The following is a 288,358-nucleotide window of genomic DNA, read 5'->3' as shown; positions in this document are numbered from 1 at the left end:
CAGCAGCTCCCTTTTTAATACACAGAAACGTGGCATACAAACTACTCACATCTTCAAGTATTTAAAGAATGTTTTCCATCATGGCAGTCCATTTATTTGCAAATTTGTTGAAACATCGTCATCGAACAGAGCAAACTAATGTTTAACGGGAAACAGTTTAATTGCACTATGTCGGATATTCACTATGTGATCAAAAGTGTCCATACACCTTAAAAACGTACGATTTTCATATTAGGTGCATTGTGCTGCCAGCTACTGCTAGGTACTCCGTATCAGTGATTTCAGCAGTCATTAGACATCGTGAGGGAACAGAACGGGATACTCCGCAGAACTCGCAGACTTCGAATGTGGTCAGGTGATCGATCGGGTGTCACTTGTGTTATACGTCTGGACTGAAGATTACCACACTCCTAGACATCCCTAGGTCCTCTGTTTCCGATGTGATAGTGAAGTGGAAACGTGTAGGGGCACGTACAGCACAAAAGCGTACAGGCCTACCTCGTCTGTTGACTGACAGAGGCCGTCGACTGTTGAAAAGAGACGTAATGTGTAATAGACAGACATCTATCCAGACCATCACACAGGAATTCCAAACTGCATCAGGATCCACTGCAAGTACTATGACAGTTAGGCGGGAGGTGAGAGAACTTGGATTTCGAGCAGCTGCTCATAAGCCAAACATCACGCTGGCAAATGCCAAATGACGCTCCGCTTGGTGTTAAGGAACGTTAACTTTGGACGATTGAACAGTGGAAATACGTTGTGTGGAGTGGCGAATCACGGTACACAACGTGGCGATCTGATGGCAGGGTGTGAGTATGGTGAATGCCTCGTGAACATCATCTGCCAGCGTGTGTAGTGCCAACAATAAAATTCGGAGGCGCTTGCACTCCTTGTTGTTTCGCGTGGCATTATCACAGCACTGGCCTGCACTGATGTTTTAAGCACATTATTGCTTCCCACTGTTGAAGAGCAATTCGGAGATGGCGATTGCATCTCTCAACATGATCGAGCACCTGTTCATAATGCACGACCTGTGACGGAGTGCTTACACGACAATAAGATCCCTGTAATGGACTGGCCTGCACAGAGTCCCGACCCGAACCCGAATCCTGTAGAACACCTCTGGGATGTTTTTGAACGCCGGCCTCGTGCCAGGTCTCACCAACCGACATCGATACCCCTCCTCAGTGCAGCACTCTGTGAAGAAATGGCTCCAATTCCCCAAGAAACCTTCCAGCCCCTGATTGAACGAAAGCCTGTGAGAGTGGAAGCTGTCATCAAGACTAAGGGTGAGACAATACCATATTGAATTCCAGCAATACCGATGGAGCGCACCACGAACTTGTAAATCATTTTCAGCGAGGTGTCCGGATACTTTTGATCACATAGTGTACCAACTGCTCTACCTTAACTTCTTTATCCATATACACAAACATATTTGTTGGCATACACATATACAGACTTGCTGAGAAGAGTATGCTTGTGCGATAACCAGCATATCCACATGAAGTCACACACTCACACACACTCATGTGCACACACATACACATATACATATACACAGAACCACACAACCAGCCCTCCTCTTCCTCTCGCACACACATACAAAAGCACACAAATTTACAACTTATGTCCCTGTACTGCAGTGTGTCTAAAGGCAACAGCAAATCCAGTAGTTTTTGAAAGTAAATTTTTGAGTCATGTGATTGGCTAGATTACTATATGCAATACAGCTCCAAAAAACACACTGTAGACCCAACACTGCTCCTGTTTTTACTGATAAACACATCATATCCTTTGTGTGTGACACGCTCACTGCAATGAGTCTAATACACAAAACCTACATTATGACATTATAAACTGTGTTCCTTGTCATCAGGAATAAAATGTAACAAATTCTTTACAGTGTAAAGCAATTGAACAACAAATTCTTCCTTTTATACTGCCACTTGAGATATTAGAGCTGTCAAATGCAATATAAGAAAAGCGAAGAAGTGATAATATAGGGAAACGTGGATGGAGAAGATGAATGACTTTAAAGAGAGTGAGGATCTAAGTGTGGATTATGCCATCCCAGTACATAATACTGAAAGTGCAGCAGAAAACTCAGTCCCACAAAAGACTCCCTTCTAGGCCTCTGCCTGGTCTGGTGGGATGAAGAACGTGAGATGGCAGCTACTGAGGGGAGAGAAACAGTCAAAACCTACAAGTGACAAGCCGCAGAAGAGAATTTTCTGTACAGTAATCACATCAAGCAAGGACGCAGCGTATACACCCACTCAATGCTCCATGAGTATCGTTTGGAATACGATGTTGAGAACAAGAATATTGAGAACAAGATGTATTAGTACAGCAGTGGAAAATCTACAGGAAATACCTAATTTTCTTTTAGAAAACATTTTATGCTACTTGAGCCCAAGCGCATCAGCACAGGAAAATGCAAGCTCATGGTACAGCGTCAGATGGAACACCTACCAAATGTAATATTCTCCCTGTTGGGAACACCTAGAATAATAGCGCACAGCAAGACTATGGGGCCAGGACTGAGTAACATTCACTGTTCATTGCCCCAGCAACGTCAGAGGAGGGATAAATTCATTTATTGAATACCTCAAATAAAGTATGGACCAACCAGATCTACAGCCATTAATTGAAGACTGCTCGGATCTTACAAATAAATAAAATGGGAAAGGTGCCTGAGTGCACTCCATCATATAGTTCCATCATCCATTTCGAGGTCTCATTAACACACGATAGGAAAATGATGGAACACAAATTAGGTAGATTGAGAATCGAAAATGTTACGGCGTAAAGTCAAGCGTCAGCTCGCCAGTCGGGAACGATAGAGAAGAGATGGTGTGAGAAGACGTCAGCTAATTGCGCTCTGACCGACCCCTCTCCAGGACGACAAGGCGGCAGCGGCCCCTATTCAGAGAGGATGTAAGCGCCGTGACCGACTGGTGAAGACCCAGTTGAATAGGAGTTTCAAAATTAGGCACTTGTATTGCAGCGACTTAGGATTGTTTATACTGAAGAACACTGCTTATTTTGCATGTCGCCATTTGCTTGCGACACATGTGTGTAACTGACGAAGTTAGGCATTGTAACTTTCTTTTTCTAATAAAACTCGTTAATGTGATACGTTTGAATGTTGTGTAGGATCCGAGAAAGTAGGTTTCCTAGATACCCCACATTTGACGATGGGCAGGGAGACATAACAATTGACGACGAGGCTGGATTTAACAGAAAAGCACTGTCCATTGGACAAACAGGCTGTAGAAAGTGTTGCGGCACAACTGAATGTAGTATCATTCTTGTACTGCATTGTATGTTAACCAGGGACCTAGAAACGACAGAGAGGCTCCGTCCCCGCCGCAGCCGCAGTGGTCCACAACCCCACGACGACTACCGCAGTCCACTTCAGCCCTCCACCGCCCCACACAGAACCCAGAGTTATTGTGCGGTTTGGCCCCCAGTGGACCCCCCAAGGAACGTCTCACACGAGACGAGTGTAACCCCTATGTTTGTGTGGTAGAGTAATGGTGGTGTACGACGCATACGAGGAGAAATTGTCTGCGCAGCAATCGCTGACATAGTGTAACTGAGGCGGAGTAAGGGGAACCAGCCCGCATTCGCCGAGGCAGATGGAAAACCACCTAAAAACCATCCACAGACTGGCCAGTTCACTGGACCTTGACACAAATCCGGCGGGCGGATTCGTGCCGGAGACCATGTGCTCCTTCCCGCCTGGAAAGCCGTGCGTTAGACCGCACGACCAAACGGGCGGGCTAGTATCATTCTGACTGATATACCAGTTATGTTCAGTGTCAATTAATATTTGCTAGTAGTGTATACAGATATGACAATCAATTATGAAAGTCTTTGTATCCTGCTGTTGATGAATAAGTTGAAGAACCATGACATCTGCAGTCATTCATTCACAAGCTATATCGATCGATGTCTGATAGAAGCCTGATTATTACAAGAAACTATGAAACAGTAGGTACATAAGATCAACATCCACTGTTTCATGCAAGTGCCACCAAGTAGATGCATGCACTATGCGGATGATTTATATGTGTCTACTCGTATCGATAGTTTCACTGAGTATCAGCGTCAGATGGATAACGCTATGACAATGTACAGTCAATGGCTAAATGAGGACTGCTCCGACATACTGCCTGATAAATCAGCTGTGTGCCTTTATGTGAGACATAGGGTTAACGAAACAAGATTTATTTTCAGGACCAAAAATTCTGAAAATGGCTTTCAGATAAGCCGAAACAGGTTAATAAAGGAAAGTTATTGCGACCTGGACTGTTAATTCTAACTCAAGAATTATAAGATTAGTAGCCTCTATATTCCCGGTCTAAAGAGTGGTCAAATACTTAGGGCTTTATACCTATCATGTGGTAATGTGATCACATCACATTAAACATGTAATTAACAAATGTCAAGATGCCGGGAGTATCCCTCGCGCTGTGACAGGGTTTCGTTGGGAAGCACACTCAAGAATCTTCATTAGCATACATAGCGCGCTAATAATACCTTACATGTGTTACAGATGCATCTGTTGCAGATCAACAAAGAAGAACAGACTACAAGAACTTTGTCTTGCCGTGAAGCTATCAGGGCATTCAAATCGACTTCAACTAACGTACAGCTGATGGAAGTAAATGAAATGATATTAGAACTACGCAGGAAATACATAACTGTCAAATGCTTCATCATCAGATTCCTCCTGAAACGTTTTCACTTCTCAAATGAAAATTTGATAGCAGATATTGAAGTGCTATCCAGGCAGGTATTGAATTAAGAAGAAACCACCCCTTCAGCAGAATTTTACTTCGATGCTCCGTCATTCCGCAAATACGTCGCCACTTCCAAAAATATAAGCTGCTTCAGCATGCCCCACGCTAACACCTTCATGAAGCTGCTTATCGAGACGCAACTTCTTTACTGCAAGTCACACTGAGCGATAAAGTCGTAGTTAGCAAACTAGCACCTGGACCATCCTCAAGATAGATCAACGCAGATAGGTGTAAATAAAAAGAAGCGCAGGAAGTGGATTTGTAGTTAGCAAGGCTAATTAAGGAGGCAAATTCAAGCTTTCTGAAGTTGCATTCACTTTCACTGCAGAACTCATTGCGATTTTAGAGCGATATAAATACGCAGGAGAATTGCAAGAAGAAAAAATCAATTTTATCAGACTCACGTTCTGCAATTATTCTGTTAAAATGCTACCACGCCAATAATTACGTAGTATACCGCATTATTGAACCAAAACAGGAGCTTTTCCGCGTAAATAAGACGACCTTCATCTTATTGCTCAGAGTGCACAGTGGAATAAACGGTAGTGAAAATGTAGACAAGCTGTCCAAGAAAGCTCTTTACACTGCTGTAGCGAAATACGATAAAGTGCCACCCGACAATCTTTTTCACACCATAAGAATTATAATCAGTGCCAGTGGAGTGAAAATCTACAGTGGTTTTACGACATTGGAAGCAGACGCTGTGCCACTGCGGTACTAACCTCCAATCACGTCGTAAGTACCAAAATCGCAGATACAGCAGAAACTTTGCATTGAGGTGACAAAAAACGTGGGGTGCCCCCTAATATCGTTTCCTTTCCCCCAGCATAGTGCAGCGGCCTGGTGTAGCAAGGACTCAACAAGTCGTTGGAAGGTCCCAGTAGAAATAGTGAAAAAATGCTATCTCTGTTCTTGTCCGTAACAGCAAAAGCATTGCTGGTGCAAGATTTTGTGCACGAACTGACTTCCTGATTATGTCTTATAAATTATTGACAGAATTCATGTCGGAAGCTCGAATTCTCCACAATATTCCTCAAAACTGTAACGAACAACTGTGGCTCAGCAACATGGCGCATTGTCATCCATACAAATTTCACCGTCCATGAGTGGCTGTGGATGGTCTCCTAGTAGCCGAAAAAACCATTTCCAGTCATGATCGGTTCAGTAGGATCAGAGGAGCTAGACCATTACATGTAAACATAGCTCACACCATTATGGAGCCTTCACCAGCTTGCATGGTGCCTTGTTGCAAAACCTGGGTCCATGGTTTCGTTGTGCCTGCGCCACACTCGAGCACTACCATCAGGACTCACCAACTGAAATCGGGTCCCATCTGGCCAGCCCGCGATTTTTCAGTCACTTGGGGTCCAACCGATATGATTATGAGCCCAGGAGAGGCACTACAGGCGATGTCGTGCTGTTGGCAGAGGCACCCACGTCGGTCGTAATCTGAAATTGGGACTCATTTGACCAGCCCGCCCGTTTTCAGTCACTTGGGGTCCAACCGATATGATCGCCAGACCAGGAAGGGCACTATAGGTGATGTCATGCTGTTGGCAGAGGCACCCACGTCGGTCGTAATCCGTAATCGGGACTCATTTGACAAGCCCACCCATTTTCAGTCACTTGGGATCCAACCAATATGATCGCCAGACCACGAGAGGCACTACTAGTGATGTCGTGCTGTTGGAAGAGGCATCCACGTCGGTCGTAATCTGAAATCGGGACTCATTTGACTAGCCCGACCATTTTCAGCCACTTGGAGTTCAACCGCTATGATTGCCAGACCAGGAGAGGCACTACAAGTAATGTTGAGCTGTTGGCAGAGGCACCCATGTTGGTCCTAATCCTCAATCGGAGCTCATATGACCAGCCTGCCCATTTTCAGTCACTTGGGGTCCAACCGATATGATCGCCATACCACTAGAGGCACTACAAGTGATGTCGTGCTGTAGGAAGAGGCATCCAGGTCGGTGGTAATCTGAAATCGAGACTCATTTGACAGGACCGCCCATTTTCAGTCACTTGGCGTCCAACTAATATGATCGCGAGACCAGGAAAAGCACTATAGGTGATGTTGTGATGTTGGCAGAGGCACCCATGTAGCTTGTAATCCGAAATCGGGACTCATTTAACCATCCAGCCCATTTTCAGTCACTTGGGTCCCAACCGACATGATCACGAGCCCAGAAGAGGTATTACAGGCCATGTCGTGCTGTTGGCAGAGGCATCCACGTCGGTCGTAATATAAAATCGGGACTCATTTGACCAGTCCGCCCATTGTCAGTCACTTGGGGTCCAACAAATATGATCGCAAGACCAGGAGGGGCACTATAGGTAATGGCGTGCTGTTGACAGAGGCACCCAGGTCGGTCGTATTCCGAAATGGGAACTCATTTGACCAGCCTGCCCAATTTCAGTCACTTGTGGTCTAACCGGTATGTTCGCGAGCCCAGGAGAGGCACTACAAGCGATGTTGTGCTGTTGGCAGAGGCACCCACGTCGGTCGTAATCCGAAATGGGAACTCATTTGACCAGCCCACCCATTTCCAGTCGCTTGCGGTCCAACCGATATAATCGCCAGACCAGGAGAGGCACTACAAGTGATGTCATGCTGTTCGCAGAGGCACCCAGGTCAGTCGTAATCTGAAATTGGGACTCATTTGACCAGACCGCCCATTGTCAGTCACTTAGGGTCCAACCAAAATGATTGCGAGACCAGGAGGGGCATTATAGGTTATGTAGTGCTGTTGGCAGAGGCACCCACGTCGGTCGTAATCCATAATCGGGACTCATTTGACCAGCCCGTCCATTTTTAGTCACCTGGGGCCCAACCGATATGGTCGCAAGCACAGGAGAGGCACTACAGGCCATGTCGTGCTGTTGGCAGAGGCATCCACGTCAGTCGTAATCTGAAATCGGGACTCATTTGACCAGACCGCCCATTTTCAGTCACTTGGTGTCCAACCGATATGATCGCGAGACCAGGAGAGGCACTATAGGTAATGGCGTGCTGTTGACAGAGGCACCCAGTTCGGTCGTATTCTGAAATGGGAACTCGTTTGACCAGCCCGCCCAAATTCAGTCCCTTGGGGTCCAACCCCTATGATTGCGAGCCCAGGAGAGGCACTACAAGCGATGTCGTGCTGTTGGCAGAGGCACCCACGTCGGTCGTAAACCGTAATCGGGACTAATTTGACCATCCCTTCCATTTTTAGTCACGTGGGGTCCATCCATGATTGCGAGCTCAGGAGAGGCACTACAGGCCGTGTCGTGCTGTTGGCAGAGGCATCCACATTAGTCGTAATCTGAAATTGGGACTAATTTGACCAGACCGCCCTTTTTCAGACGCTTGGTGTCCAACCGATATGATCGCGTGAGGCACTACAGGCCGTTTCGTACTGTTGGCAGAGGCATCCACGTCGGTCGTAATCTGAAATCGGGACTCATTTAACTAGCCCGCTTATTTTCAGTCACTTGGGTCCCAACCGACATGATCACGAGCCCAGGAGAGGCACTAGAGGCCATGTCGTGCTGTTGCCCGTGGCATGCACGTCGGTCGTAATCCGAAATCGGGACTCATTTGGCCAGACCGCCCATTGTCAGTCACTTGGGGCCCAATAAATATGATCGCAAGACCAGGAGAGGCACTATAGGTAATGGCGTGCTGTTGACAGAGGCACCCAGGTCAGTCGTATTCCGAAATGGGAACTCATTTGACCAGCCCACCCATTTCCAGTCGCTTGGGGTCCAACCGAAATAAACGCCACACCAGGAGAGGCACTACAAGTGATGTCATGCTGTTGGCAGGGGCACCCAGGTCGGTCGTAATCTGAAATCGGGACTAATTTGGCCAGACCGCCCATTTTCAGTCACTTTAGGTCCAACCAATATGATCACGAGACCAGGAGGAGCATTATAGGGTATGTAGTGCTGTTGGCAGAGAGCACCCACTTCAGTCGTAATCCATAATCGGGACTCATTTGACCAGCCCGTCCATTTTTAGTCACCTGGGGCCCAACCGATATGATCGCAAGCCCAGGAGAGGCACTACAGGCCATGTCGTGCTGTTGGCAGAGGTATCCACGTCAGTCGTAATTTGAAATCGGGACTCATTTGACCAGACCGCCCATTTTCAGACACCTGGGGTCCAACCAATATGATCACGATACCAGGAGAGGCACTATAGGTAATGAAGTGCTGTTGACAGAGGCACCCAGGTCGGTTGTACTCTGAAATGGGAACTCATTTGACCAGCCTGCCCAATTTCAGTCACTTGGTGTCCAACCGGTATGATTGCGAGCCCAGGAGAGGCACTACAAGCGATGTCGTGCTGTTGGCATAGGTACCCACGTCGGTCGTAAACCGTAATCGGGACCCATTTGACCATCCCCTCCATTTTTAGTCACCTGGGGCCAATCCGATATGATTGCGAGCCAAGGAGAGGCACTACAGGCCGTGTCGTGGTGTTGGCAGAGGCATCCACGTCGGTCGTAATCTGAAATTGGGACTCATTTGACCAGACCGCCCATTTTCAGTCACTTGGCGTCCAACCGATATGAACGCAAGCCCAGGAGGGACACTATAGGTGATGTCGTGCTGTTGGCAGAGGCACCCAAGTTGGTCGTAATCCGTAATCGGGACTCATTTGACCAGCTAGTCCATTTTTAGTCACTTGGGGTCCAACCGATATGATCGCGAGCCCAGGAGAGGCACTACAGGCCATGTTGTGCTGTTGGCAGAGGCACCCACGTCGGTCGTAATCTGAAATCGGGACTCAGTTGACCAGCCCGCCCGTTTTCAGTCACTTGGGGTGCATGTGATATGATCGCCAGACCATGAGGGACACCATAGATGATATCATGCTGTTGGCAGAGGCACCCACGTTGGTCGTAATCCGTAGTCGGGAGTCATTTGATCAGCCCGTCGAGTTTTAGTCACTTGGCGTCTAACCGATATGATCACGAGCCCAGGAGGGGCACTATAGGTGATGTCGTGCTGTTGGCAGAGGCACCCAAGTTGGTCGTAATCCGCAATCGGGACTCATTTGACCAGCTAGTCCATTTTTAGCCACTTGGTGTCCAACCGATATGATCGCGAGCCCAGGAGAGGCGCTACAGGCCATGTTGTGCCGTTGGCAGAGGCACCCACGTCGGCCGTAATCTGAAATCGGGTCTCAGTTGACCAGCCCGCCCGTTTTCAGTCACTTGGGGTGCATGTGATATGATCGCCAGACCAGGAGGGACACCATAGATGATATCATGCTGTTGGCAGAGGCACCAACGTTGGTCGTAATCCGTAGTCGGGAGTCATTTGATCAGCCCATCGAGTTTTAGTCACTTTGCGTCCAACCGACATGATCGCGAGCCCAGGAGGGGCACTATAGGTGATGTCGTGCTGTTGGCAGAGGCACCCAAGTTGGTCGTAATCCGCAATCGGGACTCATTTGACCAGCTAGTCCATTTTTAGTCACTTGGTGTCCAACCGATATGATCGCAAGCCCAGGAGAGGCGCTACAGGCCCTGTTGTGCCGTTGGCAGAGGCACCCACGTCGGTCGTAATCCGTAATCGGGACTCATTTGACCAGCCCACCCGTTTTCAGTCACTTGGGATCCAACCAATATGATCGCCAGACCACGAGAGGCACTACTAGTGATGTCGTGCTGTTGGAAGATGCATCAACGTCGGTCGTAATCTGAAATCGGGACTTGTTTGACCAGCCCGCCCATTTTCAGCCACTTGGGGTTCAACCGATATGATCGCAAGACCAGGAGAGGCATTACAAGTGATGGCGTGCTGTTGACAGAGGCACCCAGGTTGGTCGTATTCCGAAATGGGAACTCATTTGACCAGCCTGCCCAATTTCAGTCACTTGGGGTCCAACCGGTATGGTTGCGAGCCCAGGAGAGGCACTACAAGCGATGTCGTGCTGTTGGCAGAGGCAGCCATGTCGATCGTAATCCGAAATGGGAACTCATTTGACCAGCCCACCCATTTCCAGTCGCTTGGAGTCCAACTGATATAATCGCCAGACCAGGAGAGGCATTACAAGTGATGTCATGCTGTTGGCAGAGGCACCCAGGTTTTTCGTAATCTGAAATCGGGACTAATTTGACCAGACCGCCCGTTTTCAGTCACTTGGGGTCCAACAAATATGATCGTGAGACCAGGAGGGGCATTATAGGTTATGTAGTGCTGTTGGCAGAGGCACCCACGTCGGTCGTAATCCATAATCGGGATTCATTTGACCAGCCCGTCCATTTTTAGTCACCTGGGGCACAACTGATATGATCGCAAGCCCAGGAGAGTCACTACAGGCCATGTCGTGCTGTTGGCAGAGGCATCCACGTCAGTCGTAATCTGAAATCGGGACCCATTTGACCAGACCGCCCATTTTCAGTCACTTGGCGTCCAACCGATATGATCGCGAGACCAGGAGAGGCACTATAGGTAATGGTGTGCTGTTGACAGAGGCACCCAGGTCGGTCGTATTCTGGAATGGGAACTCATTTGACCAGCCTTCCCAATTTCAGTCACTTTGGGTCCAACCGGTATGATCGCGAACCCAGGAGAGGCACTACAAGCGATGTCGTGCTGTTGACAGAGGCACCCATGTCGGTCGTAATCCGAAATGGGAACGTATTTGACCAGCCCGCCCATTTTCAGTCGCTTGGGGACCAACCGATACGATCGCCAGACCAGGAGAGGCACTACAAGTGATGTCGTGCTGTTGGCAGAGGCACCCACGTCGGTCGTAATCTGAAATCGGGACTCATTTGACCAGCCCGCCCGTTTTCAGTCACTTGGGGTCCAACCGATATGATCGCCAGACCAGGAGGGGCACTACAGGCGATGCCGTGCTGTTGGCAGAGGCACCCACATCGGTCGTCTGCTGCCACAGCCCGTTAACCCTAAATTTCGCCGCACTGTCCTAACAGATACGTACGTGGTACGTCCAAAATCGATTTCTATGGTTATTTGTCGCAGGGTTGTTTCTGTGTTAATACTGGTAACTCTATGCAAACGCTGCTGCTCTCGGTCTTTAAGGGAAGGCAGCCTCGGCCTCTCCATTGTCCGTGGTGAAAGGTAATGCCTGAAATGTGGCATTCTCCGCCCACTCTCGGAATATTGAATTCGCTAATTCATAAATCAAATGTCCCATGCCTGTCGTGCGGCCATAATCACGCTAGAAACCTTTACATACGAATCACCTGAGTACAAATAACAGCTTCGCCAATGCACTGCCCTTTTATACCTCGTGTACGCGATACTATCGCCGTCTGTATATGTGCATATCGCTATCCCGTGACCTTTGTCACCTTAGTTTATAGTAACATTGGGGCGAAATCGCTTGAATGACGGGACATTCCGCCAAATGTCTACTACCTGAAATGATTAAACCTTCTTCATGTGAATGCAGAAGTAAAGAAAATGTTGATTACATTTTCGTCGGGTACCGTTGAAGGAATCCAGAATTTCCAATACAGTACATACCTTAACCTACCTCGACCATTGACTTAAGTTCAGTTTAATAGCATGTAACAGATTACTGATGTTCCTTCCCGCCTAAGGCTGGCTGTATGGGCCATGAATAAATGTAAACAAACTGTTTTTTTTTCATAATGCGGGGACACCGTCTTAATATATTTCTTTAAGTCAGTACCGCCATTAGAGTGTTGTTTAAGTGTTGTTTGTTTACATTGTTACATTTACACAATCATGATTTCGGCTTCAAAGTGCTATTACCAAGTGTTTTAAGTGTTATAAATTGCTTAAGATGGCATACTGTCGTATTCTTTAAAAGATTAGAAAACTTAAATTAACTTCACCACTAAAATGTACTTTAAACAACGTCAATGACTGTGGACTGTTATATTTATGGATGTAGCGAATATTATCGAGAGGTTTGTTACTCTTTATGTTTATGAGCAGGCAACTTCATAGTATACATTGTATGAGCATTGTACTTCATTGTATACATTGTATACAATGTATGAGCAAGCTCATAAACATAAACAGTAACAAACCTCTCGATAATCCTACATCCATAAATATAACAGTCCAGGTAATCATTGATGTTGTTTAAAGTACATTTTAGTAGTGAATTTAAAGTACATTTTAGTAGTGAAGTTGATATTAGTTAAGTTTTCTACTCTTGTAAAGAATATGACAGTATGCCATCTTAGGCAATTGATAAACACTTGATACTGGCACTTTGAAGCCGAAATCATGATTGTGTAAGTGTAAATCTAATACGATAAATAATGGCGGTACTGACTTTAAAGTAAACAAAATTTGTTTCCTACTTGTGTCCTGAACTCAAGTTGAAAACCACAGAGAGGACGAAATTCTTTTTGCGGAAAACTATTGAGAAAACTAAGAGAAGCGGCATTTGAAGCTGAATCCAGGACGATTCTGTTGACGCCAACGTACATTTCGCGTAAGGGCCACGAAGATAATATAAGAGAAATAAGCGACCTTTTTTTTTGATTCATCACTCTCCTGATTGGTTTGATGCGGTCCGCCACGAATTCCTCTCCTGTGCTAACCTCTTCATCGCAGAGTAGCACTCGCAACATACGTCATCAATTACTTGCTGGATGTATTTCAGTCTCTGTCTCCCTCTACAGTTTTTTCCCTCTGCAGCTCTATCTAGTTGGTTCAAATGGCTCTGAGCACTATGGGACTTAACTGCTGAGGTCATCAGTCCCCTAGAACTTAGAACTACTTAAACCTAACGAACCTAAGGACATCACACACATCCATGCCCGAGGCAGGATTCGAACCTGCGACCGTAGCGGTCACGCGGTTCCAGACTGTAGCGCCTAGAACTGCTCGGCCAGCTCCATCTAGTACCATGGAAGTCATTCCCTCATGTCTTAACAGATTGCCTATCATCCTTACGGAAGCGTATACACAACCGTTTTCCCTCCCTCCATTCTCGAGTGGGTTTTCCTGCCAAATTTTGGGTTTTGTTGTTTACTGTTAGACACTAACTTTAGCCACGTGGAAACCATTTTGTTTAACAACTATGGATATTCTACAGTATGAGATTTTCACTCTGCAGCGGAGTGTGTGCTGCGCTGTGAATATTCTGTTTCAAGCTACTGAATATGTGACGCTGGTCGCTTAATCTACTTCAGTGCTAGCGCCCTCTGTAAATGTAAGATGGCCTCAGGCTATCGCTGCCCTTGCTCATATATATTCGTGCACAAATTGTGTCAGACTGGATTCACATGAGGGTATTTCCAACGGTATGTTATGGCTTTTAGCCATGTTATTCTTTTTACGTATCCTTCTGCCAATTGAACGTATTATTGCTCCATATTTTTTATTTTGTAACTCATCTGATGACGGCAGTAGATGTAATTAGTCATTGTGAATCGTGCTGCAATGCGTGAGAAGACGGACGTTTATGAATAACCTGCCACACATGATATTCCTTTACAGACTTTATATCTCCAATGGATTACCACAAATTCTCCTGTCGTAGGACTTTGTCGTTTGAGGCATTCTCTCAAATTTTTAACCTCAATTAACTGAAGGCACGCTTTCAAGTATGGGAAAGTATCTAATTTCCAGTAGTACACTTGTCTTACCTACGTTAAAAAAGTTCGTGTTTAGGGTGGTTCCATCAGTTAGGATCTTTATAAAGCTAATTTTCGTATTTGTGACTTTAACGTTAAAATTTGAGTTTTTTGCGTATCTCCATTCTTGTTGATCAGCAAACTGATTTCCTGAGTATATCCATTACATTTTATCTACGTACTAGAAACCTGGAGACCTTGTAATGTTTCTAAGTAAGTAGCGCGTAATGTGGCTGACAGCAGGCATCCCCGTAGAAACAAGATTTTTTTAATTGATAGTATTATCTAGAAATAAGGAATGAGGAGGTTCTGCGTAGAATCGGAGAGTAAACGAAAATATGGAAAGGACTAACAGAGAAGAAGAGACAGGATGATAGGACATCAGTTAAGATACATGAAAGAATAACTTCCATGGTACTAAGGGGAGCATGAAGTGATGCTATACCACTATTACGCTCGCCCGCTTTCTGCTAGACTGTCATACGCACCAGGTCTTGCGCCCCGAGATTTTCACCTTCTCCGTTCTGTATCGAAAGATCTACAAGGAACTTCTTTCCCGGATGAACATGTGCTCGGAAGTTGGCTCAACGAGTTCTTCGCCTCAAAACCTTGTGATCGATAAGTTGTCCCAGCGCCGGCTGACTGTTATACATTGTGAAGGACAACACGTTAGTGACGAGTAAAGTCTCTGTTATGTTGTGCTTAATTAACGTATGGAAAAACGCTATGAACTTACACAGTCGAATAGAGAATGGAAGTTTGAGCCAGGCGTGGTCGTGGGTTGAGGTGAGCAAGACACGCATTCCAAGATAAATATACAGACTCTGAAGACTCACCCCAGAACACGCCATATACTTATTCTGCTGCAATTACTTTGTTTGCTTTCTCCTGCCTCCAATTCCCCCACGGTTTCTGTTTCACGACCAACAAACACCCGTATTCAAAAATATTTATTCACATGAAATCGAAGCTTGGAGGTGTTTCAATGCATCAGCACTTCTGTCTCACATATTTGCTAAACGATTCATTCTGCAGATAGAGAGCCATCACAGAAAGAAAAAATTACATCCAACAGATCACTGTGTGCAGTATGCACGGAAAACGATTTTCTTTTATTATTATAGTAATACCTTATGACTGCAGTGAATGAAATCTTATGTCTTAATCTGAAAATGAATCATACAGTGAACCTAGAGAGGGATGTAAAGAATCACTTTCATCCATGGCTAGACGCCACCAGAATTTATAAGAGGTTCAAATGGTTCAAATGGGTCTGAGTACCATGGGCCTTAACTGAGGTCATCAGCCCCCTAGAACTTAGAACTACTTAAACCTATCTAACCTAAGGACATCACACAGATCCATGCCCGAGGCAGAATTCGAACCTGCGACCATAGCGGCCTCGCGGATGCAGACTGTAGCGCCTAGAACCGCTCGGCCACTCAAGCCGGCTTATAAAAGGAATAAGTTCTCTCGATAACTATGACCTCTATGTTACCAGATATGCACTACAGCGCCATTCGATTTCCTTGCACCCAACACTTGATTCATGCCCCCGCAGATCGCATTGTGTAGTGGCGGAACTCACCGCAGGCGAGAGACGGCAGAGTCATCTGGCGGAAGAGTAGTGCGGGCAGCCGTGGGCGGCGCAGCAGTGGCAGGGGTGCGGCCGCGGTCTCCCTGCGGCCCACTGCCGTCTGCAGAGGCCGGCGCGCTGCACACAAACAGGCAGGGTGTGGTAATCTCTGTCCTCATGGGGGCCAGAGGGCAGCTTACTACATGCATCGCAGCTGGGAGATCGTCTTCACACAAACAACAGAACACACATTGCCAATGACAATAGTGGGTCTGCTAAGATGAATAACTTAGCCTCCCTGAGTTCCTCAGGCCAGTAGCTTACCCTAACAAACAACAAAAGAGAGTACAAATGATATTTAGATACGACATCAGTTATGCTAGAGTAATAGAAGAACTATTGTACAGTACAGCTGGAATACGCAACAATAAGACCAAGCACACGGAAATTGAAGCAGTAATAAACTTTGAATGTACTTATCGTGGTACTGATTTAATCAAATGGTGCTCGTAGCTCATGTGTTAGGGACCAGGCTGTAGGAGGCTCACATCCTAGTGTGTGTGTGTGGGGGGGGGGGGGGGGGCAGCACCTTTCGAACAGACTGACGAAAGAAATTCAGGTAAATGAAGTGCACAGAATTTGTGATGCAAAAAAAAAAAAAAAAAAAAATCCAATAAAATTGTTAAACCTGCACACTTTAATTTTCAATACAGAAACTGAAACATTTCCCACCGAACAGATGTAATTCACGTTGACCATGGGGCCTATCACTGAACAGGTGAACGTTAAATGTCATCTGACAGTAGAGTCGAATGTTTGTGAAAGGAAAATGTATAACGTGATAAGAGACGATCTGTGTATACATCTACACCTGACAACTTATCAGACGTTGTGACCCCAATGAAATACAAAATTCTGTTTTACTACTGTATTCAGGGTAATCATGTTTACTAGATTGTGACTAGGAGATTTCCTTGGGAACGGAGTCAATCTGAATGAAAACAATAAGCATGAATTTACATATTGCAATGGACGAAGTCATGAAATCGTGATAACTGATAAGAATTTGTGAAAGTCAGCTGTGACTGGTGTCACAGAGCAGAAGATACTGGCTAATGTCTGGTATCTGAAAGATAACAATTGAAGGGGGCATGTACTGGTGCGTTTAATTCTCACACTGACCACTACATGGCTACCGGCAGAATACAAACCACAGCTACTGTAATAAGATGTATTGTCCATACGTGATAGTGGCAGGCGCATGTGCCATAGATACTCGCCAAAGCCGATCACCTCAGTGGTGAGAGGCTAGGAGACTCACTGGATTGGAGCGTCCTGGTAGCAACACAAAGCTATTACATCCACGTCGTTGTCTGTGGATCACGCTACACGTAGTTTACACCCAGAAATACACTCCTGGAAATGGAAATAAGAACACATTGACACTGGTGTGTCAGACCCACCATACTTGCTCCGGACACTGCGAGAGGGCTGTACAAGCAATGATCACACGCACGGCACAGCGGACACACCAGGAACCGCGGTGTTGGCCGTCGAATGGCGCTAGCTGCGCAGCATTTGTGCACCGCCGCCGTCAGTGTCAGCCAGTTTGCCGTGGCATACGGAGCTCCATCGCAGTCTTTAACACTGGTAGCATGCCGCGACAGCGTGGACGTGAACCGTATGTGCAGTTGACGGACTTTGAGCGAGGGTGTATAGTGGGCATGCGGGAGGCCGGGTGGACGTACCGCCGAATTGCTCAACACGTGGGGCGTGAGGTCTCCACAGTACATCGATGTTGTCGCCAGTGGTCGGCGGAAGGTGCACGTGCCCGTCGACCTGGGACCGGACCGCAGCGACGCACGGATGCACGCCAAGACCGTAGGATCCTACGCAGTGCCGTAGGGGACCGCACCGCCACTTCCCAGCAAATTAGGGACACTGTTGCTCCTGGGGTATCGGCGAGGACCATTCGCAACCGTCTCCATGAAACTGGGCTACGGTCCCGCACACCGTTAGGCCGTCTTCCGCTCACGCCCCAACATCGTGCAGCCCGCCTCCAGTGGTGTCGCGACAGGCGTGAATGGAGGGACGAATGGAGACGTGTCGTCTTCAGCGACGAGAGTCGCTTCTGCCTTGGTGCCAATGATGGTCGTATGCGTGTTTGGCGCCGTGCAGGTGAGCGCCACAATCAGGACTGCATACGACCGAGGCACACAGGGCCAACACCCGGCATCATGGTGTGGGGAGCGATCTCCTACACTGGCCGTACACCACTGGTGATCGTCGAGGGGACACTGAATAGTGCACGGTACATCCAAACCGTCATCGAACCCATCGTTCTACCATTCCTAGACCGGCAAGGGAACTTGCTGTTCCAACAGGACAATGCACGTCCGCATGTATCCCGTGCCACCCAACGTGCTCTAGAAGGTGTAAGTCAACTACCCTGGCCAGCAAGATCTCCGGATCTGTCCCCCATTGAGCATGTCTGGGAGTGGATGAAGCGTTGTCTCACGCGGTCTGCACGTCCAGCACGAACGCTGGTCCAACTGAGGCGCCAGGTGGAAATGGCATGGCAAGCCGTTCCACAGGACTACATCCAGCATCTCTACGATCGTCTCCATGGGAGAATAGCAGCCTGCATTGCTGCGAAAGGTGGATATACACTGTACTAGTGCCGACATTGTGCATGCTCTGTTGCCTGTGTCTATGTGCCTGTGGTTCTGTCAGTGTGATCATGTGATGTATCTGACCCCAGGAATGTGTCAATAAAGTGTCCCCTTCCTGGGACAATGAATTCACGGTGTTCTTATTTCAATTTCCAGGAGTGTAGAAATGGCTAACCACATTGTGCTGTACAGTCAAATTTGCAAATATAAAATAAATTTCGAAGGTAAATATCGACCATTAAGACACTAAGATTTGCATTTGCATCGTCAATGGAATGTAGAATAGGATATGTCGGTTGTTAATTGCACAGACTGGAACACTTCACATTCGACTATTACAGTGATATTTACCATGTGTGGTACAAATGGCTCTGAGCACTATGGGACATAACATCTGAGGTCGTCAGTCCCGTAGAACTTAGAACTACTTAAACCTAACTAACCTAAGGACATCACACACATCCATGCCCGAGGCAGGGTTTGAACCTGTGACCGTAGCAGTCCCGCGGTTCTGGACTGCAGCACCTAGAACCGTATGGCCATCGTGGCCGGCACCATGTGTGGAAAACAGTGGTTTGGTTAACTATAGGTATTTTTTGGCGTAGATTCCGAATATGCAATAAAAATGGGGGATCCCTGTTTCAAAATATAACTTAAGCCCACCCGCGCAGGAGGGGGATGCATATATAATGTTGTACATATACACATCACTGTATTGATTGTTTTTTTCTCTGCTTCGACTCGAACACGAACAGCCTTTGCACAAAAACGTCGCAAACGTTACGACCTAATGTTTCCTGCACACTGCACCACTGTGTGGATTATGCCTATCAGTATAGACTATCTGATTTGTGATCTCCACACTTAGACACCCGATCTGCTGCTGCCCACAGGAAAATCAGCATTAATGACTTGCTATTGTCACATGTACTTTGAGGTACAAATCAATCTAAAAACAGCTAAAAATATCTATAATTAATAGTCTATGAATGAAGCAAAGTTAAATGTTTGTAACTTCTCATTATCTAATCTAGAAAACTGGGAAATTGGTTCATCATTCACACATAATGAAGATCACTGGAGATATGAAAGTCTTATGACTAGGAAGCTGTGTGGGAAGTTGATATCATAAGAACGAGGACTAATACGATGCAGTAGTGCATGACACCCGTTTCAGTAACGAAGATTTTGGTCAGCAATTACGACATTTCAGTTCTGAACAGTATTTCCAAACTTTACTCCTAAATAACACAGATAGAATTAGATTTAAAGCTATTGGGTTAGTGTTAGGATACTTGGAAAAGACAGCTGTGGTGGTGAGTATTTCGTTTTTGAAATTTATTTTCGTGTTAGGCTTTACTGAACAGGTGAGACTGAGATACTTCTCATTCAGTTTTGTTTTGTAAACCAGTCAGGCAGCTTAGGCAACATTACATCAAAGAGAAGAATTGCAATTTATTAAGCAGCTCATTAACTATGGCATAAATGTTTAAAAATATCTGAAAATATAGTAAACGTTTGAGATTTTGCAGGAACTAGGCTTGTGGGGAGTATTTGTACTGCGAAACGGTATGTAACTACTAATATTTGGATCTGAACATCACATCAATGTTGAATTTGTTTGGAAATGGATCAGCACGAACAACAGATGACATAGAGAGGGTCCCAGTAGAAGGAAACAGAGCAGAATTCCCCAAAAAGGCCTACCGTTTAGTAACACAATAGAGAAGTTCAAACAACACAGAGACAGTCAAGGTGAGATTTGATGGCTGCTCCTCAAAGAAGCAAGCTGAGCATTTTCATCAATAGAGCCTTCTCCCAGTGTGTGTAGTAGAGGCTAGTGTACTTAGCTACTGCATGCATCCCGAGTAACAACTAAACAGAAACAGGAAGGAAATGTGAATATCAGCCCTGATGCTGCTGTTCTGGTCCTAGGACTGGCTTATTGCATCGTGAGGTGGATCCGGAGTATGTAGGGAATATGAAGCTATACTCTCCACCACATCTACTTATGTAAACTTCTTGACTGGAGTCGTCTTTTCGTGCTTGGACTGGAAACCACACACTTCTTAGGGTATAGCATACTTCTTAAAACTTATACTTAACTCATAGTGCATCGATTGGGGAAATTAAGGGAACTTTGTAATACAACTACAGTTAGCAAACATACATCTAGCAAGAAACCACAAGAGAGATACACAATGTGCAAATCTGTAGTACTGGTGTGGGAATAGTGATTATTCTATCCATTTGCTTTATTACACCTACCACAGAGGTTAACACTTACTGTGTGGCAACATCAGAGATTATAAACACCCTGTTGGCCATCTTGAGCAATGCTACAGCCTGCAACAGAGTACATACTGCTGGTATTGGTGAAAGACTTGCTCTCCATTTTCACCTTCCCTATATGTAGCAAGACGCCATTAACATGTTCCTCCTTGTCGGCAGCAGCAGTGGCAGCCAACAACAATAAAGACCCTTTTGCATCAACAGGTTAATAGTGACCCTATACAGGACACAGAAAAAGTGCTGCACACTTTCATGGCTTGGCTGTAAACTGTAAAGATCATATTGCCTGCCTATGTTTTGAGCAGCCCATAGTTGTGTCCACCACTTCAATGTTTCCTGTTCTGTCCACAGTCATTGTACTTCTCGTTCAGAGGCTTGATGCCGGAATCTAAATGACTAGTTGCTCCGCACATAGAATTTAACAGAACTGATGATTGCAGGTAAGGTCCCTGCAATTCATAAGGCTATGAAAAATTTGTCTCTTCCTTGATTTTCATTAGCTAGCTTACCTTTTGATAACTGTATAGTATTAAATGAAGCTGTTACATGAAGTTGAGCAAAACATCTAGAGATAGCAGAAAATGGACAACAGTGATGGAGAAAAAATTGGAGCAGCAAGAAGGAGCTGCTCGACAAAAACGAATGTTTGTAGGCAGGTTTCTACATCTGAGAGATTATGTCTATTCAGATTTCATGCCATTCGCATAATAGTGGCGCTAGTAGTAGCGCCAGTATGGGGAAGAAAATGAACCTGCGTGCATGCTAGGCATATTGGATATACAGCTGAAGATATGATCTTGATGACAATTTCCTGTGAGAGCACGGTCGTCGTCTTGACCGCAAATGTGCATCAGTCTGGTGATTCGGCCTGTTGTGCTGCCATTCATGAACATCACTGCAGGGGGTGTTTTCCAACAGGATAATGCTCGCCCACATAAAAGCTGTTGTAATACTAGGTGCTTCACAGAGGGTCGACATGATACATTGATCCGTTCGATCGCCATATCTGTTTCCAATCGTGCACATATGGGACATCATTGGATGACAACAACAGCAGCATCCACAAACAGTATAAACCATCCCTGTATCGATTGCCCAAATGCAACAGGGATGGAACTCCGTGCGAAAATCGACACGGGTACCTGTACAACAGAATGCATTTACATTTGCGTTCTTGCATTCAACATCTGGTGGTTACTCCACTTAGTAGTGTGGCAGCATGTCATATTTCCAATGGCAAATCTACAGCTTACATTAACCTGTGATGTTAATCAGTTACATATGTTATGTAGACAAATTTGTTCCCAAAATTTCATTGCTCTATATTAATTAGTTTCTGCTTATGTGATTTTTTTCCTATCAGATCTCTCAATGTTCTATAAAACTTGTACACTAAGTATAATTATTGGCGCAGAAATGCAAAAACACATAGAAATGTGCAACACAGATAAGTGGCTTGTTACATGCTTACCTGGTTTGTGCTGGAGGATCTGCGAGCAGCTGACCCAGTGTGACCACATCTTCTGGCTGAGTGCGCACTGCATCAGCCCAACCCCGTGTGGTCATAACCTGGGCGATGTTGGCCTTTATGAAGTTAACGGCGACCTGCCTGAGGCTGGTGCAGGAGTGCCTGATCGCCAGAACTGCTGTGGCCGCCGCAGTCTCGACTGACAGCTGAGCGGCCACGAGCTGCTCGCACCGAGCCTTCAGGGCCGACACGCCGTATTTATCAGCTGCTGCCAGCAGCTGGGGGGCCAGGCTGGGCAGCTGAGGGGCCTGGAGGGTGTAGAGGTAGGCGACCAGCTGGCGGAGCACCGGGCCCTCCACGTCCGGGACTGCGACCTCACCGGTGTTGGCTTCCAGTGTGTCGTGGCGAAACATGCCGCCAAACACGGGACTTCTATCGGCCAACACGGCCCTGTGCGCCACGAGACGGGTGCCGCCTGCCACGAGTGTGACGACTGCGCCGTCCCCTGCGTCCAGAAGGGCGCCCAGGTCCACAGCTGTGGTGTCCATAACCTCCTTGGTGGGTTCCATTGTGAATGACTCTGGAACATGACGTCACTCAGCAGCCCTTTCTCCCCTCATGGCGCTCTCTGTGCTTGTACGAGCCACAGGCAGGACAGTGTCAAGCGAAAAGTGGTAAATATTTTGACATCTGGACACTCGGCCTTCATGTCATGATTAGGCCTGTCTACCTTCTGACTCTAAAGTCAAAAAGTCCAGAACCAAATATAAATATCAGCCTTGAAAACGAAATATTCAGAGAGCACACTGCAGAGTGGGAAGTCTGTGATGGACTTACAACTGACCATGATCTCAATTAGTTTACAATAACAGATGCAGGTAGTGACTTAGCTGCTAACATGCAAACCAAGCGAATATGCAATCTATGTAAAACGAATTGGGAACATTTAAAGGGAGCATGCAAGGTACAACCACTGCAATAATGCAGATCTGATGATGACGCCATAGCCAACAAGTTTGTGAAAATATTGCAGATGGCACGCAGCAAGGCGATTTTGTTAGGTAGCCAAAGGTTTTTAAAATTCTCTGATGACCCCCCCCCCCCCCCAGAGATGGACAGCACACCAGGCGACAAGATACTACTGTTAACCTTAGTAGAAACAGAATAACAAAAAAAGCTGAGTTTCTATTGAGCAGCTGAACAACAATACAAGATGACAATGCACCAGAAGACATTAGAACTCTGCTTCCAAAAAGCAAGACAGTACCTTCGCTGTGAACCACTTCAGCAGCATGTGCATAATGGTGTTTTGATTTGATTTGCTCAGAAGTATATGGGCCTGGCAGTTGAAACGTCCCCTTTAGAAAAATTAATGAATTACTGTGCTGACAAACCCCTTACGTTATTTGATTTTCACACAGCTGAGCAGAACTGAACGTACTCAGACATTTCTCTCTTTACTTATTCTGATCATCACTAAACTGACACACAATATTTTTAGCGCAACGGAATCTGACTTTCAATAATCCCTACAAATGAATGGCCCTGACTAACAATAACCTATACTTTTCATGAATCACGTAACTCACAAAAATCGTCGTTACTCGAACTACTGCAAAACAGCGAGCGCCAATACTGCCAGCTAAATAAAAGATTCTAACTACTGAAGTCACTAACTACTGATAGGCATAGTTAGCAAATTAAAGATTTTGATAGAGAACAAACAATGTATTTACCTTAATAGTGATCAAAAGTCATAATATATATATCAGTTCATAACATCCAGTCTTACAAATTCACTGTCTTTACGTCCAGATCATCCGCCCTCAAAACTCCGCCATCTCTCTCCCCACATCCACCACTGCTGGCGGCTCACCTCCAACTGCGCAACGCTACGGGCTGTTCACATCCAGCTGCCCAACACTACAATAGCGACTATTCCAACAATGCCAACCAGCCACAGACTGCACACAGCACAACCAGTGATTTTCATACAGAGTGATACATGGCGTTATCAATATGAAAACCTAAACAGCCTACTTACACAGTAATAAAATTAAAAAGAAAAATAAGAAAACAACAGAGGTTGATAGAATCACAGCAGAAGTGTTGCATCAGGTAGTGGACCAGATTTTACCGCATCTATCAGCGTCATTCAACAAATTTCCTTTGTAGGTATGAGCAACCAGAATTTGCTAAATCTCAAGTATCATTAGGAAGGAGACAAAGATCCAAAACAACTTAGCTCTAACAATATCAAGGAATTTTATATAACATCCATGACCAAGGGGGAGGGGGGGTGGAAGTTGTTGGGAGGGGGAAGGTAGTGCTTTGTGCCCATCGTAAAAAATGAAAGTTGTATTAACAAAATAGTTTTGAAAAGGTAATTATGTGTAATTAGGATCCAGAACATGATAATACCTTTTAAAACACTCTTAGAAATATCAAAGCACATTCGATAATGTATCCTATGGACTTTGTAGCCAACACAAGAAATATAATAAGTACACATTTCTTTCAGTGTTGTTTACTTTTACTCTAAATGTAATTTTTAAAGGGGTAAGTATGACCCAGAACTTGGAAATACTGACTACGACTTTCATTGTGAAAGGACGTCTACTACTGTTACTTAAATTTTTAGGTTAACTGAACAGAAATATATAAAACATATGTGGTATCTGAACGAATTCATTAACAACAACAAATACATTATCAAAATTTTAAAATATAAATAAATTGACTAGATTGCAACATGGTCTATAGATGGGCATAAAGTACCCCCCCTCTCCACCTATGTTGGTATTGTGAGGGTTAAATCTTTTAGCATTATTCCTTTGGTAAATGCTCAGTACAGAGAAACGTTCCGTGCCACAGTCTGAGCTACTGTAGACAGATAATAGGCATGAACCCTTGCATTATGGTGTCACTCAAGGGTAATACATAGAGGAAGTGGTAAATCACGCAATGCATATTATGAATACCTCAGAGTAGTACATTATAAGCATAACGATTGAGAAAGCTGGGGCTTTATGGTTGCCTGCCCAGTTCAAAAGGCAGAAGCAGATGCGCTGTGCTGATTGTCTCTATAACATCCTGAGAGATTACTCCACAGACAGGCAGGACAACCTGGAATCCCTTGAATGTAAATTGTGAACACGTCACCAAAAGCTGCCCATGAACCAGCTTCAGTGCATAACAGATAATAGAGACTGCATCACATATGCAGGCGATATACTAAATACTCATACAGTATCTGCCAGTGCAAGAGCTAAACCAGAGAAAATTAGTAGGGAAGGTCTTGCAAGACTAAGTAATCGGTGCTTAGGAAAGAAACTTACAATAGGAGCACACATGTTTGTATATTAGTGAACATTATCAAGACTATATAAACCAACAATCAGAATAAATGACCAACCAGTGAAAAGAGAAGATTCGTAAACATACCTTGGTATAATTATGAAGGAGAGCGCCTAGTATTCGTCTATCAGGGAGGTATTTATATCCCCAACAAAATAGCATAACAAGAGCATATCACAATGCAACATTAATCGCTATTATGGGCTACAGATTGAGCGACTCATATAGGCAGAATTTTGACAGTATGAAAAAGTACCTAGTGTTAGGCCCCTGTAGTCCTAGTGTTAGGCCCCTGTAGGCAAGCCACGTCTTGTCACCGCTCTGTTCCAGATGTCTGCCAGCAGGCGCATAGGACAACTTCACAGGCTGTCTCTGTAGAGGTACACTATTCAGATTCTCAATGAAGGTGAGCAAGTGCCACCAAAGATGTTGCCAAACTGAGGGGATCTTAGAGGGATCCCTTGCTTTTTAATTCACACTTGTGTCAATCTCTGTCCTCTGAGATCACACTTAGCTCTAACAATATCAAGGAATTTTATATAACGTCCATTACCAAGGGGGGAGGGAGGGATGGAAGTTGGTGGCAGGGGGAAGGTAGTACTTCGTGCCTGTCCAAAAGAATTATACTTATAGTAACAACACAATTTTGAAAAGGTCCCAGATCAATACGGCTGCTTTATATCACGTTCAAATTTCGGCAAATAATTCTGAATGTCCCCTGCTGCTTCCAACCTAGACACGAGAGCAAAAATTGTGATCGCGCTGCTCTTTAAATGGATCAGATCAAGTACAGTGGGGATACAGCACAATGATGTCCCTAGAAATGGGCTGAAACGTTTGGGGGTGTCAGTAGCGTCAAAGTGTGTCACGATGTGTGAAGTCAACGACCCAAGGAAGAAGTGGTTTCATTGACACCCTTTGTCACCTTCTGAGGGCTTTTCGTGTCGATTCTGAGCAACGAAGTGTCTGATATCTTTCCTTCTGCTGTCCATAATACAACCCCCTCATTTCGAAGCTGGGTCTCGCTGTTCTGATCTCCATCGTTAATGCTTCAAAAGTAGGGGGTGTGTCGTTTTTCCCAACCTGTGACACGTCCACCTCGGTGTTGGGCGTTCTTTCGGCAAAAGTTTTAGTGAGTGTGATGTCATTAAATGTCATATGAACTTCAGAGCTCTGGCCTTTCACTCGTATGTGTCGACACATTGCTGTTCGTAGCCTCTTTGAGCCCAAGTGTGACGTCCCAGGGCTCCACACTTCTGCAGTATTGCAGAGGAAGGTTGCAGGCACCTTTCAGTCAAATTTCAAACTTGTGGGTCCAAATGGGAGACAATTAATGGGTCTCGAAAAAGTTATCCCGTAATTAAATTGCACAGTGTAGACTATTCCCATTCCCATTCCTACATACCGAGTTTAGTTGAGGAAATTCCTAATTCCATTTCATACTCAGCATCGAAGATGTCTGAAGTAGATGGTCACCATGGTTATTTAAATAAAATGTCGGATTATTCATTTACTGCATTTACATTGCTTGGTTCAACGCTGATATTTGGTGAATTCTGAAAAGAAGATTAGCTCTGACAAAACTCAGAAACAACAAACGCCTGGGAATGAAAAATATTCCTGCGGAACTTCCGAAAGCGGGAAGAAGGGATATGAAATTCTAGTTCCACAGAATTACGTGTGACAACTGTTAACAGGAAACATAACACAGATATTGAAAGAAACCTTGCATTTTCAGTCCTTAAATCAAAGAATATCTTACAAACAACTAAAATTAATTGTAACTTAGACGAGTTGCGAATGTATCATAAAATAATGTCCTCCATCGTCTTCAGAGAGTCGTGCCACTTTCTCAGAATATAAATTTGGCTTTCAGAAAGCCGAGGAATCAGGTATGGAATATTAGCTTTAAAATTAGTTGTTAAATTATTTTCCATAAATTTCACTACAACTTACATATCTGTTGTATACATACAGAAAGTGTTGGTGTTTTATTCCTACTTTCTTCAGAGCTTCAAACTTTGTTTCACCATTTCTCATTATCATAGACCGATAACTTTTATGGAAACTTAATAGAACGGGGAAGGATTTTCTAATAGATGATAGTGAAGTAATCTGGAATACATCTTAATTAAACTGGGTAAAGTCATGTGGAAGGGGTGTAACATATAAATAAATCGGTTTGAACCAAATGTGACTATTTGTGACAAAGAACGACTAATCAGTGTTGGAGTACATGTATGTGACAACCTACTGCAACACGTTTACTCGTTTTCTTACCTGGCCAGATCACCAGAGCTGTAAGAAGGAGATATTAAATAGGAAGCATAACTACCAATGAAAAAAGTTCCATCAATATAATTAAGAAAATATTAACCTCCAAAAGTGACTGCCAACAAATGAGAAAAAATGGTTCAGAAAGGGCATGTTTGGAGTGTGGCACTGTGTGGCCGTGAGACGTGGACCCAGGAGACTGACGAAAGGAGGCGACTGTCCCCTTCTCGCACTCTATTAGGGATTTCGCCACTTGTTATGTTATCAATCTTTTTTATGTTCGGCATGCTCTTGTAACAGCATACCACAAAATGTTAGTTTGTAGAATACTGTGACTAAGCAGAGTTCGTATTATTGGTTATCTATTTTAACTTGCACATCCCTAAAAGCAATAATATGTGAATGGAAAAAGTACTACAGATACACCACGGCTTAAGATTATGGACCAAGTTCTGAAGGATGTAAGTTGAAATAGAGCACAAGACAGACATACATGGAGACTGCATATCTCCTGCCATCATATCCTACGACTCAGCGCTGAAGAAATGGAAATCTTCCCACACATTTTAGAACAGGGAGTTTAGTAACATATACTACTACATTATATCCCTCTCCATTACCGGTGCCATCTTTATTTAATCATATCCCAGCACCAAAAACTCAGTCACGTCATTTTAACATTCATGATTTGCTTGTGTTGCAACTTCAGTGTTATCATGTGCCACCCTCACTTCTGGTTTACATCATTATCAACAATTAAAATTTCTGAACCTTTTTTTATATTTGAGTCATCAGCCTTGTGACTGGTTTAACGTGGCCCGCCACGAATCCTTGTTGTGTGCAAAACTTGTGAGCTCACAGCAGCATTTGCAACCTACTCCCTCAATTATTTGCCAGGTGCATTCCAATCTCTATCTTCCTCTACACTTTTTACCCTATACAGTTCCTCATAGTACCATGCAAGTTATTTCCTCATCTCTTAGCAGATGTCATATCATCCTGTCTCTTCTTCTTGTCAGTGTTTTCCATATATTCCTTTCCTCGTTAATTCTGAGGAGGACCTCCTCATTCCTTTTTTTTTTTTTTTTTTTTTAGAGGTGGAGCCCCTCCACGCCCACACCGGCATGATGGCCAACACAAAAGGTCTACTGCCATCTCTGCATAAGGGTTAGTATTCACTAAAGTGAGGTGTCGCAGGATGTGGGTGCTGCGATGTTTGCTTTCGTCTGGTTAGGATTAACCATTAATACGCGCTCATCTGGAGATAGATTGGTCGAAATCTGACGAAGGGTAGCGCTTTGAAGGGCAGAGGAAAAAAAGTGCCAAGGCAAGAGCCAAGGGAAAAAAACCTCTGCGAAAGTTAGGTCGGGCGGCAAGAGCAGTAGCGGTTGTCTTGCTGCCTGCGATAGGTTGTGCAAGGATAGGCTTTGTTAGTAGTGGGTATCATGCATGTCGATACCTTGACGTTGTGCGTTTGTGCTGCTCGGCGGCTGGCGCTGGGTGCTGGTACAGAGCCCTCGTTCAGCGTCCTGCAACCTGCAACAGTTATGTTTGTTATCGGTCTTGTGTCCGATAGGTCATATACCGGAGGCACAGTGTTAGGGAGTGTTGGCAGATTGTTTGTGCGTCTGTGGGCGAGCTCGTCGGTGTCCCTGCTGTGGCCTGTTGGTCGGCTCTAATAGCAGCTGGTAGTTGCCAGTCAGTATTGCTGATATGCAGGGGCTTACCGACGTTTGTCGCTGTTTGCGTATGTCAGTTTACCATAGGTGGTTATGCCCTAGCTAGCAGTGTCTTTGGTCGCTTGTGTTTCCACCTGTGGTTGTGATTTCCTCATTCCTTACCTTACTAGTCCACCTAATGTTTACACATTTTCCTGATGCACCACATCTCAAATGTTTCGTTTCTCTTCTGTTCCGGTTTTCCCAGAGTCCATGTATCACTACCATGGAATGCTAATCTCCAGACACACATCTCGGAAATTTGTTCCTCGAATTAAGGCGTATCTTTGATACTACTTCATTTCTCTTGGCCATGAATTCACTTTTTGTAGGTGCTAGTGTGTTTTTATGTAGTCCTTACTCTGTCCGTTATGGGTTATTTTGCTGCTTGGTTAGCAGAATTCCTTGACGCCGTTTACTTTGTGATCCCCAACTGTGATTTTAAGTTTCTCGGTGGTCTCCTTTGTGGTATTAATCACTATTTTCATTTTTCTTCATTATTTTCATTTTTCTTCTTCTCACATTCTGTTGTGTACCCATTAGACTGTTCATTCCATACAACAGATCTCGCAATTCTTCCCCACATGTGTGATGTTAATCTTTTACAGCTGTAACGACGTTTACGTCCCCTGTCTCGCTGCATGGCTCACCGCTGACTTCTCTGTGAGATCAGCAGCGGCAGCACGTCTGAACAGGCGCGCACCCGCCCGCTACCATCTTTAAAGATCTTCAAGCCACAAACAGACGACTGCACAATTCCAAAAATATGTAGTACTCCTGGAATAATCTCATATTCGTATTTAGTACGGTATGACAGTACCTGCATAAAATGCATAAATGAATTTCCTATATTACACTGCTGCCTATAACTGTAACAAGGCTTACACACTAACAAAGTGGGTCTATTTTTATTTCATTACAAAAAAGACACGCAGATCTCTCTAGTAAATGGGTGCATTATTGCAGCTAACCAAGTCCACTCACGCTTCAGAATGGAGCAGATTTTAAATCTTGTGGTAAATAATGAAATCAAAACAGATAACTGAATTACACTCACGTAAGACACTTTTAGAAGTTCAACGAAGTTCTGATAACTATCAGACGCAAATAACAAGTAACGTCGTAAAATCCGAAGGCCCTTGATCATGACTCGCTCATAGACACAGCAAGATTTCAATTAAAAAGAAAATCTACTGAGTCACTTCATCTTTACTTGTAATTTTTCATATCAGCTTACTATTGTGGTGCAGGGTGGCAGTAAACCATAAACGAACCAATTTCTTAACATTAAATCACGTATTCTTAAACGCAAAGTCGTATAACTTGCAACTGAAGAGAATTTCTTGCATCGTTTTCACAACATTACCATTGACCTGTTTTGCATGATCACAGCGAATATTCCCATAACGCAAGGATGAGTCCCTTGTCTGTGTGTCAGAAAGTGTGAATAATTACACTTCAGGTAAAAACGACTTTCTATTAGCATGGACCATAGGGCTTAACCGCGAGCAGCATATGTTTACATGAGGTTCTGTCACAAACATATTTGATGTAAAAGAATATGCACATCATTCGTGAATAGCAGCTATAATATCTGATTATAACCTTGAACTGAATTACCATTTCCTTCTTGGGGTCAAAGTTACGTTACTGAGGAGTCAGATTACGTTCCCCCTTTTGATTTATTTGTTTGTTTCTGTGAGTAATATTTTTTTTATTTAGGATTACTGAGACACCAAGTCTTACTTGGGAATAAACCGAAATATAAAGGGCTGTTGCCATTTAGCTGTTACGTTGTTTCGGAAGTGTAAGTTGTTCTCACATCCAGTGCTGTTTGTACAGGACTGTCGGCAATTTGTTCTGCCCTTGATTTTCTACGTGACACGAGTGCTAATGGACTTGCTGCTGAAGTGAAGCAAAATTTTTTAATGAAAGAGTATACATATCATACACCAAATCGAGAGGCTTTATGTTTCTTGTTGTGTACCGTAGACTCGAAGTAGTTTATTACGTTGATGCTTAAGCAGAAATACTTCCTTTTTATTTTATTGGAAGAGATTCGTTCGTTTTTTGTTCGTTTAGCTAGAACGCAGCTGACACACCTATATCAGAGAGGGCCTGTGGCAGTGAATCAACCTGCCAATAGAATGATACGAATATTTATTATCCCTATGAAAATGAATAAACTACAATAGTTATTTTTGATATTGCTAAAATTATACCCTTGAAATTTCATTTCGTTATTCATCACAGTTTAGAAGACAGAAAATTTTACCTAAAAATCGCAAAAGACATTCTGGTATTCCAAAACCGTTCTAGTAACGGCCCTAGATGAACGTTTGACATCATATGGAGCTTTTATGAGAAGTTCAGCTCCTAACAATCAGCCAACTAGAAACATTTATTTTATAACATTTGTGATTTTTATTTGCTGTAATGTTGGAATCTTTTAAAATTAATATGCAGTTATAGTTTGCTATGTGAGTGCGTGGGAGTGATTCAGAGAGTGAATGGGGAACATGTGAAAATTGAAAATGTTTCATTTTGTGGAGATCTATGTGAAATCCAAAAGTGTGAGAAAAATTTCTGATAAGAACCACTATTCATGTGTCATGCGTCTGAGTGAGAATGCTTTAGTAAAATGCGGGCAGAAAAAAATTAGGAACGGAATAAGTTTGTTGTTATTTTGGTTTATAATTAAATATAATATAGTAAATGGAAACTTTGCTGATGTAAAATTAGTTTATAAACTGTGATTGGACAAGAGAGAGGATTTTGCCGCGATATTCATTTAGAAATAGTGTTCTGACTGGTCATTCAGATCAATAGCAAATCAGAGCTGAGAGCTTCCCGCGCGGAGAGAGACGTCTGTTACCTGTGCGAAGACACTGCATAGAGGAGTCGCTACCGGATCATTGTACCGAACACATTATGCTACGTAGCTCTTCGCAAACAATATGTAAAATGAAGAATTATAGAGGTAAACTGGGTTTGGTAACAGTGTGTGAAATATTCCTGTCAAACTTACAAAAACCGTGAGGCATTCGTGACAGAGTAGTACAGCGAGCACTAGTGTAAAGGAAGACAAATGAATCGACGGAACGTTATCTCGCGCAAAGTTGTCGGTCGGTGACTGTTTCGATCGTGAATGATGTTCGGGACGAACTTGCACAATTCTGGTTGCTTTCTGCTAAATGTACCACATCTTTACCACTGTGAACTTGCACACAAATAATAGTGCAGACGTAAATTCGGACATGACAGCCATTTAATGAGTCTTAGTGGCAAAAGATAGTCAATAGAACTTTAAACATTTTGCTATATGAAGTTAGAAGCCGAACGCCCGATATTTATCATGAACTTCCAGGAAATGAATTTTAACTAGTGTATTGCGGCGTCTTTCTGCTACGTATTGGGTGGGGATTTCCTTAACGCTGCTTTGTGGTGCCACCTAGACAGTACCTACTACGACGGGGTGAAGGAACAAGGAACAGATAAGAAACCTATCGAGGTAGATGGCTTTAACTGTGAGAATGTGATATCGATAAGAAGGAAAACCGAACCCCGCCCCACCACAAAACGTAACGCCGTGGATGCCAGATGGGTAGAAGCCAGGTGGCAGTCATTGCCTGTACTTCGCGTTGGACTGTGTTCATTTGATAAGTGCAACGGTACAACATACAGACTAAATCAAATCCAAAGTTGGAAGAGGACTCGAAGTACAATGAGCCACTTAGTATATGAAGAAGAGGCACTTGGTATACGAAGAAACCGTAAAGGTTAACAGGACTCACCGTAGAGTGAGGGAGGGGTGTCTCCAGGCAAGTGATGCTCGTCGCCGCAGCCAACACACAGGGCGTCCCGGCAGGTGATGGAGTCGCAGTGTGTTTAGCGACACAGCCCGCACTTCCTTACACGCCTGAAGGCAGCCTTGCACGTGTTCCACGCCTTACCGAAATGATGTGGCGCATATCAGCGCGTGGTTTATCTCTAGCTTCTGTCACCAGGTGCGACAATCTCGATTTATCTTAGTCCTAAGACATGTCTTGCTGTCAGAAACGCGAAACCTCAGATTTCTTTCTGTGACCTTTTTTTGAACTGGTTGCCGCGAGACTGCACAGTTCAGCAGCCTCTCACTGTGAACACATCAGTCAGCCAGTTGGGGTGCTCTCTACGACAGGTGTTGCTGCAGTCTTGACGGAGAGATGAATTCCGCTACACCTGTCCAAATGACTGAGGTCAAACAAAAACCACAAGACAGTTTTTCTGTAAATAATGTAACTGTTTTTATTACAATCGGTGCTTCGATAGCACTGGGTAATAAAATCAAACATTTTGCGTGTTCAATGGAAACTGCAAGGGGTTTGCATGGTGTTTTGTCTGCTGATTGTCTTTTTGATATCATTACGAACCAGGTCGTTTAATTCAGACTGTGTAATTATAGGAGGTTCAGTTTCCTTTTTTTGTGACGGAAAACAATGGATCCTCTCATTTGCCTGCAGAATGTAGTCCAGCCTCGGAAAATACATTATCCTTGGTCTCATAAAGAACTGTACTCCATGTTTCTGGTCTTTGAGGGATGGGCAGGATTAAACTGTGCTGTGAGGCAGTGGCCTCCTAGCTGAAGCAAGATCGGAATACTGGATAGCGTTCCTAGTCTTCGATGTTATTCCAGAGATCTGTGTAATCCAGAAGTAGCATACTGTTACTTGGTTCTGTGGTTCTCGCCAGGTCGTCGGACCGCACATATCGAGCGAGGTGGCGCAGTGGTTAGCACACTGGACTCGCATTCGGGAGGACGACGGTTCAATCCCGTCTCCGGCCATCCTGATTTAGGTTTTCCGTGATTTCCCTAAATCGTTTCAGGCAAATGCCGGGATGGTTCCTTTGAAAGGGCACGGCCGATTTCCTTCCCAATCCTTCCCTAACCCGAGCTTGCGCTCCGTCTCTAATGACCTCGTTGTCGACGGGACGTTCAAACACTAACCACCAACTAACCACCGGACCGCACAATCGCATGTGATGATATCCGGTTTTCAATCACCAACCTAAGAGCGTCACATATGAAACACATCATATGTGTGGGATCCAGGATGTATCCTGACCTCCTATTTTACAGCCAAAATAAAATTGGTATGATTTTATAATCAGAGGGGTTATATATTTCTCGTTTGAGATTTAAAAGTTACCCCTCCACTGACGTAACGAAAAGTGTTTGGGTGGTTAAGACATGTATGGGGTATTGTTAATATGCAAACGTACTATATACAATCACAAAACACAAAAAAATTACGAAGTTGTAAATTACACTAGTCAACATAGTTTATAACATGACAAACAAAAATTGTTTCTGGTTTCACTCATATACGCCTCTGATTAAATATTCTTCTAACGGGAAGATATTATTTCAACACAATAATACCTGCAAATAGCAGAAACAAATGATAGTATGGAATAAAAAATAATTTAGCTTCAATCAACAGAAACAAATGCTAGTATTCAATAATAAATAACCTAGCTTAAAATATATTCACATTATTATAGTAATTGGAGTCCAAAAGAGTGATTCTAACTTGATATTCAGAATTAGCAGACAATTTCAAATTTTTCCTTGAAATGTTCGTGAGGTGAAATTCAAACTGTGAAGTGGCAGAAATTCCTGTGCTTCCCCATGTACCGCGTGATCAAAAAGTCAGTATAAATTTAAAAACTGAATAAATCACGGAATAATGTCGATAGAGAGGTACAAATTGACATACATATTTGGAATGACATCGGGTTTTATTAGAACCAAAGAAATACAAGAGTTCAAAAAATGTCCGACAGATGGCGCTTCATCTGATCAGAATAGCAATAATTACCATAACAAAGTAAGACAAAGCAAAGATGATATTCTTTACTGGAAATGCTCAATGTGTCCACCATCATTCCTCAACAATAGCTGTAGTCGAGGAATAATGTTGTGAACAGCACTGTAAAGCATGTCCGGAGTTATGGTGAGGCATTAGCGTCGGACATTGTCTTTCAGCATCTCTAGAGATGTCGGTCGATCACGATACACTTGCGACTTCAGGTAACTCCAAAGCCAATAATCGGACGGTCTGAGGTCTGGGGACCTGGGAGGCCAAGCATGACGAAAGTGGCGGCTGAGCACACGATCATCATCAAACGAAACGCGCAAGAGATCTTTCACGTGTCTAGCAATATGGATTGGAGCGCCATCCTGCGTAAACATCGTACGTTCCAGCATGTGTTTAGCAGCCAGGCTGGGGATCATGCAATTCTGTTACATATCGGTGTACCTCTCACCCGTCACGGTAGCAGTTACTGACGTTTTGCTGTCTAGCGCCATCTGTCGGACATTTTGTGAACTTTGTTTTTTTTTGTGCTAATAAAACTCTATGTCATTCCAAACATGTGTGTCAATTTTTACCTCTCTATCAACATTATTCCGTGGTTTATTATGTTTTCAAATTTATACTGACTTTTTGATCACCCTGTATATTAATTTCCGTACAAAATCGGAAACGCAGGCTATGACTGCTGCTTCCGCTCTGCCTGTTGGTGAGATAGCAGTGGGACGGTGGCTGCCCTCCACCTCAGCAGTAGTCTGGCTCCAGACTGAGGGAGCGGACTCTGCCGGCGCCGCCTCGGCCCACCACAGAGGCTGGACACAGCTACTCTCACCTGTGACCAGTGCTGGCAGCCAGAGGCACTCGGGCGTCCTGAGGACCTCCTGACGACAGCGTGCGGGATGCAGAGACGGCAGACATCCGAGATAAGAGCTTTGGTCGGAACACTCTTTACAGCCAGCCGTTAAGTTCAGCCTTCAAAAAAAAAAAAAAAAAAAATGGTTCAAATGGCTCTGAGTACTATGGGACTAAACATCTGTGGTCATCAGTCCCCTAGAACTTAGAACTACTTAAACCTAACTAACCTAAGGACATCACACACATCCATGCCCGAGGCAGGATTCGAACCTGCGACCGTAGCAGTCGCGCGGTTCCGGACTGAGCGCCTAGAACCGCTAGACCACCGCGGCCGGCTAAGTTCAGTCTTCCATGTGCTCCTCAGTTACGCTGAGTGTCGGGCAGTCTGCGATCTATAAGCCGCTCCTGACACTGAAGAGTATTTATAATCATGTCCAAGAGGAGTTTGTTTTGGGACTACGTTAGTGAAGACGACGCAAACACGGAAAAGGTGTAAAATTCTCGAAAAGGTGTGCTCAAGTACACGAGGTATTTTCGTAGGACACTGAAAATATTTAGACATCACAACGATTTATTGCATAAATAATTTTAGATTATTACGTAAATATTACAAGTTTTATTAGATAAATAAAAACCTGACTACTTTGCGTACTGCTCTCTTTAGATACCGCAGTGGGTTCAGGATGCGCGTACTCAGACTCGCCACTGTGGATAGGTACAGCAATGGCGGTTGCAGGTACAGTTCAAGACTGGCAGACATGGCCGCCGCTGCTGGCGCTGCAGCATACGAGGAGGTAGTCATTTTTTGGACGGGGTGGGGGGGGAGGGTATAGTGGGGGGGGGGGGGGCGGTGCCAGGTGTGGGATCCCTAGCCCACTGTCGTGGCTGTAGGGGGATTGAGTAGTAGTTCAGTGTTCTGCTGCCTGTTCCAAGGTTGAACAGTGGTCGGTAATAGTGTTATTCACTCAATTTATTTTACTTCTCCATCTAATGGCTTAGGAGAATGTTTGTGTCTCCACGCCACAAACACGCTAATTCTCTGTCTGTCTGCCTGTTTCTCTCTCTCTTTCTCTCTCTCTATCTCTGTCACTGCATGTTGCTGCAACACCCAAACGATTCACCAAAGAACTCGTGACAGCCTGTTTTCATTAAAAAATATTTGCCTTTCAACGAATGCAAATGGTAACGGATGGTGGACAGAGCTGTCTAGTTCTTGTCGTGAGAAGACTTTCTGCGCAGAATGGTACACTTACTCTGATGAACCTGTGAGAGACACATATTTAAGGCAGTCGAGTCATTGCATAGCCTACAACGTATACTGGTTTCATGAAACACAAATGACAATGTTTTGCAAGAACAATATCTTGTTCCTCCCGTACCCCACCAGCCTAAGTTCATCAGTCATTTGCGATACAGTTTTGTACGAGCTGCAGCAACCTGTTAGGATCCCAGCTGTGCAGCCCTCAAGCCTTGCAGCAGCCGCCACTGTCGGGGATGGTTGGTGTGGGCCTCCAGAATAGTGCCGTGTGTGGCATTCCAAATAGAGCTTATACATTTTTGTAGACCCATCGCAGAAACGTAAATCCCTTTCCCTTTTTTTCGCTTCTAATATCCTGTGATCTTTAAACCGATTCGTAGTATTTTTGCACTTGGAGTATCTTCAGATATAGTATAGGTCCTCATGCAAACATCACCTGCTCCCGAAATTTATTAACCGGATGAAACGAGATTTTTTTCGTAATAGTAGATATGGGTTAGACCCGTGGTCTAGGGGTAGCGTCTTTGATTCATAATCAAAACGTCTTCGGTCCCGGGTTCGATCCCCGCCACTGCCTAAATTATTGATAAATAAGCAGCATTGGCGGCCGAAGACTTCCGGCTTAAGAAGTCAGCCTCACTCTGCCAACGGCCTTCTCAAAGAGGGCGGAGGAGCGGATAGAGGTTCAGGGCACCCTCTTGTCCTAGGAGTGGGAAATTGCCCCTAAAGGCGGAAGAATCAGCAATGATCAACGACATGAGGATGCAGAAAAGTAATGGAAACCACTGCATTAAAGACACGTAACGTGTCTCCACACGACATGTGGCCTGTAATTGAAGAAGTGTCATGATGATCTCTCCATTGGCAAAAGATTCCGGAATAGTCCCCCATTCGGATCTCCGGGAGGGGACTGCCAAAGGGGAGGTTACCATGAGAAAAAGATTGAATAATCAACGAAAGGATAACGTTCTACGAGTCGGGGCGTGGAATGTCAGAAGCTTGAACGTGGTACGGAGACTAGAAAATCTGAAAAGGGAAATGCAAAGGCTCAGTCTAGATATAGTAGGGGTCAGTGAAGTGGAAGGAAGACAAGGATTTCTGGTCAGATGAGTATCGGGTAATATCAACAGCAGCAGAAAATGGTATAACAGGTGTAGGATTCGTTATGAATAGGAAGGTAGGGCAGAGGGTGTGCTAGTGTGAACAGTTCAGTGACCGCGTTGTTCTAATCAGAATCGACAGCAGACCAACACCGACAACGATAGTTCACGTATACATGCCGACGTCGCAAGCTGAAGATGAACAGATAGAGAAAGTGTATGAGGATATTGAAAGGGTAATGCAGTATGTAAAGGGGGACGAAAATCTAATAGTCATGGGCGACTGGAATGCAGTTGTAGGGGAAGGAGTAGAAGAAAAGGTTACAGGAGAATATGGGCTTGGGACAAGGAATGAAAGAGGAGAAAGACTAATTGAGTTCTGTAACAAGTTTCAGCTAGTAATAGCGAATACCCTGTTCAAGAATCACAAGAGGAGGAGGTATACTTGGAAAAGGCCGGGAGATACGGGAAGATTTCAATTAGATTACATTATGGTCAGACAGAGATTCCGAAATCAGATACTGGACTGTAAGGCGTACCCAGGAGCAGATATAGACTCAGATCACAATATAGTAGTGATGAAGAGTAGGCTGAAGTTCAAGACATTAGTCAGGAAGAATCAATACGCAAAGAAGTGGGATACGGAAGTACTAAGGAATGACGAGATACGTTTGAAGTTCTCTAACGCTACAGACACAGCAATAAGGAATAGCGCAGTAGGTAGTACAGTTGAAGAGGAATGTACATCTCTAAAAAGGGCCATCACAGAAGTTGGGAAGGAAAACATAGGTACGAAGAAGGTAGCTGCGAAGAAACCATGGGTAACAGAAGAAATACTTCAGTTGATTGATGAAAGGAGGAAGTACAACAACGTTCCGGGAAAATCAGGAATACAGAAATGCAAGTCGCTGAGGAATGAAATAAATAGGAAGTGCAGGGAAGCTAAGACGAAATGGCTGCAGGAAAAATGTGTGGACATCGAAAAAGATATGGTTGTCGGAAGGACAGACTCAGCATACAGGAAAGTCAAAACAACCTTTGGTGACATTAAAAGCAACGGTGGTAACATTAAGAGCGCAACGGGAATTCCACTGTTAAATGCAGAGGAGAGAGCAGATAGGTGGAAAGAATACATTGAAAGCCTCTATGAGGGTGAAGATTTGTCTGATGTGATAGAAGAAGAAACAGGAGTCGATTTAGAAGAGATAGGGGATCCAGTATTAGAATCGAAATTTAAAAGAGCTTTGGAGGACTTACGGTCAAATAAGGCAGAAGGGATAGATAACATTCCATCAGAATTTCTAAAATCATTGGGGGCAGTGGCAACAAAACGAATATTGACGTTGGTGTGTAGAATATATGAGTCTGGCGACATACCATCTGACTTTCGGAAAAGCATCATCCACACAATTCCGAAGACGGCAAGAGCTGACAAGTGCGAGAATTATCGCACAATCAGCTTAACAGCTCATGCATCGAAGCTGCTTACAAGAATAATATACAGAAGAATGGAAAAGAAAATTGAGAATGCGCTAGGTGAAGATCATTTTGGCTTTGGTAAAAGTAAAGGGACGAGAGAGGCAATTCTGAGGTACCGCTAATAATTGAAGCAAGGCTAAAGAAAAATCAAGACACTTTCATAGGATTTGTCGACCTGGAAAAAGCGTTCGACAATATAAAATGGTGCAAGCTGTTCGAGATTCTGAAAAAAGTAGGGGTAAGCTATAGGGAGAGACGGGTCATATACAATATGTACAACAACCAAGAGGGAATAATAAGAGTGGACGATCAAGAACGAAGTGCTCGTATTAAGAAGGGTGTAAGACAAGGCAGCCTTTAGCCCCTACTCTTCAATCCGTACATCGAGAAAGCAATGATGGAAATAAAAGAAAAGTTCAGGAGTGGAATTAAAATACAAGGTGAAAGGATATCAATGATACGATTCGCTGATGACATTGCTATCCTGAGTGAAAGTGAAGGAGAATGGAATGATCTGCTGGACGGAATGTACAGTCTAATGAGTACACAGTATGGTTTGAGAGTAAATCGGAGAAAGACGAAGGTAATGAGAAGTAGTAGAAATGAGAACAGCGAGAAACTTATCATCAGGATTGATGGTCACGAAGTCAATGAAGTTAAAGAATTCTGCTAACTAGGCAATAAAATAACCAGTGACGGACGGAGCAAGGAGGACATCAAAAGCAGGCTCGCTATGGCAAAGAAGGCATTTCTGGCCAAGAGAAGTCTACTAATATTAAATACCTGCCTTAATTTGAGGAAGAAATTTCTGAGGATGTACGTCTGGAGTACAGCATTGTACGGTAGCGAAACATGGACTGTGGGAAAACCGGAACAGAAGAGAATCGAAGCATTTGAGATGTGGTGCTATAGACGAATGTTGAAAATTAGGTGGACTGATAAGGTAAGGAATGAGGAGGTTCTACGCAGAATCGGAGAGGAAAGGAATATGTGGAAAACACTGATAAGGAGAAGGGACAGGATGATAGGACATCTGCTAAGACATGAGGGAATGACTTCCATGGTACTAGAGGGAGCTGTAGAGGGAAAAAACTGTAGAGGAAGACATACGAGGGCGGTTCAGAAAGTAACCTCCGATTGGTCACAGTGCGGGTTGTGGGGGGAGTAGCGACGCCATCTGTGCGTTCACGCACTCAACAGGTCAGTCGGCATCAAGCCGTGGTCGAGTGAACGTCGTACCTGCGCTAGTTTAGTTTTTGTGGCAGTTTGAAATGTGTGCTGCAATAGAAAACCCCGCCAAATGTGAAGTGCGTGCTGTCATAAGGTTTTTTACAGCCAAAGGATATTCTGCAGCAGCTATTCATCGTGAGCTTTGTGCCGTGTACGGACCAAGAGTTATGAGTGAAGGAGTTGTCCGTGAATGGGTACGTTTATTTAAAAGTGGACGAGAAAACGTTCATGATGAAGAGAGGAGTGGTAGACCATCATTGGTGACTGACGAACTCGTTCAGACAGTTGATGCAAAAGTTCGTGAAAATCGACGTTTCTCAATGTCGGAGTTGTCTACTGGTTTTCCACAGATTTCTAAGACTCTCTTGTACGAGATAGTGACAGCAAGATTGGGTTACCGTAAGTTCTGTGCACGATGGGTGCCCAAAATTCTTACCGACCACCACAAAACTCAAAGAATGGGCTCTGCATTAGACTTTCTGTCACGTTATGAGGACGAAAGAGAACCATTGTTAAACAGAATCGTGACCGGTGACGAAAACTGGATTAAGCACGTGAACCCTGAGACAAAAGAACAATCAAAGATGTGGGCACTTTCAAATTTGTCTACCAAACCAAGAAAAGCCTCGCAAGATTTTTCTGCCAGAAAACTGATGGCAACGGTGTTTTGGGATGCCAAAGGGATGTTGTTGGTTGAATTCATGGAACTTGGTACGACCATTAATCAAGACGTGTACTGTGAAACAATAAAAAAGTTACGACGGGCTATACAGAACAAACGCCGTGGTATGCTGACTTCCGGTATCGTTTTTTTGCACGATAACGCCCGTTCTCACTCTGCTCGCAGAACAACGGCCCTTCTTGAGTCCTTCAAGTGGGACGTTATCAACCATCCACCTTACAGCCCAGACCTGGCGCCAGGTGATTATCACCTCTTCATGCATTTGAAGAAATGGCTCGGGTCACAGCGGTTTGATGACGACGAAGAGCTCAAAGATGCGGTCACAGGCTGGCTCCAGGCACAAGCGGGTGATTTTTATGCAGAAGGAATTTCAAAGCTTGTGAAGAGATACGATAAGTGCCTCAATCGCTATGGAGACTATGTAGAAAAATAGTGCAAAGATGTAGTTGTAAGATGTATATATTAAAATATTTTTATTTAACTTGGTGTATTTTTTTAAATCAACCGGAGGTTACTTTCTGAACGGCCCTCGTAGATTGGAATACGTCAAGCAAATAATTGAGGACGTAGGTTGCAACTGCTACTCTGAGATGAAGAGGTTAGCACAGGAAAGGAATTCGTGGCGGGCCGCATCAAACTAGTCAGTGGACTGACGAAAAAAAAAAAAAAAAATGATGATTGCCTTGCTACATATTTATACGGAGCTTTCTTTTAGCAAACCAAGAAAAAAGCAACGAAGAAAGTTATTCCTCACCTGCTTAAAGTCATCACAAGGTTACTCATTCCTGTACTTCATGACTTGGCCTCAGAGTGCAATTTAGCCTGACTTCTAAACCGTTTAGCGTGCTCAGAATATTAGTGTCCTGTTCTACAGTGCAACGGAGTACATAAGTTCATATTGGTTTCTATCGATTTTTTCGGTCAGTTTCATATAACTGGCTCATAATTTCGAAAATTCTCTTGGCTATGCACACGTCTGAGAAGGCAGATAGTATGACTTTCTCGTAACAGCCGCTCCATAGTGAGGTACACACAGTACCCAATAATTTTTCGTACTGTGAGAATATCGGATGTATCTGTTAATCTGTGTCTGCTATTTGCGACATATCTTGTGTGATGGAAGGGGATGGTCTTCCATTCGAGTGATATGTCGAGAATGCAGAGTCTCAGCCAGGGATTTCTTTTCGCCGACGAATTTCTTTTCTTCTGAATTCAGAATCCCGCAGGTCTCTGGCTTGCTGCCCCGTTCTCCACCACCTCTCCCAGTTCGTTCTCCAGATGCGACCACGACCCTTCAGCTGCTCGGTCCTTGACACTGTGCGAGACGGCGCCCATTCTCGTCAATTCAGGCGCTGCTGCTCCTGATGGACACAGAACGGAAAATTCCTATGCTGCTTCAACGCATGGCAAATTTCGATAACAGATGTTCGCGTATCAGCTTACCTCATACGTGGAGTGCTGATTGCCAGGTGCGCCGTTAGTAGATGAATCCCATCAAACGTGAGAGCACACTCACCGCGACGTGTTTCTCTTTTTGTACAGACAATGTAAATCTTTGTCATTTTGGGATTTTTTTTGTTATTGTGTAAGAAACTATCCGTCTATCTTAGCCCTAAGACAGTTCCTGTTGTCAGAATCGCGAAACCTCAGAATTCTTTCACTGACCTTTTGGAATTGGCTGCTGCAAGACTGCACAGTTCAGCAATCCCTCACAGTGAACACATCAGTCAGCCAGTTGGGGCGTCCTTTCTACGATTGGTGTTGCTGCAGTCCTGACACAGAGATGAATTCCGCTTCACGACTCAAAATGACTGATATCAAACGGAAACCACAGCAGAAACTTTTTTCCGTAAATAATGTTACTGTTTGTATAACACTCGTTGCTTCGGTAGCACTGGGTAACAAAATTAAACTTTTTGTGTGTTAAATGGAAACTGAAAGGTGATTTATATAGTGTTTTGTCTGCTGATTTCAGATCTGTTAAGTTTTTTTCCTAATGGACGTAGATTGTTTTTAACAAATACATTTAAAATCGATGAAATTTTATATTGATTCAACGCTGAAGAAAACTACGATTGTGTATAGTTCCTAGAATGTACATTTTAGTGAAGCATGTTTATCACTTATACGCCAAAGTTGGAGGGGAAGAAGTCTAAACGTGAGTGCAAGAAACAGAGTTTTACAGTCATATTACAATCAAGATTCCTATAATTCTCAATAAGCATAGTTATCAGCATTATAGTTTCACAGGAAGTACTTTAGAACGCTTTGAAAGGATCTCCACGCAGCTGCCTCAGATTCATTCAAACTTTCTTCGAATGCAGGATTATTCATTACTCCCATTACGTATGAACCAATAAAAATATCTCCATTGATCTTGACGTCACTGATCCTAAGGAGTTTGGTTTCGAGAAACTCAAGTCCTTTCCGAGAACGATCCATCGCTTTGACAAAATCCTTGATCAAGACCAGCTTGAATTGTACTGGTGGAGGATAAATATTCTCTGATTTCACAAGTGGCTGATTAACTACAGTTTTCGTCCCAGCAGTGGGAGTTTCTCTCTCTATGGATATTGTTTCCTAAGGTAGTGGTTTTTTCTGTCCCTAGTGTCCCACTCACAAAGGAAACAACAGAATTTCGTGTATCCTAGTGGTAACCAAAGAAGCAGGACTATTACCTTCAGGTCGCCACATATATGCCATTCATAGGTATCATATTTTATACTATTCAGCACAAGTTTCATGTTGTCATATGATTCCTTCGTATATGCAGCATATGTAAGAGAGATCGAAGGATATTGGCGACCATCGTGCAGAAGGCCTTCTTTAAAATAAATCTGACAAGGATCAATGCAAAGTCGCCGTTCATTGGGATTGTCCGGATGCCCAATGATTTCAAATAAACTCTCCACGTCGTTACAGTACACCTTCCTTGGAGAAAAGATATTCAAACTGTTGTTGTTTTTTACGAAAAAACATATCCTTGCTTTATTATCTAGAACATTCTAACCTTTCATCCTTGAAACCACAGTCGCAGCTTCTGTTTTTTTTAAAGTCAGCATCACGAACCAAATCGTTTAATTCAGACTGTGTAATCATATGAGGTTCAGTTCACATGTTTGTTTCTGAAAACAATGGATCAAGTTTTTCACTATCAGAATGTACCTCAATTCGGAAAAGTCATTATCCTTGGTCTAACCTATATTCCACGTTTATGGTCTTTGAGGAATGGGCAGTCATGAACTGTGCCGAGAGGCACAGGCCTTGTAGCTGAAGCAAGATCAGAATACTGTGCAGTGTGCCTAGTCTTCGATGTTACTCCAGAGACCTGTGTTATCCAGAAGTAGCTGTCTGTTATGTGGTTCTGTGGAAACGCACAGTTGCATGTGAAGAGATCCGGTTTTCAATCACCCACTTAAGAGAGTCACACACGAAACACGTCATATGTGTGGGACCCCGGATGTATCCTGAGCCCCCATTATACAGCCTAAATAAAATTGGTATGATTTTCTTATCAGTGGGGTTACATTTCTCGTTTGAGATTTAGAAGTTACCTCTTCACAGATGTAACGAAAGGTGTTCGGGTGGTTAATACACGTACAGGGAATTGTTAGTATCCAAACATGCTTAATACAATCACGACACAATACAAAAAATAAAAAGTTCTAAATTACACTTGTCGCCAAAGTTTATAACATGACAAACTTAGAAGGTTTCCGATTTCACTGATATACGCCTCTGGTTAAATATTCTTCTATTACACACTTCAAAAAAGTTTTGCATCACCCCGCTTCCCAGAAGTCCTGAAGATAGACGTTGACTACGGATATTTTAGCACAGACACAGTCCCTTTGACTGTTCAGAGATGTCACTAAACCCGCCCAAAGATGTAAAGAAGCATGTGTGAGCAGCGCTTGTTACACAGAGCGGGTCCGACAGCCGATCAGTTCGTCATTCCACCAGGAAGGAGATACACGGCTCGTGTTGTCTGTAGTTCAACCTTGCCTAAACGCTCAATACAGCAGTTCGATCGCGTCCGCATTGTTACTTTGTGCCAGGAAGGGCTCTCAACATGGGAAGTGTCCAGGCGTCTCGGAGTGAACCAAAGCGATGTTGTTCTGACATGGAGGAGACACACAGAGACAGGAACTATCGATGAAATGCCTCGCTCAGGCCGCCCAAAGGCTACTACTGCAAGGGATGACCGTTACCTACGGATTATGGTTCGAAGGAACCCAGACAGCAACGCCACCATGTTTAATAATGCTTTTCGTGCAGCCACAGGAAGTCCTGTTACGACTCAAACTGTGTTCAATAGGCTGCGAGATGCGCGACTTCACTCCCGACGTCCATGGCGAGGTCCATCTTTGCAACCACGACACCATGCAGCGCGGTACAGATGGGCCCGAAAATGCCTGGGATGGACTGAAAAGGGTTGCTTGTGGACTTCGTGACCGACCAACCACTCTGAGGGATCTATGTCGAATCGCCATTGAGGAGTGGAACGATCTGGACCAATAGTGCATTGATGAACTTGTGGACAGTATTCCACGACGAATACGGGCATGCATCAATGGAAGAGAACCTGCTACTGGGTATTAGAGGTACCGTTGTGTAAAGCAGTCCGGGCCCACCCCTGAAGGTCTCGCTGTATGGTGGTGCAACGTAAAATGTGTGTTTTTCATGAGCAATAAAAAGGGCAGAAATGATGTTCATGTTGATCGCTGTTCCAATTTTCTGTATAGGATCCGGAACTTTCGGACCCGAGTTGATATGTGTATTTCATTAAACATTGTTGTAAGAGGACATTAGGACCTGCAAATTACAGAAACAAATGTTAGTATGAAATAATAAATAATTTGGCTTCAAATAATAGAAACAAACGTTAGTGTAAAATAATAAATAATGTAGCTTAAAATATATACACATTATTATAGTAACTGGAGTCTAATAGAGCGATTCCAACGTCATATTCAGAAGTAGCGGACAAAACGCGTTACAAAAAATTGGACCCCGAAAGAGCAATTCTAACTTAATATTCAGAACCAGCACAACAAAACAGACAATAACTAATGAAAATTCCTCATTTAACAAAAATCACTGTTTATCACAGTAATTTACGGATGTATTATTGCAGCGTTGTGGGACAGGAGTTTCAGGTAGAAATGGATTCCTTCCGGTAACATGCCTTAAAACTTCAAATTTTTCCCCTGAAATGATCGAGAGACCAAATTCGAAATATCAAATGACAGAAATTTCTGTACTTCTCCATGTAAATAAATTTCCTTAGAAGATTGGAAACGCAGGCTATGACGTACAGATGTAAACTACGTGTGCTCCCACCTGTGTCCTCAGTTACACAGTGTGCCGGGCAGTCTACGGTTTATCAGCCGCTCCTGACACTGAAAAGTATTCATGATCAAGAGGAGTCTGGTTTTGGCTACTTTAGTGAAGACGACGCAAACACTAAAAAAGTGTAAAGTGTTCGAAAAGATGTGCTCAAGTGCACGAAGTATTTTCGTAGGGCACTGAAAATCTTTAGACATAGCTACAATTTATTAGATAAATAATTTCATTTTGTACGTAAATCCTACAAGTTTTGTTATATAAACAAAAAACATGCCTATTTTACGTACTGTTTTTTTACTCAGAAAAGATGATTACATGCATTCTACTCCAACATGACAACTGGCTCTGCCGGCCGCGGTGGTCTCGCGGTTCTAGGCGCGCAGTCCTGAACCACGCGACTGCTACGGTCGCAGGTTCGAATCCTGCCTCGGGCATGGATGTGTGTGATGTCCTTAGGTTAGTTAGGTTTAAGTAGTTCTAAGTTCTAGGGGACTGATGACCACAGCTGTTAAGTCCCACCATGCTCAGAGCCATTTGAACCATTTGAACCACAACTGGCTCTCATGCGACTTTGTCTTTGTTTCCAATAAAACCACATGCTTCACATCCACGTGATTATCTTCTGGCTGCTGGCGCCAGAATTCATAACTAGGCGGTGTTTTTGAAATACGGTCGCTTCTCATTGAGTGTGGTGCGCGTACTGTAAGACTTTCGGTACACACACCCATCAGATTATTTGACTTGTCGCTCTAACGAAATAGGCGAGTGTCAGCAATATGTCTCGTGGTCTTATCGTGGGGTGTTTATCTTCTGCCGTTAGGTCAGACAATAAAAATGCCACTTGCACACTTAGAGTAGCACAGATTGACGGTGACCAACTTTAAACAGAACTTGATTAATTTTCACACACATTTATTAAAATAATAAAAAGACATAGATATTACGAAACTTGATTCTGGATGCTGTTTACAATTGACAATCTGAAGTTCCTTTGGTCTTGGTACGTTAATCTTATTCTCACATCTCTCTGACACTTGAGAAAGTGTCTATACATTTCTCTTCATGGCTATGTACAAGAATATGATAATCTTATTAGGCGCAGACTGAAACTTGACTATAGACTGGTACAAACAAATGGAGACTAACGCAGACTAATGCAGACTGACTAATCGGAGGTCTGTACACTCGTTATAATACTTCGCGCGTTCAAGTATCACTGCGCGAGTGTGATCTGCGAGGAGAAAAGGTTCTACGTTAGCAGCAATCTCATTGGCTGCATTACATATTAATACGCGGATCGGCAGAAGTAGAATTTGGTCCGTCTTTATGGCAGCGCCATCTCGTAGTGCGGAGACGGACGAGCGCTGTGCCTGCGCTGTTGTGCTTAGCGGGGCGCTGTAGTGGAAAAGTTGTGTACGCGCTGACTACGCGGAACTATGTACACAACATTGTGAGATCCCCAGTTTGAGTTTTATTGTTTCCCAATCTTCCTTTGTTACTCTTTTTCCCGTTCCTTTATAGGAAACATACTATCTTTAAACGTTGTTATTGAAACCTTAATCACTTAATTATTTCCTCATTCCATGGCATAAACACTTCTTTTTTTTCGATGATCATTTGCTTTAAAAAGCACCGCATTCAGCCTTTTTCCGTCTCATTTAGTAAACGCAAGAGCTTACAACCACAAGTACAAATTTTGTCGCCAGTGCAGGGTGTGGCTAATCAGCACTCGTACTCCAGTCTTTGTGATGCGAGGAAAATTCTTGGACGTGCTTCAGATACGTGATGGATTGCCTGATAAAGAAAATGCGCGCCTCCTCAAGTGTTTTGTTTACTGTTGTCATATCACACTTGTGAAGTGGTGACTGTCTCCACAGATCTCCTTAGTTGATAAGGAACCTCTGTTACAGATATCTTGGCAATTTCTGAGCGTCTAGGACGGCGACACAGTACTTATTTTGAATAATATGTCCCAGGTTTTGTGACAAATATAGCACAGATTTCGATAGAGCTGAGCCACTTAACAAAAATCTGGATTTCAAATTCCAGTAGATACAGCTGTTGAAGAACTCTGAATAATATCCAACTTGGATGTTTTGAAGTTTTTTTTCCACTTAAGCGTCATGAGATGTTTATCCAATGAGCGAAGACTGCTGCATCATGTCAACGCAGTTGCAGCAAATTTAAGATGGTGAGAAACTACTCAAAGTCGATTATAGGTAGAGAAGACTGTCGGCTTCAGCTATCTCGTTGATGGAATACGACACAGCTGCTAAATTTGATATCAGTGACACAGTCAAAGAGTCTGCCAATGTCCCCAGGCCTCTTCCAAATAGTCAATCTTGCAACATAACTCTTGAACTAGGTGTTGGCAATGATTATTTTCTCCTCGCCTGTGTCCTCCTACTACTTTCCCTCTGTAACTTTTCCTACTACTGAATTCAAGTCACCCATCACAGTTAAATTTTTATCTCTTTTAACTATCGGAATGATCGCTTTATCTCGTCATATATTCCGTCAATCTCTTCTTCATCTGCGGAGAAGGTTCGCATGTATTGTCGTGGTAATGTAGTACCTGTTGGCTTCGTGTCTCTCTTCGCTACTGTAATGCTTTCATTACGCTATTCGTGGCATGGTCCCCGCATTCTCATTTTCTTATTCGTTATTACTCCTGCCTTATCCCTATCTGATTTTGTTTTGATATAACATTGTTATAACCTCACAAAAGCACCTGTTCTCGACGCTATTGAATTTTGCTAATCACCGCTATATCCACCTTTAACTAGCCATTACCCTATTTAAATTTTCCTCCGGCCGCGGTGGCCGAGCAGTTCTAGGCGCTTCAGTCCGGAACCGCGCCACTGCTACGGTCGCAGGTTCGAATCCTGGCTCGGGGATGGATGTGTGTGATGTCGTTAGGTTAGTTAGGTTTAACTAGTTCTAAGTTCTAGGGGACTGACGACATCTGATGTTAAGTGCCATAGTGTTCAGAGCCATTTGAAATTTTCCGGTACCCCCTCTTAAATTAAAGGATCTACCAACCAGTGATCCGAACGGGAGACTGTTTTACACCTGAAACATTTTTCTGAGAGGATGCCATCGTCGTTTAACCTCACAGGACGGTAGCTCGCCCTTGCGAAAACAAGAAAAAGTACTACGCGGGATGGCGCAGTGGTTGGCACACTGGACTCTTATTCTGGAGGTCGACGGTTGCGGTCTGCATAAGGCCATCCCGATTTCGATTTATCGTGATGCCCCCCAATCGTTCCAGGCAACTGCCGACATGCTTCCTTTGAAAGACAACAGCAGGTTTCCTCCCCCATCCCTGAAACACTCCGAGCTTGCGCTCCGCCTCTAATGACCTCGTTGTCGACGGGTCGTTGAAGCAGCACATTCCTTCCTTCCCTCCCTCCTTCCCTCCTTTCTTCAAGAAAAAAAGAGTATCACAACTGTAGCTTCCCCTTGCTTGTGGCCGTTCGCAGTACCGTAACAGCAAAATCATGTTGAGTGAAGTTCCAAGTTGATATTCCTGTAGCTCTGTGTTTATTCATCGATAGTAATTTTTATGCGCAGTTCATTATTGCTATTCGAGTTTGCATATTGCCATTTAGTCATTTGGAGATAGTGGAGATGTGGACGCTAGAAAGTGGAGTGCCAAGTAGATAAATCGGAACTTTACCGACATATTGTTGTGCTTGAAGTAGAAGAGTGACAGCGGCAGAGGCAGCCATTGGACAGAGCACGGCAAGAAAATGGTTTTCTCGATTTAATGCGTATGGTTTTGGCATTAGCGACCATCCACGCTCAGGAAGACATTTGCGTTCTGACGAAGATCGTTTATACGCATTAATCTCGCATGGTTCACGTCACTGTACTCGAGAACTGGCAAATGTGATGAACTGATCATTCCAACATCGTGCGACATTTTCATACAATGGGGAGGGTTCAAAAATCTGCTGTGTCGGTACTGTATGCTCTACGCCAAAATCACAAAAGTCAAGAAATGGACATGTGTGCATCTCTGCTTGCTCGTCATCAAATAGTTGGAGAACAACACCGACCATTCCTGTCCTGTATCGTTACTGGCGACTAGAAACGGTGTCTTTGTGCTAACATAAGGACAAGAATGGAGTGGTTGAGCCAAAAAAAAGCAGCAATTCCCCGTGAAAAGACTTGCGCGCTTCCGCAAAAGGTAAAGTTATGCATCTGGTGGCGTAGCGATGGTGTGGTGTACTACGAATCCCTTTCCGGTGGTGTAACCGTCACTACTGACATTTACTGTCGACAACTGAGACGTGTTGCAGACGCAGACCAAGAACAACCACCAGGAGTCTGCGTGAAGTGATGCAACTCCTCGATAAAGCCTGCCCGCATTCTGCCAGACTGACAAAAATCACTATGTAGCAGTTGGGTGGGGAAGTCACCTTACTCACCTCATCTCGTGCCGTCACATTTGCACCTATTCCGCTCTCTATCTAAAACCTCCAAGCAACATCCTTTCCGGATGAAAGTACGCTCCGCAGATGAAGAGTTCTTTGCCTAAAAACGAAGTGAATTTGGCAGTCGCGAAATCTACCCAGCGATGGCAGACAGCTGTAAATAGTGAAGGAAAATATATTATTGATGACTATAAAATGGTTCAAATGGCTCTGAGCACTATGGGACTTAACTTCTGTGGTCATCAGTCCCCTAGAACTTAGAACTACTTAAACCTAACTAACCTAAGGACATCACACACATCCATGCCCGAGGCAGGATTCGAACCTGCGACCGTAGCAGTCCCGCGGTTCCGGACTGCGCGCCTAGAACCACGAGACCACCGCGATTGATGACTATAGTCTCGATTGTATGTATCTGTTGTGTTTACTAAACTTATAGAAAACGCTACGAACTTATGCACCAATCCAATATTTAAATCCTACATCTCCTACATAAACTGCAAATTCACGGTGGTATGTACAGTATGTCCACAGTGTCTCAACTACACTCCTGGAAATTGAAATAAGAACACCGTGAATTCATTGTCCCAGGAAGGGGAAACTTTATTGACACATTCCTGGGGTCAGATACATCACATGATCACACTGACAGAACCACAGGCACATAGACACAGGCAACAGAGCATGCACAATGTCGGCACTAGTACAGTGTATATCCACCTTTCGCAGCAATGCAGGCTGCTATTCTCCCATGGAGACGATCGTAGAGATGTTGGATGTAGTCCTGTGGAACGGCTTGCCATGCCATTTCCACCTGGCGCCTCAGTTGGACCAGCGTTCGTGCTGGACGTGCAGACCGCGTGAGACGACGCTTCATCCAGTCCCAAACATGCTCAATGGGGGACAGATCCGGATATCTTGCTGGCCAGGGTAGTTGACTTACACCTTCTAGAGCACGTTGGGTGGCACGGGATACATGCGGACGTGCATTGTCCTGTTGGAACAGCAAGTTCCCTTGCCGGTCTAGGAATGGTAGAACGATGGGTTCGATGACGGTTTGGATGTACCGTGCACTATTCAGTGTCCCCTCGACGATCACCAGTGGTGTACGGCCAGTGTAGGAGATCGCTCCCCACACCATGATGCCGGGTGTTGGCCCTGTGTGCCTCGGTCGTATGCAGTCCTGATTGTGGCGCTCACCTGCACGGCGCCAAACACCCATACGACCATCATTGGCACCAAGGCAGAAGCGACTCTCATCGCTGAAGACGACACGTCTCCATTCGTCCCTCCATTCACGCCTGTCGCGACACCACTGGAGGCGGGCTGCACGATGTTGGGGCGTGAGCGGAAGACGGCCTAACGGTGTGCGGGACCGTACCCCAGCTTCATGGAGACGGTTGCGAATGGTCCTCGCCGATACCCCAGGAGCAACAGTGTCCCTAATTTGCTGGGAAGTGGCGGTGCGGTCCCCTACGGCACTGCGTAGGATCCTACAGTTTTGGCGTGCATCCGTGCGTCGCTGCGGTCCGGTCCCAGGTCGATGGGCACGTGCACCTTCCGCCGACCACTGGCGACAACATCGATGTACTGTGGAGACCTCACGCCCCACGTGTTGAGCAATTCGGCGGTGCGTCCACCCGGCCTCCCGCATGCCCACTATACGCCCTCGCTCAAAGTCCGTCAACTGCACATACGGTTCACGTCCACGCTGTCACGGCATGCCACCAGTGTTAAAGACTGCGATGGAGCTCCGTATGCCACGGCAAACTGGCTGACACTGACGGCGGCGGTGCACAAATGCTGCGCAGCTAGCGCCATTCGACGGCCAACACCGCGGTTCCTGGTGTGTCCGCTGTGCCGTGCGTGTGAAGTACAGCCCTCTCGCAGTGTCCGGAGCAAGTATGGTGGGTCTGACACACCGGTGTCAATGTGTACTTTTTTCCATTTCCAGGAGTATATATCCCTGCTATGAGTACGCTCATTTGGTCCAGCAGATACTGCAGTTGTTCCTTACAACCACTACAGAAAACAATATTGCTTTGTCGATATGCACGTTCAATACGAGGGGACAAAGTCTACCTACTTGACTTATCCCCTTCGTTCTTGCCGGCCGCGGTGGTCTCGCGGTTCTAAGCGCGCAGTCCGGAACCGTGCGACTGCTACGGTCGCAGGTTCGAATCCTGCCTCGGGCATGGATGTATGTGATGTCCTTAGGTTAGTTAGGTTTAAGTAGTTCTAAGCTCTAGGGGACTGATGACCACAGCTGTTAAGTCCCATAGTGCTCAGAGCCATTTGAGCCCTTCGTTCTTGGTTTTCCAAACAAGCTGATAAACCTATCTAATATCGTGTAGGGACCAGGCGAACACTCAGATGTGCCGCAACACGACGTGGCATGCACTCGACTAATGTGTGAAGTAGTTCTGGTGGGAATTGACCCGATGAATCCTGCAGGTCTGTCCATAAATACGTAACACTACGAGGGGGTGGAGAGCTCTTCCGAACAGTACGTTGCAAGGCCTTCCAGTCATGCCGGTAATGTATATGTCTGGTGAGTTCGGTGGCCAACTGAAGTGATTAAACACAGAAGAGTATTCCTGGAGCCACTCTGTGGCAATTTCGGACTTATGGGATATCCCATTGTCCTGCTGGAATTGCGCACGTCCGTCGGATTGCACAATGGACACGAATGGATGCAGGTGATCAGACAGGATGCTTACGTACGTCTCACGTATCAGCGTTGTATCTGGACGAATCGGGGGTCCCATATCACTCCAACCGCACACGCCCCACATCATTACAGAGCCTCCTCTAGCTTGAAAAGTCCCCTGCTAACGTGCAGGGCCCATGGATTCATGAGGTTGTCTCCATACTGGAACACGTCCTTCAGCTCGATACAATTTGAAACGAGACTCGTCCGCCCAGGCAACATGTTTTAGGTCATCAACTGTCCAATGTCGGTGTTGACAGACCGAGGCGAGGCTTTGGGTCGTGCAGTCATCAAGGGTACACGTGTGGGCCTTAGGCTCCGAAAGCCCATATCGATCGTGTTTCGTTAAACGGTTCTCACGCTGACGCTTGTTGATGGCCCAGCATTGAAATCTGCAAGAATTTGCGAAAGGTTCGTACTTCGCCACGTTGAACAATTCTCTTCAGTCGTGGTTGGTCCCATTCTTGCAGGATCTTTTTTCGGTCGAAGCGCTGTCGCAGATTTGATGTTTTACCAGATTCTTGATACACTCGTGAAATGGTCGTACGGGAAAATCCCCACTTCATCGCTACCACGGAGATGCTGTGTCTCGTTCGCCAACTACACTCCTGGAAATGGAAAAAAGAACACATTGACACCGGTGTGTCAGACCCACCATACTTGCTCCGGACACTGCGAGAGGGCTTTACAAGCAATGATCACACGCACGACACACCGGACTCACCAGGAACCGCGGTGTTGGCCGTCGAATGGCGCTAGCTGCGCAGCATTTTTGCACCGCCGCCGTCAGTGTCAGCCAGTTTGCCGTGGCATACGGAGCTCCATCGCAGTCTTTAACACTGGTAGCATGCCGCGACAGCGTGGACGTGAACCGTATGTGCAGTTGACGGACTTTGAGCGAGGGCGTATAGTGGGCATGCGGGAGGCCGGGTGGACGTACCGCCGAATTGCTCAACACGTGGGGCGTGAGGTCTCCACAGTACATCGATGTTGTCGCCAGTGGTCGGCGGAAGGTGCACGTGCCCGTCGACCTGGGACCGGACCGCAGCGACGCACGGATGCACGCCGAAACCGTAGGATCCTACGCAGTGCCGTAGGGGACCGCACCGCCACTTGCCAGCAAATTAGGGACGCTGTTGCTCCTGGGGTTTCGGCGAGGACCATTCGCAACCGTCTCCATGAAGCTGGGGTACGGTCCCGCACACCGTTAGGCCGTCTTCCGCTCACGCCCCAACATCGTGCAGCCCGCCTCCAGTGGTGTCGCGACAGGCGTGAATGGAGGGACGAATGGAGACGTGTCGTCTTCAGCGATGAGAGTCGCTTCTGCCTTGGTGCCAATGATGGTCGTATGCGTGTTTGGCGCCGTGCAGGTGAGCGCCACAATCAGGACTGCATACGACCGAGGCACACAGGGCCAACACCTGGCATCATGGTGTGGGGAGCGATCTCCTACACTGGCCGTACACCACTGGTGATCGTCGAGGGGACACTGAATAGTGCGCGGTACATCCAAACCATCATCGAACCCATCGTTCTACCATTCCTAGACCGGCAAGGGAACTTGCTGTTCCAACAGGACAATGCACGTCCGCATGTATCCCGTGCCACCCAACGTGCTCTAGAAGGTGTAAGTCAACTACCCTGGCCAGCAAGATCTCCGGATCTGTCCCCCATTGAGCATGTTTGGGACTGGATGAAGCGTCGTCTCACGCGGTCTGCACGTCCAGCACGAACGCTGGTCCAACTGAGGCGCCAGGTGGAAATGGCATGGCAAGCCGTTCCACAGGACTACATCCAGCATCTCTACGATCGTTTCCATGGAAGAATAGCAGCCTGCATTGCTGCGAAGGGTGGATATACACTGTACTAGCGCCGACATTGTGCATGCTCTGTTGCCTGTGTCTATGTGCCTGTGGTTCTGTCAGTGTGATCATGTGATGTATCTGACCCCAGGAATGTGTCAATAAAGTTTCCCCTTCCTGGGACAATGAATTCACGGTGTTCGTATTTCAATTTCCAGGAGTGTATAACATCATGTTCAAACTCACTTAAATCTTGACTACCTGCCATTGTAGCTGGTAGCGATCTAACAACTGTGCTGGACACTACTTGTTGCCTTATTTAAGCGTTGCCGACCGCAGCGCCGTATTCTGCCTGTTTACATATAACTGTATTTGAATATGGATGCCTATACCAGTTTTTTTGGCGCTTCAGTGTGTTATTTCCTATGGGTTCTTCTACATATTTCATTTTAGCCGCCTTGCGCAAGAGATGACTCATATTCTCGCGAGAACTGCTCTATTCTGTGTTGTTGAACGTCTTTTCTTTGTCGAGAAATGGTAGGAAGGTGTATCGGCTTGTCTTGCCTCCATTACCATTCGCAACGTCAGAAATGCCTCTCTGCTAATTCAGGTTCCCTCAGAGCCCCACCGCCTTATTACATTTCTAATGGCGCGTTTCCGAATTCATTCGACACCTGCTGTCAAGCTTAGAAACTTGCCACTGAAGTCGAAACCTGCCAGTGAAGTTGTTCGTTAGAACAACCTGAAATAAAAGTGTATGTTAGTGTCACGTAGTAAAATAGCAGCGAAGTCATTCCGTTATAATTTTCACTTTCCACATCGATTCTCCGCAGTAGACAACGCAGTCGTATGAGAATGTAGCTGATACTTTCTTAGAAAACGTCTATGCAAGTCGAGATGAATGGGTCCTATTATACTGTATTGTGAGACACACTTGATGGGTCTAGTGGGAAATTCAAGTGAGGGTCATTGCTCCTCTGCCTCTGTCGCTGCCTACTCCACTCTGCAGAAATACCGACCTCTCTCTCCCTCGCTTCCCAGAGCTCTTGTCCGCTTCTCGTGTCATTTCGAAACTTTCACCTGTATTCTGCGTTGTTTATTACCATATAATGCATTACTGAAGGGCAGGCATGCCATCCTCGTGGCCATTATGTAAATAATTCTTCATTTCGTTCCCGTCCTGATTATTTGCTTGATGACTGTACTGTTATTAATTTATGCAAGCGTCCATGAAAATGCACGTCTAGCAGCTTATGAAGTCATTTAGTACATATGGATTATTTATGATTATAATTAGCGGCTAAGATCTTCTCCTGCGACATCTGATCAGTGAGTTAGGCGTTTGTAGTTTTCTGTACAGCATTTGCAGTTTGATAATTTACCACAAATTTGTATGTTTCACGGATGGCACATTCCAATCAGCGGAATAATTTTCTGATTTCTCGGTGGAAAACTCTTACGTTTATAATAAAACTGGTTGAATGAACAGTCGAGCATTGCTATATTAGTAGCTTGTCACGCCACAGCAAAATTATGTGTTAGAACAGCGTGAAGTTTGCAATTTTGGTTCAGAAATAATTTCACAAGTCTGGGAGACACAATTCTTCTCAGAATTCGTCTTGGAATGTAGTAATGGTTTGGTGTCTTCCGTTGATATTGTGTCCATTGCCAGTGCAGCGATTACCCAGTCTGTTCCACCATTCGTATGGAGGGGGCGATATTGGTGCCATAAAAGTTGATTTGTGATCCGCTTATCGAAAATTTGATAATACACGTGGATGGCGAGTCACGCTAATATGTTTTTAGATGAATAGGAAAGATATGACGAATGGGATCAGATTAAAATGGATGATAATCACAAATCATTATGCTCTACAAATTAAAGAAAGTTGTATTTTATATCTTTGCATTTGCTGTTATTTGATGATGTCTGTACGTCGATTATTGAGAGTTGTAGGTCAGTTTCAGAGGGAAAGGTGAATTCATGCCGAAGTCTGATCCATTGACACATATTTAAAGGTATGTACATAATATTGTGTAATCAATTAATGCATCACATACACTACACGAATAGAATTTTATAAAACAGCCCAGACATATAATACCTACACTTTAGTCCTTCCGACACTGCTGTTCAAAGTTTGTCTGTTTTCCTTACAGACCATAAACTGACAGAAGTCTAAATTTATCTTCACTTGATATATAAATGCTTCCATCTATATGGTAAATGACCATTCAGAACTGACAATGGATGGTGAAAAGTGTTTTTCACGAGATATTTTCTTGACGCGTTTCGATATAGCGTCATCAGAACATGGCTCTGTAAAAATAAAAAGGAATTACAACACGAAGAAACGTAGCCAGTTATAAGCTCAAAGGTCAACCGTTGAACAAGTAATTGAACTTTTTCGATTGGTTAGATGGGTGAAGTACCTGATTAGGCGAGGACAGAAGCCAAGAGCAATGCCGCTCTTTGTCTCAGCTAGCAAGACCTGAGCTCTGTACCGCCTTCTGTACAAGGTATGTAGAGCATTTTTCTAGCATTTTACAGAGCAACAGACATGTAGTGTTTTGAACAACACCGTGATTATTTAAGCGGGACATCCGGTATGGACGATTTTATTGAAAGTTTTTGTACTCCATGTCGAAACCGGTGTTTGTACTAGTCGCAACACAAGTGCATTGGGATGCTAGCTCTCTAGTTCACTATGAAGTAGGGAACAAAATGATAATGAGACCGGCTTTAGTGCGTATTTTAACTGGGAAGTCTTTCCTTCGATGTATACAGTGGCTGTTGGTCTGTGTCCTCAGGTTGACTGAATTAAACAAACATTAACAGTTGTATAAAGAAATGTGCTTTGAAAGGAATACTTATTGTTTAATATGACTTGTTGGCAGTATTTACGAGTATGAAAAAGCACATCTATTTTTAATGAGTTCAATTAGTGAATCTATATGTGACTTGCACAAGAAACTTATAACAAGCTAACATTCAACTTCAGCTAATTTTTGTATAGGTCTTCGTCGCCCTAGACCAGGGAGCATATGTGTTTCCATTACGTTTCACAAAAGTAATGGAAAAATAAGCCAGACCACGGTGCCAGTGTTGTCGTTCACACGTTTCACACAGCCATACCACTACAGTTCTTCCCTATATATCCACCGTACCAATGTTAAATCCAATTACATTATTCGTTTAGCGTCTTGTTTTATAAACGACGTTTTATTCCAGCTTTAACAACACCTTGTCGAACACACAATTTGCATTGGATAGACCACTTCTTTTATTCCACTTGTCATTTTCGTCACTTCTGTTCCATACGTCAAAACACTTTGCACAAAGATTTTCTATAACCACTTCTTTCTATCTTTCGATATAGCTTCACTCAACACTTTTCTGATTTTCATAGCGATCAATGTAAAGACAGTATTGCGGATATGCAAGTTGATGTCAGACTATGAGCTACGTAGATCGTCACCATCCAAGCAGCACGGGAGACTTACGTTTGTTAGGAAGATTCTTTGAAACTGTATAAAAGAGACCACCGCAACCTACTCTAGGGCACTGCAGCAATATTTCCAATACGTGGCTGTAGCCGTCGCTGTGATCGTAATGGGATGTCATTCTGTAGACGAAGGGGTAACTGTGAAGAGCTGGGATTTGAATGGGACTTTTGGAAGAAAGACATTTCCAAGGAACCCAGTTCGACAAAAATGTGGGAAACTGGTGCTGAAGGTAAAATTAGCAACGTCTCTGCTGTCTGTTTACTTTATCAGTGCGGAGACCTCTGAAATCATGTAAGGGATGCTATGGTCCATATGTATGCAATGTATACTGGCCCACTTGTGAAAGATCTCAATCAAAATTGTTATGGGGCACCACCTGGCCTGTATTCTCCATAGCTCTGGGGAGTTTCTGAACGTTTCTACATCAACACCCATACTCTGCAAACCAGTGAAGTGCATGGTACAGTATGTTTCTCATCATACTTCACCGTAGCCTATCTTTCCGCTTCACTCGCATAGGGACTGAGGGAAGTGTGACCGTTAAGTGGCCACTGTGAACACTGTGATAAGTCCTATCTTGCTATGCTATCCCTTGTGTCGAGGGTTGTGGCATTTTCCTATGTTCCTAAAGTAACACCAGTTTCTGCAACATACAAGTATGCTTCTACGGTGTCGGGGTCGTGAGTCAGACCAATCTGTGATCATTCGTGCTGCCTATTTTGCACATATTTGATATCGATTGTTAGTTGAATTCGCTATGAATCCAACACACAAGGACAATATTCAATTACTGATTGTGCAAGTTACTTGTAAGCGATCTCCTTCGTTGACTGACAGCATTTCCCCAGTGTCGTGCCAATGAACCAAGATCTACCCCCTGCTTTACCTGCGACCAAGCCCACGCGATCATTATGCTCATATCCCTACAAACGGCTGCAGCCACGTATCTGTGTGGTTGCAAGATTCCAGATTCAACTTACTGATATTAAAAACAAAGGCTACTATGTTTTGCGTGTTTTGAAGTGCACTGTTTTACATTTATGACCAATTAACGCAACCTGCTAATTTTCTCACAACACTTAAAGCTTAAAAGTTGCGAATATTTGTTGTAAAGTTTTTTTCACAGAACGCTTCCTTCTGTATAACTCTACCAACTTCAAAAAATAAGGTTATGTATACTGTCGTGCTATTTCATTAACATAAAATATAATCATCAACGGTCGCAAAATACTTCTCTGTGGCACACTCGCAGTTACCTCTACTTCTTCCAGTCCACGTCTAAGGTAACATGCTGTTCCCCCCTACAAAATAATCCACAATCAAATCTCAAATCTCATTGGGTACCCCGGACTTCAGCTAATGACTTAAATGTAGTTGTGATTCCAATGTTTCTTGGAAACATCAAATGCAGCATGCACTTGTATGTGTTGAGCCATTTCTTTCCGAGTGAAATCTATGAATAGCGCAACGTGCATTTTGCTTGATCGATGTCTTTGAAGCTAATGCTGGTTGGTAGGAATGAGGTTTTTCTCTAATCATTCAGTGAATATTAATGGACACCTAATTTACATTTGCTGACCTAGTGGCAGATCAACAGTACCTTCTTTTAGTGTAGATTACTCATATTTTGTTCCTGCAAATTTGAAATATTTTTCAACTGAAACCTGGTCATCGTGGTTTGAGTGTGCATCTGATGACTCCCTCAGTAAATCATATTAGTGGCGCAGCCGCATCGAGGTACTGATGTACAAAAGCCTCCTTATGTACAACTGCTGTTTCTGGCATCAGTATAGAATTATTCCACTATAGCTTTTGCTGAGAGTTATTGAAACTGTAGAATTTCCATTAATAAGTATATCAACAATTTATTTAATTTTACTAACAGTAACTTAAGTAAACATATTTACTTGATTTATTAGGCAAAGGCGGCCGCTGTGGCCGAGCGGATCGAGGCGCTTCAGTCTGGAACCACATGACCGCTACGGTCGCAAGTTTGAATCCTGTCTCGGGCATGGATGTGTGTGATGTCCATAGGTTAGTTAGGTTTAGATAGTTCTACGTTCTATGGGACTGATGACCTCACATGTTAAGTCCCATAGTGCTCAGAGGCATTTGAACCATTTTAATTTTATGATGCAAAATAAAGAACTTCATTTCCTGTACATTTTGTGTAGATAACTCAGATTTCGTATATGCAATTTTGAAAGATTTTTCAAATGAAATTTGCTCATCGTGGTGTGAGTTTGCAGCTGATGACTCCCTAAGTGAAGGACATTAGTGGTACATCTACGTTGAGTTTCTGATGTACAAAAGGACCCTTATCTACAAATGCTGTTGCTGGCATCAGTATGGAATGGCTCAACTTTTATAAATATTCAGAACAATTATTCCACTGTAACTTTCGCTGAAAGTTATTTAAGCTGTGTAATTTACATTAATAAGTTCGTTTTATTAAAGTAACAATAACTTAAATAGACTTTTTTCCTTGATTTATGAGCCAAAGAACCATGGACCTAACCGTTGGTGGGGAGGTTTGCGTGCCTCAGCGATACAGATAGCCGTACCATAGGTGCAACCACAACGGAGGGGCATCTGTTGAGAGGCCAGACAAACGTGTGGTTCCTGAAGAAGAGCAGCAGCCTTTTCAGTAGTTGCAGGGACAACAGTCTTGATGATTGACTGATCTGGCCTTGTAACACTAATCAAAACAGCCATGCTGTGCTGGTACAGCGAACGGCTGAAAGCAAGGGGAAACTAAAGCCGTAATTTTTCCTGAGGGCATGCAGCTTTACTGTGTGGTTAAATGATGATGGCGTCCTCTTGGGTAAAATATTCCGGAGGTAAAATAGTCCCCGATTCAGATCTCCGGGCGGGCACTATTCTAGAGGACGTCGTTATCAGGAGAAAGAAAACTGGCGTTTTACGGATCGGAGCGTGGAACGTCAGATCCCTTAATCGAGCAGGTAGGTTAGGAAATTTAAAAAGGGAAATGGATAGGTTAAAGTTAGATATAGTAGGAACTAGTGAAGTTCGCTGAAAGGAGGAACAAGACTTTTGGTCAGGTGAATACAGGCTTATAAATACAAAATCAAATAGGGGTAATGCAGGAGTCAGTTTAATAACGAATAAAACAATAGGAATGTGGGTAAGCTATCACAAACAGCACAGCGAACGCATTATTGTGGCCAAGATAGACACGAAGCCCATGCCTACTACAGTAGTACAAGTTTATATGCCAACTAGCTCTGCAGGTGACGGAGAAATTGAAGAAATGTATGATGAAATAAAAGAAATTATTTAGATAGTGAAGGGAGACGAAAATTTAATAGTCATGGGTGACTGGAATTCGGTAGTAGGAAAAGGGAGAGAAGGAAACGTAGTAGGTGAATATGGATTTGGGCTAAGAAATGAAAGAGGAAGCCGCCTGGTAGAATTTTGCACAGAGCACAACTTAATCATAGCTAACACTTGGTTCAAAAATCATAAAAGAAGGTTGTATACATGGAAGAAGCCTGGAGATACTGACAGCTTTCAGATAGATTATATAATCGTAAGACAGAGATTTAGGAACCAGGTTTTAAATTGTAAGACATTTCCAGGGGCAGATGTGGACTCTGACCAAAATCTATTGGTTATGACCTGTAGATTAAAACTGAAGAAACTGCAAAAAAAGGTGGGAATTTTTGGAGATGGGACCTGGATAAAAAAGAACTGGAGGTTGTACAGGGTTTCAGGGAGAGCATAAGGGAACAATTGACAGGAATGGGGGAAAGAAATACAGTAGAAGAAGAATGGGTAGCTTTGAGAGACGAAGTAGTGAAGGCAGTAGAGGATCTAGTAGGTAAAAAGACTAGGGCTAGTAGAAATCCTTGGGTAACAGAATAAATATTGAATGTAATTGATGAAAAGAGAAAATATAAAAATGCAATAAATGAAGCAGGCAAAAAGGAATACAAACGTCTCAAAAATGAGATCGACAAGAAGTGCAAAATGGCTAAGCAGGGATCACTAGAGGACAAATTTAAGGATGTAGAGACTTATCCCACTAGGGGTAAGATAGATACTGCCTCCAGGAAAATTAAAGAGACCATTGGAGAAAAGAGAACCGCTTGTATGAATATCAAGACCTCAGATGGAAACCCAGTTCTAAGCAAAGGAAGGTGGAAGGAGTATATAGAGGGTTCTATACAAGGGCAATGTACTTGAGGACAATATTATGGAAATGGAAGAGGATGTGGGTGAAGATGAAATGGGAGATACGATAATGCGTGAAGAGTTTGACAGAGCACAGAAAGACCTGAGTCGAAACAAGGCCCCGGGAGTAGACAACACTCCATTAGAACTACTGACGACCTTGGGAGATCCAGTCCTGACAAAACTCTACCATCTCGTGAGCAAGATGTATGAGGCAGGCGAAATACCCTCAGATTTCAAGAAGAATATAATAATTCCAATCCCAAAGAAAGCAGGTGCTGACAGATGTGAAAATTACCGAACAATCAGTTAAATAAGTCATGGATGCAGAATACTAACGCGAATTCTTTACAGACAAATGGAAAAACTGGTAGAATCCGACCTCGGGGAAGATCAGTTTGGATTCCGTAGAAATATTGGAACACATGAGGCAATACTCACCCTACGACATATCTTAGAGGCTAAACTAAGGAAAGGCAAACCTACGTTTCTAGCATTTGTAGACTTAGAGAAAGCTTTTGACAATGTTGACTGGAATACTCTCTTTCAAATTCTGAAGGTGGCAGGGGTAAAATTCAGGGAGTGAAGGTTATTTACAATTTGTACAGAAACCAGGTGGCAGTTATAAGAGTCGAGGGGCATGAAAGGGAAGCAGTGGATGGGAAGGGAGTGAGACAGGGTTGTAACCTATCCCCTATGTTATTCAATTTGTATATTGGGCAAGCAGCGAAGGAAACAAAAGAAAAAGCCTGAGTAGGTATTAAAAATCCACGGAGAAGAAATAAAAACTTTGAGGTTCGCCAACGATATTGTAATTCTGTCAGAGACAGCAAAGGACTTGGAAGAGCAGTTGAACGGAATGGACAGTGTCATGAAAGGAGGGTATAAGATGAACATCAACAAAAGCAAAACGAGGGTAATGGAATGTAGTCGAATTACGTCGGGTGAGGCTGCAGAAATTTGATTAGGAAATGAGACACTTAAAGTAGTAAAGGAGATTTGCTATTTGGGGAGCAAAATAACTGATGATTGTCAAAGTAGAGAGGATATAAAATGTAGACTGGCAATGACAAGGAAAGCGTTTCTGAAGAAGAGAAATTTGTTAACATTGAGTATAGATTTAAATGTCAGGAAGTCGTTTCTGAAAGTATTTATATGGAACGTAGGCATGTATGGAAGTGAAACATGGACGATAACTAGTTTGGACAAGAAGAAAATAGAAGTTTTCGAAATGTGGTGCTACAGAAGAATGCTGAAGATTAGATGGGTAGATCATATAACTAATGACGAGGTAGTGAATAGGATTGGGGAGAAGAGAAGTTCGTAGCACAACTTGACTAGAAGAAGGGATCAGTTGATAGGACATGATCTGAGACATCAAGGGATCACCAATTTAGTATTGGAGGGCAGCGTGGAGGGTAAAAATCGTAGAGGGAGACCAAGAGATGAATCCACTAAACAGATTCAGAAGGATGTAGGTTGTACTAGGTACTGGGAGATGAAGAAGATTGCACAGGATAGAGTAGCATGGAGAGCTGCATCAAACCAGTCTCAGGACTGAAGACCACAACAACAACAACATGAGCCAAAATAACGAACTTTATCTCCTTGACTGTTAATGTATTAATTCTCAAGTCTGAAGTAGAATTCAGCCTGATGTGTGCCATATTTTATATGCCATGTAATGTAGTATATGTTGCTCTCTTTGTTTACTGTTAATAATATGTCTTCATCCTGAAATGGAACTTCAGTTCTTTAGACGGTTGTAGTTTGATGGTGAAAAGTAGTCTTGAATCATTATTAAGTTTTCAGTTTAATTTTTGTACATGCATTCATTCGTTATTAGCTGTACTGCTCCACTGTAAACAAAATAGACCCCTAGTGCATAATCAATTGAGAATACTTGGTTTTTGACTGTCAGTCTCAAACCGTGTTACTTTACATTGCCATTAAATCATAGCTCATAACATAGACTGTAGCTAGCACATGGAAATCAGCCGCAGTTGAGACTGCTGATCATAATGTTTTATTGTTTATTTTGGTAAGCTGCAAATTCATTTTTATCTGTACTGCTATATATGAAAATATATACGTGATGTCTGATATTTCGAATGTGTCCAAACGAACACACCATTTTGAATCAAGTCTCAAATGAACACTGGACAATGATTAAATCAATGGGAAAAGCCGAAACTATATGGTAGGCCTGGATGCAAACTAGGGGCTCTTGCGTACTAGGCAGATGTGCTGAACACTGCACCATCTGGACACAGTGGTCTTGACAACCGCAGAGACCACCCTAGTATGCTTCCTGTCAGACAAAGATTCTCAACTTACCCACACACTAATGATGTAGTGCCCCTTGCTTCTTATCCTCATTGCCATCAAAAACAACACACCACAGATATAATTAAGGTGAGGATTCCCAGTGATCACATTAAGGTGCAGACGATGCTCGAACTCTTACTGTAATTGGCGAAACGCAGCAAGTAAGGAGGATAATGGGCAAGCCCCACGACAACAGTAGTGTGTGGTATATGTTGAGAACTTAAATCTGATAGGAGGTGTTCTAGAGTAGTGTGTGTAGTTGCTATTATCACTGTATCTGGATGGCGCATTGGTAACGACATCTGCCTAGTAAGCAGAAGACTCGGGTTCATATCCCAGTCTAACACAAATTTTTAACTTTCTTCATTGATTTAATCAATGCTCCCTGGCAGCTACATAATTCTTTCCATTGTGTCTTGATATTTGAAAATGAGTTTTTACCCATTCAAATGGCAATAGCACTCATACAAAATGTTTAGATTTCTGGCTGGATTACCTACTCTTAATTTGTCGTTAATTTTTTACATTTCTTGAGAGCTGTAGTTCAGCAGATTGCAAGCTTGGTCAATGAGGGCGCTCTCGGCAGAGTTTCTAAGTAGTGGGTTGCATGGTGGCCACTGCAAAAGCTCCACTGGCACGACAGCGGCCTGAGGGAAATGCACTGAAGATCCACAGAAGGGAAATGTGGGCGAAGGGAAAATCTGCTGCAGTACTCTGTGGAGTGTGATTGGACACCCACATCACGTGATACGTGGTGGTATATCTTATTGCTGCATCACTACAACTCTGTGGGAACTGTAAGGTTTGAGGTTGTTCTATGATTGTTTTTAAATAGTGATAAGCAAATAACACGATTTCAGACAAGCAGATAACTTTGTGTGAATATTGCAACTGACACCACGTTGTAATTAAACACAGTACCGATCAAACCATCTCTACTGCAGGTACGTGAGTATATCCAGTTTGGATTCAGAACTAATGTCACACTGTTAGTACAGACACAAATTACTGCACAGAAGACACAGAAGTAATTTCAATGCTGGGTCTTCAATGAAGATACATTCAAACTGTAGAGCAATACGTGGCTGTTATCTGGGTAGGGTGAAATCTGCAACAGTTTCACTTGGCACAAACCACGATCCTGTCAACTAATTTTCTGTAATCATGTGCTGGAGTAACTCAGTAATAGAGGATTTTCCGAATTTTGTTGTTTTCACAAAAGGAAGCTTGCATCTTGTTGGATTAGTTTGTATGAGGGTGTGATGAAAAATAATACCTCTGAATATTTTTTATTTGAAAAATCTTACAGCTTTTAAATAAAGCAAATTTTATTTCCATTGTACATCATTACTCTTCATGTATGCATATTTATTTTGCAACATACTCACCCTTGCGACGAACTGATTTTTGACAGTGAGAGACCTGTACTTTGATACTGTCACTGCAGAAGGTTTACTGAAGAAGCCTCAACCTGCACCTTTCAATCAATATGAAAGACAAAGTGAAGTCCTCGAAGGCGTTCTTTAAGTTTAGAGCACACATGAAAGCAGGACGGGCCCAAGTCGGAAATGTACAGATAATGGTCGAAAACAGTGAAGTCGAGATAGTTACAGATATGTGGTGCTCTTGTGTGGTATAGCATTGTCGTGCAGAAGGAGACGATACTCCACGTGTGGACAGTTTTCAGTGAGTCTCGCTGTACGCTGAAATAGTTATGTCACACCAATCCATGTGACATGAAACCCTTTAGAGTCCTCTAGCAGCAGCTTGTGTCAGCGGAGTGAAAGTCAGCCAAATAAACTGCGTGACATGTAACACGTCAGCCAATCTTGACAATAGAATAAAAATTTCTCAGGCATATCTCATAGATATCTCTCACTGTCCCTCTTGCTATCATGATACTCACATACTTACAAGTAAGAGCGAATCCCCCCTCCTCCCCCCATCTGCCCTTGGCTGCGGTGTGTCATATTCGTGCCGACTTTTTAGTGCAGTGTTTGAAGTGAGTGATAAGTGTTGTGCGTCTTTTACAAAGTGTTGCGAACAGAAATCAAAGTTTTGCTGGGTGTGATTTTTTCATATCTCTTGCGAACAGAAACCAGACTGTCGCCGTGTTTTCTAATTTCCTGTCTACTATTTTACCTGTCTGCTTCCTGTGTATGTTATTAGCATCGCCAACCCTTTGTTTTGTGTTTTAACTTCCACAATTTTCCACCATTTTACAATTTATGTCTCCATATTTATCACCTGCTCTTATTGTTTGTTATCTTCTTCGTATGTTTTAAAAATTCTGCAGGCTGAAGAGCGGTGTACTATGCTGCTGCCAGCCTGTCTACTTCAGGGGGTGAAAAAAAAATTCGACAAAAATACATTTTAGAATCAGATGAAGCAATGTAATTTCATATAATTTACTTATTATTGGTGTGTAGTAGAGTAATAATGTACTAGTTAGGCTGCTGCAGTCAATACCGTATCTTTCAATTTCAGTCGCATATTTGTTTCCAAGTTCATGACTGTGTTGAACCTTCGAACATTTCTTCGCATTTGAGCGAAGTTTAATCTTGCAGCATTTATTATAATTTCAGAAAAATCCTGCAAAACTCAAAGGTGTGTGCCATGATTTAAAATTGGAATAATATTATGCACTAAACATATACTGAAGGGTTCATTAGAAGTGGCCATAAAAGTGTGCCGAGGTACAGCGTTCTCCTTGAATTGGGAGTACAGAAACAGTGAATGACCACAGGTTTAAATTTATCATATTCTTCATTTTAATTATAAAGAAAAGTCTTGGAGTGGAGCTCTTTACGTTTTACTCCAAGGATGTCTGTCGGATGGCTAGCTACACCTTAGCATGTCTATCAGCTGCTGGTGGTTGTTTTGCCTGGCTAGGTCCAGTGGGGTTTTCCCGTCATTATTCCTAGCCCAGCGGTCGGCCCCAGCGTCGAGCAGTGCAGATGCCATCTCTGCGTGCCCGTGCAGAGCCGCATTGTGCAGCGGCGTTCGCCCCCACTGATTCCTGGCGTTGTGGTAAGGAGTGGCCGCCAGCAGGAGCCGCACCACAGCAACATGTCCTTTCTCTGCAGCCAGGAGCAGGGGTGTGCTCTGCGTTTTGTTCCTGGCATCAGCCTCCGCCCCTGCTTCCAGCAGCAGCTGCGCCACAGCCTTGTGGCCATTGAATGTAGCCCTGTGCAGGGGTGTCTCCTGCCAGCTGCTGCACTTGGCGTCCACGTCTGCTCCACCCTCCACCAGGCACCTCGCTGCCTTCACGTGTCCCTTGTTTGCTGCCCAGTGGAGGGTGGTCCACCTGTCCTCGCTCTCCTCCCTCGCCCCCACGTCCGCACCAACTGCCAGCAGCGTCTGCAGCTCACTGACTGAATCCTCCTTCGCTGCCTGAACCAGCCTGCTGTTCTTCTCCTTTTCAGGAAGGCTCCTGTGCAAAAACGGCAAACTGTCAGATGACATACTTCTGATTAAGAATACTGCAAAAGAACCTGAGATGAAACCAGTTCCAACGACCACTAACCAATCTGCAATTTTCTCCATTTGTGTTACGAAACAGTGGGACAGTCCCCGTTTATTAAAGTACAGATGTGCAGTGACATCATACTCCCAAAGTCTTCATCAGTTAAAAACTCCTAAATTCCATCACTCCAGACATTTAGTCATCATTTTTTGTCACACTGATTCCTGACATTTAGGGCTTAGACCTCAGGATGCTGCTGTTGCACAGTCATTGCCTTCCGAGGAAACAGATGGCTTATAAAGTTATAAGATACATCTATGTCTGTACAAAATTAAAAAAAAAGAAAGAAGCTGCCAATATTTTTGTAATAACTCACCTACTCAATGCTCCGTGACTATCGTTTGGAATAAGATCTAGAGAACAAGATGTATTAATACAGCAGTGGTAAAACTACACGCCACATCTAAAATCCTTTGAGAAAACATTTTATGTAACTTGACCCCAAGCGGATCAGAGCAGGAAAAAGCGGGCTCATAATAGAGCGTTTGATGGAACACCTAGTAAACGGTATGTTGAACCTATTGGAAACAACTTTAGCAATAGTGCATAGCAAAACTACGGAACCAGGACCGAGTAACATTCACTATTCATTGCTTCAACATATGTTGCAGAAGGGATTAATTCGTTTATTGAAAATCGTAAGTAAAGTATGGACCAACCAAATCTACAGCCCAGAAACGAAGACTGCTCCGATTTATAGCGATTTTAGAGGGACTTAAATGTGCAAAAGTAGTGGAAGGAAAAAAACCAGTTTTTTCAGTTTCCCTTTCAGCAATGATGCTGTTAAAATACTACTGCCCCAACATATCGAAAATTAGATAGTACACCACATTGTAGAAGCAACGCAGGAGATTTTGTGCATACATAAGACGACCTTCATGTTACGGCTCAAGGTGTACAGTGGAATAAAGGGAAATGAAAATGTAGATAACCTGGCCAAGCAAGATTTTTACACCGCTGCTGCGAAATATGAAAGTGCCACTCAGCCATCTTTTTCACACGATAAGAATTCTAATCAGTGCCAAGTGGAGTGAAAGTCTACAACGGTTTTACGACATTGGGGGCAGACGCTGTGCCACTGCGGTAGCTAACCTCCCATGATGTCATAAGTACCAAAATCGCAGATACAGCAGAAAATTTGCACTGAGGTGACAAAAGTCATGGGGTGCCCCCTAATACCATGTCCTTTTGTCAGGCACAGTGCAGCGGCTCGGTGTGGCAAGGACTCGAAGAGTCGTTGGAAGGCCCCAGCAGAAATAATGAACCATGTTGCCTCCACAGCCGTCCGCAAACCGCGAAAGTGTTGCCGGTGCAGGAATTTGTGTACGAACTGACCTCTTGAGTAAGGTTCCATAAATTTTCGACGGGTTTCGTGTCGGGCGCTAGAATTCTCCAAATTGTTCTGCAAACCTATCGCAAAAAATTGTAGCCCCATGACTTGGAGATCATGTGCAGCCATTCATGGATTTCATGTTCCCAGAAAACGATGGAATTTTTATGGTTCACAATGGGCCAAGTAGCCGGAAATAGTCATTTCCAGTCAATGATCGGTTCAGTAGGATCAGAGGACCTAGTCCATTCCATGTAAATATAGCTCAGACCTCTGTAGAGCCCTCGCCAGCTTGCACAGTGTCTTGTGGCCAACTTGGGTCCATGGCTTCGTTGGGCCGGGGCCACACTCAAATCCTACCATCAGGTCTCACCAACTGAAATCGGGACTCATATGGCCATCCCGCGCTTTTTCAGCCACTTGGGGTCCAACCGATATGATCGCGAGCCCCGGAGAGGCACTGCAGGCGATGTCGTGCAGTTGGCAGAGGCACTTACATCGGTCGTCCGCTGCCGTAGCCCGTTAACGCCAAATTTTGCCGCACTGTTCTAACAGATACGGTCGTCGTAAGTCCCACATCGATTACTGCGCTTATTTCACATTACGTTGCTTGTCTGTTAGCACTGACAACTCTATGCAAATGCCGTTGCTCTCGGTCTTTAAGCGAAGTCTGTCGGCCACTGCGTTGTCCGTGGTGAGACATAATGCCTGAAATGTGGCATTCTGTGCACACTCTTGACACTATAGTGTTCGGAATACCGAATGCCCAAACAATTTCCAAAAAGGAATGTCCCATGCGATGTTATGGTTACTTGTGATTTGTAGATTGAGGTGAGAGATAAAATATACTTGTTTAGTCTGCCAACAGATCCGACGTGCTCCTAAGTGTAGTTTACTGAGTCGAGGCGTAGATTCTCTTCTGAAGTGATTTTAATCCGTTATTTAATCAGAATCCCAATACTGGAAATCGAAATTGAGTAATATTATCTATCTACAATCTTACAGTGGTGTTCCGATTTTGTTCCATGCTATTAACAGCGCCAGTCCGCCAATAAAATCTCTTAGTGCGGCTGAAATTTCATCATATGTAAATGCGAACTAATCTCCACTTGTCACCAATGGCTACTCAAAAAATTGCAAAGGTATTCCTACACCGCTCACTGTTTTACTTTTTTAGATGACCATCTCTCACAATTCTTGTTTGGTTATAGCGAATACGATTCTTCCCCAGTAATTTGGTCTATAAAGGTGATCTCCAGATGTGCTAGTTCACTCCTGGTTCACATATATATTAGAATGTATAAAAACGTGTTATGTAGTAGGTTACTGGCATTGCCCATTATGTTTTCTGTCGGTGCCTGCTTTGCCGCTTTATCCTCTGAGAGTGCTAATCTGTTGCAAATAGTGAAGGAGAACACGTTAGAAATGACTAAAGCCCGTTTTACGTTGTGTTTGATTAACGTATGGAAAAACGCTACTAACTTATGCACCAACACAATAGAAAAGAGAATGGAAGTTTGAGCCAGGCGTGGTCGTGTGTTGAGGTGAGCGCATCATAAGCGCAATAGGGCATAAGTTATCAGTGCCAAGTATACTCCGAAAAGTCACTTGAAGATAAATATACAAAATCTGAAGACACACCCCAGAACACGCCATATACTTACTCTGCTGCATATTATTTTGTTTGCTTTATCCTGCTTGCGATTTCTTCACCACTTCTGTTTGAGAATCAATAAAGACTCGCATTCAAAATTATTTATTTACATAAAATCGAAGTTTGGAGTACTTTCAATGCATCAGCACCTTCTGTTTCACCTGTTTGCTAAACGATTCATTCTCAGATAGAGAGCTATCACCGAAAGAAAAAATTGCATCCAATACATCGTTATGTTCTGTATCCATGGAAAATGATTTTGTTTTGTTATATCTTTCCCTTATAACTGCAGTGTATGACATCTTGTGTCCTAAACTGAATGTAGCTCATAAGGTGAACCCACAGAGGGATGTAAGCAATCACTTTCATCCATGGCTAGTCGCCACGAGAATTTGTAAAAGGAATAAGTTTTCTCGATAACTATAACCTCTGTGTTACCACATACACACTACAGCGCCATTCTATTTCCTTGCGCCCAACACATGGTTGACACCCCCCACAAGTCGCACTGTGTAGTGGCGGAACTCACCGCAGGCGAGAGACGGCAGAGTCATCTGGGGGAGGAGCGGTGCGGCTGGCCGTGGGCGGCGCAGCAGTGGCAGGGGTGTGGCCACGGTCTCCCTGCGGCCCACTGCCGGGGCGCGGACTGCCGTCCGTAGAGGCCGGCGCGCTGCAAAGACAGACAGGCAGGGTGTGGTGAACTCTGCCCACTTGGGGGCCAGAGGGCAGTTTGCTGAAATGGTTGAAATGGCTCTAAGCACTATGGGACTTAACATCTGGGGTCATCGGTCCCCTACACTTAGAACTACTTAAACCTAACTAACCTAAGGACATTACACACATCCATGCCCGAGGCAGGATTCGAACCTGTGTCCATAGCAGCAGCGCGGTTCCGGAGTGGAACGCCTAGAATCGCTCGGCCACAGCGGCCGGCGAGTATTTGCTATCTGGATCGCTGGTGGGGGATCGTAGTCACACAAACAACAGAACACACACTGCTAATGACAGAAATGGGTCTGCTAAGATGAATAACTCAGCCTCGATCTGAACAGTTTACACTCTGATTCTCCTGAATTCCTCAGACCAGTAGCTTACCTTAACAAACAACAAAAGAAAGTACAAATGAAACGTGGATACATCAGTTATGCTAGGGTAATACAAGGAGACTGTTGCACAGGACAGGTGGAATACACAACAACAACAGTTACACAGAAATTGCAACAGCAATAATCTTTGAGTGAACTTATTGTGGTACTGCTGTAATCAAATGGTGCTTGTAGCTCATGTGTTGCGAATCAGGCTGTAGGGGGTTCACATGATAGCCAAGGGGGCAGACTGGCGAAGTAAATTCAGAAAAATAAAAGGCACACAGTGTGTGATACAAAGAATGTATTCCAGCGAAAAATTAAAGTGCAGCCAATTTATTAATTTCATCACAGAAACTGAAACATTGCCCACTACACAGATTTGATTCTCATTGTCCATGGGGTCACTCATTGAACTGACGAACGTTAAACGTCATCTGACAATAAAGTCGAATGTGTGTGAGACGAAAACCTATAATATAACTAGAGACGAACTGTATATACATTTACGCCAGGAAACGGGTCATATGTTTTTACTTCAATGACATATAAAATACCGTTTCATTACTGTATTCAGGGTAATTATATCTACTAGATTGTGACTAGAACATTTCCTTGGGAATGAAGGAGTCAATCTGAAGGAACATAATGAGCATGGGTTTCCATATGGAAATGGACAAATTCCATTTCCGTATAGATTCATCAAATCGTGATTACACGTCGAAAGTGGTGAAAGCTGTGACCGGTGCCAGAGAGCAGAAGACACAAGCTAATGTCTGGAAACTGAAAGTTAATCCCTGAAGAGGGCAGGTACTGGTGTGTGTTTACACACTGGATACATATAACTAAATGTATCGGAAAAGAGGCATCGTACGAAAAAAAATGTTCTAGGTGTAAAGTCAATATAAGGATATGGAACATCAGTCTCTGTTACAAATGGCCACCTCTGAACCACCCCTGGTTTGTGGGGCCAACTTTGTATTTTCTAACAGCAATCTTAGTTTTTATTGAATATTCGAATTTTACGCCAAAATGCATATGGATTACCAAGCTATTGTTTCCCATTTGTGTAATATACAGATGACATAGGGAAAGTCCCAGGAGAAGGAAACAGAGCAGAATTCTCCGTATAGCCTTTAGTAACACAACAGAAACAAAGGGACAGGCAAGCAGAGGGCTGATGGCTGCTACTCAATGAGGCAAGCAGACCAATTTGATCAGTAGAACTCCTCCCAGCATGTGTAATAGAAGGGAGTGTACTTAGCTACTGGATGTATCCTGAGAAACAACTAAACAGAAAGAGGAAGGAAATGTGAATAAGGGCCCCAATGCTGCTGTTTTGGTCTTAGGACTTGCTTGTTGCATCGTGAGGTGGGCACAGACTTTATAGGGAATACGCAGCTACACTCCCCTCCACATCTACTTATGTTAACTTCATTACTGGGGTCGTTTTTTCATGCTTCTTACTACCTAATTCATCTGCTTTGATTGGGGAAAGTAAGGGAACTTTATTATGGAAAGCATAGTTGTATTACATACAAGAAACTAAGTGAGAGATATACAACATGCAAATCTGTAGTACTGATGTAGGAATAGTGATTACTTTGTCCATTTACTTTACTACACCTACCCAGAGGTTAACACATACTGTGTGGTCACATCAGAAATCAGAAATTATAAACACGTTACTGGTCTCCTTGAGCCATGCCACAGCCTGCAACAGAGTGCTTAGTGGTGGTATTGGGTGACAGACTTGCTTCACATCTTCATCTTCCATATACTTGTTGTTGTTGTTGTGGTCTTCAGTCCTGAGACTGGTTTGATGCAGCTCTCCATGCTACTCTATCCTGTGCGAGCTTCTTCATCTCCCAGTACCTACTGCAACCTACATCCTTCTGAATCTGCTTGGTGTATTCATCTCTTGGTCTCCCTCTACGATTTTTACCCTCCACGCTGCCCTCCAATACTAAATTGGTGATCCCTCGATGCCTCAGAACATGTCCTACCAACCGATCCCTTCTTCTGGTCAAGTTGTGCCACAAACTTCTCTTCTCCCCAATCCTATTCAATACTTCCTCATTAGTTATGTGATCTACCCATCTAATCTTCAGCATTCTTCTGTAGCATCACATTTCGAAAGCTTCTATTCTCTTCTTGTCCAAACTATTTACCGTCCATGTTTCACTTCCATACATGCCTACACTCCATACAAATACTTTCAGAAATGACTTCCTGACACTTAAATCTATACTCGATGTTAACAAATTTCTTTTCTTCAGAAACGCTTTCCTTGCCATTGCCAGTCTACATTTTATATCCTCTCTACTTCGACCATCATCAGTTATTTTGCTCCCAAAATAGCAAAACTCCTTTACTACTTTAAGTGTCTCATTTCCTAATCTAATTCCCTCAGCATCATACTTAGCATGATGCAATTTATATTTGCGTCCTTGTTGGAAGCAGCAGAGGCAGCTAACAACAATAAAGACTCTTTTACACCAACAGGTTAACAGTAACCCTGTACAGAACACAGAAAAAGATCCACACGTTTCCATGACCTGACTGCAAACTGTAAACATCATTGTTTCTGCTTCTGTCTTGAGCAGCACATAATTGTATCCACCACTACAATGGTTCCTGCTCTCTCCACAGTCAATGTACTTTTTGTTCAGAGGCTTGATGTCGGAATCTAAATCACTGGTTGTTCAACACATAGAATTTAATAGAACTGATGACCGCTGGTAGGTCAATGTAATTTATGAGGCTACGAAAAATTTTTCTCTTCCTTGATTTTGTTAGCTAGTTTACCTGTTAATAAATGCAGTTCAATTATAGTACTAAATGAAACTGTTACAAGAAGTTGAGGAAAACATCAAGACCTATCAGAAAATGGACATCAGTGATCATGTACAGTGATGGAGAAAAAACTGCAGAACCAAGAAAAAGTTGTTCTCCATAAACGAAAGTTAGTAGGTGTGTTTCTACACCTGAAAGATCATGTCTATTCAGATTTAGCGCAAATCGCATAAGGGTGGCACTAGTAGCGCCACTATAGGTATGCAGATCATGTTTGTTTCAAATACGTACTGTAGCGATCGTGAGCGTTAGTTACCTTTGAGATTGGACGGGGCGATTTGATCGGGACAAAGATGCCATTATCATACTGCATCTGTAGCAATAATCTGAGTAGCAGTTGGCACACAGGGACCTAATGAAATATTAGCAATTGTTTATATCAAGGACAGCTCCGAGCCAGACGCCCTGAAGCGTGCATTCCACTGACCCCAAACCACCGTCATTTGCGACTTCAGTGGGATGAAGCGACAGCAGAGTGGAAGTCTGTCGCTTTTTCTGATGGGTTGGTTCTGCCCCAGTGCCAGTGATGGCGATATGTAGGTTAAGAGCAGGCCAGTTGAGGACCTGCAGCCAACCTGTCTGCATGCTAGGAGCATTGGACCTACAGCTGAAGCTATGATCTTGGGTGCAATTTCCTGTAGGAGCAAAAGCACTGTCGTCGTTATACCATGCACCCCGACTGCAAATGTGCGTCAGTCACGTGCGATAGTACCTGTTGTGCTGCCATTCATGAACATCATTTTGTTGCCTTGATTTCTGGCTCGCCATATCTGTCTCCAATCGGGTACATATGGATAACAAAAATGGTTCAAATGGCTCTGAGCACTATGGGACTTAACTTCTGAGGTCATCAGTCCCCTAGAACTTAGAACTACTTAAACCTAACTAACCCAAGGACATCACACACATCCATGCCCGAGGCAGGATTCGAACCTGCGACCATAGCGGTCGCGCGGTTCTAGACAGTAGCGCCTACAACTGCTCGGCCACCCCGGCCGGCTCATCAGATAACATCTCCAGCATCATCTGTAAACAGCATTAACTCTTTCTGTGTTGACCAATCAAGTGAAACAGGCATGGAACTCCATCACGCAAGTTGACATCGGGTACCTGTACAACAGTATGCATTAACATTTACATGCTTGCATTCAACATCCTGGTTGTTACTCAGCTTAGTAGTGTGGCAGCATGTCACGATTGCAATGGCAAATCTACAGCTTACATTCACCTGTGATGTTAATGAGTTACATATGTTCCCTAGACAAATGCGTTCCCAAAATTTCATTGCTCTCTATTAATTAGTTTTTGCTTATGTGACTTTTCCTGTCAGATGTCTCTTTGTTCTATAAAACTTGTACTCTAAGTGTAATTATTGGTTCTGAAATACAAAAGTACATACAAATTTTCAAGACAGGCAAGTGGCTTGTCACTTGCTTACCTGGCTTCTGCTGGAAGACTCGCAAGTAGGTGACCCAGTGTGACCACATCTTCAGGATGAGTGTGCACTGCATCAGATCAGCCCTGCGTGATCATAACCTGTGCGACATTGGCCTTTATGAAGTTAATGGCGGCCTGTCTGAGGCTGGTGCAGGAGTGCCTGATCGCCAGAACAGCTGCGGCCGCCGCAGTCTTGACTGACAGCTGAGCAGCCACGAACTGCTCGCACCGAGCCTTCAGGGCCGACACGCCGTATTTATCAGCGGCCGCCAGAAGCTGGGGTGCCAGGCTGGGCAGCTGAGGGGCCTGGAGGGTGTAGAGGTAAACGACCAGCTGGCGCAGCACCGGGCCCTCGACGTCCGGGACTGCGACCTCACCGGTGTTGGCTTCCAGTGTGTCGTGGCGAAACATGCCGCCAAACACGGGACTTCTATCGGCCAACACAGCCCTGTGCGCCACGAGACGTGTGCCGCCCGCCACCAGTGTGACGACTGCGCCGTCCCCTGCGTCCAGAAGGGCGCCCAGGTCCCTGGCTGTGGTCTCCATAACCTCCTTGGTGGGTTCCATTGTGGATGACTCAGCAGCCCTTTCTCCCACATGGCACTCTCTGTGCTTGTACGAGCCACAGGCAGGACAGTGTCAAGCGAAAAGTGGTAAATATTTTGACATCTGGACATTCATGTCATGAATAGGCCTCACAACCGTCTGACTTTCGAAAATCGCGCCTGTGCAAAACCAAATATATCTGCCTTGCAAACTAAAGTGCAAAGACCACATTGCAGAATGGAAGGTTTGTGATGGACTTACAACTGACTGTAATCTCAATTAGTTTACAATAACAGATGCAGATAGTGTCTTTCACGCTATCATGCAGCCCAAGTGAGTATGCAATTTACGTAAAGCGATTTGGGAACTTTTAAATCCAGAATACAACATATAACCACTGCAACGGCTTGGATATGATGTTTAAGCCACAGCCAACAAGTTCTTCAAATGTTGCTGACCGCACACGATAAGTCCATCCCAATATTTGTTAGGCAGCCAAAGGTTTTTGAAATTCCCTGCTGTTTCACCCCACAGAGATGGACAGCACAGCAGTTCACAAGATACTACCATAGAACTTCAGGGGAAACAGAACTTCAAACAAGGCTTAGTTTTATCGAACAGTTAAACAATAATATAAAGAAAGCGTTACTCCAATGAAGAGCACAAAATGCGGGCAATTTGTCGAGGACCAAATTGCGACAGACATTTTGTGTTTCACACACAAACATACAACAAACACGGTTCGATTAACCACTGTATTATCGACCTTGGGACGATCTAGAGGTATGATGATGACGGCCAGAAGACATTAGATCTCTGTTGACAGAAGACATAACAGTATCTTCGCTGACAATTACTCCAGCAGCATGTGAATGATGTTTTGATTTCATTTACCCAGAAGCACATGGGGCTGGGCAATAGTAAAGATAAGAAAAAGAGAAAGCACGAGGGGTTGATATAATTATGGCACAAGTGTTGCATCAGCTAGTGGACCAAATTTTACCATATATCTAATGGCGTCATTCAACGAATTTTCCTTTGTATCGATTAGTCATCAGAATCTATAGATTCTCAAGTATCATTAGGGAGAAGACAAAGATGCAAAACAACTTAGCCCTAACAATATCAAGGAACAGCTTGCATTACCAATATGGGGAGAAGGAAGGAAGGGCACGGTTTGTGTCCACTCTAAAAAATTAAAATTATATTATCAAAGGACTTTTGAAGAGGTACTTATATATAATTAGGGTCCAGAACCTGAAACACCTCTTCAAATAATAGCGATATCAAAGCACTTCTGATAATGTGTACTACTGACTTCATAACCAAGTCAACAAATAAGGAACGCATATTTCTTTCAGTGTTGTTGACTCTAAACATAATTTTCAAAGAGGTACTGATGTGTAAGTATGGCTCAGAACTTGGAAATACTGTCTACGATTTTCGTTTGGGAAACTGACATCTACTACTGTGACTCAAATTTTTGTGTTAACTGAACTGAAATTTTTAAAACATATATGAAATCTGATAGAATTCATTAACAACAACAAATACCTCTTTAAAATTTTAAGATATAAAAAACTGACTAGATAACAATATGTGTATAGATGGGCATAAATTACCGCTACCACCCCTCCCACCTTGGTATTGTGAGGCTTAAATCTTACAGCACAATTGTCTGGTAATACATCGAGGATGCGGTAAATCACGCAATGGATATCGTGAATATCTCAGACAATTACGGTATAGTTATAATGACTGATAAAGCTGGGGATATCTGTCATTTATGGTTGCCTACACATTTAGGAGACTGAAGCAGATGGGCTGTCTCAATAGTCTCTATAACATCCTAAGATGTTACTGCACACACAGGCAGGTGAAACTAGAAACCATCGAAAGGAAATTGTGAAAAACATCACCAAAAGCTACCCACAGGTTTCTGTTTGTTATCATTAATGAGCCAGCTTCATAGCATAACAAATACTAGAGGCTGCAACACCTAAGCAGACGACCTACCAAATTTTTGTATAGTATCTGCCTGTACAAGCGCTATATCAGAGGAAATTAATAGGGAAGTTCTAGCAAGACTAAGTAATTGGTGTATACGAAAGAAATTTACAATAGCAGCGCACAAAACAGCTTACATATTAGTGAATATTATAAAGACTATAAAAGCCAACAATCAGAATGTATGACCAACTAGTGAACAGAGAAGTGTCACAAACATACCTCGGTATAAATATCGATGAGGACACCCAATAATCGTGTGTCACAGAGGCATTAATATCCTCAACAAAATAGCAATAAATGTGCAGCTGCCTCCAAATGCAACAAGATCATATCACAGTGCATCCTTAACTGTTGTTATGGGCTGTGGATTGGGTGACTCATATAGCCAGAATTTTGACAGTGTGAAGAAGTACCTAGTGCTAGGCGCCTGTAGGCAGGCAACGTCTTAACAACGCTCTGTTCCAGATATCTGCCAGCAGGCGCATAGGACAACTTCACAGGCTGTCTCTGTAGAGGTACACTATTCAGATTCTCAATGGAGGTGCGCAAGTGCCACCGAAGATGTTGCCAAACTGAGGGGCTCTTAGAGCGATCCGTTGCTTTTTAATTCACACTTGTGTCAGTCTCTGTCCTCTGATATCACACTTAGCTCTAACAATATCAAGGAATTTTATATAACGTCCATTACCAAGAGGATGGGGGGGGGGGGTGGAAGTTGGTGGCAGGGGGAAGGTAGTACTTCGCGCCTATCCTAAAAAATTAAATAGTAACAACATACTTTTGAAAAGGTCCCAGAACAAGAGGGCTTAAAGTCCATAAACATCCTTTGCTGCTTTGTATCACGTTCAAATTTCGGCAAATAATTCTGAATGTCCCCTGGTGCTTCCAACATAGACATGAGAGCAATAATTGCGGTTGCGCTGCTCTTCAAAGGGGGGTCAGATCAAGTACAATGGGGATACAGGACAACGATATTCTTATAAATGGGCTGAAACGTTTGGGGGTGTCAGTAGCGTCAAAGGTTGTCAAGAGTGTCATTTTGCTACTTATCACATAGTAGCCTGTCATTTTCGACTGTGAAATGTGTGAAGTCAACGACCAAACAAAAGATTGGTTTTATTAACACCCTTTGTCACCTCCTGAGGGCTTTTCGTGTCGATTCTGATGTGCGATGTGTCTGAAAAGTTTTCCTCTGCTGTCCATAACATAACCACGTCATTTCGACGCTGGGTGTCGCAGTTCTGACCGCCATCGCTGAGACTTCAAAATAAGGAGCGTGTGTGATTTTCCCAACATGTGACACTTCCATCTCGGTGTTGGGCCTTCTTCTGGCAAAATTTTGTGCGAATGTATCATTAAACGTCTAATGAACTTCAGAACTGTGGCCTTTGACTCACATGTGTCACACCCTGCAGGTGGTAGTGTCTTCAGCCCAAGTATAGCGTTCCATGGCGCCACACTTCTGCACCTTTACAGAGGAAGTTTGTAGGCACCTTTGTGCGTCGTAATGAGTGACAATTAATGGGTTCCGAAAAAGTGATATTGCACACTGTAGACTATTCCCATTGATGTTAGTTTTCTATCAGCGAGTCTAATTCTCGCTGAAGAAATTCTCAACTCCAGTTCATACTCAGCATCGAAAATGTCTAAATTAGATGGTCATTGTGGTTCTTTAAATAAAAGGTCAAATTATTCATTTACTGCAAATTCATTGCTTGATTCAACACTGATAGTTAGTTAATTCTTTTCACAAGAAAATTAGCTCTGAGAAAACTAAGAAACAATAAACACCTGGGAATAAACAATATTCTTGCGAAACTTCTGAAAGCGGGAAGAACAAAAAGGAAATTCAATGTTAACAGGAAAACATACCAGATATCGAAAAACACCTTGCATTGCCAGACCGTCAAGCAAGGTGTGTCTTAATAAAGCTAAAATTACCTGTAATTTAGCCTAGTTGCCAATGTGTCATAAAATAATGACTTGCTACATCTTCAAACAGTTGTGCAACTTTCTTACAAGGGAACCTCCCCGTCGCACCCCCGTCAGATTTAGTTATAAGTTGGCACAGGGATAGGCCTTGAAAAACTGAACACAGATCAATCGAGAAAACAGGAAGAAGTTGTGTGGAAGTATGAAAACAATATACAAACTGAGTAGCCCATGCGCAAGGTAGCCAACATCAAGGAGAATCCGAGCATATGAGCGCTGTGGTCCCGCGGTTAGCGTGAGCAGCTGCGGAACGAGAGGTCCTCGGTTCAAGTCTTCTCTCGAGTGAAAAGTTTAATTTTTCATTTTCAGACAATTATCAAAGTTCAGGCACTCACACATAATCAACTTCGCTCTCCAAAATTCCAGGACATGTTCAGATTTGCTTGGACATATGCAGGATTTGACAGTCTACAAACGGAAACATTTGAAAACGTAAAAAAACATATGTTTTGACAGAGCACAGGCAAAACTGTGCGACTGTGAAACTGTTGCGTTCATTTGTTGCAGTTTATGTGACAAACTCTTATGTTTTCATCACTTTTTTGGGAGTGATTATCACATCCACAAGAAAACCTAAATCGGGCAAGATAGAAGAATCTTTTTACCCATTCACCAGGTGTGCAAGTTAGATGGGTCGACAACATATTCCTGTCATGTGACGCACATGTCGTCACCAGTGTCGTATAGAATATATCAGACGTGTTTTCCTGTGGAGGAATCGTATGACCTTGCTTTCAAATGTTTTCGGTTCCTATTGGAGAGGCACGTCCTTTCGTCTACTAATCGCACGGTTTTTCGGTGCGGTCGCAAAACACAGACACTAAACTTATTACAGTCAACAGAGGCGTCAATGAATGAACGGACAGATCGTAACTTTGCGAAAATAAAGAAAGTAAAATTTTCACTCGAGGGAAGACTCGAACCAAGGACCTTTCGTTCCGCAGCTGTTCACTCTAACCATGGGACCACGGCAATCCTCAGCTCGCAATGTCCATGATGTTGCCTATCTTGCGCATGGACTACTCAGTTTGTATATTTTGCTTATTTTTTCATAGTTCCACACAACTTCTTCCTGTTTTCTCGATTGATCTGTGTTCAGTTTTTCAAAGCCTATCCACTGTGACAATTTATAACTAAATCTGAGGGGGGTGCGATGGGAAGGTTCCCTTGTTAGAATATTAATTTGGCTTCCAGAAAGCCAAGGAATGAGGGAAGGAATATTAGCTTCAAAATTAGCTTGCAACATTCATTGCTTTTGTAGACATACAGAAAGTGGCTGAAACTCTGAAGGAAGTAGGAATAAAACACAAACTTTGTTTCACCATTTGTCATTATCAGAGAACGATAACTTGTATAGCAGCTTTATAAAAAGGTGAAGGTTGTTATAATAGATGAGAAAAACGTAGACGCGCTTGTCGCACACATGTTTTACCTGATAGAGTATAAATCTCGAATAAATCTTACATAAATGGATAAAGTTATGTGAAAGGGATATAACATGTAAATAAATCGGTCTGAACCAAATGTGTTGATTTGTGAGAATGAACGACTAACCAGCATTGGAGTACATCCATGGACAATCTACTGGAATATGGCAACTAGTTACTTATTTGAGAAACAAGATCACCAGAGCTGTAACAAGGAAATATGAAATAGAAAGCAGAACTGTCAGTGGAAAAAGTTCCTTCAATATAGTGAATAAGATATTAACCTCCAAAAGTAACTGGCAGCAAATGAGAAAAAACAGTTCGGAAAGGGCGTGTTTCATGTGTGGCATTGTGTGGCTGTGAGAGCTGGATCCAGGAGACGGAGGAAAGAAGGCGACTGTAACCTTTAGAGGTATGCTGTTACAAGCGCGTCCCGAACATAAAAAGCTATTGATAAGATAACACGCGGCGAAATGCTTAATGTGTGAGAAGGGGAGTTTGTGGAAAATCGTCATCAAACATTCATATTATTGGTTGTCTATTGAAACGTGAGGACCCCTAAAAGCGACAATAGATAAGTGAATGGAAAAGTACTAGAGACATACCAAGACGTACAAAGCAAATTATGAAAGATGTCTTTCTGCCTTCTACTTCATATCGGTTGCAGGTCGGCTGCTATCATCGCCTACGACGGACCACTGAAGAAGTGGAAATCTTAGAATACACTCTAGAATGGGCAGTTTAGTAACAGATATTGATACATTTTACCTCTCTCAATTCCTAGTACCATCTTTAGCGAACCATGTCCCAGCATCCAAAACTCCTAAGCCATGCCATTTTAATATTGATGACCTGCATGTGCAGCAACCTCAGTGTTCTTTATCATGTACCACCCAGCTTTGTGGTTGAATTCTCTCTCACCCCTGAGACATAATTAAAATTTATCCACCCTTTTTTTATTTAAGTTATCAGCTGGTTTAACGCGGCCCGCCATGAATTCTCTTCCTGTGCCAATCTTTTCATCTTACAGTAGCATTTGCAACCTAAATATTTAATTATTATCTGGATTTATTCCAATATCTACCTTCCTCTACGCTTTATACCCAACCAGTTCCCTCTTGTACCATGAAAGTTAGTCCCTCATCTCTTAACAGGTGTCCTATCATCCTGTCCCTTCTTTTTGTCAGTGTTTTCCATATACTCCTTTCCTCGCTAATTTTGAGGAGAACCTCCTCATTCCTGACCTTATTAGTTCACCTAATTTTCAACATTCTTCTGCAGCACCACATCTCAAATATTTCACTTCTCTTCTGTTCCAGTTTTCCCACTGTCCATGTTTCACTACAACCCTCTTGTACGATGAAAGTTACTCCCTCATCTCTTAACAGGTGTCCTATCATCCTGTCCCTTCTTTTTGTCAGTGTTTTCCATATACTCCTTTCCTCGCTAATTTTGAGGAGAACCTCCTCATTCCTGACCTTATTAGTTCACCTAATTTTCAACATTCTTCTGCAGCACCACATCTCAAATATTTCACTTCTCTTCTGTTCCAGTTTTCCCACAGTCCATGTTTCACTACAATACATTGATCTCGTGGACTGTGCGGCTGGTCCAGGCGGAGGTTCGAGTCCTCCCTCGGGCATGGGTGTGTGTGTTTGTCCTTAGGATAATTTAGTTTAAGTAGTGTGTAAGCTTAGGGAGTGATGACCTCAGCAGTTAAGTCCCATAGGATTCCACACACAATACAATGATAATCTCCAAACGTACATTCCCGGAAATTTCTTCTTCAAAGCAAGTGCTAGTCTTCTTTTTATGTCGTCCTTACTCCGTCCGTTATGGGTTATTTTTCTGCTTAATTAGCAGAATTCCTTGAATTCATCTACTTTGCGTTCCACAATTCTGATCTTAAGTTTCTCATGTTCTCGTTGCTGCCATTATTCATTATTTTCATTTTTCTGCGATTTACTCTCAATCCATATTCTGCACCCATTACACTGTTCATTCCATTCAACAGATCTCGTAATTCTTCTTAACATGTGTGATGTTGATCTTTTGCAGCCGTAACGACGTTTACGTGCCCTGTCTCTCATCAGAAGCCAGACTCACTGCATGGCTAACCGCTGACTGCTCTGTGAGGGCAGTAGCAGCAGCAGCTCTGAACAGGTACGCACCCTCCCGCTACCAGCTCTAACGACCTTCAAGCCGCAAACTGACGACCGCATAGTTCCAAAAATATGCCGCAGTCTTGCAATAATCTCGTATTTTAATTTAGTGTGGCATGACAGTACCTGCTTAAAATGCATAACATTGTTTCCTATATTACATTGCTGCCTATAATTGTAACAAGGTGTAATATTATTGGGATTTCCGTAGTATGAAAGCTGTGAGTACCCTTGAAAAGGCATTCACGTAGCTGTATATTAAATGATCAACCTATGAGATGAGACCTATTCTTTGAAAGACATTTGTTTTATATAATTTACGTAACTCTAAAGATGCGCATCTAGCGCGGACGCTAATACATCGATTGCGCAGTCAAAGAAACATTTTAACAGAAGCTGAACTGACGTTCCACTTCGATTTAAATAAAAGATGAAAAAAAACTTTTGTAGATCTTCAGATTTTAATGTACTACTTCTGCTTGTAATGTGAAAAGGTAAAAAAAGGGTCGACTTTAAGCTAGAAAAGTGAGCGGTCTTGCCAGCGTGCAGACAACATTATTAATTAATAAAATTCAAGTAATTTATGTTCGAAACTGTAAATCGGCATGTTATTGTTATGAAGGTTTTGAACAGTGCAAGAATTGCCTTTAACGAAGGAGAAAAGTAATGACTGTAATTTGTGACAAAAACGTAAACCAAATAGACAGCACAGGGCAGGCTGAAATCTGATCGCACCATACAGTTAGAAAAGTAGTTATGTAAGTTATATTGTTTATAAATAAGCCCTAATTTGCTAGTGAGAATTGTTTGAATATATTTAGTGTTTGCCAGATTTCTTATTCTGTTCTTTTCCTTCATACTTTTCTAACCTCCATGCCATATTATTTTTATAAATGTCAAACAGCCTTTACTACAGCAGAGAATACTGCGGCATCCTGGTCGTGTACAGAAGGCCGCCCTTTGTCTTCTATACAACTCATAGATGCCCCATTTATTAATGATTTCATTTGCAAATTCAATTTTTTTTTACTGTTCATTGTTAAAGGTCCCTTAGGTAATTATAAAATTCATACTGATTACGTAAAGAAATCCGGGTTGTTCTTTTCCAAATAATAGAAGTCTTTGCGTAATCAGAAACTAGCCTCCTTCTGACAACGATCAGGAGCCGACCAGAAGACGGACGTCTTCGACCGCTTTCGTGTCTCCTGTGGCAAAGCTGTGCCAAACTGGGAACACGACATTCTAGTATGAAACACAGATTTAAATTGAAAGAATTGAAATATATTTAACCTAATAACTTTTTTTATCATACTAGAAAGGCTTACACACTGTGTAAAATACACGGTATGTGTGTACAATCTCAACAGCTGTACTTAGCTCAAACCTGAGAGCCCGCGGCCCACCGAACGTTGCTTGGAGTGTGGGAGCACGCTTCTGACGTTTGAACTAAGTACAGCTATTGACATTGTACACACGTATCGTTTATTGTACATTTTATGCGAGTCTTTTGCCCTTTTGGGCGTTCTGTATTATTGTTGGACCATGGATCTTTAGGCAGTTTGTAGTTTTAGTGTGTCCCGAAGAAGGTGTGGTTATCCGCACTCTTCGCAAACAATATGTAAAATGAAGGACTACAGACGTAAATTGGGTTTGATTATTGATAATAGAAAGTAACTTGAGTGGGAGGCATTTTAATGAACGTTTGGTAACTTTATACGCTTCCGTGTGGAAGACAACCGTGTGTGAAATATTGCTGTCAAACTTACAAAATCAGCGAGGCATTCGTGACAGAGTAGTATAGCGAGCACTTGTGTAAAGGAAGACAAATGAATCGACGGAACGTTATCTCGCGCAGAGTTGTCGGTCATGTGTCGATCATGAATAATGTTCGGGTCGAACTTGCAAAATTCTTGCTGCTTTCGTATGACTAAGTATATCACACTTTTAGCACTGTAAACTTGCGTAGACAATATTAGTGCAGACGTAAATACGGACTTGACAACCATTTCTTGAATCTTAGTGGCAATAAATAGTCAATAGAACTTTAAACATTTTGCTACATGAAGGTAGAACCCGAACGTCCGATATTTATCATGAACTTTCAGGAAATGATTTTTAAGTAGAATTCGCGGCGTCAGTCAGGTAGGTATTGGGTGGGAATTTCTTTAACGGTGCTTTGCATCACGTAGGCAGTACCCGCTACGACAGAGTGAAGGAACAAGGAGGACACAAGAAGCCTATCGTAGGTAGGTGGATTGGACTGTGAGAATGAGATAACAATAAGAAGGAAAACCGAACCCCACCACGCCGCAAAACGTAACGTCGTGAATACCGGACAGGTACAAGTCATGTGGCCGACATTGCCTGTACTTTGCGTTGGACTGTGTTCATTTGCTAACTGGATTCAATTTAGTGTGTATGTCGTAACGCTGCAAAGTTGGAAGAGGAATTTTCGACTCAAAGTATAATAGGGCTCTTACTCAGTATATGAATAAACCGCAAGAGAGAACAGGACTCACCGTAGAATGAGGGGGGAGTGTCTCCAAGCAAGTGATGTTCGTCGCCGCAGCCAACACACAGAGCGTCCCGGCAGCTGAAGGAGTCGCAGTGTACTCCGCGTCACAGCCCACACTTCCTTATACGGCTACAGAAGGCCGCGTGACGTCGCCGAGCCTTGCATTGCTGTAATGATGTGGCGCGTATCAGCGCGTGGTTTATCTCGAGCGTCTGTCACCAGGTGCGGCAATCTCGATCTATCTTAGCCCTAAGACATGTTGTCAGAAACGCGAAATCTCAGAATTCTTTCTGTGATCTTCTTTAACTGGTTGCTGCGAAACTGAACAGTTCACTAACCTCTCACTGTGAACACATCAGCCAGGCAGTTGGGGCGTCCTCTCTAAGACTGGTGTTAGTGCGGTCCTGACGCAGAGATGAATTCCGCTTCACGTGTCAAAATGACTGATATCAAACGAAAACCACAAGACAGTTTTTTCTGTAAATAGTGTAACTGCTTTTATTGCAATCGGTGCTTCGGTAGCATTGGGTAGTAAAATTAAGCATTTTGTGTGTTCAGTGGTAACTGAAAGGTGATTTATATGGTGTTTTGTCTGGTGATTTCAAATCTGTTAAGGTTTTTTATTTCTGTTGGACATAGGTTGTTTAAACACATACATTTAAATCGGACGAATTTTTATATTTATTTAACGTTGGAAAAAGCTACGTTTTGGACGTATTTCACAAAGGGAAAACAGAACTTCTTATAATAAGTTTCCTTTAATTTACGTCTATGGTCACAAACTTTTAGTTAACAGATTACCGGTTTCGGTAATCTGTAACTTATTACATATACGGGTCACTGTTTTTTGGCGACGATGTCGCAGCTTGAGAACTTCTTGTATCCTAGGTCTAACCCGAGAAGCAGGACTATCACCTTTAAATCGCCACGTATATGCCATTCTTAGGTATGATATTTTATACTGTGCAGCAAAAGCTTCATGTTCTCATGTGATTCCTTCATATATGCAGAGGGATCGACGGATATTGGCTGCCATAGTGCAGGAGGACTTCTTTGAAACAAGTCTTAGAAGAATCAATGAAAAGTGGCCATTCATGGGATTGTGCGGTTTCCCAACGACTCTCCGCATCAGTAAAGCACACTAAGTTGTCTTTGTTGGCGAAAAGATGTTCATACTGTTGTATTATACGAAAAAACATACCCTTCCATTTTTATCCAGAACATTCCATCTTTTCAACCTTTAAACCACAATCTCAGCTTGTTTTCTTAAGAGCATCACGAACCAGATTGTTTAATTCAGACTGTGTAATCATACTATGTTCAGTTGTACATTTTTGTGTAGGAAAACAATGGTTCCTGTCTTCTACTGCCAGAAAATTCATTATGCTTGGACTCGCCAATAACTGTATTCCATGTTTCCAGAATGAGATATTCACTCTGCAGCGGAGTGTGCGCTGATATGAAACTTCCTGGCCAGGAAGTTTCATATCAGCGCACACTCCGCTGCAGAGTGAATATCTCATTCTGGAAACATCCCCCAGGCTGTGGCTAAGCCATGTCTCCGCAATATCCTTTCTTTCAGGAGTGCTAGTTCTGCAAGGTTCGCAGGAGAACTTCTGTAAAGTTTGGAAGGTAGGAGACGAGGTACTGGCAGAAGTAAAGCTGTGAGTACGGGGCGTGAGTCGTGCTTCGGTAGCTCAGTTGGTAGAGCACTTGCCCGCGAAAGGCAAAGGTCCCGAGTTCGAGTCTCGGTCGGGCACACAGTTTTAATCTGCCAGGAAGTTTCGTATTCCATGTTACTGGTCTTTGAGGAATGGGCTGGCTTAAACTGCGCTGTGAGGCACAGGTCTTTTAGCTGAAGCAAGATGAGAATACTGGACAGCGTGCCTAGTCTTCGATGTTACTCCAGAGATCTGTGCAACGCAGAAGTAGCAGTCTGTTATGTGGTTCTGTGGTTCTCGGCAAGCCATGGGAACGCACAATCGCATGTGATGAGATCTGGTAAACCACAGACTGCCCGACACATGGTGTAACTGAGGAGCACATGGAAGACTGAACGGCTGACTTAAAGAGTGTTGCTGATGCTGGCCCCGTCGTCAAAGCTTTCATCTGGGATGTCTCCAGTGTCTGCGTCCCTCACGCTGTCCTCGGGAGGTCCTCTGGACGCCTGAGTGTCTCTGGCTGCCAGCACTGGTCACAGGTGGGAACAGCTGTGTCCAGCCTCTGTGGTGGGCCCCGTGACACATCTAGTTTACATCCCTACGTCATAGCCTGCGTTTCCGATCTTGTACGGATATTTATATACATGGAGAAGTACAGCAATTTCTGCCATTTGGCAGTTTTAATTTTATCTCACGAACATTTGAAGGAAAAAATTTGAAAATGTAAGGCATGTTGCCGGAAGGAATCCATTTCTTCGTGAAACTCCTGTTCCATTACGCTGCGACAACTCATCCTTAAATTACAGTGAATAACAATGATTTTTTAAAATGAGAAATTTTTATTAGTTATTGTGTATTTTGTTCTGCTGATTCTGAATAGGAAGTTAGAATTGTTCTTTTGGAATCAGATTTTTTGTAACGCATTTAGTCTGCTAATTCCGAATATGAAGTTAAAATCGCTCTATCGGACTCCAGTTACTATAATAATGTCTATATATTTTAAGCTACGTTACTTATTATTGGATATTAACATATGTTTCAGTTATTTGCAAGTACTACTAGAAACGCCCTGCTAATCCTGCAGGACAGAACAGTAATGCATTAACTATGCCCGCACCCTATCCAGCTTACTGTCACTAGGTTGGGTTCCCTCCAAATGGTGTCCTCAAGGCCTTTAATAGCCTCAAACAAAAATTCGATGCCGCTCCTGTCTCAGCCACCACCGCCGACGTGACGTCAACCAGCTGAAGAATGGCAGCGTGCTAATGGGCCACCACTTCCGGAACACTGCCCTCAATCGGTTGGCACCTTATTGCCAACTCGTAAACAAGGTGGTGCTTTCTGGGCAGGCAGATCCCCGCACATTGTCTGACTGCAATTACGATAAGCACCTGAAACTAGTAACGGCCAAAACAGTATGGTGCCACAGAACACAAAAACAGAACAAGAGTGAAACTGGCAGCAACTGGAATGGCAAGCGCAAGTGTAACCACACTCTGCTACCAGTGAGACGCCCTCCTAACCCGCAGGACAGGACACATAGTTTCAATTCTGAAAAGGAGCCAAAATAAAGGGCTGTCAGTTACACTCGAACGTACAACTTTATTATTTGATCAAACATTACAGGAGGCCAAAAATTTTTTTTTAAACACACAGCTTTAACCTTTGGGAGTTAATTATCGGCTGAAAACCACTTTAATTTAAAAACAGCTGAAGACCAATAACTTAAAACGCAAGCAAAATCAGAAATTTAAAAGGCAAGCCTTATCTTGAAATAGTACTTTAGTTAGGCTGAAGTAAACAAGTTACCTTCAAACCGGCTGAAGGCCGTAGACTTAAAAATTCAATAAAATTTTTTAAAATGCCAAAGGGCTTACGTGAAACAGTTCTTTAAACTAGGCTGAAAGCCTTAACAGTAAAACAACTCTAATTTAAAAGACAAAACTGGCTAGAAGCCATACAAGTACCAACAACAAGAACAAATAAAAGAAAAGGCAGTACACCCAAGGGCGCTCAGATGTTCGAGGATCGGCCTGGAAACCAAACACTAACGCTCACTTAGGTGAGACAGGCAGTGTGGCCAACCATTCACGATCCCGCGACAATCCAACCGACCGACAGTCAGCGGACCCACCGACAAGATACTTCCACTTCATCCGACCAGGGCACAACAGGGATTTCAACTAAACAACGTAGAAGATATTGGCGCCCACAACCAACTATACACGGAGCTGTTAAACTACACACCGTGCTTAACAGCAATTACACTGTCTGAAATTTACGTCAACGGCCAGGGCGTGACGGCTACGGTCGCAGGTTCGAATCCTGCCTCGGGCATGGATGTGTACGATCTCCTTAGGTTAGTTAGGTTTAAGTAGTTCTAAGTTCTAGGGGACTGCTGACCTCAAATGTTAAGTCCCATAGTGCTCAGAGCCATTTGAAACATTTGAACCATTACTTGTATCTGGACGTTGTTTCCAGACATCTATCCGTAATACTTTTTCTCTGGACGTGAGCAGGGCTACCTGCCCTAGCAGTATGGGACATCTTGAATACTCTTCGAGACAGAGGTCGATCCGTGGCAGAGGCAGCTCTGCACCACTGTTACGCAGTGTACATCTTGCTCAACTCGCGTACCGATCGTGGGAGGAATGGCTATCTGTACACCTCAGTACGCGGCGCATCATGTCCCGTGGGGTACGCGCGATGCAGGCAGAGGAGCAGTTCCACAGCCTAAAATGTACACAGGCCCGGGAAATTTAGCGGAGCTGCGAGAAGACGGCGTTCCCATTTCACCAAAACTGCCCTTATGTCGGCTATCTGAACACCTCCTTAAGATTTTCGTTACAGCTGTGTGGCTGAGAGGCGGAGAGGAGATTCGTCATTCTTCTGACTGGTTTGTTGCGTCTCAGCACGACTTTTTCCTTTGCGAGCACCTCATCATCACAAAGCATCTCTTAGAGCTAACATCCTCAACTGTTTGCTGAAAAGATTCCACTCTCCGACTTTCCTGTCGGCTTTGTCCTTCGCGGCACTGCCTACCGCCTGCTTTTGCCTAGCTGCCACCTCAGATCCGAAATTACGCTGTTGTCACAACAAGCAGTCAAGCAGTCTGACTCGCTCCGCCCATCACGGTGACAGGAAATGTCTTCAGCGACTCTGTCGCGTGCGAAAACCACGGAAAAAATCTGAAATTCACGCATGCTGTCGAGTTCTGAAGCTTACATCTGAGGAATTCTGGTGGACTTTTCCTGACATAAAAACAACATCATACTGTCAAAACTACTGAACACGTAAAAATACTTTTCTTCCGTTGATTGTCAAAATATCACCTTCGACAACGGATCTTTCCAAAGTTCCGTATCGCTTTCTGTTTGCTACATAAAATCTTCGCAAGATGATTTTTTTCTAACGTTTTGTCAGCCCTTAACTCGAAACTTGTGTTATATTAGCTTGGTGCATCAGTTCGTAGAGCTCATTGTTTTCCAAGTTGGTATGCCGGTTGCTATGGTTTACTCTTCGAGAGTCATTTTTATGCATAGGTCAATACTGCTATTACTTTGTCATTTGGAGATAGTGGAGCTGTGGACACTAGAAAATGGAGTGCCAAATGGATGAATCGAATCACTACCGACATACTCTTCTGCTTAAAGTAGAAGAGTGACTGCAGGGGAAGCAGTCATTGGACAGAGCACGGTAAGAAAGTGATTTTCTCGTATTAACAGGAGTGGTTTTGACTTTAGTGACTCTCCACGATCAGCGATACCTTTGGGTTCTGGTGAAGATCGTTTAAACGCATTAATCGAGGATGATTCACTTCACTGTAACCGAGAACTGGTAAATGTGATGAACTGTGATCATTCCACCTTCGTGATACATTTACATGCAATATAGATAGGATAGACTATAAAGATAGAAAAATGATATGGAACCTGAGACAGCAGTTATCCGTGGACGGACAAAACAAGAAGAGTTGCAGATACGGAAAGGTTGCGCACTATCCCCTATTATCTTTAACCTATACATTGATGAGGCGCTGAAAAAGTAAGGGAAAATTCATGGCCAACGAATAGATAAGATATGCCGATGATATAGCTGTCCTGAATAGAATGGATAAAGTTATGGGGGAAGAATATAATATGAGAATTAATAAAGCAAAAGCAAAAGTAATGGCATGCAACAAAAACGATCAAGTGAAAGTCCAAGTTCATGTAGGCAATGAACTGCTTGAACAAGTTGATAAATTTACTTATCTGGGCAGTAATATTACCAGGGATGGAAGGAGAAAGGCAGAAGTGAGAAGTAGAATTGCTCAAGCAAAGGCTGCTTTTAACAAAAAGAAAAACATCTTAACATGTAAGAGCATCAGCCTTGAAATCAGGAATGGGTGTGAAACATGGACTCTCGGGACAGAGGAAGACCAGAAGCTAAATTCTTTTGAAATGTGGTGCTATAGATGCATGCGCAAAATAAAATGTATCGACAAGGTCACAAACGAAGTGGTTCTGGAAAGAGCAGGTGAGAAGAGAAGCTTCTGGAGTTTCATTGTCAAAAGATGTGGGATGTAACACCTATAAAGAAATGAAGAGAAAAGCTGAAAGACGCACAGAATGGAGACAAGCTGCCATTGTAGCTGTTGCAAACCAATCCTTGGATTGACCACTACAGAAGAAGATAGATGGTTCAAATATGCCATGTGGGTACGGCATGCTCTAAGCCAAAAGTGTTGCGAAAGGTAATAATTGTGGCAACAGACTCTTCTTAACGTCACTTTGCAGTTAGCAGTATTAGGTGTTGCTATCTAGGTGTTGCTATCTGTTACTGGATACGGAGACTATTGTATGCCTTCAGGTTTGGGCGCAAAGTTCTCTTCTTTCATATTAATTCCTCTTCATGATATTTGCACTCTGCGCAGTTAACACTGTAATTATGTCTAGCCATATCATTCAGTTCTCCCAGTTTCTCGCGCTACATGCCGCTAGCAACCACTACGCCTGCGAGCTCCTGTCAGACTCCACTGCACAACAGCCAGCGCCAGACTCAACTGCATTTGCGCGGCCGCGCCCTGCGACTATGTTCCCCACTTCAGATATACTCTTTGATTGTCCCCAATAGCGAATCGCCGTGACTAGACCAGCGAGTTTACTACATGTCATTACAAATTCCTTTTTAGACATTGCGTTTAAATTACATAACCATATTCATTCATAAGAAAATATTTACAAAATAGTGACAAAATATATTACATACAAAAATTACTCCATTACTCAGAATTAAATTGTTACTACTGCGAAATTATTTATGTTAGGCGCTAAGTTGTTGTTTTACACAGTTTTTTTAAACATATGTAGTTCAAATTAATGTGTCCGCTGCTTTTACCACGGTTGATTGTGAGCCACCATTCGAAAGAAATACGATATCACTGTAACGGCGGAGGTCTCAGTTTTTGTTAACCTTAACAGCCCTACATATTTTTCTATTTTCATTCTCGATTCTGCCACAATCTTCCGTAGAAGTGAAAGAACGCATGTCCTAATTCAATAGCAATTTTATGCATTACATCGATACCAGTATAGCACGATCGATTTGATTGTTCATGCAGTCTACTGCGAACAACAGTGTAGAAATACAGGGTGAAGCAAATAAAAGTGGCGCGGAGAACAGAGTTTCGGGTACGAAGAAACACAACAAAGGAAAGGCAGTACTAAGATGACTATAGCAGATGTTGAAAGTGACCACCATTCATCTCTTGGCACTTCTGAGGCCTGTTCAGCAAGATACTGAAGGCGGGTGGAGGCTGGAGTTCTGGAATTGTTGCAGTCTCATCCGAAACGTTCTTCTGCAGTTCTTGACGGTTGTGAGGGTTGTTGGGACACATCGAACACTTGAGGCCTCCCCACACAAAGTAATCGCACACTGACAGATCAGGTGGCCTACGTGGCCAGCTAGCGCCGCGACCACCCTGACCTCTGCTAATAAGTCTATCAGGCGTGGAGGTTGTGCAAATGTGCTCCAAGCTTCGGCCGACGGTATGGGCAGCTGCTCCATCTTGTTGGAAGTAGCTGTAGGTCTTTTCCTCCTCCGTTAATTCTACCACAAATGGTTACAAAATGTTGGCAACGTAATGCGCCGGAGTCAACGTCTGATGAAACAAGATCGGACCAATCATTCAGCGTGCAAGCACTCCACACCAAATCCCAACCTTCCGATCATGCAGTGTATTTTGTGGAAGTTATGTGGACTATTCTCCCCCCAGAACCTGTGATTCTGTGAGTTGACACAATCACTCGGGTGAAATAAGTCTTCATCAGACAGGAAGGAAAAATCCATACCCAAGCCATTTATTGTTATTTTATATTTTTTGACTTGATCAGTACAGATCCTGTGTGATGCCATTTTCGCACTAAGCGTTTCACGGGACACTCTGCTGGCACTTTGAAACCATTAAACTTCTCAGCACACAACTGACTACGTCATTTCGACTTGGCTGTCATGTAATTTTCCTACTGCTCCACAGTGAGTACCATCGTCCCCTTTTCACTGCTCCACTATTACTAACACAATTCGCACTACGCTCTGAACAGGTGTGGATCACGTGACGCGTGTACACGTGGTGTGTGCGTCACAGGGTGTGGATATATGCCTACATACACGTCCTGTAGTATACACTCGTCCGGGCCACTTTTGTTTGGCCCACGTTGTATAACTCTTCATAATGTGGTGAACGACCATATGTAGAAGTCATTGTTCCTGATCAATGATAAAGAATATCGTGTCTCTTAAAGTGATACTCTCTGCGAAAAACTGTGTCCGAAATTTAGTTCTCAGAACTTCTGTATTGAAATAATCGATTTTTCTTGAATTCCCAGATCCTCGATAAAGCGCTTCGGGAAAAAAAAGTGTGTTAACGCCGGCAAATTAATTTTTCCCTTACGATAACATAATGTGAATTCCGTTGTGTCACGTATAGTAACCTCTGATGTGAAACGTTTTGCTTTACAGAATCCGCATTGTAAATTCATAAAACCACAGCTGTAACTGGCCAAATTATGTGGCATCCCCTTCAGTGGATATTTAAATATATCAGTCAATAAAACTGTTGCATTATTATTATGAATGTCAACATTCCTATTACTTTCTCTACGCAAAAACTGCGTCTGTCTAGCTCTGCATCTTTTGCTCTGATCCCTTATCGTTATCCTTCTAGACACAGCCTAGAGCAAACATGGTTTCCTCATATTAAGGGAACATGGAAGTTGTTGCTACTAAAAATGAAGAAATTAAAAATTAAGAGCTTGAGATTATCTGGTAATGGCGGCAAATGACCACAAAGTAACTCATACAAAAAAATAAGCGAAATAACGACACCATGCCACTGTAAACCTATAGCAGAAGTATTGTACCTATACTCATTATACTTATAGCGGATGTGTTGTAGCTATACTCCTTATTGTCAAATGGTCTAAGGAACGGCTTGTACTAACCAGAATGTCCTAAGGCCATACTTCAGCAGCATAGCTAATGTGTATTATTAAGTAAAATCAATTTTCAACGCACACGAATCTGCCAGAGCATGGTGGTACACTGATTGAGGAGTGTATCTGAGGAATTTATCTTGGAACTGTATGTATATTAACTACTTACAGGCATGTCGTGTAATCAGTTAGTGCATCACATACACTAAATGAATACAGTTTTATAAAAGAGCTCAGGCAGATAATATCTACACTTTACTCCTTCAGACACTGCTGTTCAGAATATGTCTGGTTTCCTTACAGACAATAATTTGACAGAATTCTAAAATTGTCTTCACTGGATAGATAAATGCTCATGCTAAATGACCATTCAGAACTGACACTCAATGTATTGTGGAAATTCGTTTTCGCGCGATAGTTTCTTGACGCGCGTCGATATAAAGTCATTGCAACATAGCTCTGCAAAAATAAAGAGGAATTGGAACAGACAATTATATGAACAATGGTCAACCGTTGAAAAAAGACTTATTAATTGAGTGCTTTCGATTGGTCAAAAGCGGGAAGTTCCTGTTATGGGAGGGCAGCAGTTGCTGCTTAATGCTGCACTTTGTTTCAGGTAGCAAGACATGATCGCTGTACCGCACTGTGTACACGACGACGGTTGCTGAGTAAAGCACTAGCAAAATGCTCAGAAATGTAGTTTTTTGAGCAACGCTCTGATGCAAGACTACCTAAGCGGGAATAATCATAAATTTCCGGTATGGATCATTTTATTGAGAGTCGAAAATTGTGTTACTAAAGTATGAAGTAAGGAACACAACAGCTTTGTCATACTGTCAGATAAAACTGTACTATTGAGACCAGCTTTAGTGTGTTTCTACCCAGTAAGTCATTCCTTCGATATGGGCAGTGGCTGTTTGTCTGTGTCCTCAGATTGAGTGAATTAAATAAACATACTTATTGTTTAATATGACTTGGAGACAGGATTTGGGGGTATGAAAAAGTACATCTATTTTAACGAGCTTACTTCAGTTACTGACTCTAAGTGTGACGTGTACAACCAACTTACAGCAGACCAACATCCAACATTGCGCATTTCTGAGAGAGGAATACTTTAGCTAATTTTTGTGCAGATCTTCGACACCCTAAACCAGGGAGCAGACGTGTTCGCAAAAGTAGTGGAAAGTTAAGCCACACCACGGTGCCAATGATGTCATTCACACGTTTCACACAGCCATGCCACTACAGTTCTTCCCTATACATCCACAGTACCAACGTTAAATCCAATTCCATTATTCGTATAGCGTCTTCATTTTATAGACGACGTTTTATTGAAGCTTTAACAACATCTTGTCGAACACACAATTTACATTGCTAGACCATTTCCATATTCTCCATGTCATTATCGTCACTTCTGTCCCATACGTCACAACACTTTGCAGAAAAATCTTCTATAACCACTTATTTCTATTTTTCAATATAGCTTCACTCAGTGCTTTTCTGATTTTCATAACGAATAATATCAAGGCAGTATTGCGGATATGCAAGTTGATGTCAGACTATCAGTTACTTTAATCGTCACCATCCAAGCAGCACGAGAGACTTACATTTGTTGGGAGATTCTTTGAAACTGTATCAAGAGACTGCTGCAACCTATTCTAGGGCACTGCCGCAATATTTGCAATCTGTGCCTGTAGCCGTCGCTGTGATCTTAATGTGATGGCATTCTGTAGATGAAGGGGTAACTGTGCTGGGATTTAAATGGGACTTTTGGGAGAAAGACAACATTTCATTAGAACCTAGTTCGATAAAAAATAGGGAACTGGTGCTGAAGGTTAAATAAGCAACGTTTCCGCTGACTACTTACTTTATCAGTGCGGAGACCTCTGGAATAATGTAAGGGAAGCTATGGTCCATATGAATACAATACGTACTGCCCCAGTCGTGAAAGATATCAATCAAAATTGTTATGGGGCACACACCGGTGTGTGATTGGTTTCTGAACGTTTCTACATTAACATCCATTCTCTGCAAACCACTGAACTGCGTGGTAGATGCTGTTTCTCATCACAGTAGCCTATCTTTCCACTTCATAGTGGAACCGAGGGAAGAGCGATCATTCACTGGGCACTGCGCACACTTTGGTAAGTTCGACCTTACCCCTGCTATCCCTTGTGTGGAGTGCTGTGGTATTTTCCTGTGTTCCTAAAGTAACACCAGTTTCTGCAGCGTACATGTATGCTTCTACGGGGTCGGGGTCGTCTATGTTAAGACGTCTGCCACTTCCTATTTTTGAGAATTTCTGTGATGCTTTACCATGGCTCTGTCCAAACTGTATCCATTCGTGCTGCGCATCTTGCACACATTTTATATCACCTCTTAGCTGAAAGTGCTATGAAACAAACACTGAAGGGCAATATTCTATTATTGATTGAACAAGTGATTTGCAAGCGATCTTCTTCGTTGACTGATTGCATTTACCCTGGTGTCGTACCGATGAACCAAGGTGTACCACCAGCTTTACCTACGACTAAGCGCACGCAAACATTATGCTCATATCCCTACAAACTGCTGCCGCCAGGTACCTGTATGAGTTGCACGATTCCAGTTTTACATCACTGATATTAAAATCAAAGGATACTATGTTTTGCATGTTGTGAAGTGCACTGCTTTACAATTATGACCATTTAAAGCCAACTGAAAAATTCTTCACAACACTTAACGCTTAAATGGTGTGAATAGTTCTTGTAAATTTTTTTTGTCACAGAACACTTCCTTCTGTATAACTGTGTCAATCGCAAAAAATTAGATTATGTATTTTGTCGTGCCAGCTCATTAACACAACATAAACAAAAAAAATGGCTCTGAGCACTATGGGACTCAACAGCTGTGGTCATAAGTCCCCTAGAACTTAGAACTACTTAAACCTAACTAACCTAAGGACATCACACACATCCATGCCCGAGGCAGGATTCGAACCTGCGACCGTAGCAGTAGCGCGGTTCCGGACTGCGCGCCTAGAACCGCGAGACCACCGCGGCCGGCACAACATAAACAGCAAAGGTCGCAACATTCTTCCCTGTGGCATGCTCGCAGTTACCTCTACTTCTACTAGTGACTCCACGTCCAAGGTAACATGCTGAGTCACGTCTACAAAATAATCTAAAATCCAATATCAAATCTCATTTGGTACCCCATAAGGTCGTACTTTAGCTAATGACTTTTTTATTCCAATGCTTCTTGGAAACATGAAATGCTGCATTCACTTGTATGTGTTGAGCCATTTCTTTACTAATTAAATCTGTGGAGAATGCAAAGTGCACTTTGCTTGATCGATGTTTTTGAAACTCATTAGGTTTTTCTTTAGGAGATAATCATTCAGTGAATATTAATGGACACCTAATTTACATTTTCTGTCCTAGCGACAGATCAACAGTACTCTGCTTAAGTGTAGATGACTCAGATTTTGTTTACGCAAATTTGAAATAATTTTCAAATTTTCAACTGAAATCTGGTCATCGTGGTTTGAGTCTGCAGTTGGTGACGCCCTCAGTGAAGCACATTAGTGGTGCAGCTGTATCGAGATTCTGATGTATGAAAGCCCCCTTGTCTACAACTGCTGTTGCTGGCATCGGTATGGAATGGCTCAACTTTTATAAATACTCAGAACAATTATTACACAGTAACTTTTGCTGAAAGTTATTGAAACTGTATCATTTCCGTTAATAAGTATATGAACAATTTATTCAATTAAAGTAACTGAAACTTAAGCAGACTTATTTTCCTGCTGTATGAAGCAAAATAAAGAACTTCATTTCGTGTACTGTTATATTTGTAATTCTCAAGTCTGTTGTAGAATTCTGCCTGATGTGTGCTATATTTTATGTGCTGTGTAATATAGTATATCGTCCTCTCTTTGTTTGAAGTTAACAATATGCCTTCATCCTGAAATGAAACTTCAGTTCTTTGGACGGTTGTAGTTCGATGACGAAAAATGACAACATTAAGAAGATAGTTTAATTTTTTGTATATGCATTCATTCATTATTGGCTGTACTGCTCCGCCGCCGAGGATTAGCCGAGCGGTGTAAGGCGCTGCAGTCATCGACTGTGCGGCTGGTCCCGGCGGAGGTTCGAGTCCTCCCTCGGGCATGGGTGTGTATGTTTGTGAGAATTTAGGTTAAGTAGCGTGTAAGCTTAGGGACTGATGACCTGAGCAGTTAAGTCCCATAAGATTTCACATACATTTGAACATTTGTACTGCTCCACTAATCAGTACTTCAGCCGTTATTACTGCCAAAAAATACACCCTTAGTGCATAATCAGTTGAGGTTCACTTCGTTTATGACAGTCTCAAACAGTGTTACATGACTTCGCTATTAAATCATAGCTCATAGACTGTGGCTAGTACATGGAAGTCAGCGGCAGTGGAGTCTGCTGATCATATAGTTTTATTGTTTATTTTGATAAATCGGAAATTTATTTTTATATGTACTGCCATATTTGAAAATATCTATGTGATGTCTGATCTTTCGGTTGCATCCAAATGAACAGACACCATTTTGATCCTGCAACCATTATGATTTAATCAATGTGCAGTGTTCGTTTGAGACTTCATTCAGAGGGGAAAGATGAAAATATATGCTAGACCTGGATTCAAACTAGACAGATATACTGAACACTGCACCATCTGCACACTGTGGTCTTGGCAACTACAGAGACTAGCCTAGCATGCTCACTGTCAGACAAAAATTCTCAACTTATCCACACACTAATGATGTAGTGCCCTTTGCCTCTTATCCCCATTGTCATAGAAAATAACCCACCACATATGTAATTAACGTGAGGATTCCCAATGATCACTTTAATGCAGGTGCACACCACACTGGAATTCTTAATGGAATTTGCGAAATGCCGCAAGTAATGAGGATAATGCGCACAACAAAAGTAGTGTGTGGTATATGTTGAGAATTTAAATCTGATGGGACATGTGCTAGAGTAGTCTCTGCAGTTACTATTATCACTGCGTCTCGATGATGCATTGGTAAGGACATCTGCCTAGTAAACAAAAGACTCGGGTTCATATACCAGTCTAGCAGAAATTTTAAACTTTCCGCAGTGATTTAATCAATGCACCCTGGCAGCTATATAATTCTTTCCTTTGTGTCTTAAGATTTAGGAATATGTGTTTTTACCCATTCAAATGGGAATAGGGCTCATGCAAAGTGTTTAGATTTCTGGCTGGATTACCTAAACTAATCTGTCGTTCATTTCTTCAGTTCTTGAGAACCGTAGTTCAGCAGACTGCAAGCTTGGTCACTGAGGGCGCTGTCGGCAATGTCTCTGAGTGGTGGGTTGCATGACGACCACTGCAGAAGCTCCACCGGCATGACACTGGCCTGAGGGAAATACACTGAAGATCCACAGAAGGGAAATGTGTGAGAAGGGAAAATCTGCTGCAGTACTCTGTGGAGAGTGATTGGAGATCCACATCACCTGGTACACGGTAATACGTCTTATAACTGCAGTATTATAGCGGTAAACAAATAACTATATTTCAGATAAGCAGATTACTTGGTGCGAATATTGCAACTGACACGGTATTGCAATTAAACACCATAGCTAGCAAACACATGTACTGCAGATACATGAGTAAATTCAGTTTGGGTTCAGAACTAATGTCACGTGACTACTGCTAATGGTGTCACACTGCAAGTACAGACACAGATTACTCCACAGGAGACACAGGTATAATTTCCGTGCTGGGTCCGACAAGAAAACAGATTCAAACTATAGAGCAGTACGTTGCTGTTATCTGGGTAGGGTAAAATCTGCACTAGTTTCACTTGTCAGAAACCATACTCTATCAACTACTTTTCTGTAGTCAGATGCTGGAATAACTACTGTTTCTTAGTAACAGGGGATATTCCGATTTTTGTTGTTTTCACAAGAGGAAGATTACATCTTTGTGGATTTGTTTTTACGAAGGTGTGATGAAAAATAATTCCTCCGAATTTTTCGTTTGTTTGAAAACTCTTATAGATTTTAAATAAAGCAAATTTTATTACCATTGTACATCTTTACTCTCCATGTATGCATATTTATTTCGCAATATAGTCACCCAGGCGACGAACAGATTTTTGACAAGAGAGACCTGTATTTTGATACTGTAGCTATAGAATGATTGTTGAAGAAGCCGCAACCTGCAACTCTCCAACAATATCAAACTTGTGGTGAAGTCCTCGAAGGTGTTTTTTAGGTTTTGGGTACACCTTAAAGTAGGATGGGGCCATGTCGGAACTGTATGGAGGGCTGTCAAACACAGTGATGTCGAGGCATCGGATAGTTGCATATATGCAGCGCTCACTCTTGTGTGATATAGCATTGTCGTGCAGAAGGAGAGGATGGTCCACGTGTGGGCAGTTTTCTGAGAGTCTCGCTGTACGCTGAGATAGTTACGCCTCACCAAGGCGTGTCACATGCTACAGTTTAGTTGCAGCGAGCAGTAGCTTGTGTCAGCGGACTTGGAAAGTCGGCCGAGTGACATGCATGACAGGAAACACATCAGTTAATCTTGAAAATAGAATAAAAATTTCCCCAGGCATTTGTTTTCAGTATAACCTCGTAGATATCTCTCATTGTCTCTCTAGTTATGATGATACTTGCGTACTTACAAGTTAGGGATGTGTTCTACCTACTGGATAATGCACCTAGGAAAACATGAGTCACTGCACATAACTACCGACCGAAAATCCGTTTTAAAACCAGATACTCCAATGTAATAAGCACTTTCCTCCATTTTTCTAATGTTCTCTTCTTGTTAGAGATGAGTATACGAACTGTGCAGTATTTGCAAACATTTTGTGTTCTATATATTTAAATACTGCATAGTATATTGAGCCAATTTCGGATATATTGTCAATTCTTCAGTTAGAAAGTTTAATTGTGAGTAAAACTGTGTATATTTTTATAATTATTTATAGGCAGAAGGTAAGCCATCCCTTGTCAATGGTGCAAAGAAGGTGTTGTAGAATGGAAAAGGTGCTATCTGCAAATGAACTGAGTGTCTTTAATCTGTTAACAGTTTTACCTGTCTTGAGAACTGAACATTGTGTTAGTTACCATTAGCTCCTATTTCAACATGTCTCTAATTTTTAATGGTTTCATTATAAAACTTATTCTTAATTTCATTTACTACTTATTGATGTGTAGTAGAGTAATAATATAACAGGTAGATTACTAAGTATAGTATTGTGGAGATTTTCTCGACTAAAGCACTTCAGAATTTCAGCCAAATATTTGTTCCTAGGTGCATGACAGTGTTGAACATTGGAACATGTTTTCGCATTTGAGAGGAGTTTAATATTCCAATATTGTTTATAATTTTGGAAAAATCCTGCATCACATTAAAAATGTGTGCCATGATTCAAAATTGGAATAAGATGATGTAATAAAAATCTATTGGAGGGCTCACTAGAAGCAAAAGCCACACACGTGAACAGAGGTACAATGTTTTCACCTGAAGTGGAAGTACAGAAACGGTGAATGATCGCAGCTTTAAATTAATCATATTCTATATTTTAATGATGAAGAAAAGGCATAGAATGGAGCTCTTTTCGTTTTACTCCAAGGATGTCTGTCAGACTGCTAGCTTTAGTATGTCTATCAGCTGCTGGTGGTTGTTCTGCCTGGCGAGGTCCAGTGGTGTTTTCCCCTCGTTATTCCTAGCCCAGCGGTCGGCCCCTGCCTCGAGCAGTGCAGCTGCCACTTCTGCGTGGCCGTTCAGAGCCGCATGGTGCAGCGGCGTTCGCCCCCACTGATCCCTGGCGTTGTGGTAAGGAGTGGCCGCCAGCAGCAGCCGCACCACAGCCACGTGGCCTGCCAATGCAGCTATCAGCAGGGGCGTGCACTGCATTTTGTTCCTGGCATCAGCCTCCGCCCCTGCCTCCAGCAGCAGCCGCGCCACAGCCTCGTGGCCACGGTATGCAGCCCTGTGCAGGGGCGTCTCCTGAAAGTTGATGCTCCTGGCTTCCACCTCTGCTCCACCCTCCACCAGGCACCTCGCTGTCTTCTCGTGTCCATTTTCTGCTGCCCAGTGGAGGGCGGTCCACCTCCTCTCACCCTCGTCCCTCACCCTGACGTCCGCACCAGCTGCCAGCAGTGTCTGCAGCTCATCGACTGCATCCTCCTTCGCTGCCTGAATCAGCCTGCTGTTCTTCTCCTTTTCAGGAAGACTCCTGTGCAAGAATGACAAACTGTCACATATTTCTCCAAGTACATGCTTCTGATTAAGAAGACTCCAGAAGAACCTGAGATGAGACCAGTCCCAAAAGTGGATCTGTCCAACGACCACTAACTAATTTGCAATTTTCTCCATTTATGTTACAAAACAGTGGGACAGTCTCCATTTACTAAAGAACAGATGTACAGTGATATCATACTCCTAAAGCCCTCATCAATTAAAAATTCCTACATTCCATCTCTCCAACATTTAGTCATCATATTTTGTCACATTGATTCCTGACATTTAGGGCTTAGACCTCAGGATGCTGCTATTGTACAGTCATTGTCTTCCGCAGAAACAGATGTCTTATGAAGGTATAAGACTCCTCTATGTGCAGCAACCACCTTTTTAATACACCCAAACGTGGCACTCAAAACTACACATGTCTTCAGATATGTTGTTTGCAAACTTGTCAAAACGTCCACATCAACAGAGTCAGTTAATGTTTAACAGGAACCAATTTAATCGATATACTTCAAATACAGCAACAGAGTCAGTTAATGTTTAACAGGAACCAATTTAATCGATATACTTCAAATACAGCAACAGAGTCAGTTAATGTTTAACAGGAAACAATTTAATCGATATACTTCAAATACAGCAATAGCAGTAGATTACTCATTTATCCGTGCACACAAACACATTTGTTGGCATATACTCATGTACAAACTTGTTGGAAGAGTGCTTGCATAATATCCACAAGCAGTATCAAACACTCTCAGGTGCACACACATACTCATATACATATACACAGAACCACACCAACACCCCTCCCCCCCCCCCCCCCCCCACATACAAAATCACACACCTAACTCAATTTCTTGTGGCTGCCATCTGTCTAAAGGCAACAGCAAATCCTGCAGTTTTTTAAAGTAAATTTATGATTCATGTGCTTCGCCAGATTACTATTCACAATAGAGCTCCTGAAGTCTATAGTTCTGACACTGCTCATGTATTTACTGATAAACACCTCATGTCCTTCGTGTGTGACAGCCTCATTACAATGAGTCTAATTCACCACACGTACATTATGATACTCACTTCCTTGCCATCTGAGGTTCGAGTCCCCCTTGGGCATGGGTTTGTGTGTTGGCGTAAGTTAGTTTCAGTTAGATTGAGCAATGTTTAAGCCAAGGGACTGATGAGCTCAGCAGTTTCGTATTGCAGAAACTTACCACCTACCTGCGTTCCATGTCATCAGGAATAAAATGAAGCAAATTCTTTAGTTCAAAGCAACTGAACAATAAATTCACTCTATAACTCTGCCAAGTGAGATATTATAGCTGACAAATGCAATATAAGCAAAGTGGGCAGAAAATGGGGAATTGTTGATGGAGATCGAAGACTTTAAAGAGAGTGAGTCTGAGTGTGGATTATGCCACCATACTGCATACTACTGAAAGGCCAGCGGAAGACTCAACCCCAGAAAGCACGTCCTTATGTGCCTCTCCCAGGCCACCTCCGGTCTGGTGCGATGAAGAACATGAGACGGTAGCTAACGAGGGGAGAGATACACTCAAAACAACAGACGACAAGGCACAGAGGAAAATTTTGTGTATTTTAATCATATGCCAAACAATCTACACAAAAAAAAAAAATTTAAACCTGCCGACATTTATGTAATAGCTCACCTACTCAATGATCCATGACTATCGTTTGGAAAGAACCTAGAGATTAAGGTGTATTAATACAGCGGTAGGAAAACTACAGGCAACATCTAAAATCCTTTTTGGAAACATTTTATGCAACTTGACCCCAAGCGGATCAGAAAAGGTAAAAGCATGCTGATGGTGGAGCGTCAGGTGGAACATCAACTAAATGGGAACTTCTCCCTGTTGGAAACGCCTAGAGCAGTAGCATGCAGAAGGACTATGAGGCCTGGACCGAGTGACTGATTGCTCCAACACATGTCGTAGAATGGATGAATTCGTTTATTGCATATTTTGAATAAAATATGGACCAACCAAATCTACAGCCCAGAAATTAAGACTGTTCGCGTCTTACAAATACATAAAATGCCTCAGTGCTCTCCATCATACAGTTCCTTCATCCATTCCTATGTCTCGTTAACACACAATAGAAAAATGATAGGGAAGACTGTTTAGTCTAATTACATCAGACCTGCATTCAGTGTTCCACCCAAGTGCGGGATATAGATGCGTGCAGTATGCAGATGATTTTCATGTTTATACTCGTGTCGATAGTTTTCCTGAGTGTCGGCAGCAGATGGATAACGCTGTGATATTGTTCAGTGAATGGCTCAATAAGAACTGCCTCGACATATTGCCTGATAAATCAGCTGTGTGCCTATATACGAGACACAGGCTTAACCTAACAAAAATTGTAATGTTAGGACCCTTTATATTCCCAGTCTAAAGAGTGGTCAAGTACTTAAGTTAACATCATAAGTTAACATCATGACATCACATTAATCACATAATTAACAAATCTGAAGGTGCCAGGAATATCCTTCGCGCTGTGACAGGAGTTCTTTGGCAAGCACACTCAAGAATCTTCATTAGCGTATATAGTGAGCTAATAATACCTTGCATGGATTGCGGAAGCAACTGTTACAGTTCAGCAACGCAGAATAGACTACAAAAATTATGTGTTACTGTGAAGCTATCAGAACATTCAAATCGATTCCAACTAACGCCTCTCAAATGGAAGTAAATGTTTTTTCAGCGTAGGTCTAATAACGTTTCATCACTGTCAAATTCTTCATCATCAGAAAACTCCTGAATCGTTTTCACTTCTTAAATAAAAATTTGATAACAGATATTAAAGTGCTATCCAGGCAGGTATTGAATGAAGAATAAACTACCACGTTTAGCAGAATTTTGGTTCGGTGCTCCGTCCTTCCGCAAATACGTCGCCACTTCGCAAAGTATAAGCTGTTTCAGCACGCCCTAGACTAACACCTTACTGAAGCTGAATATCCAGACGCAATTCCTTTTCTGCCAAGGTACACTGAGAGAGAAAGTTTTAGCTAGCAAACAGGCACCTGGACGATCCTCATTACAGATCTATGCGGATGGGTCTAAAAAAAAAAAAAGGAAGAGGGGCAGGAAGTGCATTTGTAGATGGCAAGGCTAATCGCGGAGGCAAATTCAAGCACCCTGAAGTTGAATATACACTTCCTGCAGAACTCAAAGCGATTTTAGACGAATTTAAGTACTCCAAAGTGGTACAAGAAGAAAAAAAATCAATTTTCTACATATACATCTACATTTATACCCCGCAAGCCACCCAACGGTGTGTGGCGGATGGCACTTTACGTGCCACTGTCATTACCTCCCTTTTCTGTTCCAGTCGCGTATGGTTCGCGGGAAGAACGACTGCCGGAAAGCCTCCGTGGGCGCTCGAATCTCTCTAATTTTACTTTTGTGATCTCCTCATGAGGTATAAGTAGGGGGAAGCAATATATTCGATACCTCATCCAGAATCGCACCCTCTCGAAACCTGGACAGAAAGCTACACCACGATGCAGAGCGCTTATCTTGCAGAGTCTGCCACTTGAGTTTGCTAAACATCTCCGTAACGCTATCACACTTACCAAATAACCCTGTGACCAAACACGCCGCTCTTCTTTGGATCTTCTCTATCTCCTCCGTCAACCCGACCTGGTACGGTTCCCACACTGATGGAGCAATACTCAAGTATAGGTCGAACGGGTGTTTTGTAAGCCATCTCCTTTGTTGATGGACTACATTTTCTAAGGACTCTCCCAATGACTCTCAACCTGGTACCCGTCTTGCCAACAATTAATTTTATATGATCAATCCACTTCAAATCGTTCCACACGCATACTCCCAGATATTTTACAGATGTAAATGCTACCAGTGCTTGTTCCGCTATCATATAATTTTATCAGACTCACGTTCAGAAATGATGCTGTTAAAATTTTACTATGGCAATGTACTGAAAAGTATCTAGTATACCGCATTATAGAAGCAACGCAGGGAGATTTCCCGCATAAATAGGACGACCATCATATTACGCCTCAAGGTGCACAATAGAATTAAGAGAAATGAAAATGTAGACAAGCAGGCCAGGAAAGTTCTTTACACCGCTGCTGCGAAATACGATAAAGTGCCACCAAACAACCTTCTTCACAACATAATAATTATATTCAGTGAAAATATCCAATGGTTTTACGACATTGGAGAAAGACGCTGTGCCACAGTGTTAGCTAACCTCCCATCACGTCCCAAGTACCAATATCGCAGATACAGCAGAAACTTTGCTCTTAGGTGACAAAAGACGTGCGATACCTCCAAATACCGTGTCCTTTTGCCCGGCATAGTGCAGCAGCTCGACATGGGAAAGATTCAACATGTCGTTGGAAGGCCCCTCCAGAAATATTGAACCAATCTGCCTCTGGAGCCGTCCGCAACGGCGAAAGTGTTGCCGGTGCAGGAATTTGTGTACGAACTGACCTCTTGAGTATGCCTCATAAATTTTGTATGGGATTCATGTAGGGCGCTCAAATTCTCCAGGATGTACCTTCAAACCTATCGCTAACTATTGTGGCCCAGTCTCATGGCGCATTGTTATCCACACAAAAATCCATCGTTTTCTTGGAACACGAAGTCCATGAATGGCTGCAGATGGTCTCCAAGTAGCTGGTTTTTCAGTCGTCTATGGTCCAACCGATACGGTCACGAGAGAGGCACTGCAGGTGATGTGCTGTTAGCAAAGGCACTCGCGTCGGTCGTCTACTGCCGTAGCACATTGACGCCAAATCTCGCCGCACTGTCCTAACAGATAATTTGGTCGCACGTCCCATATCGATTTCTGCGCTTATATTACGCCGTGTTACTTGTCTGGTAACACTGACAACACTACACAAATGCCGCTGCTCTCCGTGTCTAAGCGAAGGCCGTCGACCACTGCGCTGTCCGTAGTGAGAGGCAATGCCTGAAATGTGGCATTCTCCGCACACACTTGACACTCCGGATCTCGGAATACTGGATTTCCTATCGATTTCCATGCGTCTACCTCCAAAGACCTTTGCATATTCAAAGTCTGTTAATTTGCGTCATGAGGCCACAATCACATACGAAACTTTTCCACATGAATCACTAAGTGCAAATAACAGCTTCGCCAGTGCACTGCCCTTTTGTACCTCGTGTACGTGATACTATCGCCATCTGTGTATGTGCATATCGCTATTCCGTGACTTTTGTCACCTCAGTTTATAGTAACATTGGCACGAATTCGCTTCAGTCACGGGTCACTCCGCCAGAACTCCACTACCTGAACGTGGTTAAATCTTCTTCATGTGAATGCGGAAGTAAAGATGATGACACTCACATTTTCTTCGGGTGCCACAGAAGACATCAGGAATAAGCGAAACTATTACAGTAATTACGTCCTCTGGAGATGCTTTGTCTACGAGCATTAAGATCCTTCTAGCAAGAGAATGCACACAAGTGTATAGCCCTTCTACTGTTTTGTAACAGATGCTCAAATTGGAATATATAGGAAAGTGAATTTCTTACCTTAAAATATAGTAAATATTTTAATCTACTAAGTTCATTGACTTAAGTCCAGTTTAATAAGTTTTAACAGATTATTGTTGTTCCTGCTCGTCTAAGGCTGACTGTATAAGCGTGTAATGTAGCTGACAGCAGCCAGCCCCGTCGAATAAAGTGTTTTTAATTGTTAAAGTTATCTTAAGCTGTCCATTAACATTGATTCTGTACGCTTCATCCACACAATGTTGTATGTTTGCTATCCATGCTTTAAACTTCATTTGTTCACAGTGTCAATACAAAATCGTGTTTCACCTCAATATACATGATGGACTGTGGGGAAACGGAAAACAGAAGAGAATCGAAGCATTTGAGATGTTGTACTACAGACGGATGTTGAAAATTAGGTGGACTGGTAAGGTAAGGGATGAGGAGGTTCTGTGCAGAACCGGAGAGGAAAGGAACATGTGGAACACACTGATAAGAAGAAGGGACAGGATGATAGGGCATCTGCTAAGACATCAGGAATAACTTCCATGGTATTTGAGGGAATGTTAGAGGTTAAAAACTAAAGAGGAAGACAGAGATAGCAATACATCCAGCAAATAATTGAGGATGTAGGTTGCAAATGCTACTGCTAGATGAAAAGATGATACAAGAGAGGAATTCGTGGCGTATCAGACTGGTGACTCAAAAAACACGATGTCATAGCCCATGAAATTTATAGTTAGTTGAGATTTGTAGATTGAGCTGAGAGATAAAATATGCTTGCTTAGTCTACCAACACATTCAACGTGCACCTAACTCTAGTTGTACTGAGTTGTTGCGTAGATCGTCTTCTGAATTGATTTTAATCCGTTATTTAATGAGAATCTCAGCACTGGAAATCGACATTGAGTAATGTTATCTGTCTACAATATTACTGCACTGATCCACTTTTGTTCCTTGCTATTAACACGGCTAGTCCGTCAATAAAATCTCTTATTTCGGCTAATATTTCATCATATATAAATGTAAACTGACCGCAATTTGTCGCCAATGGCTACTCAAATAATTGCAAAGGGTACTCCTACAATGCTCACTGTTTAGTTTTTTAAGACGTCCATCTCTGACAGTTCTTCTTTGGTTATAGCGAATACTATGCTGTCGTTCTTTCGCCTACGAAGATGTGCTAGTTGACTCTGGATTCACTTATAAGGTATATATTAGAATGCCCGTTATCTGTTCTGTTGGTGTCTGTTTTGTCCCTTTGTCTTCCGAGACTATGAAACAATTTTATTGGCGCCCACCTACATAGTGACAAACGATCATCATAAATCATGGGAAATCAGAGCTCGCACTTAAAGTTTAAAGTGTTCGTTTCACCTGCACATTGTTAGAGAGTGAAACGGTAGAGAAGTATGTTGAAGTGATTCGATGAACTCCCTGGCAGGTACTTAATTGTGAATTGCAGAGTAGTCGTGTAGCTGTAGTGCGTAACGTCAGCGATTGATCTTCAGTGTAATTCTGTCCAACACGTACGAGTACATGTCTCTCTTGCAAAATTTTGTAGCCTTATTTATCACACATATCTTACTGGAAAAATAAACAGAACTGTACTCAAGATACCTGCAGTATTCTTAGAGCTGCCGTGTATTCCTTACGACTGGCGAGGTGTCGCTGTTGCACATACCTCCACTCAACTACAGCCACAACCCGACTTCTCTGATTATTTCGAGCAGTCACCTTATCCATTACGCCTTCTGAGCACGCCTGACTATGTGAACCCTACATTGAGCCTGATGTTTCCACAGCTGATACCGAAACATTACCACCAGAGTTTCTATCCTACATCTCTCGTAGTAGGGTAACCCACCATCCTTTAAATACTTCGTTCCCCCAGTTACTGCCACATAGCCTGTGGTGAACGTCTGATTCTCATGTATCGAAAACAAATGTGGTATTATCATGTTGGTGCGTAATTTCATAGCGCTTTTGTTTTTCATGATGGTATTCTGGTTTTATCCATCGACTGTCGTGTTTACTTATTGTGAATATTTGAGTTCACGTAGTGTCATTCTGTGATTTGTAGATGACAAGTGGAGCTGTTGAAGCTAGAAATTGCCAAGAGAAGAAATCGGTACATTTCCGACATATTCTCCTGTTTGAGTCCCATAGAGGATTGACAGCAGGTGAGGCAGCCCAAAACACTTTTGACGTGTATGGGGATAATTCCACTGGACAGTGCACGGCTAGAAAATAGTTTTCTGGTTTTAAAGGAGGATCGTTTTTATACACTCCTGGAAATGGAAAAAAGAACACATTGACACCGGTGTGTCAGACCCACCATACTTGCTCCGGACACTGCGAGAGGGCTGTACAAGCAATGATCACACGCACGGCACAGCGGACACACCAGGAACCGCGGTGTTGGCCGTCGAATGGCGCTAGCTGCGCAGCATTTGTGCACCGCCGCCGTCAGTGTCAGCCAGTTTGCCGTGGCATACGGAGCTCCATCGCAGTCTTTAACACTGGTAGCATGCCGCGACAGCGTGGACGTGAACCGTATGTGCAGTTGACGGACTTTGAGCGAGGGCGTATAGTGGGCATGCGGGAGGCCGGGTGGACGTACCGCCGAATTGCTCAACACGTGGGGCGTGAGGTCTCCACAGTACATTGATGTTGTCGCCAGTGGTCGGCGGAAGGTGCACGTGCCCGTCGACCTGGGACCGGACCGCAGCGACGCACGGATGCACGCCAAGACCGTAGGATCCTACGCAGTGCCGTAGGGGACCGCACCGCCACTTCCCAGCAAATTAGGGACACTGTTGCTCCTGGGGTATCGGCGAGGACCATTCGCAACCGTCTCCATGAAGCTGGGCTACGGTCCCGCACACCGTTAGGCCGTCTTCCGCTCACGCCCCAACATCGTGCAGCCCGCCTCCAGTGGTGTCGCGACAGGCGTGAATGGAGGGACGAATGGAGACGTGTCGTCTTCAGCGATGAGAGTCGCTTCTGCCTTGGTGCCAATGATGGTCGTATTCGTGTTTGGCGCCGTGCAGGTGAGCGCCACAATCAGGACTGCATACGACCGAGGCACACAGGGCCAACACCCGGCATCATGGTGTGGGGAGCAATCTCCTACACTGGCCGTACACCACTGGTGATCGTCGAGGGGACACTGAATAGTGCACGGTACATCCAAACCGTCATCGAACCCGTCGTTCTACCATTCCTAGACCGGCAAGGGAACTTGCTGTTCCAACAGGACAATGCACGTCCGCATGTATCCCGTGCCACCCAACGTGCTCTAGAAGGTGTAAGTGAACTACCCTGGCCAGCAAGATCTCCGGATCTGTCCCCCATTGAGCATGTTTGGGACTGGATGAAGCGTCGTCTCACGCGGTCTGCACGTCCAGCACGAACGCTGGTCCAACTGAGGCGCCAGGTGGAAATGGCATGGCAAGCCGTTCCACAGGACTACATCCAGCATCTCTACGATCGTCTCCATGGGAGAATAGCAGCCTGCATTGCTGCGAAAGGTGGATATACACTGTACTAGTGCCGACATTGTGCATGCTCTGTTGCCTGTGTCTATGTGCCTGTGGTTCTGTCAGTGTGATCATGTGATGTATCTGACCCCAGGAATGTGTCAATAAAGTTTCCCCTTCCTGGGACAATGAGTTCACGGTGTTCTTATTTCAATTTCCAGGAGTGTATTAATGACTCCACGTTCACGTAGTCCTCCGGTGTTTAATGATGATCGTTAAACGCATTAATCCACGATGATCCACGTGAGTGTACTCTACAAATGGCAATTATGACAAACTGAGATCGTTACACAATCGTGCGACATGTGCTTGCAGTGGAGAAGGTTCAAGAATCGGGTGTATGTGTACTGCACGTTCTAAGGCAATATCACAAAAGTCAGTGACTGGGCATATATGCATATCTGCTTGATCGTTATCAATTAGTTCATGAAGAACCTCTCCTATCCTGCATCGCTACTAAGGACGAGAGATGGTGTCTTTATGCTAACGTAAGAAAAAGAAAGGAATGTTTGAGTGCAAACAAAGCAGCAACTCCCCGTACAAACATCTGCTCTCATTCACAAAAGGTAATGTTATCTTCTGACGGAACAGCGACAGTGTTATGTACTAGGAACTGCTTACCCGAGGTGTACCCACCACTATTGATATTTATTGCCAACAACTGAGACGTTTTGCAGATGTCGTACACACCTGATCTCGCGTCCCGAGACTTTCATCTTCTGCGCTCTCTATCGAAAAATCTTCAAGGAGCTTCTTTTCCGGATGAACATGTCCTCGGAAGTTGGCTCAACGAGTTCTTCGCCTCAAAACCACGTGATCGAAAAGTTGCCCCAGTGTTGGAAGACTGTTGCACATAGTGAAGGAGAACACGTTAGTGATGACTAAAGCGTATTTTATATTGTGTTTAATTAACCTATGGAAAAACGCTACGAACTTACGCACCGCCACAATAGAATAGAGATCATAGGTTTGTGCCAGGCGTGGTCGCGTGTTGAGGTGAGCAAGACACGCTTCGAAGCCCAGGAGGGCATAAGTTATGTGTTAAGTATTCTCCGAAAAGTCACTTAAAGATAAATATACAAAATCTGAAAACACACTCCAGAACACGCTATATACTTATTCTGCTGCATATTATTTTGATTGTTGTATCGTGCTTGCGATTCCTTCACTATTTCTGTTTGAGGATCACCAACGACTTGATTTCAAAACTATTTATTCACATGAAATCGAAGATTGGAGGAGTTTCAATGCATCAGCGCCCTCTGTCTCACCTATTTGCTAAACGATTCATTCTCAGATAGAGAGCCATCAGCGAATGAAGAAATTGCATCCGACACGTCAGTATACTCAGTATTTATGGAAAAGGATTTTGTTTTATTACATCTTATAACTGCAGTGAATGAAATCATCTGTCCTAAACTAAATATAACTGATACTGTCAGCCCAGAGAGGGATGTAAAGAATCACTTTCATCGATGGCTAGTCGCCACCATAATTTATATCAGGAATAACTTCTCCTGATAACTACAACCTCTGTGTTAGCACATATGCACTACAGCGCCATTTGATGTCCTTGCACATAACACTTGGTTGATGCCTCCACTAGTCACTGTGTGTAGTGGCGGAACTCACCGCAGTCGAGAGACGGCAGGGTCTGGTGGGGAAGTGGTGCAGGCAGCTGTGGGTGGCGCAGCAGCGGCAGCAGTGCGGCTGCGGTCTCCCTGTGTCCCACTTCCGGGGCGCGGACTGCCGTCTGCAGAGGCCGGCGCGCTGAGCAGAGACAGGGAGGGTGTGGCAAACTCTGTCCACTTGGAGATTACTACTATATGCAGATTACTACTATATGCATCGATGCTGGATGATCGTCTTCACACAAACAACATAACACACACTGCCAATGACAATAGCAGGTCTTCTAAGACGAATAAATCAGGAGAGGCAGTGTGTAAATTGATAGAGATTGAGGATGAGTTCATTAGACCAGTAGCTTACAATAACAAACAACAAAAGAAAGTACAAATGAATTGCAGATACAACGCCATCAGTTATGCTAAAGTTATACTAGAACTTTTGTACAGAACAGTTGGAATACACAAGAACAGCAACAACAATCACATGGAAGCAGCAGAAACCTTTGAAAGTGAAAGGTCTCTGTTGGATTTCTTTCATGTTAATTTCTTAAATCTGTTGTCATTTACGGCATAAATTCCTCTTCTAAATTTACTGTGGCGTTTCTGACTATCTGGGAGGAGACTGAGTAGTGGAACGTGTTACTTTTACACATAAACAAGAACGATCTGTCACACTACTACACTTTAAAACACAGTTTATATGCAATTCATGTCACACAGTCTCATACAGAACCTACATCCCCCTTCCTTTCTGTGTGAGAGGATGAATGAGCAAATGTATTTCTAGTTGCATGCTTGAGGGTAGCAGACAAGCCTGTCTGCTAGAGAACAGTAGGACCAACGTTGGAACAGGTAGCTACGCTTTCTAAAAGCAGAGAGGTTTCTATTCTTAGTATGGTCCTGTCTGTCCCTTGTCATGTTGGTATAGGAAGCTGCCCCTCTGGTCACTTCCGTTTTGTATACGGAAGCACCCTCGGTAGGAGGCCAGGTCAGTCTGTCCGTGGCGAGCGTCTGAAGTGGTAAGATCTCCGGCTAAGCGCGTGTCTGCTAAGTCCGTAGGACAACGGATTTCTTAAGTTCAGCCTAACTGAAAATTTAATCACCTTTATTTCAGGTTTAGCTCTAAAATATCTAATGATATCTTAAATTGCAACACAGAGTAATTCAGTGTGAAGTTCAGAATGTATTCCGGTAGTTGCTTTGTCACTACTTCATGAGTAAAGTGGAACCACGTGTTGATCAGTAACTCTAACTAGCATCGTCAGTCTTCAATGCGAATGTGTGTGAGACTATAACATCTCATCTTGACAATATTTTTCAATATAGCAACTTTTCTTTATGTTCAACCCATGTAGGGTGTACTTTGTGAGACCAGTACCACGTACTTATACAATTGTTTGACCCATCAGGTTAATAGTAAGACGATAGTAACCAGTTCGAGGTTTTTCTTTTTTAAATTGCTTTTCGATCTAATTTATTTTAATCATCAAAATTATTGTGGAGTTACACTCTTTGTGTAAATCAAGTTGACCACGTGAAGCATGTGGTGTAGTCATCAAAGTAGCCCTCAGCTATTCTTTTCGGGAAGATTTCACAGAGAGTTAGCATGAATTTAGTATACCAGTGTGTTGTAATTTCATGACCGACAGGATTGCGCTATGAACGTAACTTCTTTGGGTGAAAATTGAATCGGTTGGTTGTGGTTAATTTCCTCTTGCATATGTTTCAACGTCCTTTGTGTGTTATTTTATGAATGCTGTGTTGTATGCAGTCTCCCAATCTTGGCTCCATATTTGATGTGTTCCGTAAGATTACAATCTCACATTTTCACAATCCTAAATAAGGCACCAGTTTAGTTATGAATCAAGTTTAATATGCTGAAATTTCAATGATCAATGTTAAAATAAATTTCCAAATATAAACTGATTTATTTCGTTTTATTTAAATTCTCTTTTTTATATATATATCACTGGTTGTCATATGACTATTAATAGATTATAATTAATGTTAGTCTGGTTGGTAATTTGGTAAGCTAGACTGGATACCTGGTGAAACAGTTGCGCAGTAATGCAAGGTTAACTTCCCCAGACGGTTCACAGCTTTTAACCCACTTTTATGGTCATGAACAGCAGCACCGCTTTCAGAACAAATAAAAGCAACAACATTACACATGGCGACCCTGTTCTGTGATTCCGCTAGACTCTGGAATCTCTGAAACGTTAGATTGTGAGCGTTGTATAACTTTAATTTTTTTTCCCTTCAGCGCTCAAACAACTTCTGCATTGTTTCTGAGTAGACTTTCAAATGATTCACGGCGTTGTTGAGCGGCATTGTGTTGTTTGTCTTGTTGTTTTGTTTTCTATATTTGTGGGTTTTATATGTGTGTGTGTGTATGTGTTTTTTTCTCGCTTGTAAATTGCACTGCTTCGATCAAAGATAAAAATTTGTTTTGCGTGTGAAAAAGTGCATACTAGGTTGGGTTCCTTTCGTGTGACTGTCGTAATTTTTGGGGGATGTGTTTATTCTGATTAGTGTGTTGCATACCGGGTATAAATTTAACTAATGCAGACACGTAACCAAGCTAAAAGTAGGCGGTCCAACAACTTAAGCAACATGGACCAAGGGGTTAATTTGATTTCGAATATTAACGCGTCAGACGGTTCCGAAGATGCATTGGGGAATACTTCAGAGGAAATGCAAAACAGGACGAACGGGCTCACATCAGAGCCAGAAATTAATTTGCCTCCAACTAACCAAATTGATTTGGCCGAACTCATGAATGCCTTATTGCAACAAAATAAAGAAAACGCAGAGAAATCAGAAAAATCGTTCTGAGAACAAAAAGAATCATCCGAAAAATCGATCAGAGAGCTAGGTGAACAAATGACGCAGAAATCTGAAAAATCGATCCGCGAGCTAGGTGAACAAATGATGCACAAATGTGAAAAATCGATCCGCGAGCTAGGCGAACAAATAGACGAAAAACTAATCCAGCAGACAAATAAAGTCGACAAGTCGATGCAGAGAGTCTCCGATGATATCTCACAAAGAATAAACAATCTGGAAAGTGAAATAAAAAGTGATATTATGAAAGAATTAGGCCGTACATTTGAACAAATCGATGACCATCTGCAAGCCTTAGAACAGGGCAAGCGGAGTCGCGATGCGGAATCTAAAGAGAGCGAAGAACACCTACTTAGGAATTTCCAAGCGCTGAGAGAAGAATGCCAAAGAGAACACCAGCAGGTACTCTCGAGGGTCCAAGAGGCAGAAACGCATTGTCCCACGTCCATTAGCAACACAGTAGCGGACAACAGTCAAGCAATTCACGCAGTCGAACAGCAAGTAGAACAATTGAAGCAGACTGGGGCGGACGACAACAGACAAATACATGATAAGATTGCGGCATTAGCAGACATCGTAGGCACGATGAAGGTGACGGAAAGCGAGAACAATACTACACTGGTAGCTGTCGCAGAGACTGAAGAAGTGCATTCGCTTCTTAGATTTCAGAAGGGACAGTTCGAAGTGAACAGGCAGCACAAAGCTGTAACAGGCGAATTACAAGAACGCGTGGCGCATCTGGAAAACCGCATGGCGTGTGATTCCGAACTCGCCAATAGCACTAAAAATGGCCGTACGAACAGTGCGGAGACGGACTCCGGCCATGAGGGAGACTTTGACGACAGGGAAGAATGTATTTTGAGGGGCAGACATGAGAAAAATAGAAACATTCATGGACCTTGCCGGGAGGAAATGCGGGGATTTGATTTCAAACATTTCCTTACAGTGAGAAAGTTTGAGATATTTCGAAATTCGCAAAAAGGAATACATCCACGAGCATGGCTCGAGCAATTTGAGTTTTTTCTTCCCCCCAACTGGGCAAGTTCACATAAGATAGAATATATGTGTGGCTATTTGGAAGGCGAACCGGCGATTCACATGAGGTCGGCAGTGTGTCACTGCAACTCCACTCGGGAGTTTCGACAAACCTTTCTGTCCGCCTATTGGTCGGAAGCGGCACAAGATATGGTCAAGCATGGCATAATTATGCTGCCAAATTTGAACCAGTCTGGTTTCGGCAGCCCAGCACGCCTATTCGACCACATGCTGCAGGCAAATCAATTTTTATACGATTCATATGGGCCTGTGGAACTAATTAGGATATGCATCACCAAATTGCCGATGCACTTGCGCCACGTCATTCTTGCGTGACGATGCAAACAGGACGTGGAAACGTTTAAGACACTTCTCCAAGAGTTGGAATATAATACAGCAGAATGCCCGCCTATTCAGGCACAAAGGTATTACGGGGCACAGCAGCGGGAACGTAGTCGTGGCCGTAGTACTAATCAACGGCGTGACTGGTCGTCGCGACGCGAGCGGAAGAATAATCGGGACCGGCCATATAGAAAATGGGGTAACACTCGCGAACACAGGTGGAACAACGGAAATGATCGAGGACGTGGACAGGATCGTGAACGCTACAGGTACGACAACCAGAATCGATACTACGATGAACACGTTGGGAATAGGATTGTAGGCGGAGCACCACATGATGTTGAAATTCGGCCGGCCAATCCTAGATATAATCCAGCAAATGGAAATGGACAAAACCGTCAATGACAAATGATCAGCGCAGAAGGCGCCCAATCTGAACAATTGAGCGACATGGCAAATGAGTACATAGGGTATATTGAGAGGACAGTGAGGAGTAGAGAGGACGGTGAGGAGAAAGAATTGATTAGTTTAAATTTGTGACTTAAGCATTTTGAATAATATGTTGGTAAAAATAATGATAAAGATGTTTCTGTGTGATTGATTGAAGTGATGTATGCGGTTTTTTTTCCTTGTGCAATTAGGATTTAGGTTGGTTCAAATGTGAAGATAAGGTTTGTTTGTGAACAAGTGAAATGCTGCTTATGGTTTTTTTGTGTAAATTGAAAAGAGTCGCACCTGAGAGAAGCAAGATCTGTGTTGAATTAATGCAAAACTCAGGGGAATATCCGATCTGTGGGTATTATGTGTCTGGCAAACCCAGGTCCCCAGCTATTAGTAGCCTTGTTTCCGATTTTCTGCTTTCAGTGCTACTATCTATCTATTACTATTCTATATCTGTCAGTATAAATGAGGATCTCTTACTATAGTATGCATGCTGTATGAATATTTTAAGATAGGAGAACTCTGAGAAAGGAATGAGTAAGTTTAGAATCTTGAAAACAGGATGCGATAATACGATTGTTTAACCATTGGCTTCCCAATATGCGATTATATGTTAATATTGATGATATATGTTTTTTTTTTTTTGTTCTTTATAGCTGAGTAGGTAAAGTGCTGTCTGTGGATTTCGTCTGTATATTGATTCCCTTCATGGTGAAAGAAGAATTGTAGTTTGTGTAATTTACGTGGCCCTGAAATATTATTGTGGTAGTCAAGTACGAGCAGTTTTTCAGCAAATGCAGAATGGAACAGAAATATGGATCCTTTCTGTAGTCTTGATTGATGTTGAGCCAAAGCCCGAAAAATTATTCTGCGTTAATACTTGTCCTAAAAAAGCGACGTTTATGTGTTTTGCTGATGCTGTGAGCATTACAGCTTACTGTTTTCGCTGGTGCGGGATACACTGCAGCTTATATGATTTGTACTGAGGAAATTTCCCTCTTGAAGGTAGAGGAAGATTAAATAATTTTGATTATGGGACCGAAGGAAAGCTTGATTTAAGATAATAAGAATGAAGCAAAACATTTGTCATTTAAACTACAGGAGGATTCGGATCTTTTGTGTCTGTTGTAAGTTCAATATGTTAAGATGAAACTGTTTTACAGAATAGAGAAGACCACAATTTTGCCATTCATGAGAAATGAATCCAGAACAACCACCACAGGCAAAATAACTGATTTGGAAGCGAAAGGTAACTTAAAGAAGGAACGAACTGGGTAAGAAAATGTAGTATAACCTGTATAAGGAAAATATTTTTACCCTGCTCAGAGTCATCTACGTGATTAATTCTTGTGATAGCGTAATTTTAGATGAAATTTTCTTACTGTTTTATGTGTGAATATATGAGTATGATAAATGTATAATTGCGAGTCTCTTATCAGGTGTGTCAACTAGTATAAATGTTTTGGCGTGTAAATAACCATTGTTTTTTTTACTGTGTATGTTTAAGGAAAGTTCTCCATATTTATCATGTCACAAGACATATGCCGCGAGCGTCAGGAAGAGGACAAATTAGAACAATGTTGTAGTGGTATAAACACTGTGTTGAGGTAGCATTGAAGTAGCTTGTTGGATTAACTAGCAGTGGACTGAAGTAGAATTTTTGAGTAATACATGTTTATGGGTAGTTAGTTTGTAGTATAGACAACAGGTGTGCATGTGTGTGTGTGTGTAATAACATGTGAACCCCATGCTGTCCTGACCTATACTTCCACAAGGCATAATCCTATTCATTTTAGTGAATTAATAAGTAGCATTTGATTTATTAAAACGCAAGTGAACCACATTAGTGATGTGGATTTAAATATTATATTGTCAGTTCATTTAATTTTTATTTTTATACTGTCAACTTTTATTTTTTTTTATATTGTCAAGTGATTTAACTTTTATTTTTATACTGTCGAATCATGTAACTCTATTATTTAAAAAAAATTAAGTCTCACTTTTGTTCTTTAAAATTGTGAAAGACAATACTAACTGGTATTATGTATGACATTTTGTAATCATATAACTACCATGAACAATTTCTGTGAATGCAGTTGAGAACGTGAAAACGAACCGGCTAAACTCTTACGAGGCAGCGGGAGCAGCGAGGAGGAGGACTAGTTGTAAACTGGCGGGTTTCCCAGCAGGACACATTGTCAACTGGGCCACTTCGGGAGCGCGGTCGACCACAAAAGAAGGGTACACGGCAAATACTTTCCCTTGCACCTGGAGCTAATGGCAGGCCGCATCAGTGCGACCCTCTGTGGAGGTGATGACCTGAGATGGCCGAGCGGTCCACCGCGCGGAAATCCATCTGCTGGCAATGCACCACACGCACGCGACCATGACGAGACGGCTGCAGTGAAACAACAAAAGACAGGGGATAAAGGGGCGTGGAGCTTTTTGACAGGTACTGTCCAGAGAAACTTGCAGACCTCAACGACGCCTATCGACATTTCCTGACCGATGCCTACTGTCAAGTGACAGTAAATCATGGTTCGATGTTCTCTGATCGCTAAGGGTGGCACAAAGAAGAGCCATTAAGTGTCATCCTTGCCCAGGAATATCAACCTGGCGTGTCAAACGAGGATACCACACGAATTTGACAATGCAAACATGGAACCAAATCGAGATGTACGTGACACGGGCCACCAAGAGAAACTTCATGAGAGGGCAGAGACGGCGGGATTGCACGCAACAGATGGACAAAAATCCCTACTGACAGCTGCAGCGACGAATCCCCCCCCCCCCCCCCTCCACTTATATTGTGCCTCGGAACAGTGGAGCTACTGATTGTGTCAGTGAACAGTGATTATACGGTTCTTAGTTCAATGCATATACGTGTGTTTCTGTCACAGAAACTTTGACTCGTGTGTTTTGCAGGGGTTCGATTTATTGGTGTTTATTAGACTGACTCTTGTATTTTGCAGGTGTTCTGTTTATTGTTTTTTTTAGACTTTGATTCCTGTATTTTGCAGGTGTTTTATTAATTGGCGTTTTTTTTTAGATGTTGACTATTGTACTTTCAGAGCTGTTTTATTGATCAATGTTTGTTCTTGTGTGATGTATTAGATCTGTGATATTTTGTTTCGTAAATTCATTCCTGTGGCATTGCTTCGTTTATCAGTCAGATAGCTATTCATTCTTATAGGACTGTGATCGATTAGCCTTTGCATGGGGCATATTTATAGTGTGGAACCCCATAACGGTAATAATCACATAATTAATTGTAGTTTCAGTATAATGACACAGTGGTCATTATTTGCTAACTAACTGAAATATAGTAGAGTGATTAAATTAGTGCCACAAAGCTATTTTAATTCTACAAATTATTAGCTTTTTAAAATATAGAATTTTTTTTATAACCACTTTGTAAAACAAGTTTCTTTCCTCCTATCACTTTTTTGCTTTTGCGGATTGTGCATTGTAATGTTCTGCTTTATAATACTGATGTTATTTTCATGTTCTTTTTCAATTGCTGTGCCACCTTTGCAATTTTCATAAATTTTACTTGTTAATAAACAGTCATAAATTTTCCTGTGATCAGTTGGCTCTTGCAATGAGCAAATACTGGTGAACTCCATAAGGGTAACAACCAGAAATTGTTTTCATATTAATGACACAGGGACCATTGTTTTTACTTGCTGACCGAATTAGGTCTATATAATCTTTTAAATAGGCATCACCGATTGTGTTCTTTTTCTGTTTGAAACTGGTAGATTTTAAAGATTTGTTGAAATTATTGTGTTTTAGCAAGTAGCTGGCGACCTTTTGCCTTTTCTTTACATTTTGGTTTACGTAGAGTGTGAGAAGCCTTCTTGGGAATGTCCTAGCATGGCCAGAAAATTCCCTGCACAGTCTTTTCCCGGAGCGTTGGGGTTATGAAAGGTCTCTGATGGATTCCTTTCATGTTAATTTTTTAAATCTGTTGTCATTTATGGCATAAATTCCTCTTCTAAGCTTTCTGTCGCGTTTCTGACTATCTGGGAGGAGACTGAGTAGTGGAACGTGTTACTTTTACACATAAACAAGAACGATCTGTCACATTACTACACTTTAAAACACAGTTTATATATAAGTCATGTCACACAGTCTCATACAGAACCTACATCCCCCTTCCTTTCTGTGTGAGAGGATGAATGAGCAAATGTATTTCTAGTTGCATGCTTGAGGGTAGCAGACAAGCCTGTCTGCTAGAGAACAGCAGGACCAACGTCAGAACAGGTAGCTACGCTTTCTAAAAGCAGAGAGGTTTCTATTCTTAGTATGGTCCTGTCCGTCCCTTGTCATGTTGGTACAGGAAGCTGTCCCTCTCGTCACTTCCGTTTTGTATACGGAAGCTCCCTTGGTAGGAGACCAGGCCAAGCTGTCCGTGGCGAGCGTCTGAAGTGGTAAGATCTCCGGCTAAGAGCGTGTCTGCTAAGTCCGTAGGACAATGGATTTCTTAAGTTCAGCCTAACTGAAAATTTAATCACCTTTATTTCAGGTTTAGCTCTAAAATATCTAATGTTATCTTAAATTGCAACACACTGTAATTCGAGTGTGAAGTTCAGAATATATTCCGGTTGTTGCTTTGTCACTACTTTATGAGTAAAGTGGAACCACGTGTTGATCAGTAACTCTAACTAGCATCATCAATCATCAATGCGAATGTGCGTGAGATTATAACATCACGTCTTGACAATATTTTTCAATATAGCAACTTTTCTTTATGTTCAACCCACGTGGGGTGTACTTTGTGAGACCAGTACCACGTACTTATACAATTGTTTGACCCATCAGGTTAATAGTAAGACGATAGTAACCAGTTTGAGGTTTTTCTATTGTAAATTGCTTTTCGATCTAATTTATTTTAATTATCAAAATTATTGTGGAGTTACACTCTTTGTGTAAACCAAGTTGAGCACGTGAAGCATGTGGTGTAATCATCAAAGTAGCCCTCAGCTATTCACTTTGGGAAAATTTCACAGAGAGTTAGTATGAATTTAGTATACCAGTGTGTGGAAATTACATGACGGACAGGATTGTGTTACGAACGTAACTTCTTTGGGTGAAAATTGAATCGGTTGCTTGTGGTTAATTTCCTCTTGCATATGTTTCAACGTTCTTTGTGTGTTATTTTATGAATGCAGTGTTGTATGCAGTCTCCCAATCTTGGCTCCATATTTGATGTGTTCGGTAAGATTACAATCTCACATTTTCACAATCCTAAATAAGGCACCAGTTTAGTTATGAATCAAGTTTAATTTTGCTGAAATTTCAATGATCAATGTTAAAATAAATTTCCAAATATAAAATGATTTATTTCTTTTTCTTTAAATTCTCTTTTATATATATATATCACCAGTTGTCATATGACTATTAATAGATTATAATTAATGTTAGCCTGGTTGGTAATTTGGTAAGCTAGACTGGATACCTGGTGAAACAGTTGCGCAGTAATGCAAGGTTAACTTCCCCAGACAGCTCACAGCTTTTAACCCTCTTTTATGGTCGTGAATAGCAGCACCGCTTGCAGAACAAATAAAAGCAACAACATTAAAAAAGTACTTATTGTGGTACTGTTTCAATCAAATGGTGCCTGTAGCTCATGTGCTAGGAACCAGGTTGTAGGAGGCACACATAATAGCCAGGGTGGCAGCACCTGTCAAACAGACAGGCGAAGGAAATTCAGGTAAATAAAGTGCACAGAATTTGTGATTCAAAGAAGTTATTCCAATAAAAACTGCAGCACTTTAATTTTCATCAAAGAAACTGAAACGTTTCTTGCTGAACAAATTTCGGTCATATTGACCATGGGGCCTCTCACTGAATAGGTGAATGTTAAATGTCATCTGACTGTAAAGTTGGATGTTTGTGAGAGGAAAACCTATAATGAACAAACACGATCTGTACATAGATTTACGCCTGAAAACTAACCAGACGTTGTGAGTCCGATGAAATATAAAATTCCATTTCACTACTGTATTCAGGGTGACCATATTTACTCGATTGTGACTAGAAGATTTTCTTGCAAATGAAGGAGTCAATCTCAATGAAAATCGTGAGCATGTATGGCAGTGGACAAATTCCATTTCCGTAAAAACTCATCAAATGGTGATTACACGATGAAAGGAGTGAAAGCTGTAATTGGTGCCACAGAGCAGAAGATAAAAGCTAACGTTTGCAACCTCAAAGATAATTGCTGATTGGGGGCAGGTACTGGTACGTGTTCATATACAGGACGTTTATTTTAACTTAACACAACTAAATATATCGAAAATGAGGCATCGTACGAAATACATGTTCTAGGTGAAAAGTCAATATTAGGAAAGGGGACATCTTTCTGTGTTACAACTGGCCACCTCCGAATCTCCCCTGGTTGGTGGGGCCAACTTCGTATTTTCAAACATGAATCACCCTTTTCACTGCAAATTCGAATTCTACTCCAAAAAAATGCGAATGGTTTACCAAACTGTTGTTTCCCATGTGTGTAATACACAAATATCAAGTGTGGTTGATTTTTCACTCAAGAACCAATGTACTTGATTCTGTGATTTCTTTTGTAATGGTTAATGTTGATGTTCACACAATGCTAGAGCGTTGCAAATGAAATTGCAAAGTTCAAATAATACGCCTAGACATTGACTGTATGCTAATATATTTTGTAATTTCCTATGGCCTTGGTGACTCTGCAAACCATCGGAATGCTTGACTTCAGTCGTCACCCTGGAATTCCTCTATTAAGGTTATTTGATTGGGAACCACACACTTCTTGGCTCCTAGAATACTTCTTAAAATCTATAACTAACTCAACTGCATCGACTAGAAAAAGTACAGTTACTGTGTTATGGAAACTATATTTGTATTACATACATCTAGCAAGAAAACAAATGAGAGACACGCAACATGCAAATCTGTAATACTGATGTGGGAAGTGGTTACTCTCGCACTTACCACCACAGAGCTACCGGCAGAATACAAACCACAACCAATGTAATAAGGTAAAATGTCATTGATATGATAGTGGCAAACATACGTGCCACTGATACGAAAATCATGCACCCCAATCGTGAGAGACTAGAAGACTCACTGAAATGGAGCATCCTGGTGGTAAAACAATACTACTACATCCACGTCGTCCCTGGATCACGTTAGATGTAGTTTGTAGCAAGACATAGAAATGGTGAACCACATTGCGCTGCACAGTCAAATTTGCAGCTCTAAAATAAATTTCGAACACAAATAGCGACTTATAAGACACTAAGGCTTACATTTACATCGTAAATGAAATGTAGAATCAAATATGTCGGTTCTTAATTGCTGAGACTGGAACACTTGATATTCGACTATTACAGGTCATCTGCCATATGTGGCAAGTATTTTTTGGCGCAGATTCCGAATATGCAATGAAAATGAATGATTGCTGTTTAGAAATGCAACTTGAGCCCACCTACGCAGGCGAGGTATACTTATATAATGTTTACTATATTACATACACACATCATCGTATTGATTGTCTAAAAACATTCAACTCTTAATAGCTATAATAATTAATCTATGAAAGGAGCAAAGTTAATGTTAGTAATTTCTCATTATGTGATCTAAAACACAGGGAAATTAATTCACCATTGACACGTCATTGTACCTACATGCAAGTTTTATAACTAGGAAGCTGCGTGGGAAATTGATGTCATCATAAGAAAGTGGACAGATACGATGCAGTAGTGGATGGCACCCGATTGAATGACGAAGATGCTGGTTAGTAACTACAACATGGATCCTCATTCAGTTATCAACAGTATTTCGAAAGTTTACATCTGCAAAAGCAGTTTATAAGGCTACGAAATTTTGTCTCTTCCTTGATTTTCGTGCTTCTACATCTGAAAGATTGTGTCTATTCAGATTTCGTGCCATTCGCGTAAGAGTGGCGCTATGAGGACGTATAAATCAGGTTTGCTTTAAACACGTGCTCTAGCGATTGTGAGCGTTAGTTACCTTTGAGATTGGACGGGGCGACTTCATTGGGACAAAGATGCTATTATCATACTGCATCTCAGTAATAAGTTGATCAGCAGTTGGCACCACAATGACGAAACCTAAGGTTAGAAATCGTTTACATCGAGGACAGCTCCTAGACCGACGCCCTGTAGCGTGGTTCCACTGGCCAGAGACCACCGTCATTTGCAGATTTCAGTAGTGTCAACCGGGAGATTATTAGATAGCTGGGTGAAGGTCGCTGGTCTTGCCTGAGTGCCCGTGATGGTGGTATGTTGGTTAGGAGGAGGCCAGTTGACGGCCTGCAACCAACCTGTCTGCATGCTAAGCACATTGGACCTACAGCTCGAGTTATGATCTTGGATGCAACTTCCTGTGAGAGCAGGAGCAATGTTGTCGCTACCCCATGCACCCTGACTGAAAATGTGAGACAGTCTTTTGAATCAACCTGTTATGCTGCCATTCATGAAAAGCATTCCAGGAGGTGTTTTCCAACTGGATAATGCTCGTCCACAGAACAGGTAGTGTAGTACAGTATGCTCTTCAGTGTGTCGACATGTTGTCTTGATCTGCTCAATTACCTAGCTGTCTCGAATTGGGCATATATAGGACATCATCAGATGACAAATCCAGCATCATCCAACAACAGCACTAACTGTCCCTGTATTGACTGGCCAAGTGTAACAGGCATGCATCACGCAAATTGACATCTGGTGCCTGCATAAGACAATACTTTAAGACTTGCATGCTTGCATTCAACATTCTGGCGGTTACACAACTTATTGATGTGCCAGAATAACACATTTTCAATGGAAAATCTGGCGCTTACATTAACCTGTGATATTAATCAGTTATATATGTTACCTAAACAAATCTGTTCCCAAAATTTCATTGCTCTACATTAATTAGGAAAAAGATCACAACACCAAAAACTGTCAGATGTGTCCCTGCTCTAAAATACCCATACACTAAGTATAATTATTGACTCGGAAATACAAACACACTTAGAAATGTGCAAACCAGGCAAGTGGCTCGTCACAAGCTTACCTGCTTTCTGCTGGAGGACTCGCGAGCAGCTGACTCAGTATAACCACGTCTTCAGGCTGAGTGCGGACTGCGTCAATCCAGCCCTGTGTGGTCATTACCTGCACTGCATTGGCCTTTATGAAGTTGACTGCGGCCTGCCTGAGGCTGGTGGAGGAGTGCCTGATCGCCAGAACAGCTGTGGCCGCCGCAGTCTCGACCGACAGCTGAGCGGCCACGTGCTGCTCGCACCGAGCTTTCAGGGCCGACACGCCGTATTTATCAGCGGCTGCCAGCAGGTGGGAGGCCAGGCTGGGCAGCTGAGGGGCCTGGAGGGTGTAGAGGTAGGCGACCAGCTGGCGCAGCACTGGGCCCTCCACGTCTGGGATTGCGACCTCGCCGGCGGTGGCTTCCAGTGTGTCGTGGCGAAACATGGCGCCAAACACGGGACTTCTATCGGCCAACACGGCCCTGTGCGCCACGAGACGAGTGCCGCCCGCCACCAGTGTGACGACTGCGCCGTCCCCTGCGTCCAGAAGGGCGCCCAGGTCCACGGCTGTGGTCTCCATAACCTCCTGGGTGGGTTCCATTGTGGATGACTCTGGAATATGCCGAACCTCAGCAGCCATTTCTCCTCTCACAGCACTCTCTATACTTGTACAAGCCACAGCCAGAACAGTGTCAAGCAAAAGTTGGTAAATGTTTTGACATCTGGACACTTGGGCTTTATGACATGAATAGGCCTCTCAATCCACTGGCATTTGAAAAATTATGCATGTGCAGAACGAAATATAAATATCAGCCGTGCAAACTCAAAATGCAGACACCACATTGCAGAGCTGAAAGTCTGGCCACAATCTCAATTAATTTACAATAACAGATGCAGTTGGTCACTTAGACGCTAACAAGCAGCCCAAGTGAGTATGCAGTCTACTTAAAGCGAATTGGGAACATTTAAAGGCAGCATTCAAGTTATAACCACTGCAACAAAGCGGATCTGATGTTGACGCCATAGCCAACAAGTTTGTGCAAATGTTGCACATGGCGCCCAACAAGGCGATCCCAATATTTGTTAGGTATACCAAGGTTTTTAAAATTCCCTGTAGTTTCTCCCTACAGAAATGGACAGCATGGCAAGTGACAAGATACTACCATAGAACCTCAGGGAAACAGAACGACAAACAAGGCTGAGTTTCTATCTAACAGTCAGATGACATTATAAAGATACTATTCCATGAAAAAAGAGAAGAAAAATGGGGGGTACATCAAGGGCCAAAGAGTAACAGACAGTGTTTCACATACAAGCTTACAACAAACACAGTTCGATTACCCACTGCATTATTGACCTTGAGACTATCTCCCTGAGGTATGATGACGATGGACCAGAAGACATTAGAATTTTGTTGGCAGAAGACATGACAGTATCTTCGCTGACAACTACTCCAGCAGCATGTGAACGAGGTTTTGATTTCATTTACCCAGAATCACATGGGACTGGGCAATAATAAAGTTAAGAAAATAAGGGTGCACGAGAGGTTGATATAATTATGGCACAAGAGCTCCATTAGATAGTGGACCAAATTTTATCGTATCTAATGGCGTCGTTCAACGAATTTCCTTTGTACAGATCAGTAACCAGAATCTCAAAGATCTTAGGGTCAAAACAACTCATTCCTAACAACATAGAGGAATCTTTACATAACGTGCATTACCAATTGGGGGGGGGGGGGGGAGGAAGTAGGTACTTTCTGCCAACTCTAAAAAATAAAATTTTTATCAGCAACGTACTATTGAAGAGGTACTTATGGTGTAATTAGGCTCCAGACTCTTAGCAGTGTCAATGTCCTTTCGATAATGTATACTACTGACTTCGTAACCAACACAAGAAATGTAAGGAATTCACATTTCTTTCAGTGTTCGTGGCTATTATTCTAAACATAAAAGTGTTACTGATGCGTGAGTATGGCCCAGAACATGGAAATACTGATTACGACTTTCATTGGGTAAAGTGACATCTCTACTGTTACTTAAATTTTTATGTTAACTGAACTGAAATATTTAAAACATATATGGAATCTGATAGAATTCATTAAGAACAACAATTACTTCTTCAAATTTTGAGATAGAAAGGAACTGACTAGATAACAATATGTGTTACTGTTCGGCATAAAGTAAACCCCCTCCCTCCATCCCACCTTGGTATTGTGAGGGTTAAGTATTACAGCTCAATCCGTTTGGTAAATACTCACCTGAACTACAGGGAAACGTTCTGTGCTGCCGTCTGAGCAATCATAGACTCGCAATAGGCATGAGCTCCTGAATTATGGTATCAGTAAAGGGAAGCACACTTTGGATGTGGCAAGTCACACAATGCATATTATGAATACCTCAGGCATAATCACTGATAAAGCTGTTAATAATTTATGGTTGCCTACCCAGTTCAAAGGCCTGACACAGATGAGCTGTCCCAATTGTCTCTGTAACGTCCTAAGAGATTACGCCACAGACAGGCAAGTGAAACCGGAATCCCTTTAAAGTATATTGTGAAAACGTCACCAAAAGCCGTCTGCAGGTTTCTGATTGTTGTCATTAATGATCCAGCTTCAAGGCACAACAAATACTAGAGGCTTCATCACCTATGCAGACGATCTACTAAATACTCGTATAGTATCTGCCACTACAAGAGCTAAATAAAAGAAAATTAATAGAGAAGGTCTTGCAAGACTAAGTAATTGGTGCATAGTAACACACTTACAATACTAGCATACAAATTCTTTTATATATTAGTGAACATTATCAAGGCTATAAATGTCAACAATTGGGTTAAATGATCAATCAGTGAAAGGAGAAGAATTGTAAACATAGCTCAATATCAGTACCAAGGAGAACACCAAGTAATCGTGTATTCTCAACAAAATAGCAATCCAACAAGATCATATCACAGTGCAACCTTAATCGCTATTATGGACTGTGAACTGAGCGACTCGTATAGCCAGAATTTTGACAGTATGAAGAAGTACCTAGTGTTAGGCGCCTTTAGGCACGCAAAGTCTCGACACCGCTCTGTTCCATATAGCTGCCTGCAGGCGCACAGGACAACTTCTCAGGTTGTCTCTATAGTGGTACATTATTCAAATTCTCAACGAAGGAGCGCAGGTGCTACTGATCACGTTGTCGGGCAGAGGGGGTCTTAGAGGGAATCTTTGCTTTTTAATTCACGCTTGGGCCAGTCTGAGATCACACCATGGAGGCCCCAGAACAGACGGGCTTAAAGTGCATAAACACACTTTTCTGCTTTTTATCACGTTCAAATTTCGGCAAATACTTTTGAATGTCCTCTGGTGCTTCCAAACTGTTCACGAGAGTAAAAATAGCAGTGGTGCTGCTCTTCAAAGGGGTCAGATCAAGTACAATGTGGATACAGCACAAAAATGTCCCTAGAAATGGTCTCAAACGTCTGGGGGTGTCAGTAGCGTCAAAGGTTGTCAAGAGTGTCATTTTTCTGCTTATCGCACACTAGCCTGTTATTTTCAACTGAGAAATGTGTAGGAGTCAACGACAAAAGGAAGGAGTGGTTTCATTGACGTCCTTTATGCATCTTCTGAGGGATTTTCGTGGCACTATGTTGATGACACATTTGTAGTGTGGCCTCATGGTGAAGAAGAACTGCCTTCTTGGTACATCTGAACAGTATTAACCCGAAGATACAGTTTATGATGGAGAAAGAGAGCAACGGTCAACTCAATTACCTGGATGTGTCGGTAATTAAACGGGTGGATGGGACGCTGGGCCACAAGGTATATAGAAAGAACACTCACACAGATCGATACCTCCACAAGGAATCAAACTATCATCCTAGGCAAAGAAGAGGTGTAATGAAAACCTTGGTGGACAGAGCCACCAAGAAAATCTGCTAGCCGGCTTGCTTGCAAGATGAATTAAATCACTTACGGTAAGCTTTCATGAAAAACGGATACACCAGCAAGGAAATTCATCGAGCCCTCCATTAAAGAAGAAAAGAAGCCAGAAGTCAATAGCAACAACGGTCACCTACTGGAAAAGTTTTCTTATCGTTCATTAATAGAGTCACGGACCGTATCGGGAAAGTTCTGGCCAGGTATGGGATCGAAACAATCGTGAGACCCACCAAGAAGATTAAGGAATATTTAAGAATTGCAAAAGACGCCCGACACCGCCTAGCAATACCTGGGGTATACAAAAATCCATGCAGTTGTGGACAAGTATATATTGGAACAACGAAAAAAAGTGTAAACACCCGCTTAGGCGAACATAAAAGAAACTGTTGCTTAGGACATATCGAAAAATCGGCAGTAGCTGAGCGTGTTTTTCGAGATGGGAACCACGAAATTAAATTTAATGAGAGAAGCGTTCTAGCACGAACATTCCATTATCATTCACAAACACCATAATAATTTTAATAGAAAAGAGGAAGTTTTAAAGTTGGACAAAATATGGATGTCGACGCTGCGCCAGCAGAATGCCAGTCCATTACTCTTATTCGAGAATGATGACGCCTTTCAAAGATAGGCATACCGTCGGCATCACGTGACGAATGGTGGTGCCCTCCAGGCGCTCTATAAATACGAGAGTACCTACAGCCTCAGTGACAGTATCCGGACGACCTCAGAAGATGTCTCCCGCAGATGGAGACGAAACGTCAGGCGGAAATTTTATACATCGACCACGGCCTCTCAGCCCTGAAGTTTCAACTGAAAAAAGGAAACTTTGCTTATTTAAATTGGTTTCTAAACTGTGATTGGACAAGAGAGGATTTTGCCGCGAGAATCATTTAGAAAGAGTGTTCTGATTGGTCCTTCAGATCAACAGTAAATCAGAATTGAGATCTTCCCTCGCGGAGAGAAGAGTGTGTTGCCTGTACGAGGACACTGCCTAGAGGATTCGTTTCTGGATCATTGTACCGAACGCATTATGTTAGATCGCTCTTCGTGAACAGTATGTAAAATGAAGAATCAGAGATGTAAATTGGGTTCTGTTACTGGTAACAGGATATAACTTGTGTGCGAGACATTTTGGTGAATGTTTGGTACTTTTGTGCGCTTCCGTGTGAAAGATAACCGCGTGTGAAACATTCCTGTCAAACTTACAAAATCCACGTGGCACTTTTCGCATTCGTGTAGTAGTGTGAAGAGCACTTCTGTAAAGGAAGACCACTGAAACGACCGAACGTTTAAATCGTGCAAAGTTGTCGGTCTGTGACTGTTTCGATCGTGAATAATATTCGGGTCGAACTAGCAAAATTCTGGCTGCTTTCGTACGTCTACGTGCATCACACCTTTATCACTGTAAACATGCTGTGACAATATAACTGCACACTTAAATACAGACTTGGCACCCATTTCATGAGTCTTAGTATCAATAAATAGTCAATAGAAGTTTAAACATTTTACTACATGGAGGTAAAACCCGGATTCCCTATATTTATCATGAACTTTCAGGAACTGTTTTTTAGGTAGAGCTTTCCGGCGTTTCTCTGGTAGATATTGGGTGGTAATTTTGTTAACGCTGCTTTGCACCACCGAACCAGTACCTGCAACGACTGACAAGGAACGAGGAGCAGACAAGAAGCCTATAGAGGTAGATGGATTGAATGTGATAACAATAAGTAGGAAACCCGAACCCCGCCCCGCAGCAAAACGTAACACCGTGGATGCCGGACATGTACAAACCAGACGGCAGCCATTGCCTGTGCTTCGCGTTGTACTGTGTTATTTGATAACTGCAACGACACAACGTACAGACTAAATCGAATCCAAAGTTGGAAGAGGAATTACCGAGTCGAAGTACAATGGGGCACTTAGTATACGAAGAAGCCGTAAGAGTGAACAGGACTCACCGTAGAGTGAGTGAGGGAGTGGTGTCTTCGGGCAAGTGATGCTCGTCGCCGCAGCCAACACACACAGAGCGTCCCTTCAGCTGCTGGAGTCGCAGTGAGCTCAGCGTCACATCCCGCCCTTGCTTATACGCCTGCAGACGGCAGCGTGACGTCACCGTGCCTCGCACGTGCTCCTCGGGTTACTGTAACGATGTGGCGCTTATCAGCGCGTGGTTTATCTCGAACGCCTGTCACAAGGTGTGACAACCTCAACTTTAGTAGTCTTATACACTCCGTCTACCTAGTCGCACATGGACATTGCTTTCTCCGAATGCAAAATGTCAGAGTGCACTGTGATGCTGATTAAAACTTGACTCTGTATGACAGCAAATATTGCACTTATTGATTTCCATATCGTGAAACACACATCTTCAACAGTAAGGTCATTGCTCTCCATACTTTTAGAGGAGGTAATATGGACAAAAACATGAAACATGAAAAAACGCCACCGGCCGTGTGGCCGAACGGTTCTAGGCGCTACAGTCTGGAACCGCGCGACCGCTATCGTCGCAGGTTCGAATCCTGCCTCCGGCATGGATGTGTGTGATGTCCTTAGGTTAGTTAGGCTTCAGTAGTTCTAAGTTCTAGGGACTGATGACCTCAGCAGTTAAGTCCCATAGTGCTCAGAGCCATTTAACCATGAAAAAATACCACGAAATATTGTCAGCGAAATGCATACTTTAAGAGCATCTTCAGTAGAGGAGATATGTGTCACATTATCGAAGATGGACAGGTGCTCACAGCTATTAAGGTATGCTGCCTAGAGCCAATGTTTACTACACTGTTCTGTTGTTTTGGTCTTTGGAATCAAGTCTGAAAGTTCCTACTCTCCTACCTTAGCACAAAAAGTTCTGAACACGTATTCCACTGACAGGGGAGTCAGACAAATTGTGGCATACAACTTCCGGCTCGTTCATTTGCGGACCGGGGTGCTTTATCTCACACTCGAATATTTTCCCTTCCCCATCAGCTCTAGGAGCTCTTCAAATCATCACGGAATCATGAAAAATTGGCAGAATTTCTTCTTCTTGGCACACTCACTCACACACACACACACACACACACACATTCATTGTGTTTCTGTATAGAGAACAGTGACTCTACCAGTACGATAACATGGGTTACAGTTTGGTGTACGATTGTCAGTGTGTGTGTCTCTATTGTTCCGCCATTGAAAGCTGAACAATGACAGTGCTGAGTACTGCAGACGTCCTCACATTGTCTGCGTGGTTACCCGTCTTGCTCTTATCAAAGTCGACTCACCGTACGTGAGGCAGATCTACGACACCGCATTGCCAAGCAAATATTCACTCTCCTCATGGACGCCAACGGTGTGAGGATACTGAAATCGTGCACCGCATTGAGAATGTGCATGCTGAATTCGACAGACCGTCAGACCCGCAACTGAGGATGGGGCAGCTACGGCGGCCGGAACTGCTCGCTCAGGAGCCACGCAGCCATGGCCGCCAATAAAATGGTTGAAATGGCTCTGAGTACTATGGGACTTAACTTCTGAGGTCATCAGTCCACTAGAACATAGAACTACTGAAACCTAACTAACCTAAGGACATCACGCACATCCACGCCCGAGGCAGAATTCGAACATGCGACCGTAGCGGTCGCGCGGTTGCAGACTGTAGCGCCTAGAACCGCTCGGCCACTCTGGCCGACGGCCGCCAATGCCAATGCAGGCGCTGCAGCATACGAGGAGGCGGCCATTTTTGGATCGCGGGTTGGGAGGGGGGCTATGGTTGGGCTGCAGTACCATGTCACTGTCCTGGCTGAGGGGGATTGACTGAGCGCGTTACGTTCCTGCTGCCTGTTCCTGGGTTGAAAAGTAGTCAGTACTAGTCTTATTGAGCAAATTTATTTAACTTCTCCTTTAACGCTTAGTAAGAAGATTTAGTTTCGCCACACCAGAAACACTCTACGTCCTTCGTTCCTGCACATTCTGACTTGGACTCAGAACGCAGTTTACGCTATCTTCGAAACCGTTCAGCGTGCTCAGATTATTAGTCTCGTGATCAACAGTCCTGCAGTCCAAATAAGGTGAATTTGGTCTCTATCGATATTTCTCCGTCAGTACGATAAAACTGGTTCATAATTTACAAAATTATCTGGGTTTGCACATGTCTGAGAAGATAGGTACTATGATTTTCTCGTAATAGCCACGCCACAGTGAGGTACACACAGTACCCAATGAATTTTCGTACTGTGAGAATATCTACTGTATCAGTTAATCTGTGTCCGCTATTTGCGACATATCTTGTGTGATGGGAGGGGAACTTCATTCTAATGATATGTCGAGAATGCAGTCAGGGTCTCAGGCAGGGAATCTTTTTCGTCGACGAATTTCTTTTTCTTTGAATTCAGGATTCCGCGGGTCTCAACCTTGCTGACCCGTTCTCCACCACCCCACCCAGTTCGTACTCCAGGTGCGGCCACGACTCTTGCAGGAGTTGACCCTCCAGCTGCTGTGCGAGACGGCGCCCATTCTCGCCATTCAGTGCTGCTGATCCTGATGGACGCAGAACGAAAATTCGTCGTGTGGAGGATTCCGATAACAGGCGTTTGTATATCAGCTTATCTTGGAGAGCTGATTGTCAGGTGCGTCGTTTGTAGGTAAATCCCACCAAACGTGAGAGCAGACTCAGCGCGACTTACACAAAATGTGTTTCTCTTTTTGCACAGACAATGTAAATTTCTGGAATTTTTATATTGATATTTTTTATTGTTTTGTAAGAACCTATCCGTCTATCTTAGCCCTAAGACAGTTCTTGTTGTCAGGAACGCAAAACCTCAGAGTTCTTCCTGCGACCTTTTTGGACTCGTTTCTGCGACACTGAACATTCCAGCAGTCTCACATTGTGTACGCATCAGTCAGCCACTTGAGATGCCCTCTCTACGCCTAGTGTTGCTTCAATCCAGACGCAGAGATGTAATCCGCTTCACGTGTCAAAATGACTGATATCAAATGGAAATCGCAAGACGGTTTTTTCTCTAAATAATGTCACTGTTCAAATATGTTAAGTTTTTTTTTCCAAAAGGGCATACGTTTTTTTTTTAAACACAAACAGGGGGGGGGGGATGAGAGGAGGTCCACATGTTTCAAAACACAGTTGAAAAGGGAGTTATCACTAAGGGAACATTTCACTAAACTACACTAGTTTTTCCACATTAGGTGATATTAGAATTGCACTCTTAAAACTAAGGGAGGGCACATGCCTGATAGGTTCTTGTTTTCTAATTTTTGTTTAGTTCGTGGCTGTTTGCCATTAATTTAAATGTCAACAGGCGAACGTAAGAAATTTGTCCTTTTTCATGTTTTAGCAAGTCATCAATTGACGATAGGAGGTGAACATTTGATTTATTAGACAAGACCGGTAAGTTAGTTGACAAGGTAATCATGAATGGGCTTTCGGGTATATAAAACATAATTAAAGGGGGCGCGAATACTAAGTGGGTAAGCCGTAGTGGCATGAAACGTCATTAATGGCGTTCCGACAGGAACCGTTTGCTAAAGATCTGCGAGGAGGCTACGTCAGAGTGGCAGCTGACGGCAAGGCCGAATCTCGCTCTACGTCAGAAAAGCGCGCGGAAGATAACTTCCAAGGGCAGCGTCGCGTCAGAGCAGCACGCGGCAGCTGAGGAACGAAGCCGAGGCGGCTACGTGAGCGCACGCAGTGCCCATGTGCGCGGCGTAGGAAGCATGCGTCAGGTTTAAGAGCGAGAGAGAGATGAAGCATACCGACGCTGTTCACTGCGCCGTCTGTATTTTACATTCTCTCCAAAGGGAAATAGAAGTGCGGAATCGATATGGTTTATTCACAGATGACCAACAAAATAGAAGTGGGGTTACGCGTGACATTACGTTAGATTCATTGGCTTAGGATTTACATTATGCATTAGTAAATTGGTGTATAAGGGACAGATACATGACATCAATTACTTAGTTAGGGACTATGGATGAAACATATTTAAATAAATTCAACATTCTCAATAGTGAAGAAGTGCTACCTTGTTACCCGGATCCTCCTATATAATAGGCTTGAGCCAACAACGACAAGTGTTGACACGGTAATTGAGAAGGGTCTCAGCAATAGAGACGTATGGCTGTGGACAGAGGGACGGATAGCTTGGTTCTCTGACGAGAAGTAGGACAGGAAATAGAAGATTCGGAGTGCTGGGATCGAAGAGAAAAAAAAAAGGAAGACAGACCCCAAAGACAGGAAAACCCCCCTGCCCCCCACCCCAAGATCCCCTACTGTTCCAGTTCTTCACTGTGGCGCCAGAGGGAGAAGCGTGTTCGGCATTCCCTGCAGAACGGACTTGCCACAGCTTCACCTTCCCAGTCCCCGGAAGTTAACCCCAACACTCCCTATTAACTGACCAACTGACCAACAAGGGTAACAATTAGCAGTCCGCAAAGCAAAGTAATGGAATCGTCGGTAGACGACTTAGGTACCGGACGAGGTGTGGTACTCGGTAGAGCAGTTGCCATGTTGTAATCTGTGGAGGTTCAGCCATAGTTTGGGGGACCATGGTATTGGACAGAATATCAGAAAGTAGTCACCTGACAAATTGGCGGACTGTCTGCTGTGGCACTTGTCAAAAGTGCTCACAGGAAGAGGAAATAACACAGGGAAAAATGAGATGAATGGCAAGGACCCAAGAACGGGTGGATCGCCTAAGGGCGCGACACTGTTTAAACCTTAGTAGTAAATCAGCCTGAGAGTAGGCTGGGCGCAGGATGAACGCTGCTAGACTATAGTAGTCATATGGAGACAAGAGCCACTGACGCATAGACGAAAGTGATAGGTAGGCGATCGATTTACGAAACCGAAAATTGAAGGAATAAATCGATCAGCTGGGCTCTCTGCGGGCGCTAACCGCAACGTGTAAGGTACACGGCCTTGGAGGAATTCAACGCCGTTGGTAGGGAAAGGGGAAAAGCAAAACTCGACAAGACAGTAAATTGGTTCATAAGTGACAAATACGTCACAATCCCATAACAAAGCTCCTATGAAATCCATTTGAGCCCAAACATAATTGTTACATAAACATGGAAATATAAAAATGAGGTACGCAAATATCATATTAAATTTACTGCATATTCCATATCACTAAGCAAAGAAAGTTAAATGCCTCTTTGGGCTGACCCTCTACGTGTAATAACATTCACATTTTGAGAAGAAGTTTCTCGTAACTCAATATATTTGCTGAACACCATAAAGTGAGACTGACAAAGAAAGGTGACACCAGTTTTGTGCAGGTGTGGCACAGATTGTGTCGTAGGATGTCAACGCTGTTGTTAACGAGACGAGAGATACAACACTCGACGAGAATCTAGAGATTTCCACAGTGAACACAGAAAGCGTAAGGAATTGAATTAGAAAAGACTAAGTTGAGCATAATTTCTGAAGGACTTTTCCTTTATGAAGATATAGTGCATGGCGCATCGTTGACACGACGTTATCACCTACTTAACTGTGTAAATGACAATTCTGCGACTCCAAGATAGCTGCTTCATACTTCTTCCTCAAATACGACACCTCTTCACAAAAAACTCGTTGTGCGACCAAATTCGCCATCTTTATTCTCTCAACATCTTGCGACTAACTTTACTTTGTGACCAAATTCGCCGTCTTTATCCTCTCAACACCTTGCGACTATACTCGCCGTCTCTATAAGTCCATGGTGCTGGCCTCATTGGGCCCAGCTGGTTGCTTGAAACTCCGTCTATCATTGGTTATCTCGCAGTGTCCTGGGACACGTCATACAGTTAAATGCTACTACTTCAATAGTCGGTATTCCTTCGGAAAATACAATGGGAAACCAAAGAAGGCTCAAGGTTTTGAACAGAGATTTCCGCTTACTGGCGTTTAGCTGCGGGCTAGACGCGGTTCCCGTCTGACGTTGCCTGATCAGCTGTCGTCAGAGAGCACGGAACACTGTTCTCGTGAACTCTTCTTCGAGATAGAAGATCAAAGTCTGGGCTGAATAGTTTTGTGTTAGGATACGCCCGGGTAATAGACTGCAAAAGGCGTTGTTCGGTTGAAAGTTGTCAGATGAAAGTGGATAGGATGGACTATGTCGCGAAATGGAAAAGTGAAGAAACGACACAGACAGCTAAGGGGCCGCGCTGGTGCCAACCGCGTCACGTAAGGTACGTGCCCTTGCGGGTGTGGTTCTCTTGTTCATCCAACAGACTAGATATATGGCCAAAGCTGCTCGTTCTGTGGGTGTGATTCACTCTGTTTACGTTATCTATCACGGGGGTAGGGATGTGATATATCCCTCCAGATGAACATTCAAATACAAATCAAAATAAAGCATGGTTACATCATTAATTACTCTTCCAAAACAGTTTATCACCTAAGACATCATTATTATTAAACAAATACTTGGCAGTACTCGGGAACTTACTCTACCATACTTGAAATCCTACAAAATTATTATCCTCATCAATGTAGTAACACAGTGACACATGGAAACACTAGGTTGATACAAATACTAAATTACTGGTGCTGGCAAACTCTAGGTAAATTCTCTATATAGGTAGTAATAAAACAGTCAAAATGAACAACAATAAGATAATACATGGACTTAAGTAACTGGACACAAGTAATTAGACATAAGTAATTGGCAGCTCGTCATAGTGATACAAGACATGGCAAAACCGCAACAAAAGCAAAAGTTCAAAATAATATTTCCTTCAAACAAAACTTCCTTATCCTCCAGTTACATTTCGTAGCAAAATGAATGTAAGCATCCCCTGGTATTCCTTTAAGCTCTCGTTTGTATTTTCATTCCAACCGATCTTTGGTACTTCTACCTAAAAGAAAACTGTCATTAAGTAATGGCAATGTTGTGTGTAATGCTGTGGAATAGTGTAATGTCACGTTAATACTTCCTTTAAGAAGATTCTGATGAAAAATGATTTTATGTCTCCTTCAATGGACAGACCAATAATTATTAAACATGTGATATGCTGTTTGCTGTGTTGATTTGTTTTTGCAAATATTTGTGATTATCAGTCACCCAGCCAGTCGTTCAAGGATATGATTGTTGTTCCTTTTGTTAATTCTCTCACCTGCCTGCTTCCATATAATCAATATTGGCGGCTCGACGAAGCTAGTTGCATCTCGGAAGACGTCGATATGATTCAGCTGTCGGTGCTTTGGATTTTTAATAAAATTAGAGTTCATTGGTCATATAAAAAGTGCGTAGGGAGCAAAGTAAGTTCCTTACTATTGAAAATCTGCATAACGTTATTCAAAGGGTTCGTCATATAGTGGTTAAGTATTCCTGTGTTGAGATTCAAAGCAGCTTGAGGTGCTAAGATGCGGCACGCGTCGCGCTCGTGAGATTGTAAGTTGCTGACGGCACAGCTGACAGTACGGCTGCGTCCGGTTTCACTGGCTCGGCAGCATAACTGGCATTCACGCTGGGTCCGTCCTCTTACTACGCGTGGAGTTCAGTCTCTCGGTACAGTCACAAAACTTCCTTACAGAGTTATCTTATGTTGTTCACGACAGTTATGCATGGAGGATGTTCTTTTCAAGGGACTCTAATAACTTCAATCGCTAGAGGTCACAAAACTATCGGTTTCCAATTATTTTACTTAAACACTCTGTTCTTCTAAAATTTAGGTAACTGGCAGGTGTCATGCTTCTAGGTAAACTGTATTTTGCGATGGTATTCCAAACCCAACTCCTTGGCTATCGCGTTTCCCACGCAGCGGTCGTTTACAGGACAAATATAGCAACAAGTGCCGGCTTTCTTGACGCCATATAGATCCGTTTATTAACCGTGGTGGTGATACAACATAGCCGGAGATCGATTTGAAATTCCAACGTTTACTAATCCTGATGGTTTAGACAATGCGTACCAGGAAAAAGTTCTCTCTTACGATTTTGTTCCTTACTGAAAACTTGGATAGACAACACAAATAGATTCCCGTCCTTAGATCAGACTAATAAAATCTGTAGGGCAATATTTAGCTGGTGAATTTATTTCTATAACCATCCCTTTAGGTTTGCTGTTTAAACTGCAACGTACGAATGTACGAATCTGTAGCGTGGCTAAGGCACGTGGCCTGCAAGGCGATGGTAGTGTGGAGAGGAGGGGCGAGGGGAGAGGTGCAGATGCTGCACGCACCAAAGACAGAGGCGGTGGGTGGGGAAGGGGGAACTGCAATGGCCGCTCTCTCTCTGCAGGCTGTATGGCGGGGCGGGAAGGAAAGGAAAGGGAAGGGGGCCGCGTCACCAGCTGACAGGGAGGGGCGGGGCTCGGCGCATGTGAACAGCGGTAGACAACAGCGGCGGTATTTACGCGACTCCTTCCGTGGTATTTGATATACAGAAATACGTGGTACCAAAAAACTTACCTTGTTGTCTGTTCAACATCGCATCATGGAAACAATAAAACAGCACTTGAGGAAGACTCCTTTTACTTTAGAGTAATATATTGGTTGTTTAACTTGGACGTATTTATTCATGTTATTATCGTTGTGTGATCATTTAGCAAAACATACATGTAATAGGGCGTATTTCAAAGGACAGGTAGACGGCAGCATGTAGTCATTGATCTATTGGTAGTTACGAAGGCGTGTTACTATCATGTTTTTATGGTCAAGCTTTAATACCTGTGTTCGTGCACTATTCACTAAATTAACAGGTGAAATGTGAATCTCTTTGATATATTCTAGATTAACTGATTCTTTCTTTAAGTGTTCTGTTGAAAAGGACAACTTTCCCCTTAATTCCATGATTAAAGAATGTTTGTAGTTTTAATTCTCGACTGCTACGATAACATTACTGGAGACGTTAAATGACAAGACAAAATGATTACATAACTTCAGTCACTTCCATTAACATGTGACATCATAAATTCTGTTACCAATGGTTGCCAATTCTTATGTCCATTTATAATTAACATGCACAATTTAATTAAATGTATAGTAACTACGGTGTTTTCCGTCAATTAATTCTCTTGCTGCACGCAGGACTTGTCCAACTGTTTACATACCATCTCAGATCTACTCTCTGGAACGCAAATCATAGGGTTTTGATCTTAGAGCATATCTACGTTGCTATCTAGGTGGTTGTATTATCTTCTTTCTTGCTTTTTTTGGGTGGAACTACTGGCGTAATAGGCCGAGCTTCTCCGGTCGGAATTTCGTGCTGAACCAAATCCGTAGCCGGTAGAAACTGCCTCTCTTCAAACAACCACGAAAATTCCTCTAATACTGGCTGCAACATCCTTTTCTCCTCACTGTTTAAATGACCTAACTTCTCTGATAACTGACTGCTTGACGTCGACGCGACATATCACACTTCCCTAACTGAACATTTCTTTCCTATCCTTCCTTTCTCATCTTTATCTCGCTGCTTCTTAGCCCCTCTTATTTCCTCAAAAATTTCCTGTCCACTGGCAACAATAGTACCCTTTGGTATCACAACTTCCTCTACACAAAAATTATCTGTACTTACTGGTATCGCAAAACCCTTCTGTCTCCTCTCCGGTCGGCAGATACTTCTCTTTATATGCACTGACTGATGATCTAAAACATCATTGTGGGTGAGCGGGTCAACCAGAATGTCTGTCTTAGGCTGTTCTTGACTTTTGACATCTATCCAGAGAATCTTTCCACTTCCGCCTTTTATCCTAACAGGGTCAGTGGTTTTTATGGCCCACATCTGCGGTTTTATGGGAGACTGTGAACGGCGCCTTTCGCAGCTCCCTCGCGTCTGACGGGGGTGCGCACTGCCAAATCGGTGAATTGCTTCGCCGAACTGCACAGTTCGCGTTCGATAATCCACTATCCCCTGATAACGGTGCAGGAAGTCATTCCCTAGTATGATGTCAAATTCACCCTTCTTTAGCCTTACTACTTCCATCCTCTGACTGTATTTACCCTCGTCTATTTGCAGATTCACTACACACGAACCTGCGGGGACAATTACTTCCTCTCCAAGGCCACTGATATGGTACCGGAGTGGCTGTAACGCCCTTCGATCATTTTTCTACATAAACAGTACACTAACTTGAGCACTAGTATCAACTAAAATTCTAACTAATTTGTTCCCGAGTACGCCAAGTAGACTAACGTGTTCCACCTTTTTACATTTTTCGGTCGTAACCGGGTGTATTATTTTTGTCGGGGACGCGGGTGGGTGGCGGAACCTGCCCCCCAAGCGTTTCCCTGATTCGACCCCGCGTTGCGGCGGTGGCCGCGCATCTGATTAGAAAATGGTGACTTTGTGGGGCAAACATTATCAGCATGGCCTACTGTCTGGCAAATACTGCAATACGGCGCGCGGCAGCGCATTGCCGTGTGGTTGGGCTTCCCACAATGCTGACAGAATACTCCTTTTGCTGGGACCGGTACTGGGTCCGATGGGCGCGGTGCGGCAGCGCAAAAACGCAACACCTCTTCGCGTAACATTGCCAAATGAACAGCTTCAAACAGAGAAGTGGGGGAGGCTGCTTTGACTTCTCCTCCGATGCGGGGTTCAATACCGCGAACAAATGCATCAATTGCACGCGCTTCCGCTTCTGAGAGCAAAATTCTGTTTTCACTGGCATTTTCGCCTAGCTTATAGGTACGACAAGATACTGCTCGTATGCGATCTGCAAAGGCATCAAAATCCTCATTAGGCTTCTGCCTAAGGGTTCATAATTGATCTCTGTAATATGCGGTACCTCTGGCATCGGAATAACGCGTAGTCAATCCGCGGGCCAATACTTCAAATTCGTGCGTGTCACGCAATTCGTCCACCGTTTCTATAAACATTCGGGCTTCCCCGGTCAACTTCAGTCTGGCTACATTGACTAATAGATCATCCGGCCAGGCACACGTGCGACCCACATCACGAATATTTTGTAAAAACATAGCCACATTTTCGTGGGACTTCCCAGAAAACGTGGGGATGAAATCAGCCGCAGGAAAATTGCTTACAGCCGCCATGTTAGCTGAAATTGTTGCGTTTGTATTAGAGACAGAATTAGTGTTAGTTGCCTCGGTTTGAGCATTTGTTACAGGGGTGGAGCTAGCCACAGGTATGGAATTTCGCGCACTAGCTTCCAGCGTCTGTTTCAAGACGCGGTTTTGCTCAAGTAGCTCCTGATTTTGTGCGAATAACTGGCGCATTTGCGCATTTATGGCCTCGAGCGGGTCTTGCGAGGCAGGTACCTCTGCGAGGGTATCCTGTTCCGTCGCTCGTGTTCCCATCGGCATGTTTACAATTTTATGGGACGCCAGTGACCAAAAAAAAGTAATTGTTACAAAAAAAGGACGGCCACAAAGATTCTCAATCCAGCGGCGGAAGATCGTCGAAGCTATTGCTGAAAGCATGACGGCGACTTACATGGCGGTGGAGGCGGTGCGACGCATTAGCGGCGGCGACGGCGTGGTGCAGTGGCTTGCGGCGGGCGGTGGTCGGCGGCGTCCGGACTCTCGGGCGGCGGCAAATGTGTTGGCGGCGGACGGCGCTGGCTCGGCCGGTCGGCGATGGCGGCAGGCCCTCGCGCGTCGGTGACAGCGGCGGGCGGCGGATGACGGCGGCCCGGCCGGTCGCGCAGCGCAGCGCAGGCCCCTCGAACTCAGGCAGCGGGCAGCGCGGCGGCGTCCGGCTCACGTGGCTGACGTCTGTCACAAGGTGTGACAACCTCAACTTTAGTAGGCTTATACACTCCGTCTACCTAGTCGCACATCGACATTGCTTTCTCTGAATGCAATGTAAAGGATGGCGGGAATGGGCAGGCGGTGGGCGTTGTGGAATAAAAAGGTAATTTTTAGAGAAAGGCCATTTATTGGCTAAAGCATGATGAAAAGGGGCTACATAGGCCTAGGGAGGTGAGGGTGAGCCAGAGCTTAGAATTTGGCGAACATTGTTCGCGAAGCTGCCTAAAGTTGTCTGCCAAAACTAAGTCCACAGTGCCGCAGCACCGGGAGAAGCGGGAGATGTTCAATGCTACAGGGCGCGCATCCGACTCGCGGGTGAGCAAGAATACAAGAGAGCGGGCCCGGCGACGGGCGGCCGGGTATATTCGACGCACCACGCGGCTTCCTCCGCCTGATTGGTCAGGACCGAGCAAACCGTGCGGGCGGCATGGAACTTTCCAGAGCGTTGCCTGCTAAGCGACGCATGGGGCGGTGTTACCTCGTCAGCACACGAGAGAGGCGCGTGAACAAGGCGCCCTTCGTCGGTGCTGACTTCCTGTTACTAGACCGTGGGACGAAAGAATTTACAGGCAGCTAACACTGACGGCCGTGGCTTGGCCATACTGGAAAAATGAAGTTACCGTATTGAGGTTCATATAATACAGTAAAATCTCCTATTATCTGGCTCATCCTTTAGAGCAAAATGTCAGAGAGCACTGTGATGCTGATTAAAACTTGACTCTGTATGACAGTAAATATTGCACTTATTGATTTCCATATCGTGAAACACACATCTTCTACCGCAAGGTCACTGCTTACCATACTTTTAGAGGAGGTAGTATGGACAAAAACATGAAACATGAAAAAACGCCACCGGCCGGTGTGGCCGAACGGTTCTAGGCGCTACAGTCTGGAACCGCGCGACCGCTATGGTCGCAGGTTCGAATCCTGCCTCCGGCATGGATGTGTGTGATGTCCTTAGGATAGTTAGGCTTCAGTAGTTCTAAGTTCTAGGGACTGATGACCTCAGCAGTTAAGTCCCATAGTGCTCAGAGCCATTTAACCATGAAAAAAGACCACGAAATATTGTCAGCGAAATGCATCCTTTAAGAGCATCTTCAGTAGAGGAGATATGTGTCACATTATCGAAGATGGACAGATGCTCATAGCTATTAAGGTATGCTGTCTAGAGCCAATGTTTACTACACTGTTCTGTTGTTTTGGTCTTTGGAATCAAGTCTGAAAGTTCCTACTCTCCTACCTTAGCACAAAAAGTTCTGAACACGTATTCCACTGACAGGGGAGTCAGACAAATTGTGGCTTACAACTTCCGGCTCGTTCATTTGCGGACCGGGGTGCTTTATCTCACACTCGAATATTTTCCCTTCCCCATCAGCTCTAGGAGCTCTTCAAATCATCACGGAATCATGAAAAATTGGCAGAATTTCTTCTTCTTGGCACTCACACACACACACACACACACACACACACACACACACACACACACACACTCATTGTGTTTCTGTATAGAGAACAGTGACTCTACCAATACGATAACATGGGTTACAGTTTGGTGTTCGATTGTCAGTGTGTGTGTCTGTATTGTTCCGCCATTGAAAGCTGAACAATGACAGTGCTCAGTATTGCAGACGTCCTCACATTGTCTGCGTGGTTACCCGTCTTGCTCTTATCAAAGTCGACTCACCGTACGTGAGGCAGATCTACGACACCGCATTGCCAAGCAAATATTCACTCTCCTCATGGACGCCAACGGTGTGAGGATGCTGAAATCGTGCACCGCATTGAGAATGTGCATGCTGAATTCGACAGACCGTCAGACCCGCAACTGTGGATGGGGCAGCTACGGCGGCCGGAACTGCTCGCTCAGGAGCCACGCAGCCATGGTCGCCAATAAAATGGTTGAAATGGCTCTGAGTACTATGGGACTTAACTTCTGAGGTCATCAGTCCACTAGAACATAGAACTACTGAAACCTAACTAACCTAAGGACATCACGCACATCCACGCCCGAGGCAGAATTCGAACATGCGACCGTAGCGGTCGCGCGGTTGCAGACTGTAGCGCCTAGAACCGCTCGGCCACTCTGGCCGACGGCCGCCAATGCCAATACTGGCGCTGCAGCATACGAGGAGGCGGCCATTTTTGGATCGCGGGTTGGGAGGGGGGCTATGGTTGGGCTGCAGTACCATGTCACTGTCCTGGCTGAGGGGGATTGACTGGGCGCGCTACGTTCCTGCTGCCTGTTCCTGGGTTGAAAAGTAGTCAGTACTAGTCTTATTGAGCAAATTTATTTAACTTCTCCTTTAACGCTTAGTAAGAAGATTTAGTTTCGCCACACCAGAAACACTCTACGTCTTTCGTTCCTGCACATTCTGACTTGGACTCAGAACGCAGTTTACGCTATCTTCGAAACCGTTCAGCGTGCTCAGATTATTAGTCTCGTGATCAACAGTCCTGCAGTCCAAATAAGGTGAATTTGGTCTCTATCGATATTTCTCCGTCAGTACGATAAAACTGGTTCATAATTTACAAAATTATCTGGGTTTGCACATGTCTGAGAAGATAGGTACTATGATTTTCTCGTAATAGCCACGCCACAGTGAGGTACATACAGTACCCAATGAGTTTTCGTACTGTGAGAATATCTACTGTATCAGTTAATCTGTGTCCGCTATTTGCGACATATCTTGTGTGATGGGAGGGGAACTTCATTCTAATGATATGTCGAGAATGCAGTCAGGGTCTCAGGCAGGGAATCTTTTTCGTCGACGAATTTCTCTTTCTTTGAATTCAGGATTCCGCGGGTCTCAACCTTGCTGACCCGTTCTCCACCACCCCACCCAGTTCGTACTCCAGGTGCGGCCACGACTCTTGCAGGAGTTGACCCTCCAGCTGCTGTGCGAGACGGCGCCCATTCTCGCCATTCAGTGCTGCTGATCCTGATGGACGCAGAACGAAAATTCGTCGTGTGGAGGATTCCGATAACAGGCGTTTGTATATCAGCTTATCTCGGAGAGCTGATTGTCAGGTGCGTCGTTTGTAGGTAAATCCCACCAAACGTGAGAGCAGACTCAGCGCGACTTACACAAAATGTGTTTCTCTTTTTGCACAGACAATGTAAATTTCTGGCATTTTTATATTGATATTTTTTATTGTTTTGTAAGAACCTATCCGTCTATCTTAGCCCTAAGACAGTTCTTGTTGTCAGAAACGCAAAACCTCAGAGTTCTCTCTGCGACCTTTTTGGACTCGTTTCTGCGACACTGAACATTCCAGCAGTCTCACATTGTGTACGCCTCAGTCAGCCACTTGAGATGCCCTCTCTACGGCTAGTGTTGCTTCAATCCAGACGCCGAGATGAAATCCGCTTCACGTGTCAAAATGACTGATATCAAATGGAAATCGCAAGACGGTTTTTTCTCTAAATAATGTCACTGTTCAAATATGTTAAGGTTTTTCTTCCAAAAGGGCATACGTTTTTATTAAACACAAACATTTAAATTTGATGAATTTTTATAGTTATTTAACGCCGAAAAAGGCTGAATTCTCTGTGCAGTGTCCAGAATGTACATTTTCGTGGACTATGTTTATGTCTTAATATCCTCAGAGTAGTGAAGCAACTCACATCACTTAATAAAAGCAAATTTCCTGGTCCAGACTCTGTACCAATTAGGTTCCTTTCAGAGTATGCTCATGCACTAGGTCCATACTTAACAATCATATACAACCCTTCGCTCGACGAAAGATCTCTACCCAAAGACTGAAAGTTGCACAGGTCACACCAATGTTCAATAAAGGTTGTAGGAGTAATCTACTTAATTACAGGCAGATATCGTTAACGTCGATATCCAGCAGGATTTTGGAACATATTTTGTGTTCGAACATTATGAATTAAAGCGAAGGAAACGGTCTATTGACGCACAGTCAACATGGGTTTAGAAAATATCGTACTTCTGAAACACAACTAGCTCTTTATTCGCATAAATGCGGTCGCTTCTCATTGAGAGATCCCCAGTTTGAGTCTTGTTGTTGTTGTTATTGTTGTTGTGATCTTCAGTCCTGAGACTTGTTTGACGCAACTCTCCATGCTACTCTATCGTGTGCAATCTTCTTCATCTCCCAATACCTACTGCAACCTACATCCGTTTGGATCGGCTTACTGTATTCATCTCTTGGCCTCCCTCTACGATTTTACCCTCCACGCTAGCCTCCAATACTAAATTGGTGATCCCTTGATGCATCAGAACATGTCCTACCAACCGATCCCACCTTCTAGTCAAGTTGTGCCACAAACTTCTCCCCAATCCAATTCAATACTTCCTCATTAGTTATGTGATCTACCCATCTAATCTTCAGCATTCGTCTGTAGCACCAGATTTCGAAAGCTTCTATTCTCTTCTTGTCTAAACTATTTTTCGTCCATGTTTCACTTCCATACGTGGCTACACTCCATACAAATACTTCCAGAAACGGCTTCCTGACACTTAATCTATACTCGATGTTAACAAATTTCTCTTCTTCAGAAATGCTTTCCTTGGCATTGCGAGTCTACATTTTATATCCTCTCTACTTCGACCATCATCAGTTATTTTGCTCCCCAAATAGGAAAACTACTTTACTACTTTAAGTGTCTCATTTCCTAATCTAATTCCCTCAGCATCACCCGACTTAATTAGACTACATTCTATTATCCTCGTTTTGCTTTTGTTGATGTTCATCTTATATCCTCCTTTCAAGGCACTATCCATTCCATTCAACTGCTCTTCCAAGTCCTTTGCTGTCTCTGACAGAATTACAAAGTCATCGGCGAACCTCAAAGTTTTTATTTCCATGGATTGTAATACCTATTCCCAATTTTTCTTTTGTTTCCTTCGCTGCTTGCTCAATATAGAGATTGAATAACATCGGGGAGAGGTTACAACCCTGTCTCACTCCCTTCCCAACCACTGCTTCCCTTTCATGTCCCTCGACTCTTATAACTGCCATCTGGTTTCTGTAAAAATTGTAAATAGCCTTTCGCTTCCTGTATTTTACCCTTTCCACATTCAGAATTTGAAAGAGAGTATTCCAGCCAACAATGGCAAAAGCTTTCTCTAAGTCTACAAATGCTAGAAACGTAGGTTTGCGTTTCCTTAATCTAGCTCCTAAGATAAGCCTTAGGGTCAATATTGCCTCACGTGTTCCAATATTTCTACGGAATCCAAACTGATCTTCCCCGAGGTCGGATTCTACCAGTTTTTCCATTCGTCCGTAAAGAATTCGCTTTAGTATTTTGCATCCGTGACTTATTAAACCGATCTGTAATTTTCACATCTGTCAACACCTGCTTTCTTTGGGACTGGAGTTATTATACTCTTCTTGACGTCGGACGGTATTTCGCCGGTCTCATACATCTTGCTCGCCAGATGGTAGAGTTTTGTCAGGACTGGCTCTCCCAAGGCTGTCAGTAGTTCCAATGGAATGTTGTCTACTCCCGGAGCCTTGTTTCGACTTAGGTCCTTCAGTGCTCTGTCAAACTCTTCACGCAGTATCATATCTCCCACCTCATCTTCATCTACATCCTCTTCCATTTCCATAATATTGTCCTCAAGTACATCGCCCTTGTATAAACCCTCTGTATACTCCTTCCACCTTTCTGCTTTCCCTTCTTTGCTTAGAACTGGGTTTCCGTCTGAGCTCTTGATAGCCATACAAGTGGTTCTCTTTTCTCCAACAGTCTCTTTAATTTTCCTGTAGGCAGTATCTATCTTACCCCTCGTGAGATAAGCCTCTACATCCTTACATTTGTCCTCTAGCCATGCCTGCTTAGCCATTTTGCACTTCCTGTCGATCTCATTTTTGAGACGTTTGTATTCCTTTTTGCCTGCTTCATTTACTGCATTTTTATATTTTCTCCTTTCATCAATTATATTAGATATTTCTTCTGCTACCCAAGGATTTCTTCTTGCCCTCGTCTTTTTACCTACTTGATCCTCTGCTGCCTTCACTACTTCATCCCTCAAAGCTACCCTTTCTTCTTCTACTGTATTTATTTCCCCCATTCCTGTCAATTGCTCCCTTATGCTCTCCCTGAATCTCTGTACAACCTCTGGTTCTTTTAGTTTATCCAGGTCCCATCTCCTTAAATTACCACCTTCTTGTTGTTTATTCAGTTTTAATCTACAGTTCATAACCAATAGATTGTAGTTAGTGTCCACATCTGCCCCTGGAAATGACTTGAAATTTAAAATCTGGCTTCTAAATCTCTGTCTTACCATTATATAATCTGTCTGAATCCTGTCAGTATCTCCAGGCTTCTTCCATGTATACAACCTTCTTTTATGATTCTTGAACCAAGTGTTAGCTATGATTAATTGTGCTCTGTGCAAAATTCAACCAGGCGGCCTCCTCTTTCATTTCTTACCCACAATCCATATTCACCTACTACGTTTCCTTCTCTCCCTTTTCCTACTGACAAATTCCAGTCACCTATGACCATTAAATTTTCGTCTCCCTTCAGTATCTGAATAATTTCTTTTATTTCTTCATACATTTATTCTATTTCTTCGTCATCTGCACAGCTAGTTGGCATATAAACTTGTACTACTGTGGTACGCATGGGCTTCGTATCTACCTTATCCACAATAATGCGTTCACTATGCTGCATGTAGTACCTTACCCGCATTCATATTTTCCTATTCATTATTATACCTACTCCTGCATTACCTCTGTTTGATTTTATATTTATAACCGTGTAATCACCTGACCGGAAGTCTTGTTCCTCCTGCCACCGAACTTCACTTATTCCCACTATATCTAACTTTGACCTACCCATTTCCCGTTTTAAATTTTCTAACCTACCTGCCCGATTAAGGGATCTGACATTCCACGCTCCAATCCGTAGAACGCCAGTTTTATTTCTCCTGATAACGACGTCCTCTCGAGAAGTCCCCGCCCGGAAATCCGAATAGGGGACTATTTTACCTCCGGAATATTTTACCCAAGAGGACGCCATCATCATTTAACCATACAGTAAAGCTGCATGCCCTCGGGAAAAATTACGGCTGTAGTTTCCCCTTGCTTTCAGCCGTTCGCAGTACCAGCACAGGCCGTTTTGGTTAGTGTTACAAGGCCATATCAATCAATCACCCAGACTGTTGGCCCTGCAACTACTGAATAGGCTGCTGCCCCTCTTCAGGAACCTAACGTTTGTCTGGCCTCTTGTCTTATTGTCTCCAAATTTTTCCTTGTTTCTCTTTTCCCCATTTCTTCCAGTTACTTACAGGAAAAACCTTTCAAAAGCACAAATTCTATCGCGAGTACAGGGTGTGGCTCATCAGCACTCGTAATCGTATGTTTGCAACGCGAAGAAAATTCTTAGACGTGCTTCAGATACGTGATGGATTGCCTGATAAAGGCAATGCGCGCCTCCTGAAGTATTTTGTTTCTTGTTCTCATATCACAGTTGTGAAGTGGTGACGATCTCTACACATCTCCTTAGTTGATAAGGAACCTCTCAGCAATTTCTGAGTGTCTGGGACGGCGATACAGTACTTATTTTGTATAATAGCACAAATGGCGTACAGTTGAGTCGCTTAGCGAAATACGGGTATCAAATTCCAGTAGAGATAGCTGACGAAGAACGATGGAACAGATTACTACTTGGACGTTCTGAAGTTCTTTTTCTTTTCTTTTCCAAGTAAGGGTCATGAGATGTTTATCCGAAGAGCGAAATAGATTTGAGACTATTCATGAGAACTACAGTGATAGCTGCATCATGTCAACGCAGTTTCAGAAAATTAAAGATGATAAGAAACTACTTAAAGGCGACTATACGTGGAGAAGACTGTCAGCTTCAGCTATCTCGTTGATGGAATACGACACAGCTGCTATATCTGACTTCAGTAACACGGTGAGTCCGCCAGTGTTCCCAGGCCTCTACCAAACAGTCAGTCTTGCTACATAATCCTTGAACTAAGTGTTGGCAGTTATTAAATTATCTAGATGGCGGATTCCTCTTCCGTTCCTCTCTCCCCACCTGTGTTCTCTTACTATTTTTTCCTCTGTTCCTTTTCCTACTACTGAATTCAAGTCACCCATCTCAGTTATAGTTTTATCTCTTTTAGATATCGGAATAATTGCTTTATCTTGTCATATATTCTGTCAATCTGTTCTTCTTCTGCGGAGATGGTAGGCGTATAAAGTCGTACTAATGTAGTAGCTGTTGGGTTTGTGTCTCTCTTCGTTACGATAATACATTCATTACGCTGTTCGTAGCAGGGCGCCAGCATTCCCAATTTCTTATTCGTTACTACACATACTCCTACCTTATAGCTATCTCATTTTGTTTTTATATCCATTTTATGACCTCACCGAAACCCCTGTTCTTCACGATATTGCATTTTGCTGATTACCGCTATATTCAACTTCAGTAATCCAATTAAATTTTCCGGAACCCTTCCAAAATTAATGGACCTAACATCCAGTGATCCGAACGGAGGGCTATTTTACATCTGAAATATTTTACTGAGAGGATGCCATCATCATTTATCCGTACAGGACGGCAGCATGGCCTTGCGAAGCAAGAACTAATACTGCGCGAGACGGCGCAGTGGTTGGCATACTGGACTCGCATTCGAGAACCCGACGGTTTCGGTCTGCATAAGGCCATACTCATTTGGATTTTCCGTGATTTTCTCCAATAGTTCCAGGCAACTGACGACATGGTTGATTCCTTTGAATGTCCACGGCCGGTTTCGTTCCCCATCTCTGAAACACTCCGAGCTGGCAGTTTGCCTCTAATGAACTCTGTGCCGACGGGACATCAAAGGATAATCTTCCTTCCTTCCCTCCTTTCCTTGGGAAAAAGAGTATCACAAATGTTGCTTCCCCGTGCTTGTGGCCTTTCGCTGTACTAGCACAGCAAAATCATGTTGAGTGAAGTCCCAAGGTCATATCAGTCAACCGTGCCGACAGTTGTGCCCCAGTTATCGAGAAGGCTGTAGCGGCCTTCGGGGATCGCCAAGATAGTCTGGCCTCTCCACAGATAAGTCTCCGTTTTGATTGCACACGTAGAACGGCTTCCTATATCGTTGCAACTGTTTCGTTCATGAAAGTAATAGTTGTCAATAACGCTTCATTTTTATTAATACTACCTCACAAATTACATAATTTTCTAAATGTATTTATAAGAAATTAGAGAAAGTCAGTTTTGGTTGGGGGACCACCTTATCACCTCGGTACGAGTATGCTGCTGTGGTTTAGCCAACGGGACTAACCGAAACGGGTCTAACATCTAAGCTCGACGAGATTCTCAGTGACATATTTCATCTGAAACATGGTCAAGTTGTCGCGTTATGCCTCGCGCGGTTCGCAGGCCTGGCATTTCCTGTAGCTACCACTGAAGCAAGGCATCAGGTTCTGCTTAGTGCCAATACGTTGACAGGAATTGTGGGTGAAAGGCTTATATCGTCAATTACACAAAGCGTGAAACTAACAGGTTGTTATTATCACCAGTTTCTAGTCGACAAAGTACGCGTTTTACTTGGTAACGCAGATCGACAACCCTACTGCCGTCGTAACACCGACGTTGCATGACTGATGGACTCTTTGGGAAGGTCCATTAACATCTCTCCCGACTGTCCTTAATCCGCTACATTACTGGGAACATTTACTTACTTTACTTTTTCGTATCTGGAAACTACAATTTGTTTGCCCAGCATTGGGCAATGTCGAATGCTTCTTCTTTAGTCAGCCATAGACCGTCGAGGGTGCATCTGTGGGGGCAGGCAGGGCATTGTAGGAGATGATCCATGTCCCGTCGAGTGCCGCAGTCGCATTTGTCGTCATTTTCGTCCATCAAACCCCATTTGATCAGATTAGATTTCACAGGAGCCACCCCAGTTCTGATGCGGTTAAGCATTCTTCAGGTTTTCCAATTACCAGAACCGAAGCTTGGTGGGTCCTCTCTTAGTGGATAGCAGATGGGGGCTCATCTAAGGCGCAACTTAGGAAACGGCGTCTGGATTTGAGTCTGCTGGGGCCACACTCTAGGCCAAATATTCAGTGACGGGCATCAAAGGTTTCTTTTAGCTTCTCGGTATGTTAATGGGCTTTCCTACGTTAGTGAGGGTTTGTGAAACCTGCGGCCCTGTAAAGAGTTTCTATGGGGGTTGGTTTCATGCAGCCTGTCACTATCCTGCATGTTTCATTCAAGCTAATATCTACCTTTTTTGCGTGGGCGGATCTGCACCATACCGGGCAGGCATATTCGGCAGTTGAGAAGCACAAAGCTTGGGCTGAAGTTCTGAACACGCTAGGTTTGGCACCCCATTTGCTATTGGACATCTTTCTTAATAGGGAATTTCGTGCTTCTACTTTTCTACTTTTATGATATTTGTATGTCAGTGTTCTGTCCAGCACGACGCCAAGGTATGTGGGAGTATCTTTGTGTTCTAATAATGTCCCAACCCAGGTAACATTGAGCTTGTACTCTGCCTGCCTCGAGTTCAGATGGAATGCATTCACTTGAGTTTTGGAGGGATCGGGTTTTAGAGAATTCTTTTTGTAGTTGGTTGACATTGTAGAAAAGGGGGGGTTTATAGTTTCTCCTCGATGGCTTCAAACCTCTTGCCTGGAACTGTTATTGCCAGGTCGTCTGCATATACAAAAGTTTTGGTTTTGTCTGGAGTTGGTTGGTCATTTGTATATGTGTTAAATAGGATTGGCGCCAACACGCTCCCTTGGGCTAGCCCATTTTTCTGATTCCGCCATCGACTCTTTATCCCCTCAAGCAACTGGGAACCTTTAAATACGTACGCGGCTTTCACAGCTGTCGACGGCGATCACACGTTACAAATGCCTGTTTCCCAAGCACGAGACCAAAGTCAGAAGTAATTAGGTGTGTCCACACGAGTTCGTCATTCTCTGACAAGGAAGGCTGCGGCATATGCATGAATGGATGGTGACAACATTGAACACCTCTTGTACTATTTACAGAAAGATGGCTCCGTAGGACAGAATCACTTGCATAGCCGGCCGAGGTGGCCGAGCGGTTCTAGGCGCTACAGTCTGGAACCGCGCGACCGCTACGGTCGCAGGTTCGAATCCTGCCTCGAGCATGGATGTGTACGATGTCCTTAGGTTAGTTAGGTCTAAGTAGTTCTAAGTTCTAGGGGACTGCTGACCTCAAATGTTAAATCCCATAGTACTCAGAGCCATTTGAAACATTTGAACCATCACTTGTATCTGGACATTGTCTCCAGACATCTATCCGTAATACTTTTTCTCTGGACGTGAACAGGGCTACTTGCTCTAGCAGTATGGGACATCTTGAATACTCTTCGGACAGAGGTCGATCCGTGGCAGAGGCAGCTCTGCACCACTGTTACACAGTGTACGTCTTGCTCAACTCGCGTACCGATCGAGGGAGGAATGGCTATCTGTACACCTCGGTACGCGGCCCATCAAGTCCCGTGGGGCACGCGCGATGCAGGCAGAGGAGCAGTTCCACAGCCTACAATGTACACAGGCCCCGGAAATTTAGCCGAGCTGCGAGAAGACGGCGTTTCCATTTCACCAAAACTGCCCTTGTAATATCTCTTTATATTCGATGAATTATTCAGATTCAATTCTACCCTTGAATGACGTTTACTAATTTTCTATCTTCATACTCGCAGAATCCATGCGAAAAGTAGCTCATACAATAGCTATGCCATGAGCGCATAAGTATTCTTTGTAGCACTCTCTCTGGTGGTTGTTAGAAAAAAAAAAGAAAAGGGGCTTCCGAGATTGTCTTCGTGCCGATTAGCCTGAGCTTGTTTTGGAAGAACTGTAATCTGATTATTGAGATTTATCACAGAAGATAACTGATACGAACTGTACGATTAAAAGGAAATATATATAGATTGCTCCTTCAAATAAAAGGTGTGTATTTGAAATTTGAGAATTAATGATATTTATCGATATATTGCGTAGTTGTTAATCAGAAGGGAACTTCCGAAAGACTGGATACGAACCTGCATTTAATAATCAAAGAGCTCCATTACTTCTTCGGAAGGTTAAACTTCATCAAAGCCAAATATCCGCTTGATATGGGGTTTCCCTACTGATTATACAACGCTCCCAAAATTACGAGGCATTTTATTTGTACAGATTAGCAGACTGCCGCAAAGCACGAGCCTGCAGAGAAGAAGAATCATCGCCTGATTTCATTCTAACAAGTAAAATTTCAGAATCATTTTGAGTGACTGAGCTATGACTGTGTTTCCTAACATGAATGATTGATTGCTCGAACGAATTGAGAGCTACGTAATTATATAGAAAGGAGGAAAAATTACAGTGGCGCCAGTGTGACAGGACTCTCTTGGATTGTTATATAATATATGTATTTTTTGTTTCATGAAAACCAACGAGAACGAGAGGTAAGTAATCTGAAGAGAGATTCGGTGCCCATAGTAAAAGATTGCTGATACCAAGAAACGATTTCAACTATTGGACAACACCGAGACTACAGAACAAGGCCAGAGAAATCTAATTTTTATCCTGTAGTTAAAATAGTTTGAAATCAATTTAGAAAGAACTTTTTTCCAGATAGTAGTTAGATTGTAGAACTGTATATTGTGTGATTTTCATATCTGAACATTGAACTTTATACCATCTGTGAAGTAATTTGAAAGTTAAGTGTGTCTACGACAGTAAATTTGAAACTGTATTTAGTGACTGGAACCTGATATTGACAGTTATTTAATGGTATTGACTAGAGCGGCATTTAAAATGTGATTGAATCAGCAACGAGACGTGCAACAGCCTTCAGCTGTTTGCACAGAACCAGAGGCCACGGATAGCAATTCTGAGACTGTTGTGGCTAGCGGTAGCAATATAAATAATCCCGCTGGTTCAGAAAACATTCATACAACAGCTGATCAGAGGGTTGTTGACACATTAGTTGTTATTATGCAACAGCTGTCTCTATTAGCCGAAGGCCAAGCGGAGGTAAAACGAGACTTATCCGTTATACAAAATGAACTCCAAAATCAATTAGCCGAAAATCAAACAGAATTACAAAATCAGTTAAGAGCAATCTTTACCGAATTAGATCAGAGATTAAACACCTAGACATAGGAAATAAAAGAACAATCAGAAAGGACCGAACAGAATCTTATTGCTCAAATTGAGCAGGTCCGCCAACAATGCCAAGAAAACAATAGTAAATTAAAAGCGGAACTAACCGAATATGTATCCGTCAAAATTGACACGATACAAAAACAAGTAGAACTGTTTCCTCAAGTAATACAAGCTCAAAAGGACATACAGTGTTACGTAGCTATGATACCAGAAATAACAGAATCCCAAGATAATCTAAAGAAGCAATTTGACGAAGTGAAGGAAAAACAGGAGACAGTGGAACATAGAATGAATGTACTTGCGGGAAAGTTTTCAGAAATGACATTAGAGCGGCAAAATTTTCCTTCGGAAACGATAGAAGAAACTGTGAAAGTAGCTTTACAGTCAATTTCAGAGAGTTCCGAGGATAATTTATTTAACAAAGGGTTAAAGGAAGTTCGAGAACAACTTGGCGAAGATTTCTCGCGTTGGAAAGAAAATATCGAAAGATCACTAAATCTTTCGCAGGAGGATTTAGAAACACCGAGAAGTAGGAAACAAAACTCTCAATCTGTGCGTGACATTCCGTCCACGTCAAGATCCGATGTAGACAGAACTGGAACGTCACAAGTTAGATTTGATATAACGGATAGCCACAGGGAAAAGTACGAACAGGATGATTTTTGGAATCGTAGTAGCGTTGAGGAGAAGATGATTAAACAGAGACAATTTCAAATCTTTAACCCTGACAAAAAGAATGTTCATCCTGTAGTCTTTATTCGAAGTTTCAGTGGTCTATTTCCACGATCTTGGACAGAATGGCAAAAGATTAGTTTTGTATCTGGATATATACAAGGAACAGGAGCATTGTGGGCATCCGAACAAACATCTTCTTGTAAATGTTACAAAGAATTTGAGCAGGCTTTTCCAGCAAAATATTGGTCTGCTGGAATACAAGAAAGACTTAGGCAGGAAGTATTATATCCTGAGCCTTTCTCGTTTTCTAGAGGATCTCTAAAGAGATATTTTGAGAAATACATTAATAAATCTTTGTATTGGGATGTACCGATTCCTTTGCCGGATATACTTAGAATACTCAAGTCCAGACTACCTACCAGTATAAGGAATCAGCTGTTATATGTAAATGATAAGGATATAGACTCATTTATGACTACGCTTGATCGTATTGATATAATTGAGGAGGACAATAAAAGGGCAAGAGAAATGTCATATCAAAGAAGAGCAATAGAAGCGAATCCGAGCTGCAACTCGAGTGGGAATGGCAGTAATGGTAGCAGTAACAATAATCATAACCAACTACACTCTCCGAGGAGATTTAGCAATGGACAAAATGCAAACAATAATTATTACCATAATGGAAACTTTAGTAATGGTGCAGCGAGGGGCTATTTTAGGAACAGTAGGAATTTTAATCGATATGATCCAATGTATGGCAACACAGGACTGTTCTACCAACACCAGCAGAACAACAACAATAATTACACGAATCAAGCAAGACAAAATAGACAGAATTCACCACAACAACCGATAATCACTGAAGTAGCTGAAGAGACAAATACCAATCGGACCAACAATCAGTCAAACTAAACATGACCGCATCATACCCCGGAGGAGCGGTCAGGGGATCTGTTAGGGGCGAAACAGTAAAATTACAATTGTTAAGATATAATGATGGTGAGCTGTTGACTGAAGAATTAACAAAGGAATTAATAACGTGTCATAATGACAAATCGAGTGTTCCGGTATCGGAAGTATTTGTTGAAATAGAGGAAGTTCCAACGAATGTGATATTAGACACCGCCGCTTTCGCCAATGTCATCTCAGGCGCTCTTTTTCGGAGAATTATTAGGAAGAAGAAGGTACCAATTTTGCCAGTACAGAACTGCAAAATCATCGGAGCTGTTGGAGCACGCTCTCCCAATGTCAAAATACAAACACAATTAGAGATGAAAATGGGAAATGTAGCAATAAAATGCACGTTCCTTGTAGTGGAGAAGTTATTAGTGGACTGTATTCTTGGTATTGGGATTATGCAGGAGTACGAGTGTCAGATTGATTTTTTGGAAGGAATAGTTAAATTTAGATTAAATGGAGAAGAGATAGCACTGGATCTAAATAGAAAGGAAACGGTGCATGAGAAATATTGTCGCGGTGCCATAATTCAATTAATTGACACTACAAACGGTCGTTGGAAGGAGCTTTCAAAGGATTTGATCCAACAGGAGGACTTTAACCAAACAACAATGATAAAAGCTAGAGAATCAAATCAGCTTACCGGAGAACAAAGGCAGCAGCTTCATTATTTGTTAGAGGCATATGAAGAGATTTTTGATGAGAAACCAGGAATTATTGAAGGGTATATTTGTCACCTACAAGTGAAGCCACATCAGACTTACTGTTACATGCACTATCCGATCCCCTGGAGTTTAAAACAATCTGTTCAAAGGGAGATAAATAGAATGTTAGAATGGAACTTGATTGAGCCATCAACTAGCCCATATTGTTCTCCGCTCTTAGTCGTTCCAAAACCTGGAGGCAACGTAAGATTAGTTCTGGATGCGAGAGAGATTAATAAAATAATAGTACCTGTAAGAACTCATCCGGAAAATATAGATGAATTAATTCAAAATTTCCAGGATGTTTCGTACTTAACCAGTGTTGATTTGAGAAGTTCGTACTGGCAGGTCCAAATGGATGAAGAATTTAGGAAATATACCGCATTTATCTATGCTGGGAGAAGTTACTAATTTAGAGTTAATATTAGTGCCGGAATATTTATTTCAGCGTTGGATTATGTTCTTGGACCAGAATTGCGTAGTCGTATAACTGTGTTTGTTGACGACTTATTAATAGCCACGAAAACATGGGAAGAGCATTTGCATACTTACAAAAGTCTCATTTCGCTTTACCACAAATTAAGTTCTTAGGACATATGATAGATGCGAAAGGTATCCTGCCTACCGAGAAGAAGATAAGAGCAATTCGAAATTTTCCATCACCACGGAATAAAAGACAGCTGAAGGGATTTATAGGTATGGCATCGTTCTTCTGTCGTTTCATAAAGACTCAAGCCATGAATTCTGAGGCATTAAACCGGCTTCTACGGAAGGATGTGCCATGGCAATGGACTGAAGAATGTGAACTAGCTTTTCGAGACATTAAAGACCAACTCGTTAACGCATCCTTATTATATCACACTGATATGAATTGTGAGTTCTGTCTGTCCACGGATTCATCGGATGTTGGATTAGGTGCTTGTCTCTTCCAAATAAGGAAAATAAAAGGGGTACCAACATTCTGTCCGATAGCATTTGCTAGTCGAGTGTTATCGCCCTGTGAAAGAGCTTATACGACCACAGAACTTGAAGCACTTGCGGTTATCTGGGCATTCAAGAAGTTTAACTATTATTTATATTGTTCGAAAACGATTGTGTATTGTGACCATCAATCACTAACCTTTTTGCAAACATGTAAATTATTACATCCTAGACTGTCACGTTGGACAATGACACTACAACAGTACCAATTAAAAATTATTCATGTGTCTGGCAAAGAAAATATTATTGCGGATGCGCTGTCAAGATCCCCAGGAGGTTTAACGCCGGAAATAGAATCAGTAAATACTTCGGATTTTCCAGTATTACTGTTGCAGGACAATATCTACACGACTTATTATGTACATCTTTGTAGAGATATGGGAAATTTACAACGAAAAGACCCTCGATGGAAGAAGATAATTCAGCTAAAGGAACAACAAAATCCAAGGGCTAGTTTAGATCATTATAAATTAGTAAATGGAGTATTATTCTTCAGATGTGGGAAGGACAACAATCCACGGTGGTGTGTATGCATCCCGAAGGAACATGAAGAAAAATTAATATCGTTTACCCACTTATCATGGGGACATTTTGGTGTAATTAAATGTGCCAATAAAATAGGAGCATACTGTTATTTTCCGAATATTCGGAGAAAAGTGCACCAAACAATACAAAACTGTTTACTCTGTCAAAAGGCAAAACCGGATAATAGAGGTAGTAAGCATCTTCTGGATTCAATTATTCCACGAGAGCCAAGGGCGTTAATTTCGTGTGATATCTGCGGCCCTCTCCCACGATCAAGAGAAGGAGTCAAATTCATTGTTGGATTCTTTGACTTGTTTGCAAAATATGTAAAACTATATCCAAAAAGTGTGCTACTGCCAGAGCTGTTGTAGTGAGATTGGTGGGTGACTATCTTCCGCATGTAGGTTTACCGAAATCCATAATTACAGATAATGCCAGAATTTTTACTGGATTTAAATGGAAGCAAACACTAACACAACTTGGTATTCAACAAATTTTGACATCATGTTACCATCCACAAGGTAGTCCAATAGAACGAGTTTTCCGAGAATTAAACCGATTTATGCGTACATACTGTCACAGTAAACAAACATCATGGGCTGATTACTTGTCAGAATTTGAACAAATATTTAATAATCTGACACATACCTCAACTAACTTTACTCCAACAGAACTTATGTTTAGTCAGATTGAAAAGAACTTCTGGATAAACCATCTGCCAAAGTATGAAGACCAGAATTTAAAATGGGAGGAAAAGATTCGACTCGCACTTGTCACTTTAACTAAAAAGGCAATACAACAGAAATTGACATATGATAAACGGATTCACCGGATTCAGACGTTTCATCTTGGAGAAAAGGTTTTATTGAGGCGACACATCCATTCCTCGAAACAGATGAAGAACATAAAGAAATGGAATCTTATTTATACCGGACCATATGTTATTGTAAATATACCAAATCCTGGCTCATACTTGTTGGCATATCCCGAATCGAAAAGAATAAAGGGATTGTTCCCGCATAATGATATTAAGAAATTTTTTGAAGGATCGTAGATCTGTGATACCAGATATGGAGAAGAATTTAGAGTGGAATTTGACTATGAGTCGAATGTGTATATAAATATCAAGAAGTTTATGTTGTCTAGAGGTTAAGAGACAGTGAGATTACTCCTGTGATATGTTAAGAACAGTGAGGTTGCTCCTGTGATAGGTTAAGAGACAGTGAGATTACTCCTGTGATAGGTTAAGAGACAGTGAGATTACTCCTGTGATAGGTTAAGAGACAGTGAGATTACTCCTGTGGTAGTTTAGCACAAAAATTTTAAGATAGGTAGAAGAATTTGTTAATTACTAGCGTTTGTAAGTGTGGACTATGAGCAGAAGCCACAGTGATATACAATGAAAGTGCATCTACATTTCCTCAAGACACGGCACTTATGTGAGAATTGCGTGTGAAACTTGAACAGTGTGGGATATGTAGGTAAATACGCTGTGTGTATGATGTGCGCTGTTTGCGCAAGAAAACAAACGAACTGTGAAATGAAGCAACAGTCGATAATGTCACTGTTGCAAACAACTGAAGAAACTCCCTGGTTGCGCGAGAGAAAATTATTATAATGTTTAGATTTTCATTATGCCTTCTTCACCAGGAGAATTAATTTAATAATTTTAATTAACATTTTAAGAATAGCAGTTTGTGTGTTTCATATTATGGACATAATTGTTGAAATATATTTCCATAAATGTTCATGAGAGGAAGAAGAAGATTCTGCGATTGGATGATTTGTTAAATGAACATACGTCATTATTAATGATATTTATTTGCAAGTGGACCTATAAATCAATTAATTATAAGAATAATGAAAATTTTTCAAATTATTCCTTTTGTGGAGTCAGTGTCATATGCCTATGTTTAAAATTTTTCATCAAGTGTAAACTTAAATTTTATCCTTAATTTCGTAATTGAAAGCAAACCTCGGACAGATTCAATGATCTACTTCCACCTGCACTATAACAAAACGAAGATTAGATAAAAAAATTTTTTTGAGAGGAATACATTCGATATGAGCTACAACAAAATTTAAATGCCCACAGTCTATTTGGCAATGTTTTGGACAATCAGCAGTTGTAATGCAAAACAACTTTGGTATTGAGGACTACAAAAAAATTCGTGATTGTAAGGACTGATAGATATTCCAGTCTAGTACAGATGGAAGAATATAAGAATCCACTCCGATTTTGAGTTCAACGATGAAATATGGACTTCGTTGCCTTAATCCACTCTCTTCCAGGGATTTATTCAGTGAGAACCTTTTCTTATTCCACTTTAAACCTGTTTCATGTTCACGTCCCTGACCATCTGTTCCTGAGAACATCTTCCCGTTTCTACGGCACGTTACCAGCTTCTATCCTGCACCATAAGGCATCGCCTGTCCTCCGTGCCGCCTCCACCAAACGCTGTACGTCGCCTACCCGGTGTCCGTACCCAGTGTTCCTTTTCCGTCGACTTCACAACGAGATCGCCGGCTACATCGTCGAAAGAAGAATTTTGAAAATTTTTTTTGAGCAATATTGTAAATTTTTTTTGGCTATGAGGCACTTTTCCTTCGATCTCATCTATGGAACTTCTATATATTTCAAAATTACTGGATTTAGGCTTTCCTATCTTCTTTAATACCTGAGCTGGGGTCTATTCTTCCGGGTTTTCCAGGGTTTCCCTGTGAAGGCCAGTTCCCAAATGGGTAGACCTTTTTCGTAACTACACCAATCTACATCTTCCCTGGTTATGTACTCGGGATGCGGGTATACCCCGGTACATGTAAAAGCTACAGCTTAAGTATTCTCGTCTTAACATGTTACCCATACTCTCTATAGTAAAATTCTACTAATTCAAAATATTTCTCTTTTGAATAAACAACCCAACAAATTTTTTCTGTTAGCTCGCAAAGTTTATTATCATTAACTTTGCTCGCTGCGAGGGGCAATTGTAATATCTCTTTATATTCGATGAATTATTCAGATACAATTCTACCCTTGAATGACGTTTACTAATTTTCTATCTTCATACTCGCAGAATCCATGCGAAAAGCAGCTCATACAATAGCTATGCCATGAGCGCATAAGTATTCTTTGTAGTACTCTCTCTGGTGGTTGTTAGAAAAAAAAAAGAAAAGGGGCTTCCGAGATTGTCTTCGTGCCGATTAGCCTGAGCTTCTTTTGGAAGAACTGTAATCTGATTATTGAGATTTATCACAGAAGATAACTGATACGAACTGTACGATTAAAAGGAAATATATATAGATTGCTCCTTCAAATAAAAGGTGTGTATTTGAAATTTGAGAATTAATGATATTTATCGATATATTGCGTAGTTGTTAATCAGAAGGGAACTTCCGAAAGACTGGACACGAACCTGCATTTAATAATCCAAGAGCTCCATTACTTCTTCGGAAGGTTAAACTTCATCAAAGCCAAATATCCGCTTGATATGAGATTTACCGACTGATTATACAACGCTCCCAAAATTACGAGGCATTTTATTTGTACAGATTAGCAGACTGCCGCAAAGCACGAGCCTGCAGAGAAGAAGAATCATCGCCTAATTTCATTCTAACAAGTAAAATTTCAGAATCATTTTGAGTGACTGAGCTATGACTGTGTTTCCTATCATGAATGATTGATTGCTCGAACGAATTGAGAGCTACAGAATTACGTAGATAGGAGGAAAAATTACACCCTTATGTCGGCTATCTGAACACCTCCTTAAGATTTTCGTTACAGCTGTGTGGCTGAGAGGCGGAGAGGGGGAGAGGAGATTCGTCATTCTTCTGACTGGTTTGTTGCGTCTCACGACGACTTTTTCCTTTGCGAGCACCTCATCATCACAAAGTATCTCTTAGAGCTAACATCCTCCACTGTTTGCTGAAAAGATTCCACTCTCCGACTTTCCTGTCGGCTTTGTCCTTCGCGGCACCACCTACCGCCTGCTTTTGCCTAGCTGCCACCTCAGATCCCAAATTACGTTGTTGTCCCAACAAGCAGTCAAGCAGTCTGCCTCGCTCCGCCCATCACGGCGACAGGAAATGTCTTCAGCGACTCTGTCGCGTACGAAAACCATGGAAAAAATCTGAAATTCACGCAAGCTGTCGAGTTCTGAAGCTTACATCTGAGGAATTCTGGTGGACTTTTCCTGACTTAAAAACAACATCATACTGTCAAAACTACTGAACACGTAAAAATACTTTTCTTCCGTTGATTGTCAAAATATCACCTTCGGCAACGGATCTTTCCAAAGTTCCGTTTCGCATTCTGTTTGCTACATAAAATCTTCGCAAGATGATTTTTTTCTAACATTTTGTCAGTCCTTAACTCGTAACTTGTGTTATATTAGCTTGGTGCATCAGTTCGTAGAGCTCATTGTTTTCCAAGTTGGTATGCCGGTTGCTATGGTTTACTCTTCGAGAGTCATTTTTATGCGTAGGTCAATGCTGCTATTATTTTGTCATTTGGAGATAGTGGAGCAGTGGACACTACAAAAGGAGTGCCAAATGGATGAATCGGATCACTACCGACATACTCTTCTGCTTAAAGTAGAAGAGTGACTACAGGGGAAGCAGTCATTGGACAGAGCACGGCAAGAAAGTGATTTTCTCGTATTAAGAGGAATGATTTTGACGTAAGTGACTCTCCACGTTCAGCGATACCTCTGGGTTCTGGTGAAGATCGTTTAAACGCATTAATCGAGGATGATTCACTTCACTGTAACCCAGAACTGGTAAATGTGATGAAATGTGATCATTCCACCTTCGTGATACATTTACATTCAATATAGATATTACAGACTATAAAGATAGAAAAATGATATGGAACCTGAGACAGCAGTTATCTGTGGACGGACAAAACAAGAAGAGTTGCAGATACGGAAAGGTTGCGCACTATCCCCTATTATCTTTAACCTATACATTGAAGAGGCGCTGAAAAAGTAAGGGAAAATTCATGGCCAACGAATAGATACGATATGCCGATGATATAGCTGTCCTGAATAGAATGGATAAAGTTATGGGGGAAGAATATAATATGAGAATTAATAAAGCAAAAACAAAAGTAATGGCATGCGACAAAAACGATCAAGTGAAAGTCCAAGTTCATGTAGGCAACGAACTGCTTGAACAAGTTGATAAATTTACTTATCTGGGCAGTAATATTACCAAGGATGGAAGGAGCAAGGCAGAAGTGAGAAGTAGAATTGCTCAAGCAAAGGCTGCTTTTAACAAGAAGAAAAACATCTTAACATCTAAGAGCATCAGCGTTGAAATCAGGAATGGGTGTGAAACATGGACTCTCGGGACAGAGGAAGACCAGAAGCTAAATTCTTTTGAAATGTGGTGCTATAGATGCATGCGCAAAATAAAATGTATCGACAAGGTCACAAACGAAGTGGTTCTGGAAAGAGCAGGTGAGAAGAGAAGCTTCTGGAGTTTCATTGTCAAAAGATGTGGGATGTAACACCTATAAAGAAATGAAGAGAAAACCTGAAAGACGCACAGAATGGAGACAAGCTGCTTGTGTAGCTGTTGCAAACCAATCCTTGGATTGACCACTACAGAAGAAGATAGATGGTTCAAATATGCCATGTGGGTACGGCATGCTCTAAGCCAAAAGTGTTGCGCCAGACTCAACTGCATTTGCGCGGCCGCGCCCTGCGACTATGTTCCCCACTTCAGATATACTCTTTGATTGTCCCCAATAGCGAATCGCCGTGACTAGACCAGCGAGTTTACTACATGTCATTACAAATTCCTTTTTAGACATTGCGTTTAAATTACATAACCATATTCATTCATAAGAAAATATTTACAAAATAGTGACAAAATATATTACATACAAAAATTACTCCATTAATCAGAAATAAATTGTTACTACTGCGAAATTATTTATGTTAGGCGCTAAGTTGTTGTTTTACACAGTTTTTTTAAACATATGTAGTTCAAATTAAAGTGTCCGCTGCTTTTACCACGGTTGATTGTGAGCCACCATTCGAAAGAAATACGATATCACTGTAACGGCGGAGGTCTCAGTTTTTGTTAACCTTAACAGCCCTACATATTTTTCTATTTTCATTCTCGATTCTGCCACAATCTTCCGTAGAAGTGAAAGAACGCATGTCCTAATTCAATAGCAATTTTATGCATTACATCGATACCAGTATAGCACGATCGATTTGATTGTTCATGCAGTCTACTGCGAACAACAGTGTAGAAATACAGGGTGAAGCAAATAAAAGTGGCGCGGAGAACAGAGTTTCGGGTACGAAGAAACACAACAAAGGAAAGGCAGTACTAAGATGACTATAGCAGATGTTGAAAGTGACCACCATTCATCTCTTGGCACTTCTGAGGCCTGTTCAGCAAGATACTGAAGGCGGGTGGAGGCTGGAGTTCTGGAATTGTTGCAGTCTCATCCGAAACGTTCTTCTGCAGTTCTTGACGGTTGTGAGGGTTGTTGGGACACATCGAACACTTGAGGGCTTCCCACACAAAGTAATCGCACACTGACAGATCAGGTGGCCTACGTGGCCAGCTAGCGCCGCGACCAGACTCGCCTCTGCTAATGTCTATCAGGCGTGAAGCTTGTGCAAATGTGCTCCAAGCTTCGGCCAACGGTATGGGCAGCTGCTCCATCTTGTTGGAAGTAGCTGTAGGTCTTTTCCTCCTCCGTTAATTCTGCCACAAATGGTGACAAAATGTTGGCAACGTAATGCGCCGGAGTCAACGTCTGATGAAACAAGAAAGGACCAATCATTCAGCGTGCAAGCACTCCACACCAAATCCCAACCTTCCGATCATGCAGTGTATTTTGTGGAAGTTATGTGGACTATTCTCCCCCCCAGAACCTGTGATTCTGTGAGTTGACACAATCACTCGGGTGAAATCAGTCTTCATCAGACAGGAAGGAAAAATCCATACCCAAGCCATTTATTGTTATTTTATATTTTTTGACTTGATCAATACAGATCCTGTGTGATGCCATTTTCGCACTAAGCGTTTCACGGGACACTCTGCTGGCACTTTGAAACCATTCAACTTCTCAGCACACAACTGACTACGTCATTTCGACTTGGCTGTCATGTAATTTTCCTACTGCTCCACAGTTAGTACCATCGTCCCCTTTTCACTGCTCCACTATTACTAACACAGTTCGCACTACGCTCTGAACAGGTGTGGATCACGTGACGGGTGTACACGTGGTGTGTGCGTCACAGGGTGTGGATATATGCCTACATACACGTCCTGTAGTATACACTCATCCGGGCCACTTTTGTTTGCCCCACGCTGTATAACTCTTCATAATGTTGTGAACGACCATATGTAGAAGTCATTGTTCCTGATCAATGATAAAGAATATCGTGTCTCTTAAAGTGATACTCTCTACGAAAAACTGTGTCCGAAATTTAGTTCTCAGAACTTCTGTATTGAAATAATCGATTTTTCTTGAATTCCCGGATCCTCGATAAAGCGCTTCGGGAAAAAAAAAGTGTGTTAACGCCGGCAAATTAATTTTTCCCTTACGATAACATAATGTGAATTCTGTTGTGTCACGTATAGTAACCTCTGATGTGAAACGTTTTGCTTTGCAGAATCCGCATTGTAAATTCATAAAACCACAGCTGTAACTGGCAAAATTATGCGCCATTCCCTTCAGTGGATATTTAAATATATCATTCAATAAAACTGTTGCATTATTATTATGAATGTCAACATTCCTATTACTTTCTCTACGCAAAAACTGCGTCTGTCTAGCTCTGCATCTTTTGCTCTGATCCCTTATCGTTATCCTTCTAGACACAGCATAGAGCAAACATGGTTTCCTCATATTAAGGGAACATGGAAGTTGTAGCTACTAAAAATTAAGAAATTAAAAATTAAGAGCTTGAGATTATCTGGTAATGGCGGCAAATGACCACAAAGTAACTCATACAAAAAAATAAGCGAAATAACGACACCATTATACAACGTTTTTTACAAACTTTGTTACAACGACATTTCGATTTCTGCTGCTGACAACATCATCGCCGTGGCAGTTGTTACTTTCGTGTAATTTTTAGCATGACGCTGAACGGGACACAGGGCAGAAGTTGGTAGCACTTCAGTTTTAGAACACATATTGGAATTTTGATCCATGATAGTGAAGTTATCACCTGAGCTACGAATATGAAAGCATCTACTTCGTAATGCCGCTGTTAACTACTACATACAGACATGGTTCTTTTCTTTGTGCACGTCTGTGGCAAAGTACCTTTCGAATAAAGTAAGTTTCATTGGCCTCCTTGCATAATTAATATTAGAAATTGATACTTCAGTATTCGTATTCACATGTTAGTACTATGATGTATGTACCAGGCACTTTCAAATAATAATATCCCACGATCTTATTCACAAGTTCTTAACATCAGGGGTTCCAAGATACGTAAATGTATATAACACTCTGAACTTCCCCTCTTCCTGAAGAACACATATCTTGGGCACTAACATGCCACTGTAAACCTATAGCAGAAGTATTGTACCTATACTCATTATACTTATAGCGGATGTGTTGTAGCTATACTCCTTATTGTCAAATGGTCTAAGGAACGGCTTGTACTAACCAGAATGTCCTAAGGCCATACTTCAGCAGCATAGCTAATGTGTATTATTAAGTAAAATCAATTTTCAGCGTACACGAATCTGCCAGAGCATGGTGGTGCACTGATTGAGGAGTGTATCTGAGGAATTTATCTTGGAACTGTATGTATATTAAGTATTTACAGGCATGTCGTGTAATCAGTTAGTGCATCACATACACAGTTAGTGCATCACAGTTTTATAAAAGAGCTCAGGCAGATAATATCTACACTTTACTCCTTCAGACACTGCTGTTCAGAATATGTCTGGTTTCCTTACAGACAATAATTTGACAGAATTCTAAAATTGTCTTCACTGGATAGATAAATGCTCATGCTAAATGACCATTCAGAACTGACACTTAATGTATTGTGGAAATTCGTTTTCGCGCGATAGTTTCTTGACGCGCGTCGATATAAAGTCATTGCAACATAGCTGTGTAAAAATAAAGAGGAATTGGAACACCACAGACAATTATATGAACAATGGTCAACCGTTGAAAAAAGACTTATTAACTGAGTGCTTTCGATTGGTCAAAAGGGGGAAGTTCCTGTTATGGGAGGGCAGCAGTTACTGCTTAATGCTGCACTTTGTTTCAGGTAGCAAGACATGATCGCTGTACCCCACTGTGTACACGACGACGGTTGCTGAGTAAAGCACTAGCAAAATGCTCAGAAATGTAGTTTCTTGAGCAACGCTCTGATGCAAGACTACCTAAGCGGGAATAATCATAAATTTGCGGTATGGATCATTTTATTGAGAGTCGAAAATTGTGTTACTAAAGTATGAAGTAAGGAACACAACAGCTTTGTCATACTGTCAGGTAAAACTGTACTATTGAGACCAGCTTTAGTGCGTTTCTACCCAGTAAGTCATTCCTTCGATATGGACAGTGGCTGTTTGTCTGTGTCCTCAGATTGAGTGAATTAAATAAACATACTTATTGTTTAATATGACTTGGAGACAGGATTTGGGGGTATGAAAAAGTACATATATTTTAACGAGCTTACTTCAGTTACTGACTCTAAGTGTGACGTGTACAACCAACTTACAGCAGACCAACATCCAACATTGCGCATTTCTGAGAGAGGAATACTTCAGCTAATTTTTGTGCAGATCTTCGACACCCTAAACCAGGGAGCAGACGTGTTCGCAAAAGTAGTGGAAACTTAAGCCACACCACGGTGCCAATGATGTCATTGACACGTTTCACACAGCCATGCCACTACAGTTCTTCCCTATACATCCACAGTACCAACGTTAAATCCAATTCCATTATTCGTATAGCGTCTTCATTTTATAGACGACGTTTTATTGAAGCTTTAACAACATCTTGTCGAACACACAATTTACATTGCATAGACCATTTCCATATTCTCCTTGTCATTGTCACTTCTGTCCCATACGTCACAACACTTTGCAGAAAAATCTTCTATAACCACTTATTTCTATTTTTCAATATAGCTTCACTCAGTACTTTTCTGATTTTCATAACGAATAATATCAAGGCAGTATTGCGGATATGCAAGTTGATGTCAGACTATCAGTTACTTTAATCGTCACCATCCAAGCAGCACGAGAGACTTACATTTGTTGGGAGATTCTTTGAAACTGTATCAAGAGACTGCTGCAACCTATTCTAGGGCACTGCCGCAATATTTGCAATCTGTGCCTGTAGCCGTCGTTGTGATCTTAATGTGATGGCATTGTGTAGACGAAGGGGTAACTGTGCTGGGATTTAAATGGGACTTTTGGGAGAAAGACAACATTTCATTAGAACCCAGTTCGATAAAAAATAGGGAACTGGTGCTGAAGGTTAAATAAGCAACGTTTCCGCTGACTACTTACTTTATCAGTGCGGAGACCTCTGGAATAATGTAAGGGAAGCTATGGTCCATATGAATACAATACGTACTGCCCCAGTCGTGAAAGATATCAATCAAAATTGTTATGGGGCACACACCGGTGTGTGATTGGTTTCTGAACGTTTCTACATTAACATCCATTCTCTGCAAACCACTGAACTGCGTAGTAGATGCTGTTTCTCATCACAGTAGCCTATATTTCCACTTCATAGTGGAACCGAGGGAAGAGCGACCATTCACTGGGCACTGCGCACACTGTGATAAGTTCGACCTTACCCCTGCTATCCCTTGTGTGGAGTGCTGTGGTATTTTCCTGTGTTCCTAAAGTAACACCAGTTTCTGCAGCGTACATGTATGCTTCTACGGGGTCGGGGTCGTCTATGTTAAGACGTCTGCCACTTCCTATTTTTGAGAATTTCTGTGATGCTTTACCATGGCTCTGTCCAAACTGTATCCATTCGTGCTGCCCATCTTGCACACATTTTATATCACCTCTTAGCTGAAAGTGCTATGAATCAAACACTGAAGGACAATATTCTATTATTGATTGAACAAGTGATTTGGAAGCGATCTTCTTCGTTGACTGATTGCATTTACCCTGGTGTCGTACTGATGAACCAAGGTCTACCACCTGCTTTACCTACGACTAAGCGCACGCAAACATTATGCTCATATCCCTACAAACTGCTGCCGCCAGGTACCTGTATGAGTTGCACGATTCCAGTTTTACATCACTGATATTGAAATCAAAGGATACTATGTTTTGCATGTTTTGAAGTGCACTGTTTTACAATTATGACCATTTAAAGCCAACTGAAAAATTCTTCACAACACTTAACGCTTAAATGGTGTGAATAGTTCTTGTAAAGTTTTTTGTCACAGAACACTTCTTTCTGTATAACTGTGTCAATCGCAAAATATTAGATTATGTATTTTGTCGTGCCAGCTCATTAACACAACATAAACAAAAAAAATGGCTCTGAGCACTATGGGACTCAACAGCTGTGGTCATAAGTCCCCTAGAACTTAGAACTACTTAAACCTAACTAACCTAAGGACATCACACACATCCATGCCCGAGGCAGGATTCGAACCTGCGACCGTAGCAGTCGCGCGGTTCCGGACTGCGCGCCTAGAACCGCGAGACCACCGCGGCCGGCACAACATAAACAGCAAAGGTCGCAACATTCTTCCCTGTAGCATGCTCGCAGTTACCTCTACTTCTACTAGTGACTCCACGTCCAAGGTAACATGCCGTGTCACGTCTACAAAATAATCTAAAATCCAATATCAAATCTCATTTGGTACCCCGTAAGGTCGTACTTTTGCTAATGACTTTTTTATTCCAATGCTTCTTGGAAACATGAAATGCTGCATGCACTTGTATGTGTTGAGCCATTTCTTTACTAATTAAATGTGTGGAGAATGCAAAGTGCACTTTGCTTGATCGATGTTTTTGAAACTCATTAGGTTTTTCTTTAGGGGATAATCATTCAGTGAATATTAATGGACACCTAATTTACATTTTCTGTCCTAGCGACAGATCAACAGTACTCTGCTTAAGTGTAGATGACTCAGATTTTGTTTACGCAAATTTGAAATAATTTTCAAATTTTCAACTGAAATCTGGTCATCGTGGTTTGAGTCTGCAGTTGGTGACGCCCTCAGTGAAGCACATTAGTGGTGCAGCTGTATCGAGATTCTGATGTATGAAAGCCTCCTTGTCTACAACTGCTGTTGCTGGCATCGGTATGGAATGGCTCAACTTTTATAAATACTCAGAACAATTATTACACAGTAACTTTTGCTGAAAGTTATTGAAACTGTATCATTTCCGTTAATAAGTATATCAACAATTTATTCAATTAAAGTAACTGAAACTTAAGCAGACTTATTTTCTTGCTGTATGAACCAAAATAAAGAACTTCATTTCGTGTACTGTTATATTTGTAATTCTCAAGTCTGTTGTAGAATTCTGCCTGATGTGTGCTATATTTTATGTGCTGTGTAATATAGTATATCGTCCTCTCTTTGTTTGAAGTTAACAATATGTCTTCATCCTGAAATGAAACTTCAGTTCTTTGGACGGTTGTAGTTCGATGACGAAAAATGACAACATTAAGAAGATAGTTTAATTTTTTGTATATGCATTCATTCATTATTGGCTGTACTGCTCCGCCGCCCAGGATTAGCCGAGCGGTGTAAGGCGCTGCAGTCATCGACTGTGTGGCTGGTCCCGGCGGAGGTTCGAGTCCTCCCTCGGGCATGGGTGTGTATGTTTGTGAGAATTTAGGTTAAGTAGCGTGTAAGCTTAGGGACTGATGACCTTAGCAGTTAAGTCCCATAAGATTTCACACACATTTGAACATTTGTACTGCTCCACTAATCAGTACTTCAGCCGTTTTTACTGCCAAAAAAATACACCCTTAGTGCATAATCAGTTGAGGTTCACTTCGTTTATGACAGTCTCAAACAGTGTTACATGACTTCGCTATTAAATCATAGCTCATAGACTGTGGCTAGTACATGGAAGTCAGCGGCAGTGGAGTCTGCTGATCATATTGTTTTATTGTTTATTTTGATAAATCGGAAATTTATTTTTATATGTACTACCATATTTGAAAATATCTATGTGATGTCTGATCTTTCGGTTGCGTCCAAATGAACAGACACCATTTTGATCCTGCAACCATTATGATTTAATCAATGTGCAGTGTTCGTTTGAGACTTCATTCAGAGGGGAAAGATGAAAATATATGCTAGACCTGGATTCAAACTAGACAGATATGCTGAACACTGCACCATCTGCACACTGTGGTCTTGTCAACTACAGAGACTAGCCTAGCATGCTCACTGTCAGACAAAAATTCTCAACTTATCCACACACTAATGATGTAGTGCCCTTTGCCTCTTATCCCCATTGTCATAGAAAATAACACACCACATATGTAATTAACGTGAGGATTCCCAACGATCACTTTAATGCAGGTGCACACCACACTGGAATTCTTATTGGAATTTGCGAAATGCCGCAAGTAATGAGGATAATGCGCACAACAAAAGTAGTGTGTGGTATATGTTGAGAATTTAAATCTGATGGGACATGTGCTAGAGTAGTCTCTGCAGTTGCTATTATCATTGCGTCTCGATGATGCATTGGTAAGGACATATGCCCATTAAACAGAAGACTCGGGTTCATATACCAGTCTAGCAGAAATTTTAAACTTTCCGCAGTGATTTAATCAATGCACCCTGGCAGCTATATAATTCTTTCCTTTGTGTCTTAAGATTTAGGAATATGTGTTTTTACCCATTCAAATGGGAATAGGGCTCATGCAAAGTGTTTAGATTTCTGGCTGGATTACCAAAACTAATCTGTCGTTCATTTCTTCAGTTCTTGAGAGCCGTAGTTCAGCAGACTGCAAGCTTGGTCAGTGAGGGCGCTGTCGGCAATGTCTCTGAGTGGTGGGTTGCACGCCGGCCGAAGTGGCCGTGCGGTTAAAGGCGCTGCAGTCTGGAACCGCAAGACCTCTACGGTCGCAGGTTCGAATCCTGCCTCGGGCATGGATGTTTGTGATGTCCTTAGGTTAGTTAGGTTTAACTAGTTCTAAGTTCTAGGGGACTAATGACCTCAGCAGTTGAGTCCCATAGTGCTCAGAGCCATTTGAACCATTTGGTGGGTTGCATGACGACCACTGCAGAAGCTCCACCGGCATGACACTGGCCTGAGGGAAATGCACTGAAGATCGACAGAAGGGAAATGTGTGAGAAGGGAAAATCTGCTGCAGTACTCTGTGGAGAGTGATTGGAGATCCACATCACGTCTTATAACTGCAGTATTATAGCGGTAAACAAATAACTATATTTCAGATAAGCAGATAACTTGGTGTGAATATTGCAACTGACACGCTATTGCAATTAAACACAATAGCTAGCAAACACATGTACTGCAGACACATGAGTAAATTCAGTTTGGGTTCAGAACTAATGTCACGTGACTACTGCTAATGGTGTCACACTGCAAGTACAGACACAGACTACTCCACAGGAGACACAGGTATAATTTCCGTGCTGGGTCCGACAAGAAAACAGATTCAAACTATAGAGCAGTACGTGGCTGTTATCTGGGTAGGGTAAAATCTGCACTAGTTTCACTTGTCAGAAACCATATTCTATCAACTACTTTTCTGTAATCAGATGCTGGAATAACTACTGTTTCTTAGTAACAGGGGATATTCCGATTTTTGTTGTTTTCACAAGAGGAAGATTACATCTTCGTGGATTTGTTTTTACGAAGGTGTGATGAAAAATAATTCCTCCGAATTTTTCGTTTGTTTGAAAACTCTTATAGATTTTAAATAAAGCAAATTTTATTACCATTGTACATCTTTACTCTCCATGTATGCATATTTATTTCGAAATATAATCACCCAGGCGACGAACAGATTTTTGACAAGAGAGACCTGTATTTTGATACTGTAGCTATAGAATGATTGTTGAAGAAGCCGCAACCTGCACCTCTCCAACAATATCAAACTTGTGGTGAAGTCCTCGAAGGTGTTTTTTAGGTTTTGGGTACACCTTAAAGTAGGATGGGGCCATGTCGGAACTGTATGGAGGGCTGTCAAACACAGTGATGTCGAGGCATCGGATAGTTGCATATATGCAGCGCTCACTCTTGTGTGATATAGCGTTGTCGTGCAGAAGGAGAGGATGGTCCACATGTGGGCAGTTTTCTGAGAGTCTCGCTGTACGCTGAGATAGTTACGCCACACCAAGCCGTGTCACATGCTACAATTTAGTTGCAGCGAGCAGTAGCTTGTGTCAGCGGACTTGGAAAGTCGGCCTAGTGACATGCATGACAGGAAACACGTCAGTTAATCTTGAAAATAGAATAAAAATTTCCCAGACATTTGTTTTCAGTATAACCTCGTAGATATCTCTCATTGTCTCTCTAGTTATGATGACACTTGCGTACTTACAAGTTAGGGATGTGTTCTACCTACTGGATAATGCACCTAGGAAAACATGAGTCACTGCACATAACTACCGACCGAAAATCCGTTTTAAAACCAGATACTCCAATGTAATAAGCAGTTTGCTCCATTTTTCTAATGTTCTGTTCTTGTTAGAGATGAGTATACGAACTGTGCAGTATTTGCAAACATTTTGTGTTCTATATATTTAAATACTGCATAGTATATTGAGCCAATTTCGGATATATTGTCAATTCTTCAGTTAGAAAGTTTAATTGTGAGTAAAACTGTGTATATTTTTATAATTATTTATAGGCAGAAGTTAAGCCATCCCTTGTCAATGGTGCAAAGAAAGTGTTGTAGAATGGAAAAGGTGCTATCTGCAAATGAACTGAGTGTCTTTAATCTGTTAACAGTTTTACCTGTCTTGAGAACTGAACGTTGTGTTACTTACCATTAGCTCCTATTTCAACATGTCTCTAATTTTTAATGGTTTCATTATAAAACTTATTCTTAATTTCATTTACTACTTATTGGTGTGTAGTAGAGTAATAATATAACAGGTAGATTACTAAGTATAGTATTGTGGAGGTTTTCTCGACTAAAGCACTTCAGAATTTCAGCTAAATATTTGTTCCTAGGTCCATGACAGTGTTGAACATTGGAACATGTTTTCGCATTTGAGAGGAGTTTAATATTCCAATATTGTTTATAATTTTGGAAAAATCCTGCAGGACATTAAAAATGTGTGCCATGATTCAAAATTGGAATAAGATGATGTAATAAACATCTATTGGAGGGCTCACTAGAAGCAAAAGCCACACACGTGAACAGAGGTACAATGTTTTCACCTGAAGTGGAAGTACAGAAACGGTGAATGATCGCAGCTTTAAATTAATCATATTCTATATTTTAATGATGAAGAAAAGGCATAGAATGGAGCTCTTTTCGTTTTACTCCAAGGATGTCTGTCAGACTGCTAGCTTTAGTATGTCTATCAGCTGCTGGTGGTTGTTCTGCCTGGCGAGGTCCAGTGGTGTTTTCCCCTCGTTATTCCTAGCCCAGCGGTCGGCCCCTGCCTCGAGCAGTGCAGCTGCCACTTCTGTGTGGCCGTTCAGAGCCGCAGAGTGCAGCGGCGTTTGCCCCCACTGATTCCTGGCGTTGTGGTAAGGAGTGGCCGCCAGCAGCAGTCGCACCACAGCCTCGTGGCCATGATATGCAGCCAGGTGCAGGGGCGTGCTCTGCGTTTTGTTCCTGGCATCAACCTCCACCCCTGCCTCCAGCAGCAGCCGCGCCACAGCCTCGTGGCCACGGTATGCAGCCCTGTGCAGGGGCGTCTCCTGAAAGTTGATGCTCGTGGCTTCCACCTCTGCTCCACCCTCCACCAGGCACCTCGCTGTCTTCTCGTGTCCATTTTCTGCTGCCCAGTGGAGGGCGGTCCACCTCCTCTCGCCCTCGTCCCTCACCCTGACGTCCGCACCAGCTGCCAGCAGCGTCTGCAGCTCATCGACTGCATCCTCCTTCGCTGCCTGAATCAGCCTGCTGTTCTTCTCCTTTTCAGGAAGACTCCTGTGCAAAAATGGCAAACTGTCACATATTTCTCCAAGTACATGCTTCTGATTAAGAATACTCCAGAAGAACCTGAGATGAGACCAGTCCCAAAAGTGGATCTGTCCAACGACCACTAACTAATTTGCAATTTTCTCCATTTATGTTACAAAACAGTGGGACAGTCTCCATTTACTAAAGAACAGATGTACAGTGATATCAAACTCCTAAAGCCCTCATCAATTAAAAATTCCTACATTCCATCTCTCCAACATTTAGTCATCATATGTTGTCACATTGATTCCTGACATTTGGGGCTTAGACCTCAGGATGCTGCTATTGTACAGTCATTGTCTTCCGCAGAAACAGATGTCTTATGAAGGTATAAGACTCCTCTATGTGCAGCAACCCCCTTTTTAATACACACAAACGTGGCACTCAAAACTACACATGTCTTCAGATATGTTATTTGCAAACTTTTCAAAACATCCACATCAACAGTCAGTTAATGTTTAACAGGAAACAATTTAATCGATATACTTCAAATACAGTAACAGAGTCAGTTAATGTTTAACAGGAAACAATTTAATCGATATACTTCAAATACAGCAATAGCAGTAGATTACTCATTTATCCGTGCGCACAAACATATTTGTTGGCATATACTCATGTACAAACTTGTTGGAAGAGTGCTTGCATGATATCCACAAGCAGTATCAAACACTCTCAGGTGCACACACATACTCATAGACATATACACAGAACCACACCAACACCCCTCCCCCTTCTCCCCCCCCCCCCCCCACATACAAAATCACACACCTATCTCAATTTCTTGTGGCTGCCATCTGTCTAAAGGCAACAGCAAATCCTGCAGTTTTTTAAAGTAAATTTATGATTCATGTGCTTCGCGAGATTACTATTCACAATAGAGCTCCTGAAGTCTATAGTTCTGACACTGCTCATGTATTTACTGATAAACACCTCATGTCCTTCGTGTGTGACAGCCTCATTACAATGAGTCTAATTCACCACACGTACATTATGATACTCACTTCCTTGCTATCTGAGGTTCGAGTCCCCCTTGGGCATGGGTTTGTGTGTTGGCGTAAGTTAGTTTCAGTTAGATTGAGCAATGTTTAAGCCAAGGGACTGATGAGCTCAGCAGTTTCGTATTGCAGAAACTTACCACCTACCTGCGTTCCATGTCATCAGGAATAAAATGAAGCAAATTCTTTAGTTCAAAGCAACTGAACAATAAATTCACTCTATAACTCTGCCAAGTGAGATATTATAGCTGACAAATGCAATATAAGCAAAGTGTGCAGAAAATGGGGAATTGTTGATGGAGAAGATCGAAGACTTTAAAGAGAGTGAGAGTCTGAGTGTGGATTATGCCACCATACTACATAATACTGAAAGGCCAGCGGAAGACTCAACCCCAGAAAACACGTCCTTATGTGCCTCTCCCAGGCCACCTCCGGTCTGGTGCGATGAAGAACATGAGACGGTAGCTAACGAGGGGAGAGATACACTCAAAACAACAGACGACAAGGCACAGAGGAAAATTTTGTGTATTTTAATCATAGGCCGAACAATCTACACAAAAATAAAAAAAAGTGAACCTGGCGACATTTATGTAATAGCACACCTACTCAATGATCCATGACTATCGTTTGGAAAAAAACCTAGAGATTAAGGTGTATTAATGCAGCGGTAGGAAAACTACAGGCAACATCTAAAATCCTTTTTGGAAACATTTTATGCAACTTGACCCCAAGCGGATCAGAAAAGGTAAAAGCATGCTGATGGTGGAGCGTCAGATGGAACATCAACTAAATGGGAACTTCTCCCTGTTGGAAACGCCTAGAGCAGTAGCATGCAGAAGGACTATGAGGCCTGGACCGAGTGACTGATTGCTCCAACACATGTCGTAGAATGGATGAATTCGTTTATTGAATATTTTGAATAAAATATGGACCAACCAAATCTACAGCCCAGAAATTAAGACTGTTCGCGTCTTACAAATACATAAAATGCCTCAGTGCTCTCCATCATACAGTTCCTTCATCCATTCCTATGTCTCGTTAACACACAATAGAAAAATGATAGGGAAGACTGTTTAGTCTAATTACATCAGACCTGCATTTAGTGTTCCACCCAAGTGCGGGATATAGATGCGTGCAGTATGCAGATGATTTTCATGTTTATACTCGTATCGATAGTTTTCCTGAGTGTCGGCAGCAGATGGATAACGCTGTGATATTGTTCAGTGAATGGCTCAATGAGAACTGCCTCGACATATTGCCTGATAAATCAGCTGTGTGCCTATATACGAGACACAGGCTTAACCTAACAAAAATTGTAATGTTAGGACCCTTTATATTCCCAGTCTAAAGAGTGGTCAAGTACTTAAGTTAACATCATAAGTTAACATCATGACATCACATTAATCACATAATTAACAAATCTGAAGGTGCCAGGAATATCCCTCGCGCTGTGACAGGAGTTCTTTGGGAAGCACACTCAAGAATCTTCATTAGCGTATATAGTGAGCTAATAATACCTTACATGGATTGCGGAAGCAACTGTTACAGTTCAGCAACGCAGAATAGACTACAAAAATTATGTGTTACTGTGAAGCTATCAGAACATTCAAATCGATTCCAACTAACGCCTCTCAAATGGAAGTAAATGTTTTTTCAGCGTAGGTCTAATAACGTTTCATCACTGTCAAATTCTTCATCATCAGAATACTCCTGAATCGTTTTCACTTCTTAAATAAAAATTTGATAACAGATATTAAAGTGCTATCCAGGCAGGTATTGAATGAAGAATAAACTACCACGTTTAGCAGAATTTTGGTTCGGTGCTCCGTCCTTCCGCAAATACGTCGCCACTTCGCAAAGTATAAGCTGTTTCAGCACGCCCTAGACTAACACCTTACTGAAGCTGAATATCAAGACGCAATTTCTTTTCTGCCAAGGTACACTGAGTGAGAAAGTTTTAGCTAGCAAACAGGCACCTGGACGATCCTCATTACAGATCTATGCGGATGAGTCTAAAAAAAAAAAAAAAAGGAAGAGGGGCAGGAAGTGCATTTGTAGATGGCAAGGCTAATCGCGGAGGCAAATTCAAGCACCCTGAAGTTGAATATACACTTCCTGCAAAACTCAAAGCGATTTTAGACGGATTTAAGTACTCCAAAGTGGTACAAGAAGAAAAAAAAATCAATTTTCTATATCTACATTTATACCCCGCAAGCCACCCAACGGTGTGTGGCGGATGGCACTTTACGTGCCACTGTCATTACCTCCCTTTTCTGTTCCAGTCGCGTATGGTTCGCGGGAAGAACGACTGCCGGAAAGCCTCCGTGGGCGCTCGAATCTCTCTAATTTTACTTTTGTGATCTCCTCATGAGGTATAAGTAGGGGGAAGCAATATATTCGATACCTCATCCAGAATCGCACCCTCTCGAAACCTGGACAGAAAGCTACACCACGATGCAGAGCGCTTATCTTGCAGAGTCTGCCACTTGAGTTTGCTAAACATCTCCGTAACGCTATCACACTTACCAAATAGCCCTATGACCAAACGCGCCGCTCTGCTTTGGATCTTCTCTATCTCCTCCGTCAACCCGACCTGGTACGGTTTCCACACTGATGGAGCAATACTCAAGTATAGGTCGAACGGGTGTTTTGTAAGCCACCTCCTTTGTTGATGGACTACATTTTCTAAGGACTCTCCCAATGACTCTCAACCTGGTACCCGTCTTGCCAACAATTAATTTTATATGATCAATCCACTTCAAATCGTTCCACACGCATACTCCCAGATATTTTACAGATGTAAATGCTACCAGTGCTTGTTCCGCTATCATATAATTTTATCAGACTCACGTTCAGAAATGATGCTGTTAAAATGTTACTATGCCAATGTACTGAAAAGTATCTAGTATTTCGCATTATAGAAGCAACGCAGAGAGATTTCCCGCATAAATAGGACGACCATCATATTACGCCTCAAGGTGCACAATAGAATTAAGAGAAACGAAAATGTAGACAAGCAGGCCAGGAAAGTTCTTTACACCGCTGCTGCGAAATACGATAAAGTGCCACCAAACAACCTTCTTCACAACATAATAATTATATTCAGTGAAAATATCCAATGGTTTTACGACATTGGAGAAAGACGCTGTGCCACAGTGTTAGCTAACCTCCCATCACGTCCCAAGTACCAATATCGCAGATACAGCAGAAACTTTGCTCTGAGGTGACAAAAGACGTGCGATACCTCCAAATACCGTGTCCTTTTGCCCGGCATAGTGCAGCAGCTCGACATGGGAAAGATTCAACACGTCGTTGGAAGGCCCCTCCAGAAATATTGAACCAATCTGCCTCTGGAGCCGTCCGCAACGGCGAAAGTGTTGCCGGTGCAGGAATTTGTGTACGAACTGACCTCCTGAGTATGTCTCATAAATTTTGCATGGGATTCATGTAGGGCGCTCAAATTCTCCAGGATGTACATTCAAACCTATCGCTAACTATTGTGGCCCAGTCTCGTGGCGCATTGTTATCCACACAAAATCCATCGTTTTCTTGGAACATGAAGTCCATGAATGGCTGCAGATGGTCTCCAAGTAGCTGGTTTTTCAGTCGTCTATGGTCCAACCGATACGGTCACGAGAGAGGCACTGCAGGTGATGTGCTGTTAGCAAAGGCACTCGCGTCGGTCGTCTATTGCCGTAGCACATTGACGCCAAATCTCGCCGCACTGTCCTAACAGATAATTTGGTCGTACGTCCCATATCGATTTCTGCGCTTATATTACGCCGTGTTACTTGTCTGGTAACACTGACAACACTACACAAATGCCGCTGCTCTCCGTGTCTAAGCGAAGGCCGTCGACCACTGCGCTGTCCGTAGTGAGAGGCAATGCCTGAAATGTGGCATTCTCCGCACACACTTGACACTCCGGATCTCGGAATACTGGATTCCCTATCGATTTCCATGCGTCTACCTCCAAAGACCTTTGCATATTCAAAGTCTGTTAATTTGCGTCGTGAGGCCACAATCACATACGAAACTTTTCCACATGAATCACTAAGTGCAAATAACAGCTTCGCCAGTGCACTGCCCTTTTGTACCTCGTGTACGTGATACTATCGCCATCTGTGTATGTGCATATCGCTATTCCGTGACCTTTGTCACCTCAGTTTATAGTAACATTGGCACGAATTCGCTTCAGTCACGGGTCACTCCGCCACAACTGCACTACCAGAACATGGTTAAATCTTCTTCATGTGAATGCGGAAGTAAAGATGATGACACTCACATTTTCTTCGGGTGCCACAGAAGACATCAGGAATAAGCGAAACTATTACAGTAATTACGTCCTCTGGAGATGCTTTGTCTACAAGCATTAAGATCCTTCTAGCAAGAGAATGCACACAAGTGTATAGCCCTTCTACTGTTTTGTAACAGATGCTCAAATTGGAATATATAGGAAAGTGAATTTCTTACCTTAAAATATAGTAAATATTTTAATCTACTAAGTTCATTGACTTAAGTCCAGTTTAATAAGTTTTAACAGATTATTGTTGTTCCTGCTCGTCTAAGGCTGACTGTATAAGCGTGTAATGTAGCTGACAGCAGCCAGCCCCGTCGAATACAGTGTTTTTAATTGTTAAAGTTATCTTAAGCTGTCCATTAACATTGATTCTGTACGCTTCATCCACACAATGTTGTATGTTTGCTATCCATGCTTTAAACTTCATTTGTTCACAGTGTCAATACAAAATCGTGTTTCACCTCAATATACATGATGGACTGTGGGGAAACGGAAAACAGAAGAGAATCGAAGCATTTGAGATGTTGTACTACAGACGGATGTTGAAAATTAGGTGGACTGGTAAGGTAAGGGATGAGGAGGTTCTGTGCAGAACCGGAGAGGAAAGGAACATGTGGAACACACTGATAAGAAGAAGGGACAGGATGATAGGGCATCTGTTAAGACATCAGGAATAACTTCCATGGTATTTGAGGGAATGTTAGAGGTTAAAAACTAAAGAGGAAGACAGAGATAGCAATACATCCAGCAAATAATTGAGGACGTAGGTTGCAAATGCTACTGCTAGATGAAAAGATGATCCAAGAGAGGAATTCGTGGCGTATCAGACTGGTGACTCAAAAAACACGATGTCATAGCCCATGAAATTTATAGTTAGTTGAGATTTGTAGATTGAGCTGAGAGATAAAATATGCTTGCTTAGTCTACCAACACATCCGACGTGCACCTAACTCTAGTTGTACTGAGTTGTTGCGTAGATCGTCTTCTGAATTGATTTTAATCCGTTATTTAATGAGAATCTCAGCACTGGAAATCGACATTGAGTAATGTTATCTGTCTACAATATTACTGCACTGATCCACTTTTGTTCCTTGCTATTAACACGGCTAGTCCGTCAATAAAATCTCTTATTTCGGCTAATATTTCGTCATATATAAATGTAAACTGACCGCAATTTGTCGCCAATGGCTACTCAAATAATTGCAAAGGGTACTCCTACAATGCTCACTGTTTAGTTTTTTAAGACGTCCATCTCTGACAGTTCTTCTTTGGTTATAGCGAATACTATGCTGTCGTTCTTTCGCCTACGAAGATGTGCTAGTTGACTCTGGATTCACTTATAAGGTATATATTAGAGTGCCCGTTATCTGTTCTGTTGGTGTCTGTTTTGTCCCTTTGTCTTCCGAGACTATGAAACAATTTTATTGGCGCCCACCTACATAGTGACAAACGATCATCATAAATCATGGGAAATCAGAGCTCGCACTTAAAGTTTAAAGTGTTCGTTTCACCTGCACATTGTTAGAGAGTGAAACGGTAGAGAAGTATGTTGAAGTGATTCGATGAACTCTCTGGCAGGTACTTAATTGTGAATTGCAGAGTAGTCGTGTAGCTGTAGTGTGTAACGTCAGCGATTGATCTTCAGTGTAATTCTGTCCAACACGTACGAGTACATGTCTCTCTTGCAAAATTTTGTAGCCTTATTTATCACACATATCTTACTGGAAAAATAAACAGAACTGTACTCAAGATACCTGCAGTATTCTTAGAGCTGCCGTGTATTCCTTACGACTGGCGAGGTGTCGCTGTTGCACATACCTCCACTCAACTACAGCCACAACCCGACTTCTCTGATTATTTCGAGCAGTCACCTTATCCATTACGCCTTCTGAGCACGCCTGACTATGTGAACCCTACATTGAGCCTGATGTTTCCACAGCTGATACCGAAACATTACCACCAGAGTTTCTATCCTACATCTCTCGTAGTAGGGTAACCCACCATCCTTTAAATACTTCGTTCCCCCAGTTACTGCCACATAGCCTGTGGTGAACGTCTGATTCTCATGTATCGAAAACAAATGTGGTATTATCATGTTGGTGCGTAATTTCATAGCGCTTTTGTTTTTCATGATGGTATTCTGGTTTTATCCATCGACTGTCGTGTTTACTTATTGTGAATATTTGAGTTCACGTAGTGTCATTCTGTGATTTGTAGATGACAAGTGGAGCTGTTGAAGCTAGAAATTGCCAAGAGAAGAAATCGGTACATTTCCGACATATTCTCCTGTTTGAGTCCCATAGAGGATTGACAGCAGGTGAGGCAGCCCAAAACACTTTTGACGTGTATGGGGATAATTCCACTGGACAGTGCACGGCTAGAAAATAGTTTTCTGGTTTTAAAGGAGGATCGTTTTTATATTAATGACTCCACGTTCACGTAGTCCTCCGGTGTTTAATGATGATCGTTAAACGCATTAATCCACGATGATCCACGTGAGTGTACTCTACAAATGGCAATTATGACAAACTGAGATCGTTACACAATCGTGCGACATGTGCGTGCAGTGGAGAAGGTTCAAGAATCGGGTGTATGTGTACTGCACGTTCTAAGGCAATATCACAAAAGTCAGTGACTGGGCATATATGCATATCTGCTTGATCGTTATCAATTAGTTCATGAAGAACCTCTCCTATCCTGCATCGCTACTAAGGACGAGAGATGGTGTCTTTATGCTAACGTAAGAAAAAGAAAGGAATGTTTGAGTGCAAACAAAGCAGCAACTCCCCGTACAAACACCTGCTCTCATTCACAAAAGGTAATGTTATCTTCTGAAGGAACAGCGACAGTGTTATGTACTAGGAACTGCTTACCCGAGGTGTAACCACCACTATTGATATTTATTGCCAACAACTGAGACGTTTTGCAGATGTCGTACACACCTGATCTCGCGTCCCGATACTTTCATCTTCTGCGCTCTCTATCGAAAAATCTTCAAGGAGCTTCTTTTCCGGATGAACATGTCCTCGGAAGTTGGCTCAACGAGTTCTTCGCCTCAAAACCACGTGATCGAAAAGTTGCCCCAGTGTTGGAAGACTGTTGCACTTAGTGAAGGAGAACACGTTAGTGATGACTAAAGCGTATTTTATATTGTGTTTAATTAACCTATGGAAAAACGCTACGAACTTACGCACCGCCACAATAGAATAGAGATCATAGGTTTGTGCCAGGCGTGGTCGCGTGTTGAGGTGAGCAAGACACGCTTCGAAGCCCAGGAGGGCATAAGTTATGTGTTAAGTATTCTCCGAAAAGTCACTTAAAGATAAATATACAAAATCTGAAAACACACTCCAGAACACGCTATATACTTATTCTGCTGCATATTATTTTGATTGTTTTATCGTGCTTGCGATTCCTTCACTATTTCTGTTTGAGGATCACCAACGACTTGATTTCTATTTATTCACATCAAATGGAAGATTGGAGGAGTTTCAATGCATCAGCGCCCTCTGTCTCACCTATTTGCTAAACGATTAATTCTCAGATAGAGAGCCATCAGCGAATGAAGAAATCGCATCCGACACGTCAGTATAGTATTTGTGGAAAAGGATTTTGTTTTATTACATCTTATAAATGCAGTGAATGAAATCATCTGTCCTAAACTAAATATAACTGATACGGTCAACCCAGAGAGGGATGTAAAGAATTACTTTCATCGATGGCTAGTCGGCACCATAATTTATATCAGGAATAACTTCTCCTGATAACTACAACCTCTGTGTTAGCACATATGCACTACAGCGCCATTCGATGTCCTTGCACACAACACTTGGTTGATGCCTCCACTAGTCACTGTGTGTAGAGGCGGAACTCACCGCAGGCGAGAGACGGCAGAGTCATCTGGTGGGGAAGTGGTGCAGGCAGCTGTGGGCGGCGCAGCAGCGGCAGGGGTGTGGCCGCGGTCTCCCTGTGTCCCACTTCCGGGGCGCGGACTGCCGTCTGCAGAGGCCGGCGCGCTGAGCAGAGACAGGGAGGGTGTGACAAACTCTGTCCACTTGGAGGCCAGAGGGCAGATTATTACTATATGCATCGCTGCTGGATGACCTCCACACAAACAACATAACACACACTGCCAATGACAATAGCTGGGCTACTAAGACGAATAACTCAGGGGAGGCAGTGTGTAAATTGATAAGATTGAGGCTGAGTTCCTTAGCTTACAATAACAAACAATAAAAGAAAGTACACATGAATTGCAGATACAATGCCATCAGTTATGCTAGAGTTATACTAGAACATATGTACAGAACAGTTGGGATGCACAACAACAGCAACAACAATCACATGGAAGCAGCAAAAACCTTTGAAAGTACTTATTGTGGTACTGTTTCAATCAAATGGTGCCTGTAGCTCATGTGCTAGGAACCAGGTTGTAGGAGGCACACATAATAGCCAGGGGGGGGGGGGGGGCAGCACCTGTCGAACAGACAGGCGAAGGAAATTTAGGTAAATAAAGTGCACAGAATTTGTGATTCAAAGAAGTTATTCCAATAAAAACTGCAGCACTTTAATTTTCATCCAAGAAACTGAAACATTTCTTGCTAAACAAATTTAGTTCATATTGACCATGGGGCCTCTCACTGAATAGCTGAATGTTAAATGTCATCTGACTGTAAAGTCGGATGTTTGTGAGAGGAAAACCTATAATGAGCAAACACGATCTGTACATAGATTTACACCTGACAACTAATCAGACGTTGTGAGTCCGATGAAATATAAAATTCCATTTCACTACTGTATTCAGGGTGACCATATTTACTCAATTGTGACTAGAAGATTTTCTTGTGAATGAAGGAGTCAATCTCAATGAAAATCGTGAGCATGTATGGCAGTGGACAAATTCCAGTTCCGTAAACACTCATCAAATAGTGATTACACGTTGAAAGGAGTGAAAGCTGTAATTGGTGCCACAGAGCAGAAGATAAAAGTTAATGTTTGCAACCTCTAAGATAATCGCTGATTGGGGGCAGGTACTGGTACGTGTTCATATACTGGGCGTTTATTTTAACTTAACACAATTAAATATATCGAAAATGAGGCATCGTACGAAATACATGCTCTAGGTGAAAAGTCAATATTAGGAACGGCGACATCTTTCTGTGTTACAACTGGCCACCTCCGAACCTCACCTGGTTGGTGGGGCCAACTTCGTATTTTCAAACACGAATCACCCTTTTCACTGCAAATTCGAGTTCTACTCCAAAAAATGCGAATGCTTTACCAAACTGTTGTTTCCCATGTGTGCAATACACAAATATCAAGTGTGCTTACTTTTTCACTCAAGAACCAATGTACTTGATTCTATGTCTTCTTTTGTAATGGTTAATGTTGACGTTCACACAATGCTAGAGCGTTGCAAATGAATTTGCAAAGTTCAAATAATACGCCTAGACATTGGCTGTATGGTAATATATTATGAAATTTCCTATGGCCTTGGTGACTCTGCAAACCATCGGAATGCTTGATTTCCGTCGTCACCCTGGAATTCCTCTATTAAGGTGTTTTGATTGGGAACCACACACTTCTTGGGTCCTAGAATACTTCTTAAAATCTATACCTAACTCAACTCCTTCGACTAGAAACAGTACGGTTACTGTGTTATGGAAACTATATTTGTGTTACATACATCTAGCAAGAAAACAAATGAGAGACACGCAACATGCAAATCTGTAATACTGATGTGGGAAGTGGTTACTCTCGCACTTACCACCACAGAGCTACCGGCAGAATACAAACCACAACCACCGTAATAAGGTAAAATGTCATTGATATGATAGTGGCATACATACGTGCCACTGATACGAAAATCAAGCACCCAAATCGTGAGAGCCTAGGAGACTCACTGAAATGGAGCATACTGGTGGTAAAACAATACTGCTACATCCTCATCGTCCCTGGATCACGCTAGACGTAGTTTGTAGCAAGACACAGAAATGGTGAACCGCATTGCGCTGCACAGTCAAATTTGCAGCTCTAAAATAAATTTCGAACATAAATAGCGACTTATAAGACACTAAGGCTTGCATTTACATCGTAAATGAAATGTAGAATCAAATATGTCGGTTCTTCATTGCTGAGACTGGAACACTTGATATTCGACTATTACAGGTCATCTGCCATGTGTTGCAAACAGTGGTTTGCTTAACTACAAGTATTTTTTGGCGCAGATTCCGAATATGCAATGAAAAAGAATGATTGCTGTTTAGAAATGCAACTTGAGCCCACCTACATAGGTGGGGTATACTTATATAATGTTTACTATATTACATACACACATCAGCGTATTGATTGTTTTTTCTCTATTTCTCTGTCTTTGTAGAAACACGTCGCAAACATTATGACCTGCTGTTTTCTGCACACTTGCACAGTCGTAACTGCACCACTAAGTGGACTATGCCTGTCAGTAGACCGTCCGTTTTGTGGCCACATCTACACACTTCGACACACGATCTGGTGCTGCCCAGGGCAAAATAAGCATTATGAGTTGTTCTTGCTACATGTACTTTGAGGTACAAATCCGTCTAAAAACATTCAACTCCTAATGGCTGTAATTATTAATATATGAATGGAGCAAAGTTAATGATTTCTCATTATCTGATCACGTACACTGGTGGAGAAAAAATTACAGCTCCTAGAAGGAGTTGGTAGGAGTGTTTCTACATCTGAAAGATCGTGTCTATTCAGATTTCGTGCCATTCGCGTAAGAGTGGCGCTAGTAGCCTCGCTATGAGGATGCAAATCAGGTTTGCTTTAAATACGTGCTCTAGCGATTGTGAGCGTTAGTTACCTTTGAGATTGGACGGGGCGACTTCATTGGGACAAAGATGCTATTATCATACTGCATCTGCAGTAATAAGTTGATCAGCAGTTGGCATAACAATGACGAAACCTAAGGTTAGAAATCGTTTACACCGAGGACAGCTCCTAGCCCGACGCCCTGTAGCGTGGTTCCACTGGCCACAGACCACCGTCATTTGCGATTTCAGTGGTGTCAACTGGGAGATTATAAGATAGCTGGGTGAAGGTCGCTGGTCTTGCTCAGTGCCCGTGATGGTGGTATGTTGGTTAGGAGGAGGCCAGTTGACGGCCTGCAACCAACCTGTCTGCATGCTAGGCACATTGGATCTACAACTAGAGTTATGATCTTGGATGCAACTTCCTGTGAGAGCAGGAGCAATGTTGTCGCTACCCCACGCACCCTGTCTGAAAATGTGAGACAGTCTTTTGAATCGACCTGTTATGCTGCCATTCATGAAAAGCATTCCAGGAGGTGTTTTCCAACTGGATAATGCTCGTCCACACAACAGGTGGTGTAATACAGTATGCTCTACAGTGTGTCGACATGTTGTCTTGATGTGCTCAATTACCTAGCTGTCTCGAATTGGGCATATATAGGACATCATCAGATGACAAATACAGCATCATCCACAAACATCACTAACTGTCCCTGTATTGACTGGCCAAGTGAAACAGGCATGGAACTCCATCACGCAAATTGGCATCTGGTGCCTGCGTAAGACAATACTTTAAAACTTGCATGCTTGCATTCAACATTCTGGCGGTTACACAACTTATTGATGTGCATGAATATCACATTTTCAATGCAAAATCTGGCGCTTACATTAACCTGTGATATTAATCAGTTATATATGTTACCTACACAAATCTGTTCCCAAAATTTCATTGCTCTACATTAATTAGGAAAAAGACCACAGCACCAAAAACTGTGAGATGTGTCTCTGCTCTAAAATACCCGTACACTAAGTATAATTATTGACTCGGAAATACAAAAACACTTAGAAATGTGCAAACCAGACAAATGGCTCGTCAGAAGCTTACCTGCTTTCTGCTGGAGGACTCGCGAGCAGCTGACTCAGTATGACCACGTCTTCAGGCTGAGTGCGGACTGCGTCAATCCAGCCCTGTGTGGTCATTACCTGCACTGCATTGGCCTTTATGAAGTTAACGGCGGCCTGCCTGAGGCTGCTGCAGGAGTGCCTGATCGCCAGAACAGCTGTTGCCGCCGCAGTCTCGACCGACAGCTGAGCAGCCACGTGCTGCTCGCACCGAGCCTTCAGGGCCGACACGCCGTATTTATCAGCAGCTGCCAGCAGCTTGTAGGCCAGGCTGGGCAGCTGAGGGGCCTGGAGGGTGTAGAGGTAGGCGACCAGCTGGCGCAGCACCGGGCCCTCCACGTCCGGGACTGCGACCTCACCGGTGCTGGCTTCCAGTGTGTCGTGGCGAAACATGCCGCCAAACACGGGACTTCTATCGGCCAACACGGCCCTGTGCGCCACGAGACGGGTGCCGCCCGCCACCAGTGTGACGACTGCGCCGTCCCCTGCGTCCAGAAGAGCGCCCAGGTCCATGGCTGTGGTCTCCATAACCTCCTGGGTGGGTTCCATTGAGGATGACTCTGGAACATGGCGTCACTCAGCAGCCCTTTCTCATCGCAAGGCACTCTCTATGCCTGTACGAGCTATAGGCAGAACAGTGTCAAGCGAAAGTTGGTAAATGTTTTGATATCTGGACACTTGGGCTTTATGACATGAATAGGCCTCTCAATCCACTGGCATTCGAAAAAATCATTCATGTGCAGAACGAAATATAAATATCAGCTGTGCAAACTCAAAATGCAGACACCACATTGCACAGTTGAAAGTCTGGCCATAATCTCAATTAATTTACAATAACAGATGCAGTTGGTCACTTAGACGCTAACAAGCAGCCCAAGTGAGTATGAAGTCTACTTAAAGCGAATTTGGAACATTTAAAGGCAGCATTCAAATTATAATCACTGCAACAAAGCGGATCTGATGTTGACGCCATAGTCAACAAGTTTGTACATATGTTGCACATGTCGCCCAACAAGGCGATCCCAATATTTGTTAGGTATACAAAAGTTTTTAAAATTCCCTGATGTTTCTCCCTACAGAAATGGACGGCATGGCAAGTGACAGGATACTACCATAGAACCTCAGGGAAACAGAACGACAAACAAGGCTGAGTTTCTATCTAACAGTCAAATGACATTATGAAGAAAATATTCCATCAAACAAGAGAAGAAAAATGCGGGATACATGTCAAGGACCAAAGAGTAACAGACAGTGTTTCACATACAAGCTTACAACAAAGACAGTTCGATTACCCACTGTATTATTGACCTTGAGACGATCTCCCTGAGGTATGATGACGATGGACCAGAAGACATTAGAGTTCTGTTGGCAGAAGACATGACAGTATCTTCACTGGCAACTACTCCAGCAGCATGTGAATGAATTTTGATTTCATTTACCCAGAAGCATATGGGACTGGGCAATAATAAAGTTAAGAAAAGAAGGGTGCACGAAAGGTTGATATAATTATGGCACAAAAGCTCCATTAGATAGTGGACCAAATTTTATCGTATCTAATGGCGTCGTTCAACGAATTTCCTTTGTACGGATCAGTAACCAGAATCTGCAGAATCTCAAGTATCTTAGGGTCAAGACAACTCATTCCTAACAACATAAAGGAATCTTTACATAATGTGCATTCCCAATTGGGGGGAGGGGGGGGGGTGGAAGTAGGTACTTTCTGCCCACTCTAAAAAAATAAAATTTTATCAGCAACGTACTATTGAAGAGGTACTTATGGTGTAATTAGGCTCCAGACTCTTAGCAGTGTCAATGTCCTTTCGATAATGTATACTACTGGCTTCGCAACCGACACAAGAAATGTGAGGACTTCACATTTCTTTCAGTGTTCGTGGCTTTTACTCTAAACAAAATTTTTAAAGTTTTACTGATGCGTGAGTATGGCCTAGAACACGGAAATACTGATTACGACTTTCATTGGGTAAAGTGACATCTCTACTCTTACTTAAATTTTTATGTTAACTGAACTGAAATATTTAAAACATATATGGAATCTAATAGAATTCATTAAGAACAACCATTACTTCAAATTTTAAGATACAAAGACACTGACTAGATAACAATATGTGTCACTGTTCGGCATAAAGTAACCCCCATCCATCCATCCCAAATTGGTATTGTGAGGGTTAAGTATTGCAGCTCAATCCGTTTGGTAAATACTCACCTGAACTACAGGGAAACGTTCTGTGCTGCCGTCTGAGCAATCATAGACTCGCAATAAGCATGAGCTCCTGAATTATGGTATCAGGAAAGGGAAGCACACCGAGGATGCGGCAAGTCACACAATGCATATTGTGAATACCTCAGGCATAATCACTGATAAAGCGGTTAATAATTTATGGTTGTCTACCCAGTTCAAAGGCCTGACACAGATGAGCTCTCCCAATTGTCTCTGTAACATCCTAAGAGATTACCCCACAGACAGCCAAGTGAAACAGGAATCCCTTTAAAGTATATTGTGAAAACGTCACCAAAAGCCGTCCGCAGGTTTCTGATTGTTGTCATTAATGATCCAGCTTCAAGGCATAACAAATACTAGAGGCTGCATCACCTATGCAGACTATCTACTAAATACTCGTATAGTATCTGCCACTACAAGAGCTAAATAAAAGAAAATTAATAGGGAAGGTCTTGCAAGACTAAGTAATTGGTGCATAGTAACACACTTACAATAGTAGCGTACAAATTCTTTTATATATTAGTGAACATTATCAAGACTATAAATGTCAACAGTCGTGTTAAATGATCAACCAGTGAAAGGAGAAGAATTGTAAACATACCTCGGTATCAGTACCAAGGAGAACACCAAGTAAACGTGTATCCTCAACAAAATAGCAATGCAACAAGATCATATCACAGTGCAACCTTAATCGCTATTATGGACTGTGAACTGAGCGACTCGTATAGCCAGAATTTTGACAGTATGAAGAAGTACCTAGTGTTAGGCGCCTGTCGGCACGCAAAGTCTTGACACCGCTCTGTTCCATATACCTGCCTGCAGGCGCACAGGACAACTTCTCAGGTTGTCTCTATAGTGGTACATTATTCAAATTCTCAACGAAGGAGCGCAGGTGCTACTGAACACGTTGTCGGACAGAGGGGGTGTTAGAGGGAACGTTTGCTTTTTAATTCACGCTTGGGTCAGTCTGTGTCCTCTGAGATCACACCATGGAGGCCACAGAACAGAAGGGCTTAAAGTGCATAAACACACTTTTCTGCTTTTTATCACGTTCAAATTTCGGCAAATTATTTTGAATGTCCTCTGGTGCTTCCAAACTGTTCACGAGAGTAAAAGTAGAGGTGGTGCTGCTCTTCAAAGGGGTCAGATCAAGTACAACGGGGATACAGCACAAAAATATCCCTAGAAATGGTATCAAACGTCTGGGGGTGTCAGTAGCATCAAAGGTTGTCAAGAGTGTCATTTTTCTGCTTATCACACACTAGCCTGTTATTTTCAACTGAGAAATGTGTAGGAGTAAAAGACAAAAGGAAGGAGTGTTTTCATTGACGCCCTTTATGCCATCTTCTGAGGGATTTTCGTGGCACTATGTTGGTGACACATTTGTATTGTGGACTCATGGTGAAGAAGAACTGCCTTCTTGGTACATCTGAACAGTATTAACCCGAAGATACAGTTTACAATGGAGAAAGAGAGCAACGGTCAACTCAATTTCCTGGATGTGTCGGTAATTAAACCGGCGGATGGGACGCTGGGCCACAAGGTGTATAGAAAGAACACTCACACAGATCGATACCTCCACAAGGAATCAAACCATCATCCTAGGCAAAGAAGAGGTGTAATGAAAACCTAGGTGGTCAGAGCCAACAAAACCTGCTAGCCGGCTTGCTTGCAAGATGAATTAAATCACTTACGGTAAGCTTTCATGAAAAACGGATATACCAGCAAAGAAATTCATCGAGCCCTCCAATAAAGAAGAAAAGAAGCCAGAAGTCAATAGCAACAATGGTCACCTACTGGAAAAGTTTTCTTATCGTTCATTAATAAAGTCACGGACCGTATCGGGAAAGTTCTGGCCAGGTATGGGTTCGAAACAATCGTCAGACCCTCCAAGAAGATTAAGGAATATTGAAGAACTGCAAAAGACGCCTAGCAACACCTGGGATATACAAAAATCCATGCAGTTGTGGACAAGTATATATTGGAACAACGAAAGGAAGTGTAAACACCCGCTTAGGCGAACATAAAAGCAACTGTTGCTTAGGACATATGGAAAAATCGGCAGTAGCTGAGCGTGTTTTTCCAGATGGGAACCACGAAATTAAATTTAATGAGAAAAGCGTTCTAGCACGGACATTCCATTATCATTCACAAACACCATAATAATTTAATTATTGAAATTGGTTTCTAAACCGTGATTGGACAAGACAGGATTTTGCCGCGAGAATCATTTAGAAAGAATGTTCTGATTGGCCCTTCAGATCAACAGTAAATCAGAATTGAGATCTTCCCTCGCGGAGGGAAGAGTGTGTTGCCTGTACGAGGACACTGCCTAGAGGATTCGTTTCTGGATCATTGTAGCGAAAGCGTTATGTTAGATCGCTCTTCGTGAACAGTATGTAAAATGAAGAACCAGATATGTAAATTGGGTTCTGTTACTGGTTGTTGTTGTTGTTGTGGTCTTCAGTCCTGAGACTGGTTTGATGCAGCTCTCCATGCTACTCTATCCTGTGCAAGCTTTTTCATCTCCCAGTACCTACTGCAACCTACATCCTTCTGAATCTGCTTAGTGTATTCATCCTGTTACTGGTAACAGGAAATAACTTGGGTGCGAGACATTTTGGTGAATGTTTGGTATTGTTGTGCGCTTCCGTGTGAAAGATAACCACGTTGAAACATTCCTGTCAAACTCACAAAAACCACGTGGCACTTTTCGCATTCGTGTAGTAGTCTGGAGAGCACTTCTGTAAAGGAAGACCACTGGAACGACCGAAAGTTTGAATCGTGCAAAGTTGTCGGTCTGTGACTGTTTCGATCGTGAGTAATATTCGGGTCGAACTAGCAAAATTCTGGCTGCTTTCGTACGTCTACGTGCATCACACCTTTATCACTGTAAACATGCTGTGACAATATAACTGCACACTTAAATACGGACTTGACATCCATTTCATGAGTCTTAGTATCAATAAATAGTTAATAGAAGTTTAAACATTTTACTACATGAAGGTAAAACCCGGATGCCGTATATTTATCATGAACTTTCATGAACTGTTTTTTAGGTAGAGCTTTCCGGCGTTTCTCTGGTAGATATTGGGTGGTAATTTAGTTAACGCTGCTTTGCACCACCGACCCAGTACCTGCAACGACTGACAAGGAAAGACGAGCAGACAAGAAGCCTATAGAGGTAGATGGATTGAATGTGATAACAAGAAGAAGGAAACCCGCAGCAAAACGTAACACCGTGGATGCCGGACAGGTACAAACCAGGCGGCAGCCATTGCCTGTGCTTCGCGTTGTACTGTGTTATTTGATAACTGCAACGATACAACGTACAGACTAAATCGAATCCAAAGTTGGAAGAGGAATTACCGATTCGAAGTACAATGGGGCACTTAGTATACCAAGAAGCCGTAAGAGTGAACAGGACTCACCGTAGAGTGAGTGAGGGAGTGGTGTATTCGGGCAAGTGATGGTCGTCGCCGCAGCCAACACACACAGAGCGTCCCTTCAGCTGCTGGAGTCGCAGTGAGCTCAGCGTCACATCCCGCCCTTGCTTATACGCCTGCAGACGGCAGCGTGACGTCACCGTGCCTCGCACGTGCTCCTCGGGTTACTGTAACGATGTGGCGCTTATCAGCGCGTGGTTTATCTCGAACGTCTGTCACCAGGGGTGACAACCTCAACTTTAGTAGTCTTATACACTCCGTCTACCTAGTCGCACATGGACATTGCTTTCTCCGAATGCAAAATGTCAGAGTGCACTGTGATGCTGATTAAAACTTGACTCTGTATGACAGCAAATATTGCACTTATTGATTTCCATATCGTGAAACACACATCTTCAACAGTAAGGTCATTGCTCTCCATATTTTAGAGGAGGTAATATGGACAAAAACATGAAACATGAAAAAACGCCACCGGCCGGTGTGGCCGAACGGTTCTAGGCGCTACAGTCTGGAACCGCGCGACCGCTATCGTCGCAGGTTCGAATCCTGCCTCCGGCATGGATGTGTGTGATGTCCTTAGGTTAGTTAGGCTTCAGTAGTTCTAAGTTCTAGGGACTGATGACCTCAGCAGTTAAGTCCCATAGTGCTCAGAGCCATTTAACCATGAAAAAATACCACGAAATATTGTCAGCGAAATGCATCCTTTAAGAGCATCTTCAGTAGAGGAGATATGTGTCACATTATCGAAGATGGACAAGTGCTCATAGCTATTAAGGTATGCTGTCTAGAGCCAATGTTTACTACACTGTTCTGTTGTTTTGGTCTTTGGAATCAAGTCTGAAAGTTCCTACTCTCCTACCTTAGCACAAAAAGTTCTGAACACGTATTCCACTGACAGGGGAGTCAGAAAAATTTTGGCTTACAACTTCCGGCTCGTTCATTTGCGGACCGGGGTGCTTTATCTCACACTCGAATATTTTCCCTTCCCCATCAGCTCTAGGAGCTCTTCAAATCATCACGGAATCATGAAAAATTGGCAGAATTTCTTCTTCTTGGCACACTCACACACACACACACACACACACACACACACACACACACACACACACACACACACACACACACACATTCATTGTGTTTCTGTATAGAGAACAGTGACTCTACCAGTACGATAACATGGGTTACAGTTTGGTGTACGATTGTCAGTGTGTGTGTCTCTATTGTTCCGCCAACGAAAGCTGAACAATGACAGTGCTGAGTACTGCAGACGTCCTCACATTGTCTGCGTGGTTACCCGTCTTGCTCTTATCAAAGTCGACTCACCGTACGTGAGGCAGATCTACGACACCGCATTGCCAAGCAAATATTCACTCTCCTCATGGACGCCAACGGTGTGAGGATACTGAAATCGTGCACCGCATTGAGAATGTGCATGCTGAATTCGACAGACCGTCAGACCCGCAACTGTGGATGGGACAGCTACGGCGGCCGGAACTGCTCGCTCAGGAGCCACGCAGCCATGGCCGCCAATAAAATGGTTGAAATGGCTCTGAGTACTATGGGACTTAACTTCTGAGGTCATCAGTCCACTAGAACATAGAACTACTGAAACCTAACTAACCTAAGGACATCACGCACATCCACGCCCGAGGCAGAATTCGAACATGCGACCGTAGCGGTCGCGCGGTTGCAGACTGTAGCGCCTAGAACCGCTCGGCCACTCTGGCCGACGGCCGCCAATGCCAATGCAGGCGCTGCAGCATACGAGGAGGCGGCCATTTTTGGATCGCGGGTTGGGAGGGGGGCTATGGTTGGGCTGCAGTACCATGTCACTGTCCTGGCTGAGGGGGATTGACTGAGCGCGTTACGTTCCTGCTGCCTGTTCCTGGGTTGAAAAGTAGTCAGTACTAGTCTTATTGAGCAAATTTATTTAACTTCTCCTTTAACGCTTAGTAAGAAGATTTAGTTTCGCCACACCAGAAACACTCTACGTCCTTCGTTCCTGCACATTCTGACTTGGACTCAGAACGCAGTTTACGCTATCTTCGAAACCGTTCAGCGTGCTCAGATTATTAGTCTCGTGATCAACAGTCCTGCAGTCCAAATAAGGTGAATTTGGTCTCTATCGATATTTCTCCGTCAGTACGATAAAACTGGTTCATAATTTACAAAATTATCTGGGTTTGCACATGTCTGAGAAGATAGGTACTATGATTTTCTCGTAATAGCCACGCCACAGTGAGGTACACACAGTACCCAATGAATTTTCGTACTGTGAGAATATCTACTGTATCAGTTAATCTGTGTCCGCTATTTGCGACATATCTTGTGTGATGGGAGGGGAACTTCATTCTAATGATATGTCGAGAATGCAGTCAGGGTCTCAGGCAGGGAATCTTTTTCGTCGACGAATTTCTTTTTCTTTGAATTCAGGATTCCGCGGGTCTCAACCTTGCTGACCCGTTCTCCACCACCCCACCCAGTTCGTACTCCAGGTGCGGCCACGACTCTTGCAGGAGTTGACCCTCCAGCTGCTGTGCGAGACGGCGCCCATTCTCGCCATTCAGTGCTGCTGATCCTGATGGACGCAGAACGAAAATTCGTCGTGTGGAGGATTCCGATAACAGGCGTTTGTATATCAGCTTATCTCGGAGAGCTGATTGTCAGGTGCGTCGTTTGTAGGTAAATCCCACCAAACGTGAGAGCAGACTCAGCGCGACTTACACAAAATGTGTTTCTCTTTTTGCACAGACAATGTAAATTTCTGGCATTTTTATATTGATATTTTTTATTGTTTTGTAAGAACCTATCCGTCTATCTTAGCCCTAAGACAGTTCTTGTTGTCAGGAACGCAAAACCTCAGAGTTCTTCCTGCGACCTTTTTGGACTCGTTTCTGCGACACTGAACATTCCAGCAGTCTCACATTGTGTACGCCTCAGTCAGCCACTTGAGATGCCCTCTCTACGGCTAGTGTTGCTTCAATCCAGACGCCGAGATGAAATCCGCTTCACGTGTCAAAATGACTGATATCAAATGGAAATCGCAAGACGGTTTTTTCTCTAAATAATGTCACTGTTCAAATATGTTAAGTTTTTTTTTCCAAAAGGGCATACGTTTTTTTTTTAAACACAAACAGGGGGGGGGGGGGATGAGAGGAGGTCCACATGTTTCAAAACACAGTTGAAAAGGGAGTTATCACTAAGGGAACATTTCACTAAACTACACTAGTTTTTCCACATTAGGTGATATTAGAATTGCACTCTTAAAACTAAGGGAGGGCACATGCCTGATAGGTTCTTGTTTTCTAATTTTTGTTTAGTTCGTGGCTGTTTGCCATTAATTTAAATGTCAACAGGCGAACGTAAGAAATTTGTCCTTTTTCATGTTTTAGCAAGTCATCAATTGACGATAGGAGGTGAACATTTGATTTATTAGACAAGACCGGTAAGTTAGTTGACAAGGTAATCATGAATGGGCTTTCGGGTATATAAAACATAATTAAAGGGGGCGCGAATACTAAGTGGGTAAGCCGTAGTGGCATGAAACGTCATTAATGGCGTTCCGACAGGAACCGTTTGCTAAAGATCTGCGAGGAGGCTACGTCAGAGTGGCAGCTGACGGCAAGGCCGAATCTCGCTCTACGTCAGAAAAGCGCGCGGAAGATAACTTCCAAGGGCAGCGTCGCGTCAGAGCAGCACGCGGCAGCTGAGGAACGAAGCCGAGGCGGCTACGTGAGCGCACGCAGTGCCCATGTGCGCGGCGTAGGAAGCATGCGTCAGGTTTAAGAGCGAGAGAGAGATGAAGCATACCGACGCTGTTCACTGCGCCGTCTGTATTTTACATTCTCTCCAAAGGGAAATAGAAGTGCGGAATCGATATGGTTTATTCACAGATGACCAACAAAATAGAAGTGGGGTTACGCGTGACATTACGTTAGATTCATTGGCTTAGGATTTACATTATGCATTAGTAAATTGGTGTATAAGGGACAGATACATGACATCAATTACTTAGTTAGGGACTATGGATGAAACATATTTAAATAAATTCAACATTCTCAATAGTGAAGAAGTGCTACCTTGTTACCCGGATCCTCCTATATAATAGGCTTGAGCCAACAACGACAAGTGTTGACACGGTAATTGAGAAGGGTCTCAGCAATAGAGACGTATGGCTGTGGACAGAGGGACGGATAGCTTGGTTCTCTGACGAGAAGTAGGACAGGAAATAGAAGATTCGGAGTGCTGGGATCGAAGAGAAAAAAAAAAGGAAGACAGACCCCAAAGACAGGAAAACCCCCCTGCCCCCCACCCCAAGATCCCCTACTGTTCCAGTTCTTCACTGTGGCGCCAGAGGGAGAAGCGTGTTCGGCATTCCCTGCAGAACGGACTTGCCACAGCTTCACCTTCCCAGTCCCCGGAAGTTAACCCCAACACTCCCTATTAACTGACCAACTGACCAACAAGGGTAACAATTAGCAGTCCGCAAAGCAAAGTAATGGAATCGTCGGTAGACGACTTAGGTACCGGACGAGGTGTGGTACTCGGTAGAGCAGTTGCCATGTTGTAATCTGTGGAGGTTCAGCCATAGTTTGGGGGACCATGGTGTTGGACAGAATATCAGAAAGTAGTCACCTGACAAATTGGCGGACTGTCTGCTGTGGCACTTGTCAAAAGTGCTCACAGGAAGAGGAAATAACACAGGGAAAAATGAGATGAATGGCAAGGACCCAAGAACGGGTGGATCGCCTAAGGGCGCGACACTGTTTAAACCTTAGTAGTAAATCAGCCTGAGAGTAGGCTGGGCGCAGGATGAACGCTGCTAGACTATAGTAGTCATATGGAGACAAGAGCAACTGACGCATAGACGAAAGTGATAGGTAGGCGATCGATTTACGAAACCGAAAATTGAAGGAATAAATCGATCAGCTGGGCTCTCTGCGGGCGCTAACCGCAACGTGTAAGGTACACGGCCTTGGAGGAATTCAACGCCGTTGGTAGGGAAAGGGGAAAAGCAAAACTCGACAAGACAGTAAATTGGTTCATAAGTGACAAATACGTCACAATCCCATAACAAAGCTCCTATGAAATCCATTTGAGCCCAAACATAATTGTTACATAAACATGGAAATATAAAAATGAGGTACGCAAATATCATATTAAATTTACTGCATATTCCATATCACTAAGCAAAGAAAGTTAAATGCCTCTTTGGGCTGACCCTCTACGTGTAATAACATTCACATTTTGAGAAGAAGTTTCTCGTAACTCAATATATTTGCTGAACACCATAAAGTGAGACTGACAAAGAAAGGTGACACCAGTTTTGTGCAGGTGGGGCACAGATTGTGTCGTAGGATGTCAACGCTGTTGTTAACGAGACGAGAGATACAACACTCGACGAGAATCTAGAGATTTCCACAGTGAACACAGAAAGCGTAAGGAATTGAATTAGAAAAGACTAAGTTGAGCATAATTTCTGAAGGACTTTTCCTTTATGAAGATATAGTGCATGGCGCATCGTTGACACGACGTTATCACCTACTTAACTGTGTAAATGACAATTCTGCGACTCCAAGATAGCTGCTTCATACTTCTTCCTCAAATACGACACCTCTTCACAAAAAACTCGTTGTGCGACCAAATTCGCCATCTTTATTCTCTCAACATCTTGCGACTAACTTTACTTTGTGACCAAATTCGCCGTCTTTATCCTCTCAACACCTTGCGACTATACTCGCCGTCTCTATAAGTCCATGGTGCTGGCCTCATTGGGCCCAGCTGGTTGCTTGAAACTCCGTCTATCATTGGTTATCTCGCAGTGTCCTGGGACACGTCATACAGTTAAATGCTACTACTTCAATAGTCGGTATTCCTTCGGAAAATACAATGGGAAACCAAAGAAGGCTCAAGGTTTTGAACAGAGATTTCCGCTTACTGGCGTTTAGCTGCGGGCTAGACGCGGTTCCCGTCTGACGTTGCCTGATCAGCTGTCGTCAGAGAGCACGGAACACTGTTCTCGTGAACTCTTCTTCGAGATAGAAGATCAAAGTCTGGGCTGAATAGTTTTGTGTTAGGATACGCCCGGGTAATAGACTGCAAAAGGCGTTGTTCGGTTGAAAGTTGTCAGATGAAAGTGGATAGGACGGACTATGTCGCGAAATGGAAAAGTGAAGAAACGACACAGACAGCTAAGGGGCCGCGCTGGTGCCAACCGCGTCACGTAAGGTACGTGCCCTTGCGGGTGTGGTTCTCTTGTTCATCCAACAGACTAGATATATGGCCAAAGCTTGCTCGTTCTGTGGGTGTGATTCACTCTGTTTACGTTATCTATCACGGGGGTAGGGATGTGATATATCCCTCCAGATGAACATTCAAATACAAATCAAAATAAAGCATGGTTACATCATTAATTACTCTTCCAAAACAATTTATCACCTAAGACATCATTATTATTAAACAAATACTTGGCAGTACTCGGGAACTTACTCTACCATACTTGAAATCCTACAAAATTATTATCCTCATCAATGTAGTAACACAGTGACACATGGAAACACTAGGTTGATACAAATACTAAATTACTGGTGCTGGCAAACTCTAGGTAAATTCTCTATATAGGTAGTAATAAAACAGTCAAAATGAACAACAATAAGATAATACATGGACTTAAGTAACTGGACACAAGTAATTAGACATAAGTAATTGGCAGCTCGTCATAGTGATACAAGACATGGCAAAACCGCAACAAAAGCAAAAGTTCAAAATAATATTTCCTTCAAACAAAACTTCCTTATCCTCCAGTTACATTTCGTAGCAAAATGAATGTAAGCATCCCCTGGTATTCCTTTAAGCTCTCGTTTGTATTTTCATTCCAACCGATCTTTGGTACTTCTACCTAAAAGAAAACTGTCATTAAGTAATGGCAATGTTGTGTGTAATGCTGTGGAATAGTGTAATGTCACGTTAATACTTCCTTTAAGAAGATTCTGATGAAAAATGATTTTATGTCTCCTTCAATGGACAGACCAATAATTATTAAACATGTGATATGCTGTTTGCTGTGTTGATTTGTTTTTGCAAATATTTGTGATTATCAGTCACCCAGCCAGTCGTTCAAGGATATGATTGTTGTTCCTTTTGTTAATTCTCTCACCTGCCTGCTTCCATATAATCAATATTGGCGGCTCGACGAAGCTAGTTGCATCTCGGAAGACGTCGATATGATTCAGCTGTCGGTGCTTTGGATTTTTAATAAAATTAGAGTTCATTGGTCATATAAAAAGTGCGTAGGGAGCAAAGTAAGTTCCTTACTATTGAAAATCTGCATAACGTTATTCAAAGGGTTCGTCATATAGTGGTTAAGTATTCCTGTGTTGAGATTCAAAGCAGCTTGAGGTGCTAAGATGCGGCACGCGTCGCGCTCGTGAGATTGTAAGTTGCTGACGGCACAGCTGACAGTACGGCTGCGTCCGGTTTCACTGGCTCGGCAGCATAACTGGCATTCACGCTGGGTCCGTCCTCTTACTACGCGTGGAGTTCAGTCTCTCGGTACAGTCACAAAACTTCCTTACACAGTCATCTTATGTTGTTCACGACAGTTATGCATGGAGGATGTTCTTTTCAAGGGACTCTAATAACTTCAATCGCTAGAGGTCACAAAACTATCGGTTTCCAATTATTTTACTTAAACACTCTGTTCTTCTAAAATTTAGGTAACTGGCAGGTGTCATGCTTCTAGGTAAACTGTATTTTGCGATGGTATTCCAAACCCAACTCCTTGGCTATCGCGTTTCCCACGCAGCGGTCGTTTACAGGACAAATATAGCAACAAGTGCCGGCTTTCTTGACGCCATATAGATCCGTTTATTAACCGTGGTGGTGATACAACATAGCCGGAGATCGATTTGAAATTCCAACGTTTACTAATCCTGATGGTTTAGACAATGCGTACCAGGAAAAAGTTCTCTCTTACGATTTTGTTCCTTACTGAAAACTTGGATAGACAACACAAATAGATTCCCGTCCTTAGATCAGACTAATAAAATCTGTAGGCAATATTTAGCTGGTGAATTTATTTCTATAACCATCCCTTTAGGTTTGCTGTTTAAACTGCAACGTACGAATGTACGAATCTGTAGCGTGGCTAAGGCACGTGGCCTGCAAGGCGATGGTAGTGTGGAGAGGAGGGGCGAGGGGAGAGGTACAGATGCTGCACGCACCAAAGACAGAGGCGGTGGGTGGGGAAGGGGGAACTGCAATGGCCGCTCTCTCTCTGCAGGCTGTATGGCGGGGCGGGAAGGAAAGGAAAGGGAAGGGGGCCGCGTCACCAGCTGACAGGGAGGGGCGGGGCTCGGCGCATGTGAACAGCGGTAGACAACAGCGGCGGTATTTACGCGACTCCTTCCGTGGTATTTGATATACAGAAATACGTGGTACCAAAAAACTTACCTTGTTGTCTGTTCAACATCGCATCATGGAAACAATAAAACAGCACTTGAGGAAGACTCCTTTTACTTTACAGTAATATATTGGTTGTTTAACTTGGACGTATTTATTCATGTTATTATCGTTGTGTGATCATTTAGCAAAACATACATGTAATAGGGCGTATTTCAAAGGACAGGTAGACGGCAGCATGTAGTCATTGATCTACTGGTAGTTACGAAGGCGTGTTACTATCATGTTTTTATGGTCAAGCTTTAATACCTGTGTTCGTGCACTATTCACTAAATTAACAGGTGAAATGTGAATCTCTTTGATATATTCTAGATTAACTGATTCTTTCTTTAAGTGTTCTGTTGAAAAGGACAACTTTCCCCTTAATTCCATGATTAAAGAATGTTTGTGGTTTTAATTCTCGACTGCTACGATAACATTACTGGAGACGTTAAATGACAAGACAAAATGATTACATAACTTCAGTCACTTCCATTAACATGTGACATCATAAATTCTGTTACCAATGGTTGCCAATTCTTATATCCATTTATAATTAACATGCACAATTTAATTAAATGTATAGTAACTACGGTGTTTTCCGTCAATTAATTCTCTTCCTGCACGCAGGACTTGTCCAACTGTTTACATACCATCTCAGATCTACTCTCTGGAACGCAAATCATAGGGTTTTGATCTTAGAGCATATCTACGTTGCTATCTAGGCGGTTGTATTATCTTCTTTCTTGCTTTTTTTGGGTGGAACTACTGGCGTAATAGGCCGAGCTTCTCCGGTCGGAATTTCGTGCTGAACCAAATCCGTAGCCGGTAGAAACTGCCTCTCTTCAAACAACCACGAAAATTCCTCTAATACTGGCTGCAACATCCTTTTCTCCTCACTGTTTAAATGACCTAACTTCTCTGATAACTGACTGCTTGACGTCGACGCGACATATCACACTTCCCTAACTGAACATTTCTTTCCTATCCTTCCTTTCTCATCTTTATCTCGCTGCTTCTTAGCTCCTCTTATTTCCTCAAAAATTTCCTGTCCACTGGCAACAATAGTACCCTTTGGTATCACAACTTCCTCTACACAAAAATTATCTGTACTTACTGGTATCGCAAAACCCTTCTGTCTCCTCTCCGGTCGGCAGATACTTCTCTTTATATGCACTGACTGACGATCTAAAACATCATTGTGGGTGAGCGGGTCAACCAGAATGTCTGTCTTAGGCTGTTCTTGACTTTTGACATCTATCCAGAGAATCTTTCCACTTCCGCCTTTTATCCTAACAGGGTCAGTGGTTTTTATGGCCCACATCTGCGGTTTTATGGGAGACTGTGAACGGCGCCTTTCGCAGCTCCCTCGCGTCTGACGGGGGTGCGCACTGCCAAATCGGTGAATTGCTTCGCCGAACTGCACAGTTCGCGTTCGATAATCCACTATCCCCTGATAACGGTGCAGGAAGTCATTCCCTAGTATGATGTCAAATTCACCCTTCTTTAGCCTTACTACTTCCATCCTCTGACTGTATTTACCCTCGTCTATTTGCAGATTCACTACACACGAACCTGCGGGGACAATTACTTCCTCTCCAAGGCCACTGATATGGTACCGGAGTGGCTGTAACGCCCTTCGATCATTTTTCTACATAAACAGTACACTAACTTGAGCACTAGTATCAACTAAAATTCTAACTAATTTGTTCCCGAGTACGCCAACTAGACTAACGTGTTCCAACTTTTTACATTTTTCAGTCGTAACCGGGTGTATTATTTTTGTCGGGGACGCGGGTGGGTGGCGGAACCTGCCCCCCAAGCGTTTCCCTGATTCGACCCCACGTTGCGGCGGTGGCCGCGCATCTGATTAGAAAATGGTGACTTTGTGGGGCAAACATTATCAGCATGGCCTACTGTCTGGCAAATAGTGCAATACGGCGCGCGACAGCGCATTGCCGTGTGGTTGGGCTTCCCACAACGCTGACAGAATACTCCTTTTGCTGGGACCGGTACTGGGTCCGATGGGCGCGGTGCGGCAGCGCAAAAACGCAGTACCTCTTCGCGTAACATTGCCAAACGAACAGCTTCAAACAGAGAAGTGGGGGAGGCTGCTTTGACTTCTCCTCCGATGCGGGGGTCAATACCGCGAACAAATGCATCAATTGCACGCGCTTCCGCTTCTGAGAGCAAAATTCTGTTTTCACTGGCATTTTCGCCTAGCTTATAGGTACGACAAGATACTGCTCGTATGCGATCTGCAAAGGCATCAAAATCCTCATTAGGCTTCTGCCTAAGGGTTCATAATTGATCTCTGTAATATGCGGTACCTCTGGCATCGGAATAACGCGTAGTCAATCCGCGGGCCAATACTTCAAATTCGTGCGTGTCACGCAATTCGTCCACCGTTTCTATAAACATTCGGGCTTCCCCGGTCAACTTCAGTCTGGCTACATTGACTAATAGATCATCCGGCCAGGCACACGTGCGACCCACATCACGAATATTTTGTAAAAACATAGCCACATTTTCGTGGGACTTCCCAGAAAACGTGGGGATGAAATCAGCCGCAGGAAAATTGCTTACAGCCGCCATGTTAGCTGAAATTGTTGCGTTTGTATTAGAGACAGAATTAGTGTTAGTTGCATCGGTTTGAGCATTTGTTACAGGGGTGGAGCTAGCCACAGGTATGGAAGTTCGCGCACTAGCTTCCAGCGTCTGTTTCAAGACGCGGTTTTGCTCAAGTAGCTCCTGATTTTGTGCGAATAACTGGCGCATTTGCGCATTTATGGCCTCGAGCGGGTCTTGCGAGGCAGGTACCTCTGCGAGGGTATCCTGTTCCGTCGCTCGTGTTCCCATCGGCATGTTTACAATTTTATGGGACGCCAGTGACCAAAAAAAAGTAATTGTTACAAAAAAAGGACGGCCACAAAGATTCTCAATCCAGCGGCGGAAGATGGTCGAAGCTATTGCTGAAAGCATGGCGGCGACTTACATGGCGGTGGAGGCGGTGCGACGCATTAGCGGCGGCGACGGCGTGGTGCAGTGGCTTGCGGCGGGCGGTGGTCGGCGGCGTCCGGACTCTCGGGCGGCGGCAAATGTGTTGGCGGCGGACGGCGCTGGCTCGGCCGGTCGGCGATGGCGGCAGGCCCTCGCGCGTCGGTGACAGCGGCGGGCGGCGGATGACGGCGGCCCGGCCGGTCGCGCAGCGCAGCGCAGGCCCCTCGAACTCAGGCAGCGGGCAGCGCGGCGGCGTCCGGCTCACGTGGCTGACGTCTGTCACAAGGTGTGACAACCTCAACTTTAGTAGGCTTATACACTCCGTCTACCTAGTCGCACATCGACATTGCTTTCTCTGAATGCAATGTAAAGGATGGCGGGAATGGGCAGGCGGTGGGCGTTGTGGAATAAAAAGGTAATTTTTAGAGAAAGGCCATTTATTGGCTAAAGCATGATGAAAAGGGGCTACATAGGCCTAGGGAGGTGAGGGTGAGCCAGAGCTTACAATTTGGCGAACATTGTTCGCGAAGCTGCCTAAAGTTGTCTGCCAAAACTAAGTCCACAGTGCCGCAGCACCGGGAGAAGCGGGAGATGTTCAATGCTACAGGGCGCGCATCCGACTCGCGGGTGAGCAAGAATACAAGAGAGCGGGCCCGGCGGAGGGCGGCCGGGTATATTCGACGCACCACGCGGCTTCCTCCGTCCTGATTGGTCAGGACCGAGCAAACCGTGCGGGCGGCATGGAACTTTCCAGAGCGTTGCCTGCTAAGCGACGCCTGGGGCGGTGTTACCTCGTCAGCACACGAGAGAGGCGCGTGAACAAGGCGCCCTTCGTCGGTGCTGACTTCCTGTTACTAGACCGTGGGACGAAAGAATTTACAGGCAGCTAACACTGCCGGCGGTGGCTTGGCCATACTGCAAAAATGAAGTTACCGTGTTGAGGTTCATATAATACAGTAAAATCTCCTATTGTCTGGCTCATTCTTTAGAGCAAAATGTCAGAGAGCACTGTGATGCTGATTAAAACTTGACTCTGTATGACAGTAAATATTGCACTTATTGATTTCCATATCGTGAAACACACACCTTCTACCGCAAGGTCACTGCTTACCATACTTTTAGAGGAGGTAGTATGGACAAAAACATGAAACATGAAAAAACGCCACCGGCCGGTGTGGCCGAACGGTTCTAGGCGCTACAGTCTGGAACCGCGCGACCGCTATCGTCGCAGGTTCGAATCCTGCCTCCGGCATGGATGTGTGTGATGTCCTTAGGTTAGTTAGGCTTCAGTAGTTCTAAGTTCTAGCGGAATGATGACCTCAGCAGTTAAGTCCCATAGTGCTCAGAGCCATTTAACCATGAAAAAAGACCATGAAATATTGTCAGTGAAATGCATCCTTTAAGAGCATCTTCAGTAGAGGAGATATGTGTCACATTATCGAAGATGGACAGGTGCTCACAGCTATTAAGGTATGCTGCCTAGAGCCAATGTTTACTACACTTTTCTGTTGTTTTGGTCTTTGGAATCAAGTCTGAAAGTTCCTACTCTCCTACCTTAGCACAAAAAGTTCTGAACACGTATTCCACTGACAGGGGAGTCAGAAAAATTTTGGCTTACAACTTCCGGCTCGTTCATTTGCGGACCGGGGTGCTTTATCTCACACTCGAATATTTTCCCTTCCCCATCAGCTCTAGGAGCTCTTCAAATCATCACGGAATCATGAAAAATTGGCAGAATTTCTTCTTCTTGGCACACTCACACACACACACACACACACACACACACACACACACACACACACACACACACACACACATTCATTGTGTTTCTGTATAGAGAACAGTGACTCTACCAGTACGATAACATGGGTTACAGTTTGGTGTACGATTGTCAGTGTGTGTGTCTCTATTGTTCCGCCAACGAAAGCTGAACAATGACAGTGCTGAGTACTGCAGACGTCCTCACATTGTCTGCGTGGTTACCCGTCTTGCTCTTATCAAAGTCGACTCACCGTACGTGAGGCAGATCTACGACACCGCATTGCCAAGCAAATATTCACTCTCCTCATGGACGCCAACGGTGTGAGGATACTGAAATCGTGCACCGCATTGAGAATGTGCATGCTGAATTCGACAGACCGTCAGACCCGCAACTGTGGATGGGGCAGCTACGGCGGCCGGAACTGCTCGCTCAGGAGCCACGCAGCCATGGCCGCCAATAAAATGGTTGAAATGGCTCTGAGTACTATGGGACTTAACTTCTGAGGTCATCAGTCCACTAGAACATAGAACTACTGAAACCTAACTAACCTAAGGACATCACGCACATCCACGCCCGAGGCAGAATTCGAACATGCGACCGTAGCGGTCGCGCGGTTGCAGACTGTAGCGCCTAGAACCGCTCGGCCACTCTGGCCGACGGCCGCCAATGCCAATGCAGGCGCTGCAGCATACGAGGAGGCGGCCATTTTTGGATCGCGGGTTGGGAGGGGGGCTATGGTTGGGCTGCAGTACCATGTCACTGTCCTGGCTGAGGGGGATTGACTGGGCGCGCTACGTTCCTGCTGCCTGTTCCTGGGTTGAAAAGTAGTCAGTACTAGTCTTATTGAGCAAATTTATTTAACTTCTCCTTTAACGCTTAGTAAGAAGATTTAGTTTCGCCACACCAGAAACACTCTACGTCTTTCTTTCCTGCACATTCTGACTTGGACTCAGAACGCAGTTTACGCTATCTTCGAAACCGTTCAGCGTGCTCAGATTATTAGTCTCGTGATCAACAGTCCTGCAGACCAAATAAGGTGAATTTGGTCTCTATCGATATTTCTCCGTCAGTACGATAAAACTGGTTCATAATTTACAAAATTATCTGGGTTTGCACATGTCTGAGAAGATAGGTACTATGATTTTCTCGTAATAGCCACGCCACAGTGAGGTACACACAGTACCCAATGAATTTTCGTACTGTGAGAATATCTACTGTATCAGTTAATCTGTGTCCGCTATTTGCGACATATCTTGTGTGATGGGAGGGGAACTTCATTCTAATGATATGTCGAGAATGCAGTCAGGGTCTCAGGCAGGGAATCTTTTTCGTCGACGAATTTCTTTTTCTTTGAATTCAGGATTCCGCGGGTCTCAACCTTGCTGACCCGTTCTCCACCACCCCACCCAGTTCGTACTCCAGGTGCGGCCACGACTCTTGCAGGAGTTGACCCTCCAGCTGCTGTGCGAGACGGCGCCCATTCTCGCCATTCAGTGCTGCTGATCCTGATGGACGCAGAACGAAAATTCGTCGTGTGGAGGATTCCGATAACAGGCGTTTGTATATCAGCTTATCTCGGAGAGCTGATTGTCAGGTGCGTCGTTTGTAGGTAAATCCCACCAAACGTGAGAGCAGACTCAGCGCGACTTACACAAAATGTGTTTCTCTTTTTGCACAGACAATGTAAATTTCTGGCATTTTTATATTGATATTTTTTATTGTTTTGTAAGAACCTATCCGTCTATCTTAGCCCTAAGACAGTTCTTGTTGTCAGAAACGCAAAACCTCAGAGTTCTCTCTGCGACCTTTTTGGACTCGTTTCTGCGACACTGAACATTCCAGCAGTCTCACATTGTGTACGCCTCAGTCAGCCACTTGAGATGCCCTCTCTACGGCTAGTGTTGCTTCAATCCAGACGCCGAGATGAAATCCGCTTCACGTGTCAAAATGACTGATATCAAATGGAAATCGCAAGACGGTTTTTTCTCTAAATAATGTCACTGTCCAAATATGTTAAGGTTTTTTTTCCAAAAGGGCATACGTTTTTATTAAACACAAACATTTAAATTTGATGAATTTTTATAGTTATTTAACGCCGAAAAAGGCTGAATTCTCTGTGCAGTGTCCAGAATGTACATTTTCGTGGACTATGTTTATGTCTTAATATCCTCAGAGTAGTGAAGCAACTCACATCACTTAATAAAAGCAAATTTCCTGGTCCAGACTCTGTACCAATTAGGTTCCTTTCAGAGTATGCTCATGCACTAGGTCCATACTTAACAATCATATACAACCCTTCGCTCGACGAAAGATCTCTACCCAAAGACTGAAAGTTGCACAGGTCACACCAATGTTCAATAAAGGTTGTAGGAGTAATCTACTTAATTACAGGCAGATATCGTTAACGTCGATATCCAGCAGGATTTTGGAACATATTTTGTGTTCGAACATTATGAATTAAAGCGAAGGAAACGGTCTATTGACGCACAGTCAACATGGGTTTAGAAAATATCGTACTTCTGAAACACAACTAGCTCTTTATTCGCATAAATGCGGTCGCTTCTCATTGAGAGATCCCCAGTTTGAGTCTTGTTGTTGTTGTTGTTGTTGTTGTGATCTTCAGTCCTGAGACTTGTTTGACGCAACTCTCCATGCTACTCTATCGTGTGCAATCTTCTTCATCTCCCAATACCTACTGCAACCTACATCCGTTTGGATCGGCTTACTGTATTCATCTCTTGGCCTCCCTCTACGATTTTACCCTCCACGCTAGCCTCCAATACTAAATTGGTGATCCCTTGATGCATCAGAACATGTCCTACCAACCGATCCCACCTTCTAGTCAAGTTGTGCCACAAACTTCTCCCCAATCCAATTCAATACTTCCTCATTAGTTATGTGATCTACCCATCTAATCTTCAGCATTCGTCTGTAGCACCAGATTTCGAAAGCTTCTATTCTCTTCTTGTCTAAACTATTTTTCGTTCCATACGTGGCTACACTCCATACAAATACTTCCAGAAACGGCTTCCTGACACTTAAATCTATACTCGATGTTAACAAATTTCTCTTCTTCAGAAATGCTTTCCTTGCCATTGCGAGTCTACATTTTATATCCTCTCTACTTCGACCATCATCAGTTATTTTGCTCCCCAAATAGGAAAACTACTTTACTACTTTAAGTGTCTCATTTCCTAATCTAATTCCCTCAGCATCACCCGACTTAATTAGACTACATTCCATTATCCTCGCTTTGCTTTTGTTGATGTTCATCTTATATCCTCCTTTCAAGGCACTATCCATTCCATTCAACTGCTCTTCCAAGTCCTTTGCTGTCTCTGACAGAATTACAAAGTCATCGGCGAACCTCAAAGTTTTATTTCCATGGATTGTAATACCTATTCCCAATTTTTCTTTTGTTTCCTTCACTGCTTGCTCAATATAGAGATTGAATAACATCGGGGAGAGGTTACAACCCTGTCTCACTCCCTTCCCAACCACTGCTTCCCTTTCATGTCCCTCGACTCTTATGACTGCCATCTGGTTTCTGTAAAAATTGTAAATAGCCTTTCGCTTCCTGTATTTTACCCTTTCCACATTCAGAATTTGAAAGAGAGTATTCCAGCCAACAATGGCAAAAGCTTTCTCTAAGTCTACAAATGCTAGAAACGTAGGTTTGCGTTTCCTTAATCTAGCTCCTAAGATAAGCCTTAGGGTCAATATTGCCTCACGTGTTCCAATATTTCTACGGAATCCAAACTGATCTTCCCCGAGGTCGGATTCTACCAGTTTTTCCATTCGTCTGTAAAGAATTCGCGTTAGTATTTTGCATCCGTGACTTATTAAACCGATCTGTAATTTTCACATCTGTCAACACCTGCTTTCTTTGGGACTGGAGTTATTATACTCTTCTTGACGTCGGACGGTATTTCGCCGGTCTCATACATCTTGCTCGCCAGATGGTAGAGTTTTGTCAGGACTGGCTCTCCCAAGGCTGTCAGTAGTTCCAATGGAATGTTGTCTACTCCCGGAGCCTTGTTTCGACTTAGGTCCTTCAGTGCTCTGTCAAACTCTTCACGCAGTATCATATCTCCCACCTCATCTTCATCTACATCCTCTTCCATTTCCATAATATTGTTCTCAAGTACATCGCCCCTGTATAGACCCTCTATATACTCCTTCCACCTTTCTGCTTTCCCTTCTTTGCTTAGAACTGGGTTTCCGTCTGAGCTCTTGATAGCCATACAAGTGGTTCTCTTTTCTCCAACAGTCTCTTTAATTTTCCTGTAGGCAGTATCTATCTTACCCCTCGTGAGATAAGCCTCTACATCCTTACATTTGTCCTCTAGCCATGCCTGCTTAGCCATTTTGCACTTCCTGTCGATCTCATTTTTGAGACGTTTGTATTCCTTTTTGCCTGCTTCATTTACTGCATTTTTATATTTTCTCCTTTCATCAATTAAATTAAATATTTCTTCAGTTACCCAAGGATTTCTTCTTGCCCTCGTCTTTTTACCTACTTGATCCTCTGCTGCCTTCACTACTTCATCCCTCAAAGCTACCCTTTCTTCTTCTACTGTATTTCTTTCCCCCATTCTTGTCAATTCTTCCCTTATGCTCTCCCTGAAGGTCTGTACAACCTCTGGTTTAGTCAGTTTATCGAGGTCCCATCTCCTTAAATTACCACCTTCTTGTAGTTTATTCAGTTTTAATCTACAGTTCATAACCAATAGATTGTAGTTAGTGTCCACATCTGCCCCTGGAAATGTCTTGAAATTTAAAATCTGGCTCCTAAATCTCTGTCTTACCATTATATAATCTGTCTGAATCCTGTCAGTATCTCCAGGCTTCTTCCATGTATACAACCTTCTTTTATGATTCTTGAACCTAGTGTTAGCTATGATTAATTGTGCTCTGTGCAAAATTCAACCAGGCGGCCTCCTCTTTCATTTCTTACCCACAATCCATATTCACCTACTACGTTTCCTTCTCTCCCTTTTCCTACTGACAAATTCCAATCACCTATGACCATTAAATTTTCGTCTCCCTTCGGTATCTGAATAATTTCTTTTATTTCTTCATACATTTATTCTATTTCTTCGTCATCTGCAGAGCTAGTTGGCATATAAACTTGTACTACTGTGGTACGCATGGGCTTCGTATCTACCTTATCCACAATAATGCGTTCACTATGCTGCATGTAGTACCTTACCCGCATTCATATTTTCCTATTCATTATTATACCTACTCCTGCATTATCTCTGTTTGATTTTATATTTATAACCGTGTAATCACCTGACCGGAAGTCTTGTTCCTCCTGCCACCGAACTTCACTTATTCCCACTATATCTAACTTTGACCTACCCATTTCCCTTTTTAAATTTTCTAACCTACCTGCCCGATTGAGGGATCTGACATTCCACGCTCCAATCCGTAGAACGCCAGTTTTCTTTCTCCTGATAACGACGTCCTCTCGAGAAGCCCCCGCCCGGAAATCCGAATAGGGGACTATTTTACCTCCGGAATATTTTACCCAAGAGGACGCCATCATCATTTAATCATAGAGTAAAGCTGCATGTCCTCTTGAAAAATTACGCCTGTAGTTTCCCCTTGCTTTCAGCCGTTCGCAGTACCAGCACAGGCCGTTTTGGTTAGTGTTACAAGGCCAGATCAGTCAATCACCCAGACTGTTGGCCCTGCAACTACTGAATAGGCTGCTGCCCCTCTTCAGGAACCTAACGTTTGTCTGGCCTCTTGTCTTATTGTCTCCAAATTTTTCCTTGTTTCTCTTTTCCCCATTTCTTCCAGTTACTTACAGGAAAAACCTTTCAAAAGTACAAATTCTATCGCGAGTACAGGGTGTGGCTCATCAGCACTCATAATCGTATGTTTGTAACGCGAAGAAAATTCTTAGACGTGCTTCAGATACGTGATGGATTGCCTGATAAAGGCAATGCGCGCCTCCTGAAGTATTTTGTTTCTTGTTCTCATATCACAGTTGTGAAGTGGTGACGATCTCTACACATCTCCTTAGTTGATAAGGAACCTCTCAGCAATTTCTGAGTGTCTGGGACGGCGATACAGTACTTATTTTGTATAATAGCACAAATGGCGTACAGTTAAGTCGCTTAACGAAATACGGGTATCAAATTCCAGTAGAGATAGCTGACGAAGAACGATGGAACAGATTACTACTTGGACGTTCTGAAGTTCTTTTTCTTTTCTTTTCCAAGTAAGGGTCATGAGATGTTTATCCGAAGAGCGAAATAGATTTGAGACTATTCATGAGAACTACAGTGATTGCTGCATCATGCCAAAGCAGTTCCAGCAAATTACAGATGGTAAGAAACTACTTGAAGTCGACTATACGTGGAGAAGACTGTCAGCTTCAGCTATCTCGTTGATGGAATACGACACAGCTGCTGTATCTGACTTCAGTGACACAACCAGTGAGTCCGCCAGTGTTCCCAGGCCTCTTCCAAACAGTCAGTCTTGCTACATGATCCTTGAACTAAGTGTTGGCAGTTATTAAATTATCTAGATGGCGGATTCCTCTTCCGTTCCTCTCTCCCCACCTGTGTTCTCTTACTATTTTTTCCTCTGTTCCTTTTCCTACTACTGAATTCAAGTCACCCATCTCAGTTATAGTTTTATCTCTTTTAGATATCGGAATAATTGCTTTATCTTGTCATATATTCTGTCAATCTGTTCTTCTTCTGCGGAGATGGTAGGCGTATAAAGTCGTACTAATGTAGTAGCTGTTGGGTTTGTGTCTCTCTTCGTTACGATAATGCATTCATTACGCTGTTCGTAGCAGGGCGCCAGCATTCCCAATTTCTTATTCGTTACTACACATACTCCTACCTTATAGCTATCTCATTTTGTTTTTATATCCATTTTATGACCTCACCGAAACCCCTGTTCTTCACGATATTGCATTTTGCTGATTACCGCTATATTCAACTTCAGTAATCCAATTAAATTTTCCGGAACCCTTCCAAAATTAATTGACCTAACATCCAGTGATCCGAACGGAGCGCCATTTTATATCTGAAATATTTTACTGAGAGGATGCCATCATCATTTAACCTTACAGGACGGCAGCATGGCCTTGCGAAACAAGAAGAAATACAGCGCAAGACAGTGCAGTGGTTGGCATACTGGACTCGCATTCGGGATGCCGACGGTTTCGGTCTGCATCAGGCCATACTCATTTGGATTTTCCATGACTTTCTCCAACAGTTCCAGGCAACTGGAGATATGATTGGTTCCTTTGAATGTCCACGGCCGGTTTCCTCCCCCATCTCTGAAACACTCCGAGCTGGCACTTTGCCTCTGTGCCGACGGGACGTTGAAGGATAATCTTCCTTTCTTCCTTCCTTCCCTCCTTTCCTTGGGAAAAAGAGTATCACAAACGTTGCTTCCCCTTGCTTGTGGCCTTTCGCAGTACTAGCACAGCAAAATCATGTTGAGTGAAGTTCCAAGGTCATATCAGTCAACCGTGCCGACAGTTGTGCCCCAGTTATCGAGAAGGCTGTAGCGGCCTTCGGGGATCGGCAAGATAGTCTGGCCTCTCCACAGATAAGTCTCCGTTTTGATTGCACACGTAGAACGGCTTCCTATATCGTTGCAACTGTTTCGTTCATGAAAGTAATAGTTGTCAATAACGCTTCATTTTTATTAATACTACCTCACAAATTACATAATTTTCTAAATGTATTTATAAGAAATTAGAGGAAGTCAGTTTTGGTTGGGGGACCACCTTATCACCTCGGTACGAGTATGCTGCTGTGGTTTAGCCAACGGGACTAACCGAAACGGGTGTAACATCTAAGCTCGACGAGATTCTCAGTGCCGTGTTTCATCTGCAATAAGATCAAGTTCGCGTTATGCCTCGCGCGGTTCGCAGGCCTGGCATTTCCTGTAGCTACCACTGAAGCAAGGCATCAGGTTCTGCTTAGTGTCAATACGTTGACAGGAATTGTGGGTGAAAGGCTTATACCGTCAATTACACAAGGCGTGAAACTAACAGGTTGCGATTATCACCAGTTTCTAGTCTACAAAGTACGCGTTTTACTTGGTAACACAGAACGACAACCCTACTGCCGTCGTAACACCGACGTTGCATGACTGGACTCTTTGGGAAAGTCCATTAACATCTCTCCCGACTGTCCTTAATCCGCTACATTACTGGGAACCTTTACTTACTTTACTTTCTCGTGTCCGGAAACTACAATTTGTTTGCCCAGCATTGGGCAATGTCGAATGCTTCTTCTTTAGTCAGCCATAGATCGTCGAGGGTGCACCTGTGGGGGCAGGCAGGGCATTGTAGGAGATGTTCCACGTCCTGACGAGTGCCGCAGTCGCATTTGTCGTCATTTTCGTCCAACAAGCCCCATTTGATCAGATTAGATTTCACAGGAGCCACCCCAGTTCTGATGCGGTTAAGCATTCTCCAGGTTTTCCAATTACCAGAACCAAAGCTTGGTGGGTCCTCGCTTAGTGGATAGCAGATGGGGGCTCATCTAAGGCGCAACTTAGGAAACGGCGTCTGGATTTGAGTCTGCTGGGGCCACACTCCATGCCAAATATTCAGTGACGGGCATCAAAGGTTTGTTTTAGCTTCTCGGTATGTTCATGGGCTTTCCTACGTGAGTCAGGATTTGTGAAACCTGCGGCCCTGTAAAGAGTTTCTATGGGGGCTGTTTTCATGCAGCCTGTCACTATCCTGCATGTTTCATTCAAGCTAATATCTACCTTTTTTGCGTGGGCGGATCTGCACCATACCGGGCAGGCATATTCGGCAGTTGAGAAGCGCAAAGCTTGGGCTGAAGTTCTGACCACGGTAGGTTTGGCACCCCATTTGCTATTGGACATCTTTCTTAATAGGGAATTTCGTGCTTCTACTTTTCTACTTTTATGATATTTGTATGTCAGTGTTCTGTCCAGCACGACGCCAAGGTATGTGGGAGTATCTTTGTGTTCTAATAATGTCCCAACCCAGGTAACATTGAGCTTGTACTCTGCCTGCCTCGAGTTCAGATGGAATGCATTCACTGGAGTTTTGGAGGGATTGGGTATTAGAGAATTCTTTTTGTAGTAGGTTGACATTGTAGAAAGGGCGGTTTCTAGTTACTCCTCGATGGCTTCAAACCTGTTGCCTTGAACTGTTATTGTCAGATCGTCTGCATATACAAAAGTTTTGGTTTTGTCTGGAGTTGGTTGGTCATTTGTATATATGTTGAATAGGATTGGCGCCAACACGCTCCCTTGGGCGAGCCCATTATTCTGATTCCGCCATCGGCTCTTTTTCCTCTCAAGCAACTGGGAACCTTTAAATACGAACGCGGCTTCCACAGTTGTCGACGGCGATCACACGTTACAAAAGCCTGTTTCCCAAGCACGAGACCAAACTCGGAAGTAGTCAGGTGTGCCCACACGAGTTCGTCATTCTCTGACAAGGAAGGATGTGGCATATGCATGAATGGATGGTGACAACATCGAACAGCTCTTGTACTATTTACAGGAAGATGGCTCCATAGGACAGAATCACTTGCATAGCCGGCCTAGGTGGCCGAGCGGTTCTAGGCGCTACAGTCTGGAACCGCGCGACCGCTACGGTCGCAGGTTCGAATCCTGCCTCGTACATGGATGTGTACGATGTCCTTAGGTTAGTTAGGTTTAAGTAGTTCTAAGTTCTAGGGGACTGCCCACTTCAGATGTTAAGTCCCATGTGCTCAGAGCCATTTGAAACGTTTGAACCATCACATGTATCTGGACATTGTTTCCAGACATCTATCCGTAATACTTTTTTTCTGGACGTGAGCAGGGCTAGCTGTTCTAGCAGTATGGGACATCTTGAATACTCTTCGAGACAGAGGTCGATCCGTGGCAGAGGCAGCTCTGCACCACTGTTACGCAGTGTACGTCTTGCTCAACTCGCGTACCGATCGAGGGAGGAATGGCTGTCTGTACAGCTCGGTACGCGGCCCTTCAAGTCCCGTGGGGCACGCGCGATAGGAGGCAGAGGAGCAGTTCCACAGCCTACAATGTACACAGGCCCCGGAAATTTAACCAAGCTGCGAGAAGACGGTGTTCCCATTTCACCAAAACTGCCCTTATGTCGGATATCTGAACACCTCCTTAGGATTTTCGTTACAGCTGTGTGGCTGAGAGGCGGAGAGGGGGAGAGGAGATTCGTTATTCTTCTGATTGGCTTGTTGCTGCTCACCACACTTTCTCCTTTGCGAGCACCTCATCAGCACAGACTAACATCCTCAACTGTTTGCTGAAAAGATTCCACTCTCCCACTTTCCTGTTGGCTTTGTCCTTCGCGGCACCACCTACCGCCTGCTTTGCCTAGCTGCCACCTCAGATCCCAAATTACGCTGTTGTCACAACAAGCAGTCAAGCTGTCTACCTCGCTCCACCCATTTCCGAGACAGGAAATGTCTTCAGTGTCTCTGTCCCCTTGGAAGAGTGACTGCAGGGGAAGTAGTCATTGGACAGAGCACGGCAAGAAAGTGATTTTCTCGTATTAAGAGGAATGGTTTTGACGTTAGTGACTCTCCACGTTCAGCGATGCCTTTGGGTTCTGGTGAAGATCATTTAAACGCATTAATCGAGGATGATTCACTTCACTGTAACCGAGAACTGGTAAATGTGATGAAATATGATCATTCCACCATCGTGATACACTTACATGCAATATAGATAGGATAGACTATAAAGATAGAAAAATGATATGGAACTTGCACAAAAACGAAACAGCAGTTATCCGTGGACGGACAAAACGAGAAGAGTTGCAGATACGGAAAGGTGTCCAACAAGGTTGCGCACTATCCCCTGTTATCTTTAACCTATACATTGAAGAGGCGCTGAAAAAAGTAAGGGAAAATTCATGGCCAACGAATAGATATGATAAGATATGCCGATGATATAGCTGTCCTGGCTGAAAGTGAAGAAGCTCTTGTAGTCCTACTGAATGGAATGGATAAAGTTATGGGGGAAGAATATAATATGAGAATTAATAGAGCAAAAACAAAAGAAATGGCATGCGACAAAAACGATCAAGTGAAAGTCCAAGTTCATGTAGGCAATGAACTACTTGAACAAGTTGATAAATTTACTTATCTGGGCAGTAATATTGCCAGGGATGGAAGGAGCAATGCAGAAGTGAGAAGTTGAATTGCTCAAGCAAAGGCTGCTTTTAACAAGAAGAAAAACATCTTAACATCTAAGAGCATCAGCCTTGAAATCAGGAATGGGTGTGAAATATGGACTCTCGGGACAGAGGAAGACCAGAAGCTAAATTCTTTTGAAATGTGGTGCTGTAGACGCATGGTTAAAATAAAATGTATCGACAAGGTCACAAACGAAGTGGTGCTGGAAAGAGCAGGTGAGAAGGGAAGCGTCTGGAGTTTCATTGTCAAAAGATATGGGATGTAACACCTATAAAGAAATGAAGAAAAAAGCTGAAAGACGCACAGAATGGAGAGAAGCTGCCATTGTAGCTGTTGCAAACCAATCCTTGGATTGACCACTGCAGAAGAAGATAGATGGTTCAAATATGCCATGTGGGTACGGATGCTATAAGACAAAAGTAATAATTGTGGCAACAGACTCTTCTTAACGTCACTTTGCAGTAAGCAACATTAGGTGTTCGTATCTGTTGCTGGATACGGAGACTATTGTATGTCTTCAGGTTTGGGCGCAAAGTGCTCTTCTTTCATATTAATTCCTTTTGATGATATTTTCACCCTGCGCAGTTAACGCTGCAATAATGCCTAGCCATAACGTGCAGTTCTTTCAGTTTCTCGCGCTACATGCCGCTAGCAACCACTACGCCTGCGCGCTCCTGTCAGACTCCACTACACAACAGCTCGCGCCAGACTCAACTGCATTTGCGCGGCCGCGCCCAGCGACTATGTTCCCCAGTTCAGATATACTCTTTGACTGTCCACAATAGCAAATCGCCGCGACTAGACCAGCGAGTTTACTACATGTCATTACAATTTCCTTTTTAGACATTGCGTTTAAATTACATAACCATATTCTTTCATAAGAAAATATTTACAAAACAGTGACAAAATATATTACATACAAAAATTACTCCATTACTCAGAATTAAATTGTTAATACTGTGAAATTATTTTTGTTAGGCGCTATGTTGTTGTGTTACACAGCTTTTTTTTGACATATGTAGTTCAAATTAATGTGTCCGCTGCTTTTATCACGGTTGATTGTGAGCCACCATTCGAAAGAAATACGATATCACTGTAACGGCGGAGGTCTCAGTTTTTATTAACCTTAATAGCCCTACATATTTTCCTATTTTCATTCTCAATTCTGCCACAATCTTCCGTAGAAGTGGAAGAACGCATGTCCTAATTCAATAGCAATTTTATGCAATACATCGTTACCAGTATAGCACGATCGATTTGATTGTTCATGCAGTCTACTGCGAGCAACAATGTAAAAATACAGGGTGAAGCAAACAAAAGTGGCGCGGAGAACAGAGTTGCATGTACGAAGAAACACAACAAAGGAAAGGAAATGCAGTAATAACCTGACTGTAGCAGATGTTGAAAGTTACCACCATTCATCTCTTGGCACTTCTGATGCCTGTTCAGCAAGACACTGAAGGCGGGAGGAGGCTGGAGTTCTGGAATTGTTGCGGTCTCATCCGAAGTTCTCCTGCAGTCCTTGAAGGCTGTGAGGGTTGTTGGGACACATCGAAGACTTGAGGGCTTCCCACACTAGGTAATCGCACACTGACAGGTCAGGTGACCTACGCGGCCAGCTAGCGCCGCGACCAGACTCGTCTGTGCTAATGTCTATCAGGCGTGAAGCTTGTGCAAATGTGCTCCAAGCTTCGGCCGACGGTATGGGCAGCTGCTCCATCCTGTTGGAAGTAACTGTAGGTCTTTTCCTCCTCCGTTAATTCTGCCACAAATGGTTACAAAATGTTGGCAACGTAATGCGCCGGAGTCAACGTCTGATGAAACAAGGAAGGACAAATCATTCAGCGTACAAGCACTCCACACCAAATCCCAACCTTCCGATCATGCAGTGTGTTTTGTGGAAGTTATGTGGACTATTCTCCGCCCAGAACCTGTGATTCTGTGAGTTGACACAATCACTCGGGTGAAATCAGTCTTCATCAGACAGGAAGGAAAGATCCATACCCAAGCCATTTATTGTTATCTTATGTTTTTTGACTTGATCAATACAGATCGTGTGATGCCATTTTCCCACTAAGCGTTTCATGGGACACTCTGCTGGCACTTTGAAAGCATTAAACTTCTCAGCAAACAACTGACTACGTCATTTCGACTTCGCTGTCATGTAATTTTCCTACTGCTCCACAGTGAGTACCATCGTCCCCTTTTCACTGCTCCACTCTTACTGACACAGTTCGCTCTACGCTCTGAACAGGTGTGGATCACGTGACGGGTGTACACGTGGTGTGTGCGTCACAGGGTGTGGATATGTGCCTACATACACGTCCTGTAGTATACACTCATCCGGGCCACTTTTGTTTGCCCCACCCTGTATAACTCTTCATGACGTGGCGAACGACCATATGTAGAAGCAAGCCCACCTACAATACATCAGACCACAACACAGAAACCAAGATGGCGACCGTCTTAGGCCAAGTATTTCAGCGCTACCCTAATACGAATAATTTACAGACTTCATAAATGGAAAGTAGATTCTAAATTGCGTAAGAAATGTATTGTTATGTATTTTTCTATCTTCAAACTTAAATAAAAAGTTGTCACTAAAGCCACAAATTACGTAATAAGAACTATGACAAAGTAAAATTATGAGATGCAACTCAAAACCAAATCCAAAAAACTACTACAAAACACATGTAAATGGCATATTTGGACACTAATAATAATTTGCACAATAGAAGCTACATAGCAATAATAAATGAAGCGTGTAACTAAAGCACAAAATTGTATTAAACAATATGCAGTTATTTCTAGTCACTGTCATTACATAATATGGTAGAAGTGTTTGATTTTGAGTACCTGTTGGATTTATTTGCTGCTCAGCTTGGCCACTTTGCGTTTTGTTATTTTTGCTGCAATGTCTTCATGAGTTTCTCTTTTTTGTTTGACTAGTGTTCGAGCAATATCCTTTGAAACACACTTTTCATTCAACAGTTTTGAGTAATTATTAATAAAAATATTCGAAAGCACTTTAATACTTTTCTTGATTATTGTCTTTAAAGGAATGCCACATTTGCACACATCACTGAGGTTACTAACGGCATTTTCACACAATTCAGTTCCTAAGGCAAGTACTGCATCTCTCTGATTTTCAAGTTTTAGGAATTCTGGTTCATATGTGCTGCTAATCAGAACTTGAAAAAGTTTATATATATTACAACACAAGTAAATCATTATAGAAGAAGGACACTTCAATCCCCCATGATTCAGTTGGTTGAAATAGGAAAGGAGTTCTTTGGTTTCACACTGCAACAAAATTTCATCCTGTGTCTGCAACATTTCTTCACAGCCTGAACATTTTCCACCTTTTTGCAGCTTCTCAAGCACTGTTTTGCTGGTGTAGCTAGCAATACAGACCAAGACTTTTAAGTCTTCATCCATCTTGGGAATGTTTGCTAGTTCCTCTAGAGCAGGTTCTAATTTATCCAAATTTTCATACTTTTGGTTTTTTATGCTGTAATTTACTTTTGCTGCAAAATCATTTAATGTAAATTCACCATGTTTAGTAGATCTGAGCTTTAGTAGACTTATTACTTTCAGTTTCCTCTCAGATTCCAAGATTTGCTCAACTGAAACATTATATGTGCAGCCACTTAGCCTTCTATAAGCTCCAAATCTTGCTTCCAAAGCATCAGTTTGTAATTTTGCTGTAAGAATATAGGACCAGTTGTAAGTGTTAAAAATGTATCTGCATAACTGAACTGTTGCTGCAAGTGTGTGAGAGAAAGCAGTATATGTTTCATTGGTTAATTTTCCATGAGTAGGCAATGCATGCCAGATATCAAGAAATGATTTCAAATTTTCAAGAAACACAAGTTTGGAGTCAGTAGGTCCAGTGATATGGTTAGAATTATCATCTGATGTGTATTTGCCTTTCATGGGATGCTGTACATTAGAAACTGTCCACCATTTAATGATTAATTTCAAAAACTGAATAGTGCCATCACAAATCTCAATCCCCTGACTTTTCAAAATTTCTAGTGCTGCCACATTTTTAGAAACAAAAACACTGAGAGCAAGGGTAACATTCTGTCTCTCAATAGAAGTTGGATACACTGCCTTTCTCACTAGCTTTGGGGCAAGTTTCAACAGTTTATTTTTCTCAGAATGAAACAGGTTCTTCAAATCTGAAAACTTTTCTTCACTGACAGTATATTCACATGCAGCATTCCCTTCATCACTGTGTAGAAAGGTATTGATGAAAGCAAATGTATCCTCAATATTTGGCATTATGAAGGATTCATTTTTTGCATTCAACCAGTTATTTCTGATACACTTAAGCAAGTGCACATTGTCAAACAGAAGAAAGAGAAATTTGGATGGAGTGACTGGATTTGTATACACGGCTGTAAAGTGCCACCACACATAAGCTGATACATTTTTCCATTAGTGCTATGGTTATCTGTTACCACGCATATAACATCATACTGCAGCTCATGCATTAACTTTAAAACATCAATTGTCATTTTCAGTAGAGTATCAGAATTAACATTTTTTACAGGAAAGAGAGCTATCACTTCTTTATAATCAGAATGTAAAGATGATGCCATGAAAACCTGCATTGTACCTGCTGTTGTAGTATCTGAAGTATTCTCAGCAACACCATGTATCTTTCCTGCCTTATAAGAGAATTTTGAATTAACATAAACTTCATCTAGCATCACTGAAATTACCTTGTCACTTCCCTGAAAAAATTTATTTTTTTCCCTCAAAAAAGCAACCTGTGATGGACCAATACAAGGTTTATTTGGACCCATTTTGCATAGAAACTGCCTTAAATAGACAGGATGAGGTAATGTTAATACTTTTGTTTTTCTCAAGTGGTGGTAGGCACCAGGAAATGAAAAGCAAATGGTTGCTGCCCATATCAAAAGCTCAGGAGAATACCTGGTTTGCTTTGTTATTGCGAGTTGTAATTGCTCCAAAACAAATTCTATTTTAGGTGCTATTTCAGCGTCAAAATCACTACCAGCTTTTAGTACTTGTTTGAGAACATTGACTAAAATTATAATCTTGTCAATGGTGCCAGTAGAGTTATCTGTGAAACCATTTAGGTGACTCACAAGATTATCAAATTTCGTCCACTTGTCACATTTCAAGTTCTCTTCCTCCCCAGACTGTAGTATCCATTTCAAGGTTTCCGTAGGCAAACACACATTTTTGTGAAACACTCTTACTTCCAAGGAACTTGATATCTTGAAGCACACTGAAACTAATGGCACATCACTGACTGAATCATCCTTTAATTTAATGAAAGATATGCAGTCATCCTTTACTAAAATTGTAAATGGACAAACATTCCTTTTCTGCACTTCGCTTTTAAAATGCTGAAAATCAGGTATATTGTCATTTTCGCACCACTTACTGAAACTACATTCATCGCGTTCCAGTAGCTGTTGAACACGACCTTCAGGATTCTTCCTTTGCTTAGGAACTGGTACAGTGTGATAAGAAGATTGATTAGGAAAGATGGTTGGAATTGCATCATTTGTTAGTTCTGGTATTTTTCGTGGCACACGTATTGGTTCACTATTTTCCACAGAAAAAATGTCTTCCCTAACCACAAACTTAGGTTGAAAATGCTTAATGCACACCACAGCTTTATCGTTCACTTCAAAATTATCTCTATGAATTAGTTTAATCCATTTGTTCCTCAATGCTGTTTCCTTGGGAAACTTAAATGTTGAGGTATCATATGTTTTGCCGTAATTGGATTTACATCTTGGTACACAACAACTACGACCCATCGCAAGAACAGTTTACACTTTAAATTATGCCGAACTTACTACAGAATATAGAAAATAAATACTAGTGTAGCACTTTTGACGACATTCACAGCATATAGCATAAATAACAGCTAGTAATAAATGCTTTCGTTTCTCTTGAACGTCACGTATACAATGTTAAACACACGCGTTATGGAAAGACAAGCACGCTGGTTTGTTTCCACCACGATTGCCGCCATATTGTCAACTATCGATATCTGCCTTAAGGTCTGATTTGTTGTGGTGGTCTCGGTAGAAGTCATTCTTCCTGATCAATGATAAAGAATGCCCTGTCTCTTAAAGTGATACTCTCTACGAAAAACTTTGTCCGAAATTTAGGTCTCAGAACTTCTGTATTAAAATAATTGATTTTTCTTGAATTCCCGGATCCTCGATAAATCGCTTCGGGAAAAAGTGTGTTAACGCCGGCAAATTAATTTTTCCCTTACGATAACATAATGTGAATTCCGTTATGTCACATAGAGTAACCTCTGATGTGAAACGTTTTGCTTTACAGAATCCGCATTGTAAATTCATAAAACCACAGCTGTAATTGGCAAAATTATGTGGCATTCCCTTCAGTGGACCAATCATTCAGCGTACAAGCACTCCACACCAAATCCCAACCTTCCGATCACGCAGTGTATTTTGTGGAAGTTATGTGGACTATTCTCCCCCCAGAACTTGTGATTCTGTGAGTTGACACAATATCAGTCAATAAAACCGTTGCATTATTATTATGACTATCCACATTCCTATTACTTTCTCTACGCAAAAACTGCGTCTGTCTAGCTCTGCATCTTTTGCTCTAACCCCTTATCGTTTTCCTTCTAGACAAAGCCTAGAGGAAATATTGTTTCCGCGAAATAAGAGAAGATGGAAGTTGTAGCTACTAAAAATGAAGAAATTAAAAATTAAGATCTTGAGATTATCTGGTAACGGCGGCAAATGACCACAAAGTAACTCATACAAAAAAATAAGCGAAATAACGACACCACTATACAACGTTTTTTACAGACTTTGTTTCAACGACATTTCGATTTCTGCTGCTGACAACATCATCGGCGTGGCAGTTGTTACTTTCGTGTGTCATTTTTAGCATGACGCTGAACGGGACACGGGGCAGAAGTTGGTAGCACTTCAGTTTTAGAACACGTATTGGAATTTTGATCCATGATAATGAAGTTATCACCTGAGCTACGAATATGAAAGCATCTACTTCGTAATGCCACTGTTAACTACTACATACAGACATGGTTCTTTTCTTTGTGCACCTCTGTGGCAAAGTACCTTTCGAATAAAGTAAGTTTCATTGGCCTCCTTGCATAATTAATATTAGAAATTGATACTTCAGTATTCGTATTTACATGTTAGTACTATGATGTATGTACCAGGCGCTTTCAAATAATAATATCCCACGATCTTATTCACAAGTTCTTAACATCAGGGGATCCAAGATACGTAAATGTATATAACACTCTGAACTTCCCCTCTTCCTAAAGAAACGTATCTGGGGCAATAACATGCCACTGAAAACCTATAGCAGAAGTATTGTACCTATACTCCATACAGTCAGATATTTATAGCGGATGTGTTGTCAGATGGTCTAAGGAACAGCTTGCACTAACCAGAATGCTCTAAGGCCATACTTTAGTAGCATAGATAATGTGCATTATTAAGTAAAATCAATTTTCAACGTACACGAATGTGCCAGAGCATGGTGGTGCTCCGATTGAGGAGTGTATCTGAGGAATTTATTTTGGAACTGTGTGTATATTAAGTACTTACAGGCATGTTGTGTAATCAGTAAGTGCATCACATACACTAAATGAATACAGTTTTATAAAAGAGCTCAGGCAGCTAATATCTACACTTTACTCCTTCAGACACTGCTGTTCAAAATATGTCTGGTTTCCTTACAGACAATAATTTGACAGAATTCTAAAATGGTCTTCACTGAATTGATAAATACTCATGCTAAATGACCATTCAGAACTGACACTTAATGTATTGTGGAAATTCGTTTTCGCGAGATAATTTCTTGACGCGCGTCGATATAAAGTCATTGCAACATAGCTCTGTAAAAATAAAAAGGAATAGGAACACCACAGAGAATTTCATGAACAATGGTCAACTGTTGAACAAATACTTATTAACTGAGTGCTTTCGATTGGTCAAACGGGGGAAGTTCCTGTTATGTGAGGGCAGCAGTTGCTGCTTAATGCTGCACTTTGTTTCAGGTAGCAAAACATGATGGCTGTACCGCACTGTGTACACGAAGACCGTTGCTGTGTAAAACACTAGCAAAATGCTCAGACATGGAGTTTTTTGAGCAACATTCTGATGCAAGACTACTTAAGCGGGAATAATCATTAATTTCCGGTATGGATCATTTTATTGAGAGGCGAAAATTGTGTTACTAAAGTATGAAGTAAGGAACACAACTGCTTTGTCATATTGTGAGGTAAAACTGTACTATTGAGACCAGCTTTAGTGCGTTTCTACCCAGTTAGTCATTCCTTAGATGTGGACAGTGGCTGTTTGTCTGTGTCCTCAGATTGAGTGAATTAAATAAACATACTTGTTATTTAATATGACTTGGAGACAGTATTTGGGAGTATGAAAAAGTACATCTATTTTAACGAGCTTACTTCAGTTACTAAGTGTGACGTGTACAACCAATTTACAGCAGACCAACACCAACATTGCGCATTTCTGAGAGAGGAATACTTCAGCTAATTTTTGTGCAGGTCTTCGACACCCTAAACCAGGGAGCAGACGTGTTCGCAAAAGTAGTAGAAACTTAAGCCACACCACGGTGCCAATGATATCATTCACACGTTTCACACAGCCATGCCACTACAGTTCTTCCCTATACATCCACAGTACCAACTTTAAATCCAATTCCATTATTCGTATAGCGTCTTCATTTTATAGACGACGTTTTATTGAAGCTTTAACAACATCTTGTCGAACACACAGTTTACATTCCATAAACCATTTCTTTTATTCTCCTTGTCATTATCGTCACTTCTGTCCCATACGTCACAACACTTTGCAGAAAAATCTTCTATAACCACTTATTTCTATTTTTCAATACAGCTTCACTCAGTACTTTTCTGATTTTCATAGCGAATAATATCAAGGCAGTATTGCGGATATGCAAGTTGATGTCAGACTATCAATTACTTAAATCGTCACCATCCAAGCAACACGAGAGACTTACATTTGTTAGGAGGATTCTTTGAAACTGTATCAAGAGACTACTGCAACATATTCTAGGGCACTGCCGCAATATTTGCAATCTGTACCTGTAGCCGTCACTGTGATCTTAATGGGATGGCATTCTGTAGACGAAGGGGTAACTGCGCTGGGATTTAAATGGGACTTTTGGAAGAAAGACAACATTTCATTAGAACCCAGTTCGATAAAAAATAGGGAACTGGTGTTGAAGGTTAAATAAGCAACGTTTCCGCTGACTACTTACTTTATCAGTGCGGAGACCTCTGGAATAATGTAAGGGAAGCTATGGTCCATATGAATACAATACGTACTGCCCCAGTCGTCAAAGATATCAATCAAAATTGTTATGGGGCACACACCAGTGTGTGATTGGTTTCTGAACATTTCTACATTAAGATCCATTCTCTGCAAACCACTGAACTGCGTGGTAGATGCTGTTCCTCATCACAGTAGCCTATCTTTCCACTACATTCGCATAGGAACCGAGGGAAGTGCGACCATTCAGTGGGCACTGTGCACACTGTGGTAAGTTCGACCTTGCCTCTGCCATCCCTTGGATGGAGTGTTGTGGTATTTTCCTGTGTCCCTAAAGTAACACCAGTTTCTGCAGCATACATGTATGCTTCTACGGGGTCGGGGTCGTCTATGTTAAGACGTCTGCCACTTCCTATTTTTGAGAATTTCTGTGATGCTTTACCATGGCTCTGTCCAAACTGTATCCATTCGTGCTGCCCATCTTGCACACATTTTACCACCTGCTTTACCTACGACTAAGCGCACCCGAACATTATGCTCATATCGCTACAAACTGCTGCCGCTGGTAGCGGTATGAGTTGCACGAATCCAGTTTTACATCACTGATATTGAAATCAAAGGATACTATGTTTTGCATGTTTTGAAGTGCACTGCTTTACAATTATGAGCATTTAAAGCCAACTGAAAAATTCTTCACAACACTTAACGCTTAAATGGTGTGAATACTTCTTGTAAAGTTTTTTCGTCAGAGAACACTTCCTTCTGTATAACTGTGTCAATCGCAAAAAATTAGATTATGTTTTTTGTCGTCCCAGGTCATTAACATACAACATAAACAGCAAAGGTCGCAACATACTTCCCTGTGGCATGCTCTCAGTTACCTCTACTTCTACCAGTGACTTCACGTCCAAGGTAAGATGCTGTGTCACGTCTACAAAATAATCTAAAATTCAATATCAAATCTCATTTGGTACCCCGTAAGTTCGTACTTTAGCTAATGACATTAATCTAGTTGTTATACCAATGCTTCTTGGAAACATGAAATGCTGCATGCACTTGTATGTGTTGAGCCATTTCTTTACTAGTGAAATCTTGGGAGAATGCAAAGTGCACTTTGCTTGATTGATGTTTTTGAAACTCATGAGGTTTTTCTTTAGGAGATAATCATTCAGTGAATGTTAATGGACACCTAATTTACATTTTCTGTCCTAGCGACAGATCAACAGTGCTTAGGTGTAGATGACTCAGATTTTGTTTATGCAAATTTGAAATAATTTTCAACTGAAATCTGGTCATCGTGGTTTGAGTCTGCAGTTGGTGACGCCCTCAGTGAAGCACATCAGTGGTGCAGCTGTATCGAGATTCTGATGTATGAAAGCCTCCTTGTCTACAACTGCTGTTGCTGGCATCGGTATGGCAAGGCTCAACTTTTATAAATACTCAGAACAATTATTACGCTGTAACTTTTGCTGAAAGTTATTGGAACAGTATCATTCCCGTTAATAAGTATATCAACAATTTATTCAATTAATGTAACAGAAACTTAAGCAGACTTATTTTCTTGCTGTATGAACCAAAATAAAAAATGGTTCAAATGGCTCTGAGCACTATGGGACTTAACATCTGTGGTCATCAGTCCCCCAGAACTTAGAACTACTTAAACCTAACTAACCTAAGGACATCACACACATCCATGCCCGAGGCAGGATTCGAACCTGCGACCGTAGCAGTCGCATGGTTCTGGAATGAGCACCTAGAACCGCTAGACCACCGCGGCCGGCACCAAAATAAAGAAATTCATTTCGTGTACTGTTATTTTTTTAATTCTCAAGTCTGTTGTAGAATTCTGCCTGATGTGTGCTATATTTTATGTGCTGTGTAATATAGTATTTGGACTCTCTTTGTTTGAAGTTAACAATATGTCTTCATCCCGAAATGAAACTTCAGTTCTTTGGACGGTTGTAGTTCGATGACGAAAAATGACAACATTAAGAAGATAGTTTAATTTTTTGTATATGCATTCATTCATTATTGGCTGTACTGCTCCGCCGCCCAGGATTAGCCGAGCGGTGTAAGGCACTGCAGTCATCGACTGTGCGTCTGGTCCCGGCGGAGGTTCGAGTCCTCCCTCGGGCATGGGTGTGTATGTTTGTCCTTAGGATAATTTAGGTTAAGTAGTGTGTAGGCTTAGGGACTGACGACCTTAGCAGCTAAGTCCCATAAGATTTCACACACATTTGAACATTTGTACTGCTCCACTAATCAGTACTTCAGCCGTTTTTACTGCCAAAAAAAAAAAACACCCTTAGTGCATAATCAGTTGAGGTTCACTTCGTTTATGACAGTCTCAAACAGTGTTACATGACTTCGCTATTAAATCATAGCTCATAACATAGACTGTGGCTAGTACATGGAAGTCAGTGGCAGTTGAATCTGCTAATCATATTGTTTTATTGTTTATTTTGATAAATTGGAAATTTATTTTTATATGTAATGCCATATTTGAAAATATCTATGTGATGTCTGATATTTCGGTTGTGTCCAAATGAACAGACACCATTTTGATCCTGCAACCATTATGATTTAATCAATGGGCAGTGTTCGTTTGAGACTTCATTCAGAGGGGAAATATGAAAATATATGCTAGACCTGGAGTCTAACTAGACAGATATGCTGAACACTGCACCATCTGCACACTGTGGTCTTGACAGCTACAGAGACTATCCTAGCATGCTCACTGTCAGACAAAAATTCTCAACTTATCCACACACTAATGATGTAGTGCCCTTTGCCTCTTATTCCCATTGTCATAGAAAATAACACACCACATATGTAATTAACGTGAGGATTCCCAATGATCACTTTAATGCAGGTGCACACCACACCGGCTCTGTATTGGAACTTGTGAAATGCCGCAAGTAATGAGGATAATGCGCACAACAAAAGTAGTGTGTGGTATATGTTGAGAATTTAAATCTGATGGGACATGTGCTACAGTAGTCTCTGCAGTTGCTATTATCACTGCGCCTCGATGGTGCATTAGTAAGGACATCTGAATAGTAAACAGAAGACTCGGGTTAACATACCAGTCCAGCAGAAATTTTAAACTTTCCTCAGTGATTTAATCAATGCACCCTGGCAGCTATATAATTCTTTCCTTTGTGTCTTAACATTTAGGAATATGTGTTTTTACCCATTCAAATGGGAATAGGACTCATGCAAAGTGTTTAGATTTCTGGCTGGATTACCTAAACTAATCTGTCGTTCATTTCTTCAGTTCTTGAGAGCCGTAGTTCAGCAGACTGCAAGCTTGGTCAGTGAGGACGCTGTCGGCAATGTCTCTGAGTGGTGGGTTGCGTGACGACCACTGCAGAAGCTCCACCGGCATGACACTGGCCTGAGGGAGATGCACTGAAGATCCACAGAAAGGAAATGTGTGAGAAGGGAAAATCTGCTGCAGTACTCTAAGGATCCACATCACCTGGTACACGGTAATACGTCTTATAACTGTAGCATTATAGGTGTGTGGGGAACTGTACGATTTGAGATCGTCTAAGATCATTTTTAAATAGCGGTAAACAAATAACTATATTTCAGATAAGCAGATAACTTGGTGTGAATATTGCAACAGACACGATATTGTAATTAAACACAATAGCTAGCAAACACATGTACTGCAGACACATGAGTAAATTCAGTTTCGGTTCAGAACTAATGTCACTTGACTACTGCTAATGGTGTCACACTGCAAGTACAGACACAGATTACTCCACAGGAGACACAGATATAATTTCCGTGCTGGGTCTGACAAGAAAGCAGATTCAAACTATAGAGCAGTACGTGGCTGTTATCTGGGTAGAGTAAAATCTGCACTAGTTTCACTTGTCAGAAACCATATTCTATCCACTACTTTTCTGTAATGAGATGCTGGAATAACTACTGTTTCTTAGTAACAGGGGATATTCCGATTTTTGTTGTTTTCACATGAGGAAGATTACATTTTTGTGGATTTGTTTTTACGAAGGTGTGATGAAAAATAATACCTCCGAATTTTTTGTTTATTTGAAAACGCTTATAGATTTTAAATAAAGCAAATTTTATTGCCATTGTACATCTTTACTCTTTATGTATGCATATTTATTTCGCAACATAGTCACCAAGGCGACGAACAGATTTTTGACAAAAGAGACCTGTAGCTATAGAGTGATTTTGAAGAAGCCGAAACCTGCACCTCTCCAACAATATCAAACTTGTGGTGAAGTCCTCGAAGGCGTTTTTTAGGTTTTGGGTACACCTGAAAATAGGATGGGGCCATGTCGGAACTGTATGGAGGGCTGTCAAACACAGTGATGTCGAGCATCGGATAGTTGCATATATGCAGCGCTCTTGTGTGATATACACTACTGGAAATTGAAATAAGAACACCGTGAATTCATTGTCCCAGGAAGGGGAAACTTTATTGACACATTCCTGGGGTCAGATACATCACATGATCACACTGACAGAACCACAGGCACATAGACACAGGCAACAGAGCATGCACAATGTCGGCACTAGTACAGTGTATATCCACATTTCGCAGCAATGCAGGCTGCTATTCTCCCATGGAGACAATCGTAGAGATGCTGGATGTAGTCCTGTGGAACGGCTTGTCATGCCATTTCCACCTGGCGCCTCAGTTGGACCAGCGTTCGTGCTGGACGTGCAGACCGCGTGAGACGACGCTTCATCCAGTCCCAAACATGCTCAATGGGGGACAGATCCGGTCCCAGGTCGACGGGCACGTGCACCTTCCGCCGACCACTGGCGACAACATCGATGTACTGTGGAGACCTCACGCCCCACGTGTTGAGCAATTCGGCGGTACGTCCACCCGGCCTCCCGCATGCTCACTATACGCCCTCGCTCAAAGTCCGTCAACTGCACATAAGGTTCACGTCCACGCTGTCGCGGCATGCTACCAGTGTTAAAGACTGCGATGGAGCTCCGTATGCCACGGCAAACTGGCTGACACTGACGGCGGCGGTGCACAAATGCTGCGCAGCTAGCGCCATTCGACGGCCAACACCGCGCTTCCTGGTGTGTCCGCTGTGCCGTGCGTGTGATCATTGCTTGTACAGCCCTCTCGCAGTGTCCGGAGCAAGTATGGTGGGCCTGACACACCGGTGTCAATGTGTTCTTTTTTCCATTTCCAGGAGTGTAGCATTGTCGTGCAGAAGGAGTGGATGGTCCACGTGTGGACAGTTTTCTGAGAGTCTCGCTGTACGCTGAGATGGTTACGCCACACCAAGTCGTGTCACATGCTACAATTTAGTTGCAGCGAGCAGTAGCTTGTGTCAGCGGGACTGGGAAAGTCGGCCGTGTGACATGTATGACAGGAAACACGTCAGTTAATCTTGAAAATAGAATAAAAATTTCCCCAGGCATTTGTTTTCAGTATAACCTCGTAGATATCTCTCATTGTCTCTCTATTTATGATGATACTTGCGTACTTACAAGTTAGGGATGTGTTCTACCTACTGGAAGTTGCACCTAGGAAAACATGAGTCACTGCACATAACTACCGACCGAAAATCCATTTTAAAACCAGATACTGCAATGTAATAAGCAGTTTGCTCCATTTTTCTAATGTTCTGTTCTTGTTAGAGATGAGTATACGAACTGTGCTGTATTTGCAATCATTTTGTGTTATATATATTTAAATACTGCAGAGTATATTGAGCCAATTTCGGATACAATGTCGATTCTTCAGTTAGAAAGTTTAATTGTGAGGGCAACTGTGTATATTTTTAAAATTATTTATAGGCAGCAGTTAAGCCATCCCTTGTCAATGGTGCAAAGAAAGTGTTGTAGAATGGAAAAGGTGGTATTTGCAAATGAACTGAGTGTCTTTAATCTGTTAACAGTTTTACCTGTCTTGAGAACTGAACATTGTGTTAGTTGCCATTAGCTCCTATTTCAACATGTTTCTAATTTTTAACGGTTTCTTTATAAAACTTATTCTTAATTTCACTTACTACTTATTGGTGTGTAGTAGACTAATAATATAACAGGTAGATTACTAAGTACAGTGTTGTCGAGATTTTCTCGACTAAAGCACTTCCGAATTTCAGCCAAATATTTGTTCCTAGGTCCATGACAGTGTTGAACATTGGAACATATTTTCGCATTTAAGAGGAGTTTAATATTGTAGTATTGTTTATAATTTTGGAAAAATCCTGCAGCACATTAAAAGTGTGTGCCATGATTCAAAATTGTAAGAAGATGATGTAATAAACATCTATTGCAGGGCTCACTAGAAGCAAAAGCCACACACGTGGACAGAGGTACAATGTTTTCACCTGAAGTGGAAGTACAGAAACGGTGAAAGATCGCAGGTTTAAATTAATCATATTCTATATTTTAATGATGAAGAAAAGGCATAGAATGGAGCTCTTTTCGTTTTACTCCAAGAATGTCTGTCGGACTGCTAGTTTAACTTCAGTATGTCTATCAGCTGCTGGTGGTTGTTCTGCCTGGCGAGGTCCAGTGGGGTTTTCCCGTCGTTATTCCTGGCCAGACGGTCGGCCCCTGCCTCGAGCAATGCAGAAGCCGCCGCTGCGTGGCCCTGCATAGCCGCGTAGTGCAGCGGTGTTCCCGCAAACTGATTCCTGGCGCTGTGGTAAGGAGTGGCCGCCAGCAGCAGCCGCACCACAGCCACGTGGCCTCCCAATGCAGCCAGCAGGAGGGGCGTGCTCTGCGTTTTGCTCCTGGCATCAGCCTCCGCCCCTGCCTCCAGCAGCAGCCGCGCCACAGCCTCGTGGCCACTGTGTGCAGCCCTGTGCAGGGGCGTCTCCTGCCAGTCGCTGCACCTGGCGTCGACCTCTGCTCCACCCTCCACCAGGCACCTCGCAGCATTCACATGTCCCTTCTTTGCTGCCCAGTGGAGGGCGGTGTACCTGTCCCCGCTCTCATCTCTCGCACCCACGTCCGCACCAGCTGCCAGCAGCGTCTGCAGCTCGTCGACTGCATCCTCCTTCGCTGCCTCAATCAGTCTGCTGTTCTTCTCCTTTTCAGGAAGACTCCTGTGCAAAAATGGCAAACTGTCACATATTTCTCCAAGTACATGCTTCTGATTAAGAATACTCCAGAAGAACCTGAGACCAGTCCCAAAAGTGGATCTGTCCAACGACCACTAACTAATCTGCAATTTTTTCCATTTGTGTTACAGAACAGTGGGACAGTCTCCATTAACTAAAGAACAGGTGTACAGTGATGTCATACTCCTAAAGTCCTCATCAATTAAAAATTCCTACATTCCATCTCTCCAACATTTAGTCATCATACACTCCTGGAAATGGAAAAAAGAACACATTGACACCGGTGTGTCAGACCTACCATACTTGCTCCGGACACTGCGAGAGGGCTGTACAAGCAATGATCACACGCACGGCACAGCGGACACACCAGGAAGCGCGGTGTTGGCCGTCGAATGGCGCTAGCTGCGCAGCATTTGTGCACCGCCGCCGTCAGTGTCAGCCAGTTTGCCGTGGCATACGGAGCTCCATCGCAGTCTTTAACACTGGTAGTATGCCGCGACAGCGTGGACGTGAACCGTATGTGCAGTTGACGGACTTTGAGCGAGGGCGTATAGTGGGCATGCGGGAGGCCGGGTGGACGTACCGCCGAATTGCTCAACACGTGGAGCGTGAGGTCTCCACAGTACATCGATGTTGTCGCCAGTGGTCGGCGGAAGGTGCACGTGCCCGTCGACCTGGGACCGCACCGCAGCGACGCACGGATGCACGCCAAGACCGTAGGATCCTACGCAGTGCCGTAGGGGACCGCACCGCCACCCCAGCGAATTAGGGACACTGTTGCTCCTGGGGTATCGGCGAGGACCATTCGCAACCGTCTCCATGAAGCTGGGCTACGGTCCCGCACACCGTTAGGCCGTCTTCCGCTCACGCCCCAACATCGTGCAGCCCGCCTCCAGTGGTGTCGCGACAGGCGTGAATGGAGGGACGAATGGAGATGTGTCGTCTTCAGCGATGAGAGTCGCTTCTGCCTTGGTGCCAATGATGGTCGTATGCGTGTTTGGCGCCGTGCAGGTGAGCGCCACAATCAGGACTGCATACGACCGAGGCACACAGGGCCAACACCCGGCATCATGGTGTGGGGAGCGATCTCCTATACTGGCCGTACACCACTGGTGATCGTCGAGGGGACACTGAATAGTGCACGGTACATCCAAACCGTCATCGAACCCATCGTTCTACCATTCCTAGACCGGCAAGGGAACTTGCTGTTCCAACAGGACAATGCACGTCCGCATGTATCCCGTGCCACCCAACGTGCTCTAGAAGGTGTAAGTCAACTACCCTGGCCAGCAAGATCTCCGGATCTGTCCCCCATTGAGCATGTTTGGGACTGGATGAAACGTCGTCTCACGCGGTCTGCACGTCCAGCACGAACGCTGGTCCAACTGAGGCGCCAGGTGGAAATGGCATGGCAAGCCGTTCCACAGGACTACATCCAGCATCTCTACGATCGTCTCCATGGGAGAATAGCAGCCTGCATTGCTGCGAAAGGTGGATATACACTGTACTAGTGCCGACATTGTGCATGCTCTGTTGCCTGTGTCTATGTGCCTGTGGTTCTGTCAGTGTGATCATGTGATGTATCTGACCCCAGGAATGTGTCAATAAAGTTTCCCCTTCCTGGGACAATGAATTCACGGTGTTCTTATTTCAATTTCCAGGAGTGTATTTTGTCACATTGATTCCTGACATTTAGGGCTTAGACCTCAGGATGGTGCTATTATACAGTCATTGTCTTCCGCAGAAACAGGTGTCTTAAGAAGGTATAAGACTCTATGTGCAGCAACCCCCTTTTCAATACACCCAAACGTGGCACTCAAAACTACACATGTCTTCAGATATTTAAAGCTTCCTTTCGTATCAGACCTCTTGTTTGCAAACTTGTCAAAACATCCACATCAACAGAGTCAGTTAAAGTTTAACAGGAAACAATTTAATCGATATACTTCAAATACAGCAATAGCAGTAGATTACTCATTTATCTGTACACACAAACACATTTGTTATCAAATACACATGTACAAACTTGGTGAGATAACAAGCATATCCACAAGTAGTATCATACACTCTCAGGTGCACAAACATACTCATATACATATACACAGAACCACACCACCAGCCCTCCCCCTCCCCCCCCCCCCCCCCCCGACACACACAAATGCAGAATCACATATCTAACTGAATTTCTTGTGGCTGCAACCTGTTTAAAGGCAACAGCAAATCCTGCAGTTTTTGAAAGTAAATTTATCATTCATGTGCTTCACCAGATTACTATTAACAATAGAGCTCCTGAAGTCTATAGTTCTGACACTGCTCATGTATTTACTGATAAACACCTCATGTCCTTCGTGTGTGACAGCTTCATTACAATGAGTCTAATTCGCCACACGTACATTATGATACTTTGTTCCATGCCATCTAAGGTTCGAGTCCCCCTCGGGCACGGGTTTGTGTGTTGTCCTTGGCGTAAGTTAGTTTCAGTTAGATTAAGCAGTGTTTAAACCAAGGGACTGATGAGCTCAGCAGTTTCGAATTGCAGGAACTTACCACCTACCTGCGTTCCATGTCATCGGGAATAAAATGAAGCAAATTCTTTAGTTCAAAGCAACTGAACAATAAATTCATTCTATAACTCTGCCAAGTGAGATATTATAGCTGACAAATGCAATATAAGCAAAGTGGGCAGAATATGGGGAATTGTTGACGGAGAAGATCGAAGACTTTAAAGAGAGTGAGGATCTGAGTGGATTATGCCACCATAGTGCATAATATTGAAAGACCAGCGGAAGACTCAACCCCAGAAAACACGTCCTTATGTGCCTCTCCCAGGCCACCTCCGGTCTGGTGCGATGAAGAACATGAGACGGTAGCTAACGAGGGGAGAGATACACACAAAACGACAGACGACAAGGCACAGAGGAAAATTTTGTGTATTTTAATCATAGGCCGAACAATCTACACAAAAATAAAAGAGGGAACCTGCCGACATTTATGTAATAGGTCACCTAGTCAATGATCCATGACTATCGTTTAGAACAAAATCTAGAAAATTAGGTGTATTAATACAGCGGTGGGAAAACTACAGGCAACATCTAAAATCCTTTTTGGAAACATTTTATACAACTTGACCCCCAAGTGGATCAGAAAAGAAAAAAGCGTGCTGATGGTAGAGTGTCAGATGGAACATCTGCTAAATGGAAATTTCTCCCTGTTGGAAACGCCTAGAGCAGTAGCGTGCAGAAGGACTATGGGGCCACTACCGTGTAACTTTAGTCGCTCCAACACATGTCGTAGAATGGATGAATTCGTTTATTGAATATTTTAAATAAAATATGGACCAACCAACTCTACTGCCCATAAATTATGACTGTTCGGGTCTTAGAAATACATAAAATGCCTCAGTGCTCTCCATCATACAGTTCCTTCATCCATTCCTATGTCTCGTTAACACACGATAGAAAAATGATAGGGAAGAAAGGTAGATTGAGAATCGAAAAGCACTGCCCCTTAGGTTTTAGAAAGGGGTATCGGCGCAACTGAAACGCTGGTATGATTATTACTGATACAGCACTTGGGTTCAGTGACAATCAGTATTTTATAGCAGCTATACGGATACGACAACCGATTACGAAAGTTCTATTATGACGCTGTTGAGAAACGGGTTGAGGAATCATCACACACCGCAGTCATTCATTCACAGGTTACACCGATTGTTTTCCAATAGAACCCTGATTAATACTAGGCACTATGAAACAGTAGGTCCAAGGAGAGGAAGCAAAAGGTTATGATAAGGCTCACTGATTAGTCTAATTACATCACACCTGCATTCAGTGTTCCACCCAAGTGCGGGATATAGATGTGTGCAGTATGCAGATGATTTATATGTTTCTACTCCTGTCAGCAGCAGGTGGATAACGCTGTGATAGTGTTCAGTGAATGTCTGAATGAGGACTGCCTCGACATATTGCCTGATAAATCAGCTGTGTGCGTATATATATGAGACACAGGCTTAATAAAACAATAATTTTAAGATTATGTCCCTTTATACTCCCGGTGTAAACAGTGGCCAAGTACTTATGGGTTTATATATCATAAGTTAACATCATGACATGACATTAATCACATAATTAACAAATCTGAAGGTGTTACTGTGAAGCTATCAGTGCATTCAAATCGGTTCCAACTAACGCCTCTCTAATGGAAGTAAATGGTTTCCAGCGTAGGTCTAATAACATTCCATCACTGTCAAATTCTTCATCATCAGAATACTTCTGAAACGTTTTCACTTCTAAAAGAAAAAAATTTTGATAACCGATATTAAAGTGCTATCCAGGCAGGTATTGAATGAAGAATAATCTACCATGTTTAGAAGAATTTTGGTTCGATGCTCCGTCCTTCGGCAAATACGTCGCCACTTCGCAAAATATAAGCTGCTTCAGCACGCACTGGACTAACACCTTACTGAAGCTGAATATCAAGACGCAATTTCTTTTCTGCCAAGGTACACTGAGTGAGAAAGTTTTAGCTAGCAAACAGGCACCTGGACGATCCTCATTACAGATCTATGCGGATGGGCTTAAAAAAAAAGAAAAGAGGGGCAGGAAGTGCATTTACGGATGGCAAGGCTAATCGCTGAGGCAAATTCAAGCTCCCTGAAGTTTAGTCGACGATCCCTGCAGAAGTCAAAGCGATTTTAGACGGATTTAAGTACTCCAAAGAGGGAGAAGAAGAAAAAAAAATTTCTACATCTACATCTACATTTATACTCCCAAAGCCACCCTGCGATGTGTGGCGGAGGGCAGTGTACGTGCCACTGTCATTACCTCCCTTTCCTGTTCCAGTCGCGTACGGTTCGCGGGAAGAACGACTGCTGGAAAGCCTTTGTGCGCGCTCAAATCTCTCTAATTTTACATTCGTGATCTCCTCTGGAGGTATAAGTAGGTGGAAGCAATATATTCGATACCTCATCCAGAAACGCACCCTCTTGAAACCTGGACAGCAAGCTACACCGCGGTGCAGAGCGCCTCTCTTGCAGAGTCTGCCACTTGAGTTTGCTAAACATCTCCGTAACGCTATCACGCTTACCAAATAACCCTGTGACGAAACGCGCCGCTCTTCTTTGGATCTTCTCTATCTCCTCTGTCAACCCTACTTGGTACGGATCCCACATTGATGGAGCAATACTGAAGTATAGGTCGAACGAGTGTTTTGTAAGCCACCTCCCTTGTTGATGGACTACATTTTCTATGGACTCTCCCAACGAATCTCAACCTGGTACCCGCCTTACCAACAATTAATTTTATACGATCATTGCACTTCAAATCTACTATGCCAATGTACTGAAAATTATCTAGTATACCGCATTATAGAAGCGAGGCAGGGAGATTCCCACCTAAATAAGACGACCATCATATTACGGCTCAAGGTGCACAATCGAATTAAGAGAAATGAAAATGTAGACAAGCAAGCCAGGAAAGTTCTTTACACCGATGCTGCAAAATACGATAAAGTGCCACCAAACAACCTTGTTCACAACATAATAATTATATTCAGCGAAAATATCCAATGGTTTTACGACATTGGAGAGAGACGCTGTGCCACAGTGTTAGCTGACCTCCCATCACGTCCCAGGTACCAAAATCGCAGATACAGCAGAAACTTTGCACTGAGGTGACAAAAGACGTGCGATACCTCCAAATACCGTGTCCTTTTGCTCGGCATAGTGCGGCAGCTCGACATGGGAAAGATTCAACATGTCGTTGGAAGGCCCCTCCAGAAATATTGAACCAATCTGCCTCTGGAGCCGTCCGCAACTGCGAAAGTGTTGCCGGTTCAGGAATTTGTGTACGAACTGACCTCTTGAGTATGCCTCATAAATTTTGTATGGGATTCATGTAGGGCGCTCGAATTCTCCAGGACTTTCCTTCAAACCTATCGCTAACTATCGTGGCCCAGTCTCATGGCGCATTGTTATCCATACAAAATCCATCGTTTTCTTGGAACATGAAGTCCATGAATGGCTGCAGATGGTCTCCAAGTAGCTGGTTTTTCAGTCGTCTAGGGTCCAACCGATACGGTCACGAGAGAGGCCCTGGAGGCGATTTCGTGCTGTTAGCAAAGGCGCTCTCGTCGGTCGTCTACCGCCGTAGCCCATTAACGCCAAATCTCGCCGCACTGTCCTAACAGATAATTTGGTCGTACGTCCCATATCGATTTGTGCGCTTATATTACGCCGTGTTACTTGTCTGGTAACACTGACAACACTACACAAATGCCGCTGCTCTCCGTGTCCAAGCGAAGGCCGTCGGCCACTGCGTTTTCCGTGGTGAGATGTAATGCCTGAAATGTGACATTCGCCGCACACACTTGGCACTCCGGATCTCGGAATACTGGATTCCCTATCGATTCCCATGCGTCCAGCGCCAAAGACCTTTGCATATTCAAAGTCTGTTAATTTGCGTCGTGAGGCCACAATCACGTACAAAACTTTTCCACACGAATCACTAAGTACAAACAACAGCTTCGCCAGTGCACTGCCCTTTTATACCTCGTGTACGTGATACTATCGCCATATTTGTATGTGCATATCGCTATTCCGTGACCTTTGTCACCTCAGTTTATAGCAACATTGGCACGAATTCGCTTCAGTCACGGGTCACTCCGCCAGAACTGCACTACCAGAACATGGTTAAATCTTCTTCATGTGAATGCGAAAGTAAAGATGATGACAGTCACATTTTCTTCGGGTTCCACTGAAGACATCAGGAATCAGCGAAACTATTACAGTAATTACGTCCTCTGGAGATGCTTTGTCTACAAGCATTAAGATCCTTCCAGCAGAATTGTATAGCCCTTCTACTGTTTTGTAACAGATGCTCAAATTGGAATATATAGGAAAGTGAATTTCTTACCTTAAAATATAGTACATATGTTAATTTACTAAGGTCGTTGACTTAAGTCCACTTTAATAAGTTTTAACATATTATTGTTGTTCCTGCTCGTCTAAGGCTGACTGTATAAGCGTGTAATGTAGTTGACAGCAGTGTTTTTAATTGCTGAAGTTATCTTAAGCTGTACATTAACATTGATTCTGTACGCTTCATCCACACAATGTTGTATGTTTGCCATCCATGCTTTAAACTTCATTTGCTCACAGTGTCAATATAAAATTGTGTTCCACTTCAATTTACATGATGGACTGTGGGGAAACGGAAAACAGAAGAGAATCGAAGCAGTTGAGATGTTGTACCACAGACGGATGTTGAAAATTAGGTGGACTGGTAAGGTAAGGGATGAGGAGGTTCTGTGCAGAACCGGAGAGGAAAGGAACATGTGGGACACACTGATAAGAAGAATGGACAGGGTGATAGGGCATCTGTTAAGACATCAGGAATAACTTCCATGGTATTTGAGGGAATGTTAGAGGTTAAAAACTGAAGAGGAAGACACAGATAGCAATACATCCAGCAAATAATTGAGGACGTAGGTTGCAAATGCTACTGCTAGATGAAAAGATGATACAAGAGAGGAATTCGTGGCATATCAGACTGGTGACTCAAAAAACACGATGTCAAAGCCCATGAAATTTATGGTTAGTTGAGATTTGTAGGTTGAGCTGAGAGATAAAATATGCTTGCTTAGTCTACCAACACATCCGACATGCTCCTAGCTCTAGTTGTACTGAGTTGTGGCGTAGATTCTCTTCTAAATTGATTTCAATCCGTTATTTAATGAGAATCTCAGCACTGGAAATCGACATTGAGTAATGTTATCTGTCTACAATATTACTGTGCTGATCCACTTTTGTTCCTTGCTATTAACACGGCTAGTCCGTCAATAAAATCTCTTAGTTCGGCTAATATTTCATCATATATAAATGTAAACTGACCGCAATTTGTCGCCAATGGCTACTCAAATAATTGCAAGGGGTACTCCTACAATGCTCACTCTTTTGTTTCTTAAGACGTCCATCTCTCACAGTTCTTCTTTGGTTATAGCGAATACTATGCTGTTGTTCTTTCGCCTACGAAGGTGATCTCCAGATGTGCTAGTTGACTCTGGATTCACTTATAAGGTGTATATTAGAATGCCTAAAAAGTGTTGTGTATTTGTTTACTAAGTCTGGCGTTGTCTTCCGTCATTGCCCGTTAACTGTTCTGTTGGTGTCTGTTTTGTCCCTTTATCTTCCGAAACTATGAAACAATTTTATTGGCGCCCACCTACATAGTGACAAACGATCATCATAAATCATGAGAAACCAGAGCTCGCACTTAAAGTTTAAAGTGTTCGTTTCACCTGCACATTGCTAGAGAGTGAAACGGTAGAGAAGTATCTTGAAGTGATTCGATGAACTCTCTGGCAGGTACTTAATTGTGAATTGCAGAGTAGTCGTGTAGCTGTAGTGTGTAAAGTCAGTGATTGATCTTCAGTGTAATTCTGTCCAACACGTACGAGTACATGTCTCTCTTGCAAAATTTTGTAGTCTTATTTATCACACATATCTTGCTGGAAAAATAAACAGAACTGTACTCAAGATACCTGCAGTATTCTCAGAGCTGCCGTGTATTCTTTACGACTGGCGAGGTGTCGCTGTTGCTCATACCTCCACTCCACTACATCCACAACCCGACTTCTCTGATTATTTCGAGCAGTCACCTTATCCATTACGCCTTCTGAGCACGCCTGACTATGTGAACCCTACATTGAGCCTGATGTTTCCACAGCTGATACCGAAACGTTACCACCAGAGTTTCTATCCTACATCTCTCGTAGTAGGGTAACCCACCATCCTTTAAATACTTCGTTCCCCCAGTTACTGCCACATAGCCTGTGGTGAACGTCTGATTCTGATGTATCGAAAACAAATGTGGTATTATCATGTTGGTGCGTAATTTCATAGCGCTTTTGTTTTTCATGATGGTATTCTGGTTACTATGGTTTTATCCATCGACTGTCGTGTTTACTAATTGTGAATATTTGAGTTCACGTACTGTCATTCTGTGAATTGTAGATAGCAAGTGGAGCTGTTGAAGCTAGAACTTGCCAAGAGAAGAAATCGGTACATTTCCGACATATTATCCTGTTTGAGTCCCATAGAGGATTGACAGCAGGTGAGGCAGCCCAAAACATTTGTGAAGTGTATGGGGATAATTCCACTGGACAGTGTACGGCTAGTAAATAGTTTTCTGGTTTTAAAGGAGGATCGTTTTTATATTAGTGACTCCACGTTCACGTAGTCCTCCGGTGTTTAATGATGATCGTTAAACGCATTAATCCACGATGATCCACGTGAGTGTACTCTACAAATGGCAATTATGACGAACTAAGATCGTTACACAATTGTGCGACATGTGCATGCAGTGGAGAAAGTTCAAGAATCGGGTGTATTTATACTGCACGTTCTAAGGCAATATCACAAAAGTCAGTGACTGGGCATATATGCATATCTGCTTGATCGTTATCAATTAGTTCATGAAGAACCTCTCCTATCCTGCATCGCTACTAAGGACGAGAGATGGTGTCTTTATGCTAACGTAAGAAAAAGAAAGGAATGTTTGAGTGCAAACAAAGCAGCAACTCCCCGTACAAACACCTGCTCTCATTCACAGAAGGTGGTGTTATCTTCTGACGGAACAGCGACAGTGTTTTGTACTAGGAACTGCTTACCCGAGGTGTAACCACCACTATTGATATTTATTGCCAACAACTGAGACGTTTTGCAGATGTCGTACACAGCTGATCTCGCGTCCCGAGACTTTCATCTTCTGCGCTCTCTATCGAAAAATCTTCAAGGAGCTTCTTTTCCGGATGAACATGCCCTCGGAAGCTGGGTCAACGAGTTCTTCGCCTCAAAACCACGTGATCGAAAAGTTGCCCCAGTGTTGGAAGACTGTTGCACATAGTGAAGGAGAACACGTTAGTGATGACTAAAGCGTCTGTTATATTGTGTTTAATTAACCTATGAAAAAACGCTACGAACTTACGCACCGCCACAATAGAATAGAGATCAGAAGTTTGTGCCAGGCGTGGTCGTGTGTTGAGGCGAGCAAGACACGCTTCGAAGCCCAGGAGGGCATAAGTTATTTGTTAATTATTCTCCGAAAAGTCACTTAAAGATAAATATACAAAATCTGAAGACACACTCCAGAAAACGCTATATACTTACTCTGCTGCATATTATTTTGATTGTTTTTTCGTGCTTGCAATTCCTTCACTATTTCTGTTTGAGGATCACCAACGACTTGATTTCAAAACTATTTATTCGCATGAAATGGAGAATTGGAGGAGTTTCAATGCATCAGCGCCCTCTGTCTCACCTATTTGCTAAACGATTCATTCTCAGATAGAGAGCCATCAGCGAATGAAGAAATTGCATCCGACACATCAGTATACTCAGTATTTATGGAAAAGGATTTTGTTTTATTGCATCTTATAACTGCAGTGAATGAAATCATCTGTCCTAAACTAAATATAACTGATACGGTCAGCCCAGAGAGGGATGTAAAGAATCACTTTCATCGATGGCTAGTCGCCACCATAATTTATATCAGGAATAACTTCTCCTGAAAACTACAACCTCTGTGTTAGCACATATGCACTACAGCGCCATTCGATGTCCTTGCACACAACACTTGTTGATGCCTCCACTAATCACTGTGTGTAGTGGCGGAACTCACCGCAGTCGAGAGACGGCAGAGTCATCTGGTGGGGAAGTGGTGCAGGCAGCTGTGGGTGGCGCAGCAGCGGCAGCAGTGCGGCTGCGGTCTCCCTGTGTCCCACTTCCAGGGCGCGGACTGCCGTCTGCAGAGGCCGACGTGCTGTGCAGAGACAGGGAGGCTGTGGCAAACTCTGTCCACTTGGAGGTCAGAGGGCAGATTACTACTATATGCATCGCTGCTGAGTGATCGTCTTCACACAAACAACATAACACACACTGCCAATGACAATAGCAGGTCTTCTAAGACGAATAAATCAGGAGAGGCAGTGTGTAAATTGATAAGATTGAGGCTGAGTTCATTAGACCAGTACCTTAATATCACAAACAACAAAAGAAAGTACAAATGAATTGCAGACACAACGCCATCAGTTATGCTAAAGTTATACTAGAACTTTTGTACATAACAGTTGGAATACACAACAACAGCAACAACAATCACATGGCAGCAGCAAAAACCTTTGGAAGTGAAAGGTCTCTGTTGGATTCCTTTCATGTCAATTTCTTAAAACTGTTGTCATTTACGGCATAAATTCCTCTTGTAAATTTACTGTGGCGTTTCTTACTATCTGGGAGGAGACTGAGTAGTGGAACGTATTACTTTTACACATAAATAAGAACGATCTGTCACACTACTACACTTTAAAACACAGTTTATATGCAATTCATGTCACACAGTCTCATACGGAACCTACATCCCCCTTCCTTTCTGTGTGAGAGGATGAATTAGCAAATGTTTTTCTAGTTGCATGCTTGAGGGTAGCAGACAAGCTAGAGAGCAGTAGGACCAACCTTGGAACAGGTAGCTACGCTTTCTAAAAGCAGAGATGTTTCTATTCTTAGTATGGTCCTGTCTGTCCCTTGTCATGTTGGTATAGGAAGCTGCCCCTCTGGTCACTTCCGTTTTGTATACGGAAGCACCCTTGGTAGGAGGCCAGGTCAGTCTGTCCGTGGCGAGCGTCTGATGTGTTAAGGTCTCCGGCTAAGCGCGTGTCTGCTAAGTCTGTAGGACAATGGATTTCTTAAGTTCAGCCTAACTGAAAATTTAATCACCTTTATTTCAGGTTTAGTTCTAAAATATCTAATGTTATCTTAAATTGCAACGCAGTGTAATTCGAGTGTGAAGTTCAGAATATATTCCGGTAGTTGCTTTGTCACTACTTCATGAGTAAAGTGGAACCACATGTTGATCAGTAACTCTAACTAGCATCATCAATCTTCAATGCGAATGAGCGTGAGATTATAACATCTCGTATTGACAATATTTTTCAATATAGCAACTTTTCTTTATGTTCAACCCACGTGGGGTGTACTTTGTGAGACCAGTACCACGTGCTTATACAATTGTTTGACCCATCAGGTTAATAGTAAGACGATAGCAACCAGTTCGAGGTTTTTCTTTTGTAAATTGCTTTTCGTTCTAATTTATATTAATTATTAATTTATTATTATTATTATTAATTATTATTATTATTATTATTATTATTAATTATTATTATTATCTTCACTTTCTCAGACGTTAAGTCTGGTTAAAAATGGAGTGACGCGGAGCTTGATCAAGCGTCACTTCCTTTTAACTGTACGGTATGTGTTATATTGCCTTTAGGAACTTTCGGGTAATTGAACATGTATCGATAATTACGGATTTCTGTAGCTGTATATATATGTTTGGATGTAGCTGTATTGCATTGATGTACTGGTGGATATTGTGTGGTATGACTCCTGTAGTTGATAGTATAATTGGTATGATGTCAACTTTATCCTGATGCCACATGTCTTTGACTTCCTCAGCCAGTTGGATGAATTTTTCAATTTTTTCTCCTGTTTTCTTTTGTATATTTGTTGTATTGGGTATGGATATTTCGATTAGTTGTGTTAATTTCTTCTTTTTATTGGTGAGTATGATGTCAGGTTTGTTATGTGGCGTTGTTTTATCTGTTATAATGGTTCTGTTCCAGTATTATTTGTATTCATCATTCTCCAGTACATTTTGTGGTGTATACTTGTATGTAGGAACGTGTTGTTTTAAAAGTTTATGTTGTAAGGCAAGCTGTTGATGTATTATTTTTGCGACATTGTCATGTCTTCTGGGGTATTCTGTATTTGCTAGTATTGTACATCCGCTTGTGATGTGATCTACTGTTTCTATTTGTTGTTTACAAAGTCTGCATTTATCCGTTGTGGTATTGGGATCTTTAATAATATGCTTGCTGTAATACCTGGTGTTTATTGTTTGATCCTGTATTGCAATCATGAATCCTTCTGTCTCACTGTATATATTGCCTTTTCTTAGCCATGTGTTGGATGCGTCTTGATCGATGTGTGGCTGTGTTACATGATACGGGTGCTTGCCATGTAGTGTTTTCTTTTTCCAATTTACTTTCTTCATGTCTGTTGATGTTATGTGATCTAAAGGGTTGTGGAAGTGGTTATGAAATTGCAGTGGTGTAGCCGATGTATTTATATGAGTGATTGCCTTGTGTATTTTGCTAGTTTCTGCTCGTTCTAGAAAGAATTTAATTAAATTGTCTACCTGTCCATAATGTAGGTTTTTTATGTCGATAAATCCCCTTCCTCCTTCCTTTCTGCTTAATGTGAATCTTTCTGTTGCTGAATGTATGTGATGTATTCTATATTTGTGGCATTGTGATCGTGTAAGTGTATTGAGTGCTTCTAGGTCTGTGTTACTCCATTTCACTACTCCAAATGAGTAGGTCAATATTGGTATGGCATAAGTATTTATAGCTTTTGTCTTGTTTCTTGCTGTCAATTCTGTTTTCAGTATTTTTGTTAGTCTTTGTCTATATTTTTCTTTTAGTTCTTCTTTGATATTCGTATTATCTATTCCTATTTTTTGTCTGTATCCTAGATATTTATAGGCATCCGTTTTTTCCATCGCTTCTATGCAGTCGCTGTGGTTATCCAATATGTAATCTTCTTGTTTAGTATGTTTTCCCTTGACTATGCTATTTTTCTTACATTTGTCTGTTCCAAAAGCCATACTTATATCATTGCTGAATCCTTCTGTTATCTTTAGTAATTGGTTGAGTTGTTGATTTGTTGCTGCCAGTAGTTTTAGATCATCCATGTATAGCAAATGTGTGATTTTGTGTGGGTATGTTCCAGTAATATTATTATTATTATTATTATTATTATTATTATTATTATTATTAATTATTATTATTCATTTATTTTATAATTATTTGTGTAAACCAAGTTGACCACGTGAAGCATGTGGTGTAATCATCAAAGTAGCTCTCATCTATTCTTTTTGGGAAAATTTCACAGAGAGTTAGTATGAATTTGGTAAACCAGTGTGTGGTAAGTACATGACGGACAGGATTGTGCTACGAACGTAACTCCTTTGGGTGAAAATTGAATCGGTTGGTTGTGGTTAATTTCCTCTTGCATATGTATCAACGTTCTTTGTGTATTATTTTATGAATGGAGTGTTGTATGCAGTCTCCCAATCTTGGCTCCATACTTGATGTGTTCCGTAAGATTACAATCTCACATTTTCACAATCCTAAATAAGGCACCAGTTTATTATGAATCAAGTTTAATATGCTGAAATTTCAATGATCAATGTTAAAATAAATTTCCAAATATAAACTGATTTATTTCTTTTTATTTAAATTCTGTTTTTTATATATATATATATCACCGGTTATCGTATGACTATTAATAGATTATAATTAATGTTAGTCTGGTTGGTAATTTGGTAAGCTAGACTGGATACCTGTTGAAACAGTTGCGCAGTAATTCAAGGTTAACTTCCCCAGACAGCTCACAGCTTTTAACCCACTTTTATGGTCGTGAATAGCAGCACCGCTTGCAGAACTAATAAAAGCAACAACATTACAAAAGTACTTATTGTGATACTGCTTCAATCAAATGGTGCCTGTAGCTCATGTGCTAGGAACCAGGTTGTAGGAGGCACACATAATAGCCAGGGGGGCAGCACCTGTCGAACAGACAGGCGAAGGAAATTCAGGTAAATAAAGTGCACAGAATTTGTGATTCAAAGAAATTATTCCAATAAAAACTGCAGCACTTTAATTTTCATCAAAGAAACTGAAACATTTGTTGCTGAACAAATTTAGTTCATATTGACCATGGGGCCTCTCACTGAATAGGTGAATGTTAAATGTCATCTGACTGTAAAGTCGGATGTTTGTGAGAGGAAAACCTATAATGAACAAACACGATCTGTACATAGATTTACGCCTGAAAACTAACCAGACGTTGTGAGTCCGATGAAATATAAAATTCCATTTCACTACTGTATTCAGGGTGACCATATTTACTCGATTGTGACTAGAAGATTTTCTTGTCAATGTAGGAGTCAATGTCAATGAAAATCGAGAGCATGTATGGCAGTGGACAAATTCCATTTCCGTAAACACTCATCAAATGGTGATTACACGATGAAAGGAGTGAAAGCTGTAATTGGTGCCACAGAGCAGAAGATAAAAGCTAACGTTTGCAACCTCAAAGATAATTGCTGATTGGGGGCAGGTACTGGTACGTGTTCATATACAGGACGTTTATTTTAACTTAACACAACTAAATATATCGAAAATGAGACATCGTACGAAATACATGTTCTAGGTGAAAAGTCAGTATTAGGAAAGGGGACATCTTTCTATGTTACAACTGGCCACCTCCGAACCTCCCCTGGTTGGTGGGGCCAACTTCGTATTTTCAAACATGAATCACCCTTTTCACTACAAATTCGAATTCTACTCCAAAAAATGCGAATGCTTTACCAAGCTGTTGTTTCCCATGTGTGTAATACACAAATATCAAGTGTGCTTGCTTTTTCACTCAAGAACCAATGTACTTGATTCTATGTTTTCTTTTGTAATGGTTAATGTTGATGTTCACACAATACTAGAGCGTTGCAAATGACATTGTAAAGTTCAAATAATACGCCTAGACATTGGCTGTATGGTAATATATTTTGAAATTTCCTATGGCCTTGGTGACGCTGCAAACCATCGGAATGCTTGACTTCAGTCGTCACCCTGGAATTCCTCTGTTAAGGTGATTTGATTGGGAACCACACACTTCTTGAGTCCTAGAATACTTCTTAAAATCTATAACTAACTCAACTGCTTCGACTAGAAAAAGTACGTTTACTGTGTTATGCAAACTATATTTGTGTTACATACATCTAGCAAGAAAACAAATGAGAGACACGCAACATGCAAATCTGTAATACTGATGTGGGAAGTGGTTACTCTCGCACTTACCACCACAGAGCTACCGGCAGAATACAAACCACAACCACTGTAATAAAGTAAAATGTCATTGATATGATAGTGGCATACATACGTGCCACTGATACGAAAATCAAGCACCCCAATTGTGAAAGACTAGGAGACTCACTGAAATGGAGCATCCTGGTGGTAAAACAATACTACTACATCCTCGTCGTCCCTGGATCACGCTAGACGTAGTTTGTAGCAAGACACAGAAGTGGTGAACCACACTGCGCTGCACAGTCAAATTTGCAGCTCTAAAATAAATTTCGAACATAAATAGCGACTTATAAGACACTAAGGCTTACATTTACATCGTAAATGAAATGTAGAATCAAATATGTCGGTTCTTAATTGCTGAGACTGAAACACTTGATATTCGACTATTACAGGTCATCTGCCATGTGTTGCAAACAGTGGTCTGCTTAACTACAAGTATTTTTTGGCGCAGATTCCGAATATGTAATGAAAATGAATGATTGCTGTTTAGAAATGCAACTTGAGCCCACCTACGCAGGTGGGGTATACTTATATAATGTTTACTATATTACATACACACATCAGCGTAGTGATTGTTTTTTCTCTATTTCTCTGTCTTTGTAGAAACACGTCGCAAACATTACGACCTGATGTTTTCTGCACACTTGCACAGTCGTAACTGCACCACTAAGTGGACTATGCCTGTCAGTAGACCGTCCGTTTTGTGGCCACATCTACACACTTCGACACACGATCTGGTGCTGCCCAGGGCAAAATAACCATTATGAGTTGTTCTTGCTACATGTACTTTGAGGTACAAATCCGTCTAAAAACATTCAACTCCTAATAGTTGTAATTATTAATCTATGAATGGAGCAAAGTTAATGATTTCTCATTATCTGATCATGTACACTGGTGGAGAAAAAATTACAGCTCCAAGAAGGAGTTGGTAGGAGTGTTTCTACATCTTAAAGATTGTGTCTATTCAGATTTCGTGCCATTCGCGTAAGAGTGGCGCTAGTAGCCTCGCTATGAGGATGCATATCAGGTTTGCTTCATGTGGTGTCACCGCCAGACACCACACTTGCTAGGTGGTAGCTTTAAATCGGCCGCGGTCCATTAGTACATGTCGGACCCGCGTGTCGCCACTGTCAGTAATTGCAGACCGAGCGCCACCACACGGCAGGGCTAGCGAGACGTACGAGCACTCGCCCCAGTTGTACGACGACTTTGCTAGCGACCACACTGACGAAGCCTTTCTCTCATTTGCCGAGAGACAGTTAGAATAGTCTTCAGCTAAGTCCATGGCTACGACCTAGCAAGGCGCCATTAACCATTTCTAGAGAGAGTCTCACTTGTATCATCAAGAATGCTGTATACAAATGATGGATTAAAGTTAAGTATTCCAGCAGCTACGTACTTTTCTTTATAGCATTCATTACGTATCCTGTTCCAGACCTCACGCCAGTCTGCGTTAGATTATAGCGTGCATTTCGGCCTCCTCTAACTACAAGGTGTTGGCACATCTGCTAACACATCACTTTAAATACGTGCTCTAGCGATTGTGAGCGTTAGTTACCTTTGAGATTGGACGGGGCGACTTGATTGGGACAATGATGCTATTATCATACTGCATCTGCAGTAATAAGTTGATCAGCAGTTGGCACCACAATGACGAAACCTAAGGTTAGAAATCGTTTACATCGAGGAGAGCTCCTAGGCCGACGCCCAGTAGCGTGGTTCCACTGGCCACAGACCACCGTCATTTGCGATTTCAGTGGTGTCAACCGGGACATTATTAGATAGCTGGGTGAAGGTCGCTGGTCTTGCTCAGTGCCCGTGATGGTGGCATGTTGGTTAGGAGGAGGCCAGTTGAGGGCCTGCAACCAACCTGTCTGCATGCTAGGCACATTGGATCTACAACTAGAGTTATGATCTTGGACGCAACTTCCTGCGAGAGCAGGAGCAATGTTGTCGCTACCCCATGCACCCTGACTGAAAATGTGAGACAGTCTTTTGAATCGACCTGTTATGCTGCCGTTCATGAAAATCATTCCAGGAGGGGTTTTCCAACTGGATAATGCTCGTCCACATAACAGGTGGTGTAATACAGTATGCTCTACAGTATGTCGACATGTTGTCTTGATCTGCTCAATTACCTAGCTGTCTCGAATTGGGCATATATAGGAGATCATCAGATGACAAATCCAGCATCATCCACAAACAGCACTAACTGTCCCTGTATTGACTGGCCAAGTGCAACAGGCATGCAACTCCATCACGCAAATTGACATCTGGTGCCTGCGTAAGACAATACATTAAAACTTGCATGCTTGCATTCAACATTCTGGCGGTTACACAACATATTGATGTGCATGAATATCACATTTTCAATGCAAAATCTGGCGCTTACATTAACCTGTGATATTAATCAGTTATATTTGTTACCTACAAAAATCCGTTCCCAAAATTTCATTGCTCTACATTAATTAGGAAAAAGATCTCAACACCAAAAACTGTGAGATGTGTCTCTGCTCTAAAATACCAGTACACTAAGTATAATTATTGACTCGGAAATACAAAAACACTTAGAAATGTGCAAACCAGGCAAATGGCTCGTCAGAAGCTTACCTGCTTTCTGCTGGAGGACTTGCGAGCAGCTGACTCAGTATGACCACGTCTTCAGGCTGAGTGCGCACTGCGTCAATCCAGCCCTGTGTGGTCATAACCTGGGCGATGTTGGCCTTTATGAAGTTAACAGCGGCCTGCCTGAGGCTGGTGCAGGAGTGCCTGATCGCCAGAACAGCTGCGGCCGCCGCAGTCTCGACCGACAGCTGAGCAGCCACGTGCTGCTCGCACCTAGCCTTCAGGGCCGACACGCCGTATTTATCAGCGGCTGCCAGCAGCTGGTAGGCCAGGCTGGGCAGCTGAGGGGCCTGGAGGGTGTACAGGTAGGCGACCAGCTGGCGCAGCACTGGGCCCTCCACGTCTGGGACTGCGACCTCGCCGGTGTTGGCTTCCAGTGTGTCGTGGCGAAACATGCCGCCAAACACGGGACTTCTATCGGCCAACACGGCCCTGTGCGCCACGAGACGGGTGCCGCCCGCCACCAGTGTGACGACTGCGCCGTCCCCTGCGTCCAGAAGGGCGCCCAGGTCCACGGCTGTGGTCTCCATAACCTCCTGGGTGGGTTCAATTGTGGATGACTCTGGAACATGGCGACACTCAGCAGGCATTTCTCATCGCAAGATACCTCTATGCCTGTACGAGCCATAGGCAGAACAGTGTCAAGCGAAAGTTGGTAAATGTTTTGATATCTGGACACCTGGGCTTTATGACATGAATAGGCCTCTCAATCCACTGGCATTCGAAAAGTCATGCATGTGCAGAACGAAATATAAATATCAGCCATGCAAACTGAAAATGCAGACACCACATCGCAGAGCTGAAAGTCTGGCCATAATCACAATTAATTTACAATAACAGATGCAGTTGGTCACTTAGACGCTAACAAGCAGCCCAAGTGAGTATGCAGTCTACTTAAAGCGAATTGGGAACATTTAAAGGCAGCATTCAAGTTATAACCACTGCAACAAAGCGGATCTGATGTTGACGCCATAGTCAACAAGTTTGCGCAAATGTTGCACATGTCGCCCAACAAGGCGATCCCAATATTTGTTAGGTATACAAAGGTTTTTAAAATTCCTTGATGTTTGTCCCTACAGAAATGGACAGCATGGCAAGTAACAAGATACTACCATAGAACCTCAGGGAAACAGAACGACAAACAAGACTGAGTTTCTAACAGTCAAATGACATTATAAAGAAACTAATCCATGAAACAAGAGAAGAAAAATGGGGGATGCATGTCAAGGACCAAAGAGTAACAGACAGTGTTTCACATACAATCTTACAACAAACACAGTTCGATTACCCACTGCATTATTGACCTTGAGACGATCTCCCTGAGGTATGATGACGATGGACCAGAAGACATTAGAATTCTGTTGGCAGAAGACATGACAGTATCTTCGCTGACAACTACTCCAGCAGCATGTGAATGAGGTTTTGATGTCATTTACCCAGAATCACATGGGACTGGGCAATAATAAAGTTAAGAAAATAAGTGTGCACGAGAGGTTGATATAATTATGGCACAAGAGTTCCATTAGATAGTGGACGAAATTTTATCGTGTCCAATGGCGTCGTTCAACGAAATTCCTTTCTACGGATCAGTAACCAGAATCTGCAGAATCTCAAGTATCTTAGGGTCAAAACAACTCATTCCTAACAACATAGAGGAATCTTTACATAACGTGCATTACCAATTGGGGGGAGGGGGTGGTTGTAGGTTCTTTCTGCCCACTCTAAAAAAATAAAATTTTATCAGCAACGTACTATTGAAGAGGTACTTATGGTGTAATTAGGCTCCAGACTCTTAGCAGTGTCAATGTCCTTTCGATAATGTGTACTACTGACTTCGCAACCGACACAAGAAATGTAAGGACATCACATTTGTTTCAGTGTTCATGGCCTTTACTCTAAACAAAATTTTTAAAGTGTTACTGATGCGTGAGTATGGCCCAGAACATGGAAATACTGATTACGACTTTCATTGGGTAAAGCGACATCTCTACTGTTACTTAAATTTTTATGTTAACTGAACTGAAATATTTAAAACATATATGGAATCTGATAGAATTCATTAAGAACAACCATTACTTCATATTTTAAGATACAAAGACACTGACTAGATAACAATATGTGTTACTGTTCGGCATAAAGTAACCCCCATCCATCCATCCCAAATTGGTATTGTGAGGGTTAAGTATTACAGCTCAATCCGTTTGGTAAATACTCACCTGAACTACAGGGAAACGTTCTGTGCAGCCGTCTGAGCAATCATAGACTCGCAATAGCCATGAGCTCCTGAATTATGGTATCAGGAAAGGGAAGCACACTGAGGATGTGGCAAGTCACACAATGCATGAATACCTCAGGCATAATCACTGATAAAGCGGTTAATAATTTATGGTTGCCTACCCAGTTCAAAGGTCTGACACAGATGAGCTCTCCCAATTGTCTCTGTAACATCCTAAGAGATTATGCCACAGACAGCCAAGTGAAACAGGAATCCCTTTAAAGTGTATTGTGAAAACGTCACCAAAAGCCGTCCGCAGGTTTCTGATTGTTGTCATTAATGATCCAGCTTCAAGGCATAACAAATACTAGAGGCTGCATCACCTATGCAGACGATCTACTAAATACTCGTATAGTATCTGCCGCTACAAGAGCTAAATAAAAGAAAATTAATAGGGAAGGTCTTGCAAGTCTAAATAATTGGTGCATAGTAACACAGTTACAATAGTAGCATATAAATTCTTTTATATATTAGTGAACATTATCAAGACTATAAATGTCAACAGTCGGGTTAAATGATCAACCAGTGAAAGGAGAAGAATTGTAAACATACCTCAGTATCAGTACCAAGGAGAACACCAAGTAATCGTGTATCCTCAACAAAATAGGAATCCAACAAGATCATATCACAGTGCAACCTTAATCGCTATTATGGACTATGAACTGAGCGACTGGTATAGCCAGCATTTTGACAGTATGAAGAAGTACCTAGTGTTAGGCACCTGTATGCACGCAAAGTCTTGACACCGCTCTGTTCCATATAGCTGCCTGCAGGCGCATAGGACAACTTCTCAGGTTGTCTCTATAGTGGTACATTATTCAAATTCTCAGCGAAGGAGAGCAGGTGCTACTGATCACGTTGTCAGGCAGAGGGGGACTTAGAGGGAACCTTTGCTTTTTAATTCACGCTTGGGTCAGTCTGTGTCCTCTGAGATCACACTATGGAGGCCCCAGAACAGAAGGGATTAAAGTGCATAAACACACTTTTCTGCTTTTATCACGTTCAAATTTCGGCAAATAATTTTGAATGTCCTCTGGTGCTTCCAAACTGTTCACGAGAGTAAAAATAGCAGTGGTGCTGCTCTTCAAAGGGGTCAGATCAAGTACAACGGGGATACAGCACAAAAATGTCCCTAGAAATGGTCTCAAACGTCTGGGGGTGTCAGTAGCGTCAAAGGTCGTCAAGAGTGTCATTTTTCTGCTTATCGCACACTAGCCTGTTATTTTCAACTGAAAAATGTGTAGGAGTCAAAGACAAAAGGAAGGAGTGTTTTCATTGACGCCCTTTATGCCATCTTCTGAGGGATTTTCGTGGCACTATGTTGGTGACACATTTGTAGTGTGGACTCATGGTGAAGAAGAACTGCCTTCTTGGTACATCTGAACAGTATTAACCCGAAGATACAGTTTATGATGGAGAAAGAGAGCAACGGTCAACTCAATTTCCTGGATGTGTCGGTAATTAAACGGGTGGATGGGACGCTGGGACACAAGGAATATAGAAAGAACACTCACACAGATCGATACCTCCACAAGGTATCAAACCATCATCCTAGGCAAAGAAGGTGTGTAATGAAAACCTTGGTGGTCAGAGCCAACAAAACCTGCTAGCCGGCTTGCTTGCAAGATGAATTAAATCACTTACGGTAAGCTTTCATGAAAAACGGATATACCAGCAAGGAAATTCATCGAGCCCTCCATTAAAGAAGAAAAGAAGCCAGAAGTCAATAGCAACAACGGTCACCTACTGGAAAAGTTTTCTTATCGTTCATTAATAAAGTCACGGACCGTATCGGGAAAGTTCTGGCCAGGTATGGGATCGAAACAATCGTCAGACCCACCAAGAAGATTAAGGAATATTGAAGAACTGCAAAAGACGCCTAGCAACACCTGGGATATACAAAAATCCATGCAGTTGTGGACAAGTATATATTGGAACAACGAAAAGAAGTGTAAACACCCGCTTAGGCGAACATAAAAGAAACTGTTGCTTAGGACAAAGCGAAAAATCGGCAGTAGCTGAGTGTGTTTTAAATTTAATGAGAAAAGCGTTCTAGCACGGACATTCCATTATCATTCACAAACACCATAATAATTTAATAGAAAAGAGGAAGTTTCAACTGAAGAAAGGAAACTTTGCTTATTGAAATTGGTTTCTAAACCGTGATTGGACAAGACAGGATTTTGCCGCGAGAATCATTTAGAAAGAATGTTCTGATTGGCCTTCAGATCAACAGTAAATCAGAATTGAGATCTTCCCTCGCGGAGGGTAGAGTGTGTTGACTGTACGAGGACACTGCCTAGAGGATCCGTTTCTGGATCATTGTAGCGAACGTATTATGTTAGATCGCTCTTCGTGAACAGTATGTAAAATGAAGAATCAGAGATGTAAATTGGGTTCTGTTACTGGTAACAGGAAATAACTTGGGTGCGAGACATTTTGGTGAATGTTTGGTATTGTTGTGCGCTTCCGTGTGAAAGATAACCACGTGTGAAACATTCCTGTCAAACTTACAAAAACCACGTGGCACTTTTCGCATTCGTGTAGTAGTGTGGAGAGCACTTCTGTAAAGGAAGACCACTGAAACGACCGAACGTTTAACTCGTGCAAAGTTGTCGGTCTGTGACTGTTTCAATCGTGAATAATATTCGGGTCGAACTAGCAAAATTCTGGCTCCTTTCGTATGTCTACGTGCATCACACCTTTATCACTGTAAACATGCTGTGACAATATAGATGCACACTTAAATACGGACTTGACACCAATTCCATGAGTCTTAGGAACAATAACTAGTCAATAGAACTTTAAACATTTTACTACATGAAGGTAAAACCCGGATGCCGTATATTTATCATGAACTTTCATGAACTGTTTTTTAGGTAGAGCTTTCCGGCGTTTCTCTGGTAGATATTGGGTGGTAATTTAGTTAACGCTGCTTTGCACCACCGACCCAGTACCTGCAACGACTGACAAGGAACGACGAGCAGACAAGAAGCCTATAGAGGTAGACGGAATGAACTATGTGAATGTGATAACAATAAGAAGGAAACCCGAATCCCCGCCCCACAGCAAAACGTAACACCGTGGATGCCGGACAGGTACAAACCAGGCGGCAGCCATTGCCTGTGCTTCGCGTTGTACTGTGTTGTTTGATAACTGCAACGATACAACGTACAGACTAAATCGAATCCAAAGTTGGAAGAGGAATTACCGATTCGAAGTACAATGGGGCACTTAGTATACCAAGGAGCCGTAAGAGTGAACAGGACTCACCGTAGAGTGAGTGAGGGAGTGGTGTCTTCGGGCAAGTGATGCTCGTCGCCGCAGCCAACACACACAGAGCGTCCCTTCAGCTGCCGGAGTCGCAGTGAGCTCAGCGACACAGCCCGCCCTTGCTTATACGCCTGCAGACGGCAGCGTGAGGTCACCGTGCCTCGTACGTGCTCCTCGGGTTACTGTAATGATGTGGCGCTTATCAGCGCGTGGTTTATCTCGAACGTCTGTCACCAGGTGTGACAACCTCAAATTTAGTAGTCTTATACACTCCGTCTACCTAGTCGCACATGGACATTGCTTTCTCCGAATGCAAAATGTCAGAGTGCACTGTGATGCTGATTAAAACTTGACTTTGTATGACAGTAAATATTGCACATATTGATTTCCATATCGTGAAACACACATCTTCTACCGCAAGGTCATTGCTTTCCATACTTTTAGGGGAGGTAGTATAGACAAAATCATGAAACATGAGAAAACGCCACCGTCCAGTGTGGCCGAACGGTTCTAGGCGCTACAGTTTGGAACCGCGCGACCGCAATGGTCGCAGGTTCTAATCCTGCCTCCGGCATGGATGTGTGTGATGTCCTTAGGTTAGTTAGGTTTCAGTAGTTCTAAGATCTAGGGGACTAATGACCTCAGCAGTTAAGTCCCATTGTGCTCAGAGCCGTTTAACCATGAAAAAATACCACGAAATATTGTCAGTGAAATGCATACTTTAAGAGCATCTTCAGTAGAGGAGATATGTGTCACATTATCGAAGATGGACAAGTGCTCATAGCTATTAAGGTATGCGTTCTAGAGCCAATGTTTACTGCACTTTTCTGTTGTTTTGGTCTTTGGAATCAAGTCTAAAAGTTCCTACTCTCCTACTTTAGCACAAAATGTTCTGAACACGTATTCCACTGACAGGGGAGTCAGAAAAATGTTGGCTTACAACTTCCGGCTCGTTCATTTGCGGACCGGGGTGCTTTATCTCACACTCGAATATTTTCCCTTCCCCATCAGCTCTAGGAGCTCTTCAAATCATCACGGAATCATGAAAAATTGGCAGAATTTCTTCTTCTTGGCACACACACACACACACACACACCCATTCATTGTGTTTCTGTATAGAGAACAGTGACTCTACCAATACGATAACATGGGTTACAGTTATGGGCTGTGCTGTTCTTTGGTGTACGATTGTCAGCGTGCCTGTCTCTATTGTTCCGCCAATGAAAGCTGAACAATGACAGCGCTCAGTACTGCAGACGTCCTCCCATTGTCTGTGTGGTTACCCGTCTTGCTCTTATCAAAGTGGCTTATCGACTCACGGTACGTGAGACTGATCTACGACACCGCACTGCCAAGCAAATATTCACTCTTCTCATGGACGCCAACGGTGTGAGGATGCTGAAATCGTGCACCGCATTGAGTATGTGCATGCTGAATTCACTGCTTCGGTATTCGCACGACAGACCGTCAGACCCGCAACTGTGGATGGGGCAGCTACGGCGGCCGGAACTGCTCGCTCAGGAGCCACGCAGCCATGGCCGCCAATAAAATGGTTGAAATGGCTCTGAGTACTATGGGACTTAACTTCTGAGGTCATCAGTCCACTAGAACATAGAACTACTGAAACCTAACTAACCTAAGGACATCACACACAAACATACCCGAGGCTGAATTCGAACCTGCGACCGTAGCGGTCGCGCGGTTCCAGACTGTAGCGCCTAGAACCGTTCGGCCACTATGGCCACCGGCCGCCAATGCCAATGCAGGCGCTGCAGCATACGAGGAGGCGGCCATTTTTGGATCGCGGGGGGGGGGGGGGGGGGGGAGGAGGGGGGCTATGGTTGGGCTGCAGTACCATGTCACTGTCCTGGCTGAGGGGATTGACTGGGCGTGCTCTGTTCCTGCTGCCTGTTCCTGGGTTGAAAAGTAGTCAGTATTAATCTTATTGGGCAAATTTATTTAACTTCTCCTTTAACGCTTAGTAAGAAGATTTAGTTTCGCCACACCAGAAACACTCTGCCTCTTTCGTTCCTGCACATCTTGACTTGGACTCAGAACGCAGTTTTCCTTATCTTCGAAACCGTTCAGCGTGCTCAGATTTTTAGTCTCGTGATCGACAGTCCTACAGACCAAATAAGGTGAAATTGGTCTCTATCGATATTTCTCCGTCAGTACGATAAAACTGGTTCATAATTTACAAAATTCTCTGGGTTTGCACATGTCTGAGAAGATAGATACTATGATTTTCTCGTAATAGCCACGCCACAGTGAGGTACATACAGTACCCAATGAATTTTCCTACTGTGAGAATATCTACTGTATCAGTTAATCTGTGTCTGCTATTTGCGACATATCTTGTGTGATGGGAGGGGAACTTCATTCTAGTGATATGTCGAGAATGCAGTCAGAGTCTCAGGCAGGGAATCTTTTTCGTCGACGAATTTCTTTTTCTTTGAATTCAGGATTCCGCGGGTCTCAACCTTGCTGACCCGTTCTCCACCACCCCACCCAGTTCGTACTCCAGGTGCGGCCACGACTCTTGCAGGAGTTGACCCTCCAGCTGCTGTGCGAGACGGCGCCCATTCTCGCCATTCAGTGCTGCTGATCCTGATGGACGCAGAACGAAAATTCGTCGTGTGGAGGATTCCGATAACAGGCGTTTGTATATCAGCTTATCTCGGAGAGCTGATTGTCAGGTGCGTCGTTTGTAGGTAAATCCCACCAAACGTGAGAGCAGACTCAGCGCGACTTACACAAAATGTTTCTCTCTTTTTGTACAGACAATGTAAATTTTTGGCATTTTTATATTTATATTTTTTATTGTTTTGCAAGAACTTATCCGTCTATCTTAGCCCTAAGACATTTCTTGTTGTCAGAAACGCAAAACCTCGTAGTTGTTTCTGCGACCTTTTTGGACTGGTTGCTGCGACACAACATTCCAGCAGTCTCACATTGTGAACACATCAGTCAGCCACTTGAGATGCCCTCTCTACGGCTAGTGTTGCTTCAATCCAGACGCAGAGATGAAACCCGCTTCACGTGACAAAATGACTGATATCAAATGGAAATCGCAAGACATTTTTTTCTGTAAATAAGGGCACTGTTCAAATATGTTAAGGTTTTTTTCCAAATGGGCATACGTTTTTTTTAAACACAAACATTTAAATTTGATGAATTTTTATAGTTACTTAACACCGAAAAAGTCTGAATTTTCTGTGTAGTGTCCAGAATGTACATTTTCGTGGACCATGTTTATCCCTTACACGCGAAGAATTCGAAACAAGAACAGTTGCCAACATGAGCAACGTAGAAGTAAATATCCTCGGAGTAGTGAAGCAACTCACATCACTTACCAAAAGCAAATCTCCTGGTCCAGACTCTGTACCAATTAGGTTCCTTTCAGAGTATGCTCATGCACTAGCTCCATACTTAACAATCATATACAACCCTTCGCTCGATGAAAGATTTGAAGCCAAAGACGGAAAAGTTGCACAGGTCACACCAATATTCAATAAAGGTTGTAGTTGTAATCCACTTAATTACAGGCAGATATCGTTAACGTCGATATGCGACAGGATTTTGGAACATATTTTGTGTTCGAACATTATGAATTACCTCGAAGGAAACGGTCTATTGACGCACAGTCAACATGGGTTTGAAAAATATCGTACTTCTGAAACACAACTAACTCTTTATTCGCATAAATGCGGTCGCTTCTCATTGAGAGATCCCCAGTTTGAGTCTTGTTGTTGTTGTTGTGATCTTCAGTCCTGAGACTGGTTTGATGCAACTCTCCATGCTACTCTATCGTGTGCAATCTCCTTCATCTCCCAATACCTACTGCAACCTACATCCGTTTGCATCGGCTTAGTGTATTCATCTCTTGGCCTCCCTCTACGATTTTTACCCTCCACGCTGCCCTCCAGTTCTAAATTGGTGATCCCTTGATGCCTCAGAACATGTCCTACCAACCAATCCCTTCTTCTAGTCAAGTTGTGCCACAAACTTCTCCCCAATCCTATTCAAGACTTCCTCATTAGTTATGTGATCTACCCATCTAATCTTCAGCATTTATCTGTAGCACCACATTTCGAAAGCTTCTATTCTCTTCTTGTCTAAACTATTTATCGTCCATGTTTCACTTCCATACGTGGCTACACTCCATACAAATACTTCCAGAAACGGCTTCCTGACACTTAAATCTATACTCGATGTTAACAAATTTCTTTTCTTCAGAAATGCTTTCCTACATTTTATATCCTCTCTACTTCGACCATCATCAGTTATTTTGCTCCCCAAATAGCAAAACTCCTTTACTACTTTAAGTGTCTTATTTCCTAATCTAATTCCCTCAGCATCACCCGACCTAATTCGACTACATTCCATTATCCTCGTTTTGCTTTTGTTGATGTTCATCTTATATCCTCCTTTCAAGACACTATCCATTCCATTCAACTGCTCTTCCAAGTCATTTGCTGTCTCTGACAGAATTACAATGTCATCGGCGAACCTCAAAGTTTTTATTTCGTCTCCATGGATTTTGATACCTACTAGCAATTTTTCTTTTGTTTCCTTCACTGCTTGCTCAATATAGAGATTGAATAACATCGGGGAGAGGTTACAACCCTGTCTCACTCCCTTCCCAACCACTGCTTCCCCTTGACGTCCCACGACTGTTGTAACTGCCATCTGGTTTCTGTACAAATTGTAAATAGCCTTTCGATCCCTGTATTTTACCCTTGCCACATTCAGAATTTCTGTACAACCTCTGGTTTAGTCAGTTTATCCAGGACCCATCTCCTTAAATTACCACCTTCTTGTAGTTTCTTCACTTTTAATCTACAGTTCATAACCAATAGTTTGTAGTCAGAGTCCACATCTGCCCTGGAAATGTCTTGCAATTTAAAATCTGGTTCCTAAATCTCTGTCTTACCATTATATAATCTATCTGAATCCTGTCAGTATCTCCAGGCTTCTTCCATGTATACAAGCTTCTTTTATTATTCTTGAACCAAGTGTTAGCTATGATTAATTGTGCTCTGTGCAAAATTTAACCAGGCGGCTTCCTCTTTTATTTCTTACCCCCAATCCATATTCACCTACTACGTTTCCTTCTCTCCCTTTTCCTACTGACTAATTTCAGTCACCCATGACTATTAAATTTTCGTCTCCCTTCAGTATCTGAATAATTTCTTTTATTTCTTCATACATTTATTCTATTTCTTCGTCATCTGCAGAGCTAGTTGACATATAAACTTGTACTACTGTGGTAGGCATGGACTTCGTATCTATCTTGGCCACTATAATGCGTTCACTATGCTGTTTGTAGTAGCTTACCCGAATTCCTATTTTCCTATTCATTATTAAACCTACTCCTGCATTACCTCTGTTTTATTTTATATTTATAACCCTGTATTCACCTGACCAGAAGTCTTGTTCCTCCTGCCACCGAACTTCACTTATTCCCACTATATCTAACATTAATCTACCCATTTCCCTTTTTAAATTTTCTAACCTATCTGTCCGGTTAAGGGATCTGACATTCCACGCTCCGATCCGTAGAACGCCAGTTTTCTTTCTCCTGATAACGACGTCCTCTCGAGTAGTCCCCGCCCGGAGATCCGAATGGGGGATTATTTTACCTCCGGAATATTTTACTCAAGAGGACGCCATCATCATTTAACCATACAGTAAAGCTGCATGCCCTCGGGAAAAATTGCGGCCGTAGTTTCCCCTTGCTTTCAGCCGTTCGCAGTACCAGCACAGCAAGTTCGTTTTGGTTAGTGTTACAAGGCCAGATCAATCCATCACCCAGACTGTTGGACCTGCAACTGCTGAATAGGCTGCTGCCCCTCTTCAGGAACCAAACTTTTGTCTGGCCTCTTGTCTTATTGTCTCCAAATCTTTCCTTGTTTCTCTTTTCCCCATTTCTTCCAGTTACTTACAGGAAAAACCTTTCAAAAGTACAAATTCTATCGCGAGTACAGGGTGTGGCTCATCAGCACTCGTAATCGTGTGTTTGTAACGCGAAGAAAATTCTTAGACGTGCTTCAGATACGTGATGGATTGCCTGATAAAGACAATGCGCGCCTCCTAAAGTGTTTTGTTTCTTGTTCTCATATCACACTTGTGAAGTGGTGACGATCTCTACGCATCTGCTTAATTAATAAGGAACCTCTTGGCAATTTCTGAGTGTCTGGGACGGCGATACAGTACTTATTTTGTATAATAGCACAAATTGCGATACAGTTGAGTCACTTAACAAAATATGGGTATCAAATTCCAGTAGAGATTGCTGATGAAGAACTCTGGAACGGATTACTACTTGGACGTTCTGAAGTTCTTTTTCTTTTCTCTTCCAAGTAAGGGTTTATGAGATGTTTATCCGAAGAGCGAAATAGATTTGAGACTATTCATGAGAACTACAGCGATTGCAGCATCATGTCAACGCAGTTTCAGCAACTTAAAGATGGTAAGAAACTACTGAAAGGCGACTATAGTTAGAGAAGACTGTCAAAATCACCTATCTCGTTGGTCGAATATGACACAGCTGCTAAATTTGAGTTCAGTGACACAACCAGTGAGCCTGCCAGTGTAGCCAGGCCTCTACCAAACAGTCAGTCTTGCTACATGATCCTTGAACTAAGTGTTGGCAGTTATTAAATTATCTAGATGGCGGATTCCTCTTCCGTTCCTCTCTCCCCACCTGTGTTCTCTTACTATTTTTCCCTCTGTTCCTTTTCCTACTACTGAATTCAAGTCACCCATCTCAGTTATAGTTTTATCTCTTTTAGATATCGGAATAATTGCTTTATCTTGTCATATATTCTGTCAATCTGTTCTTCTTCTGCGGAGATGGTTGGCGTATAAGGTCGTACTAATGTAGTATCTGCTGGCTTTGTGTCTCTCTTCGTTACGATAATGCATTCATTACGCTTTTCGTAGCAGAGCGCCAGCATTCCCAATTTCTTATTCGTTACTACACATACTCCTACCTTTTGGCTATCTCATTTTGTTTTTATAACCATTTTATGACCTCACCGAAACTCCTGTTCTTCACGATATTGCATTTTGGTGATTACCGCTATATTCAACTTCAGTAATCCATTAAAATTTTCCAGAACCCTTCCAAAATTAATGGACCTAACATCCGGTGATCCGAACGGAGGGCTATTTTACATCTGGAATATTTTACTGAGAGAATTCCATCATCATTTATCCGTACAGGACAGCAGCATGGCCTTGCGAAGCAAGAACTAAAACTGTGCGAGCCGGCGCAGTGGTTGGCATACTGGACTCGCATTCGAGAACCCGACGGTTTCGGTCTGCATAAGGCCATACTCATTTGGATTTTCCGTGATTTTCTCCAATAGTTCCAGGCAACTGACGACATGGTTGATTCCTTTGAATGTCCACGGCCGGTTTCCTCCCCCATCTCTGAAACTCTCCGAGCTGGCACTTTGCCTCTAATAAACTCTGTGCCGACGGGACGTTAAAGGATAATCTTCCTTCCTTCCCTCCTTTCCTTGGGAAAAAGAGTACCACAAATGTTGCTTCCCCTATCTTGTGGCCTTCCGCAGTACTAGCACAGCAAAATCATGTTGAGTGAAGTTCCAAGGTTATATCAGTCAACCGTGCCGACAGTTATGCCCCCAGTTATCGAGAAGGCTGTAGCGACCTTCGGGGATCGCAAGTTAGTCTGGCCTCTCCACAGATAAGTCTCCGTTTTGATTGCACATATAGAACAGCTTCCTATATGGTTGCAACTGTTTCGTTCATGCAAGTAATAGTTCTCAATAACTCTTCATTTTTATTAATAAATCCTCACAAATTACATAATTTTCTAAATGTATTTATAAGAAATTAGAGAAAGTCAGTTTTGGTTGGGGGTCACCTTATCACCTCGGTACGAGTATGCTGCTGTGGTTTAGCCAACGGGACTAACCGAAACGGGTGTAACATCTAAGGTCGACGAGATTCTCAGTGACATGTTTCATCTGAAACATGGTCAAGTTGTCGCGTTATGCCTCGCGCGGTTCTCAGTCCTGGCATTTCCTGTAGCTACCACTGAAGCAAGGCATCAGGTTCCGCTTAGTGTCAATACGTTGACAGGAATTGTGGGTGAAAGGCTTATACCGTCAATTGCACAAAGCGTGAAACTAACAGGTTGTGATTATCACCAGTTTCTAGTCGACAAAGTACGCGTTTTACTTGGTAACACAGATCGACAACCCTACTGCCGTCGTAACACCGACGTTGCATGGCTGATGGACTCTTTGGGAAGGTCCATTAACATCTCTCCCGACTGTCCTTAATCCGCTACATTACTGGGAACCTTTACTTACTTTACTTTCTCGTGTCCGGAAACTACAATTTGTTTGCCCAGCATTGGGCAATGTCGAATGCTTCTTCTTTAGCCAGCCATAGATCGTCCAGGGTGCACCTGTGGGGGCAGGCAGGGCATTGTAGGAGATGTTCCATGTGCTGTCGAGTACCGCAGTCGCATTTGTCGTCATTTTCGTCCAACAAACCCCCTGTGATCAGATTAGATTTCACAGGAGCCACCCCAGTTCTGATGCGGTTAAGCATTCTCCAGGTTTTCCAATTGCCAGAAACGCCGCTTGGTGGGTCCTCTCTTAGTGGATAACAGATGGGGGCTCATCTAAGGCGCAACTTAGGAAACGGCGTCTGGATTTGAGTCTGCCGGGGCCAGACTCTAGTCCAAATATTCAGTGACGGGCATCAAAGGTTTGTTTTAGCTTCTCGGTATGTTCATGGGCTTTCCTACGTGAGTCAGGGTTTGTGAAACCTGCGGCCCTGAAAAGAGTTTCTATGGGGGTTGGTTTCATGCAGCCTGTCACTATCCTGCATGTTTCATTCAAGCTAATATCTACCTTTTTTGCGTGGGCGGATCTGCACCATACCGGGCAGGCATATTCGGCAGTTGACAAGCACAAAGCTTGGTCTGAAGTTCTGACCACCGTAGGTTTGGCACCCCATTTGCTATTGGACAGCTTTCTTATTAGGCAATTTCGTGCTTCTACTTTTTTGCGTGTTTTTCGCAATGATATTTGTATGTCAATTTTCTGTATAGCACGACGCCAAGGTATGTGACAGTATGTGTGTGTTCTGGTAATGTCCCATCCCAGGTAACATTGAGCCTGTACTTCGTCTGCCTCGAGTTCAGATGGAATGCATTCACTTGAGTTTTGGTGGGATTGGGTATTAGAGAATTCTTTTTGTAGTTGGTTGTCATTGTAGAAAGGGCGGTTTCTAGCTACTCCTCGATGGCTTCAAACCTCTTGCCTTGAACTGTTATTGCCAGGTCGTCTGCATATACAAAAGTTTTGGTTTTGTCTGGAGTTGGTTGGTCATTTGTATATATGTTGAATAGGATTGGCGCCAACGCGCTCCCTTGGGCGAGCCCATTTTTCTGATTCCGCCATCGGCTCTTTTGCCCCTCAAGCAACTGGGAACCTTTAAATACGTACGCGGCTTCCACAGCTGTCGACGGCGATCACATGTTACAAATGCCTGTTTCCCAAGCACGGGACCAAAGTCGGAAGTAGTTAGGTGTGTCCACACGACTTCGTCATTCTTTGACAAGGAAGGCTATGGCATATGCATGAATGGATGGTGACAACATTGAACAGCTCTTGTATTATTTACAGAAAGATGGCTCCATGGGAGAGAATCACTTGTATCGCTGGCCTAGGTGGCCGAGCGGTTCTAGGCGCTACAGTCTGGAACCGCGCGACTGCTACGGTCGCAGGTTCGAATCCTGCCTCGGGCATGGATGTGTACGATGTCCTTAGGGTAGTTAGGTTTAAGTAGTTCTAAGTTCTAGGGGACTGCTGACCTCAGATGTTAAGTCCCATAGCGCTCAGAGCCATTTGAAACTTTTGAACCAACACATGTATCTGGTAATTGTTTCCAGACATCTACCCGTAATAATTTTCATCTGGATGTGAGCAGTGCTACCTGCTCTAGCAGTATGGGACATCTTGAATACTCTTAGAGACAGAGGTCGATCCGTGGCAGAGGCAGCTCTGCACCACTGTTACGCAGTGTACGTCTTGCTCAACTCGCGTACCGATCGAGGGAGGAATGGCTGTCTGTGCACCTTGGTACGCGGCCCATCGAGTCCCGTGGAGCAGTTCCACAGCCTACAATGTACACAGGCCCCGGAAATTTAACCAAGCTGCGAGAAGACTATGTCCCCATTCCACCAAAGCTGCCCGTATCTCGGCTATCTTAACACCTCTTTGAGATTTTCGTTACAGCTGTGTAGCTGAGAGGCGGAGAGGGGGAGAGAAGATTCGCCATTCTTCTGACTGGTTTGTTGCGTCTCACGACGACATTTTCCTTTGCGAGCACCTCATCATCACAAAGTATCTTTTAGAGCTAACATCCTCCACTGTTTGCTGAAAAGATTCCACTCTCCGACTTTCCTGTTGGCTTTGTCTTTCGCGGCACCGTCTACCACCTGCTTTTGCCTAGCTGCCACCTCAGATCCTAAATTACGCTGTTGTCACAACAAGCAGTCAAGCAGTCTACCTCGCTCCGTCCATCACGGCGACAAGAAATGTCTTCAGCGTCTCTGTCTCGTTCGAAAAACACGGGAAAAAATCTGAAATTCACGTATGCTGACGAGTTCTGAAGCTTACATCTGAGGAATTCTGATGAACTTTGGCTAGCTCTGAGCACTAAGGGACTTAACAGCTGTGGTCATCAGTCCCCTAGAACTTAGAACTACTTAAACCTAACTAACCTAAGCACATCACACACATCCATGCCCGAGGCAGGATTCGAACCTACGACCGTAGCAGTCGCTTGATGAACTTTTCCTGACATAAAAACATCAGACTGTCAAAACTACTGCACACGTAAAAATACTTTTCTTCCGTTGATTGTCAAAATATCACCTTCGGCAACGGATCTTTACAAAGTTCCGTATCACATTATGTTTGCTACATAAAATCTTCGCAAGATGATTTTTTTCTAACGTTTTGTCAGCCCTTAACTCATAACTTGTATTATATTAGCTTGGTGCATCATTTCGTAGAGCTCATTGTTTTCTAAGTTGGTATACTGGCTGCTTTGGTTTATTCTTCGAGAGTCATTTTTATGCCTAGGCCAATACTGCTATTATTTTGTTATTTGGACATAGTGGAGCTGGGGACACTAGAAAATGGAATGCCAAATAGATAAATCGGAACACTACCGACATACTCTTCTGCTTAAAGTAGAAGAGTGACAGCAGCGGAGGCAGTCATTGGACAGAGCACGGCAAGAAAATAGTATTCTCGTATTAAGAGAAATGATTTTGACGTAAGTGACTCTCCACGTTCAGCGATACCTTTGGGTTCTGGTGAAGATCGTTTAAACGCATTAATCGAGGATGATTCACTTCACTGTCACCGAGAACTGGTAAATGTGATGAACTGTGATCATTCCACCATCGTGATAGATTTACATGCAATATAGATATGATAGAATATAAAGATAGAAAAATGATACGGAACCTGTACAAAAGCGAGACAGCAGTTATCCGTAGACCGACAAAACAAGAAGAGTTGCAGATACGGAAAGGTGTCCGAAAAGGTTGCGCACTATCCCCTGTTATCTTTAACCTATACATTGAAGAGGCGCTGAAAAAGTAAGGGAAAATTCATGGCCAACGAATAGATATGACAAGATATGCCGATGATATAGCGGTCCTGGCTGATAGTGAAGAAGTTCTTGTAGTCCTACTGAATAGAATGGATAAAGTTATGGGGGAAGAATATAATATGAGAATTAATAAAGCAAAAACAAAAGTAATTTCATGCGACAAAAACGATCAAGTGAAAATCCAAGTTCATGTAAGCAATGAACTGCTTGAACATGATAAATTTATTTATCTGGGCAGTAATATACCAGGGATGGAAGGAGCAAGGCAGAAGTGAGAAGTAGAATTGCTCAAGCAAAGGTTGCTTTTAACAAGAAGAAAAACATCTTAACATCCAAGAGCATCAGCCTTGAAAACAGGAATGGGTGTGAAACATGGACTCTCGGGACAGAGGAAGACCAGAAGCTAAATTCTTTTGAAATGTGGTGCTATAGACGCATGCTTAAAATAAAATGTATCGACAAGGTCACAAACGAAGTGGTTCTGGAAAGAGCAGGTGAGAAGAGAAGCTTCTGGAGTTTCATTGTCAAAAGGTGTGGGATGTAACACCTATAAAGAAATGAAGAAAAAAGCTGAAAGACGCACAGAATGGAGACAAGCTGCCGTTGTAGCTGTTGCAAACCAATCCTTGGATTGACCACTGAAGAAGAAGATAGATGGTTCAAATATGCCATGTGGGTACGGCATGCTCTAAGCCAAAAGTGTTGTGAAAGGTAATAATTGTGGCAACAGACTCTTCTTAACGACACTTTGCAGTAAGCAATATTAGGTGTTCCTATCTGTTGCTGGATACGGAGACTACTGTATGTCTTCAGGTTTGGACGCAAAGTGCTCTTCTTTCATATTAATACCTCTTCATGATATTTGCACTGTGTGCAGTTAACACTGTAATTATGTCTAGCCATAACATGCAGTTCCTCCAGTTTCTCGCAGTGCATGCCGCTAGCAACCACAACGCCTGAGGCCTCCTGTCAGACTCCACTGCACAACAGCTCGCGCCAGACTCAACTGCATTTGCGCGGCCGCGCCCAGCGACTATGTTCCCCACTTCAGATATACTCTTTGACTGTCCACAATAGCAAATCGCCGTGACTAGACCAGCGAGTTTACTGCATGGTATTACAAATTCTTCTTTAGACATTGCGTGCAATTTCCGTAAGAATGTACATTCAAAAGAAAGTATATACAAAATATTGGCAAAATATGTTACAGAGAACAATGACTCCATTCCTCCCAATTACAATTTTAATACTGCGAAGTTTTGTTATGTTAGACACTATCTCATTGTCTTTTTTTTTTAAAAAAAAAAGGTGTTCAGATAAATGTGTTCATTCTTTTTACCTCGATTAATTGTGAGCCACCATTCGAAAGAAATATGGTATCATTCTAATGCCGGAGGTCTCAATTTTTATTAACCGTAATAAACCCATACATGTTTCTGTTTTCATTTTCGATTTTGCCACAACCTTTCGCAGCAGTGAAACAACACCTGTCCTAATTCAATAGCAATTTTATGCATTACATCGTTATCAGTATTTGCACGATCGATTTGATTGCTCATTCAGTCTACTGCGAACAACAGTGTAGATGTCGTAAAAATACAGGGTGAAGCAAATAAAAGTGGCGGTGGAGCAGAGTGTCGGGGTGCAAAGAAACACAACAAAGGAAAGGAAATACAGTACTAACCTGACTATAGCAGATGTTGACCACCATTCATCTCTTGGCAACATGCTGAAGGCGGATGGGGGCTGGAGTTCTGGAACTGCTACAGTTACATCCGAAATGTTCTTCCGCAGTTCTTGAAGACTGTGAGAGTTCCCACACAAAGTAATCGTATACTGACAGATCAGGTGACCTCCGAGAACAGCTAGGGCCGCGACTAGACTGACCTCTACTAATAAGTCTCTCAGGGCTAATGGTTGTGTAAATGTGCCCCAACCTTCGGCCAACGGTATGGGCAGCTACTCCGCAATATCACAAGTAACTGTAGGTCTTTTCGTCCACCGTTAATGTTCCAAAAATTGATTCCAAATGTTGGCACGGTAACGTACCGAACTCAACGTCTGATGAAACAAGATGGACTAATAATTCAGCGTGCAGGCACCGCACACCAGGGCCCCAACCTTCCGATCATGCAGTGTGTTTGTGGAAGTCATGTGGATTCTTCGTTGCCCAGAACAAGTGATTCTGTGAGTTGACATAATCACTCGGGTGAAATCAGTCTTCATCAGACAGGAAGGAAAGATCCATACCCAAGCCATTTATTGTTATCTTATGTTTTTTGACTTGATCAATACAGATCCTGTGTGATGCCATTTTTCCACTAAGCGTTTCACGGCACAGTCTGCTGGCCCTTTGAAAGCATTAAACTTCTCAGCAAACAACTGACTACGTCATTTCGACTTGGCTGTCATGTAATTTTCCTACTGCTCCACAGTGAGTACCACCGTCCCCTTTCCACTGCTCCACTATTACTAACACAGTTCGCACTACGCTCTGAACAGGTGTGGATCACGTGACGGGTGTACACGTGGTGTGTGCGTCACAGGGTGTGGATATATGCCTACATACACGTCATGTAGTATACACTCGTCCAGGCCACTTTTGTTTGCCCCACCCAGTATAACTCTTCATGACGTGGTGAACGACCATATGTAGAAGTCATGTTCCTGATCAATGATAAAGAATATCGTGTCTCTTAAAGTGATACTCTCTACGAAAAACTGTGTCCGAAATTTAGGTCTCAGAACTTCTGTATTGAAATAATTGATTTTTCGTGAATTCCCGGATACTCGATAAAGCGCTTCGGAAAGAAAAGTGTGTTAACGACGGCAAATCAACTTTTCCCTTACGATAACACAATGTGAATGCCGTTGTGTCACGTACAGTAACCTCTGATGTGAATCGTTTTGCATTACAAAATCCGCATTGTAAATTCATAAGACCACAGCTGTAACTGGCAAAATTATGTGGCATTCCCTTCACTTGATATTTAAATATATCAGTCAATAAGACTGTTGCATTATTATTATGAATATCCACATTCCTATTACTTTCTCTATGCAAAAACTGCGTCTGTCTAGCTCTGCATCTTTTGCTCTGATCCCTTAGCGTTTTCCTTCTAGACACAGCCTAAAACAAACATGGCGTCGGTGCAATAAGGGACGCTGGAAGTCGTAGTTACTAAAAATGAAGAAATTAGAATTTAGGAACTTCAGATTTTCTGGTGATGATGGCAAATGATCACGACGTTACTCATACAGAAAATTATCAAAACAACGAGACCAATGTACAACGTTATTTACAGACTTTGTTACAAACATATTTTGATTTCCAGTGCTGACGTCATTGTCCTGGCAGCTGTCGCATTGCAGTATGTGTGTGTTACTACAGATGAATCATGTAAACATGAACGTCTTTATAATGCCATTTGACGAAACATTGTTATTTTCGTGTGTCATTTCTAGCATGGCAGCTGACCGGTACAAAGCACTTCAGTTTTAGATCACGTATTGGAATTTTAAAGCATGATAGTGAAGCGATGAGCAGAGTTACAAATATGGAAGCATCTATTTCCTGATGCCACTCTTAGGGGCTACGTACACACACAGCTCTTCGTTTGTGCACGTCTATTGCAAAGTACCTTCAGAATTAATTGGCCTCCTTGCATAATTAATATTCAAAATCGGTGCTTCAGTGTTTGTGTTCCCATATATTGAGATGTATTTACCAGACACTGTCAAATAATATTTTAATCACAAGTTCTTAAAATCAGTGGTTTCCAAAATATGTATATGTATATAGTACTCTGAACTTTCACTCTTCCTAAATAACACTTTTCCGGCGTGCCAACATGCCACTGCGTACTTATAGCAGAAGTCTTGTACTCCTTATAGTCAGATGGTCTAAAGAACACCTTGTGCTAATCAAGTTACCTTAAGGTCACACATTAGCAGCAGAGCTAATGTACATTATTAAGAAAACACAATTTTCAATGAACATGAATCTGCCAGAGCATGGTGGTGCACTGAATGACGAGTGTATCTGGGGAATTCATCTTGGAAATGTAAGTATTTTAAGTACTTACAGGCATGTTCATAATGTTTCGTAATCAGTAAGTGCATCACATACACTAAATGAATAATGTTTTATAAAAGAGCCCAGGCAGATAATACTTTAGTCCTTCAGTCACTGCTGTTCAAAACTTGTCTGGTTTCCTTACAGACCATAATTTGACAGAAGTCTAAAATTGTCTTCACTTGATAGAAAATGCTTTCATCGATATGACAAATGGCCGTTCAGAACTGACAATGAACTGTGGAAAGTCTTCTTGGCGACGCGATTCGATACATCGTCAGAACATATAGTAGCTCTGTAAAAACAAAAAGAAGGAATTACAACATGAAACACCACAGACAATTATATGCACAATGGTCAAACATTGAGCAAATAGTTATTAATTGAAGGCTTTCGACTGGTCAAACGGGGGAAGTACCTGGTTATGGGAGGGCAGCAGACCAGTCCAATGCTGCAAGACATGAGCGCTGCACCGCCTTCTGCACAAGGAAGAGTGAGCATTTTTCTAGTATTTTACGAGCAACAGTCATGAAGTTTTTTGAACAACAGCGAGATAGAAGATAACACAGGCCAATGAAAATTTTTTTTTGAAAAACTTTTTTTACTTTGATAGCTGATCCTCGTAGATTTTTATGAGCTGAGTCCGAATCTAGCCTTAGCTTTTTTCTATCACCCATAGTTTTTGAGCAATATGCTCTTTATTATATAGTACAAAAATCCTATGCTCTACAGTAAATGGAGAAATTAATGAAACGATTTGTCACAACATAAGCATGGTATGTATTTACAGTAAGCTACTTCAAACAATGATATGTCTTAATAGAGGTTTCACATGTCAGCTGGAATTGGTTTGTATTTTCTTTCTCTTTTTTCTTTGAAGATTCTTGTGTAGCTTTTTCTACGATGAGTCGCTTGCTGAACTTCTCAATGAAGTGACCAACAGTAGCCCCCATCATGCTGGTGTTTCAGAGGTCTTGGTAGCGTTTTTCCGTTACTAGTTTTGGATGAATTAATAGACAGCCTCCAGTCTTCCTTTTAGTATTCAGTACCAAACTCATTAGACAGGGAATGTCTGAGCAGTACTAAATCACCTTCTTGTTGAAAAAGCTTGGTAAATTGCTGCTCTCTCTTTCTATACATGTATATGCTAGTTCCAGCTGCCAATAAGTTCTTTTCTTTTTAATCTAGAGCCAAGAAATTCAGCTTTTTCTTTCTTTAAGCCCAGATCCCTAACCAAATCGTTAAGCTCGATGTGAGTAAACAATTTGGGCACTAGACTTTCTGTATTACAATGGAATTCATCATCATAAGGTTCATCTAATCAGACTGTACATCAGAAAATACTTCTGTTGGAATAGAATTTGTATCATCTGGTGGTTCAGGAACCGGCAAATCTACACCATGCCCTACTGGTCAGATGGCGGACGGAAGGTTAGGGTAGCTTATTACCTTCTTGTTTTTCGAATTATGTCCAGTAATAACAACACTGCAAGAGTAGTAATCATCAGAATGATTTCTTGGCTCTCTCCATATCATAGGAACAGCAAATCTAAATGCTTTTTGATCCTTTTTGGACGATTTTCACAGATATTCAACACACAAAAAACATACCTTTTGCAGTGGCCAAGATTTATCTTCATCACCAAGTTTAGATCCAAAGTATGATAGATAAACAAAGTCTATAATGGTTCTTTGGTGTTCATTCATCACAAATTCACAACAATATAACAAAAACTGCCAGCAATCATGATTAGAAATTGTACTGAGCACATGTACAGGAAATGGGAAGTGAGGTTAGGTTCACAGTAAACAAAACACCATCTGTTAACACAAAAATATAATTGGTCTTTTTTTTTTTGCCCAAAAATGTTTTTCAGCAGAGCTACGAACGTCATGTACATTCGTTACACTTCCTTTTTAAATTATTTTAGCTGTATAAAAACTATTAAATTCTTTAAAAATCGCTTAATTTAATAAATTTAACTTTAAACTGTGAAGAACTGGTGGGTGATACAGCTTTTTAAGTAACATATTTGTGTTTCCAACCCTAAGAAACATAAGAATAAGGTATTTTCAGTAAAAATGTTTTTCCATCGTTGGCCTGTGTAATTTAATTAGGAATAATCATGAACGTCCGGTGTGAATGATTTCATTGATAGTTTTTGTACTCCCAAGTCAAAACCTGTGTTCCTACGAGCCATAATACAAGTGCTCTGGGATGCTATCTCACTAAATCACTATGGAGAAAGGAACACAAATAATTTGTCACACTATGAGAAAAACTTTGATAGTGAGACCGGCCTTAGTGCGTTTCTAACCAGAAATTAATTTCTTTGATATGGACAGTGGCTGTTGATCTGTGTCCTCAGATTGACGCAATTAAATGAATATTAACAGTCGTACAAAGAAATGTGCGTTAGAAACGAATACTTATTATTTAATATGACTTGGTGGCAGTATTTATGAGCATGAAAAAATACACCTGTTTTTTAATGAGCTTACTTCAGTTAGTGAATCTAGATGTGACGTATACAACAAACTTACAGCAGACCAACTTTCAACACTGCGCATTTCTAGAAGAGGAAAATTGCAATTAATTTTTGAATACGTCTTCGTTGCCCTAGACCAGGGAGCAGATGAGTTCACTCACATCTCTACATTTCACAAAGTTAATGGAAACTTAAGCCAGACCACGGTGCCAATGTTGTCGTTCACACATTTCACACAGCCATACCACTACAGTTCTTCCCTATATATGCACCGTACCAATGTGAAATCCAATTTCATTATTAGTTTAGCGTCTTCATTTTATAAACGACGTTTTATTCCAGCTTTAACACCACTCTGTCGATCACATAATTTCGATTGCACAGACCATTTCTTTTATTCTCTTCTTAAGTGTCGTCACTTCTGTTCCATACGTCACAACACTTTACACAAAAATCTTCTACAGCCATTTTTTTGTATTTTTCGATATAGCTGCTGCTGTGTTGGCAGAAGAGCCAACACCGTGTTACTAGGGGAGGCTGAATTGCACGCATTTTAGCTCACGCAGGCTGGCGTGAGGAGGGAAGAACTATACTGGTGTGAGGTCTGGAACATGACAAGGAATTAGAATTCAGAAAGCGGACGTAATTAGTTTCATACTTAACTTTAATCAATTAACGATGAACGTCGCTCTTGACGGTACGTGATTCACAATATTATTTGTTCAGAATACATTCATAGTAACTGAATATGGCGCCTTGCTAGGTCTTAGCAAATGACGTAGCTCAAGGCTATGCTAAACTGTCGTCTCTGCAAATGAGAGCGTATGTAGTCAGTGAACCATCGCTAGCAAAGTCGGCTGTACAACTGGAGCGAGTGCTAGGGAGTCTCTCTAGACTAGACCTGCCGTGTGGCGGCGCTCGGTCTGCAATCACTGATAGTGGCGACACGCGGGTCCGACGCATACTAACGGACCGCGGCCGATTTAAAGGCCACCACCTAGCAAGTGCGGTGTCTGGCGGTGACACCACAGCAGCTCTCAGTACTTTTCTGATTTTCACAGTGATCAATATGAAGACAGTATTGCGAATATGCAAGCTGCTACTTAGATCGACACCATCGAAGCAGCACGGGAGACTTACACATGTTACGAGGATTCTATGAAACTGTGGTGTAATTCGTATAATAGGGACCACTGCAACCTACTCTAGGCCACTGCCGCAATGTTTGCCATCTGTACTTCTAGGCGTTTCTGTGATCTTAATAGGATGGTATTCTGTAGACGAAAGGGTAACTCGAAGAGTATGCTTGTAAATGGGACTTTTGGAAGATAAACAACATTCCCAAAGAACCCAGTTCGATGAAAATACAGAAAACTTGTGATAACGTAAAATAATTAAGGTTTCCACTGACTGCTTACTTGATCAGTGCGGAGACCTCTGGAATAATGTAAGGGAGGCTATGGTCCATACGTATGCAATAAGTACTGGCCCAGGGGTGAAAAATTTCAATCAAATTTGCTATGCGGCACACTCTGGCCTGTATTCTACATAGCTCTGGTGGGTTTCTGAGCTTTTCTACTTCGATATCCATACTCTGTAAACTTTGTAAACCACTGAAGTGCATGGTAGAGAATGTTTCCCATCGTACTTTACAGTAGCCTCACTTTCCACTTTATACACATACGGAATGAGGGACGTGTGACTGTTCAGAGACCTCTGTGCACACTGTGATTAGTCCGATCTTGCCTCTGCTATCCCTTGTGTGGAGGGTTGTGGTATTTTCCTAAGCTCCTAAAGTAACACCAGTTTCTGCAACATAAAAATATGCTTCCACGGAGTCATGGTCGTCTATGTTAATATGGCTGTCACTTCCAGTTTTTGAACATTTCTGTGATGCTCTGCCATGGATCAGACCAATCTGCGATCACTCGTGCTGTCCATTTTGCACTCATCTGATATCGCCTGTTAGTTGAATCTGCTATGAATCCAACATATAAGGACATTATTCAATTACTGATTGTACAAGTTTCACGTAGGCAATCTCCTTCGTTGACTGACAGCATTTCCTCAGTGCCGTGCCAATGAACCAAGGACTATTACCTGCTTTACCTATGACCAAGCCCACACAATCATTATGCTCATACTGCTGCCGCCATGTATCTGGATGAGTTGCATGATTCCAGATTCAATTCACTAACACTGAAATCAAAAGATACAATGTTTTTCATTTTCTTTTCAAGTGTACAGTTTTACATTTCTGACCATGTAGTGTGAACTTCCGATTTTGGTATAACCCTTAACTGTTAAAGGGTGTGAAAATTTCTAAGATTTTTGTGTCACAGAACACTTCATTCTGTATAACTGCATCAGCTGCAAAAAAAAGACATTATGTATATAGTCATGCCACGTCATTAACATACATCATAAAACAGCAAGAGAAGCAACATATCTCCCTAGGGCACACTCGCAATTACTTCTACGTCTTTTAATCACAGCACACCCAAGGTAACATGCTATGCCCCCCTACAAAATAATCCACGATCGAATCTCAAATTTCATTTGGTACCCTCTAAGATTGTACTTTAGCTAACAGCTTAGATGTAATTGTGATACAAATGCTTCGTGGAAGCCATGATTCCAGCTTCCGTATGAAATGCTGCAAGTACTTGCCTGTGTTGAGCCAAATTCTTTTAGGGTGAAATCTGAGAATTGCGAAACGTCCATTGTGCTTGATCGATGTTTTTGAGACTCATGTTGGTCGGCAAGGGTGAGGTCTTTCTTTTGGAGCTAGTCATTCAGTGAATGTCAATGCACCCCTAATTTACATTTTCTGTCCTAACGACAGATCAACAGTACTCTGCTTAAGTGTAGATGACTCAGATTTTGTATATGCAATTTCGAAATATTTTTCAAATAAAATCTGGTCATCGTGGTTTGAGTCTGCAGCTGATGGCTCCCTCAGTGAAGCACATTAGTGGTACAGCTGTATCGAGATTCTGATGTACAAAAGCCTCCTTATCTACAACTGCTGTTGTTGGCTCAACTTTTACAAATACTCAGAACAACTATTCCACTGTAACTTTTGATTAAAGTTATTGAAACTGTATAATTTCCATTAAGAAGAATATCAACAATTCACTTAATTAAAGTAACAATAACTTAAGTAGACTTATTTATTTGATTTATATGCCAAACTGAAGAACTTCATTTCCTGTACTGTTATTACTTTAATTCTTGAGTCTGCTACAGTACTCTGCCGGATGTGTCCCATATTTTGTATGTTGTGTAGTGTAGTATATGTTGCTCTCTTTGTTTGTAGTTAATATGATGTCTTCATTCTGAAATGAAACTTCATTTCTTTGGACTGTTGTAGTTTGATGACGAAAACTGACAATATGAAGAAGATAGTTTAATTTTTTGTATATGCATTCATTCATTATTAGCTGTACTGCTCCAATAATAAGTACTTCAGCCGTTTTTACTGTTGACAAAATAGACCCTTAGTGCATAATCAGTTGAGGTTCACTTGGTTTAAGACAGTCAAAGAGTGTCAGTTGACGTCGCCATTAAATCATGGCTTATAACATAGACTGTAGCGAGTACATGGAAGTCAGCGGCAGTTGAGACTGCTGATCATGTTTTATTGTTTATTTTGGTATACAGGAAATTTATTGTTATCTACATAGCCATATTTCAAAACATCTATGAGATGTCTGATCCTTTGGATGTGTCCAAATGAACATACAGGATTTTGATCGGGCAACCACTATGATTTAGTCAATGTCCAGTGT

General features: G+C 42.7%; 2 protein-coding genes across 2 annotated transcripts in view; both read right to left on the bottom strand.

Moving 5' to 3' along the window:
• The window catches only part of LOC126419742 (poly [ADP-ribose] polymerase tankyrase-1-like), a 23,940-nt gene extending 962 nt beyond the window's left edge, over positions 1–22,978 (bottom strand). Inside the window, exons 1-2 of the mRNA XM_050086919.1 lie at positions 22,413–22,978; positions 15,990–16,115 (exon numbers count right to left, since the gene is read on the bottom strand). Of these exons, the coding sequence (XP_049942876.1) occupies positions 15,990–16,115; positions 22,413–22,978 (692 nt within the window). The remainder of the gene's footprint in view (positions 1–15,989; positions 16,116–22,412) is intronic.
• Positions 22,979–69,384: 46,406 nt separating this feature from the next.
• LOC126419741 (ankyrin-3-like) lies at positions 69,385–195,854 on the bottom strand. Its single transcript, XM_050086918.1, has 7 exons — positions 195,695–195,854; positions 181,871–182,467; positions 130,872–131,501; positions 105,867–106,458; positions 78,595–79,046; positions 73,586–73,726; positions 69,385–69,979 (listed from the first exon to the last, which is right to left on the bottom strand). Exons 1-7 carry the CDS (start codon positions 195,787–195,789, stop codon positions 69,385–69,387), a joined length of 3,102 nt encoding a protein of 1,033 aa, XP_049942875.1. The 5' UTR covers positions 195,790–195,854.
• Positions 195,855–288,358: the final 92,504 nt, after the last annotated feature.

The sequence above is a fragment of the Schistocerca serialis genome, chromosome 9 (assembly GCF_023864345.2).
Source record: "Schistocerca serialis cubense isolate TAMUIC-IGC-003099 chromosome 9, iqSchSeri2.2, whole genome shotgun sequence".
Classification (NCBI taxonomy): Eukaryota; Metazoa; Arthropoda; class Insecta; order Orthoptera; family Acrididae; genus Schistocerca; species Schistocerca serialis.
The sequence above is the reverse complement of the archived record's forward strand: the minus strand, read 5'-3'. Positions and strand labels throughout refer to the sequence as shown.

Coding starts and splice junctions, on each gene's coding strand:
- LOC126419741 (XM_050086918.1), bottom strand. CDS start 195,789: ATGACCACACAGGGCTGGATTGACGCAGTCCGCACTCAGCCTGAAGAC. Junction 131,502..181,870: donor ATACTAAAGCTAGCAGTCTG/ACAGACATCCTT, acceptor GGCTTGTACAAG/TATAGAGAGTGCTGTGAGAG. Junction 106,459..130,871: donor AGTCCTCCAGCAGAAAGCAG/GTAAGCTTGTGA, acceptor ATTCTTGCACAG/GAGTCTTCCTGAAAAGGAGA.